We start from the raw sequence: 288,358 nt of genomic DNA on the forward strand, positions 1-288,358 counted from the left end.
TAATTACTTTGTCGATGTGATTGTGAAAGGACAAATTACAATCAATTACCAGACCCAGAAAATCAGCGCTGGGACTAGGACTAAGACGAAAGTCGCCAATGACTATATCAGAAGAGTTTGCATCTGTTCGAGACGATCTTAAATAGAATTCAACAAGTTTTGTCTTCTTTACATTTACATGAAGTTGGTTTTTTTTCCAGCCATTGCAACAAAGAACTACTCTGAATAAATATATCAGTTTCTAGTCGCTCTCTGTTTCCATTGGAAATGCTGAAGGATGTGTCATCAGCAAAAAGACATAAGTTACCCATATTTACAGCTGTAGGGATATCATTCACAAATAAGAGAAAAAGTATAGGTCCGAGAACGGAACCCTGTGGCACACCTGTCAAAGTAGACAACTCCTTCGACTCGTATGTGCCCAGGCAATCCGAACTGTCAATATATGGAACAGCCACCACTTGTTTTCGGTTGAGCACAAAAGATGAAACCCAATCATAAGCCTTGCCTCTAATACCGACCTGTCGGACTTTTTCAAGTAACAAATTGTGAGGTACTACATCGAACGCCTTACTTTGGTCCAAAAACAGAGCAAAGGTGTACCTGTGATCATCAAGCGAAGAAACAATCTCTGATACAAAATTAAATATTGCATCTGTAGTAGAAACACCCTTTCTAAACCCAAATTGTTGGTGACAGACCACCTTGTTCAATTCAAGGAAAGATTCAAGACGGATAAGAAAGAGCCTTTCCAAGACCTTAGAAAATGTGGAGAGTATAGATATTGGCCTGTAGTTTTTTGGGTCCTGATGATTTCCATTTTTAAACAAAGGCTTCACAATTGCTGTTTTGAGAGGTTGAGGAAAAACTCCAGTTTGGAAGGATGCATTTGTTAAATGAGCTAAAGGCACAGCCAAAAGTTCGGCACAGGACTTTAGAATTTTTGATGATTTACTGTTCAGATACTTGCTCTGTTAAACATAAAAAACGCATGTTATTACTTTGAGAAATGTTGAAAGTAATAATATAGTGAGCAACGGATAATTGTAAAAAACTGGCTGACAACTAATAATGTATGATGTAATTTCTTTTCTTGTTTTAATAGTATTCCCGCGCGAGCTCTGTGAGCTCTTAGAATCTTTAAAAGTACTGTAAACTTTCTTGAAATAAAGTATTTTTCTACTGTCTACACACACACACACACACACACACACACACACACACACACACACACACACACACACACACACACACACACAATGTAGAAAAGTAATATTTTAGTCCCTTTTTCACATGTGTATATAATAAAATGTTTTTCTTGTACTTTGTTTTTAATAATTCCAAAACATTCCTTACTTTCTCAATAACCCTCGTGTCTGTTTCATTCCACAACAATAAATCTGGTTTTTTTAGGGAGAGGCAGGATAATGGTTTTACGCACACAGGTGGTCAGCCAGTGTCGTGTTCGTTAGCTGTGTCTACCAGATAGTGCAGTCACAGTGCTCGAACGTTCACTCTTCTCTTGATCATAAACGTTTGTTCTGCCACTTTAAAACTGAATTTAGTACTTCCTGACAGAATTTGTAAGTCATTATGTTGTTCCCGTACACTCCACACAGTTCTCAATGATTTTCTTGTGGTTTTAATTGTTGCCAACAAAACACGAATCACGCCAACCGGCGAGATTTCGATTGCAGTACACATTTTAAATTTGAATATAAAAATATGGTCAGTAAGATGTTTCCATTGTCACGGTTGGACACTGACTGAGGTGCCAAGCACGAGCACACCAATAAATACGCGATGGGCGTGCTCCTAGCAGCATAGGTGCAAACGTGACTTACTTTCTGAATAGCCTTCGTATTAGGCTATTAGTAACAAACGCCAGTTTTCTTTATGTACGTTCGAATCCTAGTATTTCATTAATGTTTTACAACTAATTTGACTAGTGATAATAAACCAGGCAAATGATCTAATGTTCTAAAATTGGCCCGTTTCCTTTCTAATGTGCTTCTTTAAACTAACACTGAACAGACAAGTACAATTACTTCTACAAATTCACAAGAGACACAGTATGGAGGCATGATCCTTAACTAGGTAACATTACAATTTTCGGATCACAAAATTTAGATCCTCGAGTTTGAAAGTTAACCACAAACTAACCAGTAAAGTTACCATAACGAGAGTTAGATAAAATTTAAGCTGTTTATTTCTGCATTTATACAAATTATTTAAAAACCATTACTACCAGTTTTATGCCAGCAACAACGAAAAAGTACCGGTTTTGGGTGCTTTTCAACTGAACTGTAACTATCAACATTCATAATTCATTGAACATCGGAAACTTGTGATTTGATTAAGAACAAATGTTTATACGATATAGGTGTAATGTATGCGAGGGTCGACACTGTACACTATATGGGTCGGGATGAATAATAAGACGATACATTTAGAGTACTATTGCTCTAGGACCGCTCGTAAAGGAACGGACGGGACACGGAGGTTACATGACGGTGTCTGGTGGTGGACTCAGGGTGGACTGCTGGCTGGCCAGCTTGGACCGTTGGTTGTAGGGTAGTGGCGTGATGTGACGTCACAGGAGAGCAGCCTATGAGCATTCTTTATTCATATCAGACCACATCGTACGTTACATCGCCTGACAATACATACTGCCAACATAACTGGTGCAGACATTAAATATCACTATGGGTACATTACCAACTTAGTACTTATCACACTAAATACACTACAATAGGTACATAATATACTGTTTTCAGTACAGCATTTAAAAATTATATAACAAGGTTGGTATTAATTTGCCATCTTAACGTTTAATTTTATTCTTGCGGTTCTAAAATTCGGCATTGGTGTGGAGCTTTTAAAGTCATTATCTTGAACTTGTAATTTTAAAGCGACTATTTAAAGCGTTTAATTTTAACACCGATTTAATTTAGCATGTGTTAATTTATCGCAGTCTGCACCAGCTCATTTGTACGCTCAAACCACAAGACCGCGGAAGCAACACTGCCTTGATGATATTGCCCTGATAAATGTAGGTATCATGTATCTAGTTAGTGGTAGTAAGCCACTTATGTAAATTGGTTGATATAGCTAAAAGGACTAAGAGATGATGCGTAATTTAGGAGACTGAACTATAAGTGGATAAAAACTGCGTATATATCACGACATTGTCCATGTGTTGGCCAATAATATTATTCTACCAAACGAAAATTGCGACGTAAAATATGCATATCCCGAATAGAGATTGATGTCCTTACAGCAATTGAAAAAGTCTACTAATGTGTAAAGCATATTTTATGCAACAAACTGTATGCGTGTTAATGCAACTTTGGAAATTATAGGTCAATTTACTTGAGTAAAACTCAGATATAATTCAGTACTCTTGATTCTTAACCTATTTGGATTATAAAACACATTGATTTAGTATTTTCTTGATAAGTACTAGCACAAGTAATACGAAAAATCTGGTTATTAAATTTATTTGTTCTGATAAAGCATCTTTCTACTTACTTTAGCTTGTCACTTGCAAATGGGACCTTTCCGTCAAACGTGAAGGTCAACTACATAACGCCTATTCTCAAGTCTGGCAGTAGGTTGGGCGTAGTAAACTACCGGCCTATGCTATCCAATCTGTAATAGCAAAAGTCTTTGAGAGTTAGGCTTTTGATAGACTTGCATTTGTATTCAAAAAGGTGATAATCGATGAGCAGCATGGATTCCGTAATGGAAATCCTACCTCAACCAATCTCATTCTCCTTCAGAACTACATAATATCTTCTTTCTCCAATGAACATCAAGTTGACTGTATAATGCTGAACTTTTCGAAAGCCTTCGATAGGATAAACTATGGTCTCCCTATTGGTAAACTTGAGGGTTATGGAGTGGCTGGCTCTCTTCTTAACACCCTTGGACTGGCAGCAGTTAGTGAGACAAACATCTACGAAATATACTGTTCATAATATGGAACTACAAGATTTTAAAAACTTTTGCTCTTTGTACGATACGAAAACATCTCAAAATCAACCTTTTAATAATAGAAAAAAGACATAAAAAAGTACCAAGTCTTACTGTCAACCTGTGTTCAACTACAAGTAAAACAGAACATGAACTCTGTTTTAAAAATTAATTTCAAAGATACACATCAAGAGGTTGGCCTTATTAGGTTTCGAAGGCGACAACTTACAATGCCAAACGATTTGCAGCTGGTATTACAAGATTCAAGACCTATTTCACTACAAAAGTATAATGATCTATTGGAATGACTGCTATATGTCCCTACAGTTTGCCACGATTTTTACAAAAACTTGAGACATACAAGTAATACCACTAGTGATTATCCAGAAGAAGGCTCACCTAAGAATGACTGAGTGGCTTGTACCTAAAACCATTTTGGTTATATCTACATATATGCATTACTTGTATTTGTAAAGGTCAATTTATGGTTAAATAGAACTTTGTAGGTAAATAATAATATTGTGTTTATTATTGAATAACCCACACTAGTTCTTACAATGTAATAACTTTCTTATATGTATACAACACTATGTCTATTGAAAGGGTTAAAAACTGATAAAAATTATAATTCATAAAACAAACATGTACGTGATGTAAATAACATTAAATACAATTTTCTGATATAATATTATTACAAATCTCAATAAATAGCTGCAGTGACAAGAGTTTTAGTTGAACAAGTTTAATATTGCTCTCTTGTAAAGTGAGAAAAGTGGACATAGTGTTATATCTCTCTAAGGTACAGATATGTATATCATGTTAAAATTTGGTTATTTTATAACATTGTTTTCTGTTATCTACAATTAAATGTTGGCGATATTTATTTGGATTTTTTTAACGTCTGGCACGTCATCTGTTACATAGATATACATGATATGAACGAAATGGTTTACCGTTGACTCAATAAATAAAAAAAGCAATTAGTTCAGGACATTATTTAACGTGTAAAAACTGGGAGGTAACCTTTAAAGACAATGTCGATCAATGAAACATAAAACTGTAGTATCTTTCAGAGCACACACAGGCTCGCCATTCATAAGTTTTATCCGTTATTTAAATATAACCAGCAATCCAATGGAATTGTAAAATCCGTCGAAGAGTGTACAGAATCTAGTTTGATTTAATAAGTCGTACGAAAATAAACATATAAGTAATATTGTTTCAATGGATTTCGGGACGCATTTTCACCTTCCAGCAAAGTTTAATATTTATAAAACAATATTGTTTACAAAATAAGAACTGGTCAGAATTTTATGGTAACGTAAACAAGTTTTATAGAATTGATAACTCGAAAAAAGTGTTACATTTCCATTAATATAGTGCAAGTTATTTCCGTACAATTATAATTTTATTTTTTCTCTTGTGCACTACAACTACTAAAGATGTGTATCTTTGTAGTTTATATTCGTTTTACTGGCAGTTTAAATTAAAAAGTAATCGAGTTTATAAATATTTTTAGTTCAATAACAATGTACATTAGTTAATATTTATAAGATATTTATATAAGTTGCGTATTATAATATAGTATAATTGTATATAGGTTAAATATTGTAGAATTCAGAATTGCAATCAAATTAGCTAGGAGGGCTAAAGCAATTTTAATCATTGCTAAAAAGCAAAAATTCGTATACATTGATAAATTTAAATCTATTCCCATAAATATATGAGTGTGACCAGCTTTTTATAGGTCTGGTTAGTACAAATAATCTATTAAAACAATTACAATTTATATTTGAAAACCCTCATAAGCCCTTCTTTTCAAAATTCTTTGCGGAATTCAAAGATAGCAGTTAATAACGTTTTACTAAATAAATGTTACAAAAATCTTGGGAAATCATTTGATACCTACGAAAATCTTTTCCCTAAACTATTTAAAGCTATTCTAAGCATCACCGATATTAAAGTGGAAAATCCTTAACCCGTGAGGAGTCCCGTATATTCCACTTACGTAGTAGGTCACCTGTATAGCTGCCATCTAACATTGCGTTTTTTATTGCTATTTGCTCTCTATTGCTTTTAAATCTTAACTTGCACTTATAATTGCAATTTGTACCTGTTTCCTGATAAGTTAATTTGTATTTTACAAGTGTCAGGCAATTTAAAAAAAATTAATAACAAAAATAATTACTAACTATTGGATTTTTTTAATTTTATTAATTTATCCCCAATTTTACTTACACATGCAGAAAGTTTGAAATAATTTTTTTCAGTTACTAAGGAAATGTTTTTTATTACTTAAGACATTCTAAATTAAATTGATGCATGTGAAGTGGAAACTAATACAAGAAACAAAAACTTAGATCTAGTTCCCTTCTGCTGCACAGTTGTGGCACCAATAGCTTGTTTTGGCAGTGTGCTCCTTGCATACGGATCTTTCACAAGCTGAGCATTTGTAATGGAGTAAACCTGTTTTTCCCTGACAGGGCAGTAGTGACACCTTGGTTTTTCGTCCCCTCGACAACTGAAAAAAAATACAAACAGATATATATATACATATATATAATATATATATATATATATATATATATATATATATATATATATATATATATATATATATATATTTATTTATATGTAGGATCGGATCAAAGAATTTATTGTGTTCACAATTCAAGAAGTATTAGAGTTTTTTTTGTAAGACCAAGGATGTGTTTTTATCGGTAAAATATTAAATGTATACAGTTTTTAGTTTACTGGTAAAAAAGATCAATCCCTACCTGGTGGGGGGTTTGGCTCAGGAAGTTCTACACCGGCGACAGCCCTGATGCTGGTCCTCAACGGGGAGTTGAGAGGGTCTGAATAGAAGCTCTATGTAGAATATGCGGCTTTACTAGGTCCCTCGCAAGGCTCGTTATGAAAGTCCTCCTCTGCCATGGTGTCTTTTGTATTCAGGTTGTAGATTAATCTGACCATTTATAGTTGCCAGATTCAGGAGTCCACAAAAAATCGTCAAAGGCCACCTGTTACTAATACGTTTTACAGAGTAGTCCTTTTTCTTTCTGTCTACAACATCGATCCCACCTTTGGTCATGTTATAGAAAAGTAATGACCTCTGGTTTGTTAGCCTCAGAATCGGGATCAATAGAGTTCATCATCATGGAGAAATGTCGACAATACATCAAAACAATTTTTCCCTTTTTTCGGGACATAAGAGACTAATGTGGCTCTATTTCGGGTCACAGCCAAAAGCAAAAACATGCTGCTGCCTACTGGTCTACCGTTGACATCTTTAAATGAATCTGGGATCTCTCGCTTATTTTTTTTTATAGTCCCTACTATAGTGGTTCTATGATGCATGAACAACTCATTGGCAAGGGAAACAGAGGTATAGTAATTATCCATCGTAATGTTCCTTCCTGTTCTGCTGTCGATAGGTTCCATTAGTCTCAAAACCACGCTACTTGCTGAGTTGTCATAACGCATAAGGGCCCGGGGCTGTTTGCCCGGATAAATTTTCCAATGTTCAACACATAGAATGTTCGAAGCGTCCGACATGCATAAATGTTTTATACCATACTTGTCTGGTTTATTGCTCAGGTATTGTCTGAACTTACATCTTCCCCGAAATGCCTCCAGCATCTCATCAATAGTAAACGTACTCTCCTGGAGTGTAGTGTTCCTTACACAAACTGACAAAAGTTTCGAATACATCCCTAAATGCAGCCAAGTTGTAAATTTTTTTTTTACGTTTCCTCCCTGGTTTTTCTATTGTCATCAAATCTGATTGCTCTTACAAGCTGATGGAATCTTTTTTGAGACATAACTGCTGTTTTTGAAAAAGTCAGGGGCAGTTCCATCATTGACCCACATTTCACTAGTGTTTAGGTGGTTTCCTTTTTTTACTCCCTAACATATAAAGAACCCCAAAAAATGATAGCAATTCATCAACATTAGTATTAGGACAATCTTGTTTGTCACGAGCATAGTTTGAGGAGATATCATCCAACTCGTCATTGGTAAAAGTTGACAATGTTCTGAATCATTTGATCTGGGAAGAAAAGTTTCCCATGAATCAAAGATAGTTTCTACTGTTCTTAGCAGCGCCTTTTACACCTGGCAATTTTTTTTATAATATTCTGTTGAGAAGTTTTCGTTCTTCTAGCATCAGATTTATGAATGTACCATTTTGTGAAAAGTATCCTTACCTACATACACTGGACCGGGATGTTGTCTCCTACTCTGCACTTGGATAGGTCCAGGCTCCCTTACTGGCTGAGCTACAGGTTCGTGCACCGCTATGTCCATAGCAGACGTTGATGGAGCATCCAGATTTTGTAAAGCTTACATTTGCATCCTCTAGATCCCCGTCACTTTCACCAGACTGTTCAGTGTTCTGAATCGTGGAGTCGAATGCGTGGAGTGAATGATTGCTCTCTCCTGAAGGAGCATCTTGTTCACTATCACTACCAAGATTAGGAAAAGTCTCTTCATCCTCTTCAATCCAACAAAGAATAAGATGATCTTGAATCTTAGACATCTTGAAGTTTTTTCCAATGCTAAAACTGCATAACACCACACTAAGTGACACTTGGAAATTAATTCTACGCTAAAATGTTTCACTTAGACACTCAAATAACAATAAAAGACAAAAAAAAACTTTGTTCATAAGAAAGCGCGAAACTAAGCATACAAAAAACGCTAACGCGATCAGTCCCCGTGTATAGATGTCGCCTAACTAATGCGCCAACGTGAATGGTCCCGTGTCGAGATGGCAACTAACGAAGTATGCGTCGCGCGGCGCGGCGCTTTCCAATCCCTCCCCCCCCTCCACTGCCTACGCATGAATCATATCACAACCACAGTGAAAACACGTGTTATATAGCCTATGAGGCACTTGCTAAGATTCAGGAGGCTACTAAATTAGAAAATAAAAAAAAAATTTCTTCAGAGCTACTATTTTGTTAGATGGCATCTAACAAGGGGACCCCTCACGGGTTAACACGCCTACGGCCCTAAGCTTCCTTCCATAATATAAACTAACTTGCAGAGATAGATTAGAAGAGGCCAGCATCAATCCGTTAATTACTTATGAAATTATTTCAGAAATTAAATATTGTAGATAAATTAGTGAGTCATATTTTTAAACATATCCAATAACAAACGTCAATAAAATTGTAACTTATTGTAATAATCATATTAAATGTGTTGTCCTCTTTGTATTGCAAAATATCTTTCTAGAGGCTTCCAGACAGTGTGTCAATTCGTTAGAATACAGGAATAGTGATGTGCCGAGTCGAATACTCTTTCAACTCGAGTAACTCGTATTCGAATACTTTACCTACTCGAGTCGAGTCAGCCAACTCGGATTCGCTATTCACATTCTCGGATAGCGGAGGCTATATTTTATACACATCGTAAAAATATATATCCTAGAAAAAAAACAGTGTCTTTTTATATTTGGCATATTGAATTGGATGAATAATTATTTGTCACAAGTTGGTCTGTATTATACACTACAAGTTCGACTTCGTAACGAGTCGTCAGATCTCGTGTTCCCTTTGGTTTGGGATAGTGATTAGTGAGTGAATAGAATACGAAATGCGAGTTGACTCTACTCGAATAGTACGGAATTGTCGAGTTGACCGAGTAGAACTATTCGACTCGTTACATCACTATACAGGAACCAACAAAGTAGAAGGCAAAAGCCAACTGCTACTCGTCACTCATTTTGTTGAAGCAAGCGTACGCTGCGGGACTATCGACGTTTAATTTTTAGCTGTGATTTTATTGGTGACTAGTTGCCAAGTCCTGTTACTTTGTTTAAGGTGAGATATAATTGTAATAAACTACAAGTTACAATTTAAACTAAAACTATTCTGTTAAATTTCCAGCTAAAACTGTAATTATTTTGCTTAATGTGTTTTTGACCAGTCCACCGATTTTTGTTGCTCAAGGCCTAGATTTTGTAACTTTATGCACTGAATTTGGTTTTACAAAGTAGATTTACTTCAAAAGACGCCGTAAGTATACATATGACTGAAGAATATAATTGCAAATCATAACCCCACAATTAGCCTACCTATCCCTAGGATACACCCTTCATCTGCCTCGTTTGCCTTATTTGCATATGATTTCCTAAGTTATAATATCTACCCACTCTGAAGTAGTTAAAATAAAGCACTTGAAATAACAATAAGGGGTAGTTTAGTTGACTTATTAAGATGATGACCTATTTATCCTATTAAGTTAAAGTAGGCTAAGAAAATTAGTAATGGGGGTTTGATCAATTTGGCAACAATCTTCTATCACATTTTTAGCATCAGGCAGAGGTATACTTGTGAAAGCCTAATCGGTAATACAAATCTAAAACATGGTTAAATGTGCAAACAAGTTAAGTTATAGCTTAAACTAACAAATCCATCATCCTTAGACCTTCTGTCATATTATATGTCCAATATGATCACATCATTTCCACTTTGCAGACTTTTAACTCTGTAAAGAATAGTTGTAAATTTATGTAACTAACTTTTTTTTGGAATAGCCTATTTACCCCCTTATAGTTGCAAAGTTTAGGTTTTTATTTTTTATAACCAACGTGTGTTGTTTATAATTGTACAAAAACACGGTTGTACCAATATCTACTGGCCTAACAGTTTATGTATTCTGCATTTTTTATGCAGTAATACAAGAACAATTTTTCTTTTCAGATTTGATAGCATACTTGCTTTTTATTAATTTGTCACAGGTTGTCGCACAAAGCAATGAAATATTTATTTATTCAAACATTATATTTGTCCAATTCATGACATAATTTCAAGGAAAAAAATACTTGTTACTTATCCTACTGCATACTTATTAAGTATTTGGATTACTGCATTAATTTTAATTTAAACAAAGAGGATAAAACCTATTCAAAATTATAGATTAGTAGTGTTCATCTTTTGATTCGTACAAAAAATATTGTGATAACTCTTCTTTAAATCAATAAATTAGGGAATTGGCCAAGGCAACCACCAGATTTGGCTACCACATGAAGGAACACCATTCCCGCATGTTGCTTCACCAATATTAGGCCTAGGTCAAAACTATTTAAAATCAGTATTGTATATTATTTCATTGTAGTAAATTAATTATTGGACTGCAGTGTGGTAAAGAACAATATTGTAGATGTGTTCATTAACCATTCACTGGTTAATTTGTCAGTCACTAGCTGCTTTGCTGCTTGTTACCAAGTTCATTTAGCTATTATTGATCACTGATGTTCTTTTCATAACCACGGTTGGCAGATGTCACAAGTCACTTACTTGTTAAGTTAGTCAACAAAAACAACAACAAGGTATTTGTTATGTATGAATTGCTGGAAAGTCTATTATTTATGGTCAGTTAAAAAGCTTGTTATAACCAAAATTGGAAATTTTTTGTTTAATGCTTGCTGTTGGCAATGGATGGTTAAAGAATAACAGGAATGTTATGTACCACTAGAAAGAAGTGGAATAATGTAAATTGTGGTCAACAATCATTAAAACATTTAATAGACTAAAAAATAGTAAATTTCAACAATTACAAGAATAAATGCGTTCAAAAATAGTTAAAAGTAAAAGCAATTTTATATTTAACTGCAAATATATATATATATTTTTCACAACACCTGACATTCTTTGTACTTGTTTGAAAATATCAGATCTGGGATACAGTGGTCCCTCAATAATCCGACACAATTCAGACCAGACATGTGTCGGATTAAGGGGAGTTGAACGGTCCATAAGGCCCAATGTTAAAATAAGGTAACTTTATATACCTTTTTCTCAGAACTCATAACAGGAAGTTGAAATTTTTACACAAGGTGTAGGATATAATATTGTATTTATACCTCTAAAATCTTTGTAAAATAATTGATACAACTAAAGAAAAAAAAATTTATATTTGTGTTATTTTTTATTTTTATATTTTAAGATAAAATATTTTGCTAAATATTTATTTATTGATGAAATTTGATAAAACTAGAGCTACATACTTCTAAAAGGCTACTTTATAACCAGTAAAAATTTCATGTGTGTAGCATTTATAGTTTCTGAGAAAAAGGTAGATATATATTAAAAACCGGTAATTTTCAAAAACAGCGGAAAACAAAAAATCAAAATAATTATAAGTTTATATTACCTTTAGAAGCCTCCAGGACAGTAGCTACCATCCATTTCCTCTTCCTCACCTAATAACTGTCTCCTTTTCTCTATCCTTGCTTCCTTAGTCATTGACTCTGCTTTCAGATCTGCCTTCCTCATCCTGACTTCATCGAGGCTCTTCAATGTGCTTACGGTGTATTTGCCACAGTCTTTTATTCCTAACTCCTTTAAAACCTTGATCCTTCCAATGTTACCTTCATTGAATGTTAGAACAGCATCATGAACACCTAATACAAGAGTCTCTCTTCCAACAAACACATTTTTTGGGATTCGGTTCCACACTACATTGTTGAAAGATTCGTTCACGTTCTGGGTTTTACCATGAAGACATTTTTTTAGTAGATTTAATCTTGACAAATCTCTGTATGTAGGTTTTATTGCTGTCAATACAGCTTGAGGTAGATAATGTTTGTGATTGTAGGTAATTTCTTCTTCATTTACTTCTGCTAACCTGTATTTGCACCAGGTGTTAGGAGGCGGAGGGCAAAGTTGATGCGAAATTTGTTATGTAGTCTTATATTTGAAAAATCATAGAAGCTCAACGGAAAGCCATTTTTATGTAGGGATTGCAGTAAATTGTTCAGAAAGAATCAAATAATAAAATAAAAAATAAAAGCGAAAAAACATTTTTTTACAGATTTCTGTGTTCAACTCCCCTTAATAAAAAAAACTGGACTACTGGAGTTCAATTGAAAAACACATTTAAATTACGTAAATGAATGTATTGTTACTCAAAAATTCAATTCTTACCATAAACATTTACAATAGTCTTAAAATAAAAAAAAAGGTAGCACATGGCATAAATGTCCTTCTTTCTTTTAAAACTCATTGATTGGAGCACTAACTTCAGCCTTATGTACATGTGTGTTCCATTTTCATCTGCATTATTGGCCTAATCTGTAAGTTTCAAATCACTAACAACTTTTAGAAAGTTTTGTTCATAAGGCTCAACTGCTGATTCATAAAAAAATGTTAATAAAGTACTGATTCCAATATCAGATAATATTTCAAACCACAAATAAAGTCGCAGTACAGTACAACCTCACTGTTACTATAATTTAATATACAGTACAAAATGTATCAACTTGAAACACTACAGATACTAACCACCAATAAATTATGAACAACACATTAAGCAAAAAAATAAAATCACTAAAATATCTCACAAACTTTCTGTATTATATGTACACTATCCAAAAACAGAAAACGATGCTGTTAAATACACTGTCTTTATGAGCTGGGATCGCAAATTGGCGACTATGATGACACCCTTCCTTTGTCTACTGGCCGAATATAGAGGGACTTACTGTATATCTACAAGTGCATTTATCTACCAGATTTAAGGTTAACATGCTTTATTCTTAACTGACTAGGCTTCTACATAATATTTATATATATATATATATATATATATATATATATATATATATACATTTTATTATTAACATAACATTTTTTATTATTATTAATTAAGATACTAATCTATTAATTTTATTTAAACCCCCCTCTCATAGCCCAGTCTTTGGAGAAATTTTAGAATAAAAAAATGTTTGTAAAGCTTGAGATGTGAGTAAAAGTTGTGTAGTAGAGTAGTATGGTCCATATTCATTCAGTGCTTAAAACTAAATTTTTTTGAAGAAGGTTATTTAAATTAAACAATAATCGGGATTTTAATAATATACAAAGTTGATGAAAGTTTAGTCCCTTTTATGTTTTGATTTTCTATTTAAAAGGTTTTTCACTGATATTTAAATGGTCTATAACACTAACCATGCATGGTTTTTGCATATTGTGATTTATCTGTGTATAGAAAGAAAACGTAGTATCGGAAAAATATCAAATCTCCCATCTCTTAACTGGGAGTAATATTAATAGAAATAAAACCTATTACTATCTTGAATTAGAATATAAAAGTCGACTGCAGAAGCGGAATATTCATTGCCTAATATCAGTTTTACTACGAAATAAGAATGAGCGCAAACCCCACCCTAGTCAATCACTCAGTAGAATACCTCAAATAAGCACTAGTCCTTTAACAGTGTGTAAGGGCCCACCGGTGACAGCACTGAAATTAGGAAATGCATCATATGAGGAATTCTTCATAACTAACATTGAAAATTACAAAAATATCAATTTAAATCTCTCCACACATTGTAAAAAAAGTTTTACTAGATGCTAACCCAAGAACCAACTATTTTTTAGAACTAAGACAGGTAAAGGAAAACAAGTTCAAAAATTAAATAAATTTCAAAGTAAAAACAGTAACCACAATCTGTCAGTACTTCACCAAAACATAGATGGCCTTCGTAACAAAATTGAAAGACTTACTCATCACCTTGAGACCCTAACATCTAGTGTTATTGTCCTTACTGAGCACGGATTAAATGAGCTCAGCAGCACTAAACTGCAAGACTATTTTATATTAACAGCTTTCTGTAGGAGATACCAAAGGAGGTGTAGCAGTCTATGTAAAAAGTGACCTAAAACTGAAAGCAGAGAAGATACATATTTCATTCTTCTGTATAGAGTTAATTTGTGAGCTTTCAATGTGTTTATAACTTTAAATAACCTCCAATTATATATCTTAGGCACTTACAGGTCTCCAAGTGGGTAGCTTGAAGAGTTTCAAAACATAATGTCAAATGTTTTGGAGGACACAAAAGCATACAATAAGCTCCTCATCACTATGGGTAATGTATATGCTGATATGCTTAAGCCAAATTCCATCAATAACCTTATTAATGACACGCTCTTAAGTTTTAACACCACAAGACTCCCCCTACAAGCTACCAAGATCACCAGTGCCACACAGTCCTGAATTGACTGGGTATGCTCAAATAGTTCAGAACTGTAGAACAAGTGGAAATAATACAGACTGGACTCTCCGACCACAGGGCTCAACTGTGTACCCTTAATATCCCTACAAAACCAACACAAAAAGCCCCTATCACAAATACTTTAAATACTGCCTTGAACATTGCTTGCCCCCTCAAAAAAAGTAGACCTCTGAAGAAAGCCAAGCCTAGGGACTATTTAAATAATAAAACATTAAATCTTAAAAAGGGATTTTTAGGAGGCTCAGAACAGATTTAAATTGATATGTTCTGCAGTACACAAAACTGTTATGGTAACAAAAAAAACCTATGACTTAAACTACGAGACCTAAAAAGGCAAAGCATAGCGACACACTTTAATCAAGCTCATGACAAATCTAAAGCAACTTGGAAGGTCATAAATAGTGAAAATACGAGAAAGGACAGCCATAAGGATGACCTAGAATTACTCGTTGAAGACAAAAATCTAAAAGACCCTCAGAAAATTGCTGACTACCTAAATGAATACACATGACAAAGACCAACTACATTAACATCCATTATAAACAGTAGACTTGAAGAACTCCATCCAACGACAATAGAAGAGGTACAGAAACAAATCCTTTAAATCCAATCATTCAGCTGGACTCAACGAAATATCATCTAAAATCTTAAAATTCTGCTGTGAGGAGCTGTCTGAACCATTGACATACATAATAAATTAAGTCCTTTTGTCAAGGATTTTTTCCTTTACACCTAATAAAAAATCAAATATGTATCAAAAACATAAGACTGGTAACAAAATGGAAGTCAATAATTACAGACCTATATCAGTCATCTCAACAATATCCAAATTGATAGAGAAAATAGCCCCCAAAAGATTATTGGACCATTGTAATGAAAATAAGCTGATGGCCCCTAACCAGCATGGTTTCAGAAAACAAAAATCTACAACAACAGCCTTAATAAGTCTAGTTGAGGAAACCATCAACCACATCGAATCCGGCTTTATGGCAGCAGGTATAATGCTAGACTACAGTAAAGCCTTTGATTGCCTCAGTCATACTCTTATCCTCACCAAGCTGCAATACCTCTGTGTAGTGGCAAAAGCCGCAGAATGGTTTTTCAACTTTTTATCTGACAGACATCAGGTTGTAGAACTGACGTGTCAAGAAAAGGGTATGAACAACAAAATTCTTTCAATGCCTTTACCAGTAAAAAGAGGGGTTCCCCAAGGGTCTGTCTTGGGCCCAGCTCTTTTCATTCTAACACTCAATGACCTATCAGCCTATCTAAGAGACAGTTGCACAGCCATCATGTACGCAGATGACACCACCCTGGTGCTGGGTAATGACAACCTTAAACAACTTCAACTGAACGCTTTTATTACTACAAACCTAGCCACTCAGTACTGCCACGAGAATAACCTAGTTCTAAATAACAAAAAACAAAGTAACTCATGTTTGGCAGTCTATAGTATAAGTTTTAACCTTTGTAAATAATGTAGTGAAAGTATTATTGTATCAAAAATAGCATGACAAATCCTTTTGCAGTTCTTTGGATAGAGCATTCAAATTGTAAAGTGTGACAATAGTAGCAACACCATCCTCAGCAGTCTGGTAGTTTGTGTATTCAGCTGAGCAGGCATCGGCTGCAGTAAATTTATATCTAGGCTACTTAAAAATGTAACATTTAAATAGTGATTTAACATTTACATGCTAAGTTAATGATTATAATAATTCCACAACGTAAATAATACCAAATATTTTTTTTATAATTCATAAATGTCACACATAAAAATGATGCACACTAAATACTAATTATCTTTCATACAAATCTTGTCTGATCACTAAAGTTTCCAAGTTAAAGTTTAGTTGAGAAGCACCCAAAGTCAGTAACTGTTATTGTTCTTATCAACATAAAAACTAGAAATTATTGGTTGTAAATAATTTTGCTATATGTATAAACATAGAAAAAAAAGAAACTAAATTGAACTGTAGTTCTGTTGATTAGTTTGTTCGTTATGATTTATTGTTCCTTGTATGTTAAATAACTCATATATTTTTCATTCAAAACAAAATTATTGTTTTCTTTACCCATTCAGCTATATAATTTCACAAAAAAGTGTTTGTAATAATAGGTCTATGGTGGATGTACTCATGTTATTTAAGTAGGCAGATAACATCAGTTTAACAAAAAATTATTCTCAAGAAAATTGCTTGGTGTAAATTCACTAATACACTATAAGATTTATATTAAAATGTTGCATAAAAAAAGGTTTCAACACAAACATTTTTGACCTGAGCAAAAAAAAGACATATTACTGTACTGTCTGCAAAGGGTTGAAGTATGTAATAGGGTAAAATCACTATTATGGCTTATTCCAATGTAGATTAGATCCAAAGTAAATTTTTAAAGATTTGTTTATAAATCAAAGACTGATGTTTTATTTTCCATTGGATACCTAAACAAAGTGAAGTGAAATTAAGTACAATTTTTATGAGTTATTTCATAATCTTTTTAAACATTTTTAAGTGTTACTTTAGATTTTTTTAATTTGACAAAAATTTAATACAGCTCTCACTTTGAAGTCTAAGAAGAGAAATCATCTTGCAAATTGTAACTCTAGCTTAAACCTATATTAATTAAGTTTTTTAATAATATGTTAATTAAGCAATATTGACATGATACAACATAGGTATCTTTTGGTTGGCAGTTCTCACCCTCTTAAACCATTTTATATCATACTTAAAAGATAATAGGCATAGGACTCTTGAACACGCAGTTGTTGTGCATCACGAACCTCATGTAATTTGAGGTGAATCACTTACATAATTTATATAATAATCATCATTTCATCACTCTTTTAGTAGTCCTTCAAACTTGATGTAAATACCCTTCACCTCGCCATTTCAATTGTGGTGTATAAGTCATTAAGTAATGTTTGTTAATTGCTGTATCAACCTTACTGTGTATTTTATCTGTTAATTGTAGTTATTGAGATTAAATCAGACAAACATACCCTATTACAAAATTATATGTCACATAAATTTTTAAACATCAAAACATTTCAATTCTCGTTTCATTTCATTTTATATTTACTTCGTGTACTTAAGCAAAGTTTTATTTTGTTGTTGCAAGAAGGCCTAATTGTTTAGATAATAATCTGAGTGCTACATTTGGTGAAGTGAATTCTTATATTTGTTTATTTATATTGGTAACAGTATATTAGGATAACATTTTCCAACAAAAGGCCATCTTATGTATACTGTAAGTTAATGGGTCTAAATATATGAGATTGATTAAAACTTGATTTTGATTTGATAATTTAATCTTTCAGAAAATTAATATATTACTTTATTTTACCCGAAAGTTGAGTAATTTTATTCAATATTGTATTGATATTTATTTGTCTACTTAATGTGATATAGTTTTCCAGTTTACCTGTATCATAACCCCTTTAAGACCAGGCACAACCATATCGATGCTGCGATATATAGATCAAGACGACAGCACTCTGATATTGGTTTTGTAGCTTATATTACTAAAAGCTTTTATTTTGCACTGGCAGAAACACAATTTCCTAATAAAGAAACCGTACACTACAAGTATGAAACAGGTATTTTGGACTAAATTGATTAGGCCTACATAGTATAATAATGCAAAACCAGATAATTTTGAAAAGGCGTTAAAAATATTATTGTAAAAGTTAAATAAAACGCTTGTTTATTTTTTTATTAATCTTATAGCAGTTTTATACCATCAAGTATAGTTTTATATTACAAATATTACATAATTATATTGGCCTTAAATAGAAATATTAAGATTTTTTTAATGAATTATAATAGTTTTTTTAATTTAGGAAAAGTGGCAAATTGAGCATGGACATTAAGCATTTGTACACTCTCTCATAAATTAGCTAGGTTTAAGCATTAGCATTTTGCATATTCATATAAATATTGGTCATATTAATTAACATTTAAACAACATGTTTTCACAGTGTGCTTGGCCTGAAAAAAGTTAATAACGTTTCAAGTCCAATATAACTTAAGACAATCCCTTTTTCAAATAAGAGGGGTGCTCAGTTCTGTTATCAAAAACTGTAGACAATATTTTTACTTTTGGACTCTTTTTATCAGTAAGAAGGACATTTTGATTATACTAGCGATCTTATCTCAAAGTAGCTGGTATAAAATTCTTTCTAGCCTCGTTAGAAATGAGTTTGTTAAAATTCTTCAAAATTGGCTGCTCAGGCAATGGGGGATAAAATTTCAGATCAGTCCAAATTCACTGTACAGATTAATGACGGCTGAAATAGTTTAGAGACAGGATTATGAAAGTTATACTATTTTTCACTTTTTCTATTTTTGGAGATGGATTACTATTTATGGCAAAGAATGTGGAAATCTTTATTCTTTGTCTTTTTAAATTCACATGTACGGCTAAATGCCATGAATCTTAATTAAAATCATTACTGAACTTAGCTAATACAATTATTTTCTTTGTCAGGTTAATATGTTACAAGATGTCATAATGCATTTGCAGTACAGGTTTTTAAATGTAAATTGTTTCTATTCTTATTTACTTTCTCGGCCATAACAAAACACTTACTGAATTACCTTTGATTTTTCTGGTGTTATTATGATTAATGACTGTTTTTGACACACATTATTCTGTCAGTGTCAGAAGAATTACTATCATTGTTTAACATTTGTTTGAAAATATATTCAATCCAAATAAAGATAATAGTGTTTGTGTAGTTGATGTATAAATCGTGAATTTGATGACCATTCAGATTTGTTTCCCGAAATGGTATTCAAAGTAAAAGTACTGAACTAACCGATGGTTGATACTCAATACAGTTGCTATTTTACAGGTGATATAACAGTGGCTGGTCCTAAAAGGGTTAATAATTACATTTTGTATTTATAATTTACCCATCAAAATTGTATAAACATCCTTGAAATGAATGTTGAGCCAATCTGAGCTTGTATCAATCAGCACATTTTCTAGGCTTTATATTTTGTCTACATTTCATCTTTAAAAATTAATTTAGTTTTTTTTAACATTCTTCTAGATGGTTTAGATGTTATTAACACAGTTATTTATGTGAAAGTTCATTGGTATAACTTTTTATATTCATCAATAATAATACGCACCAAACCTATAAAAAAATGGATTGTGTTTCAGGTATTGCTGTGATTTAGAAAATGGTTAAGGAAACTATGTACTATGACATTTTGGGTGTCAAGCCTAACTTCACCACCGATGAACTAAAGAAAGCCTACAGAAAACTCGCATTGAAATATCATCCAGATAAAAACCCAAATGAAGGGGAAAAGGTGAGTAAAACTGTCCACCTATATGGAAAATAATTTTTTTAAGTAATCCATTAATGTATTAATCAATTGTTTGAATTTGACACGTGTGTCTTATGCTCTCAACAGGTAAATGAAAAATCTTAAAATGTGAATTTGTGCTTTGCATTTTATAATAGTTTCCTGAACTATGAGATCAGTCATTATAAAAAAGGTTGGAAGTTTATTACATACCTTCGATAGTTTTTGTTTTTCAATGTTACAGCCTAAATTTCGGGTTTGGTTTCATTTGAAATATTTATCCTATTTTAAATCTTGGTATTTAAAGAAAAAAATTACCCTTGAGGAGCCAGTACTTTTAAAAAGTAATATAAAGTAACAAATATTGTCAGTCAGACTAACAAATTAATTTTTTTTTCTCTTAAAAGTGGAGTAAAATGGTGTGTCTCATGAACAGAAAATCAGTTTTACTTGATACTAATTAATTATAATGAAAATTAGTTATAATTCAAATAATAGCTATAACAATCACGATTTATCCCAGTTACTTTTCTAGAAACAACGGTATGCCTATTTTTGATATTTTTCACTAAACTTTGTCACATCTGGACCTAGGAAAACCAATCTGATCTTCACAATTATTTATCTAACTTCAAACTGTTCATATTGATTTTCAGTTCAAGCAAATCTCACAAGCGTACGAAGTTCTATCAAATCCAGAGAAACGGGCAATTTACGATAAAGGCGGTGAACAAGCCCTGAAGGAAGGTGGAGGTGGAGGTGGCTTTTCCTCCAACCCAATGGATGTGTTCGACATGTTCTTCCGCAGTGCGTTTGGCGGTAACATGCGTGGCCCTGGTGAGCGCAGGGGTAAAGACGTGGTGCATCAGTTGTCTGTCAGTCTAGAGGATCTCTACAAGGGTGCAGTTAGGAAACTGGCACTAGAGAAAAACATTATATGTGAAAAATGTGAAGGTAAGTGTTTGCTTAGTCAATTAACTCATTTTATTAGGATCTTATATAGAAGTTGACTTTAAACCATATTTGGAATCTACACATAATTACAAAATGTTTAGACTTTAAAAGAGTTTAAACAAAACAGTTATATACACTGTTACATTTACAATAAATCATTTGAGGATAATACATTATTTTTAAACTTATTACACTAAAACACTGCAGATGAAAATGACAATTTAAAATTCTCAGGAAAAAGGAACTGTTACTTACCTTCCTATTATAATTAAGTTATATTTAATATTAAAATCTAATAAGAAATACATCATTTTTATAAAATAAAATTACATAGACCAATTTTACTGTGAAAAGAATTTATATTTTTTAGTGATTATTCTACTATACAGTATTCATTGGTACAAAATCAATGAAATTAATTGCATATTAGAGATTCTACCTAATTTCGATTTTTTTATTAATTGGAAAAATACTAATTCACTGCCTATGTGTGTAGTGGTCTCATTCTCAAAGGGCTAAACTCGTTAATTAGAAATGTTGTTACTTAAATGTCGTCAAGTTGGGACAAATGGATTGGACATGTCCAAGATGTTGGGTTTATCCCCGGGTATCAATAAAGCCTCCTGAATGGCTTTCAGGAAATTTGATGTGTAGGCCTAAGATAGGGAGGAAGCATAAGTAGCACCACTGTAGATTACGTGATGTGCAAGTGTTATCCAGAAGGTAACCTCCATTTTGAAATAAACGATAACATTTCCTATGAATCCACGCCATTTTATACATTTAATCCACTATCTCCAATTTTTATGAAAGGGTTTTTTCGATCACTTTGGATTTGGTAATTTCAAAAACACATAAAACTTTTTTGAAATGTTTGATTTCAAAGAAAAATTGAACTGTGGGTTAATGTTAGTGTTGCAAAAATTTTCAAATTTTTTATTTCTTTGTGCATAGTAACTTATTATCATATTATCAGCAAGTACAAAGAAGTTATGTTCTAGGATTATTTCAGAAATGTCATTTATGTAAATAAAAAAGAGCAGTTAACCCAGGATTGATCCCTGAGGACCACAACAGGTGATGTGAATGATGTTTTTTATTGCACATTTTGAATTTTGATTCGTGTTTGACTCCAAGTACCATACGCTTTTTTATTAGTATGTCAATATTCAATACAATCTAATGCTGTGCTAATATCAGTAAAACAGTACACAACTGTGTCCCCAGCATCCATTGAGTAAATACCTTCACTGGTAAATTTAATAAGAGCCAATTTAGACAACAACCTGTAAAATAATAGGTACTTATCTCACTCAACACCCCTTTTTAAACAAAGGTTTCCACCTTTCCATCTGTAAAGGGGAGTAACCCATCTGGAAAGATGCCACAATGTAGAGTAATACGTTAATCAGATGAACCAGTGGTTCAGTTAGATCATCTTGGCAGGCCTTTAAGGTTCCCATGCTGAGATAATTTATGATATGTCAGCTGGACATTTACGTAACAATTTTGAAAGAAATAGAATCTAGCATATGATATAGTCTATTGGAAACAATAGGTTTATGGTGGTGGTATAGTAGTTCGAGAACTTTGGTAAAGAGTTGTCCACAAACAACGAGCAATGTGGAATTCCTATAAATCAAGTATGGTTCACCTATCTTGTATAATTTGTCATTATTATTTATAATAGTGGGTTCATTATGGACAATTCTACAAGAATCATCAATCTCAAAGCTATACATAACAATACACAGATTAATACACATAACAATGACAGAACTTTAGCACCATATATTTAAAATTTAAGGAAGGCTTTTTAAACAACATTATGTTACAACGATTATTATGTTTGTAAGACAGGAAGGCAAGAAGGGTTACGTCTGATTGCAATGTTCAGTAAGGCTATTAAGAAGCCCTTATATAAAAAGTCTGTGCTTGTACTGTAACAATGTTTTGGCCTTGTTATATGAAATGCAACCAGTCTCTTTATGCATGTTGCAGGGAGGGGAGGCAAGAAAGGTGCAGTGGAAAAGTGCATGACTTGCCAGGGTTCTGGAATCTATGTGCAGATACAGCAGGCGTCACTAGGAATGATACAGCAAGTAAAATGTGTGTGCGGTGACTGCAATGGCCAGGGCGAGAAAATTGCTCCAAAAGACCGCTGCAAAACATGTCAGGGAAAGAAGGTATGTGTTTGGCCCCACAAAAAAAGCCTTTAACCATTCATTGCTGAACATAATACTCTGGTATATGTAAAAATTGCCAAAGCTCTATTAGGTCTTATGCAAACTTTGTTATTAATGAAATTGTTTTTCTCTATGGGGAGTAATTTAATAATGTTGATAAATACTTATTTGAAAATTTTTAGTTTGAACTTGTGTAAGAAGTGACAAAAAATCTTTATAGCATTTTTTAAAATTGTCATTATAAAAGTAAACTTGTTGGGTAATAAGCATTCACAATTGCATGGCCTGATGTTCCAAAATGTCCAATTTATGAAAAGTATCCTCCGAACGTGTGATGTAGTGGATTCTTCACAATTTTGCTCAAAATCCAAATATTGTAAAGCTAATTTTATTATTCAAGATGTCTAAGTCTTTCTCATAAAGCCAATATTGTTCTGGATAATTTTATGTATTTACAAGTATATTGGATGTATATATTTGTTTTTAAATCGTTTTGTTAACACCTGATATTTTTTATTTTAAATTCGTTATTCCATTTTACACAAAATCTGATCATGTGTAAGATTGATTTTATATCATAAAGATGTTTTTTAAATTTTTTTCATGGAGATTATTCTGCATTGTTTGATGGAGTTTCAAGGAGATTAGACATATAATATATATATAAAAAAAAACATTTTTGTATTGTTTTATATAGGGTTAAGGGCTAAAGATATCATCATAGATTAGTTTAGTGATGTGTCAGTTACTTGAATTAAATCCCACTTGCTGTGAAACTCTTAGAACCCATTTTCCCCTTCACTTACATCTATTTACTACATCATTTCATACTATTTCTTAGCACATTATTTCCCAGTTATACCATAATATTTAAAGGAACACTATTTTTATTACATTTGATACCTCTTATTACTAAATTGATTGCTTTTTACATTTAAGTGTGATTAATGTAGGCAAATTGTTCTTTATGGTTACTAACTTTAATGGTTTCTTACCGTAAAAATGCCCATAGTTGTACTACCTTTTAACACGTTCACTACATTCAGGAATTTGCGGATTTTGTAATTTGCCGGTCAGTTCAACTTTGAATCTCGTCAAAAACCATCAAACGTTTTTTTACATAAAAAGGGTCTTTTTGGTATATATAACACATATATAGGCCACGTAAAAATTTAAAAAAAAAATGTTTTTAGTGTTTTTTTAACGTTTTTATTTGTGGGCCTCTAGTAACCCACGCCGGGCTGTAGGAATGCATTATTCCCCCAGACCGTCATGTCCCATTCGAGAGACACAAGGTCGTGCCTTCTCACTGCTGCCAGACACTATGCTGAGCTGAGCTGTCACTAACCTCAAGTTACACAACCTGTTTCCGCCGGAACATAACTCAAATCATGTTCACTGTCAAAATGTGCGTTCAGCTTGACAGTAGAACATAACCTCTTAGTGAGTTTGTCCCGCTACTGAATTCAGTCGTTGTTTATCGAAGTGTTTTGCCTAGTGATAAGTAGTGGCGTGTTAGTGTTTCTGGTGCGAGTGTGTGGTGATTATTATGGTGTTTGTGATGGATGAGGACAACATAAATGCTCTTCTAGACGATATATCAGAGCCAAGTGAGCTCCAATATAGTGGAAGCGATTAAATATCATCGTCTGATGATGGTTCTGACACTGAAGGTGAAGTTGACTTTGACCAGAATGACGTAGGCCAGGAAGACAGCGTTTCAGACAATGAAACTGATGACAATGTAGCTGATAACAACGCAGCTGATGACAGTATAGTTCAGAACCAGGCGAGACAGCTCCAAAATCAAGCTCTAAATACATGGGGCGACTGTAAAGTAACAGTCCGGTAGTATCCTTTTACAGGCAAACCAGGTCAACAGTATGACTTTGATAAGACGAATCCACTAGGAGTTTTTACAGAATTTGTTACGGAGGAAATAATAAATCTCATGGTTGAAGAAACAAACCGCTTTGCGCATCAGCTCCTGTCAAACGAAGATCCATCATGAGAAAATGGCTAGATTGTACACCAAGAGAAATGAAACAGTTTCTTGGAATACTGATAATAATGGGACTGAACCTGGCACCGAAATTACGTCTCTATTGGTCAAATAATGACATTTTTTAAAAGAAACTTATAAAAAACTCATGGGCAGGGATCGTTTTGACATGATCTTAAAATGTTGGCACTTCTATGATAATGAAAATGATCTCGCAGAGGAGGAAGCTCGACTTTCAAAAATCAAACCCTTGGTTGATCAGGTAAATGCAAGATGCAAGGTAGTTTTTTGCCCAGAAGAAACTATTGTTGTAGACGAGAGTATGATACCTTGGAGAGGGCGTCTTATTATTAGACAGTACAACCCTCAAAAAGCCCACAAATACGGGGTGAAGGTGTACAAGCTTTGCTCTCCAAATGGTTATACTTTGAAAATTAAAATATATGCTGGTAAAGATGATATAACGGAAAACAAAGGCCACGCTCAAAAAGTAGTTGAGTATCTGGTGGCAGATTTCCTTGGAGAAGGCAGAAGCTTGTATGTAGATAACTTTTATAGCAGCGTACCCTTAGCTGAGAGTTTGTTGGGAAAAAAAAAAACACATGTTTGTGGGACATTGAGAGGTGATAGACGAGGTTTGCCAAAAGAGTTTGTCAAAGAAAAAATCAAAAAAGGCGAAGTTGAAGCTAAAGAAAATGGAAATGGTGTGCGTATTATAAAATGGCAAGACAAACAAAGAGTACTGATGTTATCTACCCAACCTGAAGACTCAGCAAATCTTATTCCTACTGGAAAAAAACAACAGAGCCGGAGTACCAATTTTAAAACCAACTGCTGTTGTAGCTTACAACAAATCAGAATACAGAATGCTTTTATTTATGATCATTGAGAACAGAATGGTGTCAAAAAAAATTCATTTTGTTATTTTACAATAAAGTCAACTTCATTCTTCTCTAAGAACGCGAGCTCGTTCAAAGAATTCCTCCATACTGTAGACTGGATCTTCCAGCAACCAATTCCGCAGCCATTTCTTAAAGGTTCTTGCTGGAACATCCGTGGTACTTGCCGGAAGAAGATTGAGAAGCTTGGCGCCGGCGTAGGATGGTCTCTTAGTGTAAAGTACAGTGCGGTGGGCAGGGATATTGAAGTTCCTGGCAAATCTTGTTTGGTGATTGTGGATATCCATATTTCTGGTCAGGTTCTGTTGAGAGGCATAAAGCATAACCTCATATATGTACAGGGAGAAAACAGTGAATATCTGTAGATCTCGAAATCTTTCCCTGCAGCTTTCTCTAGGTGGGAGTCCTGTCATAGCTCTTATTGCCCACTTTTGCATTAGAAAAACACGTTGCATGTTTTGGCATGAGGATTCACCCCAAAGTATGATGCTATATCTAAGGTGGGATTTGAATAAAGCGTGGTATGACATTTTCACTGCTTTCTCTGTACAGACGGAGTTCACTCTTTTAAGTGCAAAAATGGCAGAACCAAGTTTAAGGCACAGAGAGTCTATATGCAGATTCCATGAGAGACAGGTGTCGAGAATTACGCCCAAGTGCTTGGTAGAGTCCACAATCTGAACATTGGGCTGGCCGGATACCTCTGCTTTTTTTTTCCTAAGATGATTTGAGTCGTCTTCTCCTCATTGAATGCCAGATCGTTCGCTATGCAATAGTTTTGGGCTACACTGATAGAAATGAAGCTAGAGATTTCTAAGGCCTCAGATGATTTGTTGCTGGTGAGTAAAACTGTATCATCAGCGTACATTACAGCTTGACTGATGCCGTCCAACTGCGCTGGAAGGTCTGCCGTAAAGAGAGCAAACAGCACTGGTCCCAGTACTGAGCCCTGGGGTACGCCTCTTTTCACTTTCTGCAACGTTGATCTCACACTTCTATTTACACCTTTGGTGGTTTCTTTTATTTCAACAGTTTGCGTTCGATCTTTGAGGTAACTTGTGAACCAACCAAGTGCAGTGCTTGTAATTCCGAAGTCTTCAAGCTTTGCTATGATAAGATCATGATCAAGACTGTCGAATGCCTTACTTAGATCTAGATGTGTACTTATGATAGTATTTCCGCTGTCAATTTTGTCTATCATAAAGTCCACCATTTCCACCAATGCTGTAATGGTGGATCTTCCTGGAAGGAACCCATGTTGACCTTCGATAGGTAGGTTGTTAATTTGCAGGTGGTTCATAAGTGAACTCAGTACCACTCTTTCCACCACCTTAGAAAAGGTTGGAACCAATGATATGGGCCTAAAGTTTTTTATGTCATCAGTGTCACCCTTTTTGTGTAAGGGGTAGACCTTGGTAGTTTTCATCTTAGAAGGAAACACTCCTTAGGGTCATTGACTTATTTACCACATGTGTTAGAGGCCCACATAGCTCTTGTTCACAGAACTTCAGCACTTTAGAGGGAATCTCATCAATTCCAAATGATGATGAGAGTCTGGTGGATCTTGTGATTTTAGCCACATCTTCTTGTGTGGTTAATGGGAGATAGCAAGTGGCGTATGCACATGGTACTGTATTCTTCTCAGACGTGGTTTTTGAGAGGGGTTTGAAGACAGCAATGTTTCCTCAGCAATATCAATAAAGTAAGAGTTAAATCGCTCCACTATGGTCGATATATTGTCAACCCTGTCTTCAGCTGTGTTAAGTTTCCCTGAGGAGTTTCTGGAACTATTTTTTGAGGCCCTTTCTGTATTTACTACCCTCCAAATTGCTTTGCTTCTGTTTGAAGATTCAGCTATTAGGTTTTCATTGGCTTCTCGTCTAATTGCTTTAAGATGGAGATCATACTGCTTTTTTCTTCTTGCTGTTTCTTTTTTGTCCTCAGTCCCTCCTGACAAGAGAGACCTTTCGTTGGCTTCTATAAATTTTGCTCTTAACTTGTTGGCTTCATCATTATATACAACAGGTTTGTCTTCAGGTCTGGCTCTTGAAGACTTATGAGGACATGTGAGGTCAAGAGCTGATGTCATAATGTTAAGAAAATATGAGTAGGCCTCTTCCACACCCACTGCCTGGTACACCTCCTCCCATGCTTGCTCTGCAAGTAATTGTTTGAGCTTCAGTAAGTTTCCATTACTGAATTTTCTGCAGTAGACATTTTGTTGTTCAATGACTGATGGTATTTCGAGTGTGCACAGTTGGCCTGTGTGATCAGAAAGATGGGTATTCAGTATGTCAACTTGTCTATTAGATCTTGTTCAATATTAGCACATACAATATCAATTGAGGAGGAGGTATTTCGAGTGATTCTGGTCGCTGGTAAATGAAGTCTTTTTGTGTCAAAGATGGCCAGTGTCTCGTTGAGATCAAGGAATTCTCTTGAACAACGTAGGCCATCCACATTGATGTCTCCCAAAATGCAGACAGCATCACTACCCAAAGGAAATTCTTCCATGGCCTCTGATAGAAGATTTAGAGCTTCTCCTAATGGGGCACTTGGTGGGCGATACACACCCAAAAGGTATAAGCACATTCCATATCCTAGGCTTATTTTCACTGCTGCCATTTCGCAAGTGAGTTCTGTGCTGGTGCCTCTTATGTTGACCATTTGCACTTTGCTTTCATGGATTTTCTGAGCGAATATGACAACACCTCCTTTTTTATGATGACTTCTACTGAAATTGCTTGTCAACGTGTAATTTAGGAGGTTTACATTTTCCATGGATGTTTTGTCAAGACCGTGTTCAATAAGAACCAAGAAATCTGGTTTTAAGTCGGCGAGACAGTGATTTAGACGGTCAACCTTGTTGCTTAGACGGTCTATATTCTGATGGAAGATCATTAAGGGTTTCTTTGGAGAGAGCCTCTGGAGATGTTTCGTTCTGTTAGACAAGAGGTTCGTGTTCTGATGCAGTAACTTGAGGGCGTTATTGTTTGCTATTTCAATTTTCTTTCTAGTTGGCCTTGTTCTAAAAAAGAAATATTTTCTTCTGGAGAGTTTTTTGTATGGTCTGTAGAGAGTTGCTCATCGACATGTTCATTGGTGTTTTGGTTTGTGGGGTTGTTCTCATGAGAGTTCTTGTCAAAAGGGGTAAATATTTTTGTGTTTATTATTTTGTAGTGTACAATATGCTTTGAGAAGAATTCTTCTACAGATTCGTTTGTGTCTCTAGGTATTGCTGTAGATGGGGGAGTTTTACAAAGCTTTAATCCTGTTTGTATTAATTCCACATTTTGGTTGGAAGACAATTTCTGCTCCCCAGTTGTGTTCATTGTGTGTTGAGCTTTACCTCTTGCTACTTGCATGGACACGCTGTAGGTTTTTTTCCTCTTCTTGTTTCCTACATTAGGCTTTACAATGGAATTGACAGGATGTGATATTTTAGGTCCTGTGTTTTCTAGTGCTTTTATGATCCCAGATAATTCTTTGTTCTGCAGTTTAGTATGAGGTTGTCTAACTAACTCTCCTGTGGGCTGTGTTGTAATTTCCGATCTGAGGTTGTAGCAATTCATATTTCCAAACTCAGTGGGAGTTAATGTGTCCAGGTGTTTTTGACTTTCCATTTTTTTCTTGCATTGCTTTCATTTGTTGTTCTACTTGGTCTTGGCGAAGTTTAATTGCACAAATTGTGTTACGAGGGAATGGGGTATGTTTGCGGATTGGAAAATGGCATTATCCGTTTGGGTTCCCACACTATTTTGAACCGTTTTGTCTTGGCTTTCTTGGTAATTATTATTTTGATTCATACACGCTATAGTGCGCTTAAGTTGAGATATTTCTTTTACATATTCGCAGATAGCCTTTTTAGCAAAAGGGGGAGTTGATATTTCCAATCAATTGTCCTTGTATTACACTCCACTTCGCAAGACTTCTAAATGGAACTAAATGTTCTGATCAATCTCCTTTGTCTTGCCCAAAAGTAGAAGTTCTTTATCTAGTTGATTGGTTGTTCTAATAAATTATAATGGGGGTCTGATACTAATAAAAATATATAATTATATTTATTACATAGGCAACCTGTAACCAAATAACTATAATTTTTAGTAAATAAAATAGCCAGGTTCTTCTTAAAATGCTGTCAGTCATAAATAACAGACTAACTTAAAAACCAGCTCAATAAAACTGACGATAGAGAAAGAACGAAACGTGTCCCACTAGAGTCCCATGACGGGCTGGACTGGAGTTGAGCATGGGACACTTGTGGCCCACGCGGGGTTTTTAAAAACTGTTAATCAGTCATACTATCAAAAAGTTTGATATATTATTTAATTGTCTTCTTTTAATCAGTTGTTTTGTGTGTTTAATATGGAATCATTAACGAATGTTTCAGCTACAAAAATGGCCTTCATTGATGTAAAAATTATTTCTGGAATTTGTTTAGTAAAAATAGTACAATTATAATTCTGTATTTAATGATATACTAGTAACCCTATAATCTTTTAATTAAATTAATACAATTTGTAAGATGAAATACTTGTATAATATAATTTATAAATAGTTACAATGTTCTAACCTCTTACAATGTTGGTAGATTTATCAGTGCTGTACCATAACACTGCAACATTTACTTAGATAATATATTACTCCTGTGAGTCTCCACTGAAAGAGATAAAAATTATTTACTGCAATAAATAAGTGGCTATTTTTAGTGTTAAAATGAAGCTATTGTTCTGGTCTCTATTCATCTACAATAGGTTACGTTGTGAATCATGAAATACATTTGAAGCACTGTCATCTATACAGAGTAATCAATTCTTCTGTTAAGTTGAGTATCAAAATGGCCAAAGTTTATGAATGTGCATTAAATAATAAGTTTTATTTTTTAAGATATATCCGGTGCTTTAATTTTTAGCTTGGTTTTTAAGTTTCTGGTTTATTCACAGCCGCAGTAGGCCTATACATAAACTATTTTGTGCAGACAGATCTCTTAGGAAATACTGTATTTGGTTTTATATTTTGTCAATTTTCAGAGGTGATAGCTATTTCTATAATCTAGGTTTTTTGTTCACACTATTTTAAAATATTACTACTATTTAAAATTATCAGTTATTTCAGCCTTGCTATGAAGCAATCTTTAGTTATAAAAACTTAAAAATAATGATTTCTGTTTAGTTCAAAGACGTTATTGTACAAAGAGGCAATATTTTACTCTTTCCCACTTAAAGTCTTAAATTTTATCCATAACCGATGAGTAGGTTACTGTTTTTTCTCATTTTATACCAATAATACCCACGCTTGGTTCCAAACCATTTATATTTAACTGGATTGTTTATGTGCCTGCACACTCAGTAGTAATCAACTGATATCATAGGAGGGTAAATCAAATATAAGCTGTAATTTTGCTATTGTTCTTAGAATGCAGGTCCTAATTAGATAATGCTGTGTGGAGTAGATGTTTGGTTTATGAGTGGAGAAACCATTCTGGGTAATGTTCAGTTCGGCATTGCCGTCAGTACAGCCATGACCGAGCATGAAATCCCTTTATCTGTTACACAAGGAATTATCATAAAGTTTTTAACCAATGAAAGCGTTTAACCGTCTGAAATTTTAACTCGTTTGGGTACAGTACAATGTCTCAGAATCGTGCATTTACGTGGGTGAGATTATTCTAGGATGGACGAGAACAGGTTGAAAATGAAAGTCATGATCAACGCTCAAGGACAAGTCTTACAGATGACAATATTCATGCTGTTTGAGAGCTCATTGATTGTGATTGTGATTGTGATTGCCGGTTATACGTGGAAGAAGTTTAATCAGAAGTGTGTATTATCAACGGAAGTGTTTAATCCATAATCGCCTATAAGTCTGGTTTCAGAAAAATTATTGCTCGATGGGTTCTGAGGTTGTTGACTGAAAACCAAAAGCAGGTTTGGTTGGTGATTGCTTGAAGGCTTCTGGATCAATTCAGCAAGATTGGAGGCATTTTTAAAGCGCATAGAGACATGGGTACACCACTACACACCCCTTCCCTCGAGTCAAAAATGGCAAGTAAGGAGTGATGTAGAAAGGATGAAGGTTGCTCTGTGGAACCCAAAATTTGTCTCTGATCAAAGGTCCTTGCAAAGATTTTTTTGGACTATAGGGAATTTTATTTGTCAATTTTCTGCATGATAAACGTACAGTGAATGCGGCTTACTACTGTCAGGTGTTACGGTCGGTGAAAGCCGCCTAAAAACAAAAGAAGAGACATGCTCATCAGAGTTGTCATTCTCCTCCATGAAAACGCCAGACCTCACACTGCGGCTTCAACAAGGGAAACACTGACAGAAATGGGTTGGAAGACCCTTGAGCAGCCTCCTTATAGCCGACTTGTCCCCCTGTGACTATTTTTAATTCGTGACTATGAAGTCAATGAGCACCTGCGCATTTGGCTTAACAACTTGCCCTCAAACTTTTCCTGACCAGAGTATACTGAAACTTCCAAATCTGTGGCAAAAGTGTGTAGATCACGCAAGAGAGTATATTAAAAAATGTTAGAGTAATAAGTGTATACTAATCCAATAAAGGTAAAAAAATTACTCTTTATATTTGATTTACCCTTGTAGTTGATTGCAGCATAGTTTTGTGGATTATTGTCTATATACGAACAATATGGAGCGTAAAATACATTTAAATTTACAAAAACAGTGATAACGAATTGTTGCTTGGAAATTTTTGCATGACACATTAACAGTGAATTATCGCTCTGGAATTCTTACCATAGTTTTCTGACAACAAAATGTTACTGAAAGTGAAATTACTTACACATATAGTATTGAAACTAAAATGTTCAATAGTAATTGAAACAGAACTGCAATAACCCAGTTTCATTAAAAATATTTTAAAGTTAAATTAGAAAAATTGCAACCCCAACTTGTGATTTATGAGACGGAAGTGTTACTAACCGAATCTAAAGCCTCTAACAAATGAGTTTTATTTTTCCTCTGTATAACTTTGTCCTTCACTTAAAAATAAAAAGTTAATATTTACTATGTTATTTTTTTCCTTTTAACATTAGTTATATGCTACATGCATACAAAATATTGAAAACTGTATCATCACTTAAATATGTTTGATGTGTGGAGTGAAAGTGCATTGTTTACTTGTTTTCTTTACCTGATATTTGACACACTGCACTCAGCACCTTACCGATGTTATAAAATTATGTGTGTTGTAGACTGTGAGAGATCGCAAAATCCTGGAGGTACATGTAGACCCTGGAATGGTTGACGGCCAGAAGATCACATTCTCAGGAGAAGGAGATCAAGAACCCGGATTCAAGCCTGGTGATATTGTCATAGTGTTGGATGAGAAAGACCACCTAGTGTACAAGTAAGGATCCATTTTTATTTTACATTAAATATTATTGCTATTTATTTGGTTTGTCTGATGATGTAATCAGAGTGCGGCTCCAGAGCCTGCTGCAGGGTGGGCAGATTACATAGGGGTACTATCAAATAGATACATACACTGTATTACACTTGTGTAAAAAATTAATTACACCTATGTAAAGACAATTGACCTATGTTTTTTTTCTCAAATTACCGAAAACTATTTGTTACCATACTCAAATAATTTGTCGTAGAATCCTTATCGAATTAATCAGATCGACTTTTCCATTTTTACTGGAAAATTTTGTCCTTGCAAAATGACCTTGTGACGTTTGGTTTACAAGCTTATAACCTAGTTGTTTTAACAGGACAACATATACCAGCCCTATCTTCATTTGTTCTTCTCCCCAGTTATTTGGCACAAAATTATAAATAAGTCGCTAGCGAATGACAAAACTTTTATTATGCTTCATTCAGTTATTTGGATCTTCTACCGTTAAGTAGCATTCTACCAAATCTGTTATTGTTTTTTGTGTAGTGAACTGAAGTGATGGTTTACCATAGATCTCTAGTTAGAATATGCTCAACTCAGTTAATTTATTGTTTTACATACACTACATACATGTATACACAAATATATATCACTTTAGACATACTACATAAAACACGATCACACGCTTAGTATGCGTGTAAAGTGATATTTATTTATTTAGTTATGTATTTTAATTTTTATGAAGAAGCCATCCACCATCATAGCTACCACCATTGGATTGATTGATGGTAAGGTATAAACAAAACATTTTGTGTGTGAAACCCCACAAACTGAAGCGTAGAATAAATTAAACTGATTGACATATGCCTTAAAAACATTGACTTTCATATGGATCTGTATAATTCCAATGTGTAGATAATCTGACCATGTTAGTTTTCATTTGGTTGATTTTTGACATTATTATTTTTATTGTAAAGAACGATTGGAATTTGTAATAAAAACTTATATTATTTAAGTGTTTTTTTATTTTAAAATAAAATACTCCTGTTTTTGTAAAGCAACAACATGCACTAAACTATATAAAGAAACGTACGTTGGCCTGTTTTTGATATAATTATTATACCTTGGCATTTGGCCCGGTTTTCATAGTTGTATGCATGGCACATAGCCCGGTTCTCAATTTTTTAAATAAAAATTTTTTTTCTCATAGATAAAATTTGAAAAAGAGGTTCAAAGTTGGTCAACTGTTTTAAAGTGATGCTTCTGGCACTTTAAAACTTGACTTGACTTCATACTGTGTAAAATTAAAAAAAGTATTAATTTGCAACTTTTTTGTTTTTTAGAAGGTTTTATTCACTTTACTCGGAACTTTCATTTTGGCACTTAGCCCGGATTTTATAACGAGTCTACATTTAACCTCTTATCCTCTTAAAGGTAAATTTAATGGGTTGGGTACATTGTTAGTTATATTAGTGATATCAACCATAGGTTGTGATAATAACTTTATTTATAGGCGAACTGGAAACGACCTGATTCTGCGAATGCACATTGAATTGGTAGAAGCCCTTTGTGGGTTCCAGAAAGTGATCCATACCCTGGATAACAGAGATCTTCTCATCACCGTCATACCAGGTAAAGGCTCTTGTCTCACGTGATTAATTTTGAAATAGTCATAATATGTGGTCAAAGTTTGTTACTAGTTGAATGTGTAACCATTACTACTCAGCTGTGTGTGTGTGTGTGTGTGTGTGTGTGTGTGTGTGTGTGTGTGTGTGTGTGTGTGTGTGTGTGTGTGTGTGTGTGCGCGCGCGCGTGTGCGTGCGTGCGTGTCAGCCATTATTTTGAATAAGTTAAATTGGGTATAAGACATTTTCAACTCAGTGATCATCATACTAGTTTGTTTTATCAAGAAAGTTATCTAAATTTTGTAGTAAAAAACCTGGTATACATTTGAAAGGATCCTTATCCATAATTGGTTGACTCTAAATTAATATACAAAAACTTTTTTGGGATTTTTTACTCTATTGCTGTCTTAATGAATATGCTATAAAAAAGTATGAAGTGCTATAAAACTCTTAAATTGTTTTTCAGTAAAATCAATACTTTAACTGAAATATATAGTGATAGAACACAGATGGATTAATTCCATAGAAATCTTATCACTGCATTTCTGCTCTCTGAGATTTTAACCTTTAAAACATACCTGCTTGAATTCTGTGTCACTATATTGCAAGTGAGATTTTCATTGTTGAAGTAAGATGTTAATCGCTCTGGACTAGTTACAGATTATCAAGTTTTACCAAAACATATTTTGAATCACTCGTCATACAGTAGATTCATCTTAGTTTTTTTTATAATAATACCTCTCTCAGTGTATTGTTGAACCACGTGTTAAGAAAAATTAACAGTATCCCTTTTAAAGATTAAAAAATGTTAGTCACTAAAAATTGTACAGATTAATATTGTTTTTGTGTAAATGTACTGTTATAGGCTTCACATTCAATTTAAATCCTCAACATAACATATATTTAAAGTAATTCAGCATGAAATAGACATAGAGAGGTAGGCTACCCTTATAGACAGTGGCGTCTCGCACACACATTTGGGCCTGTGAATACACATATTAGTGTTTGTTTGGGTCTGTGGTTTTGTACCTTTTTTGTTATTATTTCCAAATTTCAGTCCAAAATCTGAATCTTTGCAGGATTATATTTTATTATCAACTAATGTACCTAGGTGTTAAAAAATCAGAAGACTAATATTGTAAAAACTACCAGTTTTGCCAAAACGATATTTTTCCTTTATTTTTGCTTGTTGCTATACTTTCACATAAATATTGTGTTCTTTAATATTTTTGTAAAGAATATAAATAATTTTAGGCTTATGTTGAAAAATGTTGTTGATGCAAGTTTTAGATCACTCAAATTTAATTTACTAATCTTAAAGTAAAACATACAATTATTGTATCAACACTAGAGCATAAACAAATAAACAAAGAAATCAATATAACAAGACATAAACAACCATCATCGTCAACTGAAACAGCTTATTACAGAACTGGAATAGGCAAGGAATGAAACAAGTTATAACCAGTTAGCATTCATTGACAGCAGCTGGTGACAAGTGATGTTATTTATATATCTTTCATAGCAGGACCTATTTTAGTTGATGATAATGGTAAATAAAACATAGATATTGTATTTTATAAAATGAATACTACTTAACCCTGGAACTGGCCATAATTTTTTCCCAAAATGTAAGGGTTTTTTTATTTTAATCACTGCTCACTTATTTTTCTAGATTTTAAAATATCATTTTTTTTTGAGAAATAAATGTAGTTTACAACAAAAGAATTAAATATTGAATCATTTGAGTTTTACTTCTAAAGATAAATTGATTAATAACACGTAGCAAAGAATTCATTTTTCTTCAATGTATAGCACCTGTCGCAGCCAATGTAAAAATTTATTTTAATTAATCCAAAATATACAAAACTTTTGTTATGTATCAAATTATCAAAAAAGTATTTAAGTAAAAGAAGTTTGTTGGTTCTTTGTAATAAAATATCTATACAAAATATCTATCTATTTTGTTGATCTGCAAAATTCTCTCATTGCACTATTTTAAAAATAATTATGACAGTTTGGATTCTAATGTATCAACTCAATTTTGTAAACTTTAACAAAAGTAAAAACTGTGAAATAACGGCCTAACTTTTTTAGGTAAGAACTTTGTTTTCTTCCAAAAATTATTTATAGAAAGTTTATTTATATAAGTTTACAAAAACTTACAACAGTGTATTTTTATCTTTATTATTTTCAAAGTTATTAGGATCAGGCATAATTAATTCACAAGGCAATGGTTCATCGGTTCATCCAAGTCAGATAAAACTTCATTCATATTTACCAAACTAACATTGTCCTGATTTAGTACCCGGTCTATTCCTAATGCCACTACTGTTTAAATTAACACTCATTGTGTAATTTTACAATAAATTATTTATTCAGCAAAAATATTAATCTATATGAACATAGGCTAACCTGCTGTTTCACTAAAACTCAGTTAATTCTTAACTAACTTTCACATATTTCACTTCAATAATTTATAAAACACTACACAAACGTTTATTTTACCCACTAAACAATTAAAAATCTAAAAGATACAAATAAATAGCAATACACTAGAATTGACAAATGGTTTAATAACAACAGAGAAATCAGTATGGTAACCACAGGATGCATAACTCTTATCTAGTAACTCTTATCTGCTAGGTGAGTCAGTGATTGTGCAACAGAACAAAAATAAAATAACAGTTCATCCTCTTCAGTGTGGGTACTGTTGCTTAGAGAAGTTCTTCTTTGTTTTGATATGATTTTCACTACTTCTAGACATTGATAGAGTGAAATAAAATAATTAAGCTCTTTTCGATGCATTAGGCATTTTGGGATTTTACAAAACAATCTTTTCAAACAGCTATTGTATAAACATTTATTTGCTTACAGGCTATTGAAACAATGTTTCTAAAAGCCAACAATACACCCTTTCCAATAACGACACCCACGATCTTGTAGAAAATAAACTCGACAGGGAATTTCATCAAACATACTGTAATTTTTGTGTTTTTGGCAATTACGTGAACAAATCGCGATAGGAAATGTGAACGTCCAAGTTTAAAATCTTATAATGACAAATTTAAGGGAACTATAAAATTTATTACGGTAATATGAAACCTTGGATCTTTATCTTTTAATTTGCGTATGTTTTAGTTGAAGCAAAGTAAAAATAGACTTGCTGCTGTGGGAGATCATATTACAACATAGTTAATGCGTAGAAAATAACTTAGTGCCATTTTAAAATGTAGTTAATGCGTCGATAATCGCTTAAAGCCAATTGAAGGGTTAAATATTATTTTATTGCTATTTAAATATTAATTATCTAAATGTCCATGGGTTGGATGTTTATCTTTTAGGCATAAAGCATGAATGTCTGACGGATCGGACTTTGGTTTTCCAAGGGTGAAAGTAAATGAGGCATCGTAATACCAACAGTACGATAATATTAAGAGATGGCTGAATGGTACTGTAATATTCTGCCCTAGACCGAAAACAATAACCTGTCTCTGCACGTGTGCAAGAGAATGAGATGGCTTTTGTGAAAGTCTCAAAGGAACATATCTACTACAGGTTTTCAGTTTGTAGGGGTGTAAAAATTTTGTAAAAATATTCATAAAACAGTATGTAGTTTTAAAACATTTAAATGCCATAGAGAATTATTTTATTTTGTCAGAATCAACAAGTTTACAATAATGCTTTGTTTGAATTTCTGTTTTCCAACAATTTGCCTCTCATACAAGTTTTTTATCACATTTTTAAAATGATGAGTTCAAATACCTAATCTTACACTTATGTTTTTCCACCTTCCCTCACAGGTTGTCCCAGTGAGAAAGTGAAGTTTCAGAACCCATTTTGATTTGTACAGCAGTTTCACACTAACAGTAAAATAAATCTCTTGGTTGATTAGTGTTGGACTAGGCAGCAATGTACAAGCAATTCTTCATATTAATGCATATTGCTTACTCCACTGTATCAATATAATTTGCTCAGGTGAAGTCGTTAAACATGGAGACGTGAAATTTGTACTCGGGGAAGGGATGCCCCAGTACAAGAACCCATTCGAGAAAGGTCGTCTCATCATCCAATTCCTTGTCAACTTCCCTACAAGTCTCCCAGCAGAAGTTATCCCCAGGCTAGAGTCCTGTTTACCGCCTAGGTGAGTCAAGTCACACCGTCAACATTTTTCTATTAGTTTCCTCACTTGTACAAATTATTGCTTGGAATTGGAAACTCAACAAATTCATTGGGTGCGTGAGAAACCTTGAGTAATTTTTTTGCAAAACATGCATTGCTATTTAAGCCATTATTGGCTGAAAAACAAACAGCAGCCAATAGTGTTTACTGTGTATTTTATATTTTGTTTGGATAAAGAACAAACGATAATAATACGTTTTCTGACATAAATATTTGTTAATTGATAAGAACTTTAAATAGAAAAAGAAAAATTTAAATAGTTCATATCATAATTGGATTTCAGAGAAGAACAAATGGTGCCTGACGACGCTATTGAGTGCTTGTTGGAGGACATGGATCCAGAGGCAGAGGCACGGCGGCGTGAGTACCGCAATGCTTGCGATGAGGATGAGGGCCACGGAACGCCACGTGTCCAGTGTACAACAAACTGAACATCATTGCACACACCTAATCCATTCCCAACACCTGACAGAGGCAGATGTGATTCAATCTTCGTTCATTTCTCATTTCCTCTCTATTAAATTACATAATAGCATAATTTGTTGTTATAAAAATCTTATTTTTATAAATTTATTTTAGTATATAAATGCCACATGTTACTCATTTTGAAGAACAGAACAGTCTTTGTGAACAGCAGTGAAGTATTAAAACGAGCATAATTTTTTGCAATTTCTTTGCTTAACCCTTTAATTGCCAATGTCTGATAGGTCAAATATGTAGAAAACTATGGATAATTATTACGTGTAAGGAGCATGATGAAGTATTTTTATAAACAAGATGAATTTTTAGTCCAGTTGGTAAGAATGATTATGTAAAAAATAGGCAAACCTAATTGTTTGTTAATTATGAGAACAGAGCTTTGTCGTGTTAAAAAAAAAAACTGTTAGTTGTTTATTTTGTCCCATAATATAGTCTTTATTTTGCACCTCTACTGTATATAAAGTGTACAAATAAGAAAAATCCAAAATACTAAACAACAATTGTACCACATTACAGCATACTACATACTATTAACATGCGTACAGTATAATATTAGCTAAGAAGTAAAATATGTTTTTTTAAGACTAAACATGAAATTAAGAAATAATACTCGGGTTAAAGCCGTATAAAATACCAGTTTGACTACATTTATTTTCTGTAGGAAAATGCAATTAGTTGGCAGTAAAAGGGTTAAAGTTTGCATTTGTTTTTGAAGGTATAGTAAAAATCATAAGTATAATGATTTGACCAAACATAATATACACCCCCCTGAGCATAATGAACATACCATAAAGTAAGAAAAAATGTACTTCCATATAATTATACACAATCGTCATTATTTAATATCCATAGTGATCTTAGGTTTGAGAAGTTATAATCTCATTAAAATTATGTGGTGTATTGATGGATGGTGTATTTATTTTGTTGAGTAGTATTAATAAAAGTACTTGTATGCATGATTTTGTCCCTAGCAAAATAAATGTTTGTTGAATATTTATGTTGAGAAGTGAAACCTATTATTTATGGCTCTAAACCAGAAGGTTAGATGATTGAGAACCAGCAAAAACTCTAGTAGGTGGAGCACTTGTTATGTTATTATTGATAATTCACAATAATTACTGATATTTGACCAGCACTACAGAGAAAGTGGAGAGATTTAAAAGTGTATTAATCAGAGTTTGACTTTGTTGTCTACTTTCACCTGTTCTAAGGAAGCCAGTAATACTGGCAAAATATCAGTCTTATTGTTTCTTTGAGATACAACTTTACAAGTGCTCCTACTTAGTTAAGTTGTTCTGGTTCACAAGTTATCCTAACCTTGTATATCTCGTTGTGTCAATAACGTTAGCTGTTCCTGTATGCAGGGGTCCTGCAAAGTGTTGGAAAGGTGTGATGTTTTTTATTTGTTATGAGTTACGTTCATTATTAATTTTTTTTTTATTAGTTACAAATAATCTAGAAATAGTTACATTTTTTCATCCTGCAAACTCACGTAAATAATCTTGGAATTCTGTTTATACCTAAAAATGTGAATGTCCAAAGAGATTTGGCAATAGGATGCAAAATATAAATCTGATCCTGACCCACTTATTTAGGTCCATCCACCCCTTATTGGATACTTTTAGCGCCCCTGTATTTGTATAGTACATAATATCGATCAAATTAAAGTGGTGTATCTAACTGCTGCTTCTGTATATTTTGATAGTTCATATCCGTTCAGTTATAAGAGAGTTAAGGTTGAGTTAAGAGCACTGCAAAATCTTGAAAGTTCCACAGTGCACATTCCAACGTGCGCTTATTAGTCTTATTTTTATCTCCTCATTTATAACTATTTTGGTCACATGTAGAGTTTTCTTGCAACGTAGTAGTTTTGGTAGAATTATTAATGTAGTTAATTTTTCTTTCCATAATTGAGTGAATAAACATTGTCCAAATTCTGTATCACACATCTAAAGGGTTTAGTTGGTATTGTTGAATTTTAATCTACCTGAAAAACTATCTAATAATTCAATATAATAGGTTGGATAAGGTAGTAGTATCAGAATTACCTTTACATAATTGAAAGTTTAGAACTGTTGTTTTTTATAAAGAAACACTTGTTTTTAATGTAAGTGAAATATTACATGCCTCACTCAGTCATTTTGTAATAAACCATAGAGTTTGGCCTTTCTTTCTGTGGTTGACAGAGTGCTTAGTGGACACCACAGCTTCCATAGATTTCCAACCTGTATTTCTATGTCAAGATGGAGAGTCTCACTTTCTAATTAAGTTTAACTACCTGTTTTTCTGTCCAATACAATCTCCTCTCTCATTGAGTACGTATGTTTTTAGTTTACACATAATTTTAGTTCAAAGTATAAGAAAGAGAAATAGTTATGAAATATATTTTATGTAAACTTTTTTGTGAGAACACATTGGCATACATATTAATATTTTTTATTATGAGTGGCTATTTAATGAACTATAAATTACAATTAGTGTATTTTACATTTAGTTTTTGGTTTGAGGATAAATTTGTTAATCGTGCGAAAATGGTAATAAAATGATGAGATATTATAAGGTATTTGTACTCTTTCTACTTATCCCTGTTTTTTTCCTAAATTTAGTACAATCTTATTTAAATACAGATTTCCAGGTTGTCCAGATCAGTTTTACAGAGTGGAGAGAGTCTAATTTTTTTGTTTTTCAGAGTAAACCAATTTTTGTCGGATTTACAGCATAATATGTTTTCCCATTAAGTTCAGAGTAAACCAATTTTTGTCGGATTTACAGCGTAATATGTTTTCCCATTAACACGTTCAATGCGGTTGCGGTAGATTCTACTGCACGGCTGCCTCGCGCCAGGCGCGCATGACGTAGATCTACTGCACAGCGCCATTGTTTAGAAACCCAGTCAGTGTGCTCTCAGCACGTAACTCGTCGTGTATGGTTGTCCGTTTTGCCGCTCGTGGGGATATACTTTTCCCCGCGTTTTTGTGGTCGCCGTTCTCAGTTAGCGTTTTGTGGTTAGTTTTTAGACTACTTCAAATTTTACCGTTTTTGTTGTGTGTTTAGTGTTATTCTTATAATACAATAGACATGGATTTGCCTCCTGGAACTAGTGGAATCCAGAATAGACGTCAGTTTTGTGGCTAATAGTGATTCTGATTATGAAGACGACCCTGGTGTCCCTGGTTATGCTCCGGACCACGACGATGAACAATACGAGACTGATGAGTCAGAGGTCGAAGACCCAGACTATGACGTAAGACCACCACAATGGAGTCCTCAAACTATAGGTATGAAAGATGTACCGTTTACAAAAGAGGAAAAGTTTTTAGTCCCTTTGCCTAATGAGATTACCCCAATCAATTTTTCTTGTTGCTGGTGGATGTGATTTTTTTTGGAGGGCATTGTGGCTACTACGAATAGATAACGCGTTGGAGTTATTCTGTGGACCTACTACAACCCCAGGCTCACGAATCCATAAATGGAAAGACATTACCGGTGGAGGATCTCAAATGTTTTATTGGCCTATTGCTGCACATGGGAATATTACAATTACCCCGAATACAAGACTATTGGAAAACTTGTAAGCTGTTTTCACGTGCTTCCCCAAATTCATGGCCAGGGACAATTCATGCTTATTTTGCGATGCATTAATTTTGAAAGGTACCCTAACCCAAACAACAGAGCTTCTAAAGTACAGTTTTCTAATTGACTACTTCAACAATAAAATGGACTCAATTTATTATCCTCAAAAAAAGTTGTGCATTGACGAGGGAATGGTTTTATGGAGGGGACGGTTGTACTTTAGGCAATATATAAAAGGGAAACGCCATAAGTACGGCATCAAACTGTACAGTTTGTGTGACCCCCATGGCCTAATACTTCATTTTTTTATGTATTGCGGAGTTTTAGATGATTACGGTGGGTAAGGGGCATGCAGCCAATGTTGTATTGAAGCTGATGCAAGGGAAACTCAATTGTGGCCACAGTTTATTTATGGATAATTATTATAATAGTTTTACTCTTGCCTCAAGCCTGCTCCGTAGGAATACATATTGCACTGGAACTCTTCGGCTGGACAGAAAATAACGTATCTCCTGAAGTCAAATCGGCAACCCTGAAAAAGGGTGAAACCATCGCCCGCTACGCCGAAAGTGTTGTTGTCGCCAAATGGAAAGACAAACGCGTTGTCCTCTTACATAATCCACTGAATTTGAAAATGACATGGTGAATTCAATTAATCGAGGTGGTTTGGAGAGACTAAAACCACTACCAATTGTTCAATACAACCATTTTTATGAAAGGCGTGGACCGCAGTGACCAAATGATGTCATATTATCCTTGCGAAAGGAAAACACTGCGGTGGTATAAAAAGATTTTTGTCCACGTAATTCAGATGATGTTAGTGAATGCACACTATCTCTATAACGAAGTTCGCACATCAAGTGGAGAAAACAAAATGCCATTGTACGACTTCCGTCTGGAGGTTATTGACAAGCTACTCCCCGGACGTTCCCGAGCCTCCTCGACCTCTGAAGCGCCGCCCGCGTCCCCCATGTACCCTCACGGATTACAGAAAAAGTGGCTTGTGGAAAGAGAAGTAAACAAAAGAGGTGCAGAGTTTGCTATGCAAATGGCAGAAAGAAATACGTGATGTGGCAGTGTTTTAGAATGTGATGGACAGCCTGGGTTGTGTGTCCCACATTGTTTTGACCAATTCCATGACTAATGAAGCGTACCTTGGGGAGGATGGTTGGGTTGTAAATAGTAGTTTTTAGTGTTTTTTATCAATATATTTTTAGTTATACTAAGTGATTTGTTCCCAGTATTATTATAAACAATCGTTAGTGGTCTGTTTTTCAAAAAACAATAAGGAAAAACGGTGCGCGCTTCGAAGAGAGACTGGCCCCAGGAGCGTGTGCGGTAGATCTACTGCACGTTTTCAAAATGGCGAAATTCGGCTCTTTTGGTGTTTGATGACCTTTCTGTACCAAACCCGTGTCACAACAACTAAATTGGTAAGTGAATACTAATAAAAAAAAAATTAGCCTCTAGCAACATACATTACTTAATTTTTAGCAGCGAACGTGTTAAGTACATTGCCATATGTCAGCATTTAGTAAGAGAATAATAAATATTCTAGTGCGAATAAAAACCTAGTGGGCACTTTTGGGAAATACTGGCAAGTTAATTTTACTAGCCCCTGACTGTTCTCAGGATTACTTAAATGCTATTTTAATCTGCTTTTAGCATCAAAGAGTTAATATTGTAACAACTCTGCATCAGTAGGAAAAACTAACCTGTCTCCCGACAATCACAATCCAGCCAGTTCAAACCACATAATGCAACATACTGATTTATCGTTACTCTATTAATAATGTTTTAATTTTGGAAGACGGTACTTATTGGCTTCAGTCAGACAATAATTGCATCGGTCTAATGTTTTTGACATAAATTGTGATTGGCAGCTTCTTTTTCAACATTAACAGAGAACATTGAAAACTACAAAGATTATGAAAAACTTAGAATATGTCATGATATATTATGAAGCCATTTTGCAGCTAGGCTGGCTTAAGATTATTTTGAGTTACAGTCCACTTGGTCAGTGGATATTTAGCTGTGAAATCTCATCTGTATGATCATACTTCCCAGAAGCAATGTATCAGTGTTTTGAGGAGGTAAAAGCCAATTTGTACTGTGTAAGCACACAACCTGATTTTCTTTAAACCGATAGTCAGATACACTAGTTTTGGCGGAGGTCGAAATGTCATCTGTATGATCGTACTTCCCAGAAGCAATGTATCAGTGTTTTGAGGAGCTAAAAGCCAATTTGTACTGTGTAAGCACACAACCTGATTTTCTTTAAACCGACAGTCAGATACACTAGTTTTGGCGGAGGTCGAAATGTCATCTGTATGATCGTACTTCCCAGAAGCAATGTATCAGTGTTTTGAGGAGGTAAAAGCCAATTTGTACTGTGTAAGCACACAACCTGATTTTCTTTAAACAGATAGTCAGATACGCTAGTTTTGGCGGAGGTCGAAATGTCATCTGTATGATCGTACTTCCCAGAAGCAATGTATCAGTGTTTTGAGGAGGTAAAAGCCAATTTGTACTGTGTAAGCACACAACCTGATTTTCTTTAAACCGATAGTCAGATACACTAGTTTTTGGCGGAGGTCGAAATGTCATCTGTATGATCGTACTTCCCAGAAGCAATGTATCAGTGTTTTGAGGAGCTAAAAGCCAATTTGTACTGTGTAAGCACACAACCTGATTTTCTTTAAACCGACAGTCAGATACACTAGTTTTGGCGGAGGTCGAAATGTCATCTGTATGATCGTACTTCCCAGAAGCAATGTATCAGTGTTTTGAGGAGCTAAAAGCCAATTTGTACTGTGTAAGCACACAACCTGATTTTCTTTAAACCGATAGTCAGATACACTAGTTTTGGCGGAGGTCGAAATGTCATCTGTATGATCGTACTTCCCAGAAGCAATGTATCAGTGTTTTGAGGAGGTAAAAGCCAATTTGTACTGTGTAAGCACACAACCTGATTTTCTTTAAACCGATAGTCAGATACACTAGTTTTGGCGGAGGTCGAAATGTCATCTGTATGATCGTACTTCCCAGAAGCAATGTATCAGTGTTTTGAGGAGCTAAAAGCCAATTTGTACTGTGTAAGCACACAACCTGATTTTCTTTAAACCGATAGTCAGATACACTAGTTTTGGCGGAGGTCGAAATGTCATCTGTATGATCGTACTTCCCAGAAGCAATGTATCAGTGTTTTGAGGAGCTAAAAGCCAATTTGTACTGTGTAAGCACACAACCTGATTTTCTTTAAACCGATAGTCAGATACACTAGTTTTGGCGGAGGTCGAAATGTCATCTGTATGATCGTACTTCCCAGAAGCAATGTATCAGTGTTTTGAGGAGCTAAAAGCCAATTTGTACTGTGTAAGCACACAACCTGATTTTCTTTAAACCGATAGTCAGATACACTAGTTTTGGCGGAGGTCGAAATGTCATCTGTATGATCGTACTTCCCAGAAGCAATGTATCAGTGTTTTGAGGAGGTAAAAGCCAATTTGTACTGTGTAAGCACACAACCTGATTTTCTTTAAACCGATAGTCAGATACACTAGTTTTGGCGGAGGTCGAAATGTCATCTGTATGATCGTACTTCCCAGAAGCAATGTATCAGTGTTTTGAGGAGCTAAAAGCCAATTTGTACTGTGTAAGCACACAACCTGATTTTCTTTAAACCGATAGTCAGATACACTAGTTTTGGCGGAGGTCGAAATGTCATCTGTATGATCGTACTTCCCAGAAGCAATGTATCAGTGTTTTGAGGAGGTAAAAGCCAATTTGTACTGTGTAAGCACACAACCTGATTTTCTTTAAACCGATAGTCAGATACACTAGTTTTGGCGGAGGTCGAAATGTCATCTGTATGATCGTACTTCCCAGAAGCAATGTATCAGTGTTTTGAGGAGGTAAAAGCCAATTTGTACTGTGTAAGCACACAACCTGATTTTCTTTAAACCGATAGTCAGATACACTAGTTTTGGGCGGAGGTCGAAATGTCATCTGTATGATCGTACTTCCCAGAAGCAATGTATCAGTGTTTTGAGGAGGTAAAAGCCAATTTGTACTGTGTAAGCACACAACCTGATTTTCTTTAAACCGATAGTCAGATACACTAGTTTTGGCGGAGGTCGAAATGTCATCTGTATGATCGTACTTCCCAGAAGCAATGTATCAGTGTTTTGAGGAGGTAAAAGCCAATTTGTACTGTGTAAGCACACAACCTGATTTTCTTTAAACCGATAGTCAGATACACTAGTTTTGGCGGAGGTCGAAATGTCATCTGTATGATCATACTTCCCAGAAGCAATGTATCAGTGTTTTGAGGAGGTAAAAGCCAATTTGTACTGTGTAAGCACACAACCTGATTTTCTTTAAACCGACAGTCAGATACACTAGTTTTGGCGGAGGTCGAAATGTCATCTGTATGATCGTACTTCCCAGAAGCAATGTATCAGTGTTTTGAGGAGGTAAAAGCCAATTTGTACTGTGTAAGCACACAACCTGATTTTCTTTAAACCGATAGTCAGATACACTAGTTTTGGCGGAGGTCGAAATGTCATCTGTATGATCGTACTTCCTAGAAGCAATGTATCAGTGTTTTGAGGAGGTAAAAGCCAATTTGTACTGTGTAAGCACACAACCTGATTTTCTTTAAACAGATAGTCAGATACGCTAGTTTTGGCGGAGGTCGAAATGAAAGGTTATCAAAATGGTTAATAAGATAAACTTTTTCTCATTTCTTAGCTTGAAACACTTAAAACGAACCTTCAGGCATGTAAATAAAAGTTCAATCAGATAGCTAACCATATGCAGGCCCTGAAAGTTGTGACTTTCTCCCTATCTAGTTATCTGGCAATGATATATCTATTATATATCTGTTGGTCGGTTTAAATTTAGTCAAGCTAAGAAATATATGATGAGGAAAAGTTAATGATAAGTTCAGTTGGTGATGTTTTATAGAAAACTAAATAATAAATTGCTTTCTTTTACTGTTATATTTGTAACAAATAAATTCTGTATTCTGTAGTGCTTATAAAGGATTGCCAGTTTTTCCGTAATTTTGTTTATGCATATCACTTTCGGTCCCAATTAATGCGGATTAATGAGGTTGAAATGTGCTAACTATGGTTTTTAAGTTTTTTTTATATTTATGATGTTTGAAGAACTTTGATACTAAGAACATCTCAATTACGTCAACCATTATGAGCCACAAGGAGAGTATAGTAGCCTCTATGACCATTCTGTAGGAGACATCCGAACATACCATGTGTAATCTTAATTGTTAGGTTTACATAGTTTTCCAGTTCACACATAGTAAATATTGCTAACAATATTTAGAGATATCTTGGCCTTGCTATGGTGAGCCACCTTATCAAAAGATATTAAAATAATTTTCTAGTGTTGATTCTTTTGAAATGTAAAACAGTATTAAACATTAGTATAACCCATTGCTGAATGCCATAGTGATACGAAACATTAATCAGTTCGTAGTTAGTTTGTAATCTCTTGACTGAAGCTGACTCTTAGCGAGGCTGAAATATCTCAAGATCTTAATTGCCTTAGCAATGAGAACTTAAGAAGACAGTTATACAATTTGTATCTGAACGTATGATTCAGATATATCAGAACTTCAAAATAAGGCTTTAGTTCTGTAAAAAATAGGTTTGCCTTATAAAGATGGAATAAATAAATGATAATTTTTAATAATAGCTACATTTGAACAAATGGTACAATTAACGATTTCAGGATTCATGTAAGGTCATAAAAAATCCTAAGTATATTTTGTGCTGTAGATTCAGTTTACGTTGAACATAAAATATGGCTATGCAATCATATGTTTAAATATTTTGGCTTCAATGTACCATAATTTGGAAAATACTTTTGAAGATGTAATGCTCAGTGTAGCTGCGCAGGTGGGTGTCAGTGAGGCGTTTCAACTCTAACTAGGAGTACCTCGGTAACATTGGAGTGCGCTAACTTCGAATGGTAGCATTTGAAAAAAGCAACAGATAATTATGTATTCAGTGAAATGAAAAAAGTTGTTACCAATGCTAAACTTTTTTAAGTATGTTTGATGTGAATAAAAAGGCAGTTGTAACAATCCCCTAGTTGTAGTTTATATTCTCCTGACGGGGAAGATACTACTACTTTGAAGTGATTAAATAGTAGTTACTAGTTCATAGGTCTATAGTCAGTTCCACGTTCACCGTGCAGGACAGGTCATATGGGATATACGCGTGTTACTACCTTTACTGGGAACATCATGTTTAATGTCATGCGACTTGCGTCAACTGTTCTCGCAACCCGCACGAAGGCGCTTAAATAGATTTTACTGTACGCTATCTTTTGTACTTCAGCTCATGTTCACATGTGTTTTATTTCATTGACTGTGATGTTAGTTTCACTGTAAAAAGTGTATAAAAATATTGGTGTAAAAGAAACTTGTAATTTCTTATGAAACAGTATGTAAATTAATTCACACAGAATTGATGTTTAAATACTGAAATAAATAATAATATATATGCTATTAGAATTCCTCAACCTAAACACAACAATAACAGATGGCTGCGGATAAGATGGGCTTGTAAGAAAAGTCAAAATCAAGTATTATCAGTTTGGTGGGAGTGCGGTTTTGTATAGGTTTAAGCTTGTGTACAGTGCTCAGTGTAATATTTTTTAAGTTTGTTGTGTTTATGACCTATTACATAGTGTAAAATATTTTAATACATTTTCTTCTCAGTGTCGATTTGATATGTTTCTTACTTGGCGGCAAGAGCTGCAAGAAAACCTGTAAAAAGTGGCGACCCTAAACAAGTGTTGAATGTTTTTAAATACTTTCAAAAATCTTTTCCTAAAGAAAATTTATTGTTTTGGGAATAAAAAATAGTGAAGTAACATTAACCAGTGTGTGCTCAGTTTATAAATTTTGAAAAGGAGAACCCATTGGGAATATCGTTATGCTAAGAAAAATACAATATAAAATAGAATACAAAACCAGTAGAAAACTGAAATACAATAGGTTTTTTGTTGGTTGTATTTGGAAAATGATACGTTCTTATTCCTTTGGTTGAGCACTCTTACTTTTATTGGCACTTGTTAATGTGTACCCGATTGTTTGTTTATGCACACCAGGTATGAACTTTTTTACGGTATTCTAAAGAGTGTCAATAAGAATGATCTATGTTATGATTTAATAATTAAAACGTTAAGAATTTACATCCGATTGCAGTATAATTAAAAACAGAAACAAGGAGCCTTTAAGAGGCCAAGAAAAGCAAGGTTGATCTTTCAACACTACATGAGGGAGACACAGGTTTAGAATTTCTTTATGTTATATATAATAAAAAATATGCTGTTTTGAGTTGATCAATGCTTTTTGTAACAAAATTATTTTAAATATAGTCCAGACTCAAATGGTTTTGAGAGATTCGTATAACATATCTTTTTAACAATATAACATATTGAGTTTTTTATAAATATTATTACACTAAACGCGGCTTTTAAATTTGATGCCAGAATTAAATAATTAAAAACGAATGTGTTTACAGTATGTGAATTATTTATATTTAAACTTTTCTCTGTATTTAATATATTTAGGTGACTGTTGTTTCTAATTTTGCAGCTATGATCCAAAAATTGTAATTATGCTCAGAATTAAAATGTTAAAAATTAAAATTTTCTAAAAATGACAAAACTTTGAAAATAGATGTAATAACGTCATTGTCTACCACAGAAAATATTACAACACCAATAATGACGTTATTAGTAAGCGTTCTTGGGAAATTATGACCTTTTATACTCATAACTTAAAGAAACCTGAATAGTTACCTTTTTAAGAGTGTATTACAATTTCTAGGAAATCACGCAAAACTGAGAGAAAACTTCCAAAGAAAGTAATTTATGGTACTTATTACTATAGTATAATGAATTTAAAATGCAACCGTTGAAGTTTCAAGAAATGTTATGGCACTTTTATTTAACATCTTTATGGCCAAAGGGATAGTTATTAACAAGTTAAACTGAATAAAATATGAAAAACAAGTAATGTCTAATTTTTAATAGGATAAAGGTTAACTGTTTATTTAATACAAATTTATATTTCACTTGTAATTTTAAATCTGCTAAGAGCTTCAAAAATAATTTTTCCAGCTAAAGTGGGAATATTTCTATATTCAGCCTTAAGATGTTTTGTAATCTAAAAGCAGATATACCAGATATTAAAACTATTAAATACCAGCATAGTGTAACAAAAATTAATTTTTGTTCTCTAACATAGAGAATAAATAATAATTTGTAGTGGTAAACCAAACATTAATTTTAGTTCTGCTTTGAGCTATTGCTAGATCTGATATTCGATAAAAGCAAAAGTTAGTTGTCTCTCAACTTGAGGATGTAACTTCCACATAGATTCTACTCTAGTAATAATAACTACCTATTCAACTTTAGTTACAGACTCGGTAAAAGAGTATATATTGGACACCCTTGTAACAACCTTCTAAGACGTATTTTTAGGAAATGCAATAATTTGCAAAGTTAATATAAAGTAGACTTTAGTATCTAGACATGCACCACAATAATTCCATTTTATACATGTATAAGGGAAAGACCTTTGAAATGTTTAAAGGAACATTTAAATATAACTGCTTTGGCTAAAACATGCCAAATAATAACATGTACCTGCCAGAGTAAAGCCTCACTGAAAGTTTTCTTGAAGATGAAAATTAAAATAGTACTTTATTAAAGGGATGTAAGCTATGTGAAATACTAATCATCAGATCAGCCTATATCCGTTTGTCTCCAGGACTTCTCCTCAACCACCCACGACCAAACATAGCTGATTGAAAACAATATACAAGTATAACCTGATTATTGCCCCTGTTGCCTGTTGTTTATAGTGTGGTGGAGTCCCCTAGTGTGTAGTTTGATTGAAAGGAAATTTATACACAGGGTCAAATCGAATCGAAATCTTTATTGTCTTTAGGCAATAGAACTCGACATGGTCATCATTTTGTGTTACAACAAATCATAACTTGTCATAGGTAATGTTTATACTGCTTAGGTAGGACTAGACTGGTGTAAATTGATAATATAAAACATCATTTTTGCTATAAGTAATTCTTAATTAAAACAACGATGATAAATATCAAATAAAACCTTAATCTATCTAAACCTAGAATCTATTAAAAAAGGCGTCAGCATCATTAAAACACAAAACACTAAAACATAATGTATGATTCCAGTTGATCCTCGAGAGTTCATTTCTTAGTTGAAAGGTTTTGTCCTGTGAGTAAACTCGCTTCTTCACCGGTTGACTCTTTACAGATGTTGGGTGGACAGTTGAGGAATTACTGGTGACATAGATCCTGAACCATAGCACATTGTGGTCCGAATATGGGAAATTTTCCACAAAAGAGACATAGTTTTGAAATGGGATATTTGAAAAAACATTATCCAAACACGCATTAGAACGAGTAGCTTCAGAGTTATGGCAATACATATTAAATTGTCTCAAAAGATTTGAGATGGTTATGAAGAAAAATCCTTATAAACTGCAATAACATACAGATTTGACAAGTCTGCCAGAACTTCATTGGTGAAGTTCTTGAAGTGAGCCATGCTGTTATCAAACTGGTGCAGGCTGGATCCTTGGTTCCTGGTTAGGCTGTTGGCGATTCTCAGCTGTTTGGTCAGTGACATGTGATGGCAACTGTTTTTCTGGCACAGTCATTGTAATTTTTGGAGTAGGTAAAAATGACATGACTATATCCTCTACACGTTCGTTTGCTCACATTCTAGATAAGAAAATCAATTATCCTTTCTTCTAGTGCCACATTATGAAGGGCACATCCCCATTGAAATCGTTGAAAATGGTTTTTTCACTAACACCACCCATCAGGTTGAAAATTGAATGGTTCTGGAGGTGGTAGATAAGACTGAATGCGTTATTACCAACCTTAATTGCATGGTCTAGCAACTTAATTTTGTTACTTTTATCCACTACCACACCACTGGACATCTTGATTGTTACTGGATAAATATAGAGAATGTACACACTTAACAATGAACATTGCTCTTTAACATTTCAACATAGCTGCTACCATTTTGTTGTTGTCAATTCAACCTATTATTAAAGAAAATTATTTAACTACAGAGCATAAATAATAATATCTTTATTGCCAGACTAATATATGCGATTATTAAACACAAGATTAATAGAACTAAAAAACCCATCTAATAAATAAGGGTTGTTTAAAAGCCAGTGGTAAAACCTGTCAAGCATTGACAAAGTTACATTGAGCATTTTTATCAAGTTATATTAAATAAAAATACTAACCTAATTAATTATGACAATTGGAGAATTTTAATATATGCTAATTATATTATACAGTTAAAGGTGTAAAAATATGTTCAATAATGTAATATATTACAATATTACAAATATACTACTATGGAGTGAAACAACAATTAAAAACGAATGTAACTTACAAAAATCTACTTTTGTGTAAAACGGATTTCCAAAAGTCAGGTGTACAACTTAGACAAAAATATATTTCTAGTGTAACTGTTTATAATAGAGTTATAATTAATAATTAATTTTTTAGAGTTTATAATTTAGAGGTTGTTTGGCTGTTTCCACCTGTGTCCATAGTAGTTTTCAGTTTTTTATTTGAGCTGGTTTGACTGTTTCCACCTGTGCCCATAGTAGTTTTCAGTGTTTTATTTGAGGTTGTTTGGCTATTTCCACCTGTGTCCATAGTAGTTTTCAGTGTTTTATTTGAGGTGGTTTGGCTGTTTCCACCTGTGTCCATAGTAGCTTTCAGTTTTTTATTTGAGCTGGTTTGACTGTTTCCACCTGTGTCCATAGTAGTTTTCAGTGTTTTATTTGAGGTTGTTTGGCTGTTTCTACCTGTGTCCATAGTAGCTTTCAGTGTTTTATTTGAGGTGGTTTGGCTGTTTCCACCTGTGTCCATAGTAGCTTTCAGTTTTTTTATTTGAGGTTGTTTGGCTGTTTCCACCTGTATCCATAGTAGTTTTCAGTGTTTTATTTGAGGTGGTTTAGCTGTTTCCACCTGTGTCCATAGTAGTTTTCAGATTTTTTATTAGAGGTGGTTTGACTGTTTCCACCTGTCACTATGTCTTGTGTTAAGATAGATGTATTACTGCTATCTGTGTCGCTATGGAGTAGGAAAGAGATTTCCTATTAATTTGAAATTGTAAGATGGTGTATCATTCTGCTTTGGTTTCTTATAGTAATTATTAAATATAAATCAGAAAACTGCTGACTATAACGGATCGATCTTATGAATAAATCTTCGTGGGATGGAGCAATATATGTAAAGGACTCCGTATGTCGTTGTAAATGTCTTCCTTGCAAGTTGACAACCTAACAACAACAACATGATGTGCTTGTTTACCCTGATATTCATGTATAGTTGACACATTGTGACCTAATTTTGTAAGTTGTTTTTCAGTTTGTTTGAAGACCAGCAGTTTTATGTCATCCTTCCATGTAAATAACTGGTTAATGTTATCAGAAAAAAGTTTAACAAGTTCTCTCTTCATAAAGCTGCTAGTGGTCATCCCTTCAATGTAGTGTTTAGATAGAATACAGGCGGTACTCAATGTACACCTATAAGAGTGATTTAATTGTTGAGAATTTGTTTATATTTTAGTGTCATCAAATTTTGTTGTGCAGTTCTTAATTCTGTTAATGTAGGATGTTTGGTTCATGTCATCTATCATCATGACTTCCTTAGTCTTTGAATGTTCAACAGCAAACAAAATTTCACCTGTGTGCAGCATGAGTGATTAATTTACAATCAATTGTTTATGAACTCCTCCCTCTCTCAAATGTTTAGTTGAGTTAATTAGTAGCAAATGCATTGTTCTGCAATAATTCTTTGGGTTACCACAAAGTTCAGGATAATGTTATCACTGGAATAACGCCAGATATGCTGCGTAGAGTTTTTGAAAACTTCATTGAAGGGTTGAATATGTGCATCGCTCGTCAAGGTCGTCACCTGGACGATATCATTTTTAAAACTTAATAAAAAATAAATGGCATTGTATGTAGATTTCAGAAATAAAAAGCTTTTGTAATAATCTTGTATGGTTTTTATACAGTTAACTGATCAAATCAGGGAGTCCACTCTGTCCCGCCCGGTAGTGTTGAGCAGTATACAACAACATTGCAGAAATACTTGTTTGGTACAGAGGCAGTAATTGCACATAGCTTGGATAAGTTTATTAGACACTCTTAACCATAAGAGAGTGGCCACTGACATGACACAAAAACTATACCTCAACTATATACTGTATATATTACATAATCTTCAACAATTCTTATTCTTGCACAGTGTTTGTATAGCACTTAAGGTTAAAAATGGCAGCCATTCAAACTTTGGAAAGGAAATGGTTATAACTGTTATTAATCTATAATCAGTTAAGTTAATAATCTATAATCAACACCTTACCTGGAGTACCGTGTGTCAATTCACTAATAAAACAAACAATTTCAACTAAAGATTAACAAGAAAATATACTTATAAAAAAACACTACTAGCTGACCTAAATTTCAAAGGCAGCAATACGTTGAAAATCAGATTTTTACAACTAAGCACTGATCTAAACCACGAGAATAATGCTCTAAGATAAAAATATTTATTTGCAACACATAAAGAAAGAGAGAAATCTTATATAACATATAACTGTGACGTCACAAAATAGTTTGACTACATAAGCTAGTGACGTCACTAACACTACATATAACTCTTCTCAATAACAAGACAGCTACTAAGCCACCTGTGAGCCAGACCGCTGACCCAGATAACAGAGTCAGCATTCCTCTACTCAGCATAACTCCTCATAGCTGGCAATAGTGCTATCACAGGCTGTATTATATCTCTCTCCTGATACAAATGTACAATTACATTATAAACCTGACCACACTTTCTGACCACTAAGAGTCTGACAAACTTAGTAGAAATAAACAGTTTCTGAATGACATTACCCTATTTTTGACCACCAAGAGTCTGACAAACTTAGTATAAATAAACAGTTTCTGAATGAAATTACCCTATTTTTGACCACCAAGAGTCTGACAAACTTAGTATAAATAAGTTTCTGAATGACATTACCCTATTTTTGACCACTATAAAATACATCTTTTGGTCAACCAAAAACAGATAACTTTAAAAACAAATTAATAAATCAAGCATTACTGGAGGCAGAGCAATCTTACTCCAGTAATAAATGTGACGACCCATGCAGTGTTCTCCATGACTCCAACCAGAAACTTGAGGATACACAGCAGACAGAGGCACAAGTATGTCAGCCAACCATAAACGACATCCAAACAAAAATACAAAACAGCAACGACTCTGACCTGGAAACATCTCTCTCTCTCTCTTGCTGCGGAGGCTGGCAACATACTCCTTTCCGAAAACTACAAATTGAAGCAAGACCTACATGAAATGACTTCGAAATCTCTCGCTTGGCTAAACAAATAATGGACTCTACCCAAATTGGCCAAACGAGGTACAAAATGCAAATTGAGGAACTAGAGAAAGAGAATGAAAAACTATTAAGTAGAACTGTATCCCTTATAGACACTATACAACAGTTGGAAATTAAGTTGTCTAAAGAGAAGGAATTGCATATATAATTAGAAGGACTTTTTGAGGAACAAGACCAAGATAAACAAAAAGCTATCTGCAAATATGAAAATGACATATTACAGTTAAAGGAAACCATAGGACAATTAAAAAATGAAAACCAAAACATTATCTATAAAAACATCAAAAGCAGTATAGTTAAAAAAACTCAGAAACCCAAACTAATCCTACGATGTCTGAAACACCAAACAACTCTCCAGTACTCCTCACACAAATTGCACAACTAAGCATCTGGCAAGACACACTGGAACAGCAGATGAAATCACTTCAGGATCATTCTAAAATTTTAGATTCATTGTGCCTGGCCAAATCTGAGACTGATAAATTCCAAAGCAGTGGAGAAACTATCCCACACCACTTAGTACAAGATCGTACTAAAAACTCCAATGAGGACTTGACCGGGAGAGTCAGTCAAACTCCAACAAAAAAACTGAACTCATTACAAACAGGGAGAGTCAGACAAACTCCGACTAAAAAACTGAAAAATTCAAAAACATGTTAACAAACCCCACTGCTTCATTTACAAACACAAACGCTAAAAAAATGAGGAGGGATAATATGTTCAGTGTGTCACTGCAGGTTTCCAAAAGTAAAGTGCAAGTATACTCAGCGGAGGCGCCAACCCCTCCAGTACTGGAAATTAACATAACACACCCAGTATATCCTCAGTTGGGCCAAAACAAGCAAATAAAGTTGCTTCTCAGCTTTCCAAGATCTCCACCAGCCTGGGCCAAGATCCGAGAGGAAGGGGAAAGTGTTCAGGAATTTTTCAACCAGTACATAGAAGAGTACAAAATAATTTCTTTGGGAACCTAGCCTAAACATGAGGCTACATTAGGACAAGAACATTGCCCAGGAAAACTACAACAGCTGAAAACTCCAACTCCAATACAAAAAATGACAACTATCCTGAGATCCCTGTTAGTGTTCAACAGAACCAGGCCAATAGCCATCAGCCACACTTAGATGGGCACGACACCTTTCAAAGCACAAATCCACAAATATACTCTGACATCTCTACAGACATGAGTACTTTTTTAGATCTCAGCCCCAAGAAACAGGAAAAGCAAACAATTTAACAATCCTCCACCAGAACATAAGAGGACTGGCACAAAAAGTTGACAGGCTAAATCATTTACTGCATGAAGTGTGCCCCAGCCTTCTAGTATTAACAGAACACAGTCTCAAACAAGAAGAAGTCAAAATTACAGCAATTCCAAGGATATACACTGGTGACTGAATATTGCCGAAAAAATCACAGGCTGGGAGATGTTGCCATTTACTACAGGGAAAGTCTCCTGAATGACATAGAAGCTATAGAAATAGCTCATCTCTGCGAAGAACTTCTACTGGAGGCAGCTATGGTTCGCATTAAAGCACAAGGAAAACACTTTCACATACTTGGAGTTTATCGACCACCTGGAGGAAACACAAGAACTAGTGTGGACATATTATCACAAATTCTGGATCATAATTAAGCTCACAATAAATTATTTATACTTATTGGGGATATAAATATTGACAATCTAAAAGAAAATAGTCCAGAGAGCCTGATTTTTAACACTGAACTAGATACACATAATATGAGAAGATTACCCCTCCCTCCAACCCGTATTACATCTGAGACAGCGACATCTATTGACTGTGTATGCACTAATTGACCCAGACATTACTGCAACAGTTATACAGTCTGGTCTGTCAGACCATACGGCTCAAATGTGCAAGCTTGGCTGCCACACAGATAAAAACTTGACCCAAACCCTTATATGACAACTGAGCAGAAAAAACCTCGATACTCTCAAGTCCTTGCTCTCGATCAAAAACTGGGATGCTGTATATCATGCATTGGATACGGAAACAGCTTTTACCACATTTCAAGAAGTATTGCAGATAGCCTTAGACATTTCCTGTCCACAAAGAAAGACCAAGAAAAAGAATAAAAGGAGACCAAGAAATTATTATGACAAGGAAACAGCTGACTTAAAATCCTGCTATTTAAATGCCCTAAAAAAACATGAAGCTTCAGGAAGTGTACAAGACAAAGTTACAATGGTGAGCAGAAAAAAATTGTATGACCAAAAACTACGGAGCCTACAACAAAATGCAAATGCTTAGCTTATAGAAACATCTAATAATAAGTCTAAAGCATTATGGAACCTAATCAATTCAGAGAAACAATCAAGACAACCCAGCCAATTCTGTCTTAAACTTAACATAAACAATAAAACTGTATACAACCCAGTGGAAGTAGCTGAATATCTAAATACATACTTTGCCCAGATAGCAGAAATTACTCTACAGAAGAACAATCAACAACAGAGAGATAACGGACTACAAGAAGAACAAGCTCTCGCAGTTTCTCATATAACACAACCATTTTATTTGACTCCCACAACTATAAATGAGGTAAAATCTGTAATCTGCAGTCTAAAAAATAAATCATCCAGTGGCATAGACGAGTACTCACCGAAAATAGTTAAACATTGTGCTGAAGAATTAGTCACACCTCTCACAGCAATTATAAACCAGTCATTTGCGCAAGGTCATTTTCCAGCTGGACTGAAGGTTTCTAATGTATACCCTAAATATAAAAAAGGATCACCATCAGAACCTGAAAATTACAGACCCATACCACTGATTTCTACATTTTCCAAAATCATTGAGAAATTAGTTCTGACAAGACTAATGAAACATCTCAAACACCATAGCCTACACACAGGCTGCCAACACTGATTTCAGAAACATAGGTCAACAACCTCTGCTACCATCAGCCTTGCTGAGACCATCATAGATAACATTGATAATGAAAAATATGTTACAGCTCTATTTTTGGATTATAGCAAGGCTTTTGACTGCTTGGGGCACAGTCTGATCTCAAAAAAACTTTTAACCCTGGGAATTAGAGACATTTCAAACAAATGGTTTGTAAGCTATCTACATGGAAGATCTCAAGTTATGGAGTTACAATCTACCACATCCGGTGTTACAAGCACAGTCAGATCTAATCTGCAACCAATTACCAGAGGAGTTCCTCAGGGGTCTGTGCTAGGCCCTATATTGTTCATTCTGTTTACTAACGACTTTCCGTCATTTCTCCAAAACAACAGCACTCACTGTCTAATGTATGCGGATGACACAACCCTTTTCATAAAAAATGACTCAGCAGAAAAACTGTATGTAAACTCTTTAACATCACTGCAAAATGCTCTCAGGTATAGCATACTCAATGACCTAGCACTAAACCCCGACAAAATAACTCAAGTGCATTTCAGTAGAAAAAAAGACCAAACACCAAGTCTACCCAATACATCAGTAGGTAACAAGGTCAAGTTTTTGGGTATCACAATAGATAACAAGCTTTCATGGTCAGAACAAGTAAATAACACCTGCAAAATAATGAGCACAGGACTTTACGTAGTAAAACATATCAAATGGATTGGAACTTTAGAAGCTGCAAAAACTGCCTATTACACATTAGTGGAATCACATATCAGATATGGACTGGTTGTCTGGTGCAGCTCTGCTGGAAACCTTAATAGAGTACTCATTTTACAAAAGAAAGCAGTTAGGACTCTAGCTGGACTGGAACCACTTCAAAGCTGCCGACAAGCCTTCCAGTCTCTGGGTATACTAACAGTAACGGCTCTCTACATATTTGAAACAATCATACATGTTGACAGACTTAATCTCCAGACCAACAGTGACGTCCACACCTACCATACCCGTAATGCTTCCAGATACATATTGTAAAAAACCATCATACATTGGTAGAAAACTCCCAGAAAACATCAGAAACCTATCAGGGAATCGACTCAAGAAAGGACTTCAAGACTACCTAGTGAAAAGACCAATATACACCCTTGAAGAGTTCCTGACAACGTCAAGCTGAGAAAGAACTGCACTAATATTGAATGACATAAAATATATTAACATCTTTACTTGTGTAATGACATACTCTCTTTGAATTTTCTATGACACTATTACTGTACTTCATGTTCATGTAATAAAGGAAAAAAATATGGATTTTAGAGAAAATTAAAGTGTTTTAGAATTCTAAGGTAGAACTGTAATAAGGTTTGTGCTTGTGTAGGATTTTATTGTTTTATTTTTTTACCCACTACTCATTCAATTTACTCACTCATCTTGGTTACCATTGTTCTTGCTTTATGAATTTTGTTAGTGATGTTATTCCAATCCATCATGGTAAATGGTTTTTTTTTTTTTTTTTTTTTTTAATTATTTGTTCTATGTACAAAGTTTCTTATGGCATTATAGTACAGTTGTAATAGAGAGCACTAACCTTGAATTTTCATCTTGGGTGAATGCTAAAATAAAATAATATCACTGGCTGTCGTAAATTTAAAGGTCTTAAAGCATTTGTAACCTAAGCTACATAATGTGTATGGAAATTTTGCAAACAGTTAAAGATACTATATAGTCTACTTGGTTTTATTTACCGAATTAAAGTGTTTTGTTAATTTTAATTTATAACACATTTTAGTGAAACATATTATTTGCACAGCTTTTTCATTACATTAAGAGTCCAGTAGTTTGTACTAATGTATTTAAATAAAATGTTATATATCATGGCAAGCAAATACATTGTAGGTATAAATTCTTATATACAATCAGTATTTAATTATAAAACTGATAAATTAATTGAAAGAATAATGTATTTTCATAATTTCACAATAAGGTGTACTTTCTAATGATAGTTTTGTTTTACTTTACAATTATTTATCTTAATGTTTAATTTTGTTGCCTCAGGAATTTTAGTACAAATTCATTCTATTGTTAGTATTTTTGCAGTATTGTTGCGTTGTAATGATTCATAATACTTGTTTGATGTTGTTAAAAACTTAGTTATATTTTTACAAAAATTGTTAATTGTTAGATGTAATAATGTTATGGTTAATAGTAGTATGGTTAATAAGCACCAAAACTCGACTGTAGAAGTCAGTCAAATCTGCGATAAAAACACTGAACTTCCTCTGACCAATACCAGGACACACTGTAACTCGACCGCAGACGTCAGTCAAATCTGCGATAAAAAACACTGAACTTCCTCTGACCAATACCAGGACTCACCGTAACTAGACCGCAGACGTCAGTCAAATCTGCGATAAAAACACTGAACTTCCTCTGACTAACAAGTTTGTTATTGACAAACAGCACAAACAACTACGCAATGTCTCCTGACACCAACCACTAAATCTAGTTTTAGTAAAGGGCCTCCACACATTGCTAAGCTACTAGGAGAAAAAGAAACCTATGAAGAGTTCTTTGAAAGAGAGATCAAGAACTACGATAGAGACTTATGGAGACGGACTTCTTTGTTAGAACGAACGACCCTAACTGTCTGCGAGATGAAACCATAACTACAGTTTCTTTCAAACAAAAAAGGGCACAGCAGAAATTGACATTACTCCATTAGAACGTACAGAAACTCGAAAATAAAAGGGACCGTCTTGATCAGGTCTTAAGTGAAAAAAGCCTTATTATACTAATACTCACTGAACATGGTCTAAAAGAGGCCGAATAAAAAGCTACAGGACTACCAGGATATTGTTTAGTTTCACACTACTGCAGAACTCAACACGCTTATGGAGGTGTAACTATATTCCTAAAGGAAGATGCTACTTTACAGTTAGAACCAGTAATTGCTGAAGTTAACAGTAAAGAACTTGTCTGCGAGCTTGTTAGTGTCACAGTTAAAACAGGATCCACAAAACTCACCATCATTGGAGTTTATAGACCTCCTCATAGAAATCTGGAATAAGCTTTAAACACTCTATCTCAGCTAATCGATGGACATCACCCACATAATAAAGCACTCATAATTATAGGAGATATAAACATAAACAGTTAAAAAACCAAATACAAACAACAACAAACTGGAAGAGGTTTTAGCCCCACATGATATTACAAGGTTAAACCTACCTGCTACCAGAGTGACTCATAGATCATCTACCTCCATATATTACATCTGTACTAACCTACCCCGTGACAACCTTATAGTAGACATTCTGGAGACAGGTTTGTCTGACCATAAAGGACAGTTTTGCACACTAAATAGTGTAATAGACCAAACAATCAACCAATCAAAATTGAAAAGACAGATAACTCCACAGTCACTAGAGGTGCTCAGAATTAATCTACTAAAACATGACTGGAGAAGAGTATATGCAGCAGATTCAGCTGATGATTCTTACAACTACTTCCTCCATATCTTGACAATGGAACTCGACAATGCGTGTCCAGTTAAGAAAACAAGACAAAAGAAAAAGAAGCGAGCGTATTATTGTACAGACTTAATGGTAATGCAACTAAAACAAGACTACCTCAAAGCCCTCCATAGATATGAACTGACTGACTGGCAAGATGATAAAAGCATTATGGTTGAGAAAAAGAAACTTTATGATCTCAGATTGAAAGAGGTTTGGCAATCAGCAGCAGCACAACAATTATTACAGTCTGACAACAAATCTAAGACAGTTTGGCAAATAATAAACCATGAAAGGGCAGCAAATAGAGGGATGAAAGAAACTCAACCAATGAAACTGGTTTTGGCAGGAAGAGAAATAATCAAGCCTGAAGAAATCGCTGAAGAATTTAACACCTACTTTGCTAGCATTGAGATAAGCTATACAGTTAAACTTCAACTCAAAAACAGTAATAGCAACACAAACTCCAGTTCACCAAAACCTTAGTTTCAATATAACTAATGAAAAGAGGTAAAAGACATAATATCTTCACTAAAGAATAACACCTCTTGTAGTGTCGACGAAATATCAGGTAAATTAGTAAAATACTGTGTAGATGCTATCCTTACACCACTAACAGCTGTAATAAACAAGTCTCTCCAAACTGGCTATTTCTCCTCTGCACTGAAGGAGGCTAAGGTATACCCAAAGCTGAAAAAACCCAAACTGGAAATCACCGGCCAATTTCAATAATTCCCACGTTCTCTAAAATAATAGAAAAAATCGTATTGAATAGACTGATGACCCACTTAAACACATTGAATGCGGCTGGCACCGCACGGTGCCGCGCTTCGGGTGTCCTCGGGTGCGTTCGGCACCGGACACGGTGTCACGCCACCTTCTAGATTTCACAACGTCAGTGCTGTTTCAGCTTCTGCGTGAGGAAGGTATATTTCGCGCCGCGTGTAGAGTACCCTTGTTTGTTGTTCCACGTGGTTCGGGTTGAGTTCATCGGCTAATCTGTGTGTTTGGTGTATTGTTATAGTTGTAGGGGCTGTGAACTTCGTTGTGAACAATGGATGGTCCTAGTTCTAGCCAAATAAGACACTATTTGAGTGAGAGTGATGTGGAAAGTAGTTCTGACGATTCTGTGGCGTCTGCCGGCCCGGAGAGTGACATTGACCAAGCCCAGCTTGACGCGCCGCCTATTGTCAATGTGGTGGCGCCTGTGGACATCGAGGATGAGGGACACGGATGACCAGGAAGCTGATCAAGTGATTTCTGACCCCAATATGGTCACTTCGTACTGCAGGTATGCGAAGACATTCCCTTCACAAAAGAAAACAAATTGCTTGTACCTGCCCCCGGAACAAACGATCCTATCGATTGGTTTTTTTTACTACTTGATGATACCTTGTTGGAAAAAATTGTGTCTGCCACTAACAAAAATGCCTGGGAAATATTATTTTCCCCTAACCTCAAAATAAAATCAAGAATAAATAATTGGCAGGAACTGACAGTGGCTGAACTGAAAAAATTTTTCGGGCTAATCTTTCACATGGGAACTGTAAAAATCAATCGTCTAAACGATTTACTGGAAAACTGATCGTATGTTTAATTTTGGATTCGTGAGGATCCCCAAATGAGCAGAGACAGATTTCTCCTGATCCTAAGATGTTTAAATTTTTATGAAAGTGACGAAGAGACTGTACCTGATGATCGCCTCTACAAAGTCAGGCTTTTGATTGACTATTTCAATCAAAAGATGAAAAACCATCTACTACCCAAGTCGAGAGTTGTCGATTGATGAAGGAATGGTGCTATGGAGAGGACGTCTGCACTTTCGACAATACATTCAAGGAAAGCGCCATAAATATGGTATCAAGATTTACTCGTTATGTGAACCGGATGGACTTTGTGTAAGTTTCACTGTGTATTCTGGGAAGGGAGGTGAACTTGGAGGAAAAGGTCATGCTAGCAAAGTAGTCAAGTATTTGATGAGGGGAATGCTTGGGGTGGGCCATTCATTGTATATGGATAATTATTATATCAGTTACCCCCTTGCAAACCGAGTTATAGTTACTGAGTGAGAAAACCTACTGCACCGGCACAATGCCGCTCAGACCGAAAGCATGTTCCGCTAGATCTCAAGACAGCTCGTCTTGCCAGAGGAGAAAAGGCAGAACGGTACGCCAATGGTGTTTTGATAGCAAAAAATGGTGCGACAAGCGTCAGGTGTTGTACCTATCCACAGAGTTTTGAGAATGATTGGGCAATCTCAATGAATAGGTATAACCAACCTCGCCAAAAGCCTCTGCCCATAATACAGTACAACGCCCATATGAAGGGTGTGGACCGAAATGATCAGCTTATGAGCTATTATGCCTTCGAACACAAAATCAATTCGCTGGTACAAAAAGATCTTCGTCCATTTCCTTCAGACGTTGTTGGTGAACTCCTTCAAACTTTATTTACAAACCAACCCAAGGAAAAGATCGCTGTACCACTTTAGATTGTCCATCATCAACATGCTTTTGCCTGCAGCAAACGCAATCACACCTCCACTCCGGCCTAGACAACAAACAAACTGTCAGACACGTATTGTCAAAAAATGGACACACCTGACAAACACAGGAGAAAGGAATGAAGAGAAAACGATGCAGAGAATGCTCAAAGACAAAGAAAAGAACCATGACCCTTTTCTTTTGTGCCCAGTGCCCTGGCGAAACCTGGCCTATGTGCACTGAGATGCTTCGACAAGTATCATGAGTAGGAAAAGAAAAATGAGGCAGGAAAAAAGTGGAAATATTGTAAATAATTGTATATAATTGTGTGTATGACGGTTACAAATGAATGAATACTGTAAACAATTTGAACAGTGAAAAGTGTTGTGCGTGGAAGTGAAAGTGACGGACGCGACTGACACCGTCGGGTGTCCAATGGCATCTGACCTGCCGAGTGCGGCCGGCACCTTCCGGTGCCGCTACTATATTGTTGCTGTATATATGTATATATGGACATATACACATCATTGATGGTGCATATGAAGTCTCCACATAATAATGGTTAGTAAAACCTAAAAAAATATTTTCAGCATGGGCTTGTATTTTACGTATTTTTCTGGCAGCAGTGAATGTGTTAATGGAATTTGACATTTTAACAAAAAGCCAGCATGGATTCATAAAAGGAAAATCCACAACCACAGCAGTGACCGAGCTCATTGAATTTATTATCAATTACCTTGATGACAATAAATTTACAACACTATACTGCTTGACTACTCAAAGGCGTTTGACTGCATAGTGCACAAAATCATCTTAGACAAGCTAGAAAGGCTGGGAATAAGGGGCACTGCAAATAACTGGTTTAAGAGCTACTTGACAGGGCGGAGTCAACTGGTAGATCTGAGCCACATAAGTAATGGAGTAATACAGACCGTTAGATCAGCCCCATGTTCAATAACTAGAGGTGTTCCACAGGGGTCCGTGCTTGGTCCTGTTCTGTTCATACTCCTAACAAACGACTACCCTGACTACATAAAAGATCACAGCTCTGTTGTTATGTCTCCTTCAAAGTGACTCCCCAGAGGACTTTAGCATAAAGGCATACATAGCTCTAAACATGACATTTGACTACTGTTTCTCAAATGACCTAGCTGCAAACCCTACCAAAACAAAACAAATTAATTTTGGAAGAAGGGGAGAACAAGTTCCTGTTTTACCAGACCTAAGCTATGAAGAGGAGACAGTGCTTCTTGGCCTAACTATAGATTCTAAACTAACCTGGGGTCCACACATCGACACCCTTTGCAAAAAATTGAACACTGCCTTATATGTGTTGAAAAGAATAAAAAACATAAGCAACAAGGAGACGGCAAAAATTGCCTATCATGCTCTTATGGAAATCCACCTGAGATATTGGGTCATTGTGTGTGGTGATACCTCAGCTTTAAATCTTAAAACAATTCAAAAATCAGAGGTGATATATTTAGCCAATCTGGATCATCGAGACAGCTGCAGACCTGCGTTCAAACACCTCAGAATCAAGACTGTCATAGCAATCTATATACAAGAACTCATACTCCTTGTGGACCAGTTAGGACTCCCTAGAGAAACCCGACTACACAACCAAAACACCAGGAGCTCATTCATTATCTCACCAGTACAACATTGCACAGCACTACATGATTGAAAACATACGTCTCTGGGGGCATGTCTATTTAACCAGCTTCCAGCAAACTACAGACAGATGACAGGGAAGGAATTGAAGAGGAAATTTGACGCCTGGTTGACTGAATATCCTGTGTATACTATTCAAGAATTCACAGAAGAGCTCCAGTTTCAACAAAGACACTAATCACAAACTACAATTGTTCAAACTTGTACTAAAATACTTTATGATGTATAACTGTACTCTATGTTCAAGTTAATAAAGAAAATTCTATTCTATTGTATTCTAATATTAATTTTAATTGTGTTAAATATCAATGTTAGTTACATTTTAAGTAATTTTAAAAACTTAACAGCTAGATTTTACATAATTTAAATTGCAGATTATAAAATGTATATTTTATGTGAGCTTAATGACCTTCGTATTGTTGCAACAAATTTTTAAATTAGGACTATCCCGCTTAGTGCAGCGTCTGAAATCTGACACTAGCTCACATTGACTCCTGGAAACTGTAATTTTTAGTTTTCTTCTATTATATTTCCAGTCAATAAGGACGTAGGATATATATGATGTGATACTTATTTTAAGTAGGCAACATTTCAGCTTTGTGACTTTTATGTATGTATTGCATTAACAATTTAAAGTAAAATATTCTTTTATTACTAGGTATACCCGAAAACAACGACATTTGATGTTTGGCATAAGTTGTCACTCTGCACATCTGATGCGGAGAATCCACTAATGTCCAATTTCCACCGGCAACTGAACCACCAAACCGATGTCTGGCATCTGGGTGATGTAGTGTGGTGGTGGAAACTAGACATTAGTCACAACAGACTTATTGATACTTTCCAATGAATACTTCAGTTTCATGTTGTATTATTAACCTGAGTTGTGACAGGTGAGTGAAGGTGCCCAGTTTATGATTGTAATATTATTAGTCAACATCTTTTGTTCACTTATTAGTTTCATTATTAGTTTGTTCACTTATACCTGTAGCTTATGAAGAATGCAAAACTAAAGTGCTGCAAGTTGGCAACAGCAGAACGAGATTGTTTAACAACAGACTGTTGGAGCTCGTCAAATATGGAGAGCTATTGGGCACTGAAAGCTCATTTTGTTAATGATAATTATGAACTCGAGTAAGTTCTTTTGGATTTTTTACCTATTGAGGGGTCCTACACAAGTCAGAATTTTGCCAAAACCATCCACAGCATCATTGATACAACATATAGGAAAAAGTATTGGTTGTAGTAAGCGACAATGCTTCAAATATTGTTGGGGCAGTGAGTAATCTCAATTGGAAACATTTTGGGTGTTATGCCCATATATAAGAAATATTATTGTAAAAGATGCTCTCCACATCATTAGTTTTGTACAGGACAAGGTTAGACCGATTGTAACTTTTTTTAGACGTAGTAATCTTGCAAAAGAAAAACTGATGAAATATCAAAAGGATTCTGGCAACAACAGTCCAAAGAAACTCATATAAGGCATTGCAAATCGCTGGAACTCAACTTTCCTAATGTTGCACCGCCTAGTTGAACTGCAAGATGCAGTAAAACTGCTTTAGTTCTAAGCAATAGAGCTGATTTTGAACTTAACACTTGAAGAATGGAAAATATGCTCTGAATTAGTCGTTGTTTTGGAATCTTTGAGAGTATCACTCATAAATTAAGTGGTGAACACTTCGTAACAGCAAGCCAGATAATTGTCTTAACATCAGGCATTAGCAACGTCTGCTCAATATTGTCAAAGGAATCCTACCATTCGTATGTACTGGATGTGGCAACAAGTCTCCAAATGGAATTGCTACTAGGCTGAAAAACATAGAACATAACAAAACAGCTGGAACTTTTACCTTTTTAGACCCTCGCTACAAACAATATGCCTTTACATCACAAACAGCTATTGAACAGGGCAAAGACATTGTTACTAAGCTTGTAACACAGAAGTGTTATAGTAACAAAAAATCTCAAGCTGATCAAAAATAAAATGAAAAACTAGATGAACCTCCCAAAAAGAAGGATGAAAATCAGAACTGTCAGTGTGGGGTCTACTTGAAAAAAAAGTTGAAAAACTTCCCCAGGCAAACGCCACATCTTATGCCATCATGGAAATACAAAGGTTTATACAATACAGTAATGTCAATTTGAAATTTATATTAATATAATTATTAATATGTTTAGTTACAAGGTGTCAGTCTTGTTTTAAAAATGTATATAACTATTAAAACGTATAATATTATAAACCAAATTATAAAGTTACTATTGTTGTGTGCACAATTTTAATAACCACGAAATGAAACACTTGAGGGATTTTTTGCTGAAAATATTGAATATTATAAGATAATAGACAAAATCTACAAAAACCAAGTATACTTTTCACCATTGTACTCTTTATCTACAACCAAAAGATCTATTCCTGAAACTAGAATGGAAGAATCCAACTCAAACACGAACATCAAGTAAACAATTCTTTTTTAGCCCTTGCTCACCGGAAAATGGGAAATCTCAAATACAAATCAAGAATTTTCAGAAAATGCCTCATTACATCAGAGAACCAGTAAACAAACCAAATTGTCTCCTTGAACAAACCATTAATCACAAACTTGTTTGCACATTACAACAAAATGTACAACCTGCACAAGAACATACAAAGAAAGAACTTTTCCTACACCAAAACACTGACACGATACCCAACAAAATAGAGCGCCTAAACACCCTTCTCTTTGAATTTAAACCAGACTTTGAGATACTAACAGAACGTGGACAAAAAATTGAATCACTGCAAAATACAAGATTTGTTGGGTATATACTCACTGCCGAATACTGTAGGAAACACCACCAAAAGGGAGGAGTTGCTATATTTGCAAAAGAATCTTTAAACCATCAAGTTAACATAATTAACACATACAATTATAGCTATTGCTAAGATCACCCTTGGTGGGTCCCATCTCTTTCTTGGTAGAGTCTACAGAACAAATGGAAACCTGGAAGCCAGCCTGGAAATTCTAGCTGAAGCACTGGAAAGCATACCAATGAACCAACCAGTATTAATAATGGGTGATATTAACATTGACAGCCTGACCAAAAAGAATGCTACTCTTTAATGAATGAAATCCTGACTAGTCACAACACCTATCGTCTTGACTTACCACCTACAAGGATAACGCCGACTTCAAGGGCATCCATTGACTGTGTTTGTACTAACCTTGAACCAGAAAAGATTCATATTGAGGTCATAAATACGGCCATCTTGGATCACACTGGTCAGCTCTGCACCATTCAATGGAACAAACACATACCACCCCCACCTGCTACTGAGCGCAGAAACATGAGCAACAGAAATCTGCTTAACTTAAAAACTTTGCTCCGTCAGCAAGACTGGACATCAGTCTTCCATACAAACGATGTAGAAGAATCCTACAATAACTTTAACAGTGCACTTTATTTTACCATCAATTCAACTTGCCCTATAATAATATTGAAAAAGAGGACCAAGCGGGCCATACAAATTTTGGCCCCATAACAGTTCATCTGAGGAGGCAATTCACTGAAGCCCAAGATTTGTACAATACTACTGGAGATGAAACTGACAAAAGACATGTAGCCCTTCTAAAAAAATAGTATGACCTACGATTAAAACATCTTAGATGCCAAGATAATATAAAAACAATTTCACCAGCAGATAATAAATCCAGTGCAGTCTGGCAGGTTATAAACTCAGAGAGAAAGCTAAAAGAGGAAAAGCACCTTCCCGCAGCACTAGACATACAGGGAAAACTCACAAAAGATCCCACAAAAATTGCAGATTATCTCAATACATTTTAAAAAAACGTACCTGAAGATACTATACTAAACAGTAAACAGCCTAGAAACCACAAAATCCTATCAGCCCCAAACCCAGATATACCAAATTTCATACTGCACCACACAACCCGAAAAAAAATAGATCAAATTATCCAATCATTGAAAATTAAAACCTCAGCTGGATATGATAATATCTCAACAAAACTTTTGAAAGTTTGTAAAGAAGAACTAATTGGGCCTTTAACTAACATAATAAATAAATCTTTTAATTCTGGAATATTCCCAACTGCACTTAAACTAGCCAAGTATACCCTAAATTTAAGCAAGGATGCACTACACAAGCAGCTAACTACTGCCCAATTTCATTAGTACCCACCTTCTCCAAAGTTGTTGAAAAATTGGTACTAAACAGATTGCTCCATCACATAATAACTAACCAACTTCTGACACCCCACCAACACGGATTTTTGGCTGGAAGATCAACAAAAACAGCTCTTATTAGCCTGGTGGAATTTTTAACAGACCAATTGGAAGAAGGGAACACAGCCACTGCCATTCTAATTGACTACAGTAAGGCATTTGACAGCCTTACCCATGGACATCTATTAGAAAAATTGATGAATTTTTGAATAAATGGAAAATCACATGACTGGATAAAAAGTTACCTGACAGGACGAAACCAAATTGTAGAAATAAAACACACCTCAAACAATTTAACATGTCAAATAGAGTCAGTGCCACAGCCCATCATGCGTGGTGTACCTCAAGGCTCTGTATTAGGGCCGGTCTTATACATTTTAAACACAAATGACCTACCTAGCTTCATGCAAAATCTTGGACAAACGCTGATGTATGCAGGCGATACAGTGCTTCTACTAGGTAAAAAAAGAACCAGATCAACTTGAAATAGCTGCTTACACTGCTCTGAATATGGCTCCAATATAGCCATGGAAATTACCTTGTGGTAAATGAAAATAAAACTAAACAAGACAAGGTCCTAGGAAGACACAAGGAAATTGCAGGGAGATTACCAGAGCTGGAGATAACAGACGCTTCAAAGTACCTGGGCATAATAATTGAGGACCGCCTTACATGGACAGACCTCATACTCTGTGCAAAAAGTTGAGTACAGCATTATATGTAATTCGCAGGATAAAAAGTACATGTGACACAGCAACAGCCAAGACTGCTTACCACGCCCTATACTAAAGTCACCTTTGATATGGGATTGCTGCCTGGGGAGACATCAATGAATCCTTAGCAACCTCCAGCAAAGGGACTCCTGCAGGCATCCATTTAAAGATCTGAAAATTCTCACTGTTGTCAATCTCTACATCACTACATCACCTTTCTCCATATTGTCACCTGAAGCAGCAAGAACCGGTGCACATGATCACAATTACAATACTAGGCATGCCACCAACTCCCAGTACACTGACTCACTATGACAGAGAAGAAACCTACCTACGCAGGAGCAAAGTTAAGGAACGCCCTCCCAGAACACCTTAGAAAGACTGAAAAACAGCAGTTTGTACGAAGACTGAAGAACTGGTTACTGGAGCATCCGTTTTACCAACTGAAAGAATTTTATAATGGACTAATAACAATGAAAGTCTAACTGTTTTATATTAACTTGACAAAATTTTCCATGCTAGACTTCCATGACCCTTGTTCCTATCTCTATGATAATATACAACAGAATGTAAATATGATTTAAGAAATAGTTTGAAGCAGAGAGGATGCCATAGTTCACTGATAAGTGACTCTTTTCCTTACCTTGAGGTGCAATACTTAACAGGTCTGCAACCATCTACAAAATTGACATGAAAAAGTATCAAGGAAAATTTGTAAGGTCAAGTGAGTTATTTGCGTGGGAAGGCAGTTTGCTGACACTGTTTTTCCCAGAAAGTGTCAAGTCGATTAACTGGCCCAAGTGCTTCATGTGTGCTGCAGACAAGGTTTATACTAGGTGAGGACAAATGCTGCATTCACCGTCTCTCACCATACACTTTTTTCTCACTTTCTTCAAATTCCTAGAAAAAGCTTTAAAGCAAAACTTTAATAAATAAAAATGAACTTCTTTCAAATACAAATAAATGTTCTATGTGCTTAAATATATTCCAATAAAATGTTTAAACACGGTTACAGGACCACTTTAGTAAATGGACCTGGGTCCGAGCCCCTCCCCTTTTCGGGCCCAATAATTATGATTTTCTGAACAGCAATTTTGTACTACAAATACACACACCTGCATGCATATCTATAAATAATTCTATCAAACTTCACCATATCATTTGTCAGGTCAAAATAAATAAGAAATGTTAAATAAAATATAGTCCTATTTTGGTTAGTTTACAATCAGTCTGAATGTTGGTGTTTTTTAGACAAAAATTATTTCTTTTAATGAAATAAAGGTATAAAATTAAATTAATTGGCAGCATTTTCAGCCTAGTAGAGATTTGTTTCAAAATAAGTGTCAAACATATTATCTCAGGTGTTAAAATGGCAGTCATACAAAATGTAATAACGTAATGACCAGATTTTTTGTGAAAAATTTATAAGCATAGTATAATATGAGTTATTGTTAGATAAATATTTTAATAACATATTTACACAGACATAACATGCAAATAGATGTTATTTGTAGAAAACTCGGTTGCACGACCTTTGGTGGAAAACTCTGTGCTTTTGTATAAAACATTGTGGTGCACCTGATGAGACAATAAGAACACCTCATCTGGATTGCATTGGATGGGTGCTGGGTAAACTTCACAGATCTCTTTTATAGTCTAGGTGTCTCTGTTGATACAATGCAAGAGTTCATTTTGAATGTCGTTGTCGCCGACTTTTTTTTTATCTCTTTAATACAAACATGACCAAGTTCCTGGAGTCAAGTCTGTGATCTTTACTGATTACTGAAATAAAATCTAAAAATTACCGACAGACAGTGCACTTAGTATTTGTGACTTATGTTTATATTGCATTTCTTGTTTGCCTTAACCTGAAGAACAATTCCTCAAAAGATCACTGGAGAGTTCATGAACACTCTTATATCACTAATAAGTCTTAACACTTTTTTTTTTAATTCATGCTGTTTCTTCTTTACTTTCCCAATTAACATGTTCAGTGCGGCTGGCCCGATTTCGGGCCACCGGTGACTGGTGCCAAGCAGCCGGCCCGATATAGGGCCACTACGACTGTCGGCATATATACCCTCAGTGTGAGGCCAGTTCTTGTCGGGAGTAATTTGTTGGGATTTCAGTTGTGTTTAAATTTACCCAAAACTGATATTTGAATTTTACAAATACGCTTTTTTGCTCGCGAGTTTTCAGAACAAGGAATAATATCAACTTTTAAATCCAAATTTTCTCTGAAAAATAAAATAAAAAAAATACAATTATCTACTCTCCATACCATGTTCTTTATGTTATAATTAGACATAAGGGATTAAACCTTGTCAGTATGGCCCCTTACTTAGTCTATGTCAAAGGCAAATCTACAACTACTGACTGCTCTCCATAGTTTAGTAGAGGGCACCTTCAAAAAAAGTAAGCTGCAGTTAGAGTTTTCATGGATATTTACGAGGACTTTCAATATGGTAGCATACATAGGCAGCTTTGAAGAGGATAGGATTTCCTCCAAGTGGATTGTAGACTTCCTGATCAGTCATCAAGTTGAGAGTAAACTGCCACAATTATTGCCCTGAAGGGTGTCCTCAAGGAGTGGTAATTTCCCCCCTTTTAAGGGGTGCCGTGTACAGTTAAGGTGATGCAATCAATTTTGGGTTTTAAAAATATGTATAAATATGTTAAATTCTTAGCTGTTTGAGAATGTACGACTGTATATACAGACACTAGTGGTAAAGATTCTATAGCTATAATTATTTTACGTAGTATAAATTTGTTGTATATAAACAATCAGAATTATCCAAATTACAAGAAAACAAAAATTATAGCATTTTTGTAAGGTTAGTCAAAACTTTGTGTAAAAAAAAAAAGTAAAAATGTAACTGTATATAAAACAACATATGTTTTACAGTTTTTAAAATATTAATCAAAACTTTTTATGTTTGTATTTAGTTTAATTTGGTATTAAGTGTTATAGTGGAATAATTATTTCAAAGTGTTTTTTCTCATTTGAAAATGAAAAAATATATGCTATAAGTAGACATTTTCTTTTGTAAATTTAAATATAAGATTTGTTAATTATTTTCCATTGTATTAACAGTTTCATTGCTAAATACATTTTTTTCAATTTAAGTGTTCACTTATTAAGAACTCAGTGAGCTTGTGTATTCTATAAACTGTGTTTAGGAAGATCATGAGGCCTACTATGAGAAAGTGAAAAATGTAGGTTTACACAAGAAGTAGTGTTATCTTTACAGTTTTGTGGATAATAAAATAATTTTTGGTGTATGTGTACAATTTTAGTCATACTAAGTGCTATTTTGCATACGAAACAAAAAAAATTGTTCAACTGGAAAAACGTTCAAATTTATTTTGTAAGTGCCATTTCAGTTTTTGACAATAAAATAAATTAATAATAGTATAGGTATGTTTTATGTGTTTTTAATCAAACAATTTATCTGTGAAAACTTTTTAAAAAATTAAGAGCCTATCTAAACTGTTTTTAATTTTATGGATATTTTAGTAAAATGTTACAAAATCGCTGAAATAGACTTGACATTGACATTTTTCAGCAGTACTTGAAAGAAATACAAATTAACTTTTATGTTCTGGCAAGTGCACACTTTACCACCAATAATTATTATAAACGATATTGTAATAAAATTACTATACAATTTTTTTGTCACTAAAAAAAATATTAATATTATTGTTTATGGCATTTTTAATACAAAACTTTTTGTTTCCATAATGATGTAATAAAGGAAATATTACAATTATTGTGGAAGACAGATGGCCTGGGGTTGAGTGTATTGAGTGGAATTGGAGACATCAGCTACGCTCTCAGGCCACCATCCTCTACATGCCCGCCAGCACTGTAAACCCTGTAAAAGGCTCCTAGGATACAAATGGGGATTAAATCCCATGATGATATATTGGATCTATGAAGCCATAAAGAAACCAATGGTTACATATGCAGCTCTTGTGTGGCCTACAGTAGAATAAAGCACAACTAACACATCTACAGTCTTCAGAGGCTAGCACGGGGCAATGAGCTCATACCTAACTTTGGTACTGTAGACTGTACTTGGATATACACATCTGGGAGAGGAGGTGAAAAAGCCAGCCACATTTGGTGCAGTAAAAGCTCTGAGTAAAAAGGTAATAAGACCTACTTCCTCAGAAAGACACATGGCTATAATAAATTAATTCCCTGTTGTCAAAACGATTAACATGTCTGAGTGCATGGTAAAGAAATACTCTTTTAATATGTAGGGTGTATATTATGTCTGGAAACACCCAAATATATCCTTTAATAATTTAAATATAAATTTGAAACCTCTTACAATCGTGATAGAGATTGGGCATCTACTTTTTGGAACAATGTTTTGTTATGTCACACCAACGGGGGGACGTCCTGCGAGGGTATCGTGAATATTCTTAATGGAAGCCTATACCTTGTGATACATAATTTTAAAGGTAATAGCTTACTGAATTGAATGCCACAAACCGCATCTCAAAGGAATTATTCTATCAGAAAATAGAGCATTTTTAGTATTGAAAATTTACTGATGTTCAACAATGTAATTTTAACATGGTTCTTGCCACAAAATGTGTTACACTAATTTTTTTAGCATTTTTTAATAAATGTTCAATTAAAATAAAATAAACAATTTATTTTTAAGCTGGTTTCATTAGTTACAAATTTACCAGTTTTTATTACAATGAATAAAAACTTATGAGTCACTTTCTCTGATTACTTATGAATCTGTACTTGGTGTTTTCCAGTCAGCAGGAAGGTTTAAAGAGACAAAGGTCACTAGCCTATGAGAAACATTATTGTGTTATTAATCATCTGGTCTACAGGTTTCAGTTTGTTGAGCATGGAGCTTTCACTAGACAGGTCTAAGTTTGGGAATTACAAATGGACAAAGGTCATATCATTCCTGTCGAGTTAATCAGTGTCTCTGAAGCATTGCTGTCAACAAGTTATCTAATTACAGTAGTTCAGTTTTTATTTGGCATTTTAATGGAATTGTCTGAAAGAGAACGAATTACTCTGTTGATGATGCGAGGATATGGCGATCGTCAAAGATCTTATCGGGAAGTTTGTAATTTGTTTAATGACACTTTCCCAAAAAGGAATCCCATAAGTGTTTCAACAATATCAAACACTATTGAGCGTTTTGAAATGACAGGGAGTGTACGTAATCGGCCAAAGTCGGGTAGGATACAATCTGCAAACAGATGAAGAACATGCACTAGATGTTTTGCAAACATTTATTGAAGACCCACATTACATCGCTCAGAAAAGCTGCACAGCAACATGATATGCACCCCTGTGAGTAAGATTTTGAAAATTAATAAATACAAACCATTTAAAGTTCATTTAGTCCAACAGTTAAGTGAGGATGATTACGACAGAAGAGTTGAGTTTTGTGAACTTGTGAATGCGCAAATGTGATGACAATAGAGATTTTCTGACCAACATACTATTTTCTGATGAGGCAACTTTTTTCCTAAATGGCAATGTTAAACAGGCACAATTGCCGTTACTGGGCTAGTGAAAACCCACATTGGATTACTGAGTCCCATTCACAGCAACCACAAAAAACTGAACGTATGGTGTGGGAATTTTAGGTAACAAAAATTGTTGGACCCTTTTTCATCAATGGAAATTTAAATGCCGAACTTTACTACAATATGCTCCAAAATGAAATAATCCCAGCTATTCGAATTGCACCAGGAGAATACTTTGATAATGTATGGTTTCAGCAGGATGGTGCTCCACCCCATTATGGGAGACAGGTAAGAGAGTATTTGGATTTAAGGTTTCCTCATAAATGGATTGGCCGAAGAGGAGAAATCGAATGGCCTCCAAGATCTCCGGATTTGTCACCAATCGATTATTTCCTATGGGGTCATTTAAAATCCAATGTTTATAGAAGAAAGCACTCATAATTTGGAAGACCTAAGAAACAGGATTATAGAGGAGATTGCTTTGATAACTGAAGAAATGTTAGGCAACTCTGTCGAATCATTTTACACAAGATTGGCTCATTGTCAAACCGTAGAAGGAACACAGTTCGAACAATTGCTTTGACAACCAAATGCAGGTAAAACGTTTGTTGTAAGACTTTTCTAACAGCATACATTATTTTTTATTTGTAATAAGAAAATCAATAACATAAGTATTTCCATAATTGTACTGTAATAAAAACTGGCAAATTTGTGCTAATAGAACCAGCTTAAAATGAAATTTTTTTTTATTTAATTGAACATTTAAAAAATGCTAAAAAAATTAGTGTAACACATTTTGTGGCAAGAACCATGTTTAAAATTACATTGTTGAACATCAGTAAATTTTCAATACTAAAAATGCTCTATTTTCTGATAGAATAATTCCTTTGAGATGCGGTTTGTGGCATTCAATTCAGTAAGCTATTACCTTTAAAATTATGTATCACAAGGTATAGGCTTCCATTAAGAATATTCACGATACCCTCGGCAGGACGTCCCCCGTTGGTGTGACATAACAAAACATTGTTCCAAAAAGTAGATGCCCAATCTCTATCACGATTGTAAGAGGTTTCAAATTTTATATTTAAATTATTAAAGGATATATTTGGGTGTTTCCAGACATAATATACACCCTGTATAATGTCTCCACAGAAATGAGTAGTAGTCACTACAAAATAAAGTAGTAATATTAGAAATGCAATACAAAGGAGACCTAGCATACTAAAAGTGTGTAGCCTCAAATCTGGACTCAAGGACAGAGTGTAGTGTATATCGACCTGAAGCCGGACTTGTGGTGCCATTAGGAAAATATGCCACAGTATTCAAAGCAGAAGTCATGGCTACTGAAATATGCACCAGAATGCTTATCCACATAGGCCTATAGGTGCAGAACACCTAATACTATCAGGTTGTCAGGACATTTTAAAGACCCTAAACGCCTATTCTTTTATTTCAAATGCAGTATGAGAATGCAGGAATGCTCTAATGAAACATAGCTGTCTAACAGACTCCCTGGGAAAGATAGGCTCTAAAAACCTTTTGATACAGCCAGCCAGGCTGTGGAGTGCCTTCTTCTACAGTAAAGCTCTAGCAAATGTCTGAGAAAAGTGGTCGGATCCAAAACATAGAGGAAGGCCCCAGAAAGCGGAGAATCAAAACATTTTTTCTCTCTTATGCTGAATGGACTAGGCTCCTAGACCTAAGCAAGCAGAACATGCACACAAATAGTACTTAGAATGCTAGGATATGGCTGTCTCCTAAAACATTTGATGAAGATGGGTTTCATAGCGGCTTAATTCTTGAGCCCCAAGGGTATTAGAAATGAGCCCACAAATGTAAATGGCTTTGGCAAAAACATAAGAAAGGGATAACCACAAGGGAAGCGCAAAAGACCTTTTAGAACTAAGTGCAGGATATTGGACTGTTCCCTCTGATCAAAACTAATTCAGCACTCACAAAACTGATCAATATTTATCAAGAATAAAAATTACACAATCTTTAGTGACTAAAAGAGTGGGTAAAAAATGTACTGCCTGATCTGTTCATGCAATGCTGTTGTGAACTGGACTGAACACAGCCACATAGACTTCATGTGGGTATTATTGTGTTGTTTATATATACTTAACAATCAGCGTGGTTTGACATTATATGGGCACGCAAACTTATGACTGCATTAAGCATTTTTACATCTTTACAACACTAATCATCAGCCCATCATATGATTTTATCTTGTAATCAATTCTAGAATTATTTTAACTAACCAATCATTAGAAAATCTTGTAGATAAAACTTGAAACATATATTCGTATTGTTTTTGTTGTTTAATTTTTCTGAAAAACAAGCAATATGTACATGCTCTCTGCAACCTTATTCCTCATTTTTATTTATGATTTATTGTAAGTTTGCTTTTCTGCACAAGTATTAGAATTTGTGAATGAACATACCCTTGGATGGATGATTCAAACTGGAATTATATATGAAATGGAATAAGCAATGATTTCTGTTTATTATGAAACTGATGCAACAAGAACATAGTTATTAACAATTAAAAAAATAAATTCATAACCTTTGGCCTTAAAAACGCTTTTTTATGATGAACTTAAATTGCATGATAGTGAGAATTATAGCAGTCACCTTCGGCAACTGTCTTGTTTATTGAATAAGTCAATAGTATAAAGTACCTCAGAATCGTCATTGACGACACTGACACTGTCTTGGAATCATCACATATCCCAACTTCCACTCCAACTACATAAAAATGTTCATAAATTTTGCTTCTTAAAAAATTGTATGGAAAAAATTTGATGCATACTCTTTATTTTGCGTTTATTCACTCTCGCTTACTTTACAAGCAGCAAATGGAACAGTTCACACTCATCTTAAAATTACTCAACATTTTGTATAGAAATTAAATAATAAAATAAGTTTGTTGCAAATAAATTATTGAATAGTATAGATAGTGTCCAGTCTAAAATTGGTCGAAGCCAATACAAACAGCACAGAGAGCAAGTGACAAATATTGACTGAACTTTAAAATTTGTATTTTGGTTATTTTACTAGTTATCATGACTTAATAAGATGGCTATTCATTTTCAAATATATTTATTTTTTGTTAGTCATGTACTAAATAATGATGGAATAAATTTATTATCATACCTATATTGATGAATAGAAATAAACAGAATTCTATATGCTGATTTTAGTTATGGCGCGGTGGGGTAACAACAGTACGTTATTTGTTTACTGTTTACAATGGTGAAATTATTTGTTTTTAAGAAATATGTTTGTGAGATTGTGTGACATGCTGACTCAAAGCTATAACAAGTAGAAAAAACGAACTTCTCGCTAAAGTGAAATTGACCACAAGATGGGAAAATGTTTCTTTGTTATCTGGTAATATATAATTGTAATTATTTAAAACATTTACAGTAATAACATTACTATAAATATATTGCTTAATTGCATCACATAGTTCCACCACATGGATCACCATGCACAATAAGACTAACATGTTAAAAGTTATATAAAAATTATATGGCAACTTAATCAGTTCTATTTTTAGCTAAATAAATTCTTTTTTAAATGTAAAGTGCTAAATATATTTGGGTATATTCTTTTAACTGCTAAGTTTGTTCTCTTCACTGGACACTACTTACTATGATTTGATGGTTTATTTGTCACTACTATGTTTATAAAGCGTTGTACTTTGTTGTAAGTAACTTTTGTTTTCTTCGTTACTGTAGAGGCTTTAGCTATACGGTTATCCTTAAAGCTTCATGGGCACTTTTTATACTGAAAACACATGCTCTTCACATACCATTGGCCTGAATATGTCATACTTGACCCAAAAACAAGTTGGTGGCCCCCAAATATTGAAGCCCTTTAAGACTTTGATATTGGGATTGATCTTTCACACAGGGGTCATCCTACAAAACCGTTGTGCAAAACATGTGTTCTTCACTTTCCATAGATCTGAATATGTCATGTTTGACCCAAATACAAGTTGGTGGCCCTGAAATATGAAGCCCTTAAAGGCTTTGATAAGGCAAAAGTTGGGATTGATCTTTGATCTTTTACACAGATGTCATCCTCCAGCACTGTTGAGCAAAAGACAATGCTATAGTTTCACAAAATATAAGTTCTTGGAATTTCGGTATTACACAGTTGGTTTGTCTATAATATCTTTTTGAACTCTGAAACAACTAATGCACAAAACAAGAAATCTACTAATTCAAAGAGGCATTGGCATGTTTACAGATGAGCATGAAACAAGTGAACAGAAATTGGAGCAATTGTTTTATACAATCAAGTGTAATAAATTAAGTGAAAAAAATCATATATTACTTTTTGCATTGCCAAATAACAGTATTTTATATCTAAAACTGTAACTAGTTCCGGTAAAGTGACTGATATATTGTGTCAACATATTGGGTAATGTCCTATCTTTAAAATCTAAGTCGTCTACTGAAAATAAGCATATAAACAAAAGACAACGTGCTGTGAAATGTGCTTTCAATTTCCATCCACATGCAGCACAAGAGAGAAGCTAATAAAAATAGCCAGCTTCTTAATGACATTGTTGGGCCACTTTACCCAACAAGCTACACCATAACAACTACGATTGTCAGGCCGATTGGCCTAACATGGCATCTGAAGAGTTAAATTTAGTTTTTTTATAAATAGTTGTCATAAAAACCATTGTTTTATAACACCTTGTATACATCAAAATTTGTATAATAATTACTTCCAGAATAAAATTTAACACTAAAATTTAACTGATCAAACGAGTTTTATATAAAAAAATTAATGAATATTTTTAAGAATAATTTTAATATTCACTGAAACCCTTAAAAGATATATCCTTAGAGCTTTATATTCTGGTAAAAAATATATTTAAATTCTTAACGAAACTATAGAATGACATTGGTTGATCTCAAGCCAAGGACTGACTAGGTGAAAAGAATCTAGCAAGGCTGTTTGTATTGTTTATTATACCTCGATACATGTCATTAATTTAGAACAATATAGTTATGGAACAAACTCCAAAAGACTATGTGGATTTTGAAATTATCTTCAAATTAACACGCACCAAACACGCTGTCAACGACCATAAAACTATGTAAGCTTTCGCATAACTAAATTTTCAACTAATTCCACATAAAGTCACTTACACTACAAATGTTCTTCGCTGAAAACCCATGTTCATTCACACAAAAAGAAAATTTCACTAGCTTTCACTCCAGCAAGTCCAGTTAACAAATGAGGATACTTACAAAACATATAATATTTACATAAATATATTATTTGTGACAGTTGAAAACGTAATGTACAATAATCACAAGCAGTAATGGACAGTGGAAAAACTGTGGCCTTTTCTTTGTCTAGCTGTGGATAGGTGAAATATTAAACAGAAAAAACACAGGAGAAAGTATTTGACATAATAACAACTTTTCATAACACCAGCCTTTCTTTGTTGCTTGTGAAAAATAAAAGAATGCTCAAGTACAAATGTATTTTTAAACACTACAATTCTCTATCGGTTATGGGAATCATAAAAAGACTCAAATATACATAAACAGCAGTTGATACTGGAATAGATTGTGAAAATCATATAGGATTAGCAGGGCCTCACGTGGCTTTAATATTGACCTAGCATTAGCGGATTTTGATGAATTTTGGTGGAAATTAAGTCATTTTCAATAGCTATATTTCTGTCTACTACAAAAATTAATTATTTATTACTTAAAACTTGAAAACAAGGAACACTAATTTAAAGCAAACAATTATATTTAATATAACAACATACTAATCTAAAATTTTGGCTAAAAAATCTGGCCTATATTTTGTGAATACTTCAAAGATTTCCAAACAGAATAATAGACACTATTTTGTCTGGAACTAGCTATAGTGCATACATTTGAAATTGAGCACTTAATATCCGCAACATTTAATCTATAGTACACAATATTGATAATAAAATAGGAAAACATTTTTTCAGAGTAAAAAATAATGTTATTTATTTCTTAATATTATTTCAAGTCGCATTCTAAAATTGAAAGTGATGCAACTATTTTATACCCAACGTTTAATTATATCTGTAATTATATCGTAATATTTTTTAATCTCTCCATTATATAGATAAAAAAAACCACAAAATTAAATTATAATCAGTAAAAATTTATTGAATATTAACAGATTCTTAACAACTTAATGTGCATTAATTATTACATATGCACTGTCTTTATTATTTTCAGTTATACATTCTTAAATTTAACAGCAGTCTGGGTTCTTCATTATAGTTCTTGAATAAAATGTGATAATTTCAGCAAGCTAACTAAAAAGGTCAAAACATGAATATTCTACAATACTGTTATATATAATGTTACTAAAACTGAACAACTGATTATGCTATTTCGAGTTTTACTAAAACTGAATAACTGATTTTGCAGACTTAGAAACTTTATACACAATAACTTTTACTCTAAGAAAACAGTTTGGCTTGGCTTAAAATCTACAAAACAAATTACAATTTATAATTAACTATTAAAAAAAAACAACTCATAATTTTTAACAAAATCTAACAAAGATGGTCAGTTTCTCCTGGGAAATCAATTCTGCTTAGGATAAGAAAACCCACCACACATACACAAACCAATTGAAATAACAAAATACTCAAGGTGTGCCTAGAACAAAACACTTGGCTAAGGGCTATGCCAAAACAATTTTACAATTAATCTATGTATTACGGGAGCAAAAACAACAAAACCTTCAAGGTTTCCTTAGACTTTGGCCCATTAACTAAGAAATTATTAGTAAACAGTAATAAACAGAATAGTTTTAAGGTTTATATATTGGCTGCCTGCAACTCAACAAAACAATATTGGTAACACTTAATTGTGAACAAAGAAATAAGCACACACTTATGTAGCGTACACGTATGGATATCGACACCTATAAACCGTTACAAGACCGGCTCTCCCACGCACAATTCGTGTTCATACTACAACTGCGCACGACCACACATTTATCAAACTATCCAAGTTCATGTAAACTAGATAAAGACTTGAGTGGTTATCGAGGAAGATTCATAAAAACAAATTTAAAGAGATGAAAGAATAACAAAATTTATGGATTTACACTACTCAAAACAATCAAAAGATAGATAACTCATTACCATCCTAAGTTAATAAAATTTGTATTCCCTTAAATAGTAGTTATTTATTAAAGTAGATTTTTAGAGTCGCGTTAGATTTTGGCTATGTGCAAGTCCATTCGGAGGCTTGTCTACGCAGACTAAAAAAATGACTGTCTTCCGCACTAGTCACCTCCGCACTCCAAAATTCCAATGCACTCGTAAAAAACCTACGTCACTAAAATAACTATTTTTATAATAAAAAATTTCAAGCTATATTAATTGGTATTAAGGTCTTTTTTTCGTTCTAAGGTGGTGGGTTCGCGCACAATCGACGACTCTTATATCTTCTGAATCTTCTCACCGACGACAACTGGGTTGTTGCGCCGGATTTCTTGTGCGCCAAGCTCTCGGTAGTCAAACGAGCAGTCGTGCTTGTCCGAATATCGGTGGACAGCACAGTACAGGCCTCCGCAGCGACACTCGAAACCTACACCAGTACAGATGTATTAACAACAACACCCACCATACTGTACTAGTTCATTTACAAAGCTAACATTAATAATCTCTTTCACTACAACATATTTTTATATTGTGTATTTTCCTTACAAACTGTATACCAGAACTTGAATGTTCAAAGGCAAATTTTGCGTATTTAAATTTACAATTATTTTACTGCTCTTATTTTTTTAAACAATTTGAACACATTTTAGAAAGTTTCCAGTAAGAAAATATTTTTTAAACGTAAAAATGTATATAACAAAATTAAGGTGATTTTTGATACTTTAGAAAAAAGCTTATTCATACAAGGAAAAATTTCTTTTACTAAACGTCGTAAGTTTGAACAAGAAATGTCTCAATATTGGCCATTTTCTAAAGTCGTACCTACTTTGTTATAATATATAAATTTTAATGACATATAACACATTTTTATCTTCTGGAGAAAATTCACTAACCTTTATGAATGCACTTTTCATAATTGCATGAACTGTTGAAACAATTTATAAAAATGATTACTATAAAATTAAGACAAGCTAATTATAGAATCTTGTACCATATAGTTTTGTGGTATTACATTTAAAATTAAATACATCATTACAAGTTAAATCAACAATTCATTAGTTTTCCAGGAGTATTTATGAATTTGTAACTTTAATATACATTTATGCTAAAGACAAATGATGTATTACATTACATAATCCAAGCAGGGTTTAGTTTTAGGTATTGTTATAATAATGGTTATGGATAAAACTGAACGACCACATTAAAACTTCTTACATGGCATCAAATCTTGGCATATTGTAAAAAGTAACTCATGGTACTCAATTATTAATGATAATATGTGAATAGCAGTGGTGACATAGTTCACAACAATACCTCACCTGTGAGCCCAACCTTCTTGCGACACATGGCGCAGCGGTTTTTCTTTTTCTTAGAGTCCTTATCATCCTTGTTGTCCTGTCCTTCGTCCAGGTCCTGGTTATTATCCGCTGCACTACTGCTGCCTGCTGCTTCCCCTTCCGTCTACAAACAAAACAAAACATCATTACACATGGTGAATTGTAAATCTCTCCTTACTTTAGTAGCATTTTATTTATATATATATATATATATTTTTTTTTTTTTTAATAAAACTGTATGTGTAAACGCATGCATGCACACACACACACACAAGGCAGTAGTTCTTAAATTGTATTGGTTATTTATTCAATTGTTGCCTGTCTCCAGTCAAAAGAGTCTTCGTCATAAATCATAAAAGTGACAAATCTGCTTGTGGATTATCAGAGTAAAAGTAGAAAAGCACAGAAGAGTTAGCAAACCATTGCATTTGGTTATTGTGAAGAACTTGTCCCACCATAATAATATTTCCATTGTTATACAATACTATGTATAATATGTGATATTTTAAAATAAATTTGTAAATTGTGAAATTGAAATTAAATTCTTAACCCTTTAAATGATCAATAATATTTTTTTTCCCAAAAATTGATACGTTCTTTCAATGGATGATTCCTAAATTGATTCCATTAGTGTTTTTGTAGTATTCTGCTAAAATTTGTAGCTTTATTGAATAATAACATTGGAAACTTTAAAGTTGTATTATAATAAGCGGCCACCACCACAATCAAATCATAATTATCGTATCCTCGATACATACGACTAGTAGAAATACTGAAAACAAAATGTCCAACCAAATTACGTAATGGGTATTTCAAATAACAATATAATTCTGCTGATTTTAAATCTTAAAAATTAATATATGTACTAATGATAAAAAAACTATCTATGTTATCTAAATTTATAAAATGTTACAAACAAAACATATTATATAGAAATCGTAAAAATATTTTAACCTCTTCGTAGTGTGGACATACACTTTTTTTATATTTTTTTACTGGCCAACTATTTTATGAAATGCTTTGAAATTCTACTGGCTTCTGTACAAGACGTATTGCATCAAAATATATTAGTTCATAAAGCTTTTGACTTCATATATTGGCAGTCTGTGACTAGAAATTGTAATTAGTCTCAACTGACTGTTCACGGTTTGTTGCAGACAGTTGTATTTCGGTATATTTTATCTCGCTTTATGTTTTTAATTTAAAATGGTATGAGGTATGGTAGTTAGTTTTTAGCTTGTTATTTGTTTGACTTGAAAATGAGTAAAAGGAATCGTTCAAAGTCTCCCATAAGTAAAAATGCACTAATTAGTAACAGTTGCAAGTGACATGGATGTAGGCACTGACAATATTTTTACTGATGGCTATCTTGACAACATTGCCAATAGCTGAACATGTTAATAGTTATTTATTGTGAATTGTCTATAGATGAAAGCTTATTAGCCACTCAACATAACTTTCTAATTTCACAATACTTCCTAATAAACTTCATACCCAATGGGATATAAAATTATGGATGATATGTTTTCAAGCCATAGAGGATAGAATACTCCCTAAGTTTCTTTTGTTACTAAGGTAGAAAGAAGTCTGCTAGACCTACTAACAAAAGTTAATATCAGTATTTTATTACACTTTTTAATATAGGCTATGAAGAGTTTCAATTGTTATATGAGAAATAACTTACAAGGTAAACCTATACTTTTTTCCTTAGACAGAATTGAACTTAAAATAACACAAATAATGTTTAGGAGAGAAATATTTTTTTTTGTGTACAGTTTTAATCAACAAACTAGAAATTTTAAATTGTATATTTACAAAAACTTTAAATATATATTATATATAACTATAAATATACACACACACAAAATAATTTTCAGAAAAATAGTAAATATATTATATCCATAATTGAAAAAAGCAGTGTGCTTTATTTTACCTCAAAGTGACATTTAAAACCAAAGGGATTTTTTATTGTTCTACAATAACTCTGGACAAACGTTCACGGGACTATCCATTATCCATTTCATACTTAAACTTGTAGTGACTAAAGGATCCAATATACATTTCATACAAAATTTTGTGTTGATTTCAAAACCTATATTTAGTTTCAATGACAAAAAGGATATACATTTGTTTTATGCATAGAATGTAACAAAATTTAATCGCTAAACTCTGTATCATACTTAGCTAGCTTGTAGTGTACAAAAGAAAAGAAAATATACACATACATTTCAATAGTACAGTTTACTATATTCATCATCATATATGTAAACTTATGAAAATACCTGAATCATTTTTACTTGAGGACTAAAACTCCCTCAAATCATAACAACAGTCTCAATTTTTCATAGTTCAAGTTTCACATTAAAACCCTGATATTTGATAAGTTTTTTTAACCATATGAATTTAAATGGGTAATATGTAGTCCTTCAAAATGAATTTAACATGAAGAAAGATATGAAAAATCACTATTTATAAAAAAGTTACTTAGAAGGAATGCCTATACTGTATAGTACATAATGAAAATGTACCAGTCTATATTATAGTATTGTCCAATGTTTCACTGGAAAAATGTATAAGTTAACATTATTAATAATTAATAATATTAATTACTGAATTCACAAACCCAGCTGGACGGTTAACCTGGCACATCATAAACTAAAATACGTTAAATATAAAGTTCTAGTTTAATCGGCCTGCATCATAACTGTTATGTAAGTTTCCCGAATCTCATGACGTCAAAACATTTTACATTATTCAATTTCAAAATAAATGTGGTGAGCCATCTTCATTCAACTGATATGAAAACGGAAACTCAGTGAGGCCGGGTAAATAGTTTAAACTGACTATGGGCTAGATAAGAAAGGTACTTACGTCCTTGTTATCGCCAAGGGAGGGAGCGGGAGTTGGCGCTGGACTGATGACAGGGATTGTGGGCACGGCTGTGTGCGTCTCCATCAGGGTTGCTTGGGGAGTGGAGAACGTAGCTGTGGAGGAGGTGGTGCTGGGTGGTTGTTGTTTCTTCTTGAGCGCTTCTTTGTAACACAGCGAACATAGTCCGTCAGTGGCAGGATTACCGTAGAAACCGCATCCAGACCGGCACAACGCTTGCATTGAGTTGCTTTCACGCTCCATAGTGACTATTCAATATCTAAAAATTCCGATAACTAAAACCGAGTGTTCTTATGTTGCTGATGGCTTTATGTTTGGTTTCTTGAAAATTCACTAGATCAATTGTGTTCCCTTCCTTCCTCAAGTGTCAAGATGTCTGCGTCACCTGAAACAAAACAACAAACATAAGACTAATACCAATCAAAACTCAAGGCCTGATCAGTTGAATTTTCTTACAATAACTGTACCGCCCATTTGCATTCAACATCTAATATGTGTAATATTCCAAACTAAGGTAAAAAAATCTCTTGTTGCATAGTCCAATAGAATACATAATTCAACATCTAATATGTGTAATATTCCGAACTAAGGTAAAAAAATCTCTTGTTGCATAGTTCAATAGAATACATAATTCAACATCTAATATGTGTAATATTCCGAACTAAGGTAAAAAAATCTCTTGTTGCATAGTCCAATAGAATACATAATTCAACATCTAATATGTGTAATATTCCTAACTAAGGTAAAAAAATCTCTTGTTGCATAGTCCAATAGAATACATAATTCAACATCTAATATGTGTAATATTCCTAACTAAGGTAAAAAAATCTCTTGTTGCATAGTCCAATAGAATACATAATTCAACATCTAATATGTGTAATATTCATAACTAAGGTAAAAAAATCTCTTGTTGCATAGTCCAATAGAATACATAATTCAACATCTAATATGTGTAATATTCCTAACTAAGGTAAAAAAATCTCTTGTTGCATAGTCCAATAGAATACATAATTCAACATCTAATATGTGTAATATTCCGAACTAAGGTAAAAAAATCTCTTGTTGCATAGTCCAATAGAATACATAATTCAACATCTAATATGTGTAATATTCCGAACTAAGGTAAAAAAATCTCTTGTTGCATAGTTCAATAGAATACATAATTCAACATCTAATATGTGTAATATTCCGAACTAAGGTAAAAAAATCTCTTGTTGCATAGTCCAATAGAATACATAATTCAACATCTAATATGTGTAATATTCCGAACTAAGGTAAAAAAATCTCTTGTTGCATAGTCCAATAGAATACATAATTCAACATCTAATATGTGTAATATTCCGAACTAAGGTAAAAAGATCTCTTGTTGCATAGTCCAATAGAATACATAACCTATCATAATAAATTTACATAATTTAAAATAGGTTGAGTTTTGGACTAATGCCCCCCCTCCTAATTATAATAAAAATAATAACTAAAGCTTGATTTAAGAAATTATTTTGATTTTTAAATGTATTTATTTAAACAGACAATCTAATTAAAATGTTCAAATATGTTAATAATAATAAGCTACAATAAATAAGATCACAAAATATTATATGCAATAGGAATACATATAATTAAAATATAGATTGAAACACAAGTACTTTCTCCACCGGGATTCATCTTTCCTTTGCCAGGCGAGCATGCTATGTACCACTACACCTCAGAGCCCTTACTTTATATGATTCAGTTACTTTATATTTGACTGTTTCTGTCACACATGTGTTTAAATAAACAATAATACTAATAAATGATTGGAAGACCAAATACCTTCAAATGGCTTTTAACATTCTTTAAATTTGTATAAAAGCAATATCCTAATTTTATGTCAATAAAGATTGAACCACGACAGTTATATACAAATAATAATAAATACACAAATAAGTTAATATTTTACTCAACAAAACACGAAGTTGCTGGTGCAATTCACTTAACTGTGGCTATACACAATTAACAAATACTGTAAATAGCAGTTGCAAATATGTCAAAAATACAATTTACAAATAGGGTAAGCAAAAATAAATATAAGACCTAATTAATTAAATTTTACTCTTCTAATTAATATAAAAATTGTTATAGGAATGTGTTATATGATAATAGACAAACTTGGCCTTTAGCTTCAATTTACATTATTATTATAACAATTATTTATTAAATTTACACCTCATGTCGTAAATTAGTTTCTGCAGTAGACTATAAAGTATATGTTGTGATGTATCCACATATATGATATCATAAATGTCCAGTTATCTGGAAAATATATTATAAACCTTATCATTGTATTCTATCATCCAATACAATAAAATCTAATATAAAAGATTTAGCCCAACTAACAATAAATGGTTTCAATTTATTTAGCTATTGATAGTAAAGGAATACACCAATGCACACATCAACAACTTGTTTTAGAGGGCATATTAGCCTTCATGTAATATTTAGCATTTGCTCTTTGTTAAAGATTCAAATCTAATCTGAAGCCTTGTTTTTTACAGAATATTATATTCGGATTTAAAGGCAATGATTCGTAAACCAAAAAGCAGTAATTTTAACAACCCAGTCCACAACCAGGGTTCCTCGTCCACAATTGTTATAAGTGTAAACAAACAAGGCTAAACCTGTAGTTCTGATAAGAACTGTCAATTATAGATTATGCATTAAATCTGATCAATGCACATAAAACAATTTCTTAATAAATACTAGAAATATAATGCATATATAATATACAAAATATGAACATTTGCCAAAACTACTAGGCCTAGGCTAATGCAACCAAATACCTGAGATTACTGTACCTTCAGCACACAGCACGTTGTATATTTTTTAAATAAGAGATATTAATTACCAATAAAAACCATCTAGAACACACTTATATAATAACAAAACGTTGATTAAAAGAAGAAACTAACTTGGTTCTTAAACAAATAACGACGGGTACAATACCACTGTGACGGATGGAGCTGGACTGAACTAAATGCCGCCAAGCGGAAGCGACCACGACGCCATGGACGTTGGTACGAAGTGCTGTACGCAATTGAGTTGCGCAGTGGACAGCTGATAAACAGCTGATGTCGCTCTAGGAGTGTTGCCAACCACTCTGCAAGTATTTTTAGAATTTCCGAACTGGCCAAGTTTGATGCACATCCATTATAAACTTCCTCATTCTTGAATCAGACCGAATTAAACGTATCTTTTTAAGAGGATCCTTTTAGTTCCCAATTAACATTTCAACAATTTCAATATTTATGTTAACTAGGAAAATATACTGTAAGAAAACCAAATTTTGTTGTTGCTCAATAAGTGGTTTAATACCAAACCATTTCCCCAAAGTTACGTTTGATGTAATATGACTTTCATATTCAGTATGAGTCTTAACAAAACAAATGCTTTTACTATACATTTTAACGTAGGGTAACGCGTAATATGACATTGTATTGGAGATTCGACAATTTATATTTATCTTTTACTCGTACAAACAGTACCTGTTGTCTTCCTCGAATTGGATTTGATAAGAAGTTTCTGGTTGTTAGGTCAGGCCTATCGTCGTTGCCGTCGACCCTGAACACCACCGCCACCGCCGTATTTGTTGAGCATAAATTTATTTTTGTTGTTTATTATCTGAATCGGTAGATAGTTAAATATTGAGAGTCGTCGTCTTCTATTACGGAGTTAGTGTTGCACTTGCTAATTTCAGATGTAGCATTAGAAGTTTTTTCTTCACGAATTTGGGTTATACATGGGGTCACGTGTTCTTATTTTAAGTGACAATGATCAAGATTCGATTTGCATTTACTGCTTAAAGGTTAATTTGAAAGTAAATCTGCAACGTCTTTTAATATATTAAACCTCAGCCATTATTTTGTTGAAATTAAAATAATTTATTAAAACTTGTGAGTCTAATGCTTTACGAAGTAGCCTTCAGGTATATTTCAGTATCGCATGTTAAAAATTTAACCTTCTCTTAAAAAAAACCCCGATAAATCTAGTTATATTTATTTCTAAAAATAATAAATTAAATCCACGAGATTTATTCAAACTAATGGATACAACAAATCTTTAATACAAAATTATATGTTTACAAGATTTTAAAAGGGTTTAATTAGATATTTAGTTCAACAATTCCGGCTTCTAAATTGAATATTTCCTTCTTAAATGTACAGTATAACAGGTCAGTCCTTTATTAATTTGTTATGCATTCCCTGCTTGTTTCTTGACCTTAGTCAGTCTGCATAGTTAAGGGACAGTAATCTACCTCACTACTGACATCTAAAACCCTACCTTGACATTTCCCAGCTGGTCTTCCAGTGAAAACAGACAAAGAGATCATAATTGTTAATTATGAATACTTAATACATAATTGTACAGTGAGAGTACTGTAGCTCGAAAAAACAGGCATAAGGGAATCAATTATATCTGTTCAAATAATTTATATATCGTTTGAATATTGTATTCCCCTCCCCTCTCTCTCGACATTGAACATTTTTACCGACGAAGAAACGGATGCATATGAGCGTTAATAATATGTTTACAGTAGGACTAATCGTCCGTGGTTCTGCGGAACACTCAGTTTTGACTCTCATCGGCATTTAGATGCAAAAGCATTTCTCATCACCTTCCTTACAGTACACATAAATGGAGTAGTGTTGAACCAATTGTAACCCATGTAAGAAGATGCTAGCAGCATGCTCATTCATCTCAGATTAATTTGAAGTAATGGACTAAATCCTAGCAAATGGCAAACTTTAAAAAAACCTCTTCATTAACGAGGTGGAATTATGTTATTAATACCACATCTTAAGATAAAATTGTATTCATGAGTCCACACAGTAAAGAAATATAATTATTGAAATTTTAATTGGCCGTAACTTAAATTACAAGTATGCACATGACAAAAAAAGGGACTGGTAAATCAAGAGAGTTATTGGAACTCGTTGACGATTGCATTATCACCGCACCGCCAATGAAAGTGTGCCGTTCATTGTCAGAGAAGACATCCGCGTAGAACAGACGTGAGAACACATATTGGAAAAGTGAAGCCAGACAAGTCGAGGGAGCATCCTGTGGGATCGAATTGCAGGAACAGGACCGCAGCCACGACGAGCAGAGGATACCGGACAGCTGTAGCGGCAGTGACGTCACGCCAGCTGTTGGTTGGCCACGCCCCCGCGACAATCGATGGCACAGGGCTGCCACCTGCCAGACCGGCCGACCTACATTTCCCTCCTCTCCCCTCACTCTCGCACCATTGTTTACATGCTCCATTCACAACAGACACGTCACATCGTGCGTTGCGTCTCACACTCTACCACTTCTGCTACAGCTGCCCACTTGATTCGTGCACTGGCAGAAATCCCATGTTCTGGAAAAGGATCCTTTTACTCGGTTTCTAGTTCCCGAAAATGCTCCCTATCAACACCAAACCAAATGAAGGTACCTTTGATACATACATGAATATGTATAATTATCTTCACAAGTTTCTAAGAACGCAGAGACATCAAATGTGTCTTAACAGGGTTGATCGGAGCTTCACAAGAGGCTTCAACAGTAAAATCAATAAAAGTAATTATAATGGGCTATTATTAAAAATTATCAAGTAGTTACACAAATGCATCAAGAAATGTTGTATGTTGTTTGTTATCTTCGTTGCAAATGGAGAAACTGAAGTTTTGCTGACTCAGCAGGTATAGTTCGTAAACATTTTTATTATTAAATGAGAGTATACACTGGTTACCGGTTATCAACGAATTTACAAAAAAATCCGCATAAAACGAGTAACAGGCAGCTCTAAGAAATCATTGCTGAAAAACCAGTCCTGATAAATGACAAGTTGTTAATGGTGAATAATAATTTTCACTAGAGTAGGAAACAATTAATTTTAAAATCTATTTACAAAAACGGTTATTTTTGTCATTGGATTATTTATTTGACAACTTGTGAAATAATCCTCAATACATCCACTAATCGCACCATTGTATGGTGATAATACACATAATGTTATTCATTTATATGGTCAATAACTCATTCTTATCGAACGAAAATTTATTGCTACGCCGAGGAATATTGCACCAGTTCGCAATTAATTATTTACTCTGGCTGATAATCGAGTTTTATAAAAAGTAGGTTACACTGGTAACTGATGTCCTGGTACACCGATCAAACGTAACCCAAGTTAGCCCGGATTAGCCGAACTCTTCACAATTTATGTTTAAACTGCCAGCCGACTCCCACTGGAGGAGAGGGTGGACGAAGAAACCAGGCCGCGGTTACACCGGAGTTGCAAACAGAAAAATGCTAGTCGCCCATACAAATTTTCATTTTGTGTTAGCACATCAGTGCACTGTTCGTTACTTGCTGCAGTAGCGTGTGGTACAACACAGATGACCGAGAGTGCACTGGGTTAGTCATTTATTATAGGCAAGAGACAGGTATTGTGGTAGCGAGCTCTTAAATGATTTTAAACAAAGATGATACAGATCCTCTGACGGGAGGATTCTTTCTTCGTACGTCTGCAACGGTTTTGATATTTTAATTGTGGGTATAACGTAAGGGTTTCGCCCACGCCATAGCTGTGGTTACGATAATACTGTTATGCCGATGGGTTTTGAAATATTGCGTGCTTTTTCACTGTCCAAGTAGAAAATAATTCAGGCAACTGTGTCACATTGTTGGAGTGGACAGCTAAAGCTCATACATGAGCCACAATACGAAACAATGTTATACGAGACAAAGATAAGAAATGTAATGACCATGCGATTTAAACACTCGTATAACTGCACCATGCAAGTAATCGGAAACCCCTCAGCTTAATGTTAAGAAGTAATCGCAGAAGGTAGTAGCTACTGGCATTCAGCTATTGAGCACACTATATTGAGATCGTCCACGTAAACACGTTCCCGTAGAATTGTGGTGATATCTCTCACAGAGGGGGGTGGGGGGGGGGTCAACATCGCCTCACATAATTTGTGGACGGGCACTGAAGGACTCGGATAGGGCCGAATAAGTATCAGTTCCCCAGGCTCCCTCGGGCGAACCGAACGACAGTCTTGCCGAGGCCTTTGTTTTCTGGAACGGCTCTCAACGCCATCTCGACTTACTACCGTAGTTCACACAGTCGATTGTCACCAGTAGAATGGTCCCATTGATACGCAATACTCGGTGCACTCTCCTAGGACCACTAATCGTGTTGGCTTAGTCCTAGCTAGATCCTTACATGCGGGACACCTCGCGCAAGAACTTTTCAAATATTCACACCGAAATCCTCAGCGACAGAAGATGCATAATTAATTCTAAATTTTATATTTCAATTGGTCTCGAGTATATTACTAGGATGGCAAGACTACGAAACGTAACTGCAACTGCGATAAGTGCCTCAGTGAGATTTGCTGCATTTACTGCAATCTGTCACTGATTAGTTATTGATCTGCATCACATATAGACTTTATCTCTGCAGATGGGATTTTAAAATTCTGTGACACGGTTAACTCGAGGATTTCAAAGAGGTAGTAGTAATGAAATCAATCAAGATACTCTTTGCAATATACATTTCTTTAAAGGTTTGAAAACCGTCAAAACCTCAAAGAAATAGTTGAAATATACCTAAGAAACGAAGAATCGACATTCCTCGTAGGTAGCGATATAAACACACAACGCGCGCAGGAGTGTTTTCTAGCCCCAAACGGAGGTAACGGAGCCATTTCTCAGCAATTCTATCCAGAACGCCACACGGCCGCAGCCGGCTCGGCGGGACGCGACGGGTGGTCTCAGGATGCGGGCCGGTTCTTCATCGGAATCGACCAGTCGCGGAGATTTGAGCAGGTATCAGAACTGCCTTCAGATTATGTTCTTTCTCACTTTGTCTCGTGGTGACCGACCGAGCAGCTTTTCACCACGCGATGTCTAACAAAACAATCGAGCCGAAGTATTTACTTGGAAAAATCGTCAAATAAAGAGCGAGACAACCATCTGAGATAACAACGCTCTGTCATACTGACTAATGAATATAGCACTTTGATGTTGTCGCGCCACACCACTGAGCAAAATAGATCAAGCGACTGGACAAATTTGCTACTGTAGGCTCCGTGATCAGGAGAATGGTGATGATAGCCATGACAAACTGGCGACCTAGAGTAACTCCGTGACTAGGAAAATACTGACAATAGTGAGAAATAAACTCAGATAAACCTGAGTAGCCACGAGAAATTACTAACCTATAGCTCGTGATCAGGGTAATAGTAATGAAGGAATCAGAAAACTGTTTAACTTTGTATAGAAATCCTGCCTTGGGTAGGAATTTCGAGTTTTATTTTACCGACCTCTTGAGAAAATACGAGAATGAGATTGCATAATACACTTGTTATGCAATGCGAGAATAATGAGTGCTGGTTGTGCACTCTAGTTCAGCGCTCGGCCGCCACGTTATCTCCCGGAATGAAATCTAGTGACCGCGCACGCATGACTCATGTCTCATGCCTCATGCCGACTCTCAATTGCGAACATTGACGGTGAGTAAGCACTTCGCTGAATCACTCTTATGTACTTTGCAGGTTTTTACACCTAACAATGGTTGTCTGCAACCTGGATGTGGATACTAGGAAACCGAGTGATAGGACACTGGGACGTTAGTTCCCGAACAGTTCAGAGTACAGATAAACCTGGAATGTTCAGCGGCCCAGGACTTTGTGTCCCGCCGGTGCGTCGTCTCGAGCGAGTAGAGTTTAGTTCGACTAGGAAAGGTTTTAAGGCTCCTATAGTGATGATCTGTGAACTTATAAGTTCCTTAGATTGATGTCATATACTTCAGTTAGGCTTGTTGACATAGATTGCAATAAGACGTAATCAAACTTGACCGTGACTCGGAAATAAGTGCCCCGAGGTACGAGTGGGTCTGCCCACTATCCAAAATATCGCGTTGCTACGTAATTCTCCATTCACGAACACTATTTTTAGTGTGTAGAAACTTTCCTCGGTGTACACACGCAACGCGACGTAACACCCGCCGATGCCTCCGATGAAAGTAAAGGCTTGACGAACGGAACGGAATTGCGTGCTGTCGAGTGTAGCGAATTCGTTTCACCTACAGACCTTCAGGTCGACGTCATAACATATTCAGTGCAAGAAACGATATTGGATCTAACTAATGACTGGTCAAATTAAAACTATTTAAAATACTGTTTTGACACGAGAAGAAACAATCATGTTGGAACGTAAGTCGTCTATTTCAATTTTCCTCTCGTAGATTTTCATTATAAATAGTCATTTGAGTTTGTTTAAATATTTTATCAGAATAAATAGGTTATCTTTTCTTAGGCACAGTAAATTGAAATTGTAGCACTTAAAAAACAGGAAGCAAAGAACAACGGACGTCCAAACGGCGCAGCACCAGCAACCGAATAAAATTAACGTCCATCGAATTCCCACGTTTACACGTCACCATACGACAATAAACCGTGGCTCAACTGGTTAATTGACATAAACGCGGTCACTGAATAATGGATACTAGAATGTAACTGGGGCGGCGTGTAGCAACACTACAAGCCACAATGTACGCACGGCCAACACGCAATCAATACGCAACTACCGCTCACGCAGCCACGTGATTGCGTCCCCCCCCGCCACCCACTGGACCGTGGCCATGGCCATAGATAAAAGCAAGGGGGAGTCGCTCAGAATCGGGACACTACTGGCGACTGAAGGATTTGCTAGGCTCTTTGAGGAAAATCAATATCAGGGTTCACAAATGTCTAAGCAGCTAGCTCACAGCTCACGTATGACTGAAAGGTAAGAAATATAAAATGACAAATTCTTCAGTCTGAATTAACCTTTGGAATCGCGCATATTCCTAATTTGTCAAACAGTACGGATCCTAAATTCTATACATAAAAAGTACATTTAATTAAAGGAGTAGGAACTGTGCATAGCTTTACTCTTTGATAAGCGACAAACTCCAAAACTTTGTAAATAAAGTTATCTAAATGTTCGTGTACATATCGACGAGTATCTCAGAAAGAACGGATCGGGGTCTAGGGTGGGTATAAGAAGTAGTGGGGAAAAGAGAGGACAAAGAAGACAAATGAGTCGGTCTTTAGGCCCGATGGAGTTAAAGAGACATAAATCCATGAGTGGCCTCCATGCCAGAGCTCAAGCTGAGCCATTCCTGCTAAATTGTAAGCATTGTTACAAAGCCCATTTTTACAAATTACAACCTCCCCGTTTCGCTCAGCCCATTACTGCAAGGCTGTAGATCCAGTTTTACTTTTTACAATCTTTCCCTCTGAAATTGCACTTTTATACGAGTCCTGTTATCTGACACGATTTCACTACATTATATCATGCACACAACCTTTCCCACTAGAACAGGCCATCTCTACTTGCCCTAAGGTCTAACTACACATCAATTTCATTTCAAATATCCTTCTTGCGCTCCAAGTCCAATTACACGGCCCATTTACAATTTTCTCCTGTTACATTTTCTAACATTCCATCACAACTAGTCTAAACTCAGCTTTGTATCACGTGTATAATATGATCCCATATCTAAGTTAGGCCCTATACAACTCTAATTTCATTCACATTTCTTTAGTTTCATACCTCCAATGTTCAGAGGCAAATTATATTATACCTTTTTATGGCCAACCGAGTAAGCTATTTCTACTGATCTTTAAGCCCAGATACACTTCCCAATTTTTACAATATTTCTATTTCAAGCAACCTACTATTAAAATACTCGAACCCAGTTATATGTAAAATTTAATATCTACCTTTATCACTCCGATCATAGTATTCCTGCATGACACTTGGCCGTGTCAAAACAATGATGCTATAACAATCCTCCAATATTCTAGGGTGTAATTCTTGCAGCCTATTTTTATCGAGCTGAAATTCCCAAGTTTTACTACAACACTATTTACGACCCTCACGTCTCGAGAAGGGCATTCATTCCTCTAAGGCATAAAACCCTGTTAATATACCCATTCTTGGTCTCCTTTCCTCCAGCAGTCCATTCTTTTACGGCTATGAGCACAGTTGTATATAACCTATAATAATAATAATGTAATAAGCTATTTACATTCTTCATCATTTAGCCACTCCAATCCTACGAGCGTTAGCAACGTTAGAATATCTATTTACGATTTTGTCCTCTCGAAGTAATTCATACTAGGTTGTAAGCTCAGTTATATAGCCTGCTATATCTTGCTACTCAGTTTTAAAACTTCCCTCTCGATCAGTTCTTACCTACGCAAACTGATATGTACATTTATATTAAACCATTTTTTTAAAATCTTTCCTTCTACTCTTTGTTTGAAGTTGGTTTTTTGTGATGGAAGGATTGTGAAGGAAACAGGATTTTTCCGGACATTTGCCACCGTTAAACGATCAATAACACTACTACGTTTCGAGATCTGCAATCTGGTCTCTTCTTCAGGTAAATAACTAATACATCATTACAAACTACGTTAAAATAAACAAACATACCAGAGCGTTGTGACTGACTTTCCTTCTCGTACTCTATAATCCTACAAGTCTCGTTATATAGTTTACCGCCCTATTTACGAGTTCCCCTCTCATTCAGCCCATTCCCAAACAGACTCAAACAACACAATTTACAATTCTCTTGAAAAGTTCCTGGAAAGGACTAATCCCAGTATTTTGCTCTTTACCGTCTTTATCTATACCACAGACTCAATATAGTGATTGCTATTTTTAAATTACATACGACTACACCGTAATTATACATTTTAAGTTATTACCCGTGATCGAGTGTTACTACATGATACAAGATGAGTTTCATTTTACAAAATATATCAAAACAGTACGTAATTAAAAATAAATATGTTACACATTGTAATGTTTCTGCACTAGACCATGGTGAGCAGGTGACTGAGCTGAGTACCTACTATCTGATAGTGTGGTCGAGAAGTACAGACAACAACCGAAATAGCGAGCGGCAAGGGCCTGAGCGCACGGAAGCCAGAAATATATACGAGCAGCCCTAGCGAGCGCGACCTTCATACAGGAGCATTCACCTTTAACAGCTGCTATTTGTTATTCCGATCCTACTGTACACCTGGCCCTTGATACAACTATCACGTTAATAGAATTGTCTCATATCACAATACAATCTGTGGATTCTTTAACAAAACCACCCATCCTGCCTAACAGGGCTTGTTAAAATTGGAACATTCCACTGGAGTGTTTTTTTTTTTTTTTTTTTTTTTTTTTTTTTTTTTTTTTTTTTTTTTTTTTTTTTTTTTTTTTTTATGCACTGGATTAGCAGCAATTGTATCGCCATTGATATTACTGTGTCTGAAAGACTTTGGTTAGTTATTCGCAAATAAGGTCCTTGGAGTTCCTTGAATATACCTAAAATCCTAAACTTGCTTAATTAAATTGAATCCGGCCTAATTTAACCTTACTCAATCCAACCGAATCTAACATACCATAAACCTGCATAACAGTGAAATTAGGCTAACAAGAGTTACTTTTCTGTTCTAAAACTTTATAGCCTAGAATGTTAATTAATGAAGAGCTTAATTAATACACGACACAACTATTTCTTCTTGCCCTTACGGTTTTGCTGTCTCAACTTAAAACTCAACTGATTACTTTGCATTGAGACTTGCAGAACCATACTTTTAAACCTTTACAAAGCCTTAAGTTGTTAAAACTAAATAGAGCTTTCACTAATTATGACTTAACATAACAGATAATAAATGGATTTGCTGTTATTTAATAGTATTCTAAATAATAAATAGTTCATAGTAATTCTAAAATATCGTCTTAAACATTATTTTAATTTGCATTTTGTGGCGACATTAGTAACCACAACACTTCAAAAAATTCAATTTTTATGGATATTCCTCATAACTTGATTGACTTAAATATGACTTGAGAGTTTTAACTACGAAATTGCATTCAAATTCGCGGTAAAAGATAAAAGAACGTATTTATATTGAAATAAACTGGATCCGGGATCCGCCGAAGGTTGAACTGAACTGAATAAATTCATATTTTTATCAAATGGCATATGTCCTCGGCGTATATCTATGAGGAAAAATGATACATTCTAGATACTCTAAACCACTACAAGACTGAAGTATTAAGTGGCTCAAGTAAACAGCGACAACGAGAAATAGCAGTCTGCAGAGAGCCTGGACTCATCGACGGTACAGTCCTATCAGAAAGCACAGGTAAAGTGCTCCTGTCCATGAAGGGTATCAGTTTCCGGCAGAGGTCACCGACAAGACTGTCGGCGAGTAGGAATTGCGCTGCCATAACAGGAATTCAGAAGGCCACCTCGGTCCGACAAGGTCTCCTCGATAACACCTTATAACCTCACTTTACTGCCAGTTGGAGGCTGCCTGATAAGTCTCTGGTGCGAGCCGCGACCCGTCCCGCCGATATAAAGCGAATGGTCTTTCGCGGAGGTTGAAGACAGGAAAACTTGTATAATACTGTGCTTTTCCTAGTCCGAATGACATCCAAGAAGTTCTTTCCTCATCTTATGACGATGATTTAATATACTAATGCTTCCTCATCTTATGACGATGATTTAATATACTAATGCTTCCTCATCTTATGACGATGATTTAATATACTAATGCTTTCTCATCTTATGACAAGATTTAATATAAAAATTCTAACTCCACGTTCAGGGCCAAAGTCGTGACCCTTACTTTTACCTATTCCCTTAGGAATACCCCCTGGGAATCCTCATTTGATTTCACAAATTACGTCTTCAAGAGCCGCCCATCGCTCTCGATATGAGTATATCTCGTTCAGGACCATTTCAGTGTTGTTAAATCTGTCAATATAAATGCTGTAAATAGAAACAAGCGGCATCAAAATATCGCTTGCATTCTTCTTATCAGCAACACAAAATCGGTTACTTCGATATAACGTTCCCCGTTACAAATCACCGGCTAAGTCCATTCAGGTAAGACGTTTGCTGCATAGTTTTAGTAACTTCGACTGCTGATTGAAAAGTTACAAACTTGCTGCTTCACGCTTACTTAGTGTTCATTTCAAATGTGCTCGTCATTTTTCATCGATTGTTCATGAATACAAGTGTCTTTAATAGAATTTCCAAAAAAAATTGTATAAAAGTTAACAAGAAGCGTGTGTGTGTGAATCTGTTACTTTTCATTTGGAACAATGGAATATGTAGTTTGTGGATTAATAAACTAACAAAGAATTAGAAAGACAATCTGAGCACCACCGGGTTAAAGTTAGAAACTGTGAAATATTGGAGTCAAAAACAGATGTTGCCTTTAAGGATAAGGAGGCTTACACCTACTGATAAGTAAGCTACTTGAGTCAAAGGCTAAAATCGAGTAATTTGTAATTATGTCTGTAATAATTGGCATGGTTCAAAAATTAACATTTAAATTAAAAATAGTTAAAAAATAATATTTAAATAAAACAAAGTTAAAAAATTAATTAATTTTGTTACATTTTAACTAGGAATACCATTAAATTTTTTCGTGACTACATCGTATCGTACTGTTACTTGACAATCATTAAAATATTAACGTAACGTTAACGTAAGTTTTATGGAAACAAGAACAATGCAATGACCGTAATAAACCATTGTTACAAAGACTGTCCATACACTCCATATATACTTATGGACAAATGTACAGTAAAAACAAAAGTAGTAAAAAAAAAACCAGTAGATTTGTAAGGAGACACATGATAACCTTGTTACAGATATGCAAGTTAACACGCAAGTCGTGTTTCCTATCTACAAAAAGATCACAAGGGAATAGCATGAGCAAATTTCATTCATTTTCGCATCCAATGAACTAATGGAAAAAGCCCCATCTCTTCAGAGAAAACAAATTCAAGGTCGTGGCACCGACTGCATACGTACAGAGAACGCAAATACATTGACGTATATCGCATCGGGCCGATAGCGTTTCACGTCACACGTGTGTACATGCAGGCGTCCGCGCAATCAATAGTCGCCACTCGAACTGCTGTCTGGATACTCGTACATTATTGTTAGGGCACATATACACACACAAGATTGCTTTGGCTGTGAATGAGATCTAAATTAACGAAATTGAACAGGACGCTATAAAAGAAAGCTAAAATACATAAGAAAATATATCACATAGTACATGACGTTCTGCACACTATGAGTGATTCATTAAATAATTATATTTTATGCAAAAAGAAATACAAAATATATAAATACTATTAGATCTTCTTAAAACACATTACCCTGGTTCATATACGGATTTCGATTAATTGTGCCAATGTATTGCTTTTAAAATAAAACCGAGTTTAGACCACTTTTGTACAGTAAGGTTTTGTACAGACTGGAGAAAAGAGGCGTGGTCTAATTATCTTCATAGTGATTATCTTCCATCATGCATAAGGACTTATAGAAAACGTGGTATTCATTTGAGAAAACTGTTGATCCTTTAATCGAAATTTTGATTTCAATTCACTCTTGCAACTAAAACCTTTGGTAACAACCAATATAATAGGTATTTCAATAATTATGTAAAATCATGGGATGAAATGTGTGTGTAAAAACCTGGAGCCTGACCGAGTACACATAGACGACCTTCCCGCTACACGTCACTTCTTCATTGAATAGTCTCGAGAGCGTTCTCCCGATTTCGTCACGTGACGTTTCCGTGCCAATTCTATTGGAAAGCGTTCTGTCGGGATTCTGACGTCACGTTACGGAATCGGGAGGATGCTCTCGAGCCGGGTGAATCAAGACGTGACGTAAGGTCTCCCCGTAGCCACCCACCCCTTACAATCAGGTTACCTAATCTACTGTTATTTCCAGCATTCTCTATGAACGTATTTCAGCTAATAGTATGAATTATACACGAAAAATGAATTGCAAATATGCACAAATAAAGATAACAAACGTATGATAGTTGTACGTTGTTGCAAGAGTCCCCCAGCCGCTTTAAATAGTGTAGTAAAGAAGCCTAAATCACCCCAAGTGAGCACCAGACATACACAATAGCCCCGGCCCTGGCGTGGCGGTCTAGTACACCACCTTGAGCCGACCTCCTATTGGAGGCCAGAAGCTCGGAAACTGCCAGGAATGGACTCGTCGAATGTTGCTCCTGTACCTATCGGCGAGTTAGTCCCCCGCCCCTATAGAGATGTCTGTCTACGTGTGGGCCAATGGATAAAGTTGGTGTTGTGCACTCGGTTTTTAAATATCGGAATATTGTTGAAAGCGACAAACTCCAAAACTTTGTAATTAAATTTTACATCCCTCAAGTTTTGACCGACAGTTTTAATTCAAACCATACTGATTATTGTAAATAACATAAAATTACATAAGGTCCAGGTACACAACTCGATATTGAATAGATTAGTACTTCAAATATTGCAGTATACAAGCCACGTGACACGTGGTTTATACATGCCTATAGTAGTAGAGCAGTCGCCATGTCTAGGCAAATCTAATTATCCGATCTCCCATCAGATAAGTCTGTTGGACTAGCAGCATGTCAGGACAGAGAGGACGCGTGTTATGTCCTGCCTCATGAGTCTAGACCAACGCTCCCGTCACTTACCTCCCGAACTGATCAGTTAAAAAGTTATATGATTTTATAATTATTTCAGTGTTCCATTGCCAACATAAGTACTGCACTTTTGTATGGTTTTTATTTACGTTTAATCTAATGACGCCTTAAGGTTTTCTGACACAGATGAAGAAGATAAGATTAGAAACGCAATGTTCTAGTTTTTTTAAATTAACGATGGATAATGTCCGTTATCGTATATAAAAATCAAATATTATTGGACACAATAATAATAAATTATTTTCCGTATACTTAAAAAGGAAGGCGATGGATATCAGTGAATGCAGTGTAGTACCTTTTACTGAATTAGATACACAAGAGATAACTCATTTGTATCCTATAAATTGAGGCACGAAAAACACATTTACACACAGACATTTATTTATAATCTTAGTATCAATTTAGTGTCAAAAGGTACAAACAAACTTAACATATTACACGAAATATATGATTATTATTATACAGAACACAATTTAAATTGCTATATAGAATAATGTACAAACACGACAAAAAATTGGTTTGAAAAAGTCGATGATAGTTTACTCAATGGGTATACTTTAGCTTTATTGCCAGGACTCAGCTCTTTAAAATGTGGCTCGAACTATGAAAGGTTCAGCCTCAAATCTGCAAATGCTGCTTGTTGCTATAATCATTTTTTACAGATGCATAGAAAGAAAATGCTCTCTCAATAAATACTGTCATTGTAAGGGACATCAAACACTGCAGAGCTTTATCGCTTCTATTTTCATATTCTGGTCTCACTCTAGCCAAGAATTCAGAGTAAGATAATTATCAGTGCTTCTTTGTCGTTTGTTCAAAATAACACTGATCAAAGGGATTAAAACCCCACTTCTCTGCACAATTTGAAAATTCTCTCTGAATGATGGCCTTACCCAAGGGCCCTTTGAGTGGAATTTTACTTATTTTGACATTAAGTAACAATTCGAACTATGAAATATACAGAAAATTTTACACTGGTTAGAAAAGAGACGGGTCCTCCAAAAGCATGGATTCACCTCACTGACTTGTTGTCAGACACCTTGAAGGTGGTAATAGAACTGCTCTATAGTTTTAAATTAACTTCATCATTTAAAGAAATGCCATTCAGTATACCAGGTACTGAAGACAATAAGCTTGCGACCTAACTCAAAAGAGTAATCATCAAACATTTACTGAGCTTAATTTCTTACTTTACTTTCTCGAGTACTTTTCCCCAAAATAACCACCTCTGTATGAAAAAGCAATACTATAACAAGGCTGCCAATATCTTCACATAACAACTTAAATAGCTTTGATTTTGTTGAACTACACTTAGTAAAACTAACTATGTTTACAGAATGATTAAACCTTTTGAAGAGCAAGTTGGGAAACTCTATTCCAACATCACCCACTATGTATACTTATCACATTAAATTTAGTAGCATAGTAAAACAGAGTAATTACCTCTGTAAACCCACCTCCAATACCAACGCGATGCCAGTTTTCCAAGGGTAATAAAACAATATACAATTACATCAATAATAGTACAAACCACACTCTTTACTATTTCAACAATTAGATATGACTATTTATATGAACACTAACATACTGAGTCATCGCAAGGAAACTGTACAGACCTCCAGTACTATAGATACATTGTCATGACAAACTTCTAAGTCTTTTTGGGTAATGCTCAGAAACGTCTAAACCCACGAGGCTGTCAGCTACACAGCAATAAGATATTAAAATTGTTAACTGATACATTTTTGAACAACCAATACATTTATTCGATCCCAACACACACTGCGTAACACACTCTAAAGATTTATTACATATAATAATAATTATTATTTTAATTTACATCGCTATCGGATAAGATTTTATATGAAAAATACACGACCAGACACAGTTATATAGGCTTAGAAATTCGCCCTCCAGGGAAGAACGTGTAAGTGATCCATACGCGTTCAACTACATTAATAACATAGGGACACAAAGTTAGTGTCGATTGTAGACTACATACCAGCGAGACAAGTCCTTTAAATGATTTTATTTTATAAAAACAAAATAAGTTTAAAATTAATTGAACGGATAAAGAGCGGTGGTGGCACGGAGAAAAGCCCAGGTTCATTATTCAATCGAGGGCTGCCGCTGCGCGTGTGATGGTGCGCGCGCGTGTGACAGTTTCGCAGTTATTCTATCAGCTGTCTGCCCAAGGACGCGCGGGCGCACCGTTGCCATATCGACACCACTGAACGGCCGCTGCGGCGTTGCCATTCAGAGCCACATCCTCCACACAATGCTGTCCCTACCGTTCTCTCGCCCCTTACCAACTTCTAGTCTGTTCAATGATAACTACTTCCAAACAGAGAAATAACAAGGTACAAAAACCGAAGCCACGTTTAATTTGATATAAATCCTAGGGTAGAGCACTTTTCTTGGCAATACCAAATTGATAAAAGAACCTATTACAATAGGTGCATAGGGACATTCTGTTTAACAAACCCAGAAGGAAATAAAAACTTCATAAAATTAGTTGCATTTCTATTTTTAAATTCAAGCTTGCACCAGGTACTGTGTTAATACAAATTATAAAATACTTAGAGCAAGAAATTTAATAATATTGATGAGGTATTCCTATGGTGCATTTGCGTTGTACTTCTTGATTGTACAGGACATATTTTCAACACACTACGTGCATGCCGTATGTACCGTAATTAAATAGGATGTCCACTTAGGATGGAAACGGAATAAATCGGTTTAACATTATGGAAATGAAACCTTATTAAAAACTATAAATATGTTAAATAATACAGGTACACTTAACTGCATAAAGAACGCAAACTATCAAATTCTGTGCAAACTAACATATCACACGATAACCACTAATTTAACACTTACGAAAGGCCAAGTGAGGGGTCAAAAGTACGCACCTGTAACAAAAATGTTTATTAATACAATCACGCAAGAACCATGACGCAACATGCAATCAAATTATGAAAAAAAAAACGTTCACAAAAGAACACCAATGTTATAGGGTAAATAAATTAATTAAAACAATAAGAGTACGGTATAACAGAAGTTAAATAAATATGTACTACACAAAAATATAAAAATCTGTATAGAAAATAAAACACAACAATTGAGATAATAAGAGTTTGACTTCAATATTCTAATTCTGTGGGTTTAAATAGTTTCTTTAATGACAAACATTTATTGTCTCGGCCTAGTAATTATTTAGTGTTAAGACTATTGGTCCAACACAACAGAGCTAGGAAGTCGGTTATTGTTGCAATCTGTTTATGTCCAGTAAACTGTCCACTAACTTTGTAGTGAACGGGTAAGCGTACTGTACACAGTGATGATGCTAGTGGGCAAGAAGCTCCTACAGGACAAGCGTCGCGTTCTCTTAATTCTTCCTCAGATTATTGGCAGAAGGATAACAACTAGCTCGATAACCCGATGATGTCAGAAGTGTACAATTATTGCACTGAGGAGAATCCCTTGGGACCAATTATCCACATTGCTTTCCATGCACCAAACGAAAAATGAAATCTTGATCTCATGGAATTTTCTACACCAATTGTACATAACTGAGCTGACAAACATATAGGCGCTGTATAACTTGGTATATCCAAGTGGATGGAAGTTCATACGCGAAGCTGCAAATCGTTACCTACTGTACAGACAGAGCTATGTGTTCTGGTATCTCCTCGTGCAAAACTACACTTCCCGCAGGGGGTTTAGTGGTTTTCAGAGGGCCGTGTTATGTAAAACACCGGGCAAAACCGACACCGAAGGCAATCTCCCGACCTACGGGATGTAGGCCGTGTTGCGACCGTGTCCCCGTCCCCCAGTCCGCTATCAGGCGAGGTTTCTCCGCTCGGCTCCGCGGTATCCTCTTACTTTATTATATCTTATCAGGCGACCACGGGAAGCTGGGGTAATTACTCGGTAGGAGATAGCGGCAACAATGGCTAAGTGGACCTGATTAGATTGCGATCGGTCGGATATTTTAATTGGTACTGGTCGAAAATTGGCTAGACTGAGGCAACATTGAATTGTCGGCAGAAAACAATTTTACTCTACATTCCTAGTTCAAATACTCCGATTCTAATTACAGAATTTTAAATTCTACGTTCGAGTTCCTGAGAGGTTATATTGCTGTATATTATTAAAAATAAATTAACGGTGATACTTAATAATTGTTATTACTATTCGTAACAAAATATTGTTATTGATTAATAGTATCATAATGTTTATTTAACAGTACAAGTGTCATTTTTACGTAGAATAGCCTCATTTACCTAACGAGAATTTCTATTTTGTTTGTAAATCGGAGACCGTGACAGGAGTGCCACCATAAATGTTTAACGAGGAGTGCCAGCACCCTATCTCTTTCGGCAGATTCGCCGCGGTTGCAAAACTCGAGGTATGTGTAAAATAATAATAATAATAATAATAATATTTTATTCGTAACAGCTTTAAAGCTAGCTAGTACATATCTTTTAGCCACACAACACGTCTGCTCGACTCTCAGAAACGATATTTGGGCCTTTCAATCCAAAACTGTGAAGATGGAAAATAACTGTATTTACTAGGACACACTTTAAACATCAATCCAGCTGTTATAATGTACTAACATAACGCTAAAAAACTGAGGTCGCTAGGCTTGTAACAAATGGCAACAGACACTACACCAGTAGTGTTGACGATAATATCCAGGCATTACGATTGACGAGGTGTAGACACCATCACACATTCACGATAATTGCCGGACGGGATAGCGAGGAATGTGGAATGGGCTAGACCGGGGAGTGGTGTGCCGCTGGAGAAAACGTGGAACCGGGCACGGCATCGCAGCTGGGCCCGGTGTGACAAGGGTGGTCAACCCGGAACCTAATCTTATCTCTGTACGGGTGCTGAGAATGTGCCCATTGCCCGGACATCGGTGACGCAACTCGAATCCGGTCTCACGTTGATATAACTTTAGATCCCACGGAACAGAAATGTTCAGTCGCCTGGCTTCTTGGAAGTAAAGATGTCTGGAATGTGGTCACAATGTCACAATAAGGAGATATCAGAGATTTGCGGGAAAAAGTTTGGTACAGGAGGGATAAGATGGAGAGATGAAAATTGACATAGTTTAGCGGCAACGCATGCGACGTTATTCTATCAACCGATATCAGGTTGTGGTAACGTGTTGTTTCAGCAACTATTGCTGACTGACCGTTGTGAGCGTCTGTCCATCTATCCACTGCGCAACGTTGATTTAGTAACGTTTCCAGTGGACGTTGTTTATACATCATTATTGATATACAGTAAATTACTAAAACACCGACTTTGTTACTATCAAAATGTATTCAAACTTCATCATTCCTCACTGAGAACTAATTATAAAATAAAAACTATTAAGATGGTTACGTGAGAAGTTAGTTTAAAGCTCTCTTATCGTGGTGGCTATGATAGCCATGCCATAACATATCATGGGCGTTAAGTTAATCCGCATCTTGTGTAGAGAGAGTAACTTTTTCACTGACGGCTTTTGAGGCTTTAAGTTATCACAAATTAAAAAAACGCTGGCGGTCAATGGGACATAGTATTGGTGCGTTAGATTGTTTGATTTGGACTAACGGACTTGAACGGAGTAGGAGAGGACATCGCGGCATACAACAGCTATCTGTGGCGAAAAGTGCGACGTGTGAACGTCCCGAAAGGAGAGACTATCCTGGTTGAAGCCGACGTAATGTATAATGTAAACGATTTTTATTTAGTTTTATTAATTAGTTTTTTATTTTGTGTTTGTTTAAATAATATGTCTTTCATTTCAAAGGGAAAACCCAAAAACGTATTTAAGATCATATTTAATTCTCATATTTTTATTTTGAGTAAAATAATTGATAAATCATGACTAGATAAAAATAATAATTTGTAAACTTCATAATCATGTATCGAGTTACCAACAGAAAAAATAAGCGATACTGAGGTTTTGAAAAATGAATATAACTTAAAAAGTGGTAAAATATTACTAAACAAATGGTGGACCCAGCATAGAAATGTACCAAACACAACAATGTTGGAGAAGACAGGGCCAGAGCGTGTAGTAGAACGTGGAGCGCAAGAAGCAACCGAGGTCGACAAGGGTCTGGATGTCACTTTCACCTCAGCGCTTCCCATCAGTCATTTGTATACCACTATCATTTGAGAGTAAAATAAATTACATAGATTTGATGTAAAGTTTAGATCAAAGAACTGATACCGTCCTCTGCCATTGAACAAGATGGCCACAGAAGGCATAGATGGTGGTTACTAGCTCTAGGCGCAAGGACAGAATATTATTTTACGTGGAGAATTTTTGTCGGAGAAACGCAAACCTTGAACAATTTGTGTGTACTATATCCCTCTTATAAGGTTAGGCCATAGATGATTTAAATATTCCATAGTTTCTTCTAGCGTTTATGAAACTATTTCAAGATATTCAATTTAAGATAAAACTATAAATACTGTAATTTACTTTGTAAAAAACTTCCAGTGTTAAAACAATAGGAGTCGTGTCCGATTCACTGAGATGCTGTTACAAAAGAGTTTCACCATTCCCTATTCTGATGGTCATATGTGCAGATACTCGTACTACGCTCCTGGGAGAGGGCCAGTCCAATATGCGAGCAAGAGTCACATTGCCAAATCGATTAAACAAACATAACTCCTAAGTACCGAATGCTGGGAGGGGGTAAAATTTCCACGGTTGATTTAAACCTTATAATACACGATTAACACGATTGCTCTAACACAGTTTATTTCATCTTTAACACGCAGCGATCCACTAAAAATTATTGTCGAAAACAACAATAAAGTTCCTGAATCCATATTCGCCTATTTCACTGGAAAACTCCGTGTATGCTATTAGTATGTATGATTCATGAAAAGTGTAAGTGAAAATAAATGCACTAGATCGGTTTTAGAAGAAACTTGCTACAGCATATAACCACCCGATTCGTGCCTAGTGACTAATCGATTGATTGATTGTACCTAGAAGTTTTACATGCACACTGTATGTACTTTTGGTATCTATAATGCCTTTTATGTCGTGTATTCATTTCTAAGTCAAGAGTAGCGATTTCCTCAGACAACGTGTTCCCGACTCGGCTCAAACAATGGGATTTGCATTCTTGCGTTCAACGAGCGAAACCCCAGCAAATATTGACAAAGTTAAGACGAGTAAACAACAGGTGAGAGGAACAGTGCGGAGGTAACAAACAACAACAAGCAGCGTCCCGACCGCAGTACAATAGCGGAATACTTAGTAGGGCAATTGTTGACGGCGCAAGCGATACAACGTCGCGCTTCGAGCTCTGGAAAGCGAGTTTTTACTTTTCTGCTCACCAATTTTCCATTACTCTATAGAGAATTGAATACCCCCTTTAAAATAAGAGTATGAGTTCTCTCTTTGTGTACCCAGTCGGGCGCGTCTTATTGTGATTTAGACGACCTGGCGTATTACAAAGCCCCGTCCCACATTCTATACAATCGTATAAATATAAAATGTATGGTGTAATGAAAAGTGAATTGAATGTATTTCACAACTATCTTATGGAAAATTCAATATACAGTACACACGGATGTAGTGTAATTAAAACTGAAAATGTTAAGAAAAGAGATCGAGCAGTAACTGACACAAAAATTGTACACTATCATAACATTGTGTTATTTAAATTCATCAAGAAAACCTCCAAATTGTAAGAAACAGAAATCAAAACAGAACTAGAGGAAGTGAGCTGCTTGAAGGGCAGTGGATCAAGACACTGAAATGTATTACTGATGGGTTAAGGAACCTTACAAACAAAACCTAGGAACCAACGGTAGAGGAAGTGAGCTGCTTGAAGGGCAGTGGACCAAGACACAGAAATGTATTACTGATGGGTTATGGAACCTTACAAACAAAACCTAGGAACCAACGGTAGAGGAAGTGAGCTGCTTGAAGGGCAGTGGACCAAGACATTGAAATGTATTACTGATAGGTCAAGGAACCTTACAAACAAAACCTAGGAACCAACGGTAGAGGAAGTGAGCTGCTTGAAGGGCAGTGGACCAAGACATTGAAATGTATTACTGATGGGTTCAAGGAACCTTACAAACAAAACCTAGGAACCAACGGTAGAGGAAGTGAGCTGCTTGAAGGGCAGTGGACCAAGACACAGAAATGTATTACTGATGGGTTATGGAACCTTACAAACAAAATCTAGGAACCAACGGTAGAGGAAGTGAGCTGCTTGAAGGGCAGTGGACCAAGACACAGAAATGTATTACTGATGGGTTATGGAACCTTACCAACAAAACCTAGGAACCAACGGTAGAGGAAGTGAGCTGCTTGAAGGGCAGTGGATCAAGACACAGAAATGTATTACTGATGGGTTATGGAACCTTACCAACAAAACCTAGGAACCAACGGTAGAGGAAGTGAGCTGCTTGAAGGGCAGTGGACCAAGACACAGAAATGTATTACTGATGGGTCAAGGAACCTTACAAACAAAACCTAGGAACCAACGGTAGAGGAAGTGAGCTGCTTGAAGGGCAGTGGATCAAGACACTGAAATGTATTACTGATGGGTTAAGGAACCTTACAAACAAAACCTAGGAACCAACGGTAGAGGAAGTGAGCTGCTTGAAGGGCAGTGGACCAAGACACAGAAATGTATTACTGATGGGTTATGGAACCTTACCAACAAAATCTAGGAACCAGTGGTAGAGGAAGTGAGCTGCTTGAAGGGCAGTGGACCAAGACACAGAAATGTATTACTGATGGGTTATGGAACCTTACAAACAAAACCTAGGAACCAACGGTAGAGGAAGTGAGCTGCTTGAAGGGCAGTGGATCAAGACACTGAAATGTATTACTGATGGGTTAAGGAACCTTACAAACAAAACCTAGGAACCAACGGTAGAGGAAGTGAGCTGCTTGAAGGGCAGTGGACCAAGACATTGAAATGTATTACTGATGGGTCAAGGAACCTTACAAACAAAACCTAGGAACCAACGGTAGAGGAAGTGAGCTGCTTGAAGGGCAGTGGACCAAGACACAGAAATGTATTACTGATGGGTTATGGAACCTTACCAACAAAATCTAGGAACCAGTGGTAGAGGAAGTGAGCTGCTTGAAGGGCAGTGGACCAAGACACAGAAATGTATTACTGATGGGTTATGGAACCTTACAAACAAAACCTAGGAACCAACGGTAGAGGAAGTGAGCTGCTTGAAGGGCAGTGGATCAAGACACTGAAATGTATTACTGATGGGTTAAGGAACCTTACAAACAAAACCTAGGAACCAACGGTAGAGGAAGTGAGCTGCTTGAAGGGCAGTGGACCAAGACATTGAAATGTATTACTGATGGGTCAAGGAACCTTACAAACAAAACCTAGGAACCAACGGTAGAGGAAGTGAGCTGCTTGAAGGGCAGTGGACCAAGACACAGAAATGTATTACTGATGGGTTATGGAACCTTACCAACAAAATCTAGGAACCAGTGGTAGAGGAAGTGAGCTGCTTGAAGGGCAGTGGATCAAGACACTGAAATGTATTACTGATGGGTTAAGGAACCTTACCAACAAAATCTAGGAACCAGTGGTAGAGGAAGTGAGCTGCTTGAAGGGCAGTGGACCAAGACACAGAAATGTATTACTGATGGGTTAAGGAACCTTACAAACAAAATCTAGGAACCAGTGGTAGAGTAAGTGAGCTGCTTGAAGGGCAGTGGACCAAGACACAGAAATGTATTACTGATGGGTTATGGAACCTTACCAACAAAATCTAGGAACCAGTGGTAGAGGAAGTGAGCTGCTTGAAGGGCAGTGGACCAAGACACAGAAATGTATTACTGATGGGTTATGGAACCTTACCAACAAAATCTAGGAACCAGTGGTAGAGGAAGTGAGCTGCTTGAAGGGCAGTGGATCAAGACACTGAAATGTATTACTGATGGGTTAAGGAACCTTACAAACAAAACCTAGGAACCAACGGTAGAGGAAGTGAGCTGCTTGAAGGGCAGTGGACCAAGACACAGAAATGTATTACTGATGGGTTATGGAACCTTACCAACAAAATCTAGGAACCAGTGGTAGAGGAAGTGAGCTGCTTGAAGGGCAGTGGATCAAGACACAGAAATGTATTACTGATGGGTTAAGGAACCTTGCAAACAATTTGGGTTGTTGGTTTAACAATCACTTTAAGTGAATGCAACAATGATATGAATTGCACAGTTCAGCTATTGAATGACTTGTGATTTCCATTATACCTCTAGCAGTTTCCAATGACTTCTACTCATTTTACAAAATTGATTTCCTCTATTCCACTTTTAACTCCTGCCAGATATTGTGTGATATGTATACAAAACTAGTAAAGTAAAGAATGTATACAAATTAATAAGAGTTACAGCTCAAGCCCAGTTCATTGAACCATGAAGTGTTCCAGCCCACCATTTTTCTTAAAAGTCCTTATAGTAAATAGTTGTTTCACTTGTCAACATGCATTCAGTTATAAATAATTTCATACATAAAAGTAGCTCTATGAACAAGATTGCACAGTTATTTTATGCACTGAAAAGATAACTGAAAACTTTGGCTTCGTTTTCTTTCTTGTACAGTTTACACGACTTGACTATAGGACAACCATAATAACAATAGTTAGACTATTATGGACTAAACAACTATTAAGAAGCCTAGGTGATGAGGATTGTGTATTACATATATGCTCATCATTCATCTGAGAGGGATAAAACTGCAGCTGGCTTCTTGTCTGCATGACAGCTAGTTGTAGGAGCAATATACTTTAAAAGATCATATTCTTAAGAAAAAGAAAATAAATAAGAATTTGAAAATTTAGGGGTAAGCAAGAAAGATGTATACATAAGAAAGTTAAATTATTGCTTGTGGCTTGGCTCCAAAAATTTATTTCACTCTTTAAAGCTTGCAAAGAAAGTAATGTACTACTCATGTTGGCCATTCGAATCACACCAATGACCTACAAGTGATCTGAAGTATCAAGAGAAAATGTATTTATCCTCATAAGCTTGTCACATCACAATTATTATGAGTGTGGCTGCTCCTTGCAGGCAGCCTGTGCAGCAGGCGTTGGTGGTGACCTGGAAGACAACCTTTAAGTTTTATGTCCCCAGATTCTCCGGGTAAAATAAAATATTTTTACTTTAATATCATAAGCAAATAGATTTAAAAGTTTCTAATGTCCCATACTCTATATTACGAAGATCACCTTTTGAAATTTGTTGTATTACAGAGTTGTGACCAATGACAATTGCTCTTCAAGTCTTTCATAAAGAAAGATTTTAGCCACTAGACAAAAACACTTTTTAGTTCTGAAATCTTGCTGCAAACAAAACACACTTGAGATGAAACAGCCCATTACAAAACAAAATAACGAATTAGAGGCTACAGGCTACTTTTCCAATGTTCTCCCTGGCCTACTCTGAAAGACTGTGCTCTTACTTAAACTTAGACCTGTAGCAAAACATTCAGATAAGATTGTTCGGCACAATGATTCACACACAGACTGGACATGTTTCTGGATACCAGATATTGTGCTTCAAAAGCAACTCATACAAAAAGGACAATGACTACATCTGGAACAGTAATGAACACTCCAATCCTGCTGGGTTATACAGGCTGTAAAGGCTCAGGGTGTAATGTATCACACATATGGTTCTTTACTTGTATACACAGAATAGATTAAAGATATCAATTTTGTACATAATAAACATCAATTAATTTTATTTAAATTTTAATTGTTTTTACTTTCACTGAGATTTACAAGAAAGCCACATTTCACCTCTCATTAATTCTCTATTTCGAGGTCTAATTTCACTTGTAAGCATATTAAGGCAGTTTGTAAAGGAAAACGGCTACATCACTTCCCACGTCAGATGACTGATAATAAGCGTCCGCCACTTACTAACAAACGGTCAAAATGAAAGGTAATACCTCTCGAAATTGACTTGATTGTTTATTTTTTGTAATTTCAATGCAGAGATTGTGGAGCACATATAAAATGACATCCGTTTCGGCGATCGCTAAATGAAACCGAAGCGTACTTGTGGTGGGCTAATAATACGATGGGCGTACAAACAACAAAACCTCTCAAGGTCGGCGCAGAACAGAACGGCGGTGGCGGCCAATCTCTCGGCCAGGGCGAGGCGCTCAGTCCGGCCTTCCTCGCTCACTTTGCCGAACAATGGCAGGGCAAGCGAGTGCCGGCAGAGTGCGAGGCTAAGGGACTCTGCGAGAAATATGGATCCCCTCAATTCTAGTTAAGTACGGTTTTGAATGTGACTATTTTAAACTGTGTCATATACCCTCTGTATAATTGTAAACTCTGGGCAGGTTCATAAAGAACGATGATTGTTCATTGTTCTGTCATACAGCATCTTAACTTTCATATCATCACCATAGTAGTAGTATGCCAAAATCAAGCATATTGCCAGATCCCCTGACATCAGATAATGTTGGTTCAAAGCGAGATCATGCAGTGCAATGACAGGATTCAGATGTATGACCTGTGACACGTGTTCTCGGATTTAACGAAGAGACTATGATTTCTCAACTCTGGCATCCCTTTGCCCACTATTAAGAATCTGATGGAGATTACTGCCAATCTGTAAAAGTCACATAAAAGTTCTGTTCTAGGCCTTAATGGAAAGATTATCATAAAAGATTACAATAAATATACTTTAGTCACGACTAGATTCTTAATGTCTTATGGAGAATTAGTAATCGAAAAACTGTAATCTTTAACTGTCACATACATTTTATAATGTGTATGCTTTCAAGATTGTACTCAATGTCTTGTAGCGACCACTGGCGTCAATATATAGACGCACTAAATTGTCACGGGGTACGGACCCGATGATACTTCTCGTAATTATAATATTGTGTTCCAAACGGCGCAGCGCACTAAATACATAACTTAGCGGTTTCTTCTCTTTAGTCCAGTTTTGAAACGAAGTTGTTCAGTAGAACCTTACACCAATATTCAAATATCCCGAAACAAAATGGAGCCATAGAAATGTGATCAGGTAACTGTGTACATTTTGGCTACCATTTTGTTCATTTTTAAGTGACAACCAGCTTATTAAATAAACAAAATAAACAACGTACAGTGCCTTGAATGCAATGATTACTGTACTTATATTTAACATAGAAAATTGCACGAGATCTGGCAAGTTGGCGTACGAATGTAAAAAAGTTACTTTTACGTTACTGCTGTATTTACACCTGTGTTAGTCGTGATCAATATTGAATTGATGAAGCGGGACTTCGCAACGCGCACAATATACCTATTATTTAAGGTTAAGAAGGATGTAAGTAAAGCATAAAATACAACAAAAACATGTTCTACAGTTTATGACAATTGAAAAGTAAACAAATCTGCACCCATAAAATGAAACAAAACGAAAAACGGATGCTCGTAAATGAGAGTGACGGAGTGGAGAGGTCACAACTCGTAAAACGATGGCCTAGTTCGCCCTTTAAATCCGCAACCTTGGCCCTCAATGCTAACGCACCGGCGGAAGGTCGCGTGGACAAAAGGCTCTTCAAGGTGAACAAGACCGAATGGCAAAGAACAAGAGCCAGAGACGAACACGGAGTCGCGCAATTGATTGTACACTGTGCGGGTACTGATGGGGAGGGGGAGATGGATCCAAGATGGCCGCGATCAGCTGTTCTACACACGTGACGCCGCCACTGTTGCCAACTGCCTCCTGCCTGACTTACATAACCTCACCAGATAAAGAACTCTGTTAATAATTGTTATCGTTTGACACCCGCCGACATCGTGATCGCCTCGCCTCCCAGGCTGCGCAATTCATGCAATTGCGCGCTGTATCAGTGATATCGCGTTCGCGTGCGACCAGATGGAAACGTCACCACATAAAAAAAAAAAATACTTATCCCATAGTGACAACACCGAAACTGCGTTTTTATGGGTTCACTGACAGCATTTGCGGATTATACCGCTGCAAATTGAGAATGGTACTGATTTTACGTTTCACTGAATATACAATTCACTGGTAGGCCTTGCCCATAATAAATAAATACATTAATATAGTGAACAATTCATATATTAATTCAACAACATATACTTATTACAGAATATTCATTTTACACATCTAGTGAGTAAACAATAAATTAACTTACAATTTCAAACGTCTAATTCGAACAAATTAAAATAAACTTGGCAGTAAACTAGATAGTCTATTTCGTTACATAAAACCTTATGTAAGTTTAGACAATAATGACGTTATATAATAAGACATACATACTGTAAGTATTCTCTTCAACTACTATAGGATGCCACAGTAACACTTTTATTATGTCATGTATTATATTTATATTCTTTAACTAGTAATACATATTTCTTATTACAACAATCGACATTTGCAATAGCCATTAAATTTAAATATTTAAAAAAAATCATCACTATCCCCAGAAAAGTAACATACCCTGTAACTAAAATGGAACGCTACAAGTTTGAAAGGATAATGCACTAAATTTAAGTTTTGAAATCTACCCTCTTCCTCCTGTAACAACTGATTAGGTATATTAGATTCCTTTCAACTATCCATCCTCAATAACAAACTTTTAATCTAGAAGTATGTTACAAATAATAGCCTACTTAAATTACCCAGCAACAATAAATAATACACACTAGTACGGTATACATGCTTAGTATGAATACAGAATAATATAGAACATTACAACAGAATAATTAAATATTTTGTAAAAAGAAACTGCAGTTAGAGCAAATTCTATTTGATGTAAAAAGTGGAGCAAGATATGTCTTTGTTTACTTTCTACTACTATTATATAGACAAAATGACACTTTGCGAAACCCATAGCTCAAATTAGAGAGGATGAAATGTCTTTATATTTTACTAAAAAAATACTAAAATTTGTGAACTGCCCAATGGTTTAAAGTGAAGGTTACTCCTACCTAAAAGTCTGTTCTAACCACCCGGCCCAGGATTTTCTATACCAAAAAAGGAAATCAAACAGAATCTCATCAGCAGAGAACACACATAAACATGTTTTTACTGAATGGTATTAAAACATGGGTTTCTTGTAAAAACTACATGTAACTATTAACTCGCAAATTTCGTTTAACGCTTGCATTTAAGTTATAATTTATTATGCAATATAGATGGTTAGGAAACTAACAACTCTACTTGTACACCAATGACATGATCTGTTTCATATGACATTACAAGTGCTTTTATTAGCATTAAAACCCTTTGACACAATTTCAACAATAAACAAACAAAGAGAGGAAAATGCAAACCTACTGAGCATAAACGACAAACTAGTAAATTGACAATTTATCCATATTTAAAGTGTTAAATAAAATCTAGTAAATAAGAGTATGCGGCAAAAAAATGTTAACACTTGTTGAACTTACTCGCTCCATTTTGGGAAAAGAAAACGTAAATAATCGTCTAATGAAAGTTTCCTAAAACTGTAACAAGACTAATTATATTCTCCCATTATATAGAGCCAAAGTTGAATAAAATATTTAAACCTGTGTTTTCTTTGAGATGAAACTAATTCTAGTGCTTTTCCCTTCTATCTTACCTACATCTCGATAAATCATGCAGGTGAGGTACCCATTGCTAACAAAGAAACAACTGTAAGATCAAATGGTCATATGCTTGTGGCAAAGAGTGTATAAATAAAATATTTACACTATCCTTACTGTAATGAGTTTGACTAAGATATAAAAAAATAGTTAATACCTGTTAACAAACTTAACATTTTATTGCAGTGTAAACGAAATACTGGAAGGAAGTAAGCAAAGATTATTCGCGCATAATAAAAAAAATGGCACTTTTACGGCGTCTGCTGATAACAAGATTTCCTCCTTACAAAGCAAAAACAATTTTCTTCGGCATAGAGTGGAACAGAGCCGATAAAAAATAACACTCTTATTTTTGTTTAAGGTTTTATAAACAAGGTTAGCAGTAACTTTCACTCGCACGCTGCACAATACATGGAGATGGATGACCAAACACCTAACAAAGATCTCGCCTAATGGAAGCTCATTTCCCGTAATCTCCGATAGTGGTTATCTATCGTTCAAGGGTCGTTATACGTCGCCACGAGGAGCTAGACCACTACGGTCTGGTCTCTATGCTGTAGTGGCTATCTTATCTTCCCGGGGAGCTACACACGCTCTGGTCAGATGATAGTCCAAAGAACAGCTTAAAAACACATAACGTCTTCTACTGTACACCTGCAAGGAAACAAGAACTGACGAGACAGACTCGTGCAGCAGTATCGACAAAGCAATATGGGATGCACTGCGGAAACTCCACTACTCTTTTTTCCTTTGGAGATTTCTCCCAGTTTTGAGTGACGAACGTAGACTCATTACAGGATAGAGAATATCTACATACCATCGAGAAGTCTGTCAGAACTCATCCACAACAGGTAGAATTTGACACAAACTTGACTAAAGAAAGGCTAACACTATCACAACCACTCCGAACCGACGACTACAGACGACTGAGGTAAATAGGAAATGCGCACTAGCGCCGCTACACGAACACTGCGACAACCTTCAGCACACCACGTCATGGCCTCGTGCCGCCAGGGCTGCCAACGTTACGCGCCACACACCGAATATCCCCGTTCTCCCGCCTCGTTAATTAATGATCTCATTACCAAACAATAAAAGCGGCCCGAGTGGTGGGATGGTTTAAATGTTAAACAGTCACGTGTGCTTCAACAATAGAAATTACCGATTTAATGATCCAAATTTAATTAGCCCTCGGTCGCATGAGAGAGTTGATAGACGATTGTGTTGCGCAATTCCAACTCGAGTATTCGCCGAGTTCTGAGTGATTTCAATAGGAATGCAAAACTCTCGTACGTTGCGTGAGACTTACACTAGAAGGATTTCTAGACATTTCGTTGAGTTTTCTAGATTGCCCCACAATTACATCATGACAGCCAAATACACAAACAATATTCCCTTTTCATTATAGATAGCTGCTGCAATTTTTAACAGGGAGTTTTATATTTTATCATTTGTCAAGACTTTCCAAACGGATATAAGACAAGAAGAATTTCAAATATACACAATTCACATCGAACGGCGTTTGGTATTATAACCACTTGAGAATAGGAACCTAACGTATATTATGTATTAATCATATTAATCATAAAAGACGTAGTTACCTCGATTCTATATAACCTGTGAAAATCCAACCCTGAATACGGACGAAACGCCAACCCAGCTTATCTAAAAAGTAGAGATGAGGGAAAGTTTAATGCCCTGGGATTTGCAGTAAAAGTATTACTCTGTTCGGTTTTCAGAACCATCATATAAGCTCTATATGGAAATTTAGACTCTGCTACAACTCTACGTACGGTAATTATACAGGATAAAAGGTAATAGAAAATATATATATATATATATATATATATATATATATATATATATATCCTTGACTTCAGATACCGATGAAATCGAAGCATTAAAATTAATGACATATTTTCAGTGGCAAACCCACGCTAATTCTGATAGCTTCCAGTGTACAATGAACCCGCTACATACCGCCATTGTCTGAATTAGGGAGAGACAAAACAAAATTTCCCCATGGACTGTGACGGCCTTGTAGCCGACTTCCTGTTTATACCTTACTCACTGTCCTAGTGTCCTGAAATAACTCGAGTTCGCTGGCGCTCGGCCTCGTCACCTTACACTGCGTAAATCTCACTATTGTACTGTTCAGACGCGAACAATTTGAACCGAGCTTCGTGTTTGTGTAAAACACGTGTTTCAGAGCACCGAGAATAAGCAAACAATTGAAAAATGTTCGTTTGCTATTACAGTTGTATTATATTGGATTTACGCTTTGTCATCTTCCAAGACATAACACATTAATAAAAATGATTTTTTAACGCGATAACAAAGTTAAATTTGTATAATTATACTGATTACTGTCATACAAAACGTAAAAATTAACGATAATACGTGTGTCGGTTTAAAACGAATATTTATTATCATAAATGAGTGGTAATTTCCCGTCGGTACAGTAAACCTGCTAGAACAGCGAAGACAGCGGTGCGGCGAGGCGGGGACTGGATATCTCTACGTGGCGACAGTACTTGACTTTGATCTAATGACCTAAAAACCTTGTTTTCGCAAACAAAACAACGATAGTGAAAACGCGGAATCGCAGGGATACCTGACACTCATAACGTGCGACGGTGGTGTGTACATTAGCGAATGAACTGGCCCAGATATCGTGTTGTGACATTAACGTGACGTGGTGAAGAGGACGAGGACGGGGACGCAGTTCAAAAACAAAGGGAAACAAAGAGTGGCTCGTCCACTTAGTCCAACCCGATTTATTGAGAAACACGTTTACTTTCCGAGTTATTACGCTTATTGAAAATTCACAAAGCCGACCAATATTTGTCTAATATCGGATAACGTCATGTTACTGGTTTGAAGTAATGTGTTCAATTTGTTTAAAAGTGCTAATAGCGCAATTTTGCTACAGGTGTATAATGCTCAAGACGAATGTTCAGACATAAAAGTACGATTCAAATACTGGAATTTGTTCTTACTGTACTGAACACCTAAAAATACACGAAAACCACTAGAAGATTGACGCACTCGTATCGATTGGACCACGTGGCCGACCGTGAACAGAGCTTGGCACGGGTTTCCACAACACGGAAGCAAATGTGGGTCCACTGGACGACAGATATTTCTGTGTTAAACACGACAAAGAAAACAAAATGGAAATGGTGCCATGACAGTGACAAACTCGCGTGGGCGGCGAGTGAGTGCGGCCTTGCGAGTTCACGGTCTCGCTAGTGGCCACCACTCCGCGCCTCACCACAGTCACCACCACAATCTTACCTTCGTTACCTGAGATTAACAATTTTCTATATTTATCATCTAAATGATGTACAGGTGTTTCAAGAATTCTGAACTGAGGTTTATACGAGCTCGGGAAGCCAGACGTCGGAAATGCCTATCAGGCGCATTTTACGCGTCTACTCGGCGTATAGTCCCCCACTTACTTACAACTATAGCTAAGCTATGAAATACAACACCGCATTTATTTACACTTGTTTTTAAAGTATAAAAATAAATTACAATAATGTATAGTACAGGATTAAAAACTCATTACCTTCATTGCGCCAGCGTGCGCCAAAGCGAACCTATTGAATATAAATATTCATTAGAATACGTGCAAACAAAAACAGGAAATTCCAGCTATGGGTAACCTACGGCCTTGGTGGATTTATCCTTAGACCATTGTATATAGATACCAGCTCTATCTTAAATGTCACCATACATATATAGATTGGAATAAATCGATATGAGTGTTCAATTCATTTAAATTTGCTTATTTTGTTTACTCGAGTCAGTGTTTAGTTAAAACAGAAAATAACGCAACATCATCAATACTCTTAATTTGTGTTGTTTTGAAATGTGAACGACTGTATAGTTGACTTACTGTAAACAGTAAATCCAGTTGTACAACGAAAAGCTAACCCCGAAGCATATAGAGGCTATTTGCTGGTAACGAAGTCAAACATCTCTTTATCACTTTAACAGAATGCAGAATGCGGGTCGAAATAAGAGAATATTTTCAATACGCACATAACTTCAATTTAAAACACATGTTGTATCCCGGATGTCACAGCATGAGCTCAAGTACTGACATCATCCGCACACATAGCATGAAATTCGCAGCTACGTCACCAATCGACCGATTTCAAGTAGTTTCGATACACGAGTCCTACTCCTCAATGTTCTGAAATATTTATTGCACAATTTCAGTTACTTGGGCTTTTTAATGCAAGCAATAATTCTTGTATAAGAACTGTTAACAAGCTATACAGTGTGCTTAGGCTTGGAAAGTGCACAATCTTTACGAAAACACAACAGCTTGGATACATAAAATACAAGTTTGAATCAGTTTGACTGCTTTTAAATTTTAACGGTCATCTTAATCTGCAGTGTTGGATGGATTCTTTAATTTAAAATTCAAATATGGCCATAATTTAAATTGGGGTTTAATTTCAAGTTCTATAGTATAAAATAGTCATTCGATATTTACATTAACTTTTTCAAATCTGTAATCGTTAACATCCAGAGAACAGCCCTTATCCACATAATAGCAACATTGTTTCTGACACGTGTAACTTTTCCTATCAAATTTTAAATGAGTACTTAAATTAAATAAGGGAACACATGTTTTGACAAACGGTGCTTAAAACATGCCCCGGGATCATACAAATGTTTAGCCAAATATAACAATCATCCAATTAAAACGTTTTTGTGTAAACAACATCTGATCCAGCGAGACTTAACAAGGCAAAGCATGCCTTATCTTAATGAGTAATTTCTGGAAGCAGGAGGTTCTTTTCAAGAGAAAAATGTTATCAGTTATTCTTGAAAACAATTGATCGTTAAGGAATTCTGCATAATCAACATTCACCACAATTAGTCACTCTATAAACAAATTTGGACTTCCTTATTTCATTTACGTACATTGTAAACGTTGATAATGCACGTTTCGTGTTTCAGAAGCGATGTGGGGAAGTGACTCAACTGTGAGTAATAAAGATTGCAGATAAGAACATTGACTGCATTTTACTTAATAACTCATTAACAGTTTGTACAATTGAACTGAAACATTAATAAATAATTAGGGATAAATGTTACATGACCCTATTCGTACTTAAAATATTAAATCCAAAAACAGTAAACATTTAACTGTCCAGCGCCATGCCAGGACTAGGACTGAACTCCCGTGGGACGTGCATTAATGCCGCGTTTGCGCTGGTTTTAAACTCGATTTCTACAGTAACTCCTGTACAGCAAAACACGTGTTTCAATTCAATACACAATACAATGAAGCAAAGTGCTTTTGGGTTCGTGTTTTTTTTTTTTTGGGTTCGTGTTTTTTTATTTTTTTTATTTTTTAATTTTTTTTTAGCCGCGCTCACACTATGCAACTAATTAATAAACTCTTGCCATTAAAACTTTTGGGTTATAAACAATGAATATTTGTTCAATGAATGTTTTCAATATTTGCTGTGAAACAAAGGCCTAAAAATTGTTTGACACTTGCAACATGGTTGAAGGCACGTGTGTGGTCGGTAGTATGTGAAGAACGTTAGGGATGGTGAAATGCGAGGTACAGGTTTCGCGTGCGTCCTTCCTCGGAAGTCAGAACGAAATGTAATGGTAGTAATTTAATATTCTTACGAGAGTGTCCTGTTTGATTAAAATTTGAAATCATTTGTAAAATTGTACAAGACGTTACCGATAATCTAGTGGACCAGTTAAATGAGTATTCATAAAAATCGAATACCAATGTTCATGGTAAATAAAAACATAAGAAACGGTGGAATTTTGGACTTTAGTGGAGTTATACAAATACTTCAGCGAATGGGTGGAGATAGCAGAAAATATTTAAAGGTAATGTATTTTTCCACAGTATATTGAATGTCGTATTGATATGTCGTGAAAAATATCGAACTACAAGATTCTCTTTGAAGTTCTAGTGACTATCGGCATTGTGCTACTGGTATAAGGGGAAAGAGGTGGTCAACAGTCCGGTGGAGGTGTTTTTGCAAGCTGCCATTTAAAACAATAGAGAGAAGTTGCCTGCTGCTCAAGATTTGCCTGATACGAACCTCTCATTCCCTATGTGTTCCTTGACGATAATGAGACGGATAATTGTCGAGAATGTTTTTGATACTCTCTCTGTTCTATACTCAGAAGACATATACTTTTAGAACCAGACAAAGCAGCTAGAATAGTGCTCGCGTTCTGCTTTCTGCACAATTCCATGAGGATAGGTGATTCCAAAGATCTGCACAATATATAAGGGATTAATAATAATGAGGATTTAGGAACAGCCATTTACGTATGGAGAATTGAAGGATTTCCGAGGGTACGTTTCTAATATAGAAGAAAGTGGCCAGAAAACCAAGCATTTTAGGGAAAACTATTGGAAACAGTTTGTTGAATACTTGAAATAAACCAATTCCCACAATCTCCAACTCTTCTTCCGAACCTTAAATTCCGTTTGCACCCACGATAATTGGTTAATTCACTCTCACAAGCACTCCACTAACTGTTCCAGTTCAACCAAAGCGTCATAGCGTTTGTATCTGTTTTAGGATCGTCGAACGTAAGGTCCGGCAGAAAGTTTGGTATCACCCAGAGGCCACTATTTTTGGAAATTTTCCTTTCCTGGAACCTAAATAAAGCCACATTACTCGATAAAACGGACATTATTTGACTCACTGTGCAAAGCACAATTTATAATGACGATCGGTTCTGTTTTCTCTGGCTAACTAAAGGAAGCGATGTCGGCGAGAGGAAGGCCTCTCTGTCCATATCTAATATTTGTTATTAGGCTATTCGTAAGTAAATACATATGTACGTATTATAAATATAAAAATTTAACGAGCGGTCATGTGATCTGAGTTAAACTTAGGTACTATCTCCAAGGATGTTTTGCTTCGGCGCCACGTACCCAAGTTCAAGCTCAACTGACGTGAGGGCGCGTAAAGGTTATCTTTACCTTTGGCACTACTAGTAACATATTTATGACAACGTAATGTAAACTTACTTATATAGCCTAATAACGAATAGTAGATAGGGAAATTATGGCATTCTCGCCGACATCGCTTCCTTTTGGGAGGCAGGAAACAAGACGTATCGTCGTAATCCCATGTAATTTTCACACTAAGTCAAATACAGTCTGTTCTTTCTAGCAATGTAGGTTTTTAGGTCCCCAATAATAACATTTCTCGCAGTTTCTTTTCTTGTACCTCTATTGACTTAAAAATGTCTACTTGACGCCACTCGCTTGCAATACAATTATTGTTAATTGTTTCCTGCAATAAAGAATATTATTATTATTATTATTATTACTCCATTATCATAAATACTACAAAAACCAGTTAAAACACTGTAGGTTATACGATGTTTAATTCCTAAGGGCCTGACGCACACTAACCTTTTGTACTAACAAATTGCTCAGCGCAAACCAATCTCCAACGTATTTCATGAATAAAGTTCATAAAATATCGATTGAAACTTGTGTGTAACTTGTTGTGCAACTCGGTTGGAAAACGCATGGGTCTAAACAAGTCGCATAGTTTGAACGCGGCTTCTCACTGCAGCTGTTTGTTATTTTGTGGCGACTCGACGATAATCATTAAGCTAATGAGAAGATAGACGGTAACTGCGGAGACAGAGTGTGGCGGTAGTCAGACGTAGAATAAATAAGGATGACATTAACCTCTGTCGGGAGAATTAAGGATCAAGCAAACCACAGACACGTCCTTCTGTATCCGTGTGTGGAGATCATGTCTGCAACACCGAACAGACTCTTGAACTCGCGTTTGCGATGAAAATCAGAGGAAGTCGTATTACTTTACTGCCTCATAATAAAATTATTAATTTTGCATGGAGTTTACCTAAGGTTCTTAGCAAAGTTGCGAAGTATTTAAAGCCATTTTAAAGCTCAGTGCACGGAAGTACTGGCCATAAATCTCCCAGGTGACGATATCCAAAACAGAAGTAGACCCCAGCCCGGACACAATGTAGATTCCTAACCAAATGGAAAGGGACCTGACAACCGAAACTGTGGACCATACAAACACGCTAATCGATTTTACACAAATAACTTATCTTCTCCTCCTCTAAATTCGAACCTGGAGTCTCGCACAAAATAAAATATACGTAAAGGGGAAAGATACTTTCTGCACCTCTCCCAAAATCCATGAGAAACCCTATCGCGTTATTATGGGTGAAAAATCACAAATCGTCTGAAAATTATGAATAAGTGAAATATACTTTAAAATGGTATACAAATGTTCTGAGTGGGACACTCCACACTGTGACGCACCGGACTAGCAAGGAGAACTGCCGCGTATTTCGAAGCGGCAAGGGCACTTCCGGCTGGGTTTTATCATCCTCGCCTTGGGCGAAATGAAAGTGTGCCCATTTAAGGGGGTTTCTGGCTTACCAAGGCGACGCGACCATTTCTCCTTCAGGCACTTCCGTCATACACCACATTTCCGTAAGAAACGATACATCGCGCCCACTGTCTGTAACAACAACGGCTATTCACGATTCTGTCCCTAGGTTAGTACTGACTGAGACGACTGATATCAGTATCTGAACTGTCTAGTTCCTACACTTATCCCACACTGCGTGTTGTGTCGGTACAAATGGGCCAAGGCCGTAGTCGCCGGCTGATACTGTCGAGGACAAAGGCCAAGTGTGTACAATAAACTTACATAATGTTGGGCCGAGTTAAACACAGACTTCAAACATAATATGCTCGACTCTCTGTGGGGGAGGGAATTTCACATGAAATATGACGATACTCTAAGCTAAAGCACCGGGCTGGGCGAGAACCACGCAATATCTTATTTTCATTAGACTTCATGAGGAGATCAACACAATAGAACCCACTGTTTGAACATTAAGAAAATACAATGAAGATAACATATACTATTAACTAAAACTCACTTAAAAGACTTTATTACATTCACACGAAGAAGTCTTTGGGGGTGGGAATGTAGTATTAGAGCACATGATGTGGGCTAACAATTACCCACATTGCTTTTGTCATAACGTTCTCATATCGTGCGTAAAATGACAGGTTCAAATTTATTTACTTTGAAATGCCGCATTTGGAGTGAAGAATATTAAATTGTAAACCTTCATTTCAATACACTGTTGCTGAAACGGCTGTAAAGATCCGGTTATATTTGTGCAACCTCAAATGTTGTAGCCTTATACAAAAATGCTAATTTACAAACCAATGTATTCCCATATTTTTAGCCAGTTTTATCATTGCGAGGTATGGTATATATTATGCATATAAGTGTCTTTAAATGTTTAAAATAATCATTAGCTGTCAACACCAGAAATGTATTTATGTTTAAAATCACAACAATTAAAAAAGACAATAAAGAGAAACTAAACACTATATACTTGGGTCGCGTCAGTCCAGAGAGATCTTTTAAGTTTTTATGATTAAATGACACGACAAAATTGTTTTTAAGGTAATAAACATTTTTTTGGTACAACACAAAGCATTTATTATGTGAACGGCCGGGTTTCCTTTGAAGAAATTCACATTCTCTGTGGCTCAAAAAAAAATTGAGCGTCATCGATATTTCCGACTGCGGTGGGCCACGATCAGAATCACCGATGAGAAAATGAAACTATAGCGGGGGCGTCATAAGGATGACTTGCCGTTTGTCGCTTGCCGGCGCGGCGGGGAAATCTGGAACGAGTTGCGACTGGTGGTTGGCAGCACTAGCGGCCGGTGACGTCACACTGGCTACGTCACCGCGCATGCGTCACGGGTTTCCGCAGCGGCTGTGACGCAACAGGCGGCTGCCACTCGTACACAACCCTCCCCGCAGCGGTGGCGGTGGTGGCTTCGGCGCGTGGAATTTACGTTCCACAAACGTGACATACTGCCGAGCATACTATTGTTTTATTACTTACTGAATGGCATCATTTGTTTTCAGTAATCACACAACAATATGGCTCTACTGTAACTTCCAAACATTATATATATATATATATATATATATATATATATATATATATATATATATATATATATATATATATATATATATATCACCTTTCTTCACCACCTCACGCCATTGGGCTAGAACTTTCCCAATTTTACCCCTTTAAGAACTTTCCCCTAAGACATATCGTAACATGTATGGGGTGTTGCAAATAGTCACGTCTGACTTCGTACCTTGTCAGTTTGCAAATATATGTTAATAAAACAAAATTTTTAAAACACGATAAGAAAGAAATGTATGTGCAGTAGTAGTTTTTATATAGGCTATTACTTGTCCAACGCCACGGAAATTTTCAACAATAATTTGGCTAGAATATTAATTTCTTCAGTTTCTTGCACCTAATAATAAATAATTAGTACCTGATCAACTATTTACACCGATGTAGAAATGACAGTTGTGTTGGGTTGAGATATGTATCCACTCTTCACGTCGGTAAATGATTACGTCACTGGGATTATTCTAAGCAACTTTCTTCTAGAAAGCTGTTCACGTCTAGATTAAAGTACCATTCAGGCGACATTTGAACGCTTCATTTATACAAAATGTATGCTATGTTTCATAGTAACCCAAGTTCAATTTAAACGTTATGTATTAACGAACGCTATCAAATTACTATTGAATACAGTAAAAAATCATACAAATCATTAAATAATGATAGTATACGAGAATGATCCTTGGGTTTAACATATATTGAACTACCATAAATATCCTAAAATTGAGGGAAATATAGCAATCTGGAGCTAACCAATTAAACATGTATTTACACATTATTTCCTTCTTAATATCTGAGTTTCTTTTACCGCCTGCCTTCGCTGTCAATAATGTGACTTGGGCATGTGCATTGCACATATAAGCCTATCTAATTTTAGTACATCAAACAGACATCAAGAAGATCTTTTTGTACAACTTCTACTTGTAAAATAGATTGTGTTGGAATTTGCTGAGATCAAAACCTTTCATCTCAGTCTGGAATTTTATCATCGACCTTAATCGATAATACTTCTAATCAGTTAGTAATCAAGACTTGAGTTGTTTAAACGTTCGCTACATATGTCACTTGATCGTACGCCCTTTCCGAATAAACACATAAAATGTTAACAATGATAAATGTTCAACATTCCTTTTAAACAGTAAATATGAATTATTTTTAAGCTCTTGGGTTAAAATACAGACAACCTATCTCATGAGTCGAGTTGTGGGGTTGACATGACGTTGAGAATCAGATCCTACACTTAAAATGCAATTGAGGTACTTTTAAGCCTCCTTTCTGCAATAAAAAATAAAGCTTTAAAATGCAAACCCCCTTACTGACAAAATAAATGGCAACTGTTTATAGATAGCGGCAGTGACATTAGGAGAAAGTACATAATGCAAAATCATGATGTTATCCTAGAGTCCAACGTTCACTGAATACGTCCTAGATCCTAGATTCCCTAAATATGTATATGTTATTTCAAAAGCTATGAGGAGATTGGGCAGAGATGAGCAGTTTGGGTTTTGCCATGTGATCAACCAAATTTTCAACAACAAAGATTCTTGTCATAACGTAGCTATGGTGGGATGGGTTAATTCAATCTGAATGTTAAGTTTAGCTCCACTTCAACTTCCTCTTAGTGCAGCGTCTGGAATCTTGACTCCTATAGTCTGGTGCCGACGAAGCGTTCGTTTTGAGCTTCTCCGTTGCACTTCTTTTATCTCTTCACACAAACACGACTCTATATTCCAGGAGTCTAGCCTGTGACGGCGTCGTCAGATTCAAGACGCTGCACTAAGATTATGGTGAACTGGAATTAAACCCAACATTCAGAGGAGTTTCTTGTGCGATGGTTTATAGACCCTTGGCCGAAGCCACTTTGACAACGCCACTTTTCGCCAAGTAAGGACGAATATAAATTATAAATGTGCACCAATCGAGTATATACAGAGTTATTCAGTGATGGTCTACAATCTTCAGAGCTAGGTATGTGCACGAAAGAAGCAGCATATGCCAACAAAGCAGCAAGAAACGAAGCTCATCCTGCTGTGGTAGGTTTGTTTTCCTAGAGTTCTGAATGGTCATGTCCTACCGTATTTAAATCTAGGTCAAGTTTAGAGTTCCATAGAGTACCCTTTACCTTTCGTATGGGAGACTCGAGAGTTGGTCCTTGTTTTTGTAGTATGTTCCCCGGTAATTATACGTACTTAAATTGCAAATACCTTGTGATTTTTACACAGTGACTTCAGAAATTTGCTTGGAATATATCAACAACATTTGATCTATGAAATCTACGTTTCACTCATATGGTTCTAGTACTCAGGTGTGACCGGTCAGTGAGAGGATCGGTGAAACCAATGTAATATTCTTCCCAGGTAGATTGTTATTGAAAACAGGAGTTTATGTTGGTGTCACATTTCACAGGGCCAAATATTTGGCAATTCCCGATCTCGTGTTGTATTTCAGACCGGGAAAACCACTACTCAGAAGCCTATACAGTTAATTGGGGACCCGGATGCATATATTGTCATGAATGACGGGGCCAATGAGACGGCCGACTGGCGCAATTGGATGTAGAGCCACCATCTTGGCCGTGACCTTGGCGGTAAACAGCTGTCTGTGCGCGCCGCGCCTCGCCGCGCGGTAACCACACAGCGACCGCGATGTCGTGTGGACTTAGCCTAAATTTCATCGCCAGGCGATAACAGCCGGTCAGTCATCGGGAGACATTTCTAAACTATCTAACATTGCAGCGCTGACCCAAGGTCGTATAAAGGGCGCTAACCCACGAGTGCCAGCAGCCCCCTCCATACCGCACTGACTTCACGTTCAAGTATGGCCGAACTGCGCAACGGACGCCGACAGGCCACGTTACGCACGTGCCGTATACAGGCTAGGTAACACAACATGAACGCTAAAGTACGCATACACAGATTTGTATACACTCCACTGATTTCAACATAGCCCATAAAAATCTTCCTACCACAATGCAACAATTTAATTTAAATCAAATAACACCATTAGGGGAAAATAGTGATATGAGCACAGCCAATTCATCGTTACCAAATTCAAATTGGAAAATTAACAAATTTATATTAACGAAATATTAAATATCCTCTTTTCATCATATCGAAAATTAAAGACAGATTGTGGTCTACTAAACTACGAGTGTTAGTCACATGACGAGTTAAAAGTAATTTGTTAAAGAATTTAAGCTGTTCATTGTAAAATAGAGATGAAATGTGCGGCTATATAGCCACAAATAAACCACCCATCACACCACTAATTAACTTTGTAACATCTCGCAACTACCAGCTGATGCGGCGAGATATCCACAGATACACATCCATCACACCACTTATTGCCTTTGTGATATCTCATAACTGTCCAGCTGTGCAGCGAGATATCCACAGATATATACTACCCATCACACCACTAATTAACTTTGTAATATCTCGCAACTACCAGATGATGCGGCGAGATATCCACAGATACACATCCATCACACCACTTATTGCCTTTGTGATATCTCATAACTGTCCAGCTGTGCAGCGAGATATCCACAGATATATCACCCATCACACCACTAATTGCCTTTGTTACTTCTCACAACTATCCAGCTGTGCAGCGATATATCCACGGAAACTCGTCCATCACACCACTAGTCTGTATTATGTAACCTGTATCTTGGACCCTCGGCTACCTGGGACTGGCCCAGGCTATTTCCCGGCACTCTCAACCGCTCGTAGCTGCTTCCTTAATGACTCACCTACTAGCTGTTTCAATAGATAAACTAACTCTTTTACCCGAATCATAACTTCTGAAATTTCATCAAATATTTGGAAGGTACAAAAAACATTAGATAAAAGATACTAAATAAGGGGACATTTGATTAAAAACAATATAGGGGTAGTATGTTTAAACTTTATAACAAATAAGTTCGTATACAATCAATTTCGGAAATTATGATTCGGGTAAAAAAGTTTTGTTTAACTAAAGGGAAAGCTAGTATGTGAGTCATTGTGGAAACAGTTTCGAGCAGAGTGCCGGGAATTGGCCCGGACCAGTCAGTCCCAGGTAGCTGAGGGTCCAGGAGACAAGTTATATCGTACAGACTATAATTGCCTTTGTATCATCTCACAACTACCTAGCTTTGCGGCGATATATCGACAAATAGACCGTCCACCGCACCACTAAACTGCCTTACTACGACAAGAGACAAGATATCCACGGATACACTGCCCGACACGTTTCAGCCTGTCTTTATTTACATCTCGCATCTACCGAACATTTTTCTTGTACAATATGTCGCTCTTGTCGGTTTATGTTCCATTTCTATGAATGCCACAGCAGAGATAGTGTTACCATACCATTTTCCAGCATCACGCATGAAATTATGAACTAAAAATAAACATGCTTGCACTTCAAACCAAATTTTTTTAAATGCACATCCCTCACAAACATGGTGTTCTCATACCACGGTACTTGTTCGATCTGCAAGGTTATGCAACGTTTTGGTTCATTCGATTATCAGTACGACTGACTTGCTACCTTGAAACCCAATTCAAAAACCTCTCACCTGTAGAAAAGCAAACCTGCAAGGCGCGTACTACGGCTGATCTTACCCGACCGAACTATTCAATCTAGAGCGCCCCAGGGACACTGTGCGCCGGGGCCAAGCGGGCATTCGTTTCACTGAAAGCAGTAATATTGAACGCAGTGCGCGACGTGCTTCGGATTGCGATGCAATGAGTGATTCACAACCGACTTCACATCGGCCTGAGCAATGAAATGTCGAGATCCGGACTTCTCAGGCGACAGGCACAGGGCAGGTGCTCTGTAGAGAGAGACGAGGAACAAAGGACATCCTTCCTAGGGTAGGGGGTCGAGTCGCAGCCCTGCTCCTCCCACCACAGTGTAATCGCTGAGGGCATCGACCCTGTAGAACTTTTAACTTGACCAGCCAGCCCTTGAATGGAACCAACATTAATCACGATTCACGATTTAACTTTCAATTTTAATTCATTACAACTTTATATACGATGTAGTGTTTACTTAAAAATACATCCAGATTGCATAATATTAAATGAATTGTGAATAATTAGTGGCATACGCGTACAAGAAGTGGTACCGATATTACCAAATAATGCAATGATACAATCTATTATTGCTGACAATCATGCACCTTACTGTACACATGATTATTTATTGCTATTTGCTTTAAATAGGCGATTCATTCAATGAATACTACATGTTCTTGGTAAATAAACAAATAATTTATATCGATATTGTGCACTTAAACAATCTCAAGGGCCGTTTATAGTTATTGTTTGTATTTTTTCACTTCATTTTAACTTTTTGATACTCGAAATCAATAATTTTTTTAATATAGGTTTTCCATATGTATAGTAATTTTTTGTACTTTTATTTATCTCATCCAAGCAAAAAATACAAGTAAATATTCACAAAATATGCATAGTCTTGAGGTATACTAAATAAGAAAAACGTAATAACTTTAAAGTTTGTTTCTCCTCTCAAATTCAATTAGACGCTTCCCAGAAAAATTACTTATTCATTTACTTAATTATTCAATTAAACATGATTAAATATTTCATATGGTAGGAAGTACACTATCAAGCAAATGACCCAAAAAACTTGATTTTACCCCCAATTTGTAGCTTGTGAATTTGCAAAACCTCGCAAGCACTTGCACCTTACACCCACAATATACAGTGTTGCCAGAAAGTTTAGGGATACCGCACATAAAGTGATATACTACTTGTGTCCCTATACTAACAGCAGAATGGCTAACTCTATATATTTCCCCATTAACGCAGTGAAACGAAGTATTTTGGTGTGACTTTCTTTACTTTATGTATAAAATCTTTCAAAATATGAACTTTTTTGTGGTATTAAAATTTTGGAGGAAACACCTGTTTTTTGAAACATTAAAATGTATAACTTCTAAAATAAATGTCCAATCATCTTAATAATTGGTACGTTGTTTTAACATAAGATATGGAGTAAATAAATGCTGTTGTAGCAACTAGAAAAAAATAACTCACAGTTTGGTGATCGCTCAAAGTTCCTTTATTTTTATTTTTTTCGGAAATGAAAAACTGATTATTTTGGTGCGTTGTAGCAATCCACGCACACCAGCTTGTTCCTCACAAAACAGAGGAAGGGATATTGATGCGCACGCACTCCTTTTTCATCATTTGCTTTGTTGCCGTCAGCTACAAACATCGCCATTTCCGTGTTTGTAAAGGAAGTTTGAGCGATCACCAAACTGTGAGTGATTTTTTTCTAGTTGCCACAATAGCATTTATTTACTCCATATCTTATGTTAAAACAACGTACCAATTATTAAGATGATTGGACATTTATTTTAGAAGTTATACATTTTAATGTTTCAAAAAACAGGTGTTTCCTCCAAAATTTTAATATCACAAAAAAGTTCATATTTTGAAAGATTTTATACATAAAGTAATGAAAGTCACACCAAAATACTTCGTTTTCACTGCGTTAATGGGGAAATATATAGAGTTAGCCAATCTGCTGTTAGTATAGGGACACAAGTAGTATATCACTTTATGTGGGGTGTCCCTAAACTTTCTAGCAACACTGCACATAGTACATTTACCTATAGTATACCGAAGGATATAATATACACACCGGCTACCAAAGGACGACAATGCTATATAACTATGTAAATATCTTGTACCTATCAAGTGTACGTGATTTTTTTAAACACCCTCTGAAAATTTTACCAAAATTGTTGAAACCACACTTATAGGATTAAGGTCTGAATATATCTTGGATAATTTTTAGTGCCATTTTATAACTCAGGTTACATAATAACGACATTGAGGTAATACGACTTCCATTAAAATACTATTATCTTGAATTTTTATGATATAAGCAATTTTGAAGTTAACATTTGGAAATAAAACAGCATGTGCACCAAATTTAAGACCTCTACAATTTTGAACTACAAAGGGGTTGAAAACTAAATATATAGGATTTCTCTTGGCCAGTTGTTGGCTGGCCACCCTATACAGCAAAAAGCCATGCAAGCAATATAATGAAAACCATTTATAACTAAATGTTAAATCACATTTTTTAATATACACATTTTAAATTCTAACATTTTTGTAAAATCACAATATACTCCTTTGAAAATCAAATCTAGTAAATCTCTCATGAATGCAAAAATTGTCTTAAGGTCTTTGTGGGAAGTCTTAACATATTTTATGAAGCCCTTTATGGGCATTAGTTATAAAATGCTGAAATTAGAGACACCTTTCTTACTCTTCAGGGGAAGATCTTACAAATTTGAATAGTTTGTGACAAAAAAGTAATACTAATCGAGAAATATAACATAGTGTTTTTTTTATATATTTGGAGTCCTACATGACAGTGCTGAGACTGATTATGCACCGTGATAAAAACAAAACAGGGTATCAATATTTTAGCTGTTGTTATACACCAAGTATAGAAACATGAATGATGTGCTTTAACAAGAAATAATATAAAATTTTGCATGAGGCTATCATTAACATATGACTGGATCACTTATAAAACACTTCACCTATTGTCTCACTCCACTTTATGTGATATGTTTGGCCATTTAAATACAAAATGAGACTTGTATATTTGTATACAATTAGGTGAGCCTTGAGTGTGCGTTAGACCATGAACTGTGTGTACTTCAATAAAAACTTGACAGCTTCGGTTCCAGTTATAGCTATTTGTACTCATATTTTTCTTTGACTACTAACTCATAAATACAACACTAGGAAATAAAATTCTACATTATAAAGGACCATCACACCACTGACTCACTCACTGCCTAACAAACATGTTAAGGCATGTTTATCAACTAGTTTGGCGTCCTATTTTTTGTTATCAAGTCCTTGGTTTGGGGGCAAAAAATTGTGATGTTATAGCAAAGAAATTAAGTAGATTGACATTGACGGATATAGTTAAGAACAAGTAACAACAGCTAGCTAAATTAGGCAAACAAATAGGAGCGAACAAACAGTTGAGAGATATCAGCTGGTTGTTGCTCCAGGCTTGTGCAAGCGTACCTTAAACTTGGTTGCGATCGCAAAATTTTGACTTTAAACGTGTTTTGTGGTTTAAACCGTTATAAACACAACAAAAAGTGAGTAGACCATTCTTGTCGGAAATTTAATCTAATGTCATCATTATAAAGTGGTTGTTTAGCAGAGATGAACGATAAAGGGAAAACATAGTATCAGTTATTATAATAGAAAATTCTTATTTTAGGTTGTGCTTTATTTGATGTACATCTTACATTAAACTTTAAAACAATGTACATCTTGAGCTATGCTTGCATTAAATTTTTTGCCGAACTCCTGATAGAACATCCTTTATTGGATGTGAAGAGTCACTAACTATCTTAAAAAACCGTTTCTTAAGTCCTGTATTCGTTTACTAAGTTGAACTTTCACAACCTGAGCTAAGACAAGAATATTAAACCATCTAGAACAAGACCTTCATTGTAAATGTTTCTAATTTTAAACCAGCGTAAAGAGAGAACCTTTTGAGGTCGGTTTTGGGGCATTGTGCTCTACTAATGAAGACGTTTAATTTGATGTACTACTCAACCTGTGCTCTCATTTAAGATTTCTTTCTGACTTCTTGTGCGCCATTCCCCCATAACATGACAAAAAATGGTAGTTACATCGAAAAGTAGATTTGGTGTATTAATGATGTATCAAGTTTTATTTCTCTATCTATAAAAGTAAGTGTTTTACTCTTGAAATAATAAAACATAAATATCATATAATACCCCACACAAATCCCATAATAGGTTATCTTAGTAACATATTACAGTCCGAAATTCAAATCTAGCCAAAACTGTTAGATAATTCACACAGTGGGGAGTCAGTAAAAATATAATATGTAAAAGACGATCAGATCATTAGGGCCTTAATAATTGCTCTGAATGTATTATTATATAAATATTTGGTGTGAATATCACATAAACACATGCCTTGAAGTTTAATATTCTGGTATCATGTTTATCTACATAATAAAAATGTATAAAAAAATCCTTTCTTAGATTACAGAAGTAAAAAAAAAAAATAATGGATGTATTTCTTTGTGGAGTTTTTACTTTTATTTACAGGTTTCTATACATTTAAAAACGGACATAATGCTTTAAAAGCCTAAGCATCTTCAGATCTTTGCATTCTGTAATTCGGATAGTTTAACATAAATAGTAAAAACGAATAAAAACTCTTAACACATTTATATTTATAAAACAGCATTACACAGCATATTTCGTGTACTGTAACAAATGAAGGGATATTGGCATGAGATTTTTGACTGTTAATATGTTTGTTTGTAATTCATAATACAATAGCATATGACAGTGTTTACATTAGAATGTCCATTTAGTCATGATGACACAGAAACTGACCATTCCAATGGTATTAAAATAACTTTTTTTTTATTTTAGGGGAACAAATTAGAATTGTGCGTTAATAAATGACAATATGAAACGCTCTCAGTCAACTTCCAGAGATACACCTTTGAGTTATATACAACTTTAGTGAAATCAAACATACTAGTTACATTAGATTAACCACTAGATTATTCTAAAAATTTATTTAGTGATGTATGTATATGAACTCATTGTTGGGATTCCCTCAGTCCTATCCTAAGATAAGCTTATCAAGTATATTTACTTTCCTTTCTCTTACAGAAAACATTATATGGAGAGGTGGTCTTCTATGAAATAATCATATCTTGTTATTGTTGGTAAATCTAAGATAAGCTTATCAGGTATATTTACTATCCTTTTTCTTACAGAAAACCTTATATGAGGAGGATGTTTTCTAGGAAATAATCATATTTTGTTATTGTTGGTAAATAAATGTTTTGCCTAATCTTTAAACATATCCCAGATTGTTCCAGATTGACCATTCAGACAATACAGGAATGGAATCTATTTCTTCTTTAGGTGTAAAAATACTTATTACATAGGGTTAAACAAACAAAAATGATGAACTAAGAAAGTTGAAAACAGAAAACTCAAACAAATTCAAACATGTACTTGAGGTTGACAGCTACGACAAAACAATGACTGAGTCAAGACATAATCTCTACACATCTTCCAGATAATGTTTACTTTAGCCATGTTACTTACAACCACTTGTTACAATTTCTTAAAACAGTATACTTTTATTTCACAAAAAGTTTAGCCGTTGACAAACCATATATTGCACAAAAATTATTAATGCATTTGAATTTTAGGTTCTATCTCAATTAGTCCATCGATCTAGGGAAAAGTTTACAAAAATATACCTATTTCGATCTTGTTTGTGATTGCGCAACCTCTTTAACTCTCTTTGTGTTGCATTTCCTGATTGGTTGCATTTGGTTGCGTGGTTAATTTAAAAAACATTCTTTCTATTTTGTGGTCTTAGTAAAGTTAATCTTTTTCTGCAAACTCAATGTAAAATTCGAGTGCACTTTAACGTAGGCTACCATTATTGTGTCCTAATGGACAAAAAGAGATATTTTTTACTTTGCAACGGGAATTTAAATTCTTCGTGTACTTTGATTGTAGTAGCCATTGTCCGTCTATGTAAAATAATGTTAGATAAGTTTGTAATTTTTTTAGCTCTCAAGCGTTAGTGATCAGCCTTTTACAATTAACATAAGGGGTAGCACTTGCACCCTGTACTACTGGCTGGAGGCATTATTGTCAGCCGGTTTCCTGTTCAACTATTAGTTCCTTTCACAAGGATTTATTTTGATAATGTTCAGATTTTCCTAAACTTAATTGTTTTCTGTTCATTTTATTAATTTAAATTTTAGCATTTTACAAACAACAAATAATGTGAAATGGCTGTAGTAAAAATTTACTCATCTTTTTCCTACTGTATACTCTGATATTAGAAAGACAACCTTTTTGGCCTTTGGATAATAAAACACAAACCTTTGGATAATTCTACAAAGTTCTTCTGCAAAAAAGGTAATATACAATTCATGACATAGTGACTAATTGGTAACCATCTAATGGAGTAGAATGAAACTAACCAAACTTATTAAAGTTGTATTTTTATCCACAAATATTGATTATTGTTTTCAAATTCTTAAAAATAACACCACTGACTCAAAGCAACTATCAACCTTGTACTGTATCGACTCTCCTCCTAATTCTGTTTGATAAGATCCTTGCACAGGCCAGTGACTCATAGGACGGGCCTTAAATGGGGATTGACCACCTCTGCTTAAAAAAATAAGTTTTAGATATTTTTAAATTTCGAAGTGTGCCTAAAAAATACAAACACATGGCAAATTTTTTGTTACTTACATTTTTATATAGGTTTTGAATGCAATTTGGAAGAAAATTTCAGAATGTATTTAAAATTGCTACCTCTAACACTGAACCCATTGAAAAATAGGCTGTGAGCCATAATTTTTATAAAGTAAATATTATTACTGAATTACTTCTAAAAGCTTCAAGAGGACTCACCATGTCACGATAGTTAGTTGCTAGCAGATAAGTATGCTGACTGGTTGTGATGGGCTATAGTGGAATAGCATCCTCGGTTACAGCTGGGACCAGCTCTCCATCTGTAACAGAGAAGTCATATAGTCAGGTGATGGTACCAGGGCCGAGATGCTCGTCCAGATTGTTGGAGCACTGTACACCCATTGAGTGGAAATCCGTTCTTCAACATTTATGTGACACTTGGTAAGAAAATCTAGCACTTGGATTGAAGCAGGATTTTGTGCTAGATGAAGTTTTAGGACAAATTCGGAAGGAAAGCTGGTACTGGTACGAACCAGATATTTGATATCTGCAGTCTGCTTCACAAACCTGTTGAGACTGGTACATGGGAAAGGTCCTCACTAAAATAATAACTAACAGTAAGTCTGCACAGGTAACAGAACTGTCTGTCATAAATGAAAAAAGTAATGAAAAAGCTAAGAAATTAGGATTTGTAGATCATCTTATAAAATGTACAAGGGACGATATTCAAAACTAAAGGCTTTAAAAAATATGACTTACAACTACAAAATGAGAAGCATGGTGCTGATTGTATATCTATGTAACCAAAAAGTTATGCAGATGCAATTTTGACAAAAACTCAACACTTATATTGAGCTATAACTGTTATGGAGTTAAACTGTTTTGCATACCAGGCAGTTTTGACAACTGTGGTAAGCACCACATTGTATACACAGGATTACTCTGAGAAGTTATAACATCTGTGATAGTTCTCCGAATCAGTTCTACGATGTATTGAACTCCTGCATTTTATTCACTTATTAAAATAAAAGCTCTAAACTATTTACTATTAAAGTATTATTGTTCCATAAATATTAACATTCTATATGTGTATTTTTCTACCCTAATAACCCGAATACAGTTCTTGTTTTTGTGCATGGAGATGTTTCAAAAATATAAAAAACAAATATTTAACTACTCATTTCAAACATTTAAATTAATCTTTTCTATTATTAATAAATTTAATTTTTACTATACAATTAAATTATTTGTAGCAATGGCATGAAATGTAGTAGTTTTTTTCATGTTTATTGAATTCCAATTTTTAAATGACATCACGTCAAATATTTGAATAAAACTCAAATATTATGCTCTGCTCAGTTACAAAATTGTAAATGTAGAGTAAACAATAAGAGTGCAACGAATAAAGTTCAATCTGACCCATTATGCGGTTGGCTGTTGTGCGAAAGCACATGATAACTGTCACAACTATACGCTATCTACTCAAATGTTATACTCTGCTCAGTTACAAAATTGTAAATGTAAACAAAAGAGCGCAACAATTAAAGTTCAATCTGACCCATTATGCAGTTGCCTGTTGTGCAAAGGCACATGATAACTGCCACAATGCTCACAACCATACGCTATCTACGGTTTGTTGCTGTAATATCAATCAATAACAGTTTGGTCTAATCCTGTTAGGCATTGGCTCAATGGTTGTTATTATAATATCAATCGATAACAGTTTGGTCTAACCCTGTTATGTGTTGGCACAACAGTTTGTTATTATAATATCAATCGATAACAGTTTGGTCTAACCCTGTTATGTGTTGGCACAACAGTTTGTTGTTATAATATCAATCGATAACAGTTTGGTCTAACCCTGTTATGTGTTGGCTCAACAGTATGTTGTTATAATATCAATTGATAACAGTTTGGTCTAACCCTGTTATGTGTTGGCTCAACAGTTTGTTGTTATAATATCAATCGATAACAGTTTGGTCTAACCCTGTTATGTGTTGGCTCAACAGTTTGTTGTTATAATATCAATCGATAACAGTTTGGTCTAATCCTGTTAGGCATTGGCTCAATGGTTGTTATTATAATATCAATCGATAACAGTTTGGTCTAACCCTGTTATGTGTTGGCTCAACAGTTTGTTGTTATAATATCAATTGATAACAGTTTGGTCTAATCCTGTTATGTGTTGGCTCAACAGTATGTTGTTATAATATCAAACGATATCAGTTTCGTCTAGCTCTGTTAAGCGTTGGTTGTTTTGATAAAGTGGTTGACAACTCTTACAAATACAAGCTGCGCATGCATAGCCATTTACAACAGTTTTGCAAATCTGGCTGTTATACAGATTTCTAACAGATGACAGCCTTTTATTGGTGATTAAAATTTTTAGTATATAATCATATTTTTATTGTCATATTAATATATTTGAATTATTGACAAAGACCAAGTACAACAGTTTGCACTGAATCATGAAAAGTCAAAATATAATCTGTGGTGACTTATTAACTTAATACTAGATTAAAAAAACTTAATAATATACAACCTAAATATGAAAAGTGAGTTGAAGCACCCAGATACTGTAATTAATTCTTACTCAAACAACAGATATTGTACCAATACATTTTGTAGAAGGTACTCTTTTCAGCTACAACATACTAAACATTAAGAGGTCTTAATATCTTAATAAATAAATATAGACTATAAATTAACAAGTATATAATGACAGCCATTTATTGGCGATTAAGTCTTAGTATATGTTAACAAGGACAAAGATTTTTGTCAAGAAACTGTTCTTCTAATCTTTTAAACATGATGTGCTACAAGTAGATGACAGGATATTTATTCTACAGCCACTACCCATATTGACTAACGTGAGTAGCATATACATTTTCCCAACTATTTACAATAAAAAAACTCTCTCATATACTATGTAAGACTAACTAACTAAATAAAACTTATTGATTTGTACCTTTCCTTTAGATTTATGCTTTACTTCCTTATATGATCATGAATTATTTATTCCAAATGAGATGAATGTCAGCTGTCTCAGAAACTTAAATTTGTACTTTGAGCCTAATTTGAACAAATAGTTTAAAGGATATGTTTACATGTTTACATTGACACAATACAAGTTGATCAATTATTTGTTAAACTCCTTCTTGGAGTTCAGGAAATCATTTAGATGATTGATTTTGCAGTTTTGACTTATCCAGAATTTTTTAGAAAACTAGTTGCTAATCTTGGTAAATTAAAAAACCCTGGAGGATACAAATAATTCAATGAATAATCTGAGCGTGTATTGAAGTAAAAGTGGACTCTGTGACTCTGCAAAAGCAGATTGAGAACAAAATAAAACTTATATTATACTTGCAACCATAAAGACAGTAAAGTACGATGAATCAAGCTTTCGAATTAGTGTAGTTGGCATACAGGACTATGTCTTATCATCTGTTTAGTAATACTTGTTTACATGTTTTTTGTTATTTATAAATAATGAGTTGGTTTGTCTTTTTTATCTACCCTATGCATATAGAAGACACCAATGTTCCAGGTATCACTAGGTAAAAGAATAAGGTGACTTGATTGTTTTCTTAGAATGAAAACATCAAGTTAGCTGACTCACAGCTACCAAGCAGCTGATCAGCTGGTGCTGGTTGATCTAGTCTGGCTAAACTCTCCGTAAAAAGGTTCAAGATATGCAATCTGATCTCAACCTCCAGTGGATAACTAACCTAACACATAACTATAAACTAGGATAAAGTAAACAAATCACATCAAAGTGCTAAGACAGTGACATTCTTCATTTTGTGTTCTAAGCTATGAGAATAAAGCTGAAATTTGAATGGCTAGTCAGATCTTTTATATCCACGAGTTGAATATTTGAATCCCTTTTCTTTATATACAAAGTAAAAAAAATTTAAAAAAAAACAAAACAAAACAGTATTAATTAAAATTGTATTGTTACTGTATCCATTCATTAATAGAATATTAGTCTTATGTAAGAATGGAAATGTATTTGAGATTCTAACATTTTACAACTTGTGCAAACACACAACATTATTTTTCTATATCATTGTATTTTTTGTACATTAACTGGGTTGAAAGCACCACATTTGGTATAGAACTCAGACTCTGTAAATGCAAAGGGTCCTCAATTATGTAATAATAAACCATATACAATCAAGAATACAATACTTGAGAAGACCAGTAAAACTTCACTTAATAGCATGCTGGACCTACTTGTACTTAGGTCTGGATTGTATTCTTCATTATTGTCTCTACTATTCTCTGAATTTCTTATTTCTTCTAAGACAAAATACAATGAATGAATGGACAAGTATAAAATAATGTGGTTGTTATACATGCATCTGTCGATGTGGAAACGACTCATGTTCATTATGAAGCGTACAAGATGAAATTAATGACTCTGTGGTACATTTACTGGATAGTGGATAAAATATGATATTGTTACTTACTACAAAGACTAAATGGAATGAAAGTGTTTTTATCTTCTTCACATGGTAGTTCAACTTTTGTTTCCATTTTCTGAATAAAAAGTTCTGAATAAGTTTGTATTGCTTATATACGACTATTTGATATATTTTTATGACATATTGTTTGGTTTTCATGTCGACTAATATCATCATATTGTAAACTAACAAATTCTCTTACCTTAGTTCCCTATCTGGTTTAATGAAATGAAATAAAGTTTATTCCCAACACAGCAAAACATAAAACATGTAAAATTACAGTGTTCTAAAAAATGGAAAAGGATATAAAAAATTTCATTCCTTCTTTTAAAATTAAAATGGACTTTTAAGATTGTCACCAAATTTCAAATGTTTTCTTAATTGTTTATTCTTCATTCAATGTTTGGCACCTGTGTTTATCAGTTTGGAAGCACACACATAAATTACTCCCAAATAACCACAAGTTATTCTGGTTTGACAGGTAATATAATCACTTTAACAAGCTTCCAGAAATTGCTCATGTTACTCCCATAACTACGAGGTACGTCCAGAAAGTAAGTGTACTGGTACTCTTACAGCTGTAGGGAACACTTTTTCGACATGTTGGCAACACTGCCGCGTAGCCTGAATCCTCCCCTTCAAAACGAGACCAATCCGAGGTTAGTGTGTTGAAAACTCTTGACACAGTAGCATCTCTCGCGAAAAATTTCGATCATACCTCCCCCCAAGTGCAAAATTTGCGCAGTCATTCGCTACCTCGTTGTGAGGGGAAAAGCTCCGGTTGAAATTTGAGGTGAACTGTTTAGACTGCCTCTTAGTTTCAGGCGTGTAGTGGGCATCCCAAGTTTCATCTCTGGTGACAATAGAATAGAGAAAATTCGAATTTTTGCCTTCGAGTTCGTAGCGTCCCAAAAACTCGGCTCTGCACTCGATTCAACTTGTGCTGTTCTGTCAGTTGTTTTGGGATCCACCTCACAGACAATTTCCGATATCCGAGGGTTTCTGTGATTGTTTCGTATATCAGGGATCTGAAGATTTGCGGAAACATCGCAGAAAGTTCATCTAACGTCAATCTGCGATCGTCACGGACCGCATTCTCGATTTTGCTCGTACGATTCATAGCTCCATTACTGTAAACAGTTTTCACCTCATTATAAATTTCAACCCGTGCTTTTCCCTTCACAACGAGGTAGGGAATGACGGCATGAATTTTGCACTTGGCGGGAGATACGATCTACATTTTTCGCGAGAGATGCTACTGTGTCAAGTGTTTTAAACACACTAACCTCGGTTTGGTCTCGTTTTGAAGGGGAAGATTCAGGTTACGAGGCAGTATTGCCAACATGTCAAAAATGTATTCCCTGCAGCTGTGAGAGTACCAGTACACTTACTTTCTGGACGTGCCTTATAATTTAAAAAGAAAAACTTTATTTGTGGCTTTTAAATAATCCATTTTATTCAATTGACGAGTTTTTCAATATAGATGACAATATTCAGTTTTAAATCATTGGTTTTTTTTTAACTATATGTTTATTTTACAACTGTAAGGTAAATGTTTTTGAGTCTCTTAAATCTGTTTTGTGGTTTTCAATGATGGTTTGTTTCTATATTAGTATGTTTTATACTAAAAGTGTATTGACAATGCCTATTTCATTGTATATATGATCAACGGCAATAAATATCTTATGTCTTATCTTTTAAACAGCTCTTCCCAGATTCTTTTAAAGATCTAGTATACATAAATATTGACTATCATACAATTACAAACAAATTAAATTTACTAGGCCTACTTATAATTCATGTACTAATGTAAGAGTTATGGTTAGGATTCTTCATGTCCTTGTATATGATGTGAACATTATTTTATAACATAGAACCTCATTACATCAGACAGACAACATGAAACGTTTTATCAGTATTTATTTAACAGAAAATATAAGTTGTAGTTATTGTTTTGATACAGAATTTAAAAGAAACACCAAACTTCAGCAGGTTGTAGCTCATATACACTGTTAACTTTGTATTAGTCAATCAAGTTTTACATTAGAGTCAAAGTTCAGGAGCTCAAATAATTTGTAACTAAATACATTTTTAAACTTTCACAATGCATTCCTATTCTCAATTGCTGAACTTGTAGTTTGCATTTAATTTTTGGTATAAATTAAAATATAACATTGACAAATTTAGCTAATAAAATTCAATTTCACATTGTGATGAAATGTAACTAAACTTACATGTATAAAATTTTTCATAGTCTAGTTGTGTATATGGAATGTTCCTGTCCACATTGGAAACAGTTTGTATGCACAATTGACATCCTAAATATTTGGGGAACGGGTGTAGGATGGACATGGCCACCATAATGAGATCTTTCAAAATTCAAAGTTACTACTGTTCTGGGTCAGGCCCAATACAAAAATCATACTTCCTTTACTTTGATTGGATGTAGTTTTATTATTATGACTATTATTGTAACTCATTTTATCCTGACCAGAGTTTTTGTTTTGGACCGTGATTGGAATCTTGTAGGCCATTCTTTCAAAAGCTCTGAAAATAGTCAATACATTGCTAATATCTTAATCTTCAAACTTTATAATCCTTATAACCTTATATGCATTGTTAATATCTTAATATTCAACCTTTATAATCTTTTAGAGAAGCTATACACACTATAAATAAATGTTTATTTAAGTGTATGTCCCACACTTAAAAATATTACTGAGGTTAGCAAACTTCAGTCAGGTGACATTACAGCCTATTACCACTTCTCCATAACTATGTTTGCTTAAAACAAAAATATGACATTAAAAACTTACATTGTTGCCTGAATTAAAATAAAATAGCCATCAAACCCATTATGTATAGTTAAAACATCACATTTTAAAAACTATTTAGTAAACCTTAAAACTGGGCTGAAATATATTGATATTAAGTGGCATATCCGTCCCTGTTGATCCATTTATTAGTACAGATTATGTCTTTACTATAAGAAACTAATCAAAAACATACTTCATTTAACTCATATCACACTTCAATGAAAGAGGGTAGGATGACCCCTATGGCTTTTATTGTCAAACAGTGGTGTGTGCATGTGAGTGTGTGTGTACTGTATACCTGCATACAGTACAGTGTCACTCCGGCACATCTGACAATCTGATGACAGCAAGACAAACTCTAAGTGTCTGCGGAAGTGTGAGGTATGACCATCCATTCAAAGTCATAATCTGTCAAACAATAATATATGCATGTCAGTGTCAATAATTCAAACGCATGCCACTCGGTACATTGAGTAATCCGGCAATCTCACAAAGACTGTCAGCTGTTTATTTTCATGTCTCTGAGTCTCTATGAGAGTGCTATAATGACCACTCATGATAAATCAAGTAAAGCTTAGTTAATATCAATGTCATAAGCATGTTGTAAAGCTAGTGCTTGTGGCCTAAATGGTTCATTTAATTCATGAACTAAGGGTTGTACAGGATTTTTGTTTAACTGGTCCTAAAAAGCTCTATTAACCCTACATCGGGCGCTAAACAGAGTTTTCCTCCATGTATTTTTTATTATTAAAAATAGTACTACTTTTGTGATGTTGGCAGTAGTTTCCCGCAGTGTACTTCACGAGCATCTTTCGGGGAAGCGAAACAATAGCCTCCAGCTTATCTTTGTCAAAATCTGTCAGTATGAGGTCTACTTCCGTGCGAGACTGGACGATTCCTCCGTGAGCGCCCGATGTTGTGTTTGTAGTGCTTGGACGAAATCTCTGTGAGCGCCTTATTGTGTATAGTTTTTATGGAGTAATAATCCGTGTGCGCCTAAATGTGTGACCTGTGATGGTTTCTTATTAAGTTTTACAAAATATTTTATTTGAATTTTGTGAAATGGAGAATGAAGACGAGAGACTTGTCAGTACAGTACCCGTGTGCTAGGGAACATTTCAGTACTGTTTATGGAGTGAACATTGTCATTATAAGAACCAGAAGGAAAATGTTTTGAAACTTTGTGTAGTGTGTAAAAAAATGTTTAGTAAAGAATAAATTTTGATTTCAGAGTAATAATTGAAATTACAATTGTATAATATCTCAAGAATTGAATTATGTTATTTTTGTAAGAAGTTAAAAACTAAGTTAATTTCCATATATTATTACAGCAGGTTAAACATTTTTACAATTAATTGCATTATTCCTTAAAATAAATCATGTTGTTACTATACAATAAAATTTTTTAAGATTTTGAATTTCTTATTTGGAAAATTCATTACATAAGAGTAATTTTTATTTAATTTCTAAAAATGAATATATTACATTATAATTAAATCAGTATGAATGTGTAAACAAATAAAAACAGTTTAAACAACTATGATATCCATTATTCGCTAACCTGGAGGAAACCTCCGTGAGCGCCTGATGGTGTTTCTAATTTTAAGCGCCTGATGGAGGGTTAACCCTAAAGCTGGCATGAAAATTCATCACCAAAAGTCTGACCGATTTGGCAACATCGAATATTCGTTGCCAAAGTAAACATGTACAGTTGTTTACAGTTTAGGCATTTAAGGTTATATAAATGCTTTTTATTTTATATATTCTGGCAGAGTATTAACTATAGTACTGATTTATTGTTTATACTTTGATTATCGTACAATATCGAACATCATTCTGAACGGACAAATGACATGAACGTAATAGGCATCAGCTATGTTGTTGCATCACCCATGTTATTGTGAAACTGTAACAAGTGCCAGGTTTTGTGTTTTGGAGTTATAAATCCAATAGTATTTGTGAAAAAATGTGTTTTATAATGTTTTAGTGACGTTATTACTTTTTTGGTATAGTTTTGTTAGGTAAACATTTTAGTTGTTTATTATGGGTGAAAACTTTAGAGACAGATAATTTGTGATCTTAGACAGCTTGTTTTGGATCTTCCTATTTCTAGCGATACAAGAAATTTTCCTTATTTTATTCAAGCTGTAAACAAATCTAATGTTCAATATTCGTTCAAAGGAGGGAAACGTACTCAATCACTTGTGGCAGTCAGCCCTAACTTTAAAAATTCCCCCTCTCTGCGTACGAGAGTAATAAGCCAGCGGATCATACTGGAGATAAGCCTTCCTCTCCTCGTGTCTTTTCCTTTAGAGTGCCAAGTTCTAATAGGAGATTGAGCAATCGAATGGAATCGGAGACGAACCAAGTGCTCTTCTCAATAACTTGAGTATTTTAGATATAATGATATATATATATATATATATATATTCTTAGCAGCCCACAACTACTGAACGTATTTAAAACCTCATTAATAGTAGGTTCTGGAAAACAATAGCCAAATTTAAACAAGAGACAAGGGCCCACCGTCCGCACAATAATTTTTATATCTTTCCAGAAAAAGGACTTCGTCTTGCTTTATTTACATACTGAGGAATGTTACTCTAAAGATGTTTTAAATCTAACAATTTGTTCGTATGTGGGGAAAGTTGTTGCTCTCCATGACTTATACAGACTTGCGTATAAAGCAAAAAAGTGATTGCTGGGCAGCCAAACAAAGACATATAACTTATGAGAGGCGATTGTTGAGCAATGACCCTGATGACCTGACTACAGCTGATGCAGACACCTGGTCAGCTGGAGACAAAGAAGAACATCAGATCCTGACGGGTGACTAGTCATAGCAAACTACTACGCAACAGTGACCAGATTGAGGTGGAAGTAGGAGCCAATCTGCAAATTTTCCCGTACAACCAACAAACAGTAAACAACAGAGGCCTGAATTTGTTTATACTACTACCACTTGGACTAAGGAAAATGGTAATCCATATAGCTGATGACCTTATGCCAAAATATATTTGCAGGAAATGTGTTACAGCTCAGTGTAATAAAGAAAAAAAAACTCTGTTCTTACTACTATTTAAGCACATAGTGTACTTTATTCTCATTAATAATATAATTTTCATATATCAATACTGTATTAATGTAATTGCAGCATACATAATAAATGTTCATTTTTCTTTATTATTTTACCACCACTGTTTCAGCGATTGTGGAACAAACCTCTATCTATATCAATATCAGGTGTCAAAATCTCCCCCCTCCCCCCCCAATAACTTTTGAAAAGAGAAATATATACAACAACAAAACATATTAACCAAGTTCCATGAGGGACTCGTTCTGAGAAAATATCATGGTTTTTTTGGATGTATAAGAACTTCAACCCCTAACACCCTAAATAGGGGATTGGGGGAGTAAATTAAAATTTTTTAATGCAATCCCCATAGAGTGACATCTTCATTGTCTTTGCAAAAGAAGAACAATGCCATAAACCAGAGGTCTTTATGTCAATCCAGTACAAAATGGTGGCTCGTTACATTAAAAAAACTATGTGTGTCAATAATTAAATACAATAAAATTCCGTTAATCCAGCATGGTCAGGATTTAAGACATGCAGAATTATCAAATATTCCAGATTATTAGATATATATATATATATATATATATATATATATATATATATATATATATATATTAGAGAAATAATGTTAGTATAATAAACAATAACAGAAAAACACGTTTTTATTGTTAAAATATATTTTTTAGGTAGTCATTGATATCGACTCTCTGTATAATAAGTAACCGGACTGAGCCTGCCCCGCTCCGTCAAAGCGTCTGCTAACCGGTATCTGGTGCTGTAGTGGTGGTGGGGGGTCTAATGAAAGGGAACCGGGCTGCAGCAGTTGCCTCCAAGTGCTTGGAGAGTTAGTATCGAGCGAGAGCGGAGTGCATGTTCAGTTACCCCGTCGGAGTGAAAATGGAGAGTACGATCGAGCAACGTTTTAGCATTAAATTTTGTGTCAAACTCAAGAAAACGGCCACGGAAACTCTTCAAATGATTCAAGAGGCTTACGGTGAGGATGCTCTGACAGAACTCAGGTGTTTCAGTGGCACAAAAATTTCCGGGAGGGCCGCGATGACGTCCATGATAAACAGCGCGTCGGTCCTCCATCAACGAGTCACACGGACACAAATGTGCAAAAAGTGCGTGATGTGTTGAACAGTGATCGTCGTCTGAGCATTCGGGCTATCGCAGATGAGGTCGGAATTTATAAGATGACCGTTCAAAACATTATTAAGAATGATCTGGGCATGAGGAAGATCTGCACGAAGCTGGTACCCAAACACCTGACTGATGAGCAAAAGAAGCGTCGTGTTGCTGTCGCTTCGGAAATCCTTCATCGACTGCAAACTGAACCAGAGTTTTTCAACCACGTTATTACTGGAGACGAGACGTGGGTTTTTGAATACGATCCTGAGACCAAGCGGCAGAGTTCGGAGTGGCACACACCGGCGTCACCATGACTGAAAAAAGCGCGCATGAGCAAATCGAAGGTGAAGTCGATGCTCATTGCTTTCTTTGACGTGAAAGGCATTGTTCACGAAGAGTTTGTGCCACCCGGTCAAACTGTAAACGGCCAGTACTACAGAGAGGTGCTCCGTCGACTAACCGCCCGGGTTCACTGAGTCCGTCCGGAGATTGCCGATTCGTGGATTCTCCATCACGACAATGCACCGTCGCACACCTGCCTGCTCGTCACCGAACAGTTGGCAAAACAGTCGAGGGCAACGTTGCCACAGCCTCCTTACAGTCCGGATATGGCACCACCGGACTTCTTTCTGTTCCCCAAGATCAAGAGACACCTTAAGGGGACGCGGTTCGGGACTCTGAAAAACGTTCAGAGTGCTACAACGAGGGCTCTAGACAACATCGAGGTTGCCGACTTCCAGGGAGCGTTCAGGGATTGGAAAATACGGTATCAGCGTGTTATCGACTCCAATGGGGACTACTTTGAAGATTTCTGAAGAAAAATTGTACATATTTTGCCAATAAAAAATTTCCTGAAGTCAGTCCGGTTACTTATTATACAGACCCTGTATGTGGATCTATAAGAACTATTTTTTAAATAGTCTATTTACAGTGCCTTGTCTACACATCACAACAATTGGGTGGAACACAGTCAAGGACGAAGGCTGCCACTGCCAGCCTCTCTAGACATTGCTTGCCTATATCAGAAGACAGTGTATATAAATAAAACCGGACTAACATGGTCCTACTGTATATATATATATATATTTTTTTTTGTTCTGTATATAAGCATATGTTGCCACGTCCAAAAATAGACAAAAATCCAGATTCCAGGATAAACCACTGGTTGCTTATTAGCAGAGCATATTTTTAAAATGTCAAGACCTGCCTTGTATGTTTTACTCTCTGTTCTGTTCTCGTCCTCAAGTTTTGTCAATTTGAAATTTTACTAACAAGATGTATGGCACTGTTCTGAAATTGCTTATAGATTTTCTTTGATTATTAAGTTGTTTTTCAAATTAACAATAAATACATTCAAGAATAAGAATGTCGACTTCTTTGTTAGAGAGCATTACAAATATTACTGTATTTTCAATGTTTGTGTTTAAAACAAACTACGAAATACACTTACAACTAAATGGTGTTCTTGTTAATCTATTTATAACACAGTTTCTTGACAATATGGGCACTTATTAGCTGCCAGCATCCAAGTTCAAAGAAAATTGTTGTTCAGTGAGTTATAATGAGTTTTCTTGTGGATTTACTATAGTATTCATTGCCATGATTGCATTCATAGTTTTAAACATTACTTAAGATATTATACAAGACCCACAATAAATCGTATACACAGTTAAAATGTCATTTATGTGACAAATGGGTGGCCGTGATGTAAGTGAACGTGAGATAACAAGGGATATAATAAAGATTTTATTAATATAATTAATCATAAAGGAGGGAATGGTGGCCTGCACTTACACAGGCACTTCACACTTCAGCTTCCACGGACGTCTCTCCGGTTTAAAATTAATAGCCACCTTTCAATTTCTTAAATTTTATTCTTAACACTCCACGAGACTTGTGTTAAAATAGTCAAACTATTAACCATTGTAGCACCTTAGTACATATAAACGAGAGGGCTGACCATGCTCCAAACGCTGTGAACACATAGACACGCAGAATGATTGTTTGCCTTGTTTTGTGATGGTATAGTTAGTCCGTTAAAGTGTGAGGGAAGTATGGTTAAGTAGTTTAGAGATCTGCTGCATTCTGCTGTCTCTGAGCTTATCAATTGATGATAGACAGGGCTTAGTCTCATGGACAGCAGTTTTGTAGTACCATTTAACACTTCAAGCATGTATAAGTGTATGTTACTGCCGCACCGACAATAAAATCAGTGAGCAAATAAACGAATAAAAAAATATTTAGATACAGTTTTGTTTTCCTTTTGCTACAGAGAAAGAGAAAGTAAAGTAAGCTTTGAGAAAATAAAGTTTTAATTATTTTTACAATTAATGAACGCTAATACAAAGTTACGCAGCAACTTTATGGCGCTTTAAGGGTTAAAACACACAGTTTTTTGTTTGCATATTATTAATAATAAAAGCTAATTGACTAGTACAATAAATCTCCTTCTTATTACATTATGGTTTATGCAAATTAATATATTAAACATAAGCATTAAAACAAGTAAAATTATTGAATAAAATTAATTACTTAGTATGTTATTCTACATATGAAGTAACACAACAACACACACAGACGAAGATTCCTCACATTTTTAATAATTCATCATCAGACTTATCTCTTATCCTTTTGTTCTCTAATTCTTAACTCTAAAAGTGCTGTCTAAAAATGTTCATGCAGTCTTCATTTTTTCCCGTCTTAAAACTCATCTGTTGAAGTTACTGTTTGACTTTACCAGGTTTTTGGGCTTTTTAGTGGGCAAAAACAACACATTTTTGTTCCTATGCTTTTTTATAAAAAGTAAATTTCAAAGTTGTATATATTTTAACCCTTTGAGTGCCACAGCATATTTTCCCAAGTCATACGCATAAATTGCCAGAGCATTTCCTTCTGTTTTGCAAGCGTGTGGGGAAAAAACTATATTCAAAAAACTATTCAACCGATTTGAATAATTTTTTTTTAGTTTGTGTGTTATAAAACAAGGTATTTTTTCCATATAATATAATAATTTTATTTTTATTCACACGAAAAGAATATAAGTTATAACAAAAAACTAAAAAATGAAAAAAAAAAAAAAATTTTTTTTATTTTTTTAGCTATACCATATGAAAGAGCATGAAAAATTAAACAAAAATCATGCATAATATGATGTGTTACAGTAATATTTAACCAGATACTGCAATATATACAAAATACAACAAAAAGCAATTTTTGTTCAAGTTTGTCAAAAGTTTAGAAACAATATTATAACTATCCTATTTCACTCAATGAAGTAAGACGACTGTAAAATACTAATTATATAAAAAGTATATAAAAATATACACAGGCCTACAATATAACCTTACTTCACCTAAAATCAATAGTTTGATTGGAACTTGCGTTTTACTTCATCACCAATCCAACAATAAAATATACATCACTAAACAAATAAACACGAAAAAAGAAGTTTATAAATGCATTATAAGTTTTACTGAACACAATTGCAGAATAGTAATAACAACAGTTTTCAGCATAAACACACGAAACTAACACAATGTAAACACACAACGAACCAAACTGTGTAGTTAATAGCAACAAGTAGCAGCTGACCAACTATTGCGTCACCTGTTTTTTTTTTTCTGATGGCAAATAACTACAAGGAGGCGGTGAACAATAAAAATTAATCACAATCGATTGTTCGAAACTTGTAGATCGCCGTGAAATAAGTTATTTGTCAAAACAAAACTGAATTATATGTGATATTAATTAAATACAAATCGTCTACTGGGTAGATACCGGCAATTTATGCACATTTCACAACATCTACTATGTAGACGCTGCGGCACTCAAAGGGTTAAATTTGTAATAAATTTGTCATTAATTTTTATATTTTGGATTTTTATTGAAGTGGTTTAGTAAAGTGCTATGCAGAACTAAATATTAAAAAATTGAAGAAAATCTTTTCTCAAAAGACATTTAATAAATTTTCAACATAGAACCCTAAATAATTGTAATTATTACTTTCTTATTTTGTAGCTTTTGCTGAAAGAACTATATATTATAATATGTTACACTTTGTTAATTTTATGTACTTATTATTTACTTTCAACATATGCTTGCAAAATTGTTTAAAACTGTGTAGCACTACAAGTGGATATTGTGAATCTCAGGCAAGCATTCTTAATGTGTTATGAAGTGTATCACTCAATGTTGAATTTTCCCCCTTCCTTATCCCTTTTATAATAAATAATTTTGGATGTTCAATAACAAATATTCAAATTATAGACAATATCAATGAAGTGTCCCTTTTACGTCCCCAGAAGCGATGATAAAATTTTACTGAATAATTTTATCAAAAACTATAAAAGAATGTACCTCAGGATCAGAAAAAATTTCCTTATGGTCTTCAACTAAATATTTTTAAACGGTACGCTATTCTCCTGTTTAGTCTTAACCCTGAATTTCCTGTACCTCCACAAAGAGCTTAACAAGCAGAGTAAAGGGGTTAGTCAATGCAACACAAAGTGTTCAGTACTAATACAAATTTTGTGGTCTAAACAGAATTTGAATGTATGCTACTTCTTGATTAGATTCAAAACCTGATACCTTACATAGTGTGGCTAGCAACCTATGTTTTAAGGCTACTTTACTTATATCAGATTTACAATATCAAGTAGGAACATCTGTTACATCTACGCCTCTATATGGTTCTTTTAATGATCTGTTAGAACAGAAACAGAATTTTAAGCCTGGTATTAGATGAGGTCTTTTGTGGAGACTCACTGAAGTTCTGCCAACATGTCCGAGTTCCACAACATCTACCATTCATAATTTGAAGGATACTTCATTTTTGGAATAGTAGTGTCATGACGTATGGCAAGTATCTTATGTGTTTTGAGAAAAATATAACCATGTTTTTAGAAAAACATAAAAAAGTTATATTTACTATGTTTTTAATGTCGTTGCTTCTTGTCTGTTTTTTTATAATTATGTGAGAATAGATCTAATACCCTCCTTTATTGGTGAAGGGCTCATAAGAGGGGTTGTGTATATTCAAACTAAAAAATGTTTGTATATTCTTAATGTTGTCTTATACTATAAAACAACTTCATTTTGTTAATAATGCAAAATCTAATTTTTACTAAATAAACACATTATTGGGCAGAAATCAGGACTGAAATAAGTTATTTGTCAAAACAAAACTGAATTATATGTGATATTAATTAAATACAAATCGTCTACTGGGTAGATACCGGCAATTTATGCACATTTCACAACATCTACTATGTAGACGCTGCGGCACTCAAAGGGTTAAATTTGTAATAAATTTGTCATTAATTTTTATATTTTGGATTTTTATTGAAGTGGTTTAGTAAAGTGCTATGCAGAACTAAATATTAAAAAATTGAAGAAAATCTTTTCTCAAAAGACATTTAATAAATTTTCAACATAGAACCCTAAATAATTGTAATTATTACTTTCTTATTTTGTAGCTTTTGCTGAAAGAACTATATATTATAATATGTTACACTTTGTTAATTTTATGTACTTATTATTTACTTTCAACATATGCTTGCAAAATTGTTTAAAACTGTGTAGCACTACAAGTGGATATTGTGAATCTCAGGCAAGCATTCTTAATGTGTTATGAAGTGTATCACTCAATGTTGAATTTTCCCCCTTCCTTATCCCTTTTATAATAAATAATTTTGGATGTTCAATAACAAATATTCAAATTATAGACAATATCAATGAAGTGTCCCTTTTACGTCCCCAGAAGCGATGATAAAATTTTACTGAATAATTTTATCAAAAACTATAAAAGAATGTACCTCAGGATCAGAAAAAATTTCCTTATGGTCTTCAACTAAATATTTTTAAACGGTACGCTATTCTCCTGTTTAGTCTTAACCCTGAATTTCCTGTACCTCCACAAAGAGCTTAACAAGCAGAGTAAAGGGGTTAGTCAATGCAACACAAAGTGTTCAGTACTAATACAAATTTTGTGGTCTAAACAGAATTTGAATGTATGCTACTTCTTGATTAGATTCAAAACCTGATACCTTACATAGTGTGGCTAGCAACCTATGTTTTAAGGCTACTTTACTTATATCAGATTTACAATATCAAGTAGGAACATCTGTTACATCTACGCCTCTATATGGTTCTTTTAATGATCTGTTAGAACAGAAACAGAATTTTAAGCCTGGTATTAGATGAGGTCTTTTGTGGAGACTCACTGAAGTTCTGCCAACATGTCCGAGTTCCACAACATCTACCATTCATAATTTGAAGGATACTTCATTTTTGGAATAGTAGTGTCATGACGTATGGCAAGTATCTTATGTGTTTTGAGAAAAATATAACCATGTTTTTAGAAAAACATAAAAAAGTTATATTTACTATGTTTTTAATGTCGTTGCTTCTTGTCTGTTTTTTTATAATTATGTGAGAATAGATCTAATACCCTCCTTTATTGGTGAAGGGCTCATAAGAGGGGTTGTGTATATTCAAACTAAAAAATGTTTGTATATTCTTAATGTTGTCTTATACTATAAAACAACTTCATTTTGTTAATAATGCAAAATCTAATTTTTACTAAATAAACACATTATTGGGCAGAAATCAGGACTGTTTATTAATTTCCTAAAATAAATTTAAGTGATAAATTCTAAAAAGAGTGCTGTGTAAAATGGTAAAACTGGCCAGGTATTCTTTGAGCATAGCTTATAATAAATAATAGTTTTAAAAAAACTAAAAAACACGCTTTTATAGCTAACCAAACTAAAAAATAGAAAATAATTTTTAATTACGAAGAATTTATACTATGGTAGTAGAAGGCAAAACAATCATTCATAGTCAATCACCTCAAAATAAAATTATAATAACATTTCAGTTATTACAGAATAAATTAATTCAGAGTAAAAAGCGTGGGGTGCATGCATTTTACTACATTTCATAAGTCTCCTCTCAAAGATAATTACCGATAGAATGATTGTAATATTTAATATATCATGCACCCCACGCTTTTTTACTCTGAATTAATTTATTCTGTAATAACTGAAATTTTATTATAATTTTATTTTGAGGTGATTGACTATAAATGATTGTTTTGCCTTCTACTACCATAGTATAAATTCTTTGTAATTAAAAATTATTTTCTATTTTTTAGTTTGGTTAGCTATAAAAGCGCGTTTTTTAGTTTTTTTTAAACTATTATTTATTTTCAATTTTTTAGTTCGATGTATCAATTAGTTTCTAGTGGAAATGTGGTATTTCTTACTAATCATTCCGCAATCTCATCATTTCATTTAAAGATTCACTATTGCATGGGGTATTTCCTGTTAACTTAGAGCAATCAAGTTCTTCAATCCGAATACCGTCTAAAGATCTTACACGACTAAGTGCTACATAGGCTTGTCCAGCAGCAAACAATCGCAAGCCTAGATCAAGGATGTCGGGTCGGACAGGTTTTTGCCCGCTTGGTGCGTTTCTGTCATCGGTGCCCCATTAAAGGTTCTGTCCTATTAATAGCTACCATCGGGGAAATATCAACCTGCATCGTCTCAATATGACTCCTTGAGCTTGCACTTAAGATGTCGGCTCTGATCCCTGGAGACTCAAAGCTTCGCAGTTCTCTTTATATTAATTATTGTCGTAAAAATCGAAGGCTGGCATCTAAGCTACCAAGGAACTGTGGCTGTTTGAAACACCTTTGCCGGACTTGAGAGTTAGGTATGTGAAGTATTTAATAAACGTAATGTTGGCTAGTATATATAATTTATCATTCTTACTGAGCTGTATTAACCTTTCCAGCGTTATTGACGCGGATCCGTGGAGGGCCACTACAAGCTCAAAACGTTATTGCCGTGGATCCGCGTTTATGCATTCTTTATTTTCTTACTGCTATGTTAGTTGAATATTTGGCCGCTAGATGGCTCTAATAGTCATGCGACATACAGACGGGTTGCCCTACCTCGAATTCTATTACAATAGGAGTGGCAGTGGCTTCTAATTGGCCAAACACTGTCTAGCGGGCATGGCCCCACGCCTTTCACAGTCATTGACGGGAGCTCCCGTCAAGGCATCTAGGCCTGTATTTCGGTTATCGCTAGTTTTCTGTTGTGTCCTATTCTTTTTAAAGTAAATTATTAATATTATATACAGCAGTGTCCAGTATTTATTTAGTGTTTTTTTTTTTACCATTATTCGTGTGAATGGCGAATCCAGACGATTCAGAATTTGAAGATTTGGTAATTCTGAGCAATTACTTGGTCAACCCCAAAATTTTTCATATTTTACTACGGTCATAAGGATGTTCTCAGAAAGCAAGAAACATAATTTAAGCCCCGCAAGGCCGTCCTACAGATTGCCGAGCGATAACAAGGTTCAAAGTCCATGCGATAACAGTGGCTTGCGGGAGACGCGCGGAATGCCAGTTGTGACAGCCCGCCACCAAATAGACACTCTTTGTCTACTTTTGTATTTTTCTAATTTTATTAGTTTGTAATACAGTATATGTTTATCTGTAAAACTGTGTTTCATTCCCCTACTTACTGAATAAATGATAATACAATTAGTGACAACTACATATACTGCTATTCTACGATATTCTCAAAAGTTAAAAATTAGCCTAGGAAATCCAAAAATGGCTAAACAAATTTTATTTACCGTTAAATAACTCTATTTTGACATACAGAAACAAAAATAAATTTAACTTTACACATTGGAAATAAAAAAAATTTTAACTTAATCAAAGATCAGGTCCAGTTTTTCATGACGCTTAAAGGGTTAAAGCTATTACTTATTTGAGATATACTATTATAAAATGTTACACCCTTAACTAAGTTGAATTTTTCGTATCGTAAATCATTTTATATTTTTATAATATAATTGCTATATTCTGATATATATATATATATATATATATATATATATATATATATATATATATATATATAAAACATACACATACATAATAAAACTAATGGTTGTTTTAGTTCAGACTTGAATATACCCATATTTTGGTACATTTATTATTTAATTTATTAGCTATACATCTTTGGTAATGTGTAAAATAACTAAACTGTATTTGTTCAACTTTATTTTATAGTAAATAAAATTTAAAATGCAAGAAAAATTTGGAATATTGTTGAAAAGGAATTAGTTAAAAAATAGTAAAGGCTTTGTTTGATAAAAATACTATGTATGTTTCTGTAAAGCAACAACTCAAATTGCATGGATCGTGTACTTAGAGATCTGGCTGTCAAGGAAACCACTGGAAATGGCAGAGACTGGATGACTACTATAATATTACTATATTAAGAGAGTCAAGCATATCCGAGCATACCGAGACGAATGGAGACTTGAATGTTGGGTTAGCGCAGATTGAATGGAGACTTGAACGCTGGGTTAGCGCAGATCGCGCGCTAGCTCATCACAGAAGATCTATAAAAGAATTTATTAATCCTGGCGGTCCTTATAAGAATAATGGAAAACTATGATCAAATTACTGCATTGTCATCGGTCCTTGATACATATGCAAAGTTTCAAATTAATCAGACTTCTGGAAATTGGTGAAAATTATGCTCAAAGATTCCGTTACATAGATACAACCGAAGCTAATAAAAGCGTGTTAAAAAAGGCTGGCATTTGTGTAAGTACCTACAAAAACTGTCTGGCAATAAAAGGGTTAAGGCATTAATCTGCCACAGACTCGTTTTTGGAAAATCCTCCCAACAAAGGACAGGTATGTGTCCAGCTCTCCAAAAAATATACATTGAACAACATACAAGGTGTAAAAAAAAGTCCTGCACTGGCTTGGTAACTCCCGAATGATTTACAGGTAAAGCAATAAAACTCTGTCCATCATTACTGCACCTATAAATGTACTGAAAGTTAAATTTAGTAAATGAATACTGACTTTAGTAATGACTTAAGAAATAGTTTTTAAGGTAGTAGACATACAATGGAGAATGGTCAACAAGGAGTTTTTACCATAAGCTTAGCTCAAGATATACATCATTATAAAGGGATTGTTTAGCAGAGATGAATGCTAAAGGGGAAACCTGGTATCAGTTATTATAATAGAAAACTCTGATTTTTAGGTTGGGCTTTGCATTTCACTTGATGTACATTTTACATTAAATTTTAAAACAATGTACATCTTGAGCTATGCTTACGTTAAACTTTTTTGCCGAACTCCTTGTAGACCATCCTCCATTGGATCTGAAGAGTCACTAACTACCTTAAAGTATTTCTTGAGCCAAGACAAGAATATTAAACCATCTAGAACATGACCTACATTTTAAATGCTTCAAACTTTAAACCAGTGTATTTTTTATGGAGTAAATCTTTTGAGGTTAAATTTGCGGCATTGCACTCTACTTATAAAGACCTTTAATTGTATGTACTGCTCGACCTATGCCCTAATTTAAGATTTTACTTAAGCACATTCCTAGAATTGAAGTTAGTTCAAATAAGTTTTGAAATAATAAAGTAATATGAGCACAACAAACTTAAGTACAGACAAGGTAGTGAGTAGACTTGGTGTCTGCTAATTCTGGTTTTGAATTAAATATAATTTATATATATATATATATATATATATATAATATATATGGCCAAATATACATCGAAATGATCAATTTATACTATTTTGATTGCTATTTATGAATTTTTTTTAATAACTAGCTGTTATCCATGGCTTGGAATGCATTTCACTACAGCATAAAAAGGATGTCATAGCCAACCTCTCTGTGATTGTCTTTGGAAGATATCCCTGTACATGGAACCACTTAGAAATCATTGTATTTCCAACTTTACTGTAAATAGAGACTGAAGTTAGGAGCAAATTTTTACGAGTGACCTTACAAAAACACAGATATCAGATATAATAAACCTGGTGCCAGGAATGCCAGAGTGTGCCAAAAATTCAACTTTTATTCTCTCTGGTTTAATCTGTCTGAGGTCTTATTAAGAGTATAACTACTGGATGAATAAAACACAATGCTGAGCTCGTATTTCCTCGCTCCGCCCTCTGCTACTTTAAAATGAGTGACATCAGGAACTCACATGGATAACATATTAGCAATGTTAGTGATGATCACTGTTACAAGTTCAACAATACATGTTAACAATGTTACAAGTGAACAGTATTGTACAAAGAGAGTAGGCAGCAATTAGAACGGCTTGATAAGGAAAACCTAGGCTAAAAGACCATTAAATATGAGAGTTAAAGAGAATGCAAAGAAATTACAAAAAGAGCTACTTAAAAAGTCTAAAACTGTTCAAATGTATTGGTCTGAAAAGAAGCCAATAGAATAAACTGTAAGAATTTTTTCAAACTTAAACTTATTAACCCTAGAACTGGCAATCACCACATATGCGGTTCATTTGGTCCTCCAGAATTGGCATCACCGCATATGCGATCTATTTGCACTGTTTTGTTTTCACGACTTGTGAACGTGTAATTATTAACCAATCACGTTTTATCTCATACCAATGTAAAGAAGAAGAATCAATCTCGTATTGATACGAGTATTGTATATTACCGGTTTTGTTGGTCTTTGCTTTTATGTTGCATTCTCTTTGTACATTGGAAAATGTTGTTCTGCCCTGCACTAGTCTATCGGTAGACAGCTAATAACAACAACTGTAGGGCTTGTTACACAATGTTTATTTCATCGTATTTGATCAGTCGTTGCTGCATACTTTGTATAGGTTATGTTTATTTTGTTTTATATTTTATTATTAAACTGTTTAGTTAGATTCTGAATCATGAAGATCAGATGAGTGGAAGACCTTCAATTCTGACTGACGAACTTGTGAAAAAAATCGAGATTGCGGTCCGTAACGATTGCAGATTGGCGTTAGATGAACTCTCTGCGATGTTTCCGCAAATCTCCAGATCCCTGATATACGAAACAATCACAGAAACTCTCGGATATCGGAAATTGTCTGCAAGATGGTTGACAGAACAGCACAAGTTGAACTGAGTGCAGAGCTCCAAAGAGTTTTTAGAACGCTACGAACTTAAAGGCGATGATTTTCTCTACTCTATTGTTACTGGAGATGAAACTTGATTGTCCACTACACTATGAAACTAAGAGGCAGTCTAAACAGTTTTCACCTCATTATAAATTTCAACCGGAGCTTTCCCTTCACCACGAGGTAGCGAATGACGGCACGAATTTCGCACTTGGCAGGAGATACCATCGACATTTTTCGTAAGAAATGGTACTGCGTCAAGAATTTTCAACACACTAACCTTGAATTGGTCTCGTTTTTAAGGGGAGGAGTCAAGCTACGCGGCAGTGTTGCCAACATGTCGAAAAAGTACTTCCTACACCTGTGAGAGCACCAGTACACTTACTTTCTGGACGTGCCTCATAGAATAAAATACGGGTACGGATTCTTATATAAACTACTATAAGTATAATTTTGAGCAATTAAAGTGCAACAAACTATATATTTCCGAAATCAGCATAAAATTTGGTGCAAAATATATATCTCAGATTTCTTACTTGATACATAGGAACTTTGCTAGGCAACGGAATATTTTGGTAAAAAAGTTTAAAAAATTTTATATGAAAGTAAAACAAAATTGTTTGTGGTTTTTTTCTAATTTATCTAATTTCTTTAGGCATATTTAGATTCTGTAATCTTTTCTGAAACAAATCATGTATAATATGTTACATTTGGAGTAAGTTAATTGGTATAAATACTTGTCTAAATACCCATTACATATTAATCTAAAATACTGTGGCATTTCAGGAACAACCATTGCCAGTTCTAGGGTTAAGGCTTCATACATAAATTTAACCCATCAATCACTAAGTCAACCTTCTGGTAAAACAAACATCAGCCAATAAACTATTAGCTAATTCAAACATACACCATCACTCTAAAATCCAGAACAAGAACATAAGACTGAAGGCATCTTATAGCCTGCACCACTTCTCATACCAAACATTTCCTTCTTGTTCTCTGTGATCTAGATGACACCACTCTATTTTTGGAACATATAACAATGACAAATGTCTGAAATCCTAAGAACAAAGTTTATTAACTAAACAAAAGGAGAGAGTTCACTTGGCAGAGAGTATTTTGAAGTGGAAATAAACCAAGATAACCAAAACTTTCCAAATAGTATGTAGTTTCAGAAAATATTTATTGTTTCTGCTTTGAAGGAAAAAACATTTTAAATGATTCAAAAATAAAAACAATATAAAACAATTGATTTATTACCATAAATATGATGTTTTACTGATGAATCATGATCACAGCTGCAGAAAAAATCCAAAGACATCACCAAAATAAACAAAGCTTTGTTATTCCAGTAGTAAATAATTTGTGTTCGTTGTGTCAAATGCGAAATATAATACAGCAAATATTACAGGAACTAATATGGCACACGTTATGAAACAATACAAACAAGACAAGACCATCATGTTTGTCCACAGCATTTCCGATGACCTTAGTGATCTACGTCACACCTTTTTCAAACACCATTTTAGTAAACCTATGTCTCCACACCGTACTACCAATCATCTGCCTCCTCAAACCAGCAACAACAGTGCTTTAAAATACATATAGCTCCAAAGCAAGATATTTTGACAAGCCAAGACATTACTATATTAAATTTAACAACCTAATCCAGGATATTAAAAATATAATCCAGGATATTAAAAATATCCCCTGAAAGATTTCAGATAGAATTAAAGAATCTACTCCATTCTGAACCAGAGAATTCCATACCTTCAGTATCCTCTCCAGGCTCTGAATTAGCTCAGATAGATATATAAATTATGTATTCTTCAATACCAAGCGTTTGTCAACAGGGGATATATATATATATATATATATATATATATATATATATATATATATATATATATCTTGAATCATCAGTTGAGTCTTTAGACATCCCTCTGGATGACGTGAAACCCACCAAAAGGTGGTGGCTTAATTATTTTCAAAATATTTCTTCCCTGCTTTTCTAATATTTGAACAATAATCTTATATAGTGATTCAACAAAGCTACCTTTTGCTCCCTTTCTGCCTCCGTATGTCTTTATTTTGATTTAAGAATGCCCATTATTAATGGAAAAAAAACTGACCTTCCCAAAATCTTACATCTATAACAAAGTTAACCAAATGCCATGAACTGATGCAATTTGTCTCAGTCCTAAAGTAGCCAATTTTTGTTTTGTTGTTGTTTGGGTTGGTTTTTAATATGGGAATAGGTTATCAAGTTGTGTCTACAATATTACTATTAAATAAATAAATCTTTATAAACTTTCAGGCAAGATTGTATGTATCCTGCATTTATAAATGAGCAATTAATGTTCTTGGTTTTAAAATCTGTGAAATTCATTATTTATAAACCAAATATTACTGTAAGTCTGCCACAGTAAAAATAATTGTTATAAATGTAAGAAGAAATTTAAATGTTCGAGATAATAAAATTGCAACACTGTAGCTAATGCATTTTCTATGTGTAAAATTTTAATAAATTCAATCAAAACTATTTATAACCAAAAACACTAAATATACTAGACAAAATACAACTCAAGAAATTCAAAATACATTCAAAAGCTTATCTTTTATTTAGTGCTGTTAAGCTTTAAAAGCACTCATAAAACATGATATCATTTTGGCCCTAGCAAATGCTTGTGCAAATGCAAATGCTCCCTGGTCCCCAAGGGAATTAAGTAGCGGACATATCCTATGAAATATGCTACTTGGTTGCAGACTTAAAAACATAACAAAAAAAAAAAATTCAACCCTAAATGTATTATGACAAATATGTTTCGTGTTCTTCTTGAAAATATTGTACAAAACATTATGATTGTACGAGGGCTGTTCAGAAAGTAACCTCCGGTTGGTCACAGTGCGGGTAGTGGAGGGTAGTAGCGCGCCATCTGTGCATTCACGCACTAAGCAGGTCAGTCGGCATCAAGCTGTAGTCGAGTGAACATCGTACCTGCGCTAGTTTAGTTTTTGTGGCAGTTTGAAATGTGTGCTGCAATAGAAAATACCGCCAAATGTGAAGTGCGTGCTGTTATACGGTTTTTTACAGCCAAAGGATACTCTGCAGCAGCTATTCATCGTGAGCTTTGTGCCGTGTACGGACCACAAGTTATGAGTGAAGGAGTTGTCCGTGAATGGGTACGTTTATTTAAAAGTGGACGAGAAAACGTTCATGATGAAGAGAGGAGTGGTAGACCATCCTTGGTGACTGACGAACTCGTTCAGACAGTTGATGCAAAAGTTCGTGAAAATCGACGTTTCACAATGGCGGAGTTGTCTACTGATTTTCCACAGATTTCTAAGACTCTTTTGTACGAGATAGTGACAGCAAGATTGGGTTACCGTAAGTTATGTGCACGATGGGTGCCCAAAATTCTTACCGACCACCACAAAACTCAAAGAATGGCCTCTGCATTAGACTTTCTGTCACGTTATGCGGACGAAGGAGAACCATTGTTAAACAGAATCGTGACCGGTGACGAAACCTGGATTAAGTACGTAAACCCTGAGACAAAAGAACAATCAAAGATGTGGGCACATTCAGATTCGCCTACCAAACCAAAAAAAGCCCGGCAAGATTTTTCTGCCAGAAAACTGATGGCAACGGTGTTTTGGGATGCCAAAGGGGTGTTGTTGGTTGAATTCATGGAACGTGGGACGACCATTAATCAAGACGTGTACTGTGAAACACTAAAAACATTACGACGGGCTATACAGAACAAACGCCGTGGTATGCTGACTTCCGGTATCGTTTTTTTGCACGATAACGCCCGTCCTCACTCTGCTTGCAGAACAACAGCCCTTCTTAAGTCCTTCAAGTGGGACGTTTTCAACCATCCACCTTACAGCCCAGATCTGGCGCCAAGCGACTATCACCTCTTCATGCATATGAAGAAATGGCTCGGGTCCCAGCGGTTTGATGACGACGAAGAGCTCAAAGATGCGGTCACAGGCTGGCTCAAGGCACAGGCGGGTGATTTTTATGCAGAAGGAATTTCAAAGCTTGTGAAGAGATACGATAAGTGCCTCAATCGTGATGGAGACTATGTCGAAAAATAGTGCAAAGATGTAGTTGTAAGATGTATATATTAAAATATTTTTACTTAACTTGGTGTATTTTTTTCAATCGACCGGAGGTTACTTTCTGAACAGCCCTCGTATAACAATATTTTAGTGCTAATTCAAAGAATGGAGTTTAATAATTGGTATAATATGTTTTGTTTGCCAATGTGCATTTAATCAGAATCAGAATATCTCTTTATTAAATTCTTAGAATTTATTATTCTCAGAATATCTCCATTACAAATTCATCAATAATTATAATGGTGTCAGTTATTATAAACTAAAGTGTCTTCATGAATCTTACTTTATTAAATTACTTAAATTCTTCATAGAACTGCCTCATTGTGTACATGGGTCATTATAGAAGCCAATAGTGCTGTCCCATTTTGAAATTCCTCCCACTGAGCCTTCTCAGATGTTGTGGCAGTGTTTTGTGTACTTTTTTTTAACCTGATTCCAGTGGTCTCCTGTTCCATAATTCATAATCCCTATTTCCTCTCTATTGCTTGTTGTTCTGTGCTGTCCAATTTTGAATGATCTCTTGCTCTAATCGTTATTTTGTCACCATACTATATAGTTTATTGTTGTAATAATGCCACTATTAGAATATACAATAAGTAATGAATTCTCACACCCAGTTACACAAAGTTTAGATTTATTTGATAGAATAATCTAAATGCATGATATGTATATTATTGTAATGTAATTAATGTAAAATTGGTTGGAAATTGTGGGTTTTGCTGACAAGTTCACTGGACTAGGGAACACATAAATTTGTAAGAAAATGTTGTAATCAAATAAATAAATATATTGCATCCAGAATAAGATGGTTTCTTGTTTTACTTGGTAGTTTGGTGTGCTGGTAGAATGTAGTCTGTTTCTCTCCTGGTGTTGTATGAATGTATATCTCCTCACCCCTTTGGTGTGTTATTTTGTTTGTGTGTTACGACTGACACTGACAGGACATAAGCCTATAATTGTTAGGATCTTAAGAGACTTGAAGGCTTCTCTGCAGTTATCTAATAAATTTAGATTTACAAGTGTTCTAATGACCTTTTTAGGAGGACAAGAATTTTCTTGAAATAGTCAATAGTCAATCATCTTTATTTACTCATCATCAAGATCTGTATTGGCGTCAACAAAATAAATAAATTAATTAATAACATACACCACTAAATAGCTTCAGTTTCTTGCTTTATAATGTCTTGACCAGGTCCAGGTATTCTTTAATGGAGTAGACAGGTCTCTCCATAAGCCATTTTTTTAGTTGAGTCTTCAGTTCTTTCCCTTCTAGGTCTTTCAGTGTTGGTGGCAGCATGTTGAACAGTTTACGTCCCATGTAGGAGGGTTTCTTGGTGTATTGAGTCGTATGATGAGTAGGTAGATGAGTCAGTAACTCTTCAGGATCTGTACGAGTGAAAATCCCTGCCCCTTGGGAAGTCTGCTTCTTCTGTGTAAATGATAACTGCGTGGATGTAAAGAGCGACAACAGTTAAAATTCCGAGTGACTTGTAAGCCTCTTTGCAACTGTCTTTGGGTTAAGGTCTGCAAGCGCCCTAATCACCTTTTTCTGCAGAACAAGAACTTTGGTGAGATTTGCCTCAGATGTCCCATCCCAAGCTGTCAGGCCATACCTAATGTGCAATTCAATCAACGCATAGTAGGTTGTCTTTGCTACATCTATGCCACCTATCCATTTTATCCGACGTACTGCAAATATTCCAGTACTGAGTTTTTTTGTTAAGACGTCAGTGTGATTCGTCTAAGATAGGTTAGAGTCAATAGTAATTCCCAATAATTTTGTGTGATTTTTAACTGAAATGTCAGGAATTTTTGGACAGTTGTCTCGTCTTCTACTGAAATTTATTTGGGTTGTTTTTAGTGGGTTTATAGCTAAGTCATTATTCAGGCAGTATTTAAGTGCTTTATTTGTTGATTTTAAAATGTTTGAGTACAGTTCTTGAGCTGAGTCATTGCTACAAATCAGGGTTATGTCATCTGCATAGAGTACGGGTTCTACATTCTCAGTTGTAAACAGCTGTGGGAATTCATTTGTAAACAGTACAAATATAAATGGTCCCAGTACCGAGCCCTGTGTTACTCCTCGTACTATTGGTAGTGGTTCAGATTTATAACTTGAACTCTCCCATTAATTGATTTTTTGACCTCAACCATCTGCTTATGCCCTTCAAGGCCTTCAAGGTAGCTTTCTACCCAATCTCCAGCCTTTCCTTTGATTCCCAGTTGTGACAGTTTCTGAAGGATAAGTTTATGCCCTAGGCAATCGAAAGCCTTACTATAATCCAACAGAATTGCTGAGACATGTTTGTGATTCTCAAGTTGGTCAGTCACAAATTCTACTAGGCTATTTATTGCTGTGATGGTAGATCGTCCTTTTAGGAACCCATGTTTGGATTTGTAATTGTGATTTGAAATTGTACTAGAGCTCTAATGCACTTCATTTACCGGAACAAGAGTAGTGTTGTCCGCATGCATGATGGTCTTTAAGTTGTTGTTGCCAACGAAACTTGTTGTGATCAAGAAACAATTTTTATTCCATAACTACACGGGTTACTTATACTTAAATAACTGTATATACGTGACAAACAATGATGCTAGAATGATCCTAACAGTTATAAATAAAACCAAAGAAATTACCTATAGTAAATATATATTTGGTTGTGAAAACTATCTATTTACCAAGACTAAATTGTTACTTCAGAACTAAAAGAGTGCCAGAAATAACATTTAGAAAGTGAAAAAAAAAAAAAAAACTGTGAATAGAATTTTACCCAAATGATTTTCAAATAGCCTACTCAGAGCTGATTGTTTATTAAACAGATTTCATTAAAAAGATATTTCTTTATTCTAAAATATATTTATTTGCACTATTGCAATATCCAAAAATAGACTTCACATTTGAATAACACTAAAACACAAATAAAACTACTAAAACTACAATTATATACAGCTCGGCACAGAAGTAAAAAATAAACGCCGGCAAGATGGTGTTCACAACAAACATACAATGTTTTCTTTTACGTTTAAATAATCAACTTCTACATCACAACCGTAATACAAAAAAAGGAATAAAACCTTAGTTTTCGTTAGTATTTTTCTTGCCGAATCCATTGATGCATGAATCAAGTTGATACTTTGCCAGAGTATATTACAAATAGTGACTCGATTTCGACTCGCTGGGGGCTATGCCGATTACCTCAACAATTAATATCAAGACCGAATCTAATCGGACAAAATGTAGTAGCACAACAACATAAAGTATAGTTAAAACCCAGCGTTGATAATTTATTCAGTATTAGTTCGTGCTCTAAGCAATCAAAAGATTTTGCTATATGAAACTTAGGAAGTTATTTGTAAATAATACAAATAGAAAGGGGCCCAAAGCAGATCCTTGTGGTACACCTCTCTTCACCAACAATGGCTTGGATCTGTGTATGGATCTCCTACCCTTTCCTGGTACTTGAACTTTAAAAATCTGGCTACGTCATTGGAGATAACTTTCTACCTTGTGTCTTTAAAACCCAGATTTGATAGTTTATTTAGAATTAGTTCGTGCCCTAAGCAATAAAAGGCCTTGCTATAGTTGAGTAGCAAAGCCGAGACATGCTTTCGTTTCTCTGGCTGATTAGTTATGTGTTCCACCAAGCTTGTAACTTATGGGTGTTCGGCAATCAGAGGCGCCTTTTCTTCTATTTTCCCAGCTATTTCCAAGCATAGTGGTTAGTTGGAGGAGTGATCTCTCTGCTTCTCTGCATTGATACTCCAGTGGTTTTATTTTATTAACAACTTTTTTGTTATTTGTACTACGTTTTAAATCTTAAAGTTGAGGTCAAGATGTCTTTTTTTCAGCCATATTTCTTGTAATTTCGTGCCTGTGCAAGGATTTAAGAAAGTCCTCTCTCATTACACAAGATTTTCTGTTTGGCTTTTGATTTTGCCCTTGCTAATTTATTTGGACAAGTATGGTGTAGTGCATGGATCACAATTGTGGGAAAAACGTTATATTCCTGCTTAGCATCATGAGTATACACCACATACCAGGTTTCTTTTGTGAGCGCATTTCTTAAGCGGTCAAGGTTTTGTTTGTTAAAATGTTGTTTATAGCTACCTTGTTTTTTTAACATCTAAGCTAAGATAGTAAATACAGGAAAGTGCTGCAAGAATTTTATTGACATTAGCCTAGTACTGAAACAATGTAATCTTGATTTCTTGATTTCAATCAAAATTTTCAGCCAGCGAACATAAGCAAATATCAAAAATGTAGACAGCAATAATGTGAGTGAAAATGCAATGAAAAATTATCCTAACTATTTACAATTATTACACATGTAATTGTATAGTGAACTGAGACCACAAAAAATATAACTATGCCTAATAATTGTATTTAAGAAATCTTATGGTCACAGGCCTATGGTAGTGTAATCTGGTAGTTCCATATGTTATGGTTTATTCTTCTTTACTTTCTACAAACCGTAAAATTTGTATGTATCCACCCCAGTGTTGGGATAAGGCTGTGACTGGTAATTCTGAGCAATTATTGGGTCTACTTCAATTTCTTTCATATTTTAATATAGCCTACCGGTCAGGCAGCTTGTAGAAAGTTACCAATAAATTACCCAATAATTGCTCAGAATTACTTTGAGGCGCTCTTACAAAGAGGTCATGGGTTATAGATACCCGGGGAGCTAAAGCAGTTGGCAAATGGGTTTGACCCATTATACCTTTAGTATAATCAAATTATTTGCTGTAATAGAACTTTGATAAAAATGATACATTTGATCTAGTAGTAAAATTTCCTAATAGTTGTTGAACCTCCAATTAAAAAACTATTCTAAGGACTTAAAACAATGGTTTTAAAACACTTATTTTGGTAAATGTATACTTTAACATCCACATTCACAATATTTGTTGCTTTTTCAGAAGGAAAATGTTTAAAACTTAAATTCAAAAAATATATAACAATTACATTTTGATAAGGCCAAAACAATTTTATATTTCGTAAAAGGCACTAGTTTTTGAATGGTTAACAGTAATGCCTCCGGCTATTAATACTTTTTTTTAACAAATACATACCTCGGGATAAGTACCGATCTAATGTAATAATTGTAATACTTATGGTTGAGAGCTAAAAGTATTAACCTATTATTCTATGTAGCACGGCAATGGCCACTTTACTGTAGAAGCACATACAATTTAAATTCGCATTCCAAAGTAAAATAAAACAACAAAATTTTTTTTCTATCCATTCTGACACAATAATAAGTAGTATACTTTAAAGTGCACTCACAACTTTTACATTGTATTTGCAGAAAAATGTCACTCACTAGCACGACAAAATAAATTAACGACTATTTCTGTAAACGACTAGACTACTTAATCTGACCAGGATAAGCAAAGTCGAGATGCCCAAAGAAGTTGCACAATAATTAAAAAGATTAAAATAATAAAGAAAAAACAATGAATAACCTTCCATATAGGTAAAAACTATGGCCAAAACGACGAAAAACAGATAAAAGTACAGAAAAACTCTTAAATTATATTGAAATGCAGTAGGGAGACCTAAGCTTTCTGCTAATTTTGTCACATGACTGTTGACAGCCCTGTTATCCCCTCCTCTTAACCCGAGGATGTTATCCTCTTGTCCTCTCCTGTAATCTATTCCTCCTGGTCCTCAAGATCGATGGACTAATTGAGATATAACATAAAATGAAAACACTTTGATAATTGTTTTGCAAAATATAGTTTTTAACCAACTAAAAATTCTTTCTGGAAATGAAAGTGTAGTTTTCTATTTTAAGAAATGTTTAAAAGCATTTTTAGATTGTCTTTAGTAAAATAGCTATGAAGCATTGTGTATGTAAAAAATAATACTTCATATAACTTTTTATTTTTAAACCATTATTTCCTTACATACTACTGTACTAATAATATAGTGTGTGTGAAAAAACCTCAAATAGTTGTAATTTATTGTTTGGTTATATGTCCAAGATTTGAAATAGGCAAATTCGGAACATCATTGTGCACAAACATTTCAATTTTTACCATTTGTTTTATTTTTATTGGCTGAGTGCTAGCAACTAGAATTGTCTTACTTATCATAGAGTGAAAATTGTTTATTTCTGTCTGCATGTTTGTCTGTCTGTATGATACCTCAAGAATGAACTGACCTGTAGACTTGGAATTTTGTATAAAGATTTATTTCTACATATGCAACGTCGGGTTTGATGTTTTTGCATGTTACTCCATGGGATTTGGATAAGTGTTATTAAACATCATTAAACAGATCTTATCATGATGGCATGATGGATCATAATGGCAAAGCAGAATAAATCAATTTGTAAACAAATAAAGTACAGCCCCCTGAATCCGATGGTTCGGCACTTTCAGTCCCTTATCAATTTTGCGAAAGTATGATGCATTAAAAAGTATTTGGTTTGAACTAGCAGCGCATACACGTTTAGTTTGGTATTAAAGTGAGTAAGAATGCTCAGAAGAGTTTGGATTCAGTTCAGATAAGCGCCCGCCATTTTATGTCAGTCTGATGTTTGCCTCAGTCCCTACTAGACAGCTTGTTCATTATGCGTACGTGGTGTACAGTTACAGTACAGTGCAGAAATTTACAACATTTTCAATCTGTTTAATTTTTGTGACTAACTTACTGTGCTATGTTTTCTAAACCGTGCGTTTCTACAAGTAAAGTGGTAAAAAATGCAACCATGTTCCACTTACTATTCAGTAAAAGCTTGACATCATGAAGCGTTTGGAAAAAGGTGAGAATAGGAGTAAGATAATGGAAGAATATAATATTGTTTCTTCACTATTTAAGACATAAAAAAGAATAAAGATGAACTTCTAAAACTTGCTTCTCAAAACCACTAGTGTAAAATAATTTCAAGTTTCAACAAACTTTATTAAAGTCTAAGCTAGATGACCTGGAAGAAATTTTTTCAAGTGGTTTTGTGTTAAAAGGTCTGATAGAAAATCCTGACCATAATCATGCAAAAAGCAAAAAAGTTCCATGAAGATTTAAGAATAGCAGAAACTGATTGTGTGTTATCTGATTAGTGGTTATCTGCACCGATTTAAAAATCACCAAGGTATATATGTAAGCTTGATGTAGCTGGGGATCTCTGGAAATATTTTTTCCATCTACCTCCCAGTAAATTTTACATCTATACTACAACCAATGGATCATGAAGCTATACCAAACTATTAAAGTTATTACTGAGTTTCTTTCCTTCAAAGTTTAATATAATAACTTGAGACTGTATGGTGATTGACTTTCAAAAGAAATTCAACCTAAAAGACACAATTTTTTGATATAGCTTTGGCATGAGTAAAATTCAAGTCTATTATTCTTCAGAAGTCTTGGCAAAAACTTGGCCCAAAGCATAAGAAGACTTTACTGTTACAGTTCATAGTGAAGCAATAGTGGATTTGGTAATAAAACTGTTCTCAGGATGAAATAAGTATTTGCCGCAAGAGGTGGTTTGGGATTAGATATATATATATATATATTGATCGTGGAGAGCCTATTGCAGATGAACTCTTCATAGAAAGTGTGTTACCTCCTCAGTCAGAGCACCAAAATATGGATGCCGAATCAGCAGACGAAACTGATGATAATTCTAAATCCCTGCATACGGAGACGAAGCAAGTGCCGCTAATAGACACAGTCATAAGGTTTACTGAATGCAGCAAGTCCTATGGTGCTTCCAAAATTGTTAACCTGATGCAAAATGAATTTTTGAAAAAGAAATCAGATTCAAAATAACAGACATTACGTCTTATTTCAGGTGGCTGTGGAGGTGTGCCCGGAAGTGCTCCTGAGGATGTATAGCCTCTGCTTGGAGGAGGGCACTTTCCCAAAAATCTGGAAAAGACAGCACCTAGTCTTGGTCAGCAAAAGTCAAGGGGATCCAAGCTCCCCATCAGCGTACAGACCTCTCTGTATGCTCAGAATGCAGGGAAGCTGTTAGAGAAACTCTGACAAGGGCACATCTGACAAGGGCAATTCAGTAGGCTGGCGACCTTTCAACAGCAGTATGGTTTCAGAAGGGGGATGTCAACCACTGATGCCATCAAAGAAGTGGTAAGCACATTTCAGGCGGAACAGCTGTTTTATAACAACTAAAGGAGAGCGTTTTCGCTAAAATCTGGAAAAGACAGAGTCTAATATTGTTCAGCAAAGGCAAGAGGATCCAAGCTCCCCATCGGTGTACAGGCCTTACTGTATGCTTGATGTTGCAGGAAAGCTTTTGGAGAAACTCTTCCGACCACATCTGACAAGGGCAATTCAGGAGGCTGGCAACCTCTCCCCATGTTGGTATGGCTTCAAGCGGGGGAAGTCAACCATTGGTGCCATCAAAGATGTAGTAAGCACATTTAAGGTGGCACAGCAGAGTAACCACTACTCCATGGAGATAGTACTGTTGGCCACTCTAGACATCAAGAAAGCTTTTAATCCGGCAAGATGGATTGACATAATGGAGGCCTTGGAGGAACATTTCAGGATCCCAGAGTATCTGTTCAGAATGGTGCAAAACTATCTGACAGATCAGCAGCTGGTCTTTATGACATCAGATGGCAAACTCAGAAGGGAGTTCACAAGCCGGGCTACTCAGGGTTCCATTTCGGGCCCCGACTTGTAGAACATTTCTTACAATGGAATTTTGTGTTTGCAGATGCCTCTGGAGGCTTTCCTGATGGGATTTGCAGATGATACCTCTGCAGTCATTGTTGCTGGTAGCACAGAAGATGCACGGTTGGTGCTGAAGTGGTAATACGATGCATGAGCTCATGGCTACGAGAAAATGGATTAACACTAGCGACTAAAAAGACCGAGTTGGTTTTGCTCACACGGAAAGTATTCCTACAGCCATTCCATTCCAAGTTGGAAGAGTTGAAATACGTACAAAGCCTACAGTAAAGTACCTTGGTGTATACCTGGATACCAAGCTCTCATTTTGGGAGCATGCACGGTACTTATCAGAAAAAGCTACCAAGGTAACAGCAGCATTGAGCAGACTTATGGGGGCCCGACTGCAGGGCGGAGGTGACTCTGGAATACAATTACTAAGATAAATTTAAACTTGGGCCACATCAGAGCTCCACCTTGATGTGTATTGGGTAATTCTAAGCAATATATGGGTTAACCTCGATTTTTCTCATATTACAATATAAAGTTCCAATAGTCAATTAGAAAAGGAAATGACTAGAATTTCTTGCCGGAAAGCAGTTATAGGGAGCATATAGTCGAGGTTGACCCATATATTGCTTAGAATTACCGTGTATTGAATTGATTAATTGTACAAGGTAAGAATAGATATACATTTCATCCTTTCAAAACTTTTTATTATAGAATCATCACCCACAGAATTGATTTGACTTGTCTCACCAAGTCACGTGTAGGCATATGCCAGCGATACGTGTGGACTCTGAACCTATTTATCTCTTGACAACGTCAACGATGGCTTTCCAGCCCTTAATTTTCATACTTTCTACCTTCTAAGGACTGCCTGATCATCATATTGAAATATGAATCAAATTGAAATTGACCCAATAATTACTAATAAGTATTAAATAATTACCTATCCCAGTATTCCTATTTATACATTACTTCAAGAAGTGTTCAAAGAAACAAATAAAATACAAACATTTAGACAGAATTATAGATTAAATTCAGAAAATATTGTTTATGTAGCTTATTATTATTTGTTAACATTATATGTCAATTTATGTTTTATACAAATGTATATGTGTTTTCGTCAAATTAATACTTTATTTACCAACAATTTTTTGAAAATTTTAGTGTTAATTTCTTTATCAGTGAAAAATAGGTTTGGTATTGTAAAAATGACAAGGCCTAAAACATGTATTTTGAACCACTTTAACTGAATCACAATTTTTAAAATAAATATTAAGATATATTTAGATTCTTTTTTTTTTCAACATTTTAACAAGAAATTATAACATTTGAAGATAATGTGTTATTTACATTAAAAATATAAATGCATATATTTACATATATTTAGATGCTTTCCAATATGTGTGTGTCATATTGTAGGCTATCTGAAAGATTATAAAATTATCATGTGTAAATAACCGATTTTTTATCTGATTAAGGAACTGCACAGAGCTTTTACTTTTTTTCAAACTGTTATAAAAGAGCTGGATAAATTTAATCTTGATCTCAAAACTGAATCAGGATAAATACTGATAGTTGTCTTTCAATGGATGGAAAAAATAGAGGCGTTGATTTCATTCAGATATATATAAGTGAGATGATGATTTGATGCATTATGATTGCGTAGTGCACCAACAACCTTTGTGTGCCAGAATAATAGATCTCAAACATATACAGTTTTAAAACTTCTTGGCTGAGATAAATTTGGAGTATGGAGATGTTACTTATTTTTTTAACGTTCATTCGCTAATGTGTGGAAATATATTAGGGAGTTTCCAAACTCCAATATTCAATCAATGTTTTTTATGGAAAGCAAAGGAAACCTGCCAATATATTAAATTAATCAATCACAAAAAAAATTAAATTTTCTTTCTTTATTTAGTCAGTCATTTCTAGTCAGTATATAGCTTAAGACTATTTTTTAACATGAATTTTATTTTTTATGCGGCCCTCAAGCTCAAACAAATATTTTAGTGACAATTGATTTTAAAATGTTGCAGACTCCTGTCTTACACTATAAACATTACAAAAAAGTAACAACATTATAATAACAAACTCTACAGCAAAATTGGTGTAATTGCGTATAATTCACTTGTCATTCACAATGTTTGCATACAATTACCAAGAATGACAAGTACTACAAAGTTAACGGTGTTTGTCAACTAAGAAACAAGGGCGAACTTGAAGACAAACACCTGTTCGAATATTTTGCCATAATCAACACAAGTTATTAGGCTTGTGTATGAGAAGTGACTATAATGAATGATATCGGACATAAGGCATCTATATACATATTTATTTATTTTCGACAAACAATATAACATATACCGTCAAATTATGGAAAGATAAAAATTACGAAAAGCAAGTGAAAGGTTGTCCTTTTCACTAAACAAACGAGTGCGTGCAATGTGATAGATCATCTGCTGGTTCTAAAAGGGTTGTCATTTAAAAACTTTTCATGTAAAGTACATTCAAAACTATTATTAAAGTAATAGGCTAACTTATTTCAATGAAATTAATCCGGGAGTAATCATTTTAATCAAAATAAGAAAATAATAATCAAGCAAAAAATACAATGATGTCTCCGACAGCTGTTACAGCCATCAGCTGATACAAGAGTAATAGAGGAACTTAAAAATAAAATAAATGTAAAAAACCTCAATATTATAGGAAGTTTGATTCAGCGACTCTTTGTAAGCATATGAATTTTACTGAAAATGGATATTTGCCCCATTAAAAGTATGTAATATGAAAGTACGTAAATGCTACACAATATGTCACTTCCACGCCGCGTATAGAGCACATGCCATTTCTATAGTTAATCTTACTTTTGAGTTATTGTATTACGCTGGTTATTGCTTTGTGGCTCTTAATACTAAATGGGAAACCTCAGCTAGCTATTAACATAACATTTCAGACTACTACATTTAACATATTCCTAACTTCATTTTCATGAATAGGGTTGTATAAGAGATCGAATGTATTATGATTGGTCACCTAGGCCTTAATAAAAATAGGTAGTACAACCACTTTAAAAGGTAATCTATAATTACATTGAATTGAAAAACATGAACACTTCTAATGTTTAAAAAATTATAGGGCCTACTACTAGACCCAACAGACCTTTGTCACTGTGCGAATAATATCAAAGGTCTACACTTCGTACCTAATATGATGCAATATTAACTTGGTTAAATCATAAATCTGAGCGAACAACAAAAATTTAACCTTAGAATCTATAAATTTATACTTGTGCAACTATGAGTAATAAATGGCCTAGGCTTAATCCCTTTCAGAACAATGAAATAAGAAATGTTAAATGAAGCTACCTAGCATAACGTTAAATCAGGTTAAATGGATTTAGATTTACCGTTAACATATTGCACTTTAGAATAGTCTTTTAAACTGGATTCGGTGTTGCATAAGCTAGGATTGTATGTAAAGACTTGTCAATCGTTGGCAATATAATGGGATCCATTTTGTGCCTGGCAGCTGCTGTGCTATTCTGTACGAGTACAAGACAGTTGTTTCATCCAACTGTTAATAAGCTTTCAATTAGCATTCTAAGTCACTATGATTGTATTCACTAAAATTCAGAATTTTGGATACTACTGACATTGATATTTTAACAGAAAATTAACTTATAGCCATGGTAACACTGCAAAGAAAATGGCGATCTTCCCTTCAGACCATATCTGGCACGAAGTTTAACCAACCACAAGATCTTCATTTCACATCTAAATAATAATTATGGTTAGTCCATATTAAAATAATAAAGAATATATACTTACGTTAAGTTATTTGAAGGAACAACAACCAATTTAGTCACTAAACTATCACAAATGACAGGTCATACCTTCACACAACTTATCACGAACAACCATCCACAGAACTACAAGGAGAGGTCACGTGATTCGTTTCTGCCTTACCATTGGCTACCCTCACTAATCAAGCCCTGGGGATATGCTAAAATCAATCTGAAGATAGCAGCACTTATACTATAATAATTGCCTACCAATTATTTCTTATAATTTCTTTTCGTGATAAATAATATATCATGTAAATGATCAGTAAATGAGTTCTACTCATCCCTGAGTTTATTGTATACTCTAAAAATGTATCCAAGTAAGGATTGTCTCTTTATGAATACCAGTATAATCTCTGGCAATAGTTACAGCTGTAGAGACATTCGAATTAGATCCCTAGATGTATTCTACATAATAATATTAGATAATTACCGAGTCAAACTATTGCTGTAGTTTACTAAACTAAGTTATATTAGCATCAGCGCTCGAAATTTGCGTTAGTAACACTCGAATTAGTCTTTGTATGTACCTCAGACTTCAAAGAGATGCGTTGTGGAGTATTTAACGTGATAGTTGTGTACATTACTATTATAAGACTTTACTATACAAAATGTTGAAAACTGTGTAATGTATAAAACTAATGAAAAATATATTTTAGAACTACATTGATGACTACACTGAATTTAGTTTAACCATAAGTACTATTTATCACAGTTTGAGAGCCTTTTGAAATACCCCTTATAAAATGTACCCCCTTATACCTTGTAAACAAAACTTCATATAACTGAAAGTGGTTCTTTATTTTGGACCTCGTTGCTACTTGAAGATTTGGTCATTCGTCCAGTCGAGTTAGTCAGTTGAAAATTTTATACCTTTTTTTGTCTCAAAAATCCTTTTCGAACGTGCAATACAGAATATACACAATCTTGCAACCAACTAACTACCTAGTAATATTATAAATCTTTGCCAAGTCAAAACTTCTTGACCAAATTAAACTCAATAATGATAAACCCAGATTAACTTTCTAGTCAATGGACAGCTTTATACCCCGGTGAACCCAAGGACCACTAAGGGGGGCCAGATCCAAATGACCTGTACCCAGGTTCCAAAGGGATCCGACTCGGTTGATATTAAAAGAAAATTAGTTATGGATATCGTGGGTTTACAATTGAAAATAAGTTTATAACATTAAAATAACATTACTATAGCCAAAAACACTTTTTATTGTTTGATTTACTATTGCGGTTGCATGACGGCTCGATATGAAACTATGGTCGGCTAGGTTCATCCGAAGCCAAGACAGAGACAAGAACCAGTTGACTAGTAGCTAACCCCACGCAGGCAGTTTACTGAAAGGGCCTGCTCCCGTGCTGTGGTCATCTGACATGGCCAAAATATATGCACGTATTTCTAAAAGCAGGTGGGCTGGACCCGTCCCGTTGTGCTGCCGAGTGACATAAGTGGGAGAGGGGAAGATTAGTACCTCTGGCCACTGCGAAACAAGTACAGATGAACAATAAGGGTTGTGATATCGGACATACGACTCGGAGCCGATCCCCGTCCGCTGTGAAGCGACTTAGTCCGGTGTGAAGACTTAGTCTCGGTCCGGTCTACCCACACGAGAGAGTATGTCAACTTCTAATGACATATAGCTTCAACGATTTCATCTTCTACAACAAAATAAAGATGTTTACAATGGGTAGTGATTTAACAAATGGGAGGGAGGGAGGGAGAGAGGCAGGGAGGGAGGGAGGGAGAGAGAGAGAGAGAGAGAGAGAGAGAAGAGAGAGAGAGTGAGAGAGAGAGAGAGAGAGAGAGAGAGCACTCAGTAAGTTCTCACTAATAAAATATCCGACTAAGGTCAACCACAACTGCAGATAGACTTAAATCACTTACTGTCAAGTATTAAGCGTGAGCTCACAGATAAATTGTTCTTTGACCATGTAAATAATAATTATGCTGTAATTAAGACCAGGATAGAGAAAATTTTGTTTTATAATATAAGTGTGATGAAACAAAATTGATGCATTTCAAATTGATTATGGAATTAATAGCCTATGAAGATGTAACCCTAAAATTTATGAAAACTAACTATATGTTACTACCTTAATTTAGAAGTTATAAGCGTAAGTGTGGCCAGTTGACTTGCTGTCTCCAACAAGGGAACTATTTATTTCTACTCCCTATGAGTCTTTCAAATACCTAATTTTATTTTTAAGTTGGTCTTTATCAACGGTGCCAAAATCTTTGGATCCAAGATGCAAAACTAACATTTTCTTAGTTACGTCTCTGGCATCTCTTTTATCTTCCTCATGGGAATGGCTCACAAATAAGGATAACATTGTTTTTTAATGTTCAATATCCTTATTACAAGATCTACATTCCATTTCAAATCTAATACCAAATGATTTAAACATAACACTGCGACACTACTACCACAAGTACAAGCAACAGGAATGTTTCGTTTCATTCAGAAGATGCGTGAGGGGCTGATTTGATCATGTGACCTTTTCCTGCATCTTCTGTGCTGGCAATATCAAACCTGCTTAAGGGGAGTCGGATTACCCTATCTTTCCCATGTTAAATAGTACTACTTTATGTACCATTTTCTAAGAAACCGTTACAGATAAAAACTTAAACCTTTTTTTATTTTATTATGCATATATTGTTGTACATTTAAGGCACAGCATATTAAGGTATCATAATATTTAAGTATTTTTTTTTTAATTTTTATATTTTAGCATAAAAAATTTAAAAAAGTTACTGTTTGAACGTATGTAACTTGGAACTGAAAATAATAAATGTAATTTCCTGTGCCTTAAATCTGTATTTATATATGGCAATCAAAACAAAAAAAAGTAGGGCATTATCTTTTTTGGTTTAGGAGATAAAGGTACATTTGTGTAAAAAAACACCGTTTTCCGGAAAACGCATTTAAAGTCAAAACGCAGGTTATCATATGACAATAAATCACCCTAGTGCATTCCAGCTCCATATGCAGGGTTGTCAGGGTCTTCCTGCTATTCATAATGGTCCTCTAGTTTCCTTTTAGCTGAGGTCAATTCCCGACGACACTTTTTCTCTATGTCTTCTATTGCTTTATCGGCTTTCCAAATCCTAGTATTGTCCAATCACGTCATCACTTTCACACAGTTTCTCCCTGGTCTAATGTTTAGCTTACTCAAAATTCTACACTTAGCAATGTTTCCATCGTTATAACAAGCTACAGCATCATAAGCTCCAAATTCTAAAGTGGTTTTCATTATAAATGTAGTTTTGGGGAGCCTTGACCAGATAATGCTGTTCAGTGATTCGCACGGGTTTTAAGTGCCCCCATGTAAACATTTAGATAGGAGACTTGTTTGGCATAAGTCTCTGAAAATTGGTTTTATGGACTCCATTTACAAATGACTCCATTTTGCTCATAGTTTACAAAAAGCTGTATATATTATAATGTATAATGTTGTACCATAAGTTTGTTCAAACAGCTGGTGACTGCCGACCGACCCCACTAAAAGTTAAGTGCGCGCATTTATAAAAATGCCAATAAAAACTGTTCTAGATGTCAGAACTTAATAACTTTGGTGTCAAATGAAACTTAAAAGTCCAAATAATAAGAAACACGCAAAAACTAAAAAAAAAAAAAATTTTTCCCAAAAAGTCATCCGACTCCCCTTAAAGCTACCAGTGCACGAGTAAATACCAGCATGCTGGTTAACTTTGAACCTGGTGGAAAATTCACATGATTATCAGCACTGGTAAATCAGCAGAGAATATCAGCTATGCACTCCAGCAATCACAAAACCTGTTGGTTCCGAAATTGTGCAATAAGCAAGTGACACTTAGTACACTACTTAACTTATATTGAATTGAATTGAAATATCTTTATTCATGTTATTACATAAAAAGTAAATTGATGGTGTCAATCATTTACAACAAAATATCAATGATATATTACGACTAAGGATTATACTATAACTGCGTATTGACTAATATGTTCTTACTCCAAACAACGCAGCAAAAACAAATCCAATAAAACCCTATTTTACAATACTTAAAATCTCATTAACAATACACAGCTATGTCTCAAACTCTTCAAAATTATATAAAGTTTTGTTAATAAAGTAATCTTTTAGAGAATATTTCAATTTTTTAGCTTTTCATTCTTTGTATATGTAGGAATATTTTTTTAAATATTTTGCACCAATTTCTTTTCTTTTTAAAAAGTTCCAATTAATGGGATTCAGTTGCTATATTGCCCTTTTGTCTAGTATTATAACAGTGATTGCTTCCTAATAAAGGTAGTTTGTTAGCTTTCATTAATTGATTAGTGTAGAGAATAGCTTGGTACATATAATGACTATAAACTGTCATGATACCCAAACTAGAAAATTTATTTTTGACTGTATCATTCCAATCAAGGTCCAAAATAATACAAATAATCTTTTTTGTAGTATTAGTATCCTATTTAAATTAAATTTGGATGTAGCTCCATAAATGCATAAGCCAAACACAATTGAAGAGTCTATATTAGCAAAATAAAGAGTCTTAAAGTATTAATTGAGCAAATATTGCAAATAAACTGGAGGTTATTTTTTAACAACTTGATCAACGTGCAAATCCCAAGTTAAGTGTTGACTTAGATTTAATATCAGGCATATCCCATTTTTCAATTATGCACTGGAACGTACAAGGAATCGTGGACAAGACCGATGAAATTAGTTTAATACTGAGAAAGTTTAATATTCCTTTGCTGTTGTTGGTGTCTGTGAACACTGGCTTACTCGAGACGACCTACATAATGTGGTGTTGTCTGGTTTTAAACTGGTAAGTGTCTACGGTAGACCATCTTCAGGTAGGCCTAGAGGTGGTACTGCTATTTATATTGCGGAGGAGTTGAAATTTGATGAACTCCTGTATCTTGTTGAACTTTCGATTTCCCATGTTTGTGAGGTTGCTGCAGTCCTCATTCATGAAGTCAATGTTATTTGTTTGGAGGTTTACTGTGTACCTGATAGTAATAATTTTGATATGTTTATTGAATGTTTGTTTAATGTATTGAATGTTGTATGTCTTAGAAATAAGTCTAATGCGTCTGTTATGCTATGTGGTGACTTCATAACAGGTTGATAGTGTTAATTGATCTATATTTGTTAAACCTGTTAATGAGTTTTAACTTAGTGTATACTGTGGCGGATGTTACCAGACCTAGTCTATTTGGTAATATGGGTACCTGCATTGATAATATTGCCACCACAATTCACCAAGACAGGATAGTGTCTCCATGTGTTGAGCCAACGGTTGTATCAGATCATTATTCGGTTATTTTACAAACACAACTAAACACCAAAGATAATATACAGTTAAATACTTGTAAGCGCTCTCACTTATCAAGACCTATTGACGAAATTAATGTTCTATATTTTACAACCTTACTTAGAAAAATAAACTGGTTTGCTCTGTATACTCTGGGTACAGTAAATGACAAGTTTGAATATTTATTTAGTGTATTTTTGAACATTGTAGACATGGTTTTTCCAACTAAGTTTGTGAGTAATAAAATGAATAAGCCTCTGAGGCCTAGGTGGTATACCCAGAATCTTTCTGATCTCAAAGAACTTTGCCTTACTATCTACAACCTGTTTAAAGACACTGGTCAAGCACGCTATAGAGAATCGTATTAACAACTAAGAATAATTTACAGACATGAAATTTCATCGGCTAAAAAAGCATATTATTGCAATAGAGTTAATCAGGCCAATAATAAACCTAAAGCCATATGGTCTGTTATTAAAGATGGCATGAGTACGAATGAAAGGCCTATATGTGATACACAGAAACTTGGATTAAAATGTGATGAGTTCAATTATTTCTTTTTAAATAATGTTGAATCTATTGTACAGAATATACCTGGGTCTCATCATGATGTTACATACTATCTTAATAAGTTAAATCATAACCAAGGCTGTGATGTTTTTTCTGTTGGTAATGTAAGTGTAGATGAGGTATATAGTGCCATCCTCTCTCTTAGTAATAGTGTTAGTTTAGATGTTTATTGTCTTAATTCACAAATATTAAAACTTGCTGCACCGTATATTGCAGAGGTTATGGCCTATTTGTTTAATCAATGTATTGATAACTCAGTGTTCCCTTTACATTTGAAGTTATCAAAAGTAGTTCCTTTGTTTAAAAAAGGTGTAAAAACTGATTATTGTAACTATCAACCAGTGTCCATAATACCTGTTATTGGAAAAGTGTTTGAATTATTGTTGAATAGAAAAGATAGGTGGCTATTTTGAAAAACATAAGCTATTTTCTGATGATCAGTTTGGATTTAGGCCTAATAGAGACACATGTAATGCTATTGTTAAATTTATGAAAAATTGTATGAATGGCCTAGATGTAAAAAATAAGGTTTTAGGTAATTTCTATGACATGTCGAAGGCCTTCGATAAATCTAATTTCAACTTAATTAGATCTTACCTATCAGAAAGGCATCAGTCAGTCTACTATAATAATAATTTTTCTTCTTATTTACCTGTACAGCTAGGGGTCCCGCAGGGCTCAATTTTGGGGCCTACCATGTTTATAATTTACATCAATGGTCTATCATCAGCCTTTACAAATGATTATGTAAGTGCCTACATGTATGCTGATGATTTAGCTATTCAAATTAATTGTAAATATTCTAGTGTAGCTAATCACCTCCTTCTGACTTCTAACTCCATAATCGAAGATTGGACAGCTGCCAACTCACTATGTTTGAATAATGACAAAACTCAGAGTATTGAATTCAGCTTTAAAACAAGAAATGAGGACAGTGTTAAGTTTTTAGGCCTGTTCGTGCAATCTAATGTTAAGTGGAACATTCATGTTGAAACTCTATGTAAAAAGGTTTCCAAAAGTATTTTTATTTTATGCTTAGAAAACTTAAATCTTTTGTAAGCGTAGATGTGTTGAAAGCTGTTTACTTTGCCCATATTCAAAGTCATTTATCTTACGGAATTATTGTGTGGGGGCATTTTGGTAATGTAAGAAGACTATTTTTATTACAGAAGAGAGCAGTTAGAGTAATGTTTAATGTCAGTAGTAGGACGCACTGTAAGCCATTGTTTAAGCAACTTTGTATTTTAACTATTATTTCTCTATACATTTTAGACTGTTTATTATATATCAAAACTAATTTAGATACAATTCCTACAAATAATTCTATTCATAGTCATTTTACCAGACAAAACAATTTCCTTAGAGTAAATCAGTGCAATTTTCAAACAACTATAAACAGTTTTTGTGGATTTGGTCTGAGGCTTTATAATATGCTACCATACAATGTTAAATGCTCAATGTAAAACATTTTAAAAATGAAATTAGATCTATTTTATGTGATGTTTGTGGATACAATGTCGAAGAATTTGTTAATTTTTTAAAAACAAAAAATGTTTAGGTAGATGTTTGTGTATGTGAGCATATTTTATATTTGTATTTTATAGTATGCTGTACGCAAATGATGCTCATGACACTATTCTCTGTATTATTTGTACAGTTTATGAATAAAGAATCTTTTGACTTTTGATCAAGAATTAAACCCAAAAATATTGCTGCATTTTTAAGAACTCCTGGTATTTTTACTGAGGACATCAACTTAAAACTCCATTTTACACAGCAGGGGATGCTGTACTATAATAATGAATTGAATGTAAACTGAACAGGTCACACTGAATTTTGTGTTTATAGAGAAAATGATAGCTCATAGTTAGATAGTTACAAACTATAAAGCGTAACACCACCACATTGGAGGTTACAGTTGCAAAAACAAACTTATTAATAATCAGGTAAAGAAACCACTAGTTTTAGAAGTTAACAAATTTATTAATATTTTTAAGCACCTCATACTGACAAAAACCTTACTTGTTAACATTTATAAAATAAATTTAACAACAAACACAAACTATATGAAAGATCCTTAAATCAATTTAAATAAATACATTTTTTATGTGTATAAGCTGTCATAAAGTAAGCAAAAGCTTCACTTGCCTGTTCTAAATCACCATTAACCAAGTGAAGGATTGAACAGATTGCAGTTATTTGCACATGCCTGAACACTAAAACTGACCATAGTAAATATTTTCCTTTTAGGCCTTGTTAAGACACAATAAAAAACAATAATTTTTCTCTGTGTTGAATTTAATTTGAATTTATATAACAATACTTTATCACACATTACGAGCTATGGTGGGAAGGGTTAATTCAATGCTAATGTTGAGTTTAGCTCCAGTTCACCTTCCTTTTACATACAGCATGTCGAAATCTGATGTCGAAATGTTGCAAAGAGTAGGTTTCAGCTTCTTAGTCACCCACTATTTTTTGATCCTTCAAAACATGACTCCAGATTTCAGGAGTCAAGTCTGTGACAGCATCAGATTTCAGATGCGTAAGGGAAGGTAAACTGGAGCTTGACTCAAAATCGCAAAGGTTTTCAAGTACACATTTCTCAGCCAACAAAGACATCAAAATTCATTAACATTTTGCAATCCATTTATTTGTATATTCCATCCTAGATTACTCTGAATAAAATTAAGCGTAATTGCTTATGCGAGAAATGCGTAATTATTTACATTATATTTTTCTGTAGTTCTGGTTGTTACAATCGAAACTGGATATGCTATTACAGTTATATTTACACTTTATCCACTTTTTAAGAACACAACAAATTATTGACCAATTTTTTTGTTTCAATGACATTTATTGAAACCAAGTCAAAAAATTTAAACTATAAGAGGATTTACATCTACCTACCCTTCTGGTAAATCACAAAATAAAGTACAATCTTTTTTTGACTTTTTTCATGTTGTGCTATAAAATGAGACTAATACAAACACCATATTTGCTGACGCAAACAGACTTTGCAAAACAACATTGGTTTATTAAATAGAGACCACTAATGTTAGTAATTATTTTAGAAATCCAAGCGAAGTGAAAAACCCTGCAATTTATCACGATATTCGCTAACTACATTGACACTCGCTAATAACAGTACAGATGGTGAAATAGTTACACAGAACAGCTCCAAAACATAGCTTTGTAGTGGGAATTTCGCAATGTTGGAAGATTCCCGACAAAATTAAAAACAATTAGTTAACGTCATTTAAAATTTAATACACCTTAATAAAATCTAAGATTTAAATTATACATTATTTCAAGGTTAATGTGAAAGAACATTTATGTTTATACATTTAATCCAAACGTATAATCCAACAAATAGTATAAAATTGAATATTGTTGGTGTGTTATAGCTGAATGTTTGTGTAAATTTAATACTTTGCATGAATAAAAATAATTGATTTAATTAAAACAATTTCAAAAAATATAAACTTTAACAATATGGAACAGGATTAGAGGTTACATACGCTGTTTCAAAATAAACATGCAATAATGAATAAATGTAGCGAATGGTCAGTTGATTCTTTTTAATTAAAAAAATGTTACAATACAAGAAACAGTTTACAAACATTTTTTTTTTATCTAAAAAAACAATGGATAATGTTGATGAAACTGATAATTATTTTTAAGACAAGCATGAAGTTTAATTCAACTATTTGTTATTACACTAAAAAATTAATGAAGTTGAAAATCCCATTATTACGTTCTGCAAATTATCTCTGATCACAAAACATTCATTCGAAAAATCCCTCAGAGTAGTAGAACAATATTATATATTGTTATATATATATAATATTTATGTATTATACTTATTAAATATTATTTAGAGACAATGCTACTTAGTCTGTAGCTGAATTAGACTTTGTCAATGCATGTAACATGTTTTACGACAAATAAACGAATTTATTATTATTATTATTATCCTTCATCTTCTACACTTCTGCAGGGACACTTCGTTTGAGATGAAAATTTTCTTAGCAAAAATGTGACAAGCCCTTCAGACATTATAACAAAAATATTCACACCACTTATTAACAGCATTGGTATTCTACGGGAGATTACAATAATACTTATCGAAAAACAGTCTGAAGTTCTATAATACTTTAGCCTCCAGAACAAATATTTACATATATTTATATATATATATATATATATATATATATATATATATATATATATATGTAAATTGTATGATTATTTTTTATAAAAAGTTACTTTTAACATCAACTAATCTTAAAAAAAAAAATAATTAGGCTCATCATCAAGGCAACATCATTCAAGCTGTAGCCTTCTTTATTTTTTAAACACTAATGTTTAAAACTCGTTTGAAATGGGTTTATTTTTATTACTACCTTCATTAGATATAATTAACAAATTGCTTAGAGTGGATGCTTAACCTTTTATGAATGTCTGATGTTTCAAAATAAAATTTGACTATAACATAACCTCAAATCTCCAGTATTGCTTGCAGACTCTTTTACTACAAGACAAGACGTTTAGAAGTGTACAATGTTGGTTTTTGTTCGTATAAGTCAGCCATGGCGCATCAGCACCACTGTCATAGGAACAAGCATGGCCACTCGTTGGATACTACTCTCGCATAAAAAATTACAGATAACCTAGTTTGAATGTTGACCGCAAACTAACTAACTAGTTAGTTAAGTGAAAATTACTGGAGTTAAATTAAAATCTAGCTTATTTATTTTTGCGTCTAGACATAAATCAAATTGTTTTAAAAACACTAAATTTAAGTTTTTACGTATATAAGAACGAAAAATGGTGCCTCTTTTGGTGCTTTTCAACCAAATTACAATTTTGAACATTCATAACCAGAAAAACTTATAATCCTATTAAGAGCAAAGTGTTATACAAGACATGTACAAGAGTACTAACTAAGAGTATATAATTTTAGACTTTTTGAATTATATGGATAAAAGTTGTTGTCGAACCAGTTGTTTGTAAATCATTAAAATTTATATTCTTAACACTGGGTTTGATTAAAAAACTCGGCATTGGTCACATTATTGACCTTATAGTCAATACTTTTTTAAAGGCAATTCATTTTTGTAAACACAATTTAAAACTATAGTTTTTAACACCACTTTAACTTAGTTAAATGGATGTTGTTAATTTTTTTTGGCCGGCGCATGCTCGTTGGCACGTGCAAACATTCAGAATGTTGAGGGCGATGTTGTGACGATCATGTGCGGTCTACTCGCGCTCTTAAGTGCAAGAAGAAGCCGTAATAAACTATTGTTTTAATATATTAGACCATTTCCCATTAGCTTTTTTCATAAGAGCTCCAGGCCTCCAATGGAAAGTTTAACAATGAATAATTTAACTTTCAAAATTGCAGTTTAGTAGTAAAGTGCCAAAACCAGTACCTTTTTCCATTCTTACAGACACAAAATTTGATTGTTAATAATTTGCTTTATACGTCTAGACCTAGAAATAAAAAAGCTTAAGTTTAATGTAAATCCCATAATTTTAGCTGTATTAGTTAATTTGTGGTTAACGTTCAAACTCGGGTATCTATACTTTTGATCTGAGAGTAGGCAAGCGTCTTCCAACCAGACAGTTTGCCGACCGGTGGTGCCGCACAGTGTCTAATATTTTATATACATGAAATTAAATGTGATGACAAAATGTATGATCTTATAATATCATTGAAAAACAATATTTTAATGCTGTAAACTGATTTTTAAAGTGCTATATACTTTTTCACAGTTAGTTCTTTCTCGCTTTCGTTGCAAGTTTGCTTTTCTTAACAGTGTCGCATTTTCTCTGCTCGTTTCGCAAAATGTGACAAATGCGATCACAGCTTAAACCCTGCACTTTGGACAAGGATGTCAAAGTTTCCTTAGAAACATCTGATCGATTTCTTTAAGCTTTTTGTAGAACTGCTGATACACTGCTAGGGCTTTAGTTCATACTTCCAGGATGCATAATAAACCCTCTGAGAGTATTTGGCAATAGGCCACAACTTAAAAGAAAAAGGTTTATACACTCCCTATGATGTGCTTTTATACCAACTCTGTTCACTTTGTAATACCAACTATCCTTTATTTTGCTTAAAAAGATTCTCATACAAGTCACTCTGAGATGCTGCACTCTGCATGTTTGGTGTGAGAGCAAGAAAACCCCACTAGAAAGCAATAAAAATAACCCAGAATCCCCAATGCGCACAGTTAGTGGTTTTTCAATTCTCGAAGCAGTTCGGTTTTGCAGTCTTTTTAGGTTTCTCATTAAAGCAAATTTCTTCTTAAAACTCTCTCTCTCGTAGTTAACAGTACAAGTAGTTAACACAAAACAAGCCACGAATCACTGTTAGTTTCAAGTGAGAATCTCCAACAGTTTCAAGATTCTGTATACACTTTCACGGATGTAAGGACAGTCTTGAATTACATAATACAGTGAACCTGTCCTTCAAGACATCGTTAGCCTTGTCTCTGTCTACTGCTGTGGCGCGAGAACAATAGTAAAGCATTAATATATTGTAACATTCTAAACAAAACAAAACAGAAAAAATTAACACTGAAAATATTTCATTCAGGTAAATGTACAGGGCTTTGCTGATTTTTCTTATAACACCTTGACTACAGTAAGCTAGTGTAACATGCTCGTTTCAAGTAGTCATGACCACTCAATATAGACCCGCATAGAAGGTGTTAATACAATATAGCATTTAAAGGTTTACAATACAACAATTTTTTGTACTTCAGAACAATTAGTATTGACTTGGCTGACACATTGAAAAATCAATTTTATACATTTTTAGTTCTATATCTGATTCATCGTTTTCATGTGAATTCAACAAAGTGAGTTTATGTTTTAATGAAAGTTATATCCTCTTATCCCACACACTCATTCTGTTACACATTCAAATGGTGTGTAAATCAAAGTTACAAACCTTCTGGGTAACTATTAAATAGTAAACAAGAGTAACATTATGGAAATGTAACAAATTTACAATCCAAACATTCTCCCTAGATTACAGATTTTACATGACATTTACAAATATATTACATTTTAAAAACTAGCTTTATGATTTAAAATATGAGCACACAATTAATGCACATATTCTTGTGTAAAATTTTAAGGAATGCTTAAATAATACTGTAATTATTACAGTTTTGTATGTAAATAGGAAGAGATAACTCTTAATTTGATATTTTTAAGAACCTACCAAAAGCCTCAGAAAATTTCTCTTAGGTAAAAACATAAATGACATCTTGTGCATTTCTGTCAGTCTCAAACAATAATAACCAACTATCATTTTACTAAGTGTTTAAATTCTGATAACAAACTTTGTATATTAAAATGTTTTATCACAAAATACATCCGTTGAGAATAAAGTACTTACTAAGCACTTTAGTATAATAGTTAAATTAATAACACAAAGGAGAAACTAGAAAATAAACACCAAAACCCACAGTATTATGAAGAATTAAACTTTTACAATGAAAATTAGGAGTCTGAGTAAAACAAAGCACATAACACAGTTACATAAATATATTATTATGAACCAAACGAATATACTTAATCTGCGTTATGTTAATATTGCACTTGTAACACTGTTAAGAAAAAAATTGACTTTAAATGTTGCATTATAACAAATTTTTCATTAAGACACTTTACAAATGACAATTTATTGTCATCGATAAAAATCTGAACATAGGACAGTAGAAAAGTAGAAAACGACACAAAATATTGTCTACAGAAATAATTACTGTATCAGTCCTATGTTTGGTAAATGTTTTATCACAACTAGAATCAGATATTATTTCGCCTTTTTCGTTTTATCAGATTTTTCTGATTTGTCCTTCTTTGCAGACTTTTTCTTCTGGGCAACTTGGCCAGCGTTAAGCCTCAAGATGACGGAGGCGATGACACCGATACAAACAGCTATTGAGCCCAGTTTCCACATCCACGGATTCTCTCTGAGGTACTCAGCGATCTGAAGGGTCAGGTCATCACTGAAAAAAACCATGATTTCATCATAGGGCAAAAGGCACTTAGACCGCTAAAATTCAAATGAACCAGTTACAAACTTGTACTGTGACTTATAAATCAACTAAGTTAACGTTTGATTGACTCTAAGATTACTTAATATTAATCAAATAATTTACTTCACTTGCCAGGGTAATTTAAATGGCCTTGGTTTTCCAATTGTAAATTAAGAAATGAAAATACATGAAACAATAGCACTTCATAAAGCAGCATATCTACGAAAATGTTATTTATCACATACACACTCACAAGTTGAATACACAAATTTATACTTAACACATTCTTGTTATGAATAACAAAATGCAAACCAATCAAACATATACCCGAGTTATTCTCATATAAGTGCATACAAACATTTTTGTCCAGTACACATGGGGTCGCAAATGTTCCGTTACCAAGAAAATTGAGAATTTGTGAAACGCCTCCTTGTAGGCAACACATAGTGTTCTCTTCGAGATTTGGCCACGAAAACCCAAAGCTACTGAAACTAAATGTGCGTTTCTTCTTAAGTACAAATAAAAGAACCATTTCATGCAAACAAAAATTGTAAAAAATAATATTAATAATTTGTCACGCAACAACACAAATAGGAGAAATTGTGAACGTTTGCTATAACAACATTTTTTTACGTTCTTGGTCATATTACGTAGTTCTTTAACATGTTTTAACAAAGGAAATAAAGTTTTGATTCAACAGCTTTGCGTTGTTTTGTCTGAATTTCAAAGGGAACACTGTGTTGCCTACAGGGAGGCGTTTCACAAATTCTCAATTTTCTCAAAAACAAAACATTTGCGACCTCATATGTATTAAGACAAATATGTTTGTATGCACATCCTATATTAACCCTGAAAAAATGTGTACTTCTATCGGCATCGCCCTGTATGTTAAGAATATTAGTTTTAAAATATTCAATTTCTCTCTATAGTTACCTTTAAAATGTATAGCTGTTCTTTGCCAATTTGGCTATCATCATTTTAATCACTCTGTAATTTGGAGTGGGAGGGAACAAGGTATGCCCATAATCCCTCAAGAGAGCAATAAAATATAACCCTGCATCCCAAACACAAAGTCAGTTACAGTCAGTTCTTATTCAACCCTCAAAGCAGGTCAGCATCCCAGTCAATGCAACCACACTTAACCCTACATCGGGTGCTAAACGGAGTTGTCCTCCGTGTATTTTTTATTATCAAAAATAGTACTACTTTTCTGATGTTGGCAGTCGTACCCGTTTCCCGCAGTGTACTTCACGAGCATTTTTCGGGGAAGCGAAACAATAGCCTCCCGCTTATCTTTGTCAAAATCTGTCAGTATGAGGTCTACTTCCGTGCGAGACTGGACGATTCCTCCGTGAGTGCCCGATGTTGTGTTTGTAGAGCTTGGACGAAATCTCCGTGAGCGCCTTATAGTGTTTAGTTTTTATTGAGTAATAATCCGTGTGCGCCTAAATGTGTGACCTGTGATGGTTTCTTTGTAAGTTTTACAATATATTTTATTTGAATTTTGTGAAATGGAGAATGAAGACGAGAGACTTGTCAGTACAGTACCCGTGTGCTAGGGAACATTTCAGTACTGTTTATGGAGTAAACATTGTCGTTATAAGAACCAGAAGGAAAATGTTTTGAAACTTTGTGTAGTGTTTAAAAAAATTTTTAGTAAAGAATAAATATTGATTTTAGAGTAATAATTGACATTACAATTGTATAATATCTCAAGAATTGAAGTAAGTTGTTTTTGTAAGAAGTTAAAAACTAAGTTTATTTCCATATATTATTACAGTAGTTTAAACATTTTTACAATTAATTGCATTATTCCTTAAAATAAATCATGTTGTTATTATACAATAACATTTTTTTAAATTTTGAATTTCCTATTTGGAAAATTCATTACATAAGAGAGTAATTTTTATTTAATTTCTAAAAATAAATATATTACATTGTAATTAAATCAGTATGAATATTTAAACAAATAAAAACAGTTTAAACGACTATGATATCCATTATTCGCTAACCTGGAGGAAACCTCCGTGAGCGCCTGATGGTGTTTCTAATTTTAGGCGCCTGATGGAGGGTTAATAGCCCTCCACGCTCCCACGGTTTTCTTGGGCTCTCCCCATTAAAGTAAATTTTTTAAATCTCCCTCTCTAAGCAAACAACACATAACCCATCACTCTTTTTGCCTCCATTCACAGTTTTAGTGTCAAGTGTAGATCTCCAACAGTTCAAAAACGTTTGGTACACGTTTCCACAGCTGTATGGACAGACTCTCGAATTGTCTAATACTGTGACCAACAATATCAAAACTATATAAATTTCAACACTACAGTATTATTTTCCTACAAAAACATCTGTAAGGCTACTCTTAACCTTCTATATTATTTTGCTATTCTATAAAAATTAGTCTTAATTTAAATATAACAATAATATGGTATTATTTGATTAATGTCGGGTTTACCTTCTAAAATTAAAGTATCATAATGTTTTTAATGTGGTTAAACGAAAATAAAATATATCTATGTTAGACTAATGTACTATTCACCTAACTCTGAAACTGGTTATCATTTTCTCTAAAATGGCAGGCACTTTTAAGCGTATTTGTGGGGGTATTTTAAAAATTCACTGTTTATCTATTTTTCAAGATATAGACATTAAAAAGATATCAGTATCATTAGAAATAAATGTACTTAAAAAATTCAATATTGAAACATTTGACTGTTACACTACATAAAAACTCATAAACATAAAAAATTAGTAAAGAATAAATGTTCTCCAATGTAGCTCAGGAAAAAAATGCTCACCAATATTCTTCCAGTATCTGCACTTCCTGGAGAACAAAGAGAAAATGGTAAGATGCAAAAAACACAAACATTACAGCCTACTATGCCACGAGAACCACCAGTCAACGCAAAACCACGAGGCAAAGATGTGAGTATAGAGGAATTCTATACCAATAATATAGATTTCTACATGGAGCTCATGACAAAGAACCACAGTGATCGACTGAAAACTGACAACATTGATACTGATACATCATCCACTCCTGTGGTGCTAGACCATCTCTTCCCATATCCAGGCAGCAAATCCTAGTTCAGGCAGATGTTCACCACCATGAATCTTTTTTGGACGATCTTCAAACAAACCAACCTCTCAGCTCTTCTAAATCTATAAATTTTTTAGGCTTTCCTCTGAAAAAAAAAAAACACATAAAGGATGAAACCAATAAACTAACCATCTTACATCAAAATATGGATTCACTAGCTTCAAAAATAAACAGACTTGACTATCTTCTTCAAAAAATTAAACCTGATTTAGTTATCTTGAGTGAACATGGATTAAAAGAAGACCAGCTCCTGAACACTAGACTACCTGGATATCTGCTGGCTGGGGGCTTCTCCAGAAAAAACTTCAAAAAGGAGGAGTAGCCATATATACTAATGAAGAGCTAGGGAACTCAACACAAAATGTACAAATCGGTATTAACTCCACTGAACTCATATATGAACAACATATAATAAAAGTTAATGTCAAAAATAAAGACATCTATATCCTCGGCCTCTACCGACCTCCAGGTGGAAATGTGGACTACATTTTGGATGCTCTTTCTGACACCCTTGACCTTCTACCAATCTGGAAACATCCCATTATAATTATAGGAGATATTAATATTACAGACTCCCTTAGGTTTCTAACAACTCAAAACAACAAGAAAAGAAGAAACTTGAAGAAATGTTAACCAGTCATAACATTGTAAGACTAGAACTTCCAGCAACAAGAGTTGTGCACAACTCTGCATCTTCAATTGATGTAGTGTGCACAAATCTTAACAAAGAAAACATCTGTGTTGAAGTCATCATAACAGGTCTGTCAGACCATACAGCACAATTATGCACTGTAAACCTGCAAACACAGAAGAAAACCTATCCTAGCTCAACCTGTAGACATTTTACTAAAGACAATTTGCATCACCTTAAAAACTTACTCAGCTTTGAATCTTTTGACTACGTATACAATACACATGACGTTGACAAAGCCTATGAGTTCTTTAGTAATGTGTTGTGTAGAACACTCAATGCAGCTTGTCCATATAAAAAACAAGGACAAAGAAGAAACAAAAGCATAGAAAGGTGTTTAACGAAGAATCTCATAGGTTAAAAACTGACTATCTGAAGGCCTTGGACAAACAAAATTTACATGGAAGAGACATAGCCAAAGTTGAAACTGTTGCAAAAAAAGGGCGTATTATCTACAGCTTAAGAAACTCAGAAAACAGGCTACACAACATTTCATTGAGCAATCTAGTAATAAGCAAAAAGCCCTATGGCAAGTGATAAATTATGAAAGATGCCAGGACAAGACTTCAGACTCCATAGAACTAGAAATTGATGGGAGACTTCAATCAGACCCACTACTTGTTGCAAACCACCTTAATCTCTATTTTACAACAGTAGCTGACAAAACCTTAACCTCACACAAACAAGCAAACAACTCAACCAGCAACAGAATCATATACCTGATATATCGTTATGGCCTTGTACCCTGAAAGAAACAGAAGAAGCCATTTCTAACCTCAAACAAAAGCCTTCAGCTGGGGTGGATGACATCTCATCAATCCTTGTGAAAGGCTGTTTAGAGGAACTTGGACCACCTCTGACATCTATTATCAACAAAACTTTCTCCCAAGGCATTTTCCCTAGAGCTCTAAAGTTGGCAAAGTGTTTCTAAAACTAAAAAAAAGATCTCCAACTGACATCAACAACTACAGACATATATCCCTTCTCTCTACAGTTTCAAAAGTGATTGAAAAAGTAATGCTAAACCGGCTTATAACACATTTGACCGACCACAATGTCCTAACCACCCAAAAACATAGGTTTCTGAAAGGAAGATGAACAATTTCAGCATTGATAGAACTCACTGAATTCATTATAGATCAGACGGAAGATGGAGCTGCTGTGACTGGCCTTTTTCTGGATTTTACTAAAGCATTTGACTGCCTGGACCATAATATCCTCCTTCAAAAGATGAATGGTATGGGAGTCAGAGGAAATGCGGCAAATTGGTTTACAAGCTACCTGGAGGGAAGAACACAAATGGTAGAAATATCATATACCAAAAACAACACCTCATATCGTGTAACATCAACACCACTCCCTCTAAGTAGAGGCATTCCTCAAGGATCTGTCTTGGGACTGGTACTTTTTATTCTGCTCACCAACGATCTCCCAAACTATCTCCAAGAGCTTAGCCAGGTACTCATGTATGCTGATGATACTGTCCTCCTCATAGCAAATAAACAAGTACAAGAACTAGAAATAAATCAAATCAGCTTTATTGCAGCGACAATATTACAATGTATAGCAAACGTCACAAATTTTAATCTAAAATTTCTTACATTCATGCCACAAAATTCTCATTCACAAATAGCATCCTTTATCGCTCTAAATACAGCAAAACAATATTGTAATCAGAATGAATTAGTATTAAACGACCATAAGACTCAACAACTAAACTTTGGAAGAAGAACAGTTGAATTGACAGGACTCCCAGAAGTTGACCTTGATAATAAAGCTAAATACTTGGGAGTAACTATTGATGACAAACTCACCTGGACACCACATATTGATCAACTTTGTTCAAAACTTAACTCCTGCATTTATATCCTTAAGGGGAGCAGGTCGATGAAAATTAAAAAAAATTAGAAAAATTTTTTATTGCATTTTTTAATAGTTTAAAGTGTGTATTTTAAAAATATGTAAGTATTAATGCTCAAATAAATTTATAAATTACCAAAAAAAATTCACAAACAAAAGATGTTCACTAGTTTTTTGCAGCAGTTCGTAAGATGTTGGCTGACACAATCATATATATCATGTGTGTTAGTTATAAGTATGTTATGGCTTTGCTCTGTTGGTCAACCTGGTACTGACAACTGGGAATACAGATGACAGAAAGAATATTGCTTTATTTGTTTTGATATGCTTAGGAGGTTATGTTATATGTGTTTGTGTCGGATAATTGTGTTTTACTAAAAGTGTTGCACTTTATTCATAGTTAGTGGTAGATTAGGAGTGTGTATTGTTTCTTGAAGTGTTTTACAACTTCTTATAACCATGCTTCTTATAAGACTTCTTATAAGAGCAAAGGTTAGTTACAAAACTAAATCTAAACGTGAGTTTAGAGGAAACAAGTACCGTAAGTTGGACTCTAAATCTAGGCCTACCCAAACAGATTCTGCTAGCCCTAGCCCTAGGCCTACTACTAATGCAAACATTAGCTCTGCTTCTAAAAAACTGTCCTTTGATAAATATGACAATTATGAAGGAACTGGAATGGGTAGTGTTATTTTGGATCTTAGTTTATTTAGTGAGCAATTAAAAAAATTTGTAAAATGTAAATTCTGCGATAGCGAAGACTGCATAGAACTTTGTACTACGGATAAGAAAAGATTTGGATTGGCTGTGAATATTGAACTGAAATGTTGTGTTTGTTTGGAATCAACTAATTTTTACAACTCTAAAAAAAATGAGAATGGAAAATATGAGGTAAACTTGAAATTTATTTACGGCATGAGAACGATCGGAAAAGGTATCAGTGCAGGTAACATTCTGTGTTCATTATTAGACTTACCTTTACCACCTCAAAAAATAGGACCTTGTAGTAACATAATATATCAGGCTGTTGAAAATTGTGCTAGTGAAAGTATGAAGCAGGCAATTGAGGAAGCTGTGTCTGTAAATGAGTGTGAAGAAACGTCAAAAAGAGATTTGACGGTTTGTTTAGATGGGTCTTGGCAAAGGAGGGGACACAAGTCACTGAATGGGGTTGTCAGCGTAACATCATTAGATACTGGCAAGGTGTTGGATGTTTCCATAATGTCCAAATACTGTCAAATCTGCACTGTACATGAAAATAAAAAAAAAATAGTACCTGATCATATATGTTCCAAAAACTACGAAGGGTCAAGTGGCGGCATGGAAGTTGCAGGTGCCCTAGATGTTTTCCGAAAGTCCAGAGATCGAAATGTACGGTATGTACGATACTTAGGAGATGGTGACAGCAATGGTTTTAAAAAGGTGGTTGACGATAAGCCATATGGAGATGAAGTAGAAGTAAGAAAACTGGAATGCGTCAATCATGTCAAGAAGAGAATGGGGAGCAGACTAAGGGAATTGAAGAAACGGTTGGGAAAAACAAAACTAAAAGATAATAGAGCAATAGGGGGCAAGAATAGGCTAACAAATAATGACATAGACAAGCTGCAAGAATATTATGGCCTAGCTATAAAAAGAGGTGGATCAGATCTTCAACAAATGGTTAAAAATGTGTGGGCAACTTATTTCCACAAAATATCGAATGATGACACTCCGCAACATGGCCTATGTCCAAAGGGGCCGGAGTCGTGGTGCGGTTATAATAAAGCCGAAGCCCTACATCAGACTTTCAGCCATAAGTCACACAATTTGCCATATGAAGTGATGGTACAGATCAAACAAATTTATAGAGATTTAGCCAATCCGGATCTTCTAAAAAAATGCCTTGACCAAAAGACTCAAAACCAGAACGAAAGTTTCAACAATGCCGTCCGGTCTAAGGTGCCTAAAAATGTTTTTGTAAGGCTAAACACTCTAAAACTTGGCATATATGATGCAGTTTTAACTTTTAATAATGGATTCACCAGCAAATTGGATGTGTATAACAAGCTAGGAATCAAACTGAGCGAGAAGTCTGTTGCCGCATTGCGAAATTTTGATACAATACGATTGAAAAAGGCAGAAAAATCTGCTTTAGACATGACCAAGGAGGCTAGAGTTGCTAGGAGGAAAAGAAAACTTGCATTAGAAGAGGAAAATGAAGACCCAGATGACCCTGAGTACGGAGCTGGGATGTTTTAGCAGCAAAAGGTTAGTTTAGCAGTCATTTTTGCCTTTACCGGACATTTCCCGGAAACTTGGTTTTTTTCATATAAAGGTACATGTATCTCAAAAACTATAAATGCTAGAGAATTGAAATTTGGTATGCATATAGAACAGTGCAATTCCAAATGGTGTTGCATCTTTTATCATTCTATCTAAAAAAACAAATGAGAAAAAAAAATTTTTTGGTATAAAAAAATAATTTTTTTTTACACACAATATTTAAAAATTCCTAAAAAAAATTTTTTTAAAGATTTTTTTACTAAAGTTGCAAGAGATGTTTATAAAGGAGTACTCTTTGCCTACAAAAAATTTGAAGGTTGTAACTTACTTAGTTTTGACAATACATGTACCTAAAGTTTGTAAATTTAACATGCGCGGGATAGGAACGACCCGCTCCCCTTAAAAGACTAAAGGCTACAAATACTCAGGAGATAACTAGAATTGCCTATTTCGCACTTTTGAGGCTCATCTCCGATATGGCTTAACAGTCTGGGGCAACTCCTCAGCAAAAAATGTGCATCGTATCCTGGTAATTAAAAAAAAAGTGATTAGGATTTTAGCCAACCTCAATCCACTTGACTCTTGCAGAAGTACATTTAAAGAACTAAAGATACTCACATCAGTATCCCTCTACATCCAGGAAGTTATCCTTTACACCAGTAATCAAAATCTAACAAGAACAGGACAGCTCCATTATTACAACACCAGGCAAGGAAACAATTTCATTTTGCCGAACCGCCGTCTCAGCCTATATGAAGATATATATATTTTTTTTTAGTCATAAATTATTCTTTATTTGCATGATATATTATATGGATACAAGGTACACAATACAAATGCACATTGTTCTTGACATAAAATATAAAACTAATGTAACTAAAACTAAAATACATTTTATATATATATATATATATAAATAGATAGTAGTGTGGCGGTCCTAGAGCACTTTTGGGACAGACCAAAAAACAATATAATTACTGTTCAATAGACAAGTATAAAAAAAAATTTACAATACAGTTCTAACAATAAATTTGAAGAAACAATTTACCATACAATTCTAAAAAATAACTATGATAATCTGTATTCAAGCAACCTTTCAAGGACAATGTGTCAACATACAGAGTGTGGAATTTTCCATGGAATTTGAACGAAATTTTATCAAAATTCACTATAAAATTGGAATTTAAAAATCGCTACTTAAAATTTCTCTTCTTTAAATGGAGAGAACAAAAATATCATGCCCGTTTTGTAAAAAAGAAGTTTTTGAGCATCATTATACCCGACATTCTAATTCTAAAATCTAAAAGCCAAGCTACATGGGACCAAAATTGTTTAACTACCTTCCTAACTACTTGAAGAAGATCTTCAGACAAAAAAATGTTAAGAGGAAACTTCAAGAATGGCTCATGGAGTGGTCCTTTTACTCGATCAAAGAATTCACTGACTTAAAACAACAACATCAAAATTTGTAAAATTTAAAACCACTTTTGTATATTTATATAAAATATGACTTTACTACCATGACGCCATTGTATTTCTCCATGAAATTACAAATAAAAAATTTTTGATTTGATTTGTATAGCACCTTCACTGGCAATATAAAATTTATCTGACCAAACAATATAAAAATATACAAAAATTTTGTAATAAATATCTAACTTACAAATTATCAAGAAATACTAGAGCAAAAGAAGCTTATTGGTACTTTTGAATAATATATTTAGAAAAAAAACTACAAAATCCGCAAAAATCTCTTATTACACACCATTATGTGTGCAGTTTTAACATTTCTGTTCCTATCACGATTGTGTAGAACGTAAACTCTCAACAGGAATTTTTACAAACATACAATAATTTGCCCAACTTCTCCATACAATTATTATGGTTTATAACTTTTTGGACGGTAGTTCAGAAATAGTTATACAGGGTGATTCATGAAGTTCTCCCCCCACTTCTACAGCACATTGTACTAGTAAAAATAATGAAAAAATGTTATATAAACATAGGTCCGAAAACGCTTCGTTAGCGAGTTACAGCTAGCGAAAGATTTCGCCTGAATTCCTGGGTAAAGAGTAAAATAAAGGCATACTGAACTTTTGGAAAGGTTAATTAAGTAAGAAATATCGTGGATTCTTATGTATTTTTACCTGATAAAGCTAATAAAATAGGTTTCAGAATTGTACCTGTAGTAGTTTTTGAGGGATTCAGGGTTAAATGCAAAAAATTGGGGCACGAAAACAATGTTTTTTTAAGTTTGATGTACAATAACTTTGTTAAATTGGTAATAAATACATAAAATCAACAAACATTAATTGTAAAGAATCTAATTCTGAGAAAATTGATATAATCAAAGTCTAAAATAAAACAGAAATAAGTACCAAAAAATCGATTTTATTCAGTATAATACATTACTAGCTGTAAAGAAATACCGTACGGTATTTAGTTAAAATAAAACAAAAACAAAATGTTTGTTCCTTAATGATGAGATAAATTGAGAAAACAAGATTAACTGTTAAATAAATTTGTTTGTAAATAAAAATATCAGGTTTTATTACGTTATATTTTTTTTTTTATAAAAATTTACATCAAATGTTCGAAAATAAATGAAGCAAACATTTTCCTATTATTGTTTTACTAATCATCGAAATGCAGTTTTTTGTTTTATTAATTTCTAAGTTGGTAACGCACGAATAACAGCTGATCAACAATGGTATTCTGTACTGTTACGTTAGAACTGTGTATTAGTGGTGTTTTGCATGCTACAGCAGGAGATCGGGTTCTGTGAATCGTGTTATTAAATGCAATTTTTTCTGTGAGTTATAATTCGATTGTTTATTCAGTGAAAAAATGCCTTACTTATTTTACATCAGAGGAATACGCTGATATGGTTTTTATTTTGGGTTACTGTAATGGTAATGCTAGAGCTGCTGTAGAAGAATATGAACTACGTTACCCTAATAGGAGGATTCCAGATACCAAAACAATTTCAGGAACTTTTCGTACTCTTCGGGAAAACAGGATCACTACCAAGTACTAGAACCAATTATGGAACGAACTGTCCAACTTGATGATGATATTGTTATTAATGCTGTTTCATCGCAGTCCAGGTGTAAGTACACGACTTATTTCTAGGCGGATAGGAGTTTCGCAGTCAACGTGTGGAGGTCACTTAATCAAAACAAATTTTATCCGTTTCATAAACAAAAGGTTCAAAATCTACAGCTAGGGGATGGTCCGCTTCGCTTGGAGTTTTGCAACTTTTTGAATATTAATAATCAACTCTACAAGCGTATTTTGTTTACGAATGAGGCACAATTCACTCGGGATGGTGTCAATAACTTGCACAATGAACACTCATGGGCAGAAGAAAATCCACATGAGGTAGTGGAAACAGAAACTTTCAACACCGATTTAGCGTCAATGTCTGGTGTGGCCTTTTGCACAATCGGCTGATTGGACCTTTCATATTACCTGGACGCCTAAATGCTGAGTTCTATTTGCAATTTCCTTCAAGAAGAGTTGCCACAGCTGTTAGAGAATGTTCCTTTACATCTCAGAACAAAATTTGTACTTCCAGCATGACGGAGCACCTCCCCACTTTTCACGTGCCGTTTCTGCTTACTTAAATCATCAATTTCCTGGACACTGGATTGGTCCCGTGGGAGGGCCCTCACCCTTGGCCACCAAGATCACCAGATCTATCTCCATTGGATTATTGCATCTGGGGATGGATGAAAGACATTGTATACAAGACAAAAGTTAATTCTCGTGATGAATTAATTGCCCGTATTATGGATTCGGCTGTGCAAATACAGGGAAGTCCTGAAAAATTAAGAAACGCAAAAGAAAAACAATACACAAACGTGCTGCAAAATGTATTGATAATGATGGCCTCATTTTCGAACATCTATTATAAAAAGGTGCGTGTACGGTTGGCCCAACCTGATTCATTTGGCTTAAAACTAGTAATGTATTATACTGAATAAAATCGATTTTTTCGTACTTATTTCTGTTTTATTTTAGACCTTTGATTATATCAATTTTCTCAGAATTAAAATTCTCTACAATTAATGTATGTTGATTTTATGTATTTATTACCAATTTAACAAAGTTATTGTACATCAAACTTAATAAAAACATTGTTTCGTGTCCCAATTTTTTGCATTTAACCCTGAATCCCTCAAAAACTACTACATGTACAGTTCTGAAACCAATTTTATTAGCTTTATCAGGTAAAAATACATAAGAATCCATGATATTTCTTACTTAATTTAACCTTTCCAAAAGTTCAGTATGCCTTTATTTTACTCTTTACCCAGAAATTCAGGCGAAATCTTTCGCTAGCTGTAACTCGCTAACGAAGCGTTTTCGGACCTATGTTTATATAACATTTTTTCATTATTTTTACTAGTACAATGTGCTATAGAAGTGGGGGGAGAACTTCATGAATCACCCTGTATATGTCTGTCAATAAGCAAGTAGCATGTGTTATGCTGTAGAGAAATGAGACTCACTTTGTACACAGCATGACTTTATTGACAAGAGTGGTTTACAACGGCAGTGGCTCGCAGGCCTCTGCTCATCAGGTCACCTTTGTATGGTCGGCCTACATATGTCTAACAGGTTCTAACAATCATATGAAACCTCATTGAAATGAAAATAAATGAAAAATGTCTGTATTAGATGCGAAGTTAGGACTATAAAGTCCTTTCTACCACTTAACCTCAAATCTTGCTGAAATAAAATAAAATTAACCTTGCAAAATTAAATAACTAGACTGTGTAAATTAAATAATGAATAACACTTTTGAAAGATCATTAGGGACATCCTTTATAGAAATTGAAATAATACATAATTAGGCTAGCTGGGTGTGAAAATAAGTACAAATATTGTGAAGAAGTCAACAATGAAAGAGAATGCCATTATATAAAATATTTTAATCATATATTCTAACACCTGATGGTCATACTTGTATATAAATAAAATCATAGACTATCACAAATTGAACTTAAATTAAATGTGTGTGTTTTTAACCTGACTATCATCATCATCAGTGTTAAAGCCAGTGAATATGGAATCTATTCCTTACATAGGTTTTACCCGTTTCTTCACTCTGGACAGCATAAAACCTAGGTTTATTCCTAACCTTAGGTATTATTCCTTTGACATAATAGTCTTTTAATTTAATTTTTGTGGGAAGTGTAGTCGCCTAAGCATTTCGCTTCTTATTTTTTGTGGGACTACAATTGCAGTACCTTTGAAAATTTAAACCGTTAAGAGTATTTAAGTTCGTCTCTATCTGGCCAAAATTGCCTTATGCTTTCTGGTAGTTGCATTTTATGAGGTCAAACAATACCTACAATGTACTTAATCATCACATTACCTACAGTTCATCCTACCAACATTAGCAAACAAATTAACATGACTTACATTTAAATTGTCTTGAACATAGTCTACATGAGCTTCTATTTCAGAATCGTCTAATTCTAGGGTGGTTTGATCATTCTTATTAAACACACAGAGACAGTGTATCCGCTATAAACAAATTTTTACTGCAGTTATACACTAAGTTAAATTGATACTGTTTCAATTTAATTAGCATACGTAGTAGTCAAGGGGGACATGCCTTGAGATTCTTCATAAACATCGCTACAAGAGGTTTGTGGTCAGTTTCAATTGTTTCATTAGGGTGAGTAAAGATGTACTGGTGAAAACATACACAACCAAAGACTATTGCTAGATAACATGTCTGGGTTTTGTTTAAAGCTTTACTAGCATATGCTACAGGCAAATTGTTCTGTAGGAGCTCAGTCCTTAATCCATCTTTACCACTGTCAATAATAAGAGTTTTGGGTTTGTTTACATCAAAACATTATAAGATAGGACTATTAATTAACATTTTTTTAAGATTGTAAAATGCATTTTGTTGCTCATATTGCCAGTTAAAGACAATCTTTTTTCAATATTACCCTCAGTGTGACTGTTAACTCTGACACCTTAGGTATGAACCTACTTAAGTCACTAAACCTAAAAACCACTCAAGCGATTTTCTATCAGTAGGAGGCTCCATGAAGTTTATGACATGGACCTTGTTTAAATCAATAGTTATCCGGTTATTGCTTATTTTATTTCCTAGTTAGTTGATTTCTTTTATACTGATTTTGAACTTATTCTTGTTAAGCTTAATGTTTTCAAGGTGCATTTTGTCTACGACCAACTTAAGTCAAATATCATGTTCATGTTTATCTCGGCTCCAGACTATCAGATCATCGATATACACTTCTACTACATCAAACTTTTGCTTCATTCTATGTTGGAACATTTTTGATGCAGCGCAACCGCTGTGCAGAGTGCATAATCCAGACACTAGTCTAGATCCTGGGGTTCTGTCGAAAGCAAGGCCACCTCTCACTGGATGCTTAACTAGCATTTATCCAATGTCCAACCATTGGTTGGATTCGGATCCCCTATTGGTCTTGAGTGTCAACTTACTGTCACCCCTGGTGAGGTACTTTCCCAGTTCATTGGGGATCACAACCATTAGTTATTGACCAGTATATAAGTCAACGATGTTTTTGTTTTCATTAGACTGACACTTAAATTTAATGAATAAAAGTGTTCCTATTTATAATATTGATCTCTGCACCTGTATCTATCTTAAAACTAATATTTTTATTTTCAACATTTAAGTTTGCAAACAATTACTTATAACTTTTTACAGATATTTGATGAATTTCACCAATAAGCAAGGCGTCCTCTTCAGCTTCACTCACATTTTTTTCAGCACTGATTTGCAAAGTGATTAAATAAATCACACTTAGCACTTTTTTGCCATATGCTGGACACTTACATTTATCATGGAAACAACCACATTTAAAGCACTTTTACCACTGAAGCTCATTTTATCTTCATTAAAGTTCAAAGAATGAGATGACCACAACCTGTTGTTATGAGGACCATCGTATAGTTGTGATATTGGCGGTTGATTGTGTCTGCAGTTATAATGATGATGTCTGCTTGCTGCTATTGTGCCTCTGTCCCTCGAACTTGCGTCGTTGAGACTTGCACACTTTATGCACTGGTATCCGAACAAATGTCCTGTAACTGTTGCAAAGTTCTTCCCGATGCTCGACAATGATCCAAGGCCTATTTGTCCAATTGTTTAATTCCTAATAACATATCCTTCAAATTCCTGCCACTGATTCCTGAAATTTATTTGTCTTAATTAGGCTGGGTATGAGATTGCTGAAGTCACATGTACTGCCCAAATCCCTTAAATCAGTTACGTACAAGTCTATATTTTCACCTAGTTCATGTAAAAAGTGTAGTGTATTGCTATATGTATTAATATTTTTCTTATTAACATTTATATTCTTGTTAATCAATTATGTTGGTATCACAAATCATGCGGTTATTTAATAAACGTTGCATTGGCGGAGCAAGTCACGCGATCCTACAAACCAATCACATCAAAGCATCATCCCTCTCCAACAAACAAGAGCCTTTCTCTTTCACTCCATGCCCTGCTCCGCCGGTGTAAATTGCAAAGTCTATTCGAGTCTTATTTCACTCCTTTACAAATTAATAACATTAATGGTGCAGTGCATAGAAACATTACAGTTTGGTAGCAACATTACATTTTGGTGACTAGGATAAAGGAATGCAACAGTTTAATCAAGTGAGCGGCGTGGTGGAGTGATACATAACCTCCATTCTATAGTGCAATAAGGTGCATTAGTTCGGTAGGCAAGCGTCGGCCTTGTTCTGTTTCATACTCACATGACAAGTATAGAAAGGTGTACATACAGTTAGGATCGTGTGCATAGTTTATCGGTAGTCAACGCTACAAGTTTTTCATGGACATTATTTCACCATTGTTTTTGGACAACTTATTTACCAACAGCTTGGCGTCATCCAACATGGTGGGATTCATCGGTCAATTCGACAGCGCAGAGGAAACATGGACTTCATATGTGGAAAGATTTGAAATTTTCGTCGATGCCAATGATATTAAAACGGAAAAGAAAGTGAGTACTTTGTTAGCAGTTGTTGGTGTTAGAACATATAATTTGTTAAGGAACTTGTATTCGCCAGCCAAACTGAATACAAAGACTTATGAAGAATTAATTAAAATTGTGAAAAGACATTTGTATCCCAAACCTTAGTTCATCGCTGAACGTTATAAATTCAGTTTACGTAACCAAAATGAACATGAAAATGTGGCTGAATACATTGTGCTATTTAAGCGGTTATCAATTCACTGTGAGTTCAAGGACAAATTAGGATATCTCAGAGACAGGATAGTTAGTGGTATCAGAAGTGAGTCTATCAAAAAACGGTTACTAGCTGAATCGGATTTAACGTACGAGAAAGCAGTCAGCATAGCAACATCACTGAAAGCAGCCGACAGAGACAGCCCCGTCATCACGGAAGCACGGGAATAGCAACAGCGACGACGACACGGATCCACCAGGTACACAGCAGGAAGCAGACAGCCCAAACAACACACTCTTCACGTCAACCACAGCACAACAAGTTAGGCCTACAACAACGGTCTACATCCAGCTCTCATCAAAAGGGGGGAGTGATGTGTTATTGTTGTGGCAAAGTGGGGCATACGACAAATTCGTGCAGATTTAGATCTTATACCTGTAATTTTTGTAAGAAGCAGGGTCATTTGATGCAGATGTGTAAACAAAAGGAAAGGGGTAAGTCCTTCTCAAATTTTTCGTCTACTAATAAAGCTACAAACAAAAACTTTAGACCTAAGAATACATTCTCTCATAGTAAGCAACATTATGTTAATGAAGTTGATCAAAGGAACCGAATCAAAATACTAACTATGAAGATAACGTATTAGACACAAGCCTAACAAATTTGTTCCATATTCAAAATGAGGAAACCATTCACCTTAAGAGAGTTAGAGTAAGACCTATTCTGTGTAACGTACTAGTTGAAAACAAAGTAGTTTCTTTTGAAGTAGATAGGGGGGCTTGCGTTTCTGTTATTTCACAAAGTTTTTATGAGAGTAATTTTAAGAATGTTGTATTAAAACCTACTGACTTAACTCTAAGTTCATATACTAACACATCTATTAAGCCTATTGGGCAGATTTCTGTAAATGTAAAGTATGAAGGGCAAACCAAACTGCTAGACTTGTATGTTATTGTAAATGGAGCAAAACCTTTGCTAGGTAGGGATTGGATCAAGGAGTTAAAAATAGTTATAAGTATTCCAGATGAAAAACTTAATAAAACTGATGTTCAAATGAGCCCTTTAGGAAGTAAAAATACAATTGTTAATGAACTGATACAGAGTTTTCCGGAAGTGTTTAAAGAGGAGTTAGGGACTTACATAGGTGAACCTGTAAAACAAAAACTTAAAGATCCAAAATTTTCAAATCCAAATCAAAAATTTTTCAGGCCTAGGCCAATTCCTTTTTCACTAAAAGAAAAAGTCAAGAAAGAGTTAGATCGATTAGTGGAAAGTGGTATTCTAACACCTGTAACTACAAGCGAGTGGGGAACGCCTATTGTGCCAGTTTTGAAATCGGATGGCACAATAAGAATTTGCGGAGAATATAAAATCACAGTAAACCCGTGTATTGAAACTTATCGGCATCCAATACCCAGAATTGAAGATTTGCTAGCATCATTACAAAAGGGACAGACCTTTTCCAAAATTGATCTCTCTCATGCTTATGCACAATCCACAGAATACTGTACGATCAGTACACACAAGGGGTTATTTAGATACAATCGTATACCTTACGGGATCAGTTCATGTCCTGGTATTTTCCAAAGAATAGTTGAACAAATTCTTAGGGGTATCCCAGGTACAGCAGTATTCCTAGATGATATACTAATTACTGCTAGTAATGAAACGGAGCATATCCAAAGATTAAGAGAAGTTTTTGAGAGGTTAAGTAAAAATGGTCTAACAATACGCAGAGACAAATGTAGATTTTTTGTGTGAATCCATAGAATACCTAGGTTATGTTCTAAGAGGGTCTGAGTACCTCAGAGAGTAAAGTATCAGCTATTTTGACCTACGAATATGACACTACGAATGTGACACAGCTGTCATTTTTAGGATTAGTAAATTATCATTGTAAGTTTGTACCAAATTTGTCAACTTTGACTACACCAATGTATAGATTATTACAAAAGAACGTACCATATCAATGGAATGTAGCTTGTAAAAAAGCCTTTCAAATGATAAAGGAGAAACTAGTTTCAGCTCCTATTTTAGCGCATTATGATCCGGAACTTCCTTTACTTCTGACAACGGACAGTTCAGCTTATGGCATTGGATGTGTGTTAAGTCAAGTTGAAAAGAATGGTACAGAAAGACCTATTTGCTTTGGGTCTAGATCGTTGTCAAAAACCGAACAAGCGTATAGTGTAATCGACCGCGAGGCTTTAGCTATTGTTTACGCAGTACGTAAATTCAATCAATACCTTTTTGGTAACAAGTTTACATTGTTGACAGACCACAAACCATTACTGTCCATTAATGTACAGAAAGACCTATTTGCTTTGGGTCTAGATCGTTGTCAAAAACCGAACAAGCGTATAGTGTAATCGACCGCGAGGCTTTAGCTATTGTTTACGCAGTACGTAAATTCAATCAATACCTTTTTGGTAACAAGTTTACATTGTTGACAGACCACAAACCATTACTGTCCATTTTCGGACCGAAAAAGGGACTTCCATCTTATGCAGCAGGTAGAATGCAGCGTTATGCATTATTTTTTCCCGGGTATAGTTTTGACATTCAATATATTAAATCTCAATCCAACCAAACAGCTGATTGCCTATCTAGGTTACCTGTAAATATTAAGGAGGCAATGCAAATAAATAGAGAATGTGATGAAAATGAAATATATTTTATGCAAACAATAAAAAATATTTATGAAATGTAAGTAAAATATGAAATGTATTTTTACTTACAAAGTCTTAAGGACAATGAGATTCCTTTGGATTTCAAAATAGTGCAAGATGAAACAAAGAAAGATGAAGAGTTGAGTAAAGTACTAACGTATGTTAAGATAGAATGGCCTAACTTTGATGCTAGTAATAAACTAAGTGCTTATTTTCAAAAGCAGAGTGAACTATCTGTAGCATCAGACATTTTAATGTGGGGCCCTAGAGTAGTAGTACCGCGAGTTTTACGTAAGACAATTATTAGATGATGTACATTGCGGGCATTTGGGGATAGTAAAGATGAAAAGTATTGCTCGATCATACATTTGGTGGCCTGGAATTGATCAGGACATTGAATTAATTGTAAATAGCTGTTCACTATGTCTTATGGAAAGAGCTAATCCCCCAAAAAGTAATTTACAGTCTGGGAATATCGTAGGAGACCATGGGAGAGACTTCATGTAGATATTTTAGGACCGTATAACTCTAAGTTATTTCTCATTGTTATTGATAATCATACTAAGTGGTTAGAGGTAGAGATGGTATCGTCAACTTCTGCTCCACAAACTATTGATAAGTTAACAATGTTTGCTCGTTTCGGGTTGCCGGAGCATATAGTATCGGATAATGGTCCACCCTTCATTTCTTTTGAATATAGACAATTTTTGAAAGCTAATGGTATAAAACATACTTTGACACATCCTTACAGACCAGCTAGTAATGGTCAAGCTGAAAACTCAGTGAAGACTGTAAAAAAAAGAGATTACGATGTGCATTATCTGAAAAACAGGATGTTGGGTTAGCATTAAATAGATTTTTATTAGCCTATAGGAATGCTGTTCATTCAACTACTAATGAGACACTAGCTAAGCTAATGTTTAACCGTTATTTAAGAACTAGGTTTGATTTAATAAGACCCAGTGTTGTAAATAAATACAGTTCATAAAAACCAGGAAAAACAAAAAAGTAACTATGGGGGGAGTAAAACCAGAGAATTGTATACAGGGCAACCATTCTTAGTCCAGGATTACAGAGGAAAAGATAAATGGATTGAGGGAGTAATTGTTAATATTCTAAGTTCTGTTTCCTATCTGGTTAAATTACAAAATGACTTTATCTGGAAACGACATATTGATCAATTGATAGCCTTGCCAAATGAATCAATTGTCACTAGTAAGGTAAACAGTAACATTAGTCCTCATGACTTGTTGTTACCCAAATGTCAAGTTGGCCGTGACAGTGGTCACATGGTAGAAACAGCCGGTACCCCTCCTTCCACCACCCCTCTCCGCAGTCCTAGAATATCTCATTCTTCCCGTCAGGCTATTTCCTCTCCACTACGTCAGTCCATGACATCACCATCAGTTGTTCAACAACACCAAAATACGGAATGACGATGCCCAGTATGAGATCGTCGACCCGTATCAAAGCTTAATTTGTAAATATTCATGATATTATTTAATTTGTCAATATTTCATAAGTTACTCAAATGTTTTGTTACTTATATGCTTTAATATTATTTTGTTTAATTACATACTCATTTTAAATAAAAGCTTTTGTGTTAAAAAAATGTGTGTTAAAGTAACTGTTACTTACTTGAAGTAAAGTCAAATTTTTTCTGTTATGTTAAAATATTAGAGTAAAAAATATGTTATAAAATTGTCCTTTCTCTTTCACTCCGTGCTCTTCCAACAACCATGTAACACCACGTATTTTTGTGTCCACTCCGCCGGTGTAAATTGCAAAGTCTATTCGAGTCTTATTTCACTCCTATACAAATTAATAACATTAATGGTGCAGTGCATAGAAACATTACAGTTTGGCGGCGACATTACAAAAAGAACATGTGTCGTTCATACGTTATGTTCCTTTCAGGAAAAAAAATAATAATCAAACTTGTTTAACAAAACGCTAATATAATGTTTGCTTTCATTTGGTTCGTAAGTGAAATTGTTATATATTTTAAGCACTCTATCTCCATCTATGATTAATAAAAGTGCTACTCGATAATTACGGTGCTACGGTTTTGAAGCAACAACATAAATATTAAACTTATCTTTTGACAAAAATCCAATCATCCGCCTTACTACCTAACCAGGATAGTTCTGTCAGAACACGAATTGATGACGGATGCGGCATAATTACTGACAATTGTTCTTTTTCTTAATTTTTGGTTGCACTCCTGATCTGTTCTTCACAGTACTTGCCATTGTCAGACAACTGATTGTCCTTTCCGTACTGATTTTCACAATCGCACACCTTCATGACCGGAAACAGTACCGTCTGCGCCATGTTGTCATATGAGGCTCTAACAATCATATGACAGCATGTTTAGTTTTGTACTATAATATTTATATCTATAAAATAAATAAAACGCCCTGAATGAATGGCTCCAAGAGAGACCCTTCTACAACGAAGACGTATTTTTAAACTCTGACCTATTTATGTAATATGTTATATGCTATTAATTTTATGTTATGTAAACAAAAATTTAATGACTCAATTACTGTTCTTTATGATCATGTAATAAAGATATTTTGTCTATTGTCTATAAATATTCAAAGTATTTTTGGGATTTGAAAAGGCTTTTGAAAGAATATTTTAATTTTTACACGATAAGTCCATATTCGGATGAACTTATTACGACTTGCTATTATTTCTCTTGCTATATATATTCTCTTATATGTAAAAATGTATAGAAAGTTATGATTTCAAAATTATCCAAAAAATAAAACTAAATATATTTTATCATGTCTGAAAAAAATTTAGGTTAAATACTCGAGCTCTCAGATGATACTTACAAAGGAGTCTTGGGTACAGGAACATTTTCAGTACGAGCGTTCTTGTACCAATCGGTGGCAAATGTCACAAACGAAGTCACATCGTACTTAGGAATGTTGTAGCGGTACATCTTTCCTTGACGAAACCTATCACAGTATTCAAAATTAAAATTTTTCATACACAATATTTTTTAGTAATAAATTAATATCATAACACACTTAGATTTTAATTTAAAACATGTTCTTTGAAATATTTTAAGATTGAACATTTTCATTTCTATTATACCAAGTGGTGTTTTGTAGAAACACAAAAGAGCCATTTTTATACACTTAATTACATACCATTCCACCCACTTATTTCATACTTCTGAATTCACTTATTGTGCAAAATATCCCGCTCAATATTTAACCCTCCTGCAGTTCATTGATGTTGCATTGGCAATTCGATATTACTGTAAACAGCTGTCTGCAGCTGTGTCGATACTTCTCTCATTGGATTATACTCAGTATGAGTAGAAACTGTGTATTAATTTCTTCTTTCAGAAACTGAGCTATGGCTCAAACTGCAGTAGTTCTTCCATATACAGATATTTTCTGCATAATGCACTAGTTTAAGTTTTTGTACATAACTTTTTTCAGAAAGAATATATTGTTCTGTATACAGAACAAATGTATACGTATTGTTTTGTTTTTGTTGTCATTTATAAAGTGGTCATTAATAATTGTTACATATTCTATCAAGTAACAAAATTTTAAACTATATGATTAGTAATTTTTAAGATTATACTTGAACTGTACGGCATGTTTTGAATAAAATTATATACAATAGTACACATTTTCTTTTTAATATGGTATTCTTGCTATTTTATTTTATATAACATGGCAAATCTTACAAAACTGGCTGAACTACAAGAAGTTGTATAGTGAATCAACCACTGGAGGGTTAAGAATGGACCTTCTTCTATACTGATTGGTAGACCACTTTGAGTAAAATTTATTACCGTATCAGTGGTATTTATTTGCCTGTATTAGTTACACTTTGCTAATACAGCCACTAATTAAAGCCTAGGGCAAGAAGGTAAAATACTATGGTCATTGTAATGCAACAATAATTTACATGGTAGTCACCAGATTAACGAATGAGGTGTAATGCCTCAAAAAGGAATTGTGGCATCATATACCGAACATTTCAACAATCTGTTGTACTAAACAATCTGAAGGACTAACATTACAAGAATGGCTATTGGGAGTCTTTGTACTCCTGTTTCTTTCTCCTCCAACCCAACCCATTCCTTGCCTCAGTATTTTGAATTTCAGTACAGTTATTTCATTCTAATTATAGGACTACATTTAACTACAGACTGAAGATAGATGGAAAGCTAGAATACTGACAAGATAAAAACAGGTGTTTCAACGACTCCGAAACGGCGAGAGGTGACTCGACCTGTAGTTTGACGGTTGACTCTGGCAGTATTGAGTCGTGTCTTCAGCTTGGCTCCAACAGCCTCCCACCTAGCCTGCAGGCGCTGGCATTCCACACAGTTAGTGGCGTAACTGCACAACAACAGTGGTCTATTAAGCTTATATACCTCATTCACATCATTAATGTATTTGCTAAGAGCTTAAGAGAGAACTTGGTGTTCTATACACAAACAAGACACATCCTTCAACATCTCGTAAGTACCAATTCAAATCTTGTTATTGCTTATTTATTTATTGATATCACAAAAAATTTGCAGTTTGGATTTGGTAAACATGTGATTTGACAAATGTTAAAAATATCATAGTACTAATTAATCTAATACTGATTAATGTATATCACATATACTAAACATAGAATAGAATATATTTTATTGCATTGACAATATATATTACATTGCATTGACAATAGCCAATAATACCAATTTTTTTACAGTATTTATCTTAAAAACTAAATCCATTCACTCGACTTTCCATACAGTTGCACGCAGGCACACATTCATACACATACAAAGAAACAAAATTCATAATTCGTGGGATCAACCCCCAGGATTGCAACAACGCTGCGAATATCAATCCCAAGTGTGCTCCATGAACTCGGCAACTGAGTAAAAACCACAAGACACCAGGTAGTGTTTTAATTGGTTTTTAAATTTTTTTGGATTTGTTTCTTAATTTAGTGTTTCAGGGAGATTGTTAATGAATTTGATCCCAGCTTGAGAAGGGAGGCGTTCAAATGCTGCTGTTCTATGCTGTCGGGCTCGAAAGCGCTCCCAAGCTCTTGTCTCGTATCTATGTATATCACTGCCCTGTGTCAATATACACTGAAATCAACAGTAAAGTGAAGTCTCTAAAATATACAAGCTGGGTAGAGTTAGCAAGTTGAGCTCCCTGAAGGCACTCCGACATGACTCGCTGTTGTTCAATTTTGCGATTATTCGAACAGCTTTTTTTTGCAGTCTGAATACTCTTTCCAAGTTTGATATGGCACACATGATCTTATATACTAATTAATTAAAAATTTATTTCAAAATTTATTTATGGAATAGTATGCATGATCCAAGAGATGATACTTAACCTTTTGAGTACCAAATTACAGAATACCTTTATACAAAAATATGTAAAGCCATTTCATGATTTGTTTGAATAGTTGATTTAATGAATTAAATATCTGTTTAATGCTTTACTGGAGGACTTTTAAAAACAATTTATCGTGTTTTTCTTTACATTTTAAATACCAGTATGTATAAAATCAATGAACAACAAGATTTTGATAAACCATTAAACAGCATGGCTCAAAAAGAACGAATGGATTTGAGTAGCATAGTAATAATGGAGGGATGCTCTCCATTTAATGTTGAAGGTAATGGTTTGATACTTGATCACGTGATTTCACGTTTACTGTGTGACTTCTTATGGTGTCACTTGAAGTTCTAAGTTTACTGTCGTAAACCTAGTTCACTTGAAGATTTGAAGGTTGCAATATTTGAAAAAATTGCTGCTGTATCACATGTCTCTTTGACAAAAGTTATGGAGAACTTCTAATGTGTATTAACACAGATGGATGCCACCTTTCTGATGTTATTAACAACAATTTTTTAAGTGCTTTGGAATTCTTAATACTCAATCCTCAAATTGGGTTGTTCGATGATTGTTTTGTGTTAATACAATTTTTGTATGATTAAAATAACTAACTTATACCTTTTTGAAATTCATGTCCCTTTTGCGCCACCCTGTATTGTTTTACAAAATCATACATGAACAAAACATTATGTGAAAAGTAGAGAAATACAAATGATGAAAAATGGCAGAAAAAATGTTTTTGCTATTCAATAAAAAAAAAACCTCCATAGTATTATAAACCTCAAATCAAACTTCCAAATGTAATGCCAGACTATCGGTACGTGTCTATCAGCATCTTCAAGTTTTGTTTTTGTGTCTCTTTGTACAACAGAAACGAATTTACAATTTCTACCTCCAACAAACAAAATAAGGTTTGATGTGCATTTGCCAAAAATATTTATAAATTAGTTTTTGATGAAATAACATCACTAAAGAACTCAATACATAATTCCCATTACTGAAGTATTCCTTAATGAAGATTAATAGAATTAAACCCATATTTATAATTAGACCAAAGAAAGCTTTGAAATCACCCAACAAAATTAGAGCGCTTCAAGTAATAATGACAGCGAGCATACTCGCCATGGACACTTCAAGGAGCAGAGCCAATATGGAACAAACAAAAGGGAAGCTGCTGTCGGTTGGTACTCCTCTGATGTTTTGTTTGGTCACTGGTAGACGCGGTAGGCAGCAAACTTGGCTTGCCCTGCCCTCTAGCGGCAAATTCAACAACTAATATGACTCCTATCATTTTAAAACGTAGTATGTTATAGGGATCATACTAACATGCTTGCAAACTAACTCACTTATGGCGTTCTTAGGGTTAAGATTCAGTAATGATCATGATTATTCTTAAAATAATCATGATGATATATAAAATATTTTTCTAAAAACTGTGTAACAAAAGTATTTTAACAATTTCACCACATTGTTAAATTTGGCAATGTTTCTCATATTCTAACGTAACACTGGCAATATTTCAGTACGATATGGTTCACCAGTGACTAATAGGTCGGCACTAGAACGCTCTAAGTGAAATTGGTAGACCTTCTGAATTGTGTTCTGATAAGGAGCAACATTGTGTAAGGTGTTTACTTTGAACTGTTATGAGTAACACATATTATACATTTATTACATATGTATTATTAACAGAAAGGCAGAAAACAGAAACTGACAATATCACCTAAAAGTAAGGTTATAATCAATACACAATGCTATGACAGTACAACATTTAATACTTTTAAATAGGTTTATATATCAATTTAGTCAGCAATCCAAAAAAACAATATTGTGTTGACGTGTTTCGCTATGAAACATTATTCAATGCTTCATGAGTCTTGAACCTGTCCATACTCAATTCGTACTGATAGGCCTATCCAAGCATTGAAAAATGTTTTCATTCAGTGTTTATGTCCTCGTGTATGTCCATGTTACATGTTGTCTTATGTTTATATTGAATAACATGACAAAACAGTGCTGAAATACTTTAAAAGTTTTGTGCTGATTTGACAATGATGTTTTAACATCGATGTGCCTCACCGCATCATTGTTTATTGGACTGGAAAGGTACGTAAAACCCTATAAGGAAATCCTAAATCTAGGGGCTAAAATATAACTATTGATTATTACGCTCCCAAAGCAATGCTAGTCGGCATTTGACAATGATGGAATGAGGGCAAAAATACAGGTAAATCAGTGTGCAGAATCAGTACAACGGTTCAGAGTGCAAGATTTCCAGTGCAATACATTCAATGTGTTAACCTCAGGATGTAATATTGTAAACTTCAATGATGGATGGTTATCTCCATACTTGGCTATAGTCACAATCTGCATAAGGCATGTGGTGATCCACCACATTGTGTCCCCTGTTACAAAGACACCTAGAATATTAACCTCATTGTAGACAGTGATAATGGAAACATCAACAATGGTTATCTCCACACAGCTGTCATCGACCAACATAAGACTTCTGGTGACCCACATTGTGCCCTATGTTACAATATATTAACCACATTGTTGACAATGATATTGGAAACCTCAACAATGGTTATCTCCACACTTAGCTGCCATCAATATAAATAATACTTCTGGTGGCCCAAATTGTGCCCTATGTTACAATATATTAACCACATTGTTGGCCTTGATATTGGAAACCTCAATGATGGTTATCTCTATACGTAGCTGTCATCAATCAACACAAGACTTCTGGTGGCCCACACTGTGTCCAGGGCCGCATTTACAAATTCGGCGCCCCTAGGCCTACAGACCAAAAAGCGCCCCCCCCCCCCCCAGAGGACTCTGATTACACTGACGTAGAAATCCAGTAAATTTCTTAATTACGTAATTTTGATGAAAGATAATTACAATAGTATATATATATGAGTGTTTTGAATAAATAAAAGCAATGAACCAATGAATGAGTCAACGTCGCACCCCGGACCTAGTTGACCTTGGCCACCCGCCCCGCCGAGCGCCAACACCACCCGCCGCCGCAACTTTTTTCTTTTGTGTACTTTAAAATTTATGCGCCCCCTAAAATTTTGCGCCCTAGGCCTGGGCCTAGTGGGCCTATAGGGAAATGCGGCACTGACTGTGTCCTATGTTACAATATATTAACCATATTGTCGGCCATGATGTTGGAAACCTCAATGATGGTTATCTCTATACGTAGCTGTCATCAATCAACATAAGACTTCTGGTGGCCCACACTGTGTCCTATGTTACACTATATTAACCATATTGTCGGCCATGATGTTGGAAACCTCAATGATGGTTATCTCTATACGTAGTTGTCATCAATCAACATAAGACTTCTGGTGGCCCACACTGTGTCCTATGTTACACTATATTAACCATATTGTCGGCCATGATGTTGGAAACCTCAATGATGGTTATCTCTATACGTAGCTGTCATCAATCAACATAAGACTTCTGGTGGCCCACACTGTGTCCTATGTTACAATATATTAACCACATTGTCGGCCATGATGTTGGAAACCTCAATGATGGTTATCTCTATACGTAGCTGTCATCAATCAACATAAGACTTCTGGTGGCCCACACTGTGTCCTATGTTACAATATATTAACCATATTGTCGGCCATGATGTTGGAAACCTCAATGATGGTTATCTCCATACTCAGCTGTCATCAACCAACATAAGACTTTTGGTGACCCACATTGTGCCCTCGGTTACAATGATACCTAGAATATTAACACATTGACTGCAGTAAAAATATTTTACCTACTATGAGAATGACTGAACCACATTGAACCCTTAAACAATGGCGTGTGAGGTCACTGGTGACTGCCACGATCCTCAGTGGTGTTCTGTGGTGGTCGCCGGTTATCTTCATACTTAGCTGTCTTCACAATCTACGTCAGATATTCGGTAATATACATTGAGCCCTTTGTTACAGACCACTCTGAGCATACATCATCATTCATTAGTATTACACAACACTTTATAAGCTAGTGCTTTAGACAAAGTGCTAGAAAATTCTGTTACATATATCATTGTTGAACTTAATTAGATAATAGAAATAGCAACTGGACCAATACTAAACTTATGTGTACTAAAAATGTCATCTTGCTATTACTAGATTTATAAAAGACCAAAGAGTGTTTGGTAACTAAATAGGTCTATTATTTCTTTGTGAACATATTTTTATTTCTTCCTTATGGCAATAGAAATGATCTTCAACAAAAATACAGGTTCTAGATGTATCTAATTATGCCACTTTTAGGAATTTTTTCATTTAAGATAAAAACACTGATTCAAAACATGATATTGTTAATACAATGTACTTTCATATTGCTTCCCACCCCACGATGGTAAGGTGGCATGGCACAGTGTGTAGAAAGCCAGATTGTATAAATGCTCCCATTTAGTTCCAAATAAATAAGGCCACCCTTCGCAACAATAGCTATTGTGAGGGCTTAGCTACTACAAGCATAGTCTACAGAGTGAGAGAGAGAGAGAGAGAGAGAGAATGTGAGGATATAGCTTAAGTTTATCACGGTGAAGTGGCTGTTACTGCAAATACTTACAACATGACAAACCAGTCCCCTGTGGTGGCCCCAGAGGAAGCTTGGGTGAGATGTTCAAACGTGTCATCAGATAATTCCCGTACCACTGGCTCTTGGTTCTCTACGATGGTGTGAAGTAGCAAGTCCTCATCTTTCACAGAGCCTACCAACATGACAGGTAAAGCATTCAAACATTTGATAATACCCTGAGAATCAAGATAATGGACATTTTGCTGAGAAATTACTAAGAGAAGAAAGTTTAGAAACAACACAATAGAAGTTGTCATGAGTGGAAATGGGTTGAATAAACACCAGCTTAATTGGCTGCAGTCTGGGAGACAACATGACTCTTGAGTGCTGAAAGCGATCAAGATTGCTTGTTGATCTGGATTATTGTCCAATATAATCAATCGTATCATAATCATTGATGCATCTGTTTCATTCTTCTTTTTTTAAAGTAAAGTCTAGTGGTTCGTGTGCATAGCTTAAACAGTTTGTTATTTATTGATTAGAATACATGCACTAATTGGCTGACCTTAAGTAAAGCCTATCCTTGTGGGGCTGAAAAAAATTTGTCTGCCTGTTTACACGATATCTCGAAAACTAACTGATCTATACACTTGAAATTGTGTATAAAGCTTCACTTCTATATCGGGAACACCGAGTTTCATGATGGTGCATGTCACTGCATAGGATTTGGCTGAGCGTTAGCGAATATTTGTACATTGGTATTATGGGTAACCATAATGGCAAGAAGGAAATAGAAGAATAAATAGATTTGAAAACAAACTCAATACACCCATAAGAAATTGAAGCATATGGCAAATGATACTGACTTGGTGTGCTTTATTATTTTAACACTGATATGAAACCTAATTTAATGAACAGAAATCTGAATGTATCGTGTAGCAAGGTATGTTGAGAAAGATCTCATATGTACACTTTAAATTTTGCATAAAACTACATTTCTATAAGAATGAGTTCTATGATGTGTCATTTTTGTGTCAACTTCTTTTTTTTATGATTGCCTTTCAGTCTATCTGTCCACAGCACATCTCAAGAATGAAATGAGCTATAGATTTGAAATTTTGCATGCAACCTCAACGAAGCCTATTATGACACGTAGTGTGTCATACTTAGACCTTGTTGTAAAAAGAGCTCTGATTAAAATAAGTTAACTTTAAAGTAAGTACCTATTAAATAATGCTAAAGATGTTTTATTACACTCCAGGGCACTTTTATGTATAAGAATATAATTAATGAAATAATTTTAATAATTGTCTTAATATAATTCATTCTTTTTCAAAAAACTTCATATGATAAAATAATGTAAGTGATCACTGTATGCATTTAAAATCTGTTATTTCAAAACACATGCATTCTATGTTACAATAGAAGAAAACATTTTAAGGTAAATTTATTATTATTAGTTGCTTACTTATTAAAACTATTTCTCCAATAATGTCACCATTTTTCTATTTTTAATTTTTTGTCTATACATTGTTTACTATGATACATTTTCCTCTGATTTTGTTTAGGATTCAAGATTATAGAGTGCAAACTACAATATGACTTCATAATTTAACAGCCTTTGACACTAGTGCATAAGTGGTAGTGGTTGGTTGAAGTGGAAGTTATATACTATAAACATTCAATAATTATATCCAACTGGAGTCATTTATACAAATTAAATTGCTAAATCTCTACTACCTGAAAAGTTAATTAATTTATCTTTAACGTTAATGAAAAACTACAGTATACTTTATATAATAAGTAAATAAATCCTAAATATTTAATTTGACTGTATCAACATTTCAAACCAACCAGTTGTGTATTCACATGCCAGTTTACGTAATTATGGAACATTTTATTCAATTATAACATTAAAAAAAATAATAAGTTATTAGATGGAAATTTATTTTAGTCAATACTATAACCTAAATTAAGAATAACTGATATAGAATGGGGTAGATCACCCGTCCTAGTATATAGCAGCTAAACCAAGATATCTACCTTTATTCGTTTTGACAAAAAATCCCTATTTAAGCCCAAGGAATTTGGGAAAACACACAAAAATGCCCCAAAATGGCACTATTAGGTGGTAGGAGTCATCTTTGAAAGATTTTCAAATGTAAAGGTAGGTCGAGCCATCATTTTCACAGATCATTTTTAAAAGAATTTCTAATTTATTTCACTTCTAGTACATAGAGTGGTCCAACATGTCAAAGTTGTATGTTCTTACTCAGAAGTACTCTTTCTAAAATAAAAATATGTTACAGTTATCACTTTTCAACACATTTCTATTTTTTTTTTTAATAGTTAAAATTTAAGATATTTCAAAACTCATAGAACCTAAAAGATTCAAATAGCAAAGTATGACTTATAATCACCTAGCAATAGCTCTCTTAAAGATCAAAATTTGTTGTGTTTAAAGTTTGACTTTATATTGCATGGTTCAGTAATGGTACCATCCAATGAAGTTTTGTTTCATTACAGTGTTTTGAACCCCTGTATTTGCATAGGTTCTTAGTAAATTAATTTTCAACTTTTTTTACCTTTTTTGAAACATTTTCTCTGTTAGATGCTGTAATTTAAGTCATTATTATTCCTACAATTATCTAGGTTCTAACTATTTCGGTCCAACAATTATGTTATTCAACTAACCTTATTTACAGATGTTTAAACTGTAGTCCGTTATTTTCCAAACAGAGTTCTACCCTGGAACTAAAGTTTTACACAACCCTTAAGACTTCTCCTCCTTTTATTAATTGAATAGTAGCCCTGATTCTTTGCATCATGTCCTCTCGAGTCGTGGCCCTTGATGCATAAACCATTTATTGATGCCTAAGTATTTTATCCTTCCCCACAAGTAGTAGTCCATGCACATTAAATCCAAGGATCTGGGTAGGTAGTTGACTGGTACACCTTCCCTATTCATTTTTGAGGATATTCCTCATCCAGAGTATGTTGCATCGCTTCAGAGTAGTGGGCTGGAGCCCCATCGTGCATAAACCACAAATCTTGGATAGTTGTTCAGTAATATACAATAATAAAATAAGAAAGTAATTGATGAGGAAGTTGTAAATACTTCCATCCAAGTGTCCTTCGATAAAAACGGGCCACAAATTTGGTGCGATAGTTACCAATAATATCGCAAAAAGTATTGAGGGTCTACCTTTGGTTGTCAACCTCTAGCATTCAGTTGGGATTCTCAAAAGCCCAGAGCCTCATGTTGTGATGGTTCACCTCTTCACTGCTCTGGAAAGTTGCTTCATCGCATCATAAAACCTTGTGAAAAAATATTCATTTTCATGCATTTTATCACAGGTCCACAAACAAAATTCATTCTTAGAGGGTTCATGCAGTTCTTGATGTAGTGAAATCCGGTATAGGTGTATTTTATTGTCATTAAGGATCCTGAGTACTGATTGTTGGCTAATTTCTGCATCAGTAGTCACTCTTTTAGATGAATCACAAGGATTGAGCTGAATCGCAGCCAAAACATCTGGTGCCATATCGCGCCTTACAGGTCTAGTGAGCTGTTTCCTTTTGTTGTGATCCAGTTGTAAATTTTCAGTTTCATGGACACAACTAGCAAGTCTTTGAAAAATGTTTTCTCTTTCTTGAATGATGTTCATGGTCCGAGTAATGTTGAGCGTATAGAGCACCTGCAATGTGTAGTTCTATAAACATTTACCTAACACCATCAACATCGAGAAAGCTTCCTCATTGGTGAATGGCATATTTGACAGAAATGGCATAAAACTGACTGATTAAGTAAAAGAAATAAAATCTGATGACATGATTATCATCTCTTCTAATTTTTCCCAAACTTGTTAGGTAATTTCTTAGGTTTTACGAGTTTTAAATATCCTAAATTTGAACTATTTTAAAAATCGGAAATGTGCTATGCGGAAAAAGAGTACCTCTGTGATAACCTTTGATAAAAATTTGGATTCGCTACAATTTTTAATGAAGTTGACATTTTGATCACCCTGTACAAAAGAAGCAAAATAAATTAAAACTCTTTTTTTAATGATCAATGAATAGAGATATCTTTAAAATGAGGTATCACTTGACCTATTTTTACATCTGAAAATCTTTAAAAAATGACCCCCCCCCCCCCCTAAGTGCCATTTTGGGATATTTTTGGATATTAAAAATCATTTTCCCAAATTCTTTGGGGTCAAAATGTGAGGGTTTTTGTTAAAACGAAGAAGTTAGGTTTTTTAGTTCAGTTACTACACATCATTAACAGATAGGTGGTTTGCTTCACCCTGTTATATAGTACTCGAAGAATCTTTGGTATTGAATAAAGATTTCTTAAAACTGTTCCTTATAAAATTTGTTTGTATTAAACCAAAAATGGTTGATTAAACTAAAAAACCTTGAAGTACAGAATGGCTACATCTCAGTCACAATTGTGCAAAATTGAAGCATTCAAAGTAAACTTTTAACACTCAAACAGTATTCTGATATTATATCAGCAGTATGATACCCATAAAAATCTACAGAAGTTTAGTACTGAATGTAAACACATCATAGGTTTGTTGCATCAGCAAGTTTTATATCATCCAACTATTACCTAACGGCTCAATATCGAATATAAAATCACCATACTCATGTCCAAGATGGCTACCCACAAAGGGTATCCTGTATCCAAGAATTGGTTAGCACCGGAGTCCGTTAAGGTTATCTCACGTTTTCTGTTCTTGTGATGGCCCACGTTTTCACATCTCTTCACCAGTTTTGTTAGTTTCACTAACATCACTAATTTTTCTGTTTTGATTTTCTCATTGATAGCTATGATAGTTATTATGAAAATTACGTTGTGGGAAATGGACAGATTGGATAATTCATGAAAGAGTGAACTCAACTGGAAGGAATCGGACAAAGCTGTGAGGCCAAACAGAGGACTGAACACAGCTGAAGCGAGTGCAAAGAAAACAACATAGATCCTATACCAAGTGTTGATGTCTTCTTCAGTCTGTTGGAGGCCATTTTGCACTCTTTTCAGTACACCTATCTTCCTTCTTACAGTAGCTAGTTTTTCTCCAGTCCAAGCGCTCCGTTTTCTCAACCGTCTTAGTTTTTGCTGCAGTGTGTTGTGGAAAACGTCACAAACACTGTCAATTTCTCTATTGACCGCATAGTGCAACGTCAAACTCCTCAACGAGAACCAAACACACCCGACAAACTGACTCCACTTTATCCCATGAAAGTGCAATTTCATCAGAAACAGAGAAATTGACAACCAAGAAAGATCCGACTGGCACAAAAATATTTCAAGAATTTTATGTATGTGACAGGCGTATACCAATAAAGAAGCGAGTAACACAGAGTTTTGTAATCCTTTCCCTGTGACAACAAGATTCTCGGAACTCAACTGGTATTCCACTTTCTCCAAGTTCAGTACTGATGCTACTTTTGTTCTATAATCATAGACTGCCATAATCACACTGTAAACTGTCATCAAGATACATACCAATTTATAGATAAAGGCAGTTTTACTGACATATTCCATTGCCGGTTCATGGTACATACTTATTGACGTTGCCAACACTGTGATTACCAGCTGAAAGATCAGGATTAATCCTGAGAACACTATTTTCCAAGAAATTCCATTGACACTCTCAATAGACTTAGACACCAATCCAAGGCAGGACATAAATAGCAACTGTTTCAATCTGCTGGCAATTTCTGTCATGTTCCCTCTTTATGTCACAACCAGTGTAAGACACCTAGTCAACTGAATTTTAAAGCACTTGCAGAGTTGTCATGGTAAACCAATACAAACTCACTTACAGCAAATTAAAAAATCTTTAAGTACGAGGATAAAAATAAACATGTTATTTTGGTCTACTGTAAAGATTATTGACAAATAGATGATGAATATACATTTTATGTTATTGACCAATCAAATAGTAATGTGTACAGTACAATGTTTACCATGCATTTAGTTATTGGCTTGAATAATAAGACCGATAAAACATTGTTAATATTTTTATCCAAATTAGAATAATGGATTAATACTTTCTAAGCATTCTTCTTATAGCAATTTGATTACCTATGTTTCAGGAATTAAGCTCTCTTCATTAGAACCTTCAATGTAATTTAAACTATATTACAACATTTATATTAATACCTGTATTAAGAATTTAATTGAAAAACTGAGTCTAAAGAAAACAAGTTGACCAGGATGAGTCACTCCCAATGATCTAAGAGATAACAGAAAACACTGCTTTGTATTTTTAAATTGATTTTTTGATATTATAAGTTAATGAAAAGAACTCAACAGCTGTGCAACTATTTCAAAAGAAATTAAAATTCGTAAAATAACAAAAGCCCTATGGTTAAAATTCATCCTGTTTATGCATGAATATTAAGGATCCAGAGATGGCATTCATTAAAACCGGTTCACAGGAAATATAAATTGCTAGCAAACTGTGATTACGAGGCTAAATTGGGACTCTATACCCGGTCATTCCCACTGTTCAAGGTAAAACCTGGGCCAAGATATAAAGTGGTTTGTTCCCATCCAGTTAGATTCTCTAGGCAAGGAGCGACAGTAAATACAAGGTACAGTATTGTGTCTTGTATTCAACTTCTCACTTTATTGTAGCCTCACTTTATTTTTTTAATTCAGACTAATTGTAGAAAGTAAAAATCACAAAAATTCATATAATTCCATTTATTTTAAGATTTTGTTTCGTACAAAAATGGTTTGCAAGTACTGTTATCTAAATATTATCTTTGGTTGTTATAAGCCTACATGATTAACACAGTGAAAACTGACATCTTAAAAGCATTTCAACTATGTAAAATACATTTATTTTATTTTCAAAGACCATCACATTATTTTGTTTGACTAGCATGTTATTTCTCTCAGTTAAGTGATATCCATTACCTGACATTAGGTTGTACAAAATTAATGTTATTTTTTTTAAAGCATTAGCATCATACAACGCTAAAGCTGGTATTTAAGATACAAAAATTTCTTTACAACTTGTAATAAAATTAAACAATAAAAAATGTGTACTGATTCTTGTACATAGCAATTTATTAGGATTATAAAATATCTAAATTCAAACAGGTTTTAGACTTATATATAAGGCATGTTTATTGTAAATATCATTATTCAGTTTATTTTATCATTAACTTATTATAATTAGTGGTGCATTGCACAGCATGCATGATCATGACTATTTCCCTGGGAACCACCAAGGTCAAGAGGGCATAACATATGCTGTTGTTTTCATCTAGAAAAAGAAAAACGAACCTTAACAAGCTATTCCAAATACTTATATAATAAAAAGACTGATATATAATCAAAAGCTCATATCATATTAATTTTGTTTAAATGTAAATAATGGTTTTGTTTTAGCCAGCTACAATTTATTAGAAAAAACTCTTAGAAGAGAATTAGAAATATAATTTTTAAGGATTTAGTTATAGACATTTCATTTCCATAAAAATGTTTACAGGAATCTCATCAAAGTCCTACCCTTGAGTCTTGATCCTACTCTCCTTAATATCTTCTTGAAACCAAGACTAGATGATTAACCTCATTGCGATCAACAAGTCATCTTGGAAGAGCTGAAGAGTACCAAAAGTTCACATAGAACTGTATAACTTTGATTAAGCAAAAATCTGTCCAAAACTATCATAACATCATTCAGTAAGGACTCAAGTTAACTTTTACCGTTCCAGAAGATGTATGACAGTAGCCTAAAGTTGTGTGTCCTGGCTTGTGCAAGTCTGCTTTTCGCTTGGACTAAGGCTCAGGACACTACAGATGTGCCTATCACTACCCTGCCCACAAACGAGAGGGTGTGCAAGGATCCCACTGTACTCAAAAGGAGGATCGACGGGGTCAGTAACAATACTCAACAAGACTTTCAAATGCACAAACTTATTAAAAACTCACTATGTTTTAAATGTACAACAGATAAATTGTATAGACCATGAAATAAACTATATTACATTTTTAACCATAATCTATAAAAAATGTAATTAACAATTTATTGTGGATGATTTTAAAAATAAATCAAACTGAGAGTTTTTAATTTTTCAGGATGTAAGAGCAGCTTCTCCTTTCTATGTGGTGGCAATGACTAAAACTCCAGAAACTGAACAAATTGACAATATTTGTTACACATACTTTGAGAACAATAACGTCTTTCTACATATCATATCTACAGTTTAGTAAGTACATAAACAAATGAACAAATTTGTAAATCCAACTTGTCTAAAAAAACCTAACACAAAAAATGTATCTTTTTAAAATTAGCAATTTAATGAGACTTATCTTGGGTATCTCTTAGTGAGATAAATAATGTTTGACACACTGCTCGATGTTAGGACCTGGTTTGATATGGGATGTCAAACAAGATGAAGTTCCAGATACCTCCTTTTTTTCCTTCAGTGATGATTTTCCAACTCCTCTTTTGAAGCAACCATTCTCCAAACTCCTGCACAGGTTATCTCAAAAAACTTTACCTAAATGTTGAATGTACGAAGATTTTGTTTTGTAAGAGTTGGTTTTACTTGTAGTTGATGCTATCTGTGATATTCACACATTTTCATGTATACTTTAAAGGGAGTTGTATTTATAGTAGGGAGGAGAAAAACTGGATAAACAATGATTTTACTGTGAGCGAATATGAATTCTTTGCATCGGATAAGGTAGCGTTATTCCTTTTCCAACCGATCAAATAAGTTAAAAGTTATTAAAAAAAGATATACGAGGATCATCACTGGAGATGCTTAATCTAAAACAGAATATTACACATCTGTTGCTGAGTTAGTCGAGCAAGTACTGAAAATTATTTATAGCCCACTGTAACACATTGTTTAAAAAAAAACTCAGGTGCTTTGCAACTTTTCAGGTTGGTTTAGTTATTGTTATTTATGAGATTTATTGACTACTAAGATTCCTTTCTGGTCTGCTCAGGTACTCTTTTGCACTGGAATGAAGTTCCAGCACTTGCCATAGCTTTTTAAATTCAACCTCATTCTTGAGTCTGGCGATTTCTGAAATAATCATTTGGTTTTCATAATTAAAAATTGTAATGTATCATACCACTTTCTACTCATCAACACCACATTAACAGACACCAGACACATTCATAAAAACTACTGTACCTGATCAAGATGTTGATTAATTGATTTTGGTCATTTTGCCATGACATTGATGTTGATTATATCAGAGTTGCGATAGATAGCATGCTAGAAACAAAGTCGAATATGCTCCAGCTTTTTATATCTTCATGTTGAGAAGTTGTAAAACCACTTTGACACTGCAAACGTTTTGGGTAAGCTATAAATGCCAGATGGTATACAAGTGTATACAGAATTAATACGATGTAAGTATGTATTTACATACACGTGGGAATCATAACCAGAGTTCTTCAGTATAGCTATATGAATTTTGGTAGGTAAAACAAGAAGTCTATAGCAGAGGCAGAACCAGGGCTGTATTCAGCTTTGGCTGACCCAGGAAAAGATTTTTGACATGAACCCCGTCATGACCCGTTACCGTGCTGCGCCGTCAAATAGATGTGTGTAGACGGAGCCCAGGCCCCGGTAAAATTGTCTGAAAATCTGGTCTGAGTACGGACCTGCGCAGAACCAAGCAGTCCACCATCTATCCTGCCTGTAGGAGTCTGGTATATTGTGATTGGAGTAGATGATTATGTATTCACATACATGTGGGAATCATAAACAGGGTTCTTCAGTCCATCTATATGCATTTTGGTTGGTAAAACAAGATGTCTAGGGCAGAGGCAAGACCAAGCAGACAGACCACTATCTACCCAGCCTGTAGGATCTGGTAAATTGTAACCGGAGTAGATGAGTATGTATTCACATACATGTGGGAATCATAAACAGGGTTCTTCAGTCCATCTATATGCATTTTGGTTGGTAAAACAAGATGTCTAGGGCAGAGGCAAGACTAAGCAGACAGACCACTATCTACCCAGCCTGTAGGATCTGGTAAATTGTAACCGGAGTAGATGAGTATGTATTCACATACATGTGGGAATCATAAACAGGGTTCTTCAGTCCATCTATATGCATTTTGGTTGGTAAAACAAGATGTCTAGAGCAGAGGCAAGACCAAGCAGACCACTATCTACCCAACCTGTCGGATCTGATATATTGTAACTAGTCTGTTTATTGAGTTTTTTTACCTACTTTTCACCTCATTTTTTAAAACAAGTTCTAACATATATTGGTGACATTAAAAAATAACTGCTAGGATAGCTTGTGCTGTTCCACATCGAAATTTACTTATACAAAGCTCTCTTTTAAAATACAAAAAGGAGACCATATAAGCATCACTAATGCCTTATTAATAGGAATTTGTTTAGACAAATATATGTGCCTAGTGAGACGTAAATGAGCTTTCAATAGCCCTGACTAAGACTACATATTTTGTACTACGCAATTTTGTTACAATTTCTACTGATTATTTAACAAGTTTTTTAAATGTTTTCAGTACAAATGGCAGTTCCTCTCAAGTTGTATTGTACAAGCACGATATTGACGGCAGACCAGGAGTAGCTGCAGCCACAGGTATGTGAAAGATCAAACAGATATAGGAGGATAATTGTTTCAACAAGAAGTATAGTAGCTTTCAATTCTCAAATAACATAGTCTATAGAGTCAAAATAAAAAAAAAAACTATTCTAAATGTGATCATATTTTTCTATATAAGAACAACATTTTTTCTCGATTATCATTGAGTCAGAATGTAATTATACATCTGACAGTATCAATTGAAGTATATCATTACTCAATAAATAAAACATTATTCCTCTTTGTATAGTTAGAAAGAACGTCTTGTGTGAACAACTGTTTCAACCATAGTCTAGTTCCACCAGTTGACCATACTGACTGTCCTATTAGTTACGTCTGGAGTCATTGTGTTTTGATGTGTGCATAATTTATTTATTTTTAGTTTGTTTTGTGTTAATTAATAGAAATGTGGCTGTTGAAGACGCATTCAGTTTTAGAGACAAATCAAATGATTTGAGAGAACTATTAACCTAACAGGAAACAGTGTCTAGTGAAGATGAACATAACAATGATGTTGGTGATTTTACTGATCTAGGTTTGGAAAGTGATGAGGAATTACTTGCTGGTTTTTGAATATCAAAATTAGTAATGATAATAAATGGGTATTATTATTCATTGAAATATTCTGAAAACAATGATATATGAGTTATATATAGGTTGAATTTTCAGTGTAGTACGGCAATTGTACAAAAAGGTTGAGAATACAATATTCATGGATTTTACATAAAAGTTCAAAAATTGCTAAAAAAAAGTAAAACTTTTCTAAGTAAAAGCACTAAGACTATATGTAATTTTGTTAAGTATAAAATTGTGCTTCTTTTTCATCAACATTTTCTGAAAATAAGATAAGAATTTTTATTCCTTTAACCCTACATCGGGCGCTAAACGGAGTTTTCCTCCGTGTATTTTTTATTATTAAAAATATTACTACTTTTCTGATGTTGACAGTCGTTTCCCGCAGTGTACTTCACGAGCATCTTTCGGGGAAGCGAAACAATAGCCTCCCGCTTACCTTCGTCAAAATCTGTCAGTGTGAGGTCTACTTCCGTGTGAGACTGGACGATTCCTCCGTGAGCGCCCGATGGTGTGTTTGTAGTTCTTGGACGAAATCTCTGTGAGCGCCTTATTGTGTTTAGTTTTTATGGAGTAATAATCCGTGTGCGCCTAAATGTGTGACCTGTGATGGTTTTTTTTTTTAAGTTTTACGTTATATTTTATTTGAATTTTGTGAAATGAGAATGAAGACGAGAGACTTGTCAGTACAGTACCAGTGTGCTAGGGAACATTTCAGTATTCTTTATGGAGTGAACATTGTCGTTATATGAACCAGAAGGAAAATGTTTTGAAACTTTGTTTAGTGTGTAAAAATATCTTTAGTAAAGAATAAATTTTGATTTCAGAGTAATAATTGACATTACAATTGTATAAATCTCAAGAATTGAAGTAAGTTGTTTTTGTAAGAAGTTAAAAACTAAGTTAATTTGCATATATTATTACAGTAGGTTAAACATTTTTACAATTAATTGGATTATATCTTAAAATTAATCATGTTGTTATTATTATACAATAACATTTTTTAAGATTTTGAATTTCTTATTTGGAAAATTCATTACATAAGAGAGTAATTTTAATTTAATTTCTAAAAATGAATATATTATATTGCAATTAAATCAGTATGAATATTTAAACAAATAAAAACAGTTTTAAAACGACTATGACATCCATTATTTGCTAACCTGGAGGAAACCTTCGTGAGCGCCTGATGATGTTTCTAATTTTAAGCGCCTGATGGAGGGTTAAATATTCTGAATACAATGTATATATAGTAAGTTGCATGTCAAATGTTGAGAGGTATTAATGAAAAGCTTAAAAACATCTGAAAAACGTGTGCCAGTACAGGAGTAGGCAACGCCAGTTCGAGGGTAATAATTCACGGATTATTTAAAAATAAAAAGATCATGTGCAATTGTGTTTATCACATTTGAGCTGACTGATGTTAAATACACCGCCTATTTTATTCAGCAACATTCCACCACATATTGTCATTGTCAGGGATATTAACAATTTGCTGGGATGATAGAATTGCTTTAGCTTTTTATGAAAGCATCTGCGACATTAATGCAGAATCCACATATATGATGAATAACATCTTTTTTGTTCTATCTTGTTTTATGTTTTCTTCTGTAACTGTCATAATTTTGCATTAGTACAGCTGTATGCAGTCAAAATTGTTTTTAGGTTTTTCTTTATACTGAAAAATAAAAATGTGTGGATTTATGACAATAGGCCTATTTTTAATAATATGTTTGCTATTACTCATGTAATTGTATCAAATGTTGATGTATAAGTAAATGACTATGGCTAAGAGACTAGTAATGTTTCGCTAGTTCACGTCTTAATTTTCTGAACTAAAGTTCTTAATTTGAACTGTACCTTATAATTGATATTTCTTGTTCAAGCGGTGGCAAAACAAATTAAATAAAATGGTACAGTGTGGTTAAACTAATTAATTCAATATTAAATGTTCTAATACAAACGTTCAATCTTAAACAGATTGTACACTGTGCTATATAACTTGTAAAATTAAATAACATATATTGTCCATATGACGCTAATTGGTAACCAATGTTGATCATTGTGACAGTTTTATCCTGCTGAGATTTAATAAGCTAAATTATACACTTCACAACAGGTGACGACTGTACATACCATGACATCACCTTGCCTGCCCTCTGTGAACAAACTGTCTTCCCTCTATACAGATGTTTTCTCTCCGGTGGTGAGTTTGCAACTTACAGTAATATAATGTTGCGTAACATGGCATGTTAAATTTACTCAAAAAAGTTATATTTGTATTATCTAATTAGAATATTTTTTTAAGGAAGATAAAATTATTTTAATATTCAAAACTCTGAGGTGTGAGAGCTGGTTTCCGATAGATTCAAACCATCCTAACTTTTAACGCTAGATTATTGGTTGTATTCAAGTTCTGCTTTAACCTGATAGGTATATTTAATCAATGTTAATATGAGCACAGTTTTCCTAAGAAGTATTACAACAAATTCGATTATTATATTTGTTATCCCTATCCGTTCTTTTGAATATTTATCTAAAAGAATGTTCCTAACGTGTGCCAAATGGTCTTTGAACAAAAAAGTATTTTTGAAATCAAGGGACTTGGAATGTAATACATGTAATTGTTTAGTAATAAATAAAATGCATGTGGAGTATTAATAAAGTGTTTTTTTATTATATTTTACCAAAGAGTATGATAGTTCCAACTACATTTAATGCATACAAAACTCAAACACTATTTAGCTAAACTGTTATAACATACGTCACGTATGTGTGTTCAGTGTAGTTGTGGCAGTTATCATTTGTATGTAGTAAGAATGTATTTTTGTGTTTCACTTGGCCTCTTACTACTGTTTGTGAAATAAAAATTGAAACCAATTCGACATTGTGTTATTGTGTTTTAGAAACAAACCTTTTGTTTTAGATGCTTACATTTTTTTGTTTTAGCTTGTTCCCAGCTGGACATACGTCCAGTCCCGGGAGTGGACGTGAGGTTACTGGTCGCAGCCAACCCTAACCTCTCCGACTCTTGCCTGACTGAGATAAAATCTGCTATGAATCAAACCACCGCTCTAGACGGAAATGACTTCACTGTCCTCCAACAAAAGCAGGACTATCAATGCATTACATCTTATGAAATGAAGAGCATCAACTTCAATCAAGCTCTTGGATCTAAATCTCTGTTGCAATTGTAATTTCCTTTGCCAATAATAGAATATTAGTTTTGAAAGGTTTACTGGTATATTCTTTGGTTCCAATCTTCGACAGAGTTTTAGAGTTAGATGAGCGATATAGATAATTTTTCAGAGGAAGAGAGGACAGATGTTGCTTTAAGAATCATCGATTAAATGTTCAAAGTTCATACTGTATTTAGCTTGTTTATATTTTCTACACATTGCACTATTCTAAAAACACTTCTAGTTTATTTTTTTTTTTGTCACTTGAATTGATTATGAGCAGTGGTTATGATAGGCATCTCACACTACACACACACTATAAAAATTCTGCAGTTTAGTGCAGTTTGATTCTTAAGTGGTATTTTCATGATTTATTTTGTAATATAAGAAGTCACAAGCTTTATGTAAACAATAAAGTAGTTCTGATAATATAACATTTGTTGTTTCTCAATACTTGAAAAAGCAAATATACAATACTGAATGTGTAGCAGTATGTGTGTAAAAAGATTTTGGTGGCGGAGATTAACTCAATTTTACTTCTCTTTACAGAAAATTATGATCATTACTTTTCATAACTAAACATACATGTATGTACTATAAGAGATAGGATCTAAACCGGCTACGGAAATGAAACTATGTACTTCAATGTATGTACCATCTTCAGACGATAAGAACTGATAATTGATTGTAAATTTACCCTCACTATGATTAAATTGAAAGCTTCCTCAGTTTTGTCTAATAGTGTAATTCCTCACATATGTATTCTAGGTTCAATATAAGGACAAAGACAAAGTTTTCTGACTTGCTACAATATTAGAAATTACACGTATTCAATATTAAAAACCATATAGGGCACAGAATATTAGTATAAATAAATATTGTTAATATAACTAAACTTATTTTCTTGTGAGCCTTCTTTATAAACGATTTAATAAAAGTGTATTTCACAATGAATTAACATAAAATAAATGTCAACTCATATGAAAGAGCTGGAGACAAGATAACAATATCATATGGAATTAAAACTGTAATGAGCTCAGTTTCAGTTGTATTCAAGAGAAAAAATGCTGTTTCAAAACTTCCTCATAAAACATGCGCACAACCACACATTATTATAAAGTAAACGGCACAAAACGATTAAATCATTTTCACTTTAGATAGTAGTCATAGTCATCTTTATTCATCCCTAAGCACATTATATGAACTAGACATACTCAAATTACGTGAAATGATAATAGTAGTTAATTAAAACTAAACCGTTACAAACAAGTCCTATATATTAGTAAAATTATAAAAATATTTATAATAATAAATTTTGATTTAAGTTTCCACCGGTGTTCAATCACTTGTTGTAGCGGGTAATCAATTGGTCTTTACCCTCTTTGTAGAAGGTTCCCGCCAGCGAATGTAGCCAAGACTCTACGGCAGTTTTCACTTCATCAGTTTGAAAGCATTGGCTGCCTAGGGCGGGTGATCGAACTGCTTCCAACGAAATTGTCGAACCAATGTTTGAGTGTCACCAGCGGTATGGGGCCGAGCATTGTCATGGAGCAACACAATTCCGTTACTAAGCATTCCTCTCCGTTTGTTTTGAATTGCCCGCATTAGTTTTCTTAACCCTTACCGAGCCAACGACGTTACTAGACGTCATGTCTAAACTAGCGCTAAAAGCCAACGACGTCCACTGACGCAAAATCAATTTTTTATTTTAATATTATTTAAAAGCATTTCTGGGTAACAAACTTAGTAAAAACTGTCAAACAAAGTTTATCTAAACAAGAGACAATCGTTCGTGTCTACTTTGAAGGTCACGGCTCTTGTTCGATCGACAAAATAGTGGGCGGCCGGGTGTTCATAGTCTCCCGCAGAGCCAACGACGTCTACTGATGCGCGCTCAGTCCGCCTGTAGCCTTCCGTGAGGTTAGATGTTTATTCGCCCTTCCATTTTCGATCCGCGAATTTATCTTTTCAATTCTGATGTTAATCAATATTTTTAATCAATTTGCAGTGTAGTTTATGTATTATTATCGTGATGTAGGGCTTTATTGTCAAGTTTTTTGTTTAGTTCATTGATTTTATTTAATTTGTATATATATAAAATTTTTACTATATTCTTTATATTTTCTCTAAATACAAATTACTATATGCTTGTTTTTTGTAAAATATAACAATAATTGTGTTCAACTATTGTTAATTTTATATATGAACACATAGAATGTCAAAATTAAATTTTTTCAGTGAAATTATGATTTTACCATTTTTTGGCTGTAAATTAACAATAAAGAGTGAAAAAAATATTTTGTCATTTTTTTTTTACCTGTTATGTTATAAGAATTATTTTAAAAAATTGGTTTTGGTATGTGGGAATTTTTTATTTTTAAGGTGTATGGCTCTTAGGAGTAGTTTTGGTTATTTATTTGTGGCTCGCTAAGGGTTAAGGTATCGCAATACCTTGCCGCATTAATGGTTTCACCTCTTGGGAGAAAATCAATCAGCAAAACACCTTTCCGATCCCAAAAGACAGTGCACATTATTTTTTGTGCAGATATGGTCATCTTGAATTTTTGTTTCTTCAGAGATTGCATGTGTTACCACTCTATTGACTGCTGTTTGGATTCAGGTGTACCATGACGGACCAAAGTTTCATTACCTGTCACAATTTTGTTTAAAAATCCTTACCATCATCACTGTACCATGTGAGAAAAGTCAAAGCACTTCCGAGTCTCTTGGTTTTGTGCACGTCAGTGAGCATTTTTGGAACCCATCGGGCACACAGCTTGAGATAACCTAATCGGTCCGTATCAATTTCGTGACATTGACATATAACCAGAACATGAAACTAAACATCCAAGACTGAGACAAACAGATAAATGATACATACATGTTAAAATATTTATTTATATTATAAGATTAGATACAAGTCAAGGTAAATTTTATTTTTGAAGCTTTTTTAAAGAAATTTCTTTAATTTCTGAAAGAAGCCTGTTGTACGACTGGACTTGACTTTTTACAATCTGGTGAAAGGGATATTTAATCAATTATAATTCTGTGTATTGTACGAGTAGATCGTGGATCTTAGCCCATGGTATTAGGGTTTCCTACAAATAAATAACAATAAATTTATATATATATATATATATATATATATATAAATCAGTAACACCGAAAAATCTCATACTTATCAAACAAGAGTTTTTAATGTGGGTTATACTCAAGTTCCATTTATAATTATGAATTAACTAATAATAGTTAAAAAAATAATAAAATAAAAGATGTAAATAATATTAATATTTCCCACCAACAATACAAAATAGTGACAAACAGTAAGAACAAAATACTAAGAATTTCCAAGCAGAAACAATATGTGTTAGTACTACCAACTGAGAGATATCATTTGAGTTTACCTTACATTGAGGCCAAATGGCAATTGTCTGATACACCCTGATGACCCAATTTTAAGTGACTGAAAATATGCTGGTTGTAAGGGTAAACTCAATGCACAATTGAAAATTATATTCACTTTTACAAGAAAACTGTGATGTCAATCAACAAATGGTGAGCTGCATGTGATTGACTAATGTTTATGATTTTATTTCAGTGGAAAAAGTGTTCAAGATATTCTAGTTTAGTAGCAATAGTGTATGAAATATTCTTCCGAAATAGGTAATCATTTTTGTGATTTTCAAAAACTTAATAATATCTAGAACAATAGACTTCTTCTTTATGACATGTTTGGTTATTTGGTTTTATCATTGTCAAACCTGCCGCCCCTTAAGATATTATTGGTTTATAGAATACCCTACGTAGTTTATATATACATATGTACATGATTTTTTTTAATTAACCTCCAGTCATGTCTAAATCTCACAAAATCTTCCTTTGGCTAGCAGCACTCAATATTTCAAATAAATGTAATACATACATATAAATGTTCTGAACAATGATAAAAAGTTATTTATTTTTGGTTTCTATATTTTTTAAATATTATTTATTTTAATGTATACCCATGTTTTGTTTCTAAAACAGATTGGTTTGTGAGGAGCATAGCAAAGTTATAGATGTTTACCTCTTTATGTTTTCAAATAAGTAATTAAAATATTATCATTTTACTTTGTTATTTTGGTGTATTTTGTTATCATTATTCAGCGCTCAAATATAATAATTTTATGAAAATGTCTTGAATTATTCAAGTCTCATGAAAATAAGCCTACAGGTAGTAATAAAGAAAACTGTCAAAACAAATTTTTATAAAATAAGTTATTTGTTGGTGAAAACAAATCAGAGGGTATCCATACAAAAATTAAAGATGTTTATTATTTTTCTTATATATCCTCTAAATAATATCAGAATTTTGGTTTACCTGCACATAAGTACAACAAAGACATTTCAAATGCCACTTTTAAAAGAAGTTCACCACTAAAATATTAGTGGTAGGTCTGGGTTCTAGAGGGTTACAGGGTTCAGGGTTCTAGAGATAACTGTATTTTTCTCTAGAAAAAACTACAAGCCGAAAAAATTATATTCCATACTTTATCCTCACCGTGTATATCTCTAGCAGGTTCCCTTTAACAAAAGTATAGTTTACCTTGCTTACTAGTGCCTAGTGCAATTGAAGAACAAGAAATAATCAAACACAAACTGTTAAACAGAATAACTTTTTGCAGTTCCAAAAAGTGACTTCAATATGTGTTACAAGCAATAGAAATTACATTGGGCACTCATATTAGGCTTTGAAGGATTATAAAGCTCAAAGCTTTAAAACAAACTGAAATCATTCTTATTTTGTGTTTATAAACACATCAACATTACATAATAAACAATATTTGATCCATTGGGATTATACCCTAACCCGAAAAAAAAAAAGCTCTTGCTCAATGGATACAATTTGAAAGTACCCATTATCTCTTATTTGGCCATTGTTTTGTATTTCATTTATATATTTCAAATATGGTTATAAAGAGTGAGTATGTATGTATGGTAACAGAAAGCACATTTGGGTTTGGACTGAAGATGAAACAACAGTAAGTGAAAACTGAATGGTGTTGATAGAGACCATAGTTGATTACATAAATAACAAAATTACATATCGTCTGCTGTCACATCTGTAGTCAGTTATAAGGATATTAGACAATAGCCAGTTGCGAGGTATTAATCTAATGGCAGGGCCAAGCTGATGACTTTAGTTGAACCAAATAAGAATCCTGCTATTGTAGGCAAGTACAGTAAGTAAATAGTGACTTCTAGAAGAATTGTGATTATAATATACAATGATTTTAATATTACACAAGATGTTGAGGCTGTGTCCCCATTCTATGTGGTAGCAATGATCAAGACTCCTAACATTCAATAGATAGACAATATCTGCTATTCATATTTTGTGGACTTCAATAGGTATGTTCTTGCATGTTATCTCCACTGTATAGTATGTAAAAAATATGGGACCTACCCTAAAAAAATAAAGATGCTTTCTAATAAGATAATTCTTAGTATGTTTCAGTATAACACTTTGTATTAAGAATACAACAGATTTTGTTTTGTTATGTTTAATCTCTATGTCCGCTTTCATAGCGAAACCTTAAGATAGACAATTATATTTCCCAAAAATACAAAGAGCATTTATTCTGTTTTACAAAATAACATAATAACAGTAAATTATTTATTTCATTACTGACGTGTGAGTATGTCTTCCTACCTAATCCCAACTATATAAAACTATGTTACTTACTACATGTGTTCTTCAAATGCCCTTGAAGCAAAAACTGGTAATTTTTACGCATGTAAAGGCCCTTGATAATACTTCATTTGGTATTCAAGAACTTTCTATCATTCCCAATGTAGGTTAATGGCGTTGGTTACAAGATATGGGGATTTATCTCAATGTTCCTAACTAATCGTAGAGATGCTTGTAAACATCCTTGCCATAAGGTGAAGATGGTGAAGATGGTAAGGTGGTGGTGGTGTCCCAGTTGGAGGTGCTAAGCTTACAAGCCTAGTCTACAGATGGGAAATGCAAAGGGCGTTTACCCCGATAATTATTACTGACTTTCAGATGTGCCTAGGTACACCTCGCTACTGTGTAAAACCGTTGACACTCTTATTGAAGTATCTAGAAGTCTCTATATCCGAAGCAGTAAGAGAGAATGAGTTGCAGGGATGTGATTCTTTTCTAAGTCCATAATTGACTTCAGAGTCTGCTTTAGTGAAATGGCCTTGAGTTTTTATCTTTGATTGTATTAGTTACACAAGAGATAGCTCATTTAATGCTATAAATTGAGATGCGGCTAAAGTGAGCACTCGGACTACCATCGGTGGAGTGAGAGGTCTCGTCACAAATGATTGGTAAAAAGTAAAGTTAAGTGGTGCAACCCTAGTGTCAGACCTCAGAACTAACTGTAATAATCCCCTGGACCTGTATGGCCAATGGCACAGTGTATCGGATACAATGGTTATCGTAAGGTATCCAGATCAAGCAACGCCGAGCGTAGCTGCTGCTTGGATGGGTGACCACTGATCGATCCTTTCCTTGCAAGCAGTCCACCTGCCCAGCCATTGGTGGTGGTTCGGAAGTCATCTTTAAGCCGTTGGTCCCCAGGTTAAGTGTTAGAGAGGGGCTTCTCAACCGTAACTTAGCCAGGTAAAATAAGACATCTTTACTTTACTTTATCTGAGACCACCACGTCTGTAAGAAAGATTTATCTCCTGTGTACTAATACAATCAAAGGTTTTACCCCAAAAGAACAATGTCAAACTTCAAACACTTCTACACCATTAGTTTTGGTCATAGAATGATAAGGGATGTCTCATTTTAATAAGGAACATTAGTTAGCTGCTGGCTACGCCTCTGGGGTCCCACTATTAACATGGGGCTAAAGTTTAAAATTGCATATAAATTGAACATTTGAAATCCATAAATGTTTTACTTTAGTATATCAATGCTAATGTAGTATATCACTAGCTGCGACTTTGAATAGAGCTCTGAGACTTTTCCGTTTAGCTTGTCTGTAAATTTTGATTTCTGAATATCTTTACGTACTTTCCTGCATCTATCACTTTCTGTAAGTGTCCATTAATTGATGTGTCCCTCAAATTGTTCGTTAACTTGGTTATTATTCTGATTGAACTAACAACCCTATCCCTAGTGACGTCAATAACAACTGTCAAAACTGCCTCTTCATTGCAAAAGCCGCTACGTCAAATTTTTCACATGCCACTGCCTTCTAGATTAATGTCTTTACTCATTTGCCATATGTTTTAGATCGACACTATAACTCAACAGCTTTTGTCTCTCTTCTTATTCCCCTCCTGGTGGATCGAGTAGCTGGCGGTTTGGGGATTTTGCATCCTGTTTTATCTATCTTAGATTATTTATAATAAATTTTCATTTATTAAAATCCTGCTAGTACAAATCCATAGTATTCTTAATATCTCCTTTACCATCTTCTGTGCTATAAACTGCATTATTATGTCTGTCTCCTGCCCTATTTGTGTTAAGGCAGTCTTGGACTCCGAGGATGGATTGGAATGTGATGGCGATTGCAAACGATGGTTTCACAGGGAATGTTTAAAAATGAATAAAACTGAATACAATCGCTTGAGCGGTGATAGCAAAAATAAATAAAATTGATGATATTTCTAAAGACATTGCTGAGCTGCAAGCTGAGGTATCTGCTGTGTCGAACTGTCTATCAACCTTGGAACCACGCGTGGCTTCTGTTGAAAATAAGGTTGATTCCATCTCTCACAACCTGGCTATTGTCTCCTCTACGGTTGATACTCATGGTGAAAGGTTGGCTATGCTCGAGGGGAACTCATCTTCTGATTCCTGCATTGTCTCTACAATTGAAGAAATTAATGAAAGAAATCTCCGGGCCAAAAACATTATGGTCTTCGGGTTGGGTGAGAGCAGAAAGGGCACGGCGCATGACAGAATTGAGGACGATAAGGCAAATCTTCAATCCATTTTCTCTGCCATTGATCCTAGTTTAGAAGTTAATTCTTTTAAGCTTTTTCGAGTAGGAAAAGGGTCCAGGGACAAACCCCGCCCGATCAAAGTAAAAAAAATGCTCAATTGCTTCACTGAAACAAATCTGAATTCCACAATCGCTTCTTCTGAACTTGGTTTTGTTGGATATGATGTTTATCGGAGGGATCGTTCGCCCTTGACTAGTGGCAAGCAGGATGGCGGTGGTGTCCTTATTGCTGTTCATGGGTCTCTTTCGTCATCTGAAGTACTGCAGACTGATCTACCAGTGGAAGCATTGTGTGTGGAAGTCAATCTCACTTCTCGCTGTAAGGTGGTTGTCTGCGCTGTCTATATAAGGACGACATCAAGCTGTTCGTGGAGGTTGCATCTCAGAATGATTGCCAGTCTCTGCAGGATGCTCTTGACGATGTTTTTGACTGGTGTCGTGTGAATGATATGATTGTGAATCATTCCAAGACCAAGTTGATAACGTTCAATAGGAAATTAAATCCAGTGGTAGCCGACTACTTTCTCGATGGCGACCGGGTGGAGAGATGCAATACCATCAAGGACCTTGGTGTTCTTATTGACTCTTCTTTTGAGTTTGGTCCCCACATCAGTCAAATCTGCGCCAGGGCCTCTCGTATGCTTGGTTTGGTCCTCCGTTCTTCAAAACACGGCTTGAATACCCATGCCTCTACGATTCTCTACAAGTCCCTTGTCCGCCAGTTACTTGAGTATGCCTCTGTAGTTTGGTTTCCATATCAGCTCTGCCAGATTCATCATCTCCAGTCGGTGCAAAAGACGTTTCATCAGGTTCCTGGGATGTCGTGCGGGATTTGACTTTCGTGAAGTTCCAGTCAATGAGGTGTCAGCTGCTTATGGTCTTCTGAGTCTTGAGCGCAGGAGGAGGGTGGCTGATTGTATCTTCCTTTCCAAGCTCCTCAATAACCAAGTCAGCAGCCCCTTCTTACTGGAGTCAATCAACTTCCGCGTTCCTGCCAGATCCACCAGACATTAGCGCCTCTTCGAGCCTGACCATGCTGGGACCAACTATCTTCGATTTAGTCCCATACCTAGACTCATACGTTTCGGGAACGACATTGGCTCTTCAGTTGACCTCTTTGTTGCAGCCCTGGGTGCGGTTTGGTGTGCTGCTGCTGATGAAAGCCTGATCAGTGTTGCTTCATCCTCCAATGTGCTACTTTTATAATTTATTTTGTTGTTAGCTTGTCTGTTAGCTTATCATTTAGTTTACGTTGTTATTGTCATACATATTTATTCCTTGTTATCTTTGTCTATTGTTATATGGTTACATTGTTATTTTTTATATATATATATTTATTTTTCTGTTAATATTTACATATTTTATTACAGTTATTTGCTTGTTTTCTCTGCTTATTTTTATATTGTTAACTTATTGTTATTTTTTCTAAAGTTATTTTTCAAATGATTTTACATTTAAATTCTTGTTTTCGCTTGCATAGTATAGTAGTTGTTGCTTGCTTTCTTTGCATGAACTCCATTATTATATAATAGTTGTCTCACATAATTTATTCATAATTTAATTATTAATACTTATTTTTAATCTTGTTACACTTGTTGGCCATCTTTATATTTGTTTTGTAATAGTGTAAAATGGTGTATGCCGTTGGTGAATAAAATAAATAAATAAATAGTTAAAAATACGATAATCTCATATTACTAATGGTTTATCACTTATATTCAGTATATATTTTCCCGTGCGGAACTGTACACAGTCAAGTTTCTAGCAGCACTCACTTATGACTTCTTCACCGCCATAACACTAGTGAAAGATATTTTGTAGTCAGACACTGAGTAACTTTCTGTTTTAGAATGGATTTATACCAATAATGACTAAATTATGAAAAAATATTAATTTTTATAATGTGCTTCAAATAAGTCAGAAGTTCAGATAACCGCATTCCAGAGAGTCGCACCTCTTGTGTACTGTTAAAATATTGCTAATAGATTTTCAAGAAATTTCTAGGTAAGGACTAAGCCACCATTAGAGTCTGTAACATTACAAACACATTTAAGTACACTTATTTTTATAACACTACAACTTCCAAAAGTCTTGGGAGATTGAAAAATTGGTTCGGTGAACATTAAAAGAAAAACGTTCAAAACAATTATATAAATTAGTTTAATCCATTAATTGACACAGTGAATTAAATAAAAACAAGCCATATTGATTAGTTGGGAGGTGTTTGAAGTGGAAACAACTACCCAATGGAAATTGATCATTGATTGCTTCCATCACATTCCTATTCACTGATGTTTCAACTTTCACTAATCTCATCAATACACTTACAGAATCAATTTATCCTTCACTTGTAAAATTATGAATAACTATAAGATTTATGAAAATGAACAATGCTATATTTATGTTAATAGAATCAACTTCAAGAACCACTAGGAAAATGTAAATACTAATTCTATAAACAAATTTATGTACTTAACTGTTTTAAAAATTTGTTGATTTAAGTCAATAATGCCATCAATTTGAACACAAAATCACAGTTTTTAACTTGGTAAGGTTAAGAAAACTGATACAATCTGATTTTTTTAAATTAAAATAATACATTAAGCAACTATTTAGATTTAATATAAAACATTTAATGTTGGTTTTTCAGTAAAAATGGAACATCCACAGAAGTGGTCTTTACCAAATATGATATACAAGATCGCCCTGCTTTGCAGAATCCTTTGGTAACAAAACCTCTTTTTATTTTATTTCATATATAACTATTGAAAGTATAACAACATACTAACAGAATAATATGTTTTATATTAGTTTAAGTAGCTTTACACCAGATTTACACCAAAAATGTGATTGACATTAACAACAAAATAAAATTAGATATACAGTAGAGTGCCGATTAATCCAAAGCTGGTGGAAACATCGGTTTGAACGAAAGCACTTCAGAAAGTAGTGTAAATTCAAAATTTCCTCCACACTGACATTGCATGAGTGGACAGACAGTAAATTAAACCCACATGTGGCCAGCAGAAACGTTCATGGTGTAGTTGTCAGTTATTTTACCGATTCACACCAACATAACTTCACTTTGAAATAACATCAGTTGAGTTGTTATAAAATATCCATTCCTGTTGTTTGTAGTGCTGTGTGATACCTAGCAATGCCGGCAAAATGGTGAATGTGTTGGGCTGTTTTTCTGACAACTTAAAAGAACAGAATGATTGAAAAGGTCATCTGTTGAACCTTTAAAATAGATAGGAAAACCTTGGCCAATCTCAAAATCTATAAGCAAACATGTTTGACTATTTTCTTTTAGGTTAATTTTGTAATATTTTTATCATATCTCACAACTCACTAAAAAAGTGTATGTACTGTATGTATAGTACCTACTTCAAATGTGTGTTTTTTGCATATCGTAATCATAAAAAATATTAAAATATATATTTCTAGTCCAATATAGTATTTTATTTTATGTCCTACCTATCCCACTACAGTCTACAAATATCTAGACATTTCAGAAATGTTCAATTATCCTGCACCAATTGTTCTGGATAATCAGCACTTTACTGTGTAGCATAACTGAACTTGATCTACATCGATTCCAAGAGCTAAGTAGAAGTAGACAGTTTTAGATGCATATGCCAATGAAAATTGCTGCTTATTAATTTTGAAACTAAATTTAAAATATTTCTAAATACAATTTCAAAAACAATGTTTAATAATATTCGGTAATTTTTACCAGTTCATTGTAAAGGGTTGATAGATAAAAAATAATTTGATGAATTTATAAATGGTGGTGCTAAAAGAATGGTTACTTTTGAAATAAGTTTAAACTTCTATAGTTTTCAACATAATTTGCATTTATTTATATTTTACAGAATACACATTTATTGAAAATCGGTTGAGAGAAACATTTATTACGGAAAATAACCCCTGGAAGATGGTGTATGTCCTTCATTTACGCAGATCAGAAACCTTTTTTTCAAATTTTCTCCACAACTTTCAACTGTAGTTTCTCTTTTAATTGCTGCTACTTCTCTACGAATGGTGCCTTTTGGATTGAGGTTTGTCTGCATACACGTTTGACTTTTAGACACCCCAAAGAATAGCAATTGGACATCTATGAAGCTTGAGTTGACATGATTGGGAAACATTCTTTTAACAACGATTATCACAACATTTTCCATGTGGGTTGCGGTGCCATCCAGCTGAAACCACATCTGATTTCTTTTGAACCTTAACCTTCAAAGTTGAGGTGTTAAAAAAGTTGTGAAGCATGTTAAAATAGCGCACTGAGTTCACCATGACTATAGCACCATTCTTCTTCAATAAAATACGGACAAATAATTACCAATTTGGATATTTCAAACTGAACTGATATCTTGGCACTGTAAAGAGGCTTTTGGTGTAATTTTTTGGAATTTTCTGCTGCCCACTACTTTCAGTTCTGCTAGTTGACGTACCTATCCAAAAAGAATATGAGCCTCATCTAAATTTAGGATCACATCTTCAGAGTGCAACACATTTAACAATTTTTAACAAAAACTGTTCTCGGTGCATATAATCAGCTTCTGAATACCTTTTTTAATACGGATGAGACTTCAACTCATGTAAAAATGCGCTGTAGAGAGCAACAGCTAAAACCCAACATTGCAGCTCGTCACCTAGCAAACCGACAAGGAGTCTGAAGCACTGACGCTCTAAACATTCTCAAAATTTCTTACAGTTACCCCTGAATGGGTGTCGCCCGGTAGATTTGTCATTTCATTACAGATCTGTTGTGCGACATGCAGTCACCCAACGTTATATTGATCTGTGATCAGTGACCGGTCCATCACGTGCCACATTAAAATTTGCCTAAACAGATGTTACACAGTAACAAAACATTTGTTGTTTCCAAAAAAATTCTTCACAGCGTATGTAATAAGCCATGTTCAATGTTCCATTGCACCATCTCTGTGCAAAATGGGCATTATGGTTGGCTACCTGACTCACCCCTCCCTACTACACAGTTCAAATTCGACCATAGTCAAAGTCAAAGTCAAAGTCAAAGTGTTTATTTGTCAATTAACAATTAACATTGCATGACAATGGTCAATAATTTACAATAATAATAAAAACAAAAGATAAAATAACTAAACATCTTATTTGTACATTAGATAATCTCTTACAGAGTAAAACTCTCCATCAATCAAAAAACACTTAAGTCTTTTTCTAAATTTGCTAACAACAGTTTCTGCTTTTATTTCCAGTGGGAGACTATTAAATAATTTGATTGCTGAAAAATATAACTGGTTTTCAAAAAATGAGGTACGGTGTTTTGGTACAGGTATACAGATGGAGTTTCTTAAGTTGTAATGAGTAGGAGAATCAGAGGTAAAAATGTGCATATTTTTCTTAAAGAAGGTTTTAAGGTTTCGAGTATGTATAGGCTTGGGAATGTAAGAATTTTGTTTTGATCGGAAAAAACCCCTGCATGATTGACTTCTTGCCAGCCCTAATACAATCCTTAGAGAATTTCTTCTGCAAACGAAAGATGTATAGGGTCTTTGTGTTTTCAGAGCCCCATATTGGAAGTCCATAAGCAAGATGTGGGTAAATGCACCCATAATAGCCAGCCAGAAGAATTTCAGTACTAGAAAAACTGGAGAGTCTACGTAATAAAAATATGCCGCTGCATAATTTCCCACACACCTTGTCCATGTGAAGGTGAATGAAAGTTCAGGCTTTCCCCCCCCACCCCCCCCCCCCCCCACCCCCCCCCCCCCCCACCCCCCCCCCCCCCCACCCCCCCCCCCCCCCACCCCCCCCCCCCCCCACCCCCCCCCCATTTGTTTAAAGTTTGTTTTGGAAATCTAAGGAATGTGAACATTTGCCATCATTCAGTGATACAACAGTTGTTTTACCACTGAATGATGGCAAATGTTCAGAGAAGACTTTTTTCCTTTATTGTACAAGTACTTGGACCCTACAACTTTGTCACGTTGTGTAGTGAGGTTTTCTAACCTCCAAAGGAAAGAGACATTGAAATATAGGTTTTAGATAAAATTAGACAGTTTTAATAAAAAAGTTGGTCATTATATCTTCAAAAGGGAATGCTGTAGTTACTATTACACATAGGAACACGCCTGTAAAACTAAAAATAATGGATCAAGGAAGTGGGGCTAACCTCGAGAGCCTGGGGGTCACAACGATTTCTTTCTGGCTGGTTTAAAACCTTTCGAGTTCAACCTACACCTGGTACAGCAAAAACTTGTGTTACTTGCATCTGGGTAACACCATGAATGTTCAGGAACCACAAATGTTAAGATAGTGGGATAAAAGGATTGTTTGATAGGTCTAGTTTACTTTGAAGGATAACTCTAGAAGTAGACAGGTTCCTTAGCGTTAAAGGTTTTTTGTTAACCTTAGGAAACATGGGGACAGTACAGTTGCCTGCCTGCTTTAAGTGGAACATAGATCAGAGGTAGCCTCCTCTTGGGCTGCAGTATAATAAGCGGCCACCAACAAAATCGGATGATGATTATCAAATAATATGGAATCGATATTTATTACCATCCAGCTTTACCAGTGAAAGCAAAATATCGGACCAAATAACGTAATAGATATTTCAAACTACAATATGGTTTGGCTAGTTTTCAATCTTAGGTATTAATATATAAATGAAATTAGTTTATTTCCATCAGTTTACAATACATACAGGAACAGATTTATACACGTAATAATTATTATCAATATAAAGTAACTAAAGAGCAAGTAACAGTAAGTAATTATACTTACAAATTAAAATAATATATAATTAATATAATTAAAACAAAATAATAACATTTACTTTTATGTTCTTGCTGACATTAGTCAATACTGTAACAAAACACATGATTTTTAATTTTGAATTTATTTCCCAAACACTTTTTTTACTTTGCATAGCTTTTGAACAATATGGTCAAGCTGAATTATGCTTTAGGCTTTAAAAATGTTTAATATAGAGAAGATATACTTTTATATGTAAAAGAAATGTATTTGTTTTAGATTACATAGAATAACTAAACTATATAATGTCTGTTTGAGCAGCGTAGTATTTATGATTACTTTAGCCAATCTTAAATAATATTTCTGCAGGTACTCATGCCGTAAAAAACTACATTAATTAATTAAAATATCATAGTTTTGTTTGATTTCAACTAAAATAGTACATGATTTTTTTCAGTATATTCATAATACCAAATTTAGAATGTTCATAAAAAGTCTTGTCAGGTACGTTTTTTGCAACATTGTGTTTGTTTCTGACTTTTCTTGTCATAAAACACTATTTGATTTCCACCTTTAAATCTAGTTTTCATCTCCTCACTACAAACAGAATACTTCGGATTTAAGGAGCTAGCTCTTTTTCATGCGACTATTTAAAACATTGCTCAGTGTTTATAAAAATATTTTGAGCCATATTTGCATATTCATCGCCATTGTTCTTGTAGTTGTTACTAGCCTTCTCCTACATAAACAAAATAACAACAGCTGGTAAAGATGTCACAAGCAACAGCTGATAATGACGTCATTAGTCTAAATAAAGAAAGCTGGCAATGATTATTTATGAATTATGATTATTTTATATCTATAGGTTAAATGTCACATTCAATAGTGTGGATATTTTAAAATTTATAATCATCATCTAATTGTGTTGGTGGCTGCTTGTTATACTGTAGCCTCCTCCTGCTTCCACTACATGTTTGATATACAGTACTCACTATATCTCCTCATGGTACATGTAATATAAGATTTCAATATGACCAGCACCCCTACCCCAAACCTTACTCATCCTAAATATCTTTGCTGGAACTTTTTTCTTACTGAATGTACAATCCTAATATTTGGAGAAAACATGTTAATTATTGAAAATATTATTAAATAATAATTATGTATAGATTTTATTTATAGAAACATTCTTCTATTTTTTCTAATGAATTACATACTAGTAAAAAAACTTTAGTGTCATAAAATCTGAAACTTAACAATAATTGCGAAATTAATTATTAAAAAAAAAGTGTAACCGATTTTGTCTATTCTTCGTACGTTATTTATTTAATTAAAAATTGATTTTCTTAAAGTTTTAGGTATAATTTTTATTGGCTTATTTTACATCATTATCTTAAGAAATTAATTCTTTACAAGTTTTGTTAAAGAATTTTATTACGTGTTTGTTACACATTTAACAAAGTTAATCTACTTGAAACCTAAATGAAACTTTGTTTTTGGACACCGAATTTTGCGTATTTCTTCAGATATCTTAAAAATTACTGCAGATAGAGGTCTGGTACCAATTTTATTCAATTTTTTCAGTTCAATTTGCATAATATACATTAAATTTTACGTCCTGGGTAACGCCCAAAACAATTTAATAGGGCTCCCCTTTTAAACGGTGGCACTGGAAATCTGGGCGAAATCTTTCACCCTGTATAGCTCGCTAACAAAGCGTTTCTGGACCTATGTGTATATGAACTTTTTTCATTATTTTCACCGTAAGAACAAGTTCCTGACAGTTTTCTTCTTCCTCCGTTTCTTCATGGGACACCCTGTATAATAATCTCTACTGACGTAATATTCCAAATAAGATAGTTAGACAGACTCATTAGTATATGTAAAAACGTGAACATACTTTTTTTTAGTAATTACAAAACCAACTAACATATTGCTGACTTAGCTAATCTTTCTTTCGTGACTTAACACTTGCAAACTCCCGCTGTTGTGTCGTCTAAGTTGATGTTCTTGGCTCTGCTGCGTTCTATAGAGATGGTTGCTAAGTAACTCAAGACGCTCTTGAAACATGGTGCTGCGAAGATAGTTCTTTAAGTTTCAGTTTTGAAAATGACCTCTCTGTACTTGCGGTTGTAACAAGTAATGGCAAAAAAAATTAAACAAGCATTCACAACATCCGGAAAGCTGGAACCAAATTGAGTATGTACTATCAAAGTTTCTGCAAGATCCCTTTTACTTTTTGAGTTGTTCTTTGTTACTTGAGAAACAAGTTTTTAACCTTACAAGCTGTGAACCTAGGTTAGGAGATACATCATCCTGGTAGTTAAATGCCATAATTTTACTGGATTCTAAGATTTTTTTGTTACTTTGCGTTAACTAAAAAAGATGGCTTCAGACATTGGAAACTCGTAGTAATGTGAGTAACAGCCTCAAAACGCTGTGTAAGCTGCCACTCTAAGTTTTGTTTTGAGATTTTAGAGCATTTCTGTTGCGTGTTCTAAGTTTTTATTCGGTACTCTTAAAGTTTTTGTAAATTATGTAATTATGTCGATAGTTTTCAAGCAACATACTTTTCATTACAATCAAAATTACTGAATAAAACTGCTCAAAGTATTTCAAAAGTGTTTGAGCTTGGTTTACTTCTTCTTGGTCTTTACCTTCTTCTAAACGTTAGGAAATTCAGTACTTGAATTATATCAAAATAAACGTAACAAAGGGCATCAAAGGCTTGGTTTCTTGAGCTCCACCTTGTTATACTTACTTTCTTCAATGTTTCTAGCAACATAGCCGATTTAGTCAACAATGCCAATCTTTATATAGCTTTAAAAAAAAATATATATACTTTGAACATTGTCAAAAAAAATGTCTGATTTCAGTCGTTAGTTAACCAGGTTAAGTGCACAAGAACAACAGTGAATGTGCTTAGCTGCTAGATATATACTTTTATTCTTGCTTGAAGGCCTTAATAAATACCACTCATATTAGCGGCTCCATTGTAGCCTTGCCCTCGAACATTAGTTATATCTGAGTATTCTTCTATAATATTTAATACAACATTTGCTAAGTACTCTGATAACTGGCTTTGTGCTTCCATAAAGCCACCAAGACCTTCTTCTATAACTAGTTACTAGTTTAACTAACCCTTCATCTTCATCCGTTTTTGACATTACATAACGGAACAATGTACTCAATTGATCGATTGTCGCTATATCTTGGGTTGTATCAAATATAATAGACGCATAGGGGCTTTTCTTCATTTCTTCCTTTATTTCTTTGTTTATCTCATTGGAAATTAGGTTGATCAGCTCATTTTGAATTTGAGGTAATTAACACTATGTTTGGGTAGCTTAACTAAATCTGCTAGGACCTGGTCATATCTTGCTAGCATATGTACTATCTCAAGGAAATTTCCCTTTGACTTCATAGCTTCATCCCCATTAGATAATCTATGCTCTTTCAGTAGTAAATCATTTGTAGCTAACGTAATAATGACGTCCACAATTCACCTTAAAACTTGTCTGGCTTTTTTAATAACTTCTAGATTCTCACTATCAACCGTTAGGTCTAACTGCCAGTGACAGTTATTGATAGTTCACATGCAATGCATGACTCTGTGAATCTTCTTCATGATCTTTTATCTTTCGCCGTAAATGTGTCCAATCGTACGATCTTTTGTAAATCTATATCTCATCACTATGTCATATTGAAAAGCCAGCATAGCTGACAATAGCAAACATTGAGGATGTTTGAGTAGCACAACCAATTACGTTTTATAGTCAACTAGAACTTTGGTAAAAGTATGCGTGTGCTTAGTGTTGTTGTCGAATTCGATATCTTCTGAGAATTCGCCGCTGCTTATTCAACTATTTCAATGGACTATATTCACAAATTTCCGCCCGCCCGATGCCTCCCTTGCTATGTCCTCAGCCCTGGAGCAGTCGCTTCTCTGTTGCTACGCTGCTATGTGGGTGGTATCTCAAATCCCTCTATTTACCAAAAAATATTATTTACTCCAAATGTTGCAACTGGCCTGGGCTGTCACAGTTTTCATTGATAAAACAGATTCTGTTTAACAGTTGTGATCAACCTAGATTAATGAATTAGGTCATGTTTAGTTAATGTAGTTACAGTAGCAAATTTAAACGTGGTTATTGTGAAGTGAACAGCAGAGATTTCAAACTACTATTTCAATGCACCAAAATAGTCCGATGGTGGCTGGTGTTTCTGAATCCCGTCTCTACACTTTGCCCAACACTGTTGCCCGTTTTACATGTACGAAAAATTACTGATCACCTTTGCAATAAACAAACATCATCAGTTGTGAATATAAACAAATTATTTATATCTATTTTCCAGACAACATTTAAATCTATGTAACTGTAACCATGTCATAATGGGAGCAGCTAGTGGTTAGCAGTGTTATGGCATCATCGCCTTTTTATTGGACTATTTTCATGCAATTTTCAGTAGTGCCTTATTCTACTAGTTTTTATAAACAAACATGTGGTTTAATAGGAGGCCAATCCTAAAGTAGGTTTTTTAGTTTAAAAACTTCTTGTTGGAACATGCTGTGAGTCAGTGTTATGTTTTGGTGTCAGCAAATTGCCCGTGTATTGGTTGTCGCACCATCTTTGATACCCTACATAAACCAACAACTGTCTGTGCTCACATTAGGTTCAAAATGTCCTTTTATTATTTTGACATTAACTACTCGTCCTCCTTAACCCTATCCATCTATTTTTCCAGTGATAATATTCCAATTTTTACTTAAATTGCAAAGGTTTTTTTTTTAAAACTTTTGATGCATATTGTTTTTCTACTTATGTCATTTATAGAAGCAAATAGTTTTTTCTTTTTGCTAATAAATAAATAAAGAATATTTTCTTAAAGTCTTGTAGGTAGGACACTGGTTATAAATTTACATGTAAACTTGAAGTCCCCACTGGTGGCAGCTGTTATATTGCATGGATATTAATGTGTGATTTACTTGTGACAGTTGACTATTAATGTTATAATTTGAAATGTTTGACAAATTTGTAGTAATAATCAACCATAGCAAATATCTTTTCTGTTATTGGCGTTTGTTTACAGCCAAAAAGGACTGCCCACAATGTGAAGAGTATGAGACAGCACTGCTCAACATCCGTGAGGACCTAGTTGACCAGCTGAATGCGTATGTTGTTGCGTGCGTCAACAGTATGCTCTCCAAGCTATATAACCCCAATAAGGAGCCATCCATCGTGTTCTTCAGGCATGGTGTTCCACTACTTTATGATGGTGAGAGTATTTTTAAATTTATTTTCGGCTTTAAATCTAAGAAATTATGAACAATATTTATATCCATTCCTGGATTTATTTTTTAGTTGTTAATCCTGGGGGCATCAATTAATTTTAATTTTAATTTTTGGCATTGGTACAAAGAAAGGGAGCTAGATGTGTGCATGAGCATCAGCTATTCCTATCAGACACAGGGTGAAAAGAGGTGTTCCACATGGACTGGGGATACCAGATAGTGCCTGCCAATGTTTTGTACAGTGTAGTGCCAGTTTAAACAGGTGTTTAGGACTGGTGAGCAGATGTGGACTGTGCCTGCAGCTAGTAGTACTAGTACTTCCTACATCTGCTCTGTGAAGTCTAATATAATGTACTACAGATAGCTTTATTGTAATACAAATTTCCATTTAACCCTTTGATGCACATAACATATTCAGTAAATAAGCTCTGATCCACTACGTAGGTGGTTTGACATAGAACACAACCGGGTCCAGCAACTTTAGATGTTTAAAATTTACGAAATAAGTACTTTCCTGTCTTGTACACATTTGTGGTCATATTTTCTCCAGGCTCCCTATGTGGTTTGTTTAAGCACATCACCGGTTTTACATGGTTTGCCCAAATCAATTCAGGTTATTAGTGAACTCACCACAGACATATTGTCAAGTATAACATGTAATATTTTATTTCTAAATAAGAAAAATCGGCTGCAGTATAGAAAGTGATGGTGTTTACTGCTAAGTCATTTTTATTACAGTACTGATAGGCCATGTTGAGGGATATAAGGGACGTGATTTTCAGTTGAGGTTCCACTACATACCAGGGTTGTGTCGACAGCATACTTCAAGGTTAAGCATGCATCTCCAATGTATTAGGGAAGGTTATTAATGAAGAGGATGAAAAGTACTGGTCCAAGAACGGATCCTTCGGGGACCCCTCAGCTAACAGTTAGGAGACTGGCTCTTATGTAATTAGACATTTCATTTTCTTTGATCCTTGTTGTTTTGATCCTTCTAGATAACATTGGAATCAATGTTTTGCTGTTCCTGTAACTCCCAAGTTTTCCAGTTTCTGGATGATGAGATTATGGGTGAGACAGTCAAAGGCTTTATTAAAGTCTATGAATATTCCAGTTGTTAAATTCCCTTCTTCAATGCTATCTGTAAGTGATTCTACCATTTTCATTATTGCAGTGGTGGTAGTAAAGCCATGTCGACATTTTTTTTTGTAAATAATGTTCTTCGCAGTGGTCCAGTAGTTCTTCCACTAGTCTTCTGAGAATGATCCTTTCGTCTACCCAGTTTTGAGAAAGTGGATACAAGATATATATATATATATATATATATATATATATATATATATATATATCAGTAATTACTGGTATCTAAGTATCTATGTCCACAAGGGGCAGTACAGTGCTTCAGAGCATAATTTAAAGATTTTTGAGGAAATCTCATCTAGACTATGTGAAGTTTTTATTTGAGGTTGTTAACCCTCCAAGTGCAAGATAGTTCAATCTTAAGTGGTAGGCATTTTTAGCATGTTTGCAAGTGTTTTTTTATATACTGAAAACCTAATGGAACTAGTACATATGATGTATCATTATTTTCAGGAAAGATCACAAAATAGGATAATAATAGTTATAGGACTATCTTTACATGGCAAAATATATACATCTTATGGGTTCACATCTTAGGAGTAAAAAATGAAACATTGTTGCATATAAAAAATCATTAATAATTGACAAATTGTATATTACATTGTAATATGTAGTCTTATTTCACTTTCATGTCTCAAAAATGTGTTCAGTTTTTTTTTCCTTCCTGAGGGAAAAGGACAGTTTGTCCCTGCGCTTAGTTCTAAAAGGACCTTAGCGCCTCCCTTACTTTAATTTTGTGTTCTCAAAGTCCAAGGCTTTTTGCAAAAACCAATCAGATTTGAGGGCTCCTGTTCTCTGATATCCTTGGGGCTGAGGAGATATGCTCCCAGGTATCTTTTCCGAGTTTCAAAGATGGCAGGACAATCTAACCAAATGTGCTCTGCTGATTCCTCCTCTTCTCCACAGAGTCTACACTCGTTAGTCTGGCTAAGGCCTACCTTCATAATATGCTTCCTTAGGGGGCCATGTCCTGTCAACATTCCTAATATTAGTCTTATATCCTCCTTATTCTGATCTAAGAGAGCTGTCCACCCTTTAACGTAAGGAGAGATAAACAATTTGGATAGTCTTAATCCTGAGGCTCTACTCCAATTATTGTGTCTTATCCTCTTTTCCCAATCTTTGACCAGAGCTTTAATGTTGGAGAAGGCTATCCCGCAACCTGGCTCAGGCCCCACCATTGTGGATTCCGCTCGCTTTTTGGCGAGGATGTCTGCTTCTTCATTTCCATGAATGCCTTCATGACCCAGTACCCAACCGAGTGTTACTCTGTTATTCATTGCCAGCTCTGCTAGAGCATTCTTACATTCCCAGACCGCTTTCAAATCAAACGAACAGGTAACAAGTGCCTTCAATGCAGCCTGACTATCAGAAAGTATCAGGTATTTTAATCCTTTTGTCCTCATTTGTATGAGTCTTCTGGAACATGAGTCTATTGCCATGACCTCCGCCTGAAAAACCGTGGCATGTCTTCCTAGGGGCACATTCGACTCCTGGTCCGTGTATTCCATATCCTGCCCTAGAGTCAAGTCGTGAACCATCTGTGTAAAACTTCAGGACTCCTTTTGTAGGGTAGACCTCCTTTTTAATCCATTTCTCCCTACTTCCGATAGAGACCATATATGGGTTGTCAAAGGAGTATTTCTTAACCATTGCGTCTGACACTTTGGTTAGCATTTCAGCCTCAGGAAATACTTGCAATATTTTCATGTTGCCTTCTAAGGAGGTAGCATTTATTACCTTTGTTCCTAGAAGCTTCATTGCTCTTAGAGCGGCTGTTCTCACCACCTCCTGCCCCAGAGGAGTGTATCCCAGGACCGCTTCACATGCTAGTGTTTGGCAGAAGCTCATCGTTCCTGTGATGCTTAAGCAAGCTAGCCTTTGAAGACTTGAAAAGCTGTTCTACTTTCGGCCACCACACTAAGGCAGCATATGTGACCATTGGTTTAATTATGGTTTCATAAATCCAATATATCATTTTGGGTTTAAGTCCCCATTTAAATCTAAAAAGTCTCTTACAGGCCCCAAGGGCCATTGTCGCTTTGGATATCCTGTTTTCAATATGGGGAGTTCCAAGTGAGCTTCTCATCCAGGATTAAACCCAGTTATTTCAGTTCTTTTGTTTGGTTTATGCTGATTCCCTCCAGAACAGGTTGTGTAAGCTGGAACTTCGCTTCCTGGTAAAGGTAGTCATATTTGTTTTAGATGGGTTTATCCGTAGACCTTCCCCATGACACCAGTTGCTTATGAGGTTTAGTTCTTTTGGAATTTGGCGGTCCAGCGTGGCTTTGTTTTTTTTCCTTTGATCATAAGCACTAGGTCATCCGCATAACATAGTAGCCTTGTTCCCCTCTTCTCTGCTTTGCAAAGAAGATCATCCACCACCATCACCCACAGGAGAGGAGACAGAACTTCCCCCTGGGGGCAGCCTTTCTGGGCCGTGATTGTGGCAGATTCGTCTCCGTACTTTGCTTTTACTTGTCTGCTTTTTAGGAGGGCTACTATCCATTTGACTACATCTGGGGGAACTCCAAAACGTTCCATCGCAGTCTCCATGGATTGATATGCTACTCTCGGTCGAAAGCTCCTTCTATGTCCATAAAGACGCTGAGTAGGGCTTCCTTTTTTCGAAAGTGTTCTCCACCTCTCCCATTAAGCTGTGGAGAGTGGTGGAAGTTGATTTACCTTCAATGTAAGCGTGTTGTGTGGGACTAAGTGGGTGATCGGGTTACGTTCCTTATGTGTCTGTATATTATTTTTTCCATAGTTTTCACCATGAAGGAGGTTAGGCTTATGGGTCTGTACAGGTTGGGATTAGTCGGATCCCTGTCTTTTTTCCGTAGAAACACCACCAGTGCTGTCCTCCAGTTTTTTGGTATGTATCCTAAGGCGAAACCGCTTCTAAACAGGATGCTAAGAGTATTTAATAGTATGTCCAGCCCCTCTTGAAGAAGGGCTGGGAAAACTTCATCTGCCTCAGGAGATTTAAATGGCTTGAATGATCTTATTGCCCATTTAATTCTTTCATGTGTAAACAGTCTGTTAGACCGCTGTCTGGCTTTAGCAACCTCCCGGCTGGATCTCCCCTCGATTAGAGAATAAATATCCTCATTTTGAGTCAAGTGACCCCCCGGGGTGCGTCTCCAGAAGCAGTTCTAAGATCATGTGTTCAGTTACAAAATATGACAATGAAAATCAACACATTGATACTATCGTATGAGGATAGTCGTCAAGATCAGTGTTACTATTAAAAAGTATTACTATTAATTTCAATGTCTGATAGTTCATCCAGTTTGTCTAACATATGTCTTACTGCACTAGATCTACTTATTTCACTCAATTTTAAAATAAAACACAATATAAAGTAATAATAGTAACTACAATAACAAAAAATATAATGTAAACAAAGACGAAACGTCAATAAACAGAACAACTGATCAGTATGACTTGGAAAACATATACGCTTAGAAACAGCTGTCATATAGCGGGAGTCTCTGAGCAAAGACGTACTCTATAGAGTATAACGAGTTCCGAGTTTCTTCTAGAATAATACTATATAAAATACTTTGTGATTTTCTATCATTTATAGCCACTTTTATAGCCAGTGTTAAGGAGATTTGCGCACCTGACCTTGTGCTGTATGAGGTCAGCACCTGGAGGGTTAATAACAGTTCTGACTTCATTTTTATTCGTTTCTGGAAGGTGTAAAAGCTGTTGAAGTGATTGTGTAGGTAGTAAAGTAATCCTTAGCATCCCATTATTATTTCTAATGTTTTTTCAGCTATATGTACAAAGTGAAAGTTTAGATGGTTGGCTACTTCTATAGAGTTGTCAATAATTTTCCCATTAACTGAGTTCTTTCTTGCACCATGCTGTTTATTACTTCCTACATAGTCTTGGATTTATTGTCCGCACGAGCGATATAGTCTGAAGCCACTTGTTTTCTGAGGAGTTTCAGTTATAGGTCATAGTATTTTTTACATCTTATTGAATCTTCTTTGTCATCAATAGATCTTGTCATTTCATATTTATGAAGGGCTTTCATGTATATGTCTTTTAGTTTATTTTCTTCACGGCCAGCAGCAACATTTTTAGGTTGTAGTCTTTGGTGTGTTTTAAATTTCCTCTGTGTGCATGCTGCATCCATGGAAAGTCTAATAGTGTAACAATCTTCCAAAAGCTTCATTAGCATTCTCAGTTTGTAGAATGTTTGACCAGTTCTCTTCACCAAGCATGCATTTGAGCTCTTGAAGAATTTTTCTTCTGAAGCAATGATCCATTCTTAGTGGATTACTCTAGATTACTGACAAGTTGACCTTACATCTTTGGGCAGTATGGTCTGAGATGCCAGCATGGATAACCTCTGTGTTAAATTTCTCGATATCCATGTTAAAACATATCCAGTCGATAGAGGATTTTGTAGTTGGAGTGATTCTAGTCACTGGGAGTTATACCCTCTTGCTGTTATGAGAGGCCAGAATCTGATCTAATAAAGTACTCCTTCTATCAGGATTTAAAATGTCAACATTTATGTCCCCCATTAAGACCAAAGAATAGTTGTATATTCTTACGCTTGTGATTATATAGGATAGTATGTCTAACGCTGAATCAAAATCTCCATCGGGGGATCTGTATGTGTCAAGAATGTAAATAACTGATTGTTTAAGCCTGATTTTGGTCAGAGCAGCCTCAAGTGTAATTTCTCTGCAGAATTGGACAACAATAAGTTCTTCAGTGTGTATTTCTGGTTTATGCCAACATAGATGGAAACCCCACCTTTCCTATGTGCTGTTCTACTAAAGTGTGTATTGAAACAATATACTGTGATAATGATGGTGTTTTCTATTTGGTCTCATTTAAGACCATGCTCTGTCAGAACCAGTGTGTTTGTTTAGCTTAAATTTTTAACCAGATATTTAAGTGTATTAAGTTTATTTGAAATTTATGGAGTATTTTGATGCAGAATGATAAGATTTGTTTCAATTGTCAAGAATCAAGAATCAAGAATTTTATTGTCGTTAAGCACATGGCAATAGACAAAGTCAAATAAAATACAGTTTCATCTAATACAATTTCTACAAAAAAAAAAAAATATACATGTGCAAAATAAATAAACAGTTTAATAAACATTATTTATATTTTTACATAAGGTCTAGAAATTTATTATATATTTAAGCATCTTCCTAAAGAGTAAATATCTTGACTGTTTAATAAACATAGACATAAATATATATCTATATAAATAAATAGATAACACATAGACATTAGAATTACAAAATAAATTAAAAAACAAGATGACATTTAAAAATACAGTTAAAATCTTAAAGTACTAATATCACAGGCCAAAAAATCACTAACAGAGTAAAAGGCAATTTCTTTCAACCATTTTGACCAGAATAAATTTAAATCTGCTTAAGGTTTACAGACCATGCTTCTTTTGGTAACTTATTAAATAATTTTATTTTCATAAACACATGGCTTTTTTTTTATTTTTCTAGTTTTATAGAAATACAATCAAGTAAGTAATTTTTGTCTAGTATTATAGGTGTGAACTTCATTTCTAAAATTATAATTATTTAAGTTTTCCTTAACACTAACTAAGCTAAAATATATGTACATACATGGAAGAGTCATTATCTGGAATTCTTTAAAATATGGAACACATGATTCTCTACCTTGAGATATTTGCCATTATCCTAATAGCTTTTTTTTGCCATTTGAACACTTTTAGTGATTGTGAGCTGTTGCCCCAAAGTGTTATTCCATATAATAAATGGGAATTAAAGAAGGCATAGTAAGCAGCAACTAAACATTGGGAAACTAACACAATTTTTTTTAGTTTTCTTAATAAATAAGTAAACTCTAGATAGTTTTTTATACACAATTGATTTATTTGACATTCCCAGCTAAGCCTACTATCTAGATATAATCCTAATAGTTTAACGGGTTTAGTACCTTCATTTATAAGTTTATTCAATGAGAAAACAATATTTTCGGTTTTACTACTGTTTACAAGTAGCCCGTTGACTTTTGAACCATTCCTGAGCTGCTATCATTGAATTATTTTCTTCTAACAATAACCCATTCAAATCTTTACTTTGATTCAGAAGAGTGGTGTCATCATCGGCATATAGTACTGCTTTACATGGCACATTGAATGAAAAATCATTCACAGCAACTATAAATAGAAAAGGACCCAGAACAGATCCTTGCGGTACCCCAACTTGAATTGTTTTAAAATCAGATAGTTCCAAGCCTGTTACAACCATTTGTTTTCTATTACTTAAGTAAGAGGAAATTAACTGTAGTTCAGAATCTCTTGCTCCATAGCTATTGAATTTACTTACAATCAGTTCATGAGAGATGGAGTCAAATGCTTTTGTGAGATCTATTAAAGTTGCAGACGACAAAAATTTATTTTCAAAATTCTCTAAAACGTTTTCTACTATTGCTTCTATGGCTTTGGTTGTGTTTAAGTTTGGGAAGAAACCCAAATTGATCTTTACATAATAAATTATTATTGTAAAAATATAAACTTAGTTGGTCCTTTACACAACTTTCAAAAACCTTACTAAATATAGGTACCAAAGAGATTGGCCGATAACTGGAAGGATGTGATTTCTCACCCTTTTTATAAATTGGAATGACTTTGGTCACTTTTAATGCTTCAGGAAAGACACCATATTCCAACATCATATTGAACAAAAAAGTTAATGGGTCTACAAGTACATCGATTATTTCTTTTAAAAGTTTGTTAGAGAACCCATAATAATCTTCACTTTTGGGACGAACTTAACTTTGAGACACACTTTAACACCTTAGTGTTATCAATGCTTTGCCACTTAAAACAACTGACCCCACCGTTTACAACTTAAAATATAATCATCAACAAACTCAATTGCTAAAACATTATTTGTTGGTGTAAGTGAAACAGAGCTTATAAAATAGTCATTAAAATCATTAGTATTAACAGGTACTTCTTGACTAACTTTAGAACGGTTGGTCTCAAGCTTTATAATATTCCAAGCAGCTTTACATTTATTCTTAGAATTCTTTATATATTCGTCATTCGCAGATATTTTGCCTTCTAAAATTTTAGCCTTATATAATTTTTTTGCTTCATTATAAACGTTTTTATGCAGTTGTTCACTTTCTCCCCTACCGATAACTTATATCTATCATATAAGGTAACATAAAATCTCTAAATTTTTTTAACTCTGGTGTGAACCATGTGATTTTTGGCCTTTTAAATTTACTTTTTTTATTTTTTTAGTTTTACAGCATTCTTCAAGAGAAGTTGTCAAAATAAATAAGAAGTAGTCAAAAGCTTGGTTAACATTGGTGCACTTCGTAAGTTGTGACCAGTTAAATTGTGACAGTTGTTCCTTAAACTTTAAGACTGAATTAGCAGAAAGCATTCTTTTTAACAAAAATGAAACTTTTTCACTATTGTTGTCAACTATGATCAAGTCAAAAAAACACTGCAGATACACCAGCATGGTCAGACAAATTAGGATCTAACACTTGACATTGTACTATGTTTGACTCATTAAGGTTTGTTATTATATTATCCAAGCAGGCTTCTTGTCTAGTGTTTTGCTCATTTAAACAGTATAAATTCAAAGAGCGAAGTATGTTCAGAAAAACAATTACATTCATTAGATTTATTGTTAATATTTATATTAAAGTCACCAGTTAAAATAAGTTTTAAATTTGCAAATTTTTTCATTTAAAAATTCTACGATAAACTCTAAACTATGGAAAAAATTGGTTGGTATCAGAATTTGGAGTACGGTAAACAGTTACAACAATGACATTAATCTTTGACAAGATTATAGCAGCTGCCCTCAAAGGAGTAATCAACACAAAACTTGTCAATATCTAACAATTTAAAGTCAATACAATTCTTTACAAAAATTGAGCTTCCACCTCTTTTTAATGGTGGGTTTCTACAAAAAAATGCTGGCTAAGGTATAACCAGTTGGTATATACAGTGTTGATTCTTCTTTATCCAGCCAATGTTCATTAATTGTCAAAATATCAAAACAATATTTGTCTAACCATAATTCTAGAGCCTCTAATTTATTTCTAATAGATTGCACATTCAAATGGTATACACTTAAGTCCCTGGAGCAGTACTGGGGTAGGCCTACCGGTTGTGGGTTGGTGTCTGGAGCGGAGAGTTTCCCGATGACGTTGTACTGTCCTCGGTAGTTGGAGTGCTGATCTCCGTCGTCATCATGGCGTCAGCTACTGATTCCTCTGAGCCGGTCCTAAGAGTTGGTGAAACATTATAAGTCTCTTGCTCCTGTTTGCTGTCCAGGACTCTGGCTATCTGATGTGCTAGCCACATCTTCCCTCTTCTGTTGAGATGCATACCATGACGGGTGTGCAAGTGTCTTTCAGCTCTACTAACCTCCACCAAAACTTCACGTCTCTGAATTTATTACACATTTCTTTAAGGGCACAGTTAGTCTTTTTCACCTCTTGATTAACACAGGACCATTCCACCAAGTCATACCTCCTTGGTATATCTACTACAACGATTTTGGAAACAGTACTTGTTATTTTATTTAGCACCAACTCAATGTTTTTTATTGCATCTTGAGCATTATTTATTGCCACGTCATTGGTCCCACAAAGAATCACTAGTCCATCCTCTTCTCCCAATTTTTCCTCCTCGATGTTGTGGTTGTCCAAAACTTGACCTGTACGACCACCTGGTCGAACAAAACCCACAGCTTCATATGTGTGTTGAGTTTGGTTTAGATTCCAAGCTAGGTCTCTTCCATGACTATCGGCACAAATGAGGAGCTTCTTCTTCTCTCTTGAAGACGTTTGTACTGGCTGTTCCTTTGGCCCATTTTCTTCTTCTTCTTCCTCCACCGACAGCACACTCATATTGATTTTTGGAAATAAAATTTAAATCTTTATTCTGAAAAAATGATATTTTGTTGCATGTTTTTGTTTTCTATTTTTTTACAACTGTATATGGAAGTTCTTTATTTTTTTCTGAGTCCAAACGATTATTTTTATTCATAATACTGCTGACAGGGGTCGATTGTGTTTTTATTTTTAGTGCTGCACTTGATGGAGTATGTTTTTCATTTTTATTATCTGGTGATCTTGTGTCTCTCTGCTGTGCTGCACTGATGTTTCATTTCAGAACATTTTGTTTTGTATCTTTTCTTTATTTTGTTGATTATGTACTAATAAAGGAAAATTCAGGTGGACATTAACAAGTTCATTGGATGCTAAAAATTATGGTCCTGCGGTGTTGCTGGAGTCACTATCATATTTGTCATATTCAGTAGTGGTGGACAGGAGGATAAGACGTAAGAGGATAAGATGGATAAGAGTGCGCTGAAGTCAAATATTGTCACTCTGTTAACATTTACTCTAGTGTATTATATTTTCTTTTTCATCTGTGAATGAAAGTGTCTTTTGTAAATATCTAATATGATTGTACACAGTTCATTTTAAAATTTATTTATTCATCATTTTCTTGTTTACATCATGGTTACCCATAAGATCAATATAAAAATATACGCTAACGTTCAGCGCTAGTGTTAGTTTACGCTAATGTAACTTATGGAGTGACATGCACAGACATCAAACAGTGTTCCTTGTATAGAAATGAAGCTTCAAAATTTCAAGTCTATAGGTCAGTTCGTTATCAAAATATTGTGTGGACAGGCAAACATGAATTTTTCCAGCCCCATGAGTGGAAGAATGGATTTCACTAAAGTTCACCCAATAAATTGTAACATATCCATTATTATTAATATAGTAAAGTTTACTAAAGTGAGCCAAGAATCAAGTAGTAGGTTGCATTTGTTACTGAAGGTAGTGAATAACTTTTTCTCTAAGTTGAAACCTTAAATACTTGTTTGCAGGCTAGTGACTGGTGGATTTACATTATAAGTAATTAATAAATATTTACCAAACAATATTTTGAACTTAATATACCATACTTACAAAATAATTTAGTTTTATACACTATATTACAAAACAATCAAGTTATCATTTACAGTATTTAAAAAAATAATAGGCCTACTGTTGTTACATACAATATCTACTCGAGTTTTGAATCATAACTGCGCATTGTAATTTGCCATGTTCTTTGACTATAAGTGATATAATTTAATTAGATTTTGCCACTCACCGAGTGAAGTGTTGGTTTCTAGCCCAGATTGCACGGGATTTCCCAGAGGGGGGAAGGAGAGTGGCGTACATGTCCTAACTGAAGTGTAAACCACCATGGCACGATCTATAACGTTAGAACACTGCAAAACTTCCGCTGTTGCTTGGTTAACAGAACACGTTTTACTGCCTAATTCATTTCCCATTTTATTTTTCACTTTTGATGTCACAAGAGACCTTATATTAGGGTTATCGGGGTTATTTTGTACTGATGCGTTAGAGGAGGATCCTAAATCATCCAGCTGCTCCATCAGTTAAATATCACAACCTATATCTGTGACTCTCAGACTGAGCACAAAAACTACTAACTAACCATTAAGATTAATTACCTTTTATACAGAGTAACAGATGGCATGTTGTAGTTTAGAATGTGGTTTTAGAACTCCATCCGACAAGGTTCACCTCAATGTATCAAGATCGCATTTGTGTCAGCAAATAGGGTTTTTTTAATAAACAATAACAGTTATGTGTATTGGCCTGGTTGCGTTATAGATACAAACAATCCTGAATTACACTGGATGTTTCCAAGTAAGAAATGAAATATTTAAGAATCCAAGGTCAGTAAGATTTTTTTATAAACCATGTATCCTATTCAGAAAGTCATAAATAGATTTTCACTTTCAGCTCACTGGGGCAATTGGTTATTGGATGAATTTGAGGTTAGCCAAAGTCAGTAAATAGGAAAAATAGCAGATTAGCCAAGTTCAGTGGTTAGGTTAGCGAGTGATTTAAGTTTATCAGAATAACCACATTTAAGATGTTAGCTTAAAAATGTACTTAAATAATGACACAAAAAGTATGGTTGGCAGACCTGGTCTGCAGAAGATTGACGGGTGTTTTAAAGCTCTGTTATTTTTATTCAAATTACATAATTATTTGCATGTTACATAGTTTTTAATATGTCGGAAGGCTTAATTGTGCTTCGGTAGAACATTTGCATGCTGTGGTTTGACGGACAATTGTAAGTAGCTGAATGTGGTTGTCGTGGCTAACCAAACTCAAGGACACGTGCAGCAGCGGGACTACACGACCGTGAGCAGTTCGAGTCTTGACGCGGCCACAGTGCGCCGCTGCCAACACAGCCAGTCGCTGCCCGCCGCCGAAATATCCCTGCTCTGTCACTAATCACTGTCACGAGCGGTCCTGGCCTGCCTACCCGCTGCGAGTGTTGCTGATTGCGCCTTCAATTCCCTCACCACTACATTGCTGCTCACCTGTACTGCGGTTTGCTGTTCTTCAAACGCCGGCTGAGAAGTTCTGTGACTGTTGCTGTTCCATCAGTTTGGACTTGAACTGTCTGTCCACAAAAATTGGAGTGCCTTTTATGTTTCTTGTTCTAAGTTTTATTGTTGCATGTTTGTTTTTATCTTTGTAAATTATTATTTTACCAATTAAGCATGTATTATTATTTCATAACTTACTAAATCTCATTTGCCATTTATTCTTGTACCATATTCTTTAAAATGGTGATTACTCGTGGCATGTCAAATGTCGCAATGCCTGTAATAGAAGAAATATTTACAGATACAAACAATCTTAACGATGATACCGAGTCCCTTGTCACGAGCCTGTATACGAATTTGAAAAAGTTAGAAGCGAATCATCCTCACATTACTTTATCTGATCTTGTGCTAAATATATCCAACTTACTTAAGCGATTGGATGAATCACTGAGTACTACATCACATTCTGAAGTTGTAATTAAGGAACTTCAAGGTAATATTTTAACTCTTGAGTCCAGACTTGAAAAAGAAAAACAACGGAGGCGATCTGACTTAAATGAATCATTTAATGAGCTAGACGTTATCCGAGAAGAAAAGGACCGTATTTTAAGAGAAAATAGCACCTTGTCTTCCAGCTTAACTAATGCTAAAACCAAGTTAGAGAATCTGACACATGACTGCTTGTCATTGAAATCTTTGGTCACTGACAGGAATAGTGTTCTTGATAAGCTAAAATCAGATCTAATTGCTTCCAATCTGCAAAACTCAGAGCTGACAGGTATTGTGACGGAGCTGAGATCTTCTATTGCTGAGTTAGAACAAAAATCCTGGCTGAATAGTAGATGGATTGATGACTCAATTCTTGATTCCTACTTTCTGTCTTTTGAGCAAAACAACAAGGACAGCTTATCTAAAGTTGTTTTTTTTGGGTCCAACACTGACTCAACTAATAAAGCATGGCAGCTCTGCTGATGTGAATGCCCACCTAAAGGAGTTAAATTTCTTTAATTCGGATTATGCATTTCTATGCATTAGTGACAATCCTCTAGTTTTTCAAGTCGGATACTGGTTCGCATTGGACCCTGTTGTTTGTCGACATTACTGGCCAGAAGCTGTATCACTTGGACTCACTCCACGGCAGTAACATGCCTGCCGCAAAACTAGTAACAGGCAATCTTGGGTTCAGTGAGAGTAACTTGTGTGAGTTGAACTGCTGTCAACAAAATAACTCTTTTGAGTGTGGCTTGAGTGTACTAGTAAACACAAAGTTCATTAATGATGGTTTCTGCAAAAAAAACTACGACAGGTGGCATTCGTTTCCATGAGTGGTACAAGCTGTTTACGGAGAACACAAGTAATCTGTCAATCGGAGAAACAACTGAACCGGTTGTGATCGAGTCTAACATTAAGGAAATTCCTCAAGCCATTGATGATAGCGATAAATGGTCAATTGTAAAACACAATCGGACAAGGAAGGCAAAAAATAAACTTAAAATGGGGGTGTCAGCCGTCCCCATCGTTGAGACAAAGAACAAATACGGAGAACTAGCGTCGTTTGAGTCGGAGGATGTCCTATGACACTGGGCGTGTGAAAAGTGTCTCTGGAGTGTGGAGGACGAGCCAGCAAGAGGATGCCATGACTCAATGTATTAAGTCTAAGAGGTGTAAGAAGTCAGGGAATGTGGAGAGCGACGTGAAACGGATGTCTGTCATTAGGGAATCTAATAGTAGCAAACGACAACGGTGTCGTAATTGTAAGTCAAGTAAGGACCCTGAACTCACGGACAGCCACCTTAGCCTAAGAAAAAATGTAAATAGTTTTAAATAGTAATAGAGATTCTATACATAAAAAGAGTAGTCCCAATGTTGTAAATAATAATAATATGTATACGTCTACCTTGAAAAGTTGCCTGGTTATTGGGGATTCGTTACTAAGATTTTCAAGTAAACAATGTGTATATAGGGGAGCTACTGTTTGATGTAAATCCTGGTGCAAAAATTTTAAACATAAAGAGAAAACTTAAAGATTATGTTCAAGTCCAGCCACCGGTTATTTATATTCATGTCGGCACAAATGATGTGGCTATGGGTTATAATGGTGGGGCTGGATATGATGGTGGTTGTGGCAAGAAAGAGGTTTTGCACAGGATGGCTGAGCTGCTGTATACTTGTAAGACTGAATTTCCTAATGCTAAGATAATTTTAAATAGCATCTTAAGGCGTCGGGATATCAATGACATAGCTCTAGATTATCTTAACGAGCAGTTGTTTTTGATGTGTAACAACTTTAATGTTGAATTTATTGATCTGTACAATTGTATTCGTAGGCACCACCTTGCTATAGACGGAAGGCACCTAAATAGGAGTGGCAACTTTGAATTGGGCCACATTATGCTCTCCACGTTACTAAAATCTACTTCTAAACGCTCACTTTCCGATTCGGTGGCTCCTATCCTCTCTAGCAATGCCATGCAGCCCTTCCCTGTCGCTCCTAATCCTTTTGTGCCTTCCTGTGGGCCCACTACTGGGTTTCCCCATGATCCTTCACCAGAGATTTCCCGTGAGCCCTCTCCTGTGCGTTCAATAGCTTCTTCGGGAAACGGGTCGTACGGGGGGATGAAGGCGATCACCTAGACACTCTTAGGCTGGTACATCAAAATGTCCAGGGTATTATGCCTAAACTGGCCCAGATTGAGGTTATGGTGGATCTGCTCTCGCCTCAAATCCTATGTTTCTCAGAAACACTTTCTGAGAGAATCAGAGATGAATATTTTTGTTTTGTCTGGGTTTAGGGTCGTGTCCAGTTATTGTCGGTCTGTTAAGGGGCGAGGTGGCGTGTGCATCTTGGTTCACGAGGGTCTGAGGCATTGTCATGCTGTTGACGTTTCGAGATTTTGCAAGGAGGGTTCTTGTGAGCTGGCCAGTGTTTCAGTGGATTTAAGCGGTTCTCAATATTTGGTTATCTCTGTTTACAGACCTCCACATTCAGATTTCAGTAACATTGAATTGTTCTTTAATTCTTTAACTGATTGTCTTAGTTCTATTTTGAAATCTGGCGTAAGGGTTCTTATTGCTGGTGATTTTAATATTGACATGTGTTCTGATAATGAAACTGCCAGACAACTGTCTCATCTCATTACTTCTTTTGGGCTTAGAGATACAGTAAAATCGTATACCAGGGAGTTTAATGGGTCTAACGTCACTAATTGACAACATCTTTACGAACATCAATCCAAGTGAGCTGGTCACTCAAGTTGTCATAACGGCAGTATCGGACCACCATGCTCAGGTTGGTGATCTCAAGGTTAATGTGTCTCCTATGATAAATACTCCTAAGTTCAAACTCAAACGTCAAATTTCAGATAACAGCATCCATGTTTTAAGACACTTGTTGGCAAATGAAATGTGGGCTAATGTTCTTAGTGCACAAGATGTGAACTCCAAGTTCTCACTTTTCCTATCTACTTTTTCATATTATTTTAATTTAATTGCTCCTATAAAGAAGGTAAAATACCAGAAAACCAAATCTTTTACGAAGGTGGTTTTCAATAAAGATTTGCTTCAGCTCCAAGAGAAGGTGATCACTATGTATTCTCTGACGAAACACCTCTGATAAGCACGCTCCATTAATTACAAGGAGAGTGTCTAAGAAGCGCCCCGTCTCCTGGTTAACACCTGCTATACGCAGTCTTATGGCTCAGCGCGACTCTTTGTACCGCAGAGCTCGTAGAACTAAATGACCCAGACATCCTCGCTCGCTCAGTATCGTCAGCTCCGCAATAGAGTTAAACTAGGACCTTCGTAACTCCTCGGCTGTGATATATTCACAGTTTGTTTCCTGATAAAAGATCCTCATCCCACCGAAATGTGGCGGAATGTTAAATCTTTAGGTATGGGCAAGCGGAAAATGGATATTCACTGCAATATACCATTAAACGAACTTTAATGATTTTTTTATTACTGCATCACAATCAACTAATCCAAATGCTATTGAATCATTTCTGCAAGAACTAGACAACCAACCTCCACCCATCTTCCCATATGAGAAATCATATTTCAACATATTCTCCAGGTTGACACTCTAACGAGCTAATAAACAGGGTTAAAAGTAATGCCACACCGGAACTGATAAAAATATCTATTAAGATGCTGAAAAAGATCCTTTATGCTGTGCTTTCCTGTGGTGACTGTTATATATAACAAATCTTTAAAACCACTGGAGTTTTTCCTGAACATTGGAAGTCTGCCCTTATCCGTCCAACAAATAAAATTTCTTCTCCCACTGCACCCCCCCCCCCCCCCACCCCCCCCCCCCCCCACCCCCCCCCCCCCCCACCCCCCCCCCCCCCCACCCCCCCCCCCCCCCACCCCCCCCCCCCCCCACCAGTATGCAGGTGCACCTGATAAGGATTGTTTGAGGTATATACTACTGCAGGCACTTTTTATTTTTTTTATTTTTTTTTATTTATAGTATATATACTTATATTTTTATATTGACTGGATAGGCCTATGTTGTGTCTTAGTAAATGAACCTGAGTATGCTGACCATGGTGTTCTTTTTTTTACCTAGTTTAGTTTTGATCCGGCATCCCGTTCGCCACCATGGGCGCGCGCTTCCCTGATGGTTTGCTGTGGGTGTGCGAGCGGCGATGTTTGGTTTCAGTGTGTGTGTGTGTGTGTGTGTGTGTGTGTGTGTGTGTGTGTGTGTGTGTGTGTGTGTGTGTGTGTGTGTGTGTGTGTGTGTGTGTGTGTGTGTGTGTGTGTGTGTGTGTGTGTGTGTGTGTGTGTGTGTGGTGTGTGTGTGTGTGTGTGTGTGTGTGTGTGTGTGTGAAACTATAAAAAGGAGTGCAAAACTTCTCAGAGAAGATGACGAAGTTCAATTATTTTGTACACAGAATACATGAGGGGTCATTGAGCACGTATCGAATGCATGGAAGTGATGAATCACAAGATGAGGATGATTTTGAAGACAATGTTAGTGCAGTTTCCAGTTAATTGTTTGGAGGTTATGATTCAGACAAGGATCCAGAAAATCTTCCGTCAGTGAAAAGCAGTGAATATAGTGACGATAGCAACATAATAGATCAAGATCAACTAAATCAGCCAGTCCGTCTACCTAACATACTTCAGGAGCCTGAAAATGCAATCCTTCAGGTAATTCAAAACATTCAAACTAACTAATTGCGTTTGATCTGGGAAAATACTAATTGACATAATTTATTATTTATTAATTAATTAATTTATTTATTAATTTATTATCTTTTTAATTCAATGCACCACCTCTCACAAATGATATGGAATACTATTGAGGGCGTTTCTCCATTTGAAGTGTACAATAAAGTCTGTTGAGGACTCTCTATCCAACAAAATCGCAGAGCAAACAAGCTTATATGCTCAGCTGACCATTGAATCTGCTGAAACCACTGAAAAGTCAAGGCTCATATCCATGCTTCCCACAGTTAAAATGAATTAAAAACGATTGTTTTACCTCTTAATATGGATGGGGCTGATTCAAATTCCAAGCATAGATTGTTACTGGAGCAGAACATCTATTTACAAAACCGAAATGCCGAAGTCTATGCCCAGAAATAGATTGAGCTGTTACTCAGGATGCTTCATTTCTGTGATAACAGGACTGCTAATGAAACAAACAAGCTCTACAAAATACAATATATACTTGATTCACTACATGTAAAATTCAAACATTCTCTGACACCTTAGCACGACGTTTGTATTTATGAAAGTTTGATCCCTTTTCGCGGTAGAGTAAACTTTAGACAATACATCCCAAACAAAAAGAAGAGCCGATATTGCATCAAGGTTTTCAAATTGTGCACTGACAAGGTCTACACTTGGTATTTCCAGGTGTATAAAGGAAAATCAGAGGGAGAGAGAGTTGGTGTTGCACAGGCTGTTGTGATGGAATTGATGGCTCCTTTACTTGATGATGGCCGAACACTCTTCGTTGATAACTGGTACAGTTGTATACCTTTTGCCCATAGCCTAAATCAACATACTACTCATTTAGTTAGAATGATAAGAAAGAACAGGAAAAGAACCGCAGTTTGTGTTGCAAATGCAAAACTGAAAAAGGGAGATGTTTTGGGGAAACAGAGCAATACCAGTGTTGTCGTCCTTAAGTGGAAGGATAAAAGGAACGTAATGATGATTAAAAATAAACACACCGAAGAATGTGTTGAAGTTCCCCAAAGGAGAGGAACCAAAACAAAACCAAAATGTGTAGTGGAATACAACAAGGTTGTCTTTCATTGATTTATCTGATCAACTGGCTTCCTACTCAAGGCCCTGCGTCGTAGTGTGAATTGGTACAAAAAGTTGTGTTTGAACTGCTACTTAATACAGCAGTGGTCAACTCCCTTATACTGTTCAATTTTGTCAATGAAAAACAAATGGAAATCACTCAATTTAGAGAGAAGGTTGCAGTTTCTTTCATGGAATGAAAAGGCGTACAAGAAAACGTGCGTCAAGGTGCTAGAACTCCAAAACATAAGCTCACCGAGATCCAAGGACCTAAACGTTCAGCATGGTGTGGTTTTATGCTATAAGACTCTATCAAAGTCCAATGGGCGTGACTATGCTCAAGAGCACTGCAAAAGAGTTACTACAAAATGTGGCATATGTAATACCTTTGTTTGCCTAGATTGTTTCAATGCAGCTCATAAAAGCCCATTCATGCGGGAAGATTGTATTGTCTGAAGGTATGATTTTAAATGAACTTTTATCATATATAGTGTTTTTTCTTACAGTGCAAGTGTTCTAACCTAACATAGCAATGAAACTAAAATACGCTTGAGTTTTATTACCTAACGTTATTAATATAGTATAAGAATAAATGAATATACCATTCACTTTCATTCCTAATCTTTTAGTTATAAAGGCAGTATTCATTTACCATACGACCTTTTTTTCTTCAACTAATGTACTTTCAGGAAAGATATTTGCTAAAATAATTAATATGAATAATTTTTAAAAATCAAAGAACATGGCATGAGAGCCACCGGTGGTCCTCACGGCATAGCTGAGTAAAACCTGCTGAGAGCCACTGGTGGTCCTCACGGCGTAGCTGAGTAAACCTGCTGAGAGCCACAGGTAGTCCTCATGGCGTAGCTGAGTAAACGTGCTGAGAGTCACCGGTGGTCCTCATGGCGTAGCTGAGTAAACCTGCTGAGAGCCACCGGTGGTCCTTATGGCACTCAGAGGAAGGTCGGTGGTCCTTATGGCACTCAGAGGAAGGTTAAACAGTTAGTCCATGCGTTCCAGATATAGTAAAATGCATACCTCGGTGGGAGTCAATTGTTAATAATGATCTAAGGAAGGAGCCAGTTCATTTTAGATTAAAAGGTCAAAGAGCAGTGTCTCTGTCAGTTTGTATGCCCGTCTGTACGATAACTCGTAATAGACAGGGTCTAGAGACTTGAAACTTGGTATATACTCTTGATCCAAGAACGAACCCAGTTGACTTTAGATTAAAGGATCAAAGAGGAAGGAATATTGAGGTACGAGACTTACATTCTCAAAACAAATGTTATAATATGTAAATTAATCATTCAAATTTTAACTATACTCTCTTGGCGTGCATTTTACATTATAAATTAAATATGAACACTAAAATGAGCAAACATATTACGAGTATCAAAATTTGAATTCAAACGCTAGTAATATGATAAAATTAACTCAGGAAATTTTGTTATAATATCTCAAATAGTTTTCTAAATAAAACTAAAGTAAAACTAAATACAAACTGTCTAAATGCCAGACTACGACAAAGAAGTGACATTAGAGTATCCTTAAACGTAATGTTGAAATAACTACGTATTCATTTTAGTTTGATAACGCGAACAAGTTGTAACAGAAGTGGACTGTGTGTTGCAGATATTTCATTTTTACTTTAAGTTTATATTCACTATTTTACTTTCTTAGTTTATCACTCTCTTGCTACTTTTTAACTTAAGCTGTGTTTTTGTTTGGATATAGTCATATTAGAGCGGTTTGAGGATGTATGCAACAAAGCCTTATTAATTCGGTATAGCAAAAAAAGTGGGTTATTCATTATATAGTTAACGAAAATGTGCCAATTTACATTTGAACTAGAAAATTACGAGACAATAATAGTCTTTTTCTGGAACTGATTTTATTGTTTTTATAAAATGGTTTTAAGTAACATGCCTTATATTAGCACTTACAATATTATAAACCACACATTAATAATAACAACTAGTAATAACTAGTTAAAAGTAATATTGTATTAAACAAAAGATGATTCTAAAATACAAGGGTTCTTGCTACTAATATCTGTTATTTCAGGTTCATTCATATTTACTATACTTTATATCAGTATTCGAGAACAAAACTAAATTTAAGGATAAAATTCACTATACGTGGGAAAAAGGGAAATTGACTTTCTGGGAATAGGAAACCTTTTCTTGATTGCTAACATACTGATCTAGTGACTCATATATAATCCAATAACAAATCGCTGTGCATCGTTTATATTTTGTAAACAAAATTTTTAAGTCTAAACTATGGCCTATGAAGTGGTTAAATTCGTCTTAAAACAAATCGCAGTCTGGTATTTTGTGATAGGCATGTTCTTCTTGATTTGGTTCTGTATCTGCTTATTACGGAGGTGGTTTGGACAAGCATTGGACTGGACCATCATATTTTTGGAGCCGCTTTTCAGTTGAACCAAAGGAGCAATGATCTAAAACAAGAAAGACTAGCCTTCTAACATTTTAAATGTATGTATTTTCTATGTAACAAAATTCTTTAAAATAAATAAGTTTCCTTAGAAAATAGCTTTTCTTGTATTGTGTACATTTTTCTTATTTTAACCTAAATCAAATAACAAGTTGAGAAAAAATCTATTACAATAAGTATGGCTGTGCTTAGAAAAGTCTTTATATGTCAATCACTACTACTGAAATGTTCAAGAAAAAAGCACAAAATACTTGTTGAATATTAAAATATTATACTAAACACATAATATACAGAGGCTCAATAATTTTTCTAATAGGGTACATAATAGGCCGTCTACTGTGTTCTAAGATAGGCTACCAGTTTGTTGATGTGACAATAGATTATTGGTTTTTATAAAATAATGTTATTTGCCAACAGAATTCAATTGAAGTAGCCTATTCTGTTTTGTTCAAATAAACTACAATTAAGACAGAACTATTTATAACTAGAAAGAAAATGAATATATTTCTATTTGGTTAAAATAGTGAGTAGCTACTTTATTTTAAATACTAATTTATTGATAAGAAAATAGTTTAATAGGCCTGATTAATTATAATAAAATATATCATTTACCACCTGAATTTAATTAAAGTATTCTGTTTCATTCAACTATATTATGAAACTGAAACAATAAATAAATAAAATAAAACTAATAGTATCATTTGTTGGTATTCAAAAGCGAACTCATTTAAAATATTATTTTATAACTCAGCTCAACTAATGCAGTATGATTAATGAATAAATAATAACTTGTACTTATCGTTATTTACCTTAAGTCAGTAGTTCTTATTGTCAATTGAATAACTAAATTTTAGTTCACTATGTAGGCTATATCTACTATTAGAGCAATATAAAGATTTTCACCACAGACTAATCGTAAGAATTTTGAATACTAATTTGGTTTTCTAATTTTTTAAAGGCCAATAAATCCACAGCCTATTTCAAATATTCTGTATAGAAGATTTCATACAAAAACACTAATCACATTACTTAATGTTAAATATGCCTAAATGTTTACTCTGCACTGATATTAATGTTAGCAAATAAGATGAGGTAGGTCACTAGACGAATGAAATATTTACATTCTTTACCTACAAATTTAAATTTCTGCATCATTACGAATAAGGGTGTAAGAATATAAAGATCCATTCATTGCATGCAATAAGTAAGTCGTGTGTGGGTATGCCACCTACTATTCTTTGTAGTAACCATGTTGTATTTTAACTTCTAAAATTTGTATTGTGAAAATGTATATATTGTAATTTTATGTTAGCTACATATAATGTCATTGTGTATGATGACTAATAATAAGCATAAAAAGCACTTGAAGGGCTAAAACAGACAGACAAAAGGAAAAATGTGTTAACAAGCTGTTATTGTAGTAGTGTATACAAAACATTCTCGCTACCTCATTAGCAAAAGAAAATTTAAATTATAGCCTAAAATAAACCAGTTAAGTTCTGAAATGGCCTTTCAAAAACTTGATTTTAATAATTAAAAAATATAAAATTTTTTAATTTGACCTACAACATATTTATGTCTATGTGTATTAGTGCTCAGATTTTTTTATTTTAAAATCAGCTTCTTTTGAGGTTGTGAATGAAAAAATTATCTGTTTCTTAATAAATCAGTAGCTATTACGATGTTCAAATTCCTGGTCCTTCTACACATAGTGTCATCAACTTTTTTATCTCTTCAAGCAAAGACCCCACATTCCAAGAGAAGAGAGAGTGCCTGTTATTGTCCGATTTCAGACACTGCACTGAGTGGAAGGTGAATTGGAGTTAAAACTCAACATTTGCATTGGATCAAACCCTTCTCGCCATACCTGTTTTATCATTACTGTGGATTTAGAATGTATTGTTGGTTTTTTACTTTTAGTAAAGTAAAGAATACAATACTAAAAGTCTGTATTATAAATTAAAAATACAGACAATGGACTACAATTATACTCCAATATAATATTATTTTGAATGTTTTTGGGGGGATTATTCTTCAATGTACCTGCATAAACCTCTGATTGAGTCCAACCAACTGATGCAGCATTAACTTGGTAAGTGCTTACTGTCTTGGTTGAACTGTTTACAGAAATGATTGTACTTTTGTGCGCTTATAAACCAATGTTACTTAAAACATCTTACCCAAGCATTCATTATTGTCAGAGTACTAAGCAATTGATCCTATTACAAGAATAAAAAATAATTTTAATGCATTAATACACATTTGTTTCAAATCACAATATTTATTTTTATTGCTTTTTTTTGTAAGAAATTAGCTTCCTATACTAAACACTCATTTCAGAAGGCTTTTGAACATACTAATATTTTAACACTTTACAACTGTGTGACTCTTAAATCTGGTTAGCAAAAAGTAGTGTTAGAAATTAAATTTGTTGACCATTGTGTCTATAAGACATTTTCGCGTTTCCAACAAAAACACAAGTTATAACATATAGTGTTTTCTTCAGATTTATGAACCGTTTGTAATGTATTCAGTGGGGTTCACACTATTGTATTTTTTTTTAAATACAAAGTTTATATTCTATAAAGAATTAAAATCTATAATATCATAACCATGCAACTTTCAAGTCTAATAACATTTATTTTGATCATAGTAATTTTGTACTTAGCAACAATAAAGTGAGATTCTACTATTGGGAAACAATCTTTTAGTTAACATATTGTGTTTTTAGCATTTGGTTTTAGCCTTCTACAATTATAAAACATTTATGATAAGTAGGCTTATGAATGAAAACTGATGATTATCCCATGCTGAGTATTATGCTAACAAAGGTGAGTCTTGTGGTAGACTATTAGAAAAAGTCGCAATTATAGTGATGAACATTTCTTATTGGCAAGAGGGTCTAGATCCAATAAAATAGCAAATATTATACGTTTGGTCTCACATGTTCAGGGGGGGCTAAAAATGACCACAAATCTCACTCAGTGTGTTCATTTTAAAACACTTTCAAACAAGTGCATGACGATTTTAAAACTTGGTCTTTGTATGGATCAAAACCAACCAGATTGTGAAGAAAGTATTTAGTCTTTTAAAAATTAAATTGGAGTTTAAATAATATTAAAATTATAATGACTGGAATATCTCACTAGCAGCAGCTGTAATATTATGCAAGAGAATTATATGTGAATCAGCTCTTAAACTCGTATGTACTGTTTCAGTATCTCATAACACTATTGAAGATAGTTCCTTGACAATACTAACAATATGTGATATTTGAATGTTGATTTTAGCTCCAGTTCACCTTCCTTTTATTGCAGCATCTGGTATCTGACGCTGTTCTCAGACTTGTCTCCTGGAATCTGATCCAGTGACTGAGCTTGCCGAAGTTAGGGTAAAAAATAGCTCTAAACTCTTAAAATATTAACGAGTTAATTTATCACCTTTAGCGAGAAAGTTGGAGCTTTTAAAATAACATTCAGTGTCCAAATGAAATGTACAATGCTTTTAATGAACGCTTTCTCTATTACTTAATATTTCATGTCCTTACAGAAAATTAAAAGTACACAGTAAGCGACATAAGAATACTTGGATTACACAAGGTATTCTCACATCTTGTGAAACACTCAAATTTTTATTAACACAAACAATGAAAATTTCCAAAGATTTTTCAAAAATTATAGAAGAATATATAAGAAGGTTATAAAAGCTTCTAAAAAGCCTATGAATTGAATCAAATATTAAAAAATACAGAGAACTTTTCCAAAACAGCATGGAGAATAATTAATGAATCCGTAAAACAAGAACATCCAATACAAAATTTAAAACAATGTTCACTACTCGTTGAAAACCAACTTATAGATGACCATCAAAAAATTGCTGAAGAATTTAACAGGTATTTTGCCTCAATTGGTTCATGTGATCCATGCTTCATGAACCACTTCCTCGCAATCTCGGTAGAGAACCGGTATCGTCTCTTATCTTGACCCCTGTCGAAGAGGCTGAAATGGCTGGTATTGTGTAAAGACTAAATTCAAAGAAATCTTGTGACAACAATGGTATGTCCATGTGGCTAGTAAAAAAAAAACTCTCCAAGCATATCTTGACTCCACTAACAAAGGTGGTAAACTCCTCATTTCATCTGGAGTTTACACGGATGATTTGAAACAGCAAAAATTGCCCCGATTTTTAAGAAAGAAGATCCTTATGAAACCAAAAATTACCACCCAATCGCAATCTTGCCAAGTTTAAGCAAAATTTGTGAAAAGGCATTTTGTAATCAACTACAAAGTTTTCTGGAAAGATTTGACATACTGTGTTCTGAACAATTCGGCTTCTGTAAAAAAAATCAACAATTGATGCAGTTTTCAAGTCTTTTGTATGTTATTGTCAATGGTTTTGAGAGACGACATAAGGTGCTCAGTTTATTTCTCGATCTATCTAAGGCTTTTGACTGCATGTATCATGGGACACTGATGCATCAGTTAGAGACATGTGGAATACAGGGTCTTCCGCACCGGTGGATCTCGTCCTACTTGAAGGATAGAGACCACTGGTGTGTGCAAATGTCATGTCAGGAAAATTGAAAATGACAAATGTTATCCCTTAGGGATCAATCCTTGGGCCAGTGCTTTTTACTATTTACGTAAACAATTTGAACTCATCGATCCACAATGGAAAGGTGATTCAATATTCTGACAATACAACTCTCTGCATTATTGAAAATTCTGTGCTGGAGCTTAAAATCAATTCATTTGTCACAGTGAACTCATGCATTCAATTTTTTTCTGGAATCAATCTGAAAACAAACAGCTCAAAATCAAACACAATTGATTTTTGTCTGAGGACAGCATGAAGGTAGTGCACAACCTGCTGTCCTGGTCAATGACAAACTCTTAGAGGAATCTGACTCCATCGAATTCCTAGGGATTTACCTAGATCGAGGTCTGACTTGGGATGATCATGTTGAAAGTGTTTGTTCCAGAGTAACTTCAGGTTTTAATGCTTTGCGGAATCTGGTAAAGCACTGTTCTCACAACATCCTGAGAATGGCTTATTTTGGCCTTGTTTATCCGCACCTTGCATATGGTAAGCCTCTGGGGCAGCTGAGCAAACAACAAGCTGGGAAGAGTGTTTCGCTTTCAAAAGAAAGCTGTGTGAATCGTTTCAAAATTAAAGAGAAGAGAGTCGTGCAAAAATGCCTTCAGGGAGCTTGGTTTACTGACTGTGCCCTGCCTCTACATCTACGAGGTGGCTGTGTTCTGTAAATCAAAGGGCACATTGGCTCAGGGAAGGAACATTCACCAGTATGAGACAAGAGGCAGGACAACTATCTCAGTTAACTTCATTGAACGGTGGTGTCTCATAATTTGCCATCGCAGGCTGGTGTTAGGTTGACCAATAGGCTCCCTGAGGATCTTAAAACATTGGCAGATTCCAAACAATTTAAATTTTGTCTTAAACGCCTATTGGTGTCAGGTGCTTTTTACACGGTGGGTGAGTTCATGGAAAGCCGCTTGGGAAATTAAAATCGAAGCACGTTTGAACAGAATCTGATATAGGAATTGCATGTTTGTCTGAATGAGGAACTTTTTGTATGTATGATTGTGTGTGAATGAGTATATAGGATAATGACTGTTGCTGTACAATATTGTATGTTTGTTCAAAGGGAATAAAGACTGATTTGATCTGGAGTTCGTCTGAAGATATCCAAAGAAAGTCAGCGAAGAACCTTTATATAGTTTCAACATCAGAGACACCTATAAATAGGTGAAGTGGCAGGCTCATTGTCTCATCAGGTTCACTACAATGTTTTCAGCACGATTTATAATCAAGGTGAAGTGTTATGTATAGAAAACCCAGTTGCTCCGCTGTGGTTAGAATCATGTTGGAAGCATTGTAGTGCACTCAACTGTGCATGTGCACCTGATGAGACAATAAGCCAGATACCAGACACTACAATAAAAGGAAGGTGAACTGGAGCTAAAATCAACATTAAAATTTAATCACTCCTTCTTACCATGGCTATGTAATGTGTGATATATTACAAAAATAATGTGTTTGGTTATTGTATCTGGGTAAAAATAATTATTTGAAGACTCTCATTTATGAATTACTTAAAACAACTGCCATGACACGTTTACATTTCTTGATGAATTTTTTGGCAGAACTAGAAACCATGCCACTACTCGGGAAAAATGTGTAGGCATCTCTACAGAAGGGGCAAAAGCAATAGCTGGTGATAAAATAGATCTTTAGGTTCATATTACATCTGAATACTACATAGACACATGTAAACTACATTCTACAAGTCATAAAAGTGGTGAATTACATCAAAACCTGGCCTTTTCAATTAAGGTCATAGGTCTATTCTTTGTTATAAAAAATAATGGGATAGTAAATGTGACAGACTTCTTCTTTACACTGATGGTGTTCACATGAAAGTATATTGACCAGATTTTTGAACTTAGGAAGAATACGTATCTTCCTTATTTCCAGCAAATATGACAATGCTGTGAGTGACTTTTCTCAGATTGGCACAGTAACTGATACTTAGTACTTGCTGACGTGTTTGATCATTTGATTTTTTAAATTTAAGTCTTTATAGGGAAACCATGTAGTTATATTTTGAGTTCACGATAAAGTAAGTGCTGTGATGAGGAAGTGTCAAATGTGGACATAACATATATACACAAAAGGATTCTTTATTGTTCATGATCTAACACAAACTTTCCCACTCTGTATTGCAACAACAGATTCAAGGATGCCTGAACAGTTCACAATGGAAATACCTCAGGATCTTAGACATTTAGCAACTGTCTACAGTCAGTACTTTTCAAAGCTAGATTCTAACTGTCAATGGGTAAGAAATCCACTTACAGCAGTGATATTGAATGATTTATAACCTCACATAGAAGGAAAAAGAAGAT

General features: G+C 34.6%; 5 protein-coding genes across 11 annotated transcripts; 3 read left to right on the top strand and 2 right to left on the bottom strand.

Annotated features, from left to right (window-relative positions):
- Positions 1 to 9,643: 9,643 nt before the first annotated feature.
- LOC124369784 (dnaJ homolog subfamily A member 1-like) lies at positions 9,644 to 42,563 on the top strand. Its single transcript, XM_046827877.1, has 8 exons — positions 9,644 to 9,800; positions 20,162 to 20,313; positions 20,967 to 21,264; positions 23,266 to 23,450; positions 33,568 to 33,722; positions 35,227 to 35,345; positions 39,317 to 39,482; positions 39,804 to 42,563. The coding sequence occupies exons 2-8, from the start codon at positions 20,182 to 20,184 to the stop codon at positions 39,949 to 39,951; spliced, it is 1,203 nt and encodes a 400-aa protein (XP_046683833.1). The 5' UTR covers positions 9,644 to 9,800; positions 20,162 to 20,181; the 3' UTR covers positions 39,952 to 42,563.
- A 40,493-nt stretch (positions 42,564 to 83,056) lies between these two features.
- Positions 83,057 to 183,241, bottom strand: LOC124369785 (AN1-type zinc finger protein 6-like). Of its 6 annotated transcripts, XM_046827878.1 has the most exons (5): positions 183,093 to 183,241; positions 143,242 to 143,342; positions 89,488 to 89,890; positions 86,599 to 86,740; positions 83,057 to 85,706 (listed from the first exon to the last, which is right to left on the bottom strand). In XM_046827878.1, the coding sequence occupies exons 3-5, from the start codon at positions 89,746 to 89,748 to the stop codon at positions 85,558 to 85,560; spliced, it is 552 nt and encodes a 183-aa protein (XP_046683834.1). In that variant the 5' UTR covers positions 89,749 to 89,890; positions 143,242 to 143,342; positions 183,093 to 183,241; the 3' UTR covers positions 83,057 to 85,557. The 6 variants fall into 6 exon arrangements, with proteins under 6 accessions (XP_046683834.1, XP_046683835.1, XP_046683838.1 ...); XM_046827879.1 differs by lacking the exons at positions 143,242 to 143,342; positions 183,093 to 183,241 and adding an exon at positions 122,539 to 122,688; XM_046827882.1 differs by lacking the exons at positions 143,242 to 143,342; positions 183,093 to 183,241 and adding an exon at positions 108,984 to 109,008.
- LOC124369546 lies at positions 154,847 to 179,398 on the top strand. The gene is made up of 4 exons (XM_046827573.1): positions 154,847 to 154,960; positions 178,412 to 178,513; positions 178,802 to 179,182; positions 179,300 to 179,398. The coding sequence occupies exons 1-4, from the start codon at positions 154,847 to 154,849 to the stop codon at positions 179,396 to 179,398; spliced, it is 696 nt and encodes a 231-aa protein (XP_046683529.1).
- Positions 183,242 to 190,955: 7,714 nt separating the features above from the next.
- LOC124369547 (thioredoxin domain-containing protein) lies at positions 190,956 to 230,573 on the bottom strand. The gene is made up of 5 exons (XM_046827574.1): positions 230,421 to 230,573; positions 225,827 to 226,011; positions 220,067 to 220,228; positions 218,696 to 218,821; positions 190,956 to 197,023 (listed from the first exon to the last, which is right to left on the bottom strand). Exons 1-5 carry the CDS (start codon positions 230,571 to 230,573, stop codon positions 196,828 to 196,830), a joined length of 822 nt encoding a protein of 273 aa, XP_046683530.1. The 3' UTR covers positions 190,956 to 196,827.
- Positions 230,574 to 232,289: 1,716 nt separating this feature from the next.
- Positions 232,290 to 240,195, top strand: LOC124369787. Of its 2 annotated transcripts, none has more exons than XM_046827884.1 (6): positions 232,290 to 232,384; positions 233,516 to 233,677; positions 233,880 to 234,010; positions 236,307 to 236,383; positions 239,079 to 239,165; positions 239,909 to 240,195. In XM_046827884.1, the coding sequence occupies exons 2-6, from the start codon at positions 233,519 to 233,521 to the stop codon at positions 240,154 to 240,156; spliced, it is 702 nt and encodes a 233-aa protein (XP_046683840.1). In that variant the 5' UTR covers positions 232,290 to 232,384; positions 233,516 to 233,518; the 3' UTR covers positions 240,157 to 240,195. The 2 variants fall into 2 exon arrangements, with proteins under 2 accessions (XP_046683840.1, XP_046683841.1); XM_046827885.1 differs by having other exon boundaries at positions 232,294 to 232,384; positions 233,290 to 233,677.
- The last annotated feature ends 48,163 nt before the right edge of the window (positions 240,196 to 288,358 follow it).

This window comes from Homalodisca vitripennis, chromosome X (genome assembly GCF_021130785.1).
Source record: "Homalodisca vitripennis isolate AUS2020 chromosome X, UT_GWSS_2.1, whole genome shotgun sequence".
Classification (NCBI taxonomy): Eukaryota; Metazoa; Arthropoda; class Insecta; order Hemiptera; family Cicadellidae; genus Homalodisca; species Homalodisca vitripennis.

Bases quoted from the DNA above. Each gene is read 5' to 3' on its own strand.
- LOC124369784 (XM_046827877.1), top strand. From the start codon at position 20,182: ATGGTTAAGGAAACTATGTACTATGACATTTTGGGTGTCAAGCCTAAC. The intron at 21,265-23,265 runs GTAAGTGTTTGC...TGCATGTTGCAG, and splicing joins TATATGTGAAAAATGTGAAG to GGAGGGGAGGCAAGAAAGGT. The intron at 23,451-33,567 runs GTATGTGTTTGG...TGTGTGTTGTAG, and splicing joins AAACATGTCAGGGAAAGAAG to ACTGTGAGAGATCGCAAAAT.
- LOC124369546 (XM_046827573.1), top strand. From the start codon at position 154,847: ATGAGCAAATCGAAGGTGAAGTCGATGCTCATTGCTTTCTTTGACGTG. The intron at 154,961-178,411 runs GTGCTCCGTCGA...GTCTTATTTCAG, and splicing joins ACGGCCAGTACTACAGAGAG to GTGGCTGTGGAGGTGTGCCC. The intron at 178,514-178,801 runs GTCAGCAAAAGT...AATATTGTTCAG, and splicing joins AAAGACAGCACCTAGTCTTG to CAAAGGCAAGAGGATCCAAG.
- LOC124369787 (XM_046827884.1), top strand. From the start codon at position 233,519: ATGTATGACAGTAGCCTAAAGTTGTGTGTCCTGGCTTGTGCAAGTCTG. The intron at 236,384-239,078 runs GTATGTGAAAGA...ACTTCACAACAG, and splicing joins AGGAGTAGCTGCAGCCACAG to GTGACGACTGTACATACCAT. The intron at 239,166-239,908 runs GTGAGTTTGCAA...TTTTTGTTTTAG, and splicing joins CAGATGTTTTCTCTCCGGTG to CTTGTTCCCAGCTGGACATA.
- LOC124369785 (XM_046827878.1), bottom strand. From the start codon at position 89,748: ATGGAGCGTGAAAGCAACTCAATGCAAGCGTTGTGCCGGTCTGGATGC. The intron at 86,741-89,487 runs GTAAGTACCTTT...TTTTGTTTGTAG, and splicing joins CCCTTGGCGATAACAAGGAC to ACGGAAGGGGAAGCAGCAGG. The intron at 85,707-86,598 runs GTGAGGTATTGT...GTACTGGTGTAG, and splicing joins CAAGAAGGTTGGGCTCACAG to GTTTCGAGTGTCGCTGCGGA.
- LOC124369547 (XM_046827574.1), bottom strand. From the start codon at position 230,573: ATGTTAGTGAAACTAACAAAACTGGTGAAGAGATGTGAAAACGTGGGC. The intron at 226,012-230,420 runs GTGATTTTATAT...CTTGATTCTCAG, and splicing joins CCATCTTGGACATGAGTATG to GGTATTATCAAATGTTTGAA. The intron at 218,822-220,066 runs GTCAGTATTCTA...ATACTGTGATAG, and splicing joins GAAACACCTGTTTTTATCTT to GTTTCGTCAAGGAAAGATGT.